Source organism: Lonchura striata, chromosome 8 (assembly GCF_046129695.1).
Source record: "Lonchura striata isolate bLonStr1 chromosome 8, bLonStr1.mat, whole genome shotgun sequence".
Taxonomy (NCBI): Eukaryota; Metazoa; Chordata; class Aves; order Passeriformes; family Estrildidae; genus Lonchura; species Lonchura striata.
The window spans coordinates 1,305,236-1,564,065 of record NC_134610.1 but is presented as its reverse complement, the minus strand read 5'-3'; the positions used below and the strand labels follow the sequence as shown (position 1 = coordinate 1,564,065).

The 258,830-nt window shown below is 50.3% G+C and overlaps 4 protein-coding genes and 1 long non-coding RNA gene across 8 annotated transcripts; 3 read left to right on the top strand and 2 right to left on the bottom strand.

The window, feature by feature from the left end:
- The first annotated feature begins 20,024 nt into the window (after nt 1-20,024).
- FMNL2 (formin like 2) lies at nt 20,025-135,437 on the top strand. Of its 3 annotated transcripts, XM_077784865.1 has the most exons (27): nt 20,025-20,174; nt 86,308-86,391; nt 90,838-90,918; nt 93,716-93,792; nt 96,287-96,370; nt 98,336-98,488; nt 107,733-107,841; nt 109,851-109,927; nt 112,430-112,523; nt 114,673-114,747; nt 117,251-117,361; nt 119,056-119,205; nt 120,002-120,103; nt 120,495-120,804; nt 121,319-121,504; nt 122,446-122,466; nt 123,936-124,060; nt 124,826-125,028; nt 126,476-126,710; nt 127,717-127,785; nt 127,877-127,957; nt 128,622-128,751; nt 128,831-128,994; nt 129,104-129,205; nt 129,936-130,034; nt 130,915-131,038; nt 135,253-135,437. In XM_077784865.1, exons 1-27 carry the CDS (start codon nt 20,058-20,060, stop codon nt 135,357-135,359), a joined length of 3,270 nt encoding a protein of 1,089 aa, XP_077640991.1. In that variant the 5' UTR covers nt 20,025-20,057; the 3' UTR covers nt 135,360-135,437. The 3 variants fall into 3 exon arrangements, with proteins under 3 accessions (XP_077640991.1, XP_077640992.1, XP_077640993.1); XM_077784866.1 differs by lacking the exon at nt 122,446-122,466; XM_077784867.1 differs by lacking the exons at nt 122,446-122,466; nt 135,253-135,437 and adding an exon at nt 132,657-132,889.
- A 2,911-nt stretch (nt 135,438-138,348) lies between these two features.
- On the bottom strand, nt 138,349-159,220 carry PRPF40A (pre-mRNA processing factor 40A). Its single transcript, XM_077784864.1, has 26 exons — nt 159,132-159,220; nt 156,616-156,753; nt 154,819-154,899; nt 153,507-153,537; nt 153,269-153,291; nt 152,525-152,602; nt 152,338-152,448; nt 151,169-151,289; nt 150,695-150,719; nt 149,314-149,586; nt 147,341-147,449; nt 147,013-147,077; nt 145,803-145,967; nt 145,401-145,509; nt 144,789-144,939; nt 144,555-144,688; nt 143,746-143,860; nt 143,545-143,636; nt 143,323-143,439; nt 142,483-142,620; nt 141,607-141,702; nt 140,648-140,734; nt 140,440-140,536; nt 140,278-140,339; nt 139,543-139,677; nt 138,349-139,345 (listed from the first exon to the last, which is right to left on the bottom strand). The coding sequence occupies exons 1-26, from the start codon at nt 159,165-159,167 to the stop codon at nt 139,253-139,255; spliced, it is 2,682 nt and encodes an 893-aa protein (XP_077640990.1). The 5' UTR covers nt 159,168-159,220; the 3' UTR covers nt 138,349-139,252.
- A 2,212-nt stretch (nt 159,221-161,432) lies between these two features.
- Nucleotides 161,433-162,481, top strand: LOC144246645 (uncharacterized). Its single transcript, XR_013340308.1, has 2 exons — nt 161,433-161,512; nt 162,209-162,481. It is a non-coding gene; the product is annotated as an uncharacterized LOC144246645 (long non-coding RNA).
- A 42,491-nt stretch (nt 162,482-204,972) lies between these two features.
- Nucleotides 204,973-205,743, bottom strand: RPRM (reprimo, TP53 dependent G2 arrest mediator homolog). The gene has a single exon (XM_021535441.2). The coding sequence runs from the start codon at nt 205,686-205,688 to the stop codon at nt 205,266-205,268; it is 423 nt and encodes a 140-aa protein (XP_021391116.2). The 5' UTR covers nt 205,689-205,743; the 3' UTR covers nt 204,973-205,265.
- Nucleotides 205,744-214,523: 8,780 nt separating this feature from the next.
- Nucleotides 214,524-258,050, top strand: GALNT13 (polypeptide N-acetylgalactosaminyltransferase 13). Of its 2 annotated transcripts, XM_077784863.1 has the most exons (13): nt 214,524-215,035; nt 219,821-219,920; nt 221,515-221,726; nt 224,484-224,652; nt 228,944-229,110; nt 231,341-231,548; nt 233,145-233,315; nt 238,104-238,221; nt 243,299-243,479; nt 247,262-247,401; nt 250,018-250,116; nt 251,904-252,038; nt 256,778-258,050. In XM_077784863.1, the coding sequence occupies exons 3-13, from the start codon at nt 221,585-221,587 to the stop codon at nt 256,961-256,963; spliced, it is 1,716 nt and encodes a 571-aa protein (XP_077640989.1). In that variant the 5' UTR covers nt 214,524-215,035; nt 219,821-219,920; nt 221,515-221,584; the 3' UTR covers nt 256,964-258,050. The 2 variants fall into 2 exon arrangements, with proteins under 2 accessions (XP_077640989.1, XP_077640988.1); XM_077784862.1 differs by lacking the exon at nt 256,778-258,050 and having other exon boundaries at nt 251,904-253,460.
- The last annotated feature ends 780 nt before the right edge of the window (nt 258,051-258,830 follow it).

The window sequence follows — 258,830 nt, the reverse complement described above, 5'->3', positions numbered from 1 at the left end:
AGGATTTCAATCCCTGGTAGTGGATCCAGGGATTCCCGTTCATGAGGAAGGATTTCAATCCCTGGTAGTGGATACAGGGATTCCCATTCAGGAGGAATGGTTTCCTCTTGTTTGGATCCAGGGATTCCCGTTTAGGAGGAAAGATTTCCTCTGGTTGTGGATCCAGGGATTCCCTTTCATGAGGAAGGATTTCCCCTGGTATTGGATCCAGGGAATTCGATATTCCCATTCAGCAGGAAGGATTTCTCCTGGTTGTGGATCCAGGGAATGCAGAATTCCTGTTCAGGAGGAAGGATTTCCCCTGGCAGTGGATGCAGGGAATTCAATATTCCCATTCAGCAGGAAGGATTTCTCCTGGTTGTGGATCCAGGGAATGCCGGATTCCCAGGCCACAAAGGCATCTGGCAGAGCCCCCGGGGCAGGGAAGAAACCAACAGAGCCAATTCAGCGGCTGTGGTGAAATCAGCTGTGCCCGGGTAAAAGGGAATTAATTCCAGCAGGGGGTAAAAAACTGCCTGACCCTAAACGGGACAAGGGCACGGCATTAATTAGCATGAGGAACGAGAGAATCATTAACCAGCAGGAGAGAGGACACTAATTAATAACTGGCTGAGGAGATGAGGGGATTACAGGTTGTGGAGGGATGGTGGCAAACAGGAACATTCCACAGGGAACGTGGCTCAGTGACAGTTCAGATTTTTGGGATGTGTGGCCCCCCAAAAATCCCCATTATGGGCACACCTGAGCACCACCTGTCCCCATCCCTGCTGGGGGATCAGCTCCAAGTCCTTCCTGTGAGGAACAAGTGGGATGAGTCAGGGGTTGTACCCAGCACCGGTGCCTTTGGAATATGCACAGTCACCCATGTGGGAGCGGGCCTGAGTCACTGCGTTACCCACTGCTGAATTCTGAGTTATTCCCAAAGAATTTGTGCCTAATTCTGAGTTATTCCCAAAGAACCTGTGGCAAAGCACAGCACCCACTGCCTAATTCTGAGTTATTCCCAAAGAACCTGTGGCAAATTGAGTTATTCCCAAAGAACCTGTGGCTAATTCTGAGTTATTCCCAAAGAACCTGTGGCAAAGTGAGGCATGGCAGCAGCACAGTTCCCAATTCTGGGAGAAGGGCAGGATTTTGGAAGTCCAACACAAATTATTGCAGCATTCCTGAAAGCTTCCTGTATGATTCAGTGATATTTCCCTGCCCACTCACCTTGAATTTCAGGGGCCACATTCCTTTCCTCAGCTGTAATACCAAAGTGTAAGATTCAGAGCACGTGTGAAAACAGTATTTTTAGCACCTTTTGTAAAGAGATTTAATTCTTATATTGTAATTGAATTGAATTATACATTTGAATAATTATAAATTATTATTATTTATTAAAATTTCATTTGGAGATGTTCCTACAAAAATGTAGTGCTTCGTTTTTGTCATGAAAACAGCTCATATTTTTGGAACATCTTGTACTTCAAAACATTGGGTTTTAAATCAGCTGTGATGACCTGGGGCTATCAAAGCTTCTCTGTCGGGATTTTTGATTCTGGAATTCCATCAAATCAGCAAGGTTGGAGGAGACCTTTCAGCTCAACGCCTTGAAGTGGATGGGCTGTGTGAGGAGGCGGTGGAGGTCCAAGGAGCGTTCCCTTCCCGGTTTTCCAGGCTTTTTCCAGGGATTCCGGCTGTCTGCAGGGGGCACAGTTGCCTCGCATTCCCGGCCACCCTTTGCCATCCCGATCCTGCTGCTGGGAATCGCCTCCTGCCAGATTTTTTAAGACAAAATGCAGAGTCTTTCCCGAGGTCTAAATTCACTAATTGCATCGAAACTTCTCCTTTCATTTAACGACTCGGAACGAGAACGGCATTCATTGGTTTAATTGCCTTAAAAGAGGAATTATGAACCCATTAGCACGGGAAGGCACCGAACACTGATGTTGTCTGGCCAAAGTGGGAATTTGGAATGGATCCTGGTTAATTCCAGAGTTTTGGCTTTCATGAACTCCACTCATTCCACGTGGTGCCGCAGTCAGAGCAGCTGGCCGTGGAAACGAAGGGATGGTTCCTCCATTTCCATAGGTTTTGTCACCTCAAATCAAACGTGGAGCTTTGCTCCATTCTCTTTTGGACATGGTGGGACCACGCATCCAAGACCACCTGGAAAGGAAGGATTGGGAAGGGCTTTCCGCTGAGTCTGAGCCTCCCAGCTCCAAGGAGTCGTGGAGAACATCCAGTCCAGGAGCACCTACAGAACTCCTGCTTTGGGTGACACCACAGCCAGAGCCACAATTCCCAAAGGAAAAATCCCACAGGAAATGGTAAAAATCAACAACAATACAGAAAGGAAAGGAAAATATCAGGGCACGGAGTAATGGAGGAACAAACTATTCCTTAAGGAGAAGCAAGGAGGAGAGGACAGCAAAATGATCTGAAAAGAAGCTGTTTCCAGAGCTGTATTTGCAGCCTCTGGCTCTGGGAATCTCTGTCTCCCTGAGCAGTCTGTGCCCCCGTGTCCCAGCTGTGTTCCCACCATTAGGCCCAGCTGCCTGCACCGTGTCCAGTCCCTGATGGATCCAGAGGGTTTGTAGGGAATCTTTGCTCCCCCTCCTCCCTGCCCTGCCCCACATCCAGGGGCCAACTCAGCTTTCCCAGTTTCTTTGTTACAAAATGTTGTCATAATATTTAATCTCCAGCCTTGGCCTGTGCAGCAGCTGTTTGAAAGGACAATTTATATTCCCCAAAGTGCTTTGAAAGCCCTCGGGAAGCTCCCAGGAAGCTTTTTCCTGGTGCACAGAAGCAGCTTGTCCAGGCTTCCAGCTTTGTTTTGTGCCTGGCTGGATCCTCTGCATTCCTCCAGCTGCCCTCTCGTTTACTTTGTGGTTTGCTGGAATATTTGTTCCCTGTTTTTTACGCCGCTCTCTCCGTGTGGGAGCCGCACAGCCCCAAAACAGATGAAACAGAGAAATGCCCAGAGTGATTCCATGGAAAGCATTCCAAGATGGGAGCGAGGAGCTGCTGTGGTGTTCCTGGAAGGTGAGAAGCTCACCCTTTAAAGTGTGAATGTGCTGGGCTTTCAGAGCTCTGCTCAGCAGCTGGACAGGCTTTGTCTCCGTGGGGATATTCCTGCAGGAGAAGGCAGCATGGAAAGGCTGGGCTGCGTTCATAAAACTCCTTTCACTGCACACACAGCCTGATGCCACTTCAGTGAGCATCCCCTCGCTGCTTAAAGCTTTGATTCATTCCTGCTCAGCTTCCTTTGGCTGTGTCACTCGGCTCAGCCACTCCAGTTTCCTCACGGAAGCGTCTCCGACGCTTTTCCACACGTGGCTGTTGGAAGCAAGCTGGTGTCAACAGGAATGCATTTGGTTTTTTAATCACACTTTATTTTCTTGTTGCTACACGATGGCATTCCTCTTCCTTACAGTAGCTGCCACAGAGGAAATGGATCCTAGATTTTCCCCACTTCCATGCACAGCACCCGCCCAGAGTTTACATCCAGATTTCTCCCAAATGCAGAGAGACAATTCCAGTGGCAAAAGCCCTGGTTGATGGACACTGCCTGGAAGTCTTGGCATCTCCTAAAAAACAGCCTCAGCCAGGGCAGGGTGGTGCCAGTAGGGTGAGTGGCTCCTTCTGGAGCAGCCAGAAGATCCAACCCTGGGACCCAACGTTTCCCTGTGCACTGGGATGTATTTAGGAATGTTTCAGCCCCTTGAGCCACAGCTCTTGACTCCCTGTTTGCAATAGGGAACTCTGGAAAGAGTCATGGAATCCCAGGGTGGGCTGGGTTGGAAGGAACCTTAAAGCCCACCCAGTGCCACCCATGCCATGGCAGAGACACCTCCCACTGTCCCAGGATCCAAGCCCTGTCCAAGCTGTCCCTGGGCACTGCCAGGGATCCAGGGGCAGCTCCAGCTGTGCCAGGCCTCCCCACCCTCAGAGGGAAGGATTTCTCCCCACTACCCCATCCATCCCTGCCCTGGCAGTTCGTTGCCAAAGACCTCAGCCCACAAATCCTGGGAGACGCTCTCCCACGCTCCTGGCTCGTGGGGCAGGAATTTTGCCTGGGAGAAGGGATTTTCTTGGGGCTGGGTCATGTGGGGCATCCCGGTGCCCATCCCATATGGCAGCGGATGCTAACCCGAGTTTTGCCGACAATTCCTCCTCCCTTTGGCCCGTCTGGCGTCCCGTCCGTGCGGCTGGATGCAGGAATGCGGCCGGCGGCCGGTCCCGGTTGTTTTCCAGCAGGAGCCAAAGTCGGGATGAGCCGGGATCCTGCGCTGAGCTGCGGGCTCAGCGTCCTTTCAGCGGGGATGGAAAGTGCCGGAACGCCGCTTGGCATCTCGTTATCCGCGCATCCAGACAGCGTGTAAGCGATTCTCGCTGCAGCGAGCCGTCTGCCCCTCTGGCTGCTGCCAAATATCCCAAATATCCCAAATAATATCCCGTTTTCCCCACGCCCTTCTGCTTCTTCCCAGCGCCGCGCGTTCTTTGGGATGCTCGACGCCGCAGCGAGTATCCAGCCGTAGCGTGCCTTGAAGCGGATCATTAACAAGCGGGCTAGAATATGCAAATGGCAGGGTTTTAATTAGCCCTGGGACATCCAGGGACGTGCACAGGGGGTCGGGAGGGGAGAGAAGGGAGGCCTGGCTACACGCACACGCTCGGAGCCGCCTGCGGCACCGTGTGCCGTTAATGAGGCTCGGATCAGCTGATTGCCAATTACAGCTCGTGTCCCGTCTGTGCTTCCAGAGGTTCCAGTCTCCCCCGAAAACCAGAACAAATCCAAACACGCCGGGGCAGCAGGAGAATGGGGAAGCTGTGGGACACGGCAGCCGGTGTGATTGAACCCACAGGTGACGAGCATCGCGGGTTCAAATGGGTTAAACTGGGAGTGAAAGGAATCGAAGGATCCCATCCTCTCCGGAATGGTGCCAACCATTTAAGTGTCTAATAAAAGGCACTTAAAATGAGAGCTAAGCAAGGAACTGCGCCCCAATTCCAGCGTCTCTGGTGAGTTTAACAGTGGAGGCACTGAAGATCCGCAGGGCTTGCAGACACATCCCGAGGCAGCTCCGGAGAGCGGCGCTCCAAGGGAAGAGCTGCTCCTGGCATTCGTGTGCGTGCCTTTCCCCATCCCTTGGCAGCGGCGAGGGCAGGCTAGTGCCAGCCTCGCAGCAGGATGCCAGAGGAGCCCCTGCCCCGCTCCCTGTCCCCAAGAGCAGCTGGTGTTTTGGGGTGTTTCCTAGAGAATCCTGCTTCCTCCAGGGCTCACTTCCCAAGGGGTTCATGGAAGTGAGGAGAAGCAGAAACGCCCTTTGCTCCCAGCTGTGTCCCACCCACAGCAGGATCCTGCTGTACTTCTAGTGTGGGGACAGAGCGGGGTCCTGGTACCCAGATGGGATGCCAGGATGCCCCAGGATCAGCCATGCCAGGGTGTCCCTGTCCCAGGATCAGCCATGCCAGGGTGTCCCTGCCCCAGGATCAGCCATGCCAGGGTGTTCCTGCCCCAGGTTCAGCAATGCCAAGGTGTTCCTGCTCCAGGATCAGAACCAGGGTGTCCCTGCCCCAGGATCAGCACCAGGGTGTCCCTGTCCCAGGATCAGCACCAGGATGTTCCTGCCCCAGGATCAGCCATGCCAGGGTGTCCCTGTCCCAGGATCAGCAATGCCAGGGTGTCCCTGCCCCAGGGTCAGCACCAGGATGTTCCTGCCCCAGGATCAGCAATGCCAGGGTGTTCCTGCCCCAGGGTCAGCACCAGGATGTTCCTGCCCCAGGATCAGCCATGCCAGGGTGTCCCTGTCCCAGGATCAGCCATGCCAGGGTGTCCCTGTCCCAGGACCAGCACCACCAGGGTGTCCCTGCCCCAGGATCAGCCATGCCAGGGTGTCCCTGCCCCAGGACCAGCACCACCAGGGTGTTCCTGCCCCAGGATCAGCACCAGGGTGTCCCTGCCCCAGGATCAGCCATGCCAGGGTGTCCCTGCCCCAGCATCGGCACCAGGATGTTCCTGCCCCAGGATCAGCAATGCCAGGGTGTCCCTGCCCCAGGATCAGCCATGCCAGGGTGTCCCTGCCCCAGGGTCAGCACCAGGATGTTCCTGCCCCAGGATCAGCCATGCCAGGGTGTTCCTGCTCCAGGATCAGCAATGCCAGGGTGTCCCTGCCCCAGGATCAGCACCACCAGGGTGCCCTTGCCCCAGGATCAGCAATGCCAGGGTGTCCCTGTCCCAGGATCAGTGACACTCTGTTGTTACCATTTGCCATCAATGCTGCATCAAAGAAGTTTGCCTGAATTTCCCATTCTAACAGCATTCCTATGAAAATGTTTCTTCCAGTTTCCTTCTCTTGCTTGGTGTTTTTTTTTTTTTTTTTTTTTTTTTTTTTTTTTTGTTTGTTTTTTTTTAATGTATTTCAAATCTGCCCCAGTGTGACTTCAAGGAAATTCCCCAGATCTCAAGGAACTGCCCTCTCCTGTGCAAACCTGGGCAAGCCCTGCTCCTGTGCTCCTGACTCCCCACCTGTTGGACCAGTATGATTGGAGAGGCCCTGCCCCAGTGTTTGTGGCTTCATTCATGTTTATAAACCACACTGAGATCTGAGAAAAAGGATTTATGAGTGCAAAATAATAAGTTGCCAAACAGTTTCTAACCTCATAAACACATAATTTCAAATTCAAGGAGACACAGGGGAGGGCAAGATCGCACAAGTGGACTGGGAGCAGATTCCATCATCCATCCTGGGAGCTCCAACTGCACAATTCCCTCCACTGCTGCGAGCCCAGCCTCGTGTTTAATCCCTAATTGAGAAAAAAAGCCTTTCTAAAGATATTTTTAACATTGTAAAAATGGGAAACTCATTTGTTTGTTTAGCTGCCCTCCTCCTTCTTTTGTTTCTGCCTTTGTGCTGCGCTCACGTGGCGTTAGGGAAAAGCTTCCTGGAAATAAGAACTGAAATGTGGGAATGCATTCAGCTGGGTTTGACTTTGTTCCTTTATGTCACACAAACCACAGCAGACGTGTTTGTTGTGGGGCCACTGGCTGCAGCAGATAATCCAAACAATTGTGCAGCTGAGCTGGGATCCCGTGGCTCCATTCCTCCTCCCACTTGTGGACCTGCAGTGGGAAAGCTGGAATTTGGTTGGGCAGGCACTGAGGCAATGATGGATGGGTGAGGAAATCAGGACTTATTCATGGGCCACTTTGCAAACAGGGGTGATTAATAAGAATTCCTTTTGCTGCACTGGCACAGGGTGCCCAGAGAATCCCTGGGAGTGTTTCAGGCCAGGTTGGACAGGGCTTGGAGCAACCTGGGATAGTGGAAGGTGTCCCTGCTCATGGCTTTAATGTCCCTTCCAGCCCAAACCATTCTGGAATTCTCTGATAAGCAGAGGCAGCAGTGGCTTGGTGGCCACAGCCTGCTCTGCTGGCCACCCTGGGCTTCCCCATCCTGCCAAATGCTCACCCTCAGCCCCCTGATTCCTTCAAGCATTCATTTCCCCTCCCTTGGCTGCTGTTCCCTGAGTTTCCCACCCTGCAGAGGCAGAAGCTTCCCAAACCCTGAGCAGAGCCAATCTCCAGGTGGAGTTTCCTTGTGGAGCATTTTGGAGGCTCCTTCCAGCCCTGCCAGGACTCCTGTGGGCATGCAGCTGCTCCTCAGGTGTCCCTGGGTGCTCCTGGGTGCCCAGCTGGCAGCAGAGCTCCCTCCCTGCAGCAGGCTGCATCATCTTTACGATTCCATCTGATGAATGAGCCCTGATACAAACCTCTGTCCCACTTCCTCTTCCATCCTGGTGCTGGGCATGGAGCAAGGAGCTGGCAAAGGCTCCCCGTGGCCACAGATGCCAAATAAACAGCGTGGACAGGCAGCTGCCACCTCCAGAGCTGCAGCCAGCCCTCACACCCCATTAGGCCCCGGACCAAAAGCACAAATCTGGTGGTTTGGCCACTGGCAATTTTCATTTTTCTGCAGAAAAGGCTTCTGGCATTTGTTAAAAAAGTGGGAAAAAAAAATAGCAGAGGGAAGAGGGCCAAAGGTTTTGAGGACTTGTTTAAATAATGGAAAAGCTGCTGCTGGTGGTTTTGTTTATGTCATCAAAAAAGGGCACAGCTTTGAAGTTCCTCATGAGCAGCCACAGTGTTGGCTTGTAAAAGCAGCAGAGCTGTGATGCTGCTGGGTTTGCACCTTCCCAGAGCAGAGCATCCAGGAGTGACAGCCTCCAAGCAGGCTGCTCCTCACTCCCTGCTTCCAGCCCAGGGCTGCTGGCCTCACAGCGAGCTGATGACTTTTGATTTTTAATACAGAAAAAGCAAGAATCTTAATATTTCTCTCCCTAAAAATATTTATTGTGCTACAGCTTCTTCTTATGTCATGGAATGCCATGGGAAATCCAATCAAGGACACCTGTCCTGGCTGTCCCCAAGCTGTGACACCTCCTCCAGCTACCAGGACTAGTAAATTGATATTTAAAAGTATTTTACTATGTTCTGTAGCATTAAACCCTGAGGTGATTCTGTTGTAATTCTATAATTCACAGATATTTTCACATGTTAGATCTTATTTTCTGTTTCCTGAGTCACCCCCCGTTCTCCCTAATCCAATCTCCAGCCAGTGAGCAACTCCCAGAGAATGCAGTCCTGCAGTCCTAGTCTGGCTCACCTTTATTTCCAGATAAACCCAAGCTGGATAATATACCCAGGAAAAGAAAAAGTGTGGAAAAGCCAGATGGGGGCTTCCCCTGCTGCTGTCCTACCACTGATTCAGCCAGGCCAGGGACAGGGGAGGAGGTTTTTCTGTGCTGTCACCTCCAGAGAAAGTGTGGATGTGTAAAAACCTGACCTAGACATGTTGGCATTGTCAAATAATTCCTGTTGAACCACTTCTGGTTGAACACTGGATGGGTCATTTGAATACTTGTGCCTGCACCTCCCTTCGTGTGGAAGCTCAGACTGTTCTCCCTTGCCAGAATCTTGGGAAAATCACGGAATCCTGGGATGGTTTGGGTTGGGAGGGAGCTTAAAGCCCACCCAGTGCCACCCCTGCCATGGCAGGGACACCTCCCACTGTCCCTGGGTGCTCCCAGCCCTGTCCAGCCTGGCCTTGGGCACTGCCAGGGATGGGGAATCCACAGCCTCTGTGGGCACAAGTGACTCCGAGGAGTACCTGAGCGTGGGAGGGGAGTGCCAGGAGTTTTCTGTGCTCACAAAGATGTTTTCCCATTGCTGCTGCAGGAATTGACTTCCCTGATGTTCAACTTGGGGCACTGAGTGAGTTTGGGAGGAGAGGAGAGGAGAGGAGAGGAGAGGAGAGGAGAGGAGAGGAGAGGAGAGGAGAGGAGAGGAGAGGAGAGGAGAGGAGAGGAGAGGAGAGGAGAGGAGAGGAGAGGAGAGGAGAGGAGAGGAGAGGAGAGGAGGAGAGGAGAGGAGAGGAGAGGAGAGGAGAGGAGAGGAGAGGAGAGGAGAGGAGAGGAGAGGAGAGGAGAGGAGAGGAGAGGAGAGGAGAGGAGAGGAGAGGAGAGGAGAGGAGAGGAGAGGAGAGGAGAGGAGAGGAGAGGAGAGGAGAGGAGAGGAGAGGAGAGGAGAGGAGAGCATCTCACTGCTTTCAAATCCTGCTGTGGGCTCCTCTCTGGGCAAGATTTGTCTCTCCCAGGAGAAAATTCCCTGATGGTTCACACAGCTCCATCCCTCCTGCTTCCCACTCTGAAATGGCAGTGCTGAAACAGGGCTGAGCAGGGCTGGGGTTCCAGGGGCTGAGCAGGGTTGAATTTCCAGGGGCTGAGCAATCCTGGGCTTCCAGGGGCTGAGCAGTCCAGCTGGGTCACTTTTATCCTTGTGGTGCCCATTCCTGATGGGAATGGATCGTGGAAGGCTGCTGGAAGCACTGCACTGCTCCAGAGGAGGTTTCTGGAGGCTTCATTAACACCAGTGCTAATGACTGGTGCGATGGGCAGCTCATCTCAGTTCAGCTGGATGGGTTCAGGACAGGACAGGGCCCCAGTGACCAGGCAGGTGCCACCAGTGCCACCTCCCGAAGCCCAGGAGGGTGACATGGCCATGCTCCATGGTCCTTTCCACGAGGAAAGAGAACTCAGTCGAAAAAGCTGGAGAATGTCACTGGCTGCATTCTACATCTGTTACATCTCAGGATAATTTATTTTAACCTCTGAAGATACAAGGGAAAATATGTGAAGGAGATGGAGACGTGCCAGTATTTCCAGTTCATTACAAGCAAAGAACTGTTGCTTATAGCACTTTTTTTGGAGCAGAGAGCAGTCTGGTTTGAAATCCCTCAAGCAATGAGGAATCACGTCCCCACCAATGGAAATGGTTCTTCGGCAAAGAGTTTACTAATTAAAAGAGTTTCAGCTTGAAATTCAGTCTAAATTTCCTCCCTTTACATAATGTCCTGTCTGCTTTCTGTGGGCATTGCTGCACCCCTGCAGGGGGGTCACCCAAACGCCCTCCCTGCTCTCAGGGAGGGAGATTTGGGATGCAGGGCAGGGATGGGGGGACCTGGGATTGGCATGCAGGATGCTCAGGCCTCTGGGTTTTGGGGTTCTTTTGTTCCTATTGAAAAGCAGTGCTGCAGTGGAGAGGCAGACAAGGACTAAAGGATTTGGGGACAGGGGGACTTGCTCCTGCAGGGACTAAAGGATTTGGGGATGGGGGACATGCTCCAGCAGGGACTAAAAGATTTGGGGACAGAAGGATGTGCTCCAGGAGGGACTAAAGGATTTAGGGACAGAGGGACTTGCTCCATCATGGACTAAAAGATTTGGGGACAGGGGGATGTGCTCTAGGAGGGAGTAAAGAATTTGGGGACAGAGGGACTTGCTCCATCAGGGACTAAAGGATTTGGGGACAGAGGGACTTGCTCCATCAGGACTAAAGGATTTGGGGACAGGGGGACATGCTCCAGCAGGGACTAAAAAATCTGGGGACAGAGGGACGTGCTTCAGGAGGGAATAAAGGATTTGGGGACAGAGGGACATGCTCCATCAGGGACTAAAGGATCTGGGGACAGGGGGATGTGCTCCAGCAGGGACTAAAAGATTTGGGGACAGGGGGACATGCTCCAGCAGGGACTAAAAAATTTGGGGACAGAGGGACTTGCTCCATCAGGGACTAAAGGATTTGGGGACAGAGGGACTTGCTCCATCAGGACTAAAGGATTTGGGGACAGGGGGACATGCTCCAGCAGGGACTAAAAAATCTGGGGACAGAGGGACGTGCTTCAGGAGGGAATAAAGGATTTGGGGACAGAGGGACATGCTCCATCAGGGACTAAAGGATCTGGGGACAGGGGGATGTGCTCCAGCAGGGACTAAAAGATTTGGGGACAGGGGGACATGCTCCAGCAGGGACTAAAAAATTTGGGGACAGAGGGACGTGCTTCAGGAGGGAATAAAGGATTTGGGGACAGAGGGACTTGCTCCTGCAGGGACTAAAGGATTTGGGGACAGGGGGATGTGCTTCAGGAGGGAATAAAGGATTTTGGGACAGAGGGACTTGCTCCTGCAGGGACTAAAGGATTTTGGGACAGAGGGACTTGCTCCATCAGGGACTAAAAGATTTGGGGACAGGGGGATGTGCTCCAGCAGGGACTAAAGGATTTGGGGACAGGGGCACATGCTCCTGCAGGGATTAAAGGATTTGGGGACAGAGGGGTGTGCTCTAGGAGAGAGTAAAGAATTTTGGGACAGAGGGACATGCTCCTGCAGGGATAAAGGATTTTGGGACAGAAGGATGTGCCCCAGCAGGGCCATCCCCAGCCAGGCAGGTTTGCCCACGAGCCTGTTGTGCACTGAGCTGAGACGACCCCAGACACAAACAGAGAAGCAGCTGTGCCTGCAGACGACACTGTGGAAGCAGATATGTATGAGTGTTACCAAGATTAGGGCTTAATTAAATTCCTGCAAGATTTTTTGGGTCTTCATAAATTTCCTTTGAGCTCTCTGCCAACTAGGATATGCTCGCTGGCTTTGGAATATGAAAGCAAGTGTTGTTGTGTTTTGCAAATATATTTTATAATGCATGCAAGTGCTGACTATGCAAAAGTCTCCCAGGTTTCCACGATTAACAAAATTACAAAAGCACAAAGGGTAGCAGTTCTTCTTGTTTTTGACTATCCCTTAAAAAACAAGAGATGGATCAAAGTGTCCTGTGATGAAGTTCATTAATCACACCCACACCATGAAAAACCATCGACTCTTCTGAACCCACTTCTGGCAGAGGGAGGGCAGGAGCAGTTGGCCAGGGTGGATTCTGCTGTGGGTTGGGTGTTTATTCACTTGTTTTTTTCCCAAACAAGGCCCTGCCTGGGGTGGCATGGCCGGGGGGCAGGGATGTCTCTGGCCAGGAGCAGAGGGTGGGCGAGGAGAGGCCGATCCCTGCCCGGCCCTCCAGGGCTTGGGATGCACAAAAACCTCTGCTGCTTCCACCCCGCTTGGAAGCAAATCCCAAAAAGCAGGGATTGAGCTGCATGGGCGAGGGGTGGGCACGGGGATATCTGTCCTGATGCCAGCAGAGGATGGATGGGCAGCTGTGCACTGGAAACCCCTGCAGGGAGAAGGATTCCCTCTTGTGCGCTCCTCTAGGCTTTGGATCTTCCTTGCTTTTAATCCCGTGGTGTCCTTGTCAGCACGGCCCGGCTGATCCGACACACAGAGCTCTTATCTGTGTATCTGATAAGGGAGAGCCTGGAGAGGGACACGAGTCCCTTGGCATCCCCCTTCGTCCCTGCGACTCGGCAGTCTGGGCAGACGCGTTAAAGCGCTCGGAAAATTCAGCAGCACGCTGACAACACGCTCCCAGGCTGGGAGCAGAGAGGATTCAGGTCCCAGATCCATCCCTGCAAGCAGCACCCGGCTGCAGGAGCTGTGCTCTGCCTCTCCGGGGGATGGAGCTGCAGGAGCTCCCAGCCTGCCCGAGATGCCTCAGCCCTGGTGGGACACCAGTGTCACCTGCTGTGCTCAGCGAATCCAGCTTTTTTGGCAATGCCTGCTGCTGGATTGGCACCGAGAGGGGCTCGTCCTTGGGAGGGTCCTCCCCGTCCTCCAAACACAGAGTGAGCAGCCCTGGGGTCTCACCTGGGACATCCCAGGCTGTCCCCTGGGCCACGTCCTGCTCTTTTCCAAACCAGCCCCGCGTGCTGCCCGCTGTTGGGGCTCAGTCCCCGTGAAAACACTGGGGATGATCATTCTGTCCGTGCTGGAAGAGCTTCTCCAGCTCATCCGCACAGGTTTAACCCAGCCAGAGATGGAAACACCCAAATCTGGATTTGCACCAAAAGGCAAATTGCACAGGGAGGGCATTGCACCACGGTCACCCCACTGGATCTGCCTTTGCCACGTGCAGAGGAAACCTTGATAGGGATTTTTGGGATCTGGCGGGATGCAAAGGAAACCTTGACAGGAATTTTTTGGGATCTGGTGGGATGCAAATGAAAGCTTGACAGGAATTCTTTGGGATCTGGCGGGATGCAAAGGAAACCTTGACAGGAATGTTTTGGATCTGGCGGGATACAAATGAAACCCTGACAGGAATGTTTTGGATCTGGCGGGATGCAAATGAAAGCTTGACAGGAATTTTTAGGGATCTGGCAGGATATAAATGAAACCCTGACAGGAATGTTTTGGGATCTGGCGGGATGCAAGGGCAGGGAGCCCGGCTGAAAGCCCCGCGCAGCAGGGAAGGGGTTATGGCCATAACCCAGCAGCTCCACGTGGAACAAAGCTGGCATTTCAGGGGCAAGACAATGGATTGTATTTTCTGCCTTCATTTCAGTCATCCAGCTGGCACCGAGGCTGAGGTCACCCACCCCGGCCGTGCACTGCAGCATCTCTGTTGTGGCCAGCAGGGAGAAGCCAAACAAAGAGGAGCTGAGTCGGCAGGAGCGGGGCAGGATCAGGGATGGACCCGGGCTCCGTGCTCCCAGCTGACGCTGCCCAGCACGCTGCAAATCCCTCTGAGCCAGCGTTTTCTCTGCCACGTCTCAGAGCTTTGCAGGGCCACCGGCCACGCTCAATCCCTGCCCCGCTTCCCCAGCAATGGTTTGGGGCTTGGCTGAGCGCTGGGATTTGCAATGCGAGCGTGCAGGCTCCAGCCAGAGGATGTGCTGCTCTCCAACTGGAAATATTTGCTCTAGCGAGAGCCCCGTTTCCTTTGAAGCATGTCAAAAGGTGGCAGGGCTAAGGTGGAGGCACCTGCGGGCACGTGGCTCAAACACACACCGGGCACACGCAGCACACGCGGCTGGGCCCGGCCTGGGCTTTGTGCCCTGCAGAGAAGAGGCTCAGTTTGGCACCCTGGCCTGTTTTCTGGGAAATGAGCTTTAATTATGTTACCAGTGACTGGGAAACCTGAGTTCCTCTGTTTGTGCAGAGGTGCACACGTGGAATCCCAGACTGGTTTGGGTGGAGGGGATTTTAAAGCTCATCCAGTGCCACCCCTGCCAAGGCAGGAAACCCTCCCACTGTCCCAGGCTGCTCCAGCCTGGCCTTGGACACCTCCAGGGATCCAGGGGCAGCCCCAGCTGCTCTGGGAATTCCAGCCCAGCCAGGAATTCCCAATTCCCAATCTCCCACCCATCCCTGTCCCCTGGCAGTGGGAGCCATTCCCTGGCTCCTGTCCCTCCATCTCTTGTCTCCAGCCCCTCTCCAGCTCTCCTGGAGCCCCTTTGGACTCTGGAGGGGCTCTGAGCTCTCTTTGGAGCAAAGCTGAACTTTCCTCCAGATCTCCAGCCTGCTCCATCACCACTGATTCATCTCCACTGCTCCATCACCATTGCACCACCAGCACTGCTCCATCACCACTGATTCATCCCCACCACTCTGCCACCTCTGCTGGGTGCAGCTGCCCACACAAAAGTGCCCTAAGGCAGGGGGTGCCCTGCAGCTGCCCACAAACCCCCTCCAGCCCCACCACCAGCCCTCTGGAGAGTTTGGGATGTGCCTTTCCCAGGCCACGCTGGTGCCCTGGCAGTGCCACCACAGCAGAGCCATCCCCAGAGCTGTGCCGTGGGCCAGAAGGTGACAGGGCCTTGGGAAGTTCTGTCCCTGGCACCTCCGAGCCCTCCCAGCTGGCTGCTTACAGAGGTAGGAAAGATGCAGCACGCTCCTGCATCCCACAGCCTTTCCCTCCTGGCTGGGCTCAGCCAAAGGGAGCCAGTCTGGCCCTGCTCAGGAGGCAGTAAATAATTCAGTGAACTGCTGTTCTCCTCGTCTGGAACAGGAGTGGAGATGTTCAGAGCTGCTTGGAAAGGGGAAATGTTTGTTTTATGGGAAAACCTGCATCGTTGGCCTTTTGTTTAATTTAGCATGAAACAGAACCTTGCAGGTCCCTGGAGAAGAGAAGCTTTGGGGTGACCTAATTGTGGTTTTCCAGTGCCTGAGCCTGGAGGAAAGATGTGGAAAGAAGTGGAGAGACTTTGGGCAAGAGCCTGGGGTGACAGGACACAGGGAATGGCTTCACACCTAATGCCCCAGTGTCCCTGGAGCATCCCTGGAGCATCCCAGGAGCATCCCTGGAGCATCCCAGGAGCAGCAGTTACATGGGAGCTGTGGCTGAGGGGGGATCTCAGCTCTGCTGGGAACTCTCACCATGGAAAGGCATCACTAAAGGGAGCTGGTGACATTGGCAAAAGTGATTGGAAGGTCTGGAAAAGGTGTTTCCAGTGACTGCACAACTCCTGCTCTGGCAAATCCCCCCTCTCCTCCCGCCTTGCTGGGAGGCAAATGTTGTTCATCAGCGCCGTAAACTGAGATCCATATTTTCCTCGTCAGTTCTCAAAGCCATTTAAAGCCTCTAAACAGCTCCTATCAGCTGCAAAAGAAATCCAATTCATTTTATTCCTCCTGCCTGAGCATCCTGGGGAGTTCTTTGAGGAGAGCCTTTGGTGGGACCTCGTGGGGTGTTGGTGAGCGAGGCCCACGTGGAAGCACCTGGCAGTGTGCCCCTGCCACGGGGACAGGGCTGTCATTGTCCCTGCTGGCCTTTGGGGCCAGCTGAGGCCTGAGCTCCAGCCCCTCCATTCCACAGGGAAAACAGAGGCATCTTTTGGCCCCTGTTCCATCCAGCATCTCCCCCAGCCTCTGGCTGCATCTCGGTGCTGCTCTGCTCTCACATTGCAGTGTTATTAAATATTGACTCCTTCCCCAGCCCTGTTTTCTGCTCCATTATCTCACTTGCCTCAGCACTGGCGATTCCTGGCCTTGCTGGGAATTCTGAGGCTGTGTTTTGTCTGCCTGCCTTCCTGCCAAGAAATGCTGAAGGAGCTCCTGGCAAGGCTGAGTCCCACCAGGAAATAACCCCGGCTGCTGCTGGGTTTGCTCAGCAGCGATGGCAGCAACGTGGGGAGATGTCCTGCAACTCATCTTCACGTCCCAGCGCTCCTTGGGCATTCTCCTGCCCAGCTTTGCAGCTTGTTTTAAACTCAGTTTACACCTGGAGGGATGTTCAGCCTGGAGAAGGCTCCAGGGAGAGCTCAGAGCCCTTGCAGAGCCCAAAGGGGCTCCAGGAGAGCTGGAGAGGGATGGGGGACAAGGGATCAGGGCAGGGTTAGGTGGGACGCCGGTGACAGCACCACACTTGGCTCTGCTGGAGCTGCATCTGATCCACGCCAGTGTTGGAAGTGATGCCCAAGGACATCAGCAGGGCCAGAGCAGGGCACGAGGAAATCAGCTCCAAAGTTCATCATTTAATTTCCAGCACCCCGAGAAAATTGAAAGGGCTGGGTAGATGTGAACCTGAGCACTCGCTGTGCTGGGACTGAGCACTTCCACCCTGCAGCTTCTGCAGCAGCTCATTTCCCTTGGGAAGGCTGCCCTCAGAAAGCAGAACAGGATTTTAAAATATTTTTTCCATTTGTTACAGAAAAGCCCCTCTCCTAAGCAAGCTCAGCATGCACGAACTGCAATCAATAACCTCATGTGAAGCGAGCACTGCTCAGCTCAGGGATGGATTTTATGGGTGCTCTACATCTTTATTATGAGTGAAGCATCCTTGGCCACTGCTGAGCAGGGTCTGGCTATTTATTAAAGCCTCTCCAGCTTTTATCAGATCACCTGGAACTTCACAGAAAAGGCAGCTCAGGATCCCTCTGGAAGTGCTGAGCATCAGGGAAAATGAGGGTTCACAAATCAATCTTTCCCCTTCAAAGGTTTTTCTCTAGATAAGTAAGTAGAGACTGGTTCAGGGGATTTTAGGAATGACTCAGCCCCAAACTTGCAGCTCTTTACGTGGAGATTTTGGTGACAAACAGAGCAGCTGGGTCAGGGGAATTTAGGAATGACTCGGCCATAACTTCCAGCTCGTTATGAGGAGAGTTTGGTGACAAACAGACCTTGAGGAAAGGCTGAGAAATCTCATTCTCCAGTGAAATTCCACACACGCTCATGGCAGGGAGCCCTTGCAAAGCTGGTATGGCCATTAACCCCGGGGCAGACCAAGAATTCCCTGCTGGCATCACCCGGTGTGAATCACCCAGGTGCCTGGGATGAGCTCTGGGAACTGCACACTGTGAGCTGCTTCTTTTATTTGAATAAATAAAATGTGAAAACAAAGCTCTTGTTTATTAGTTTTAATCCCAGAATAATTTCTTTACATTGCACGAGCCAGCTAAGTCCCTTTTTTTACTTACCCACACTAATTTTGGCATTTGCAAATGTCGACATCCCAGTTAGAGACAACAACAAATTGCTTAAAAATCATCTCATCCTTTACAAGAATTCTTTTCTTTGCTCTGCTGCATTGATGTCAAATGCTCGCTGTGTGTGAGGATGCCTAAATTCATTAAAAATTTTGCAAGGCTAGTTTTGACCTGAATATGCCTCATAGCAGGATTTAGAGCTGCCTTTGACTTCTTGCTGGAGCCCAGGAATCCAGTTTATCCTGCAATTTTCCCAACCTGTCCCAGGTATTTGTGGCCAGCAGCATCTCCCCATCCCTGAAGGTCTCCTGGTGTCCAGAGGGACTTAAAAATGCTGAGGTGACTCAGGGAATCCCAGAATTTGCTGAGCTGGAAGGGATCCACAAGGATCATCAGAAAAGTGTTGAGTGCTTCCATGGTGGGAATTATTGACTGGGAAAATCCTGGGATTCCTGACACTGCAGCGAGTTTGTCATCACAGGTCATGAAAAGCCCTGCTGCTGGGAGAGGGAAGGATCCTCTGCTGGGGACTGTCTTCATCACTGTTCCCTGCCCTCCTGTTATCAGTGGTGCTCTAAGGCTGCCTTATCTCACAGCACTCTTGTGAAGCTTAATGAACTAATTAATCTTTCAAAGAATTGTGATAGATAAAAGACATGGGGCAAAGTATCTATTACCGCGACAGTAACGTCGTTGTTAACTCCTGACAGCTCTCCGGGGTTCAAACCTTTGTTTACCAAGGATATTGCAAGGTTTTCGGGCTTTTAACAAAGCAGTTTATGAAATTCTGAGCTGTTCCTGGGGCCTGCAGAGTGGGAAATCCAAACCTTTGGCATCGCTCGGGGGCCCAGGCCACGTCCTGATGCTCTGTGGGCAAGGTGGGGAGTGAGCCAGGACAAAGAGTTCCTCCCCATCCCAGTTATGGATGTATGACACTTATTTTTTTTTTAATTGGAACGAGCTTGTTTAATTAGTAGTGGGTTTAGAGCTCTCAGGGAGAAAAGCTGCCTGTCACTTCCATGGATTTCCCCTGCAGGACTGCGTGTGCTGCCACACAGGATTCCCAGCACGTCGCTTCTGCGGCACTTCCCAAGCCGTGCCTCTGGCACAGCCCTGATCCCAGAGAATGGAAATGAAGGAATGGTCATTTCCCAGACTATGATGCTTATCCTTTTGCTCTTCTCCCCAAATTAATCTCCATGTGGATAGTTTCCATGGCCAGGAGGAGAGGCAGCAGCATGAGTGGTGTGAAGGTGAGAGCCGAGTGAAAATCGTTCTTCCCTGGAAGGATAATGGGATGCTCATAGGGGACAGTGGGGTATGGATTGGTGGGGCTGACAGGAGGGAATGAGGTCTTGGATTTGGGATTAAGCCAGATGTAAGTGAGGACAGCACAGTCACCAAATGAGCTGATGGCATCTCCCAGGGTCAGGGTTCCAGGCTCCTGTTTCCCGTGCAGCCCTGCATCCCTGGGATGCTGAAACCCGGGGAACACTGCAGAAATGGGGGATAACGCCCGAGGAGTGGCCAGGCTTGAGATGCTGGGGTGGATGATCCTCCTGTGTACACCCAGGCAGCCTCAGCTCGGGTACGGATGTGTCGGGGTGGCGAATTCACGGGGGTCAGTCACCCCAATTGTCCCGATTTCAGTCACTCGGGATGGGGGCTGGGGCGACCGGGTGGGGCCACTGTCCTTGAGCACCTACAGCCGTTTTGGTGAGCAGCAGGACCACGGCTGTCCACAGCAAAGGTCTAGAGTTAATCACAGCACCAGGGTCCCACGCTGGTTTGGGTTTAAAGGGACCTTAGAGCCCACCCAGTGCCACCCCTGCCATGGTAGGGACACCTCCCACTGCCCCAGGCTGCTCCCAGCCCTGTCCAGCCTGGCCTTGGGCACTTCCCGGGATCCAGGGGCAGCCAGAGCTGCTCTGGGCACTTGTGCCAAGGCCTGCCACCCTGCCAGGGAAGGATTTTCCGGAATCTCCGCTCTCCCCCTGCCCTCGCTGGAATCCACTCCCCGCGTCCACTCACTGCCGGCCGGCAGCAGCGCGGCCGCCGAGGCAAAATGGATGCGGCGGGGTGTCCCCCACCCCTTTCCCCCATTTCCCCACTCCTTTCCACCTTTTCCAGGCATTCCCACCGCCCTCTCCCGCCTCCCTCCCCGCGGCCGGCGGCGGGACTACGAGTCCCATGGCGCCGCGGGCCGGGGGCGGAGCGGGGCTTTGTGCGGGCGGCATGCGGGGGAGCCGCAGCCGGGGCTGGAGCCGGAGCCGGAGCGAGCCCGCCCCGGGGGGAGGAGGGCGAGGGCGGCGAGCCATGACGGGCGGCGGCGCGGCGGAGCGCCCGCGGTGGTAGAGGGCGAGCGCGGGGCGCGGAGCCCGCCCGGCGCGGGGCGCGGAGCAGCGCGGAGCGGCCGCCATGGGCAACGCGGGCAGCGTGGACGCGCAGCAGACGGAGCTGAGGGCGCACGGCGTGCCCCTGAAGCTGCCCATGCCCGAGCCCGGCGAGCTGGAGGAGCGCTTCGCCGTGGTGCTGGTGAGCGCCGGCCCCATTGTCTGCGGGCAGCGCGGAGGGGCCGCGGGCGGGGGGAGCGGCGGAAAGTTGGCTCGGGAGCCGCGGCCGGGCGCAGGTGGGCTCGGCCGGGCGGTGCCGCCCGCGGGACGGGGCCGCGGCTCTTTGTCTCCGCAGCCCCCCCGAGGGCCGCCGTGCCCCGGCCCGGCCGGCTCCCGGGGCCGGGCGGCGGGGCGCAGCCCGCGGCCAGCGCAGCGGGAGCGCAGCGGGAGCGCAGCGGGAGCGGCTCCGCCGGGGACGCTCCGGGACACCGGTTCTGCTCCGCCGGGGCACCGGTTCTGCTCCGCCGGGGCACCGGTTCTGCTCCGCCGGGGACGCTCCGGGGCACCGGTTCTGCTCCGCCGGGGCACCGGTTCTGCTCCGCCGGGGACTCTGGCTCTGCTCCGCCGGGGCACCGGTTCTGCTCCGCCGGGGCACCGGTTCTGCTCCGCCGGGGCACCGGCTGTGCTCCGCCGGGGACTCTGGCTCTGCTCCGCCGGGAGCCCAGGGACACGGTCCTGCTCTGCCGGGAGCCCGGGAGCACCCCGCTCTGTTCCACCAGGAGCCCGGGGATACCGGCTCTGCTCTGCCGGGGCACCGGCTCTGCTCTGCCGGGGACACCGGCTCTGCTCTGCCGGGGACACCGTTCTCCTGTGCCCCCCGGGAACACCCCGCTCTGTGCCCCCCGGGACACCCCCGGCTTTCTCCTCCTGGGGATGCCGCCCTCCTTTCCCCCCGGGACACCCCGCTCCTGTCCCCCCCGTTGGGGGACTCCCCGGTGCTTCTCCCCCGGACCGTGCCGGGGTTTTCACTTCAGCAGCACGGACGGGTGGCTCTGAGATCACCTCCCAGCGAAGGGCTGAGCTTTCTTTCCCTGGGCAAAGCTCCCGCTGCCTTTGGGGTACCCCGGCAGCGCGGCTCCATCTCCTCTCTGCCGTGTTTTTTTTTTTTCCTTGGAGCCACGTTTGCGTGTGGAACGGGAGCTGGGGGAGGAGGGCGAGCGGCTCCATGTGCGTGCCATGCCCGGCCCCGCCGTGATGCTTCGGGAGCCCGGAGCTGCCGGGTCATTCCCGTCCCGCATCCCGGAGCCGCTCCCGGGCGCTGGGCGAGGATTCCCAACCGCTGTGTGTTGGGGATTATTTCTGGTTAGACCCAATTAGATTATCATGTCTAAGAAAAGAATAAGCCTATTCAGTCAGGAACCCCCACTGACGAGCCAAATGGCGAGTGAGATGTTACGATTATTAGGCACAGTGGAAAAAAAGCCCGGTGTCGCGTTGCTCTTGTCGGGGATGGGAGATGCTCCCGCAGGCAGCACACGGCTCAGGATCCAGTCTGGATTCATCTGGGACTACCAGAAGGGCTCCTGGCCCCGTGTGCCTGCGCGGTCTGCGGGAGGAAATCGGTGGCTTTGGGTTAGGGGATGGTGATGGATGGGATCTGTGAAAGGCAGAGACGTCACTCGGGGCAGCCTTAGAAACGTGTAACGTAAATACGGGAGATAACAGCACCCAGCCTGTCGTTTCCTGAGGTGCTTGGAAGGTTTTAGAGGTGGACTTCAATTCAGGCTGGGAGGATGAGTGCTGCAGCTTTGCTGGAGGGAGAGGCTGGCCATGCGGGTGGGCAGTCCCTACAAATGTGCTCTGGGACGGTTTTCCCCCACCTTGGGGAGAAGCTGCGAGATGGGACCAAACAGCCCCAAAAATCACCTTCATGCTGTTCTTGCAGCCAGCCAGGCATGGCTGCTGGTGTTGCTGCAGCTTCCAGGAAATCTCTGACCAGTTCATGAAAGAATAAACTGCCGGGCTGTGATTATTTTGTTTTCTCTGTGGCTCTGAGGGAGAGATGACTGTGCCACTGCTCAAAGCCCAGAATGGGGTAGGCTGGAGAAGTGCAGGGATTAACGAGAAAGGAATGATCAGGGGAAAAACCATGAGGAATATTTTCTGTGGGGAGAGAGGATTAGTCAGGAGATGGGAGCATGAAGAAGGAGATGCTGAAGGTTGTAAGACTAAATCTCACCTTCCTTATGTGCTGTCTTAAGAAATTAGCCTGGCACGGGCGTTGCTGGCACACTCTGAGCCCTGGTGAGGTCCTGAGGGCTGTGCTGACAATCCCAATTTCCATATCCCTGCTGAAATTCCCAAGGCTGGTCTGGATGTTGATGAACACAGTGAGTGGCTGTGTTCAGGTTTCCCTCCTCACAGTGGGAGGGTTGTGCCCACTCCTGTGTGGGAGAGGTCCCTTCTGCGTGTTTGGAAGTTTTGTTCTCTTCCAGAGCAGGGAGCCCTGGCCCTCCAAACCACCAGGAGAGCACACTTGGCCATGATTTCACCCTGAGTGCCATGACACCAACTGGTTTATGTTTTCCACCTCAAACACGCTGTCCTGAGCTGCTCCAGCATCTCTGGAGTCCCTTCAGCGAGGGGATGCTGTGCCTGGAGGGGATGGATGGGTGCCAGCTTGTGTTTGCTGGGCTCTCAGAGGGTTTTGTGTTGAGAAAGGGCTCTGCCTTGTCCACCTCCAACACACACACCTGGTCACCTCACACACACACCTGGTCACCTCACACACACACCTGGTCACGTTGTACACACACTGTCACCTCCCTGCCTCCTGATCCTCCTTGAGGTGCAGAAATTGCAGGAGATGATGGGCACTGCTCCAGGTCACGTTTTTTTGGGCGAAGTTCTCCAGTCTGTGCTCCCTGTGCCCTTGGTGTTCCTGAGGTGTCCAGAGCCAGCGGAGGGACAGGGATGCCACTGGCTGTGTCACTCCTGGTGGCCTGTTGGGCAGTAATCAGGGTTCTCCCCGTGGCTCTGTGTCTCCTGGTGCTGTTTTTGGCACTGCTGTAGGAAATGTGCTGCCGTGGTTCGTGTGCTGAGCCTGTGCTGGTGGGGCCTGGGCTCTGTGGGTGTGCTCCAGGAGGATGCATTTGTTGGGATGTACTTCAAGGAGGAAAATGTGCAGGACAACCCAAGGAGAGATCCAGCTTTCAGTCTGTGAGCCGAGTGCTGTTCCTTCCATCCTTCAAGCTGATGGGAATTCTCCCCTTTTCCTGTGCAATGGTTCCCTTCCTCTCAGGGTTACATGAGAGTGTGAACTCCAGGGAAGCAGTGGTGTGGCTTTGCCACCAAGTTCCCACTTTGGCTGTGCTGGGTCTCAGCTCTGGCTCTGAGCTTTGGGAACGTCCCAGCCTTGTCCCTTCCCCGGTGCTCTCTTCTCCTCAGCTCTGTGGGATCTTTCCCTACACACACGTGGGCGTAAATCCTGAATTCTGGTGACCACCCCACGTCTGCTCAGGGCAAACCCCAGTTCGGCAGCCCGGGGGTGCCAGAGGCATCCACAGACACAGTGGCACCGGAGCTGGGAGCCCTGGGAGCCGATCCCAAATTTGCAGCTCCTGCAGCAGGGTGGTCTCCCTCTGCACGTTTGCAGATGCCACGTGGTGTGGAGGAAGCAGCCAGGCCGGGCTTGGCAGGGGAAATCGCTGCCTAATGAGCTGTGATTGACATAATTTGACTGCTGGATTACAAATCTGCGGTGAGGTGAACAGGAAATATCCTCTCCCCCCCTCCAAGTGGGGTTTGGGTGCACAAAGGGCTCCTCTGTGCCCCTGCTGTGGGATGGAGGGCTTGGCCAGAGGGTGAGGGAGGTGTTCCTGCCATCCCCAGGTGAGGCACTACCTGCTCCTGCCTTGCCCACAGGAGCATCTCCCTTCTGCTGGAATTCCCTCCTTGCCCCTGGATTTTGTCCCAGCGTCGTTTTCCATCCCAGGGAAGGCAGCTTGAGCGTCTCCTGCTGAAGAATTTGGAAGCTCAGTGTGAAAACTCAAAATGTTTTCCAGCTGTTCCCCTTCCTCATTGTCTATCAGCTACATTAGGCATTGTTTTATAAAATATATAAGTATTTTAAACCATATGTATGGTTTAGGGTCTGCAAATCGTTACGGAGCACCGGGGGGCTGCAGGAGATATCTGTGGGATAGGATCAGCCTCCCTGCTTTGGTGGGGCACTGGATTCCTTGTTGTGATCCCTAAATTTAACAGGATCCCCTTGGGATGGGTTTGAGTCGAGATCCTGAAGCACCCGATGCAGGTGGGAGTGGTACTGGGAGGTGAGAGACACTAAGGGGGCTTTGGGAATCTTGAGGAAAATGAGATTTCTAAAGTGCAGATCTCAAGCAGACCTGTGGGGTTTCCTTGTTCCTCAGCTCTGACAGGCTCCTGCCCATGGGGATTTTCCTCAAGGGCTTGTGAAGTGATTGGGGCAGCGACACTTTTGCTTGAAGAAACAACCTCATAAATCACATGGTTAAATATATTTATATTTCACAGGGTTTAAATGTACAGCAGTGCTGGGTGGTGACACTTCTGCCCAGCTGCTTTGGCAGTCAGGGGATGGCATTTGTAAGTTTTTCCACCCAGACATCACAGGAGAACATTTTTATAAAACTGATTTTTTCCTTTGAGTGCTGGAATAGGAGGGTCCTGTGGTGGGTATTTAGCTGGTGGTAACCCTGCTAAAATTAATTTCAGCTCCTGGAAACCTGGAAGACTTCTAAAATGGCTGGGCTGATGCAGATGCGTGTATTTTTCGGTGTACCATTTTTCCATGCCAAATAATCCCAGTACTTTGGATGATGGTGGAGGGATGAACCCTCCAAATTAAATTCTGTTTAAGGTGAACAACAACAGGTCAAGCAAACCCTCTCTGACTTTAACCCCACCTTTAACCTGCCCCATCCTCTTTCCTCAGAACACTGAAGCTTTATCAAACATCTCCATCAACTTCCTTAACCTTGGGTGTGAGATAAAGAGCTTTTTATGATTTTTGGTTTGTCTGCATGAGCAAGGTCGTGCCAGAGCTGTCCCTGAGGTGTGAAATGGTCTCTGGTGAACTGCTCCATGTCATGGGTGATGCTGAAGGAAGAACTGAGAGGTGCAGGATGAAATTTGGATTTTACAAAGCGAGCTGAAATAAATCAGTGGCTCTTGAGTAGTTTCTGATTGGGGATTGAATGACTTGAAGCCACGGGTGGCTGCCCTCAGCCTTTCATTTAAAATCAGCTTTTCCTGCTGCATGAGGAGGTGTTAAAGTGCACAGAAACTTCTCCCCCTGGATGGCAGACAACAGACAACAAACCCAAACCAAAATGTTTGATTTCCTCCTGCGTTTCCAGAAGTACCTTGCTGGTTTTACTGTGTTTTGGGGTTGTTGGACAAAGGGTGTGAATCATTCAGGCAACTTCTTAAAGACTCCAACCCCTTTTGGAGTAAAACATCCATGTGGAGGTGAGCATGGGAATTACCAGCCCTGTCCTGTGTTTGTATGGCTGCTTTGGAGAAGGGGAGTGATTTTCCCTGCTGGAATTTTGGTGGTTTTCCCTACTAGAATTTTGGGTTTTTTTCCTGCTGGAATTTTGGTGTTTTTCCCTATTGGAATTTTGGGATTTGTGTCCTGTTGGAATTTTGTTTTTTTTTTTCCTGCTGGAATTTTGGGTTTTTCCCTGCTGGAATTTTGGTGTTTTTCCCTATTGGAATTTTGGGGTTTTTTCCTGCTGGAATTTTGGTGGTTTTCCTGCTGGGATTTTGGGGTTTTTCCTGCTGGAATTTTGGTGGTTTTTTCCTGCTGGAATTTTGGTGGTTTTCCTGCTGGGATTTTGGGGTTTTCCTGCTGGGATTTTGGGGTTTTTCCTGCTGGAATTTTGGTGTTTTTCCCTCCTGTAATTTTGGGTTTTTTTCCCTGCTGGAATTTTGGGGTTTTTCCCTGCTGGAATTTTTTTTTTTTTTTTTTTCCCTGCTGGAATTTTTGGTTTTTCCTACTGGAATTTTGGTTTTTCCCTGCTGGAATTGTGGGTTTTTCCCTGCTGGAATTGTGGGTGCTCCTTCCAGCTGCAGAAGGGGTTGGGCTGCTGTTCCATGTGGGGTCAGCACCAGCCCTGCTCCCACAGGGTCCAGGCAGTTTCCTGCTCTCATTCCGAGTCCAGCACCTGCTGAAGAAATGATTTTTGCATCCCAGTCTGTCCGAAGAAGTGGTTTAAATCTTCCCCCTCGCTCTGGAGCTGAGGGGGTGAATGACCCTGCAGGAGTAGCTGGATTTTTCTTCCTCTTTATTTCTCTCTCGGCGTCCATCCTGAAATGAGAGCAACCTCTGCCATTCACTTTCTGATTTTGGTTTGCTCCCTGAGAGGCAAACCTTGTGCCACGCCTGCCTTTGGCCCCAAACACACTTTGGAGGTTTTTGTTCATTTTTTTCCAGGCTGCTGCTGTTCTTGCAGCTGGGAGGGGCAGCGAGCACAGCCCGGTGCTGCTCTGGAGGTGGGCAATCCCTGGGCTTGGTGGCAGGTTGGGTTTTGCTTCCCTTTGGTGTCCCAGCCGTGGTTTGTGACGCTGGATTTGGGTGGTGGCACTGGGGGGGTGGCAGGGGCAGGTTTGTGCTCCAGGGCCACCAGCACTGCAGTGCCCAGCTGGCACTGGTGCCCGCTGTGGCTTTAGGGCACGGGGAATGTGGGACCCTTGGGGTGTGCTGCAGGTTCTGCTGAGCTGCTGTCGGGCTCGGTGACGTCCAGCAGGAGAGTTTGGTGCCACTTTTGCACCAAAACCATCCCAGGGTGCTCCAAACCCTGTCCAGCTTGGCCTTGGACACTTCCAGGGACTGGGGCAGCCATGGCTACTCTGGGAATTCCAGCCCAGGGCCTCCCCACCATCCAGGGAGGAATTCCTTCCCGATATCCCACAAACTTGGGAGATGGCCTGGGGGCTCCTGCTGCCATCACCAACCCCTTCTGCCCCTGGACCACCAGGACACAACCTCTGAAAGGGCAGGAGGCCAGAATCCCAGCATGGCCTGGCTTGGAAGGGACCTTAAATCCCACCCAGTGCCACCTCTCCCATGGCAGGGTCACCTCCCACTGTCCCAGGGACCTTAAATCCCATCCAGTGCCACCTCTCCCATGGCAGGGACACCTCCCACTGTCCCAGGGACATTAAATCCCACCCAGTGCCACCCTGCCATGGCAGGGACACCTCCCACTGTCCCAGGGACATTAAATCCCACCCAGTGCCACCCTGCCATGGCAGGGACACCTCCCAGTGTCCCAGGGACATTAAATCCCACCCAGTGCCACCCTGCCATGGCAGGGACCCCCCCACTGTCCCAGGCTGCTCCAAGCCCTGTCCAGCCTGGCCTTGGGCACTGCCAGGGAGCCAGGGGCAGCATCTCTGGGAATAACCCAGCTTTCTGGGATTCTGTGATCCAGAGCCAGCCCTGCCTGTCTCCTGGGCTGGCTGGGTCTGGCAGGGCAGGCTGGCACTGGCAGGAGCCCTGGCACCCTGACCTCGCTCTGCTCTCCCCAGCAGGAGCAGCCCATGAATTATGCACCACATGCAAATGCAGCAGCACTGCAGCTTGTTTTGGAGCATCTGGGCTGCCTCTTGGCTTTGGATGAGGCACTTTCTGATCAGGATGCAAAGGCTGCCCCGTGCAGGAAGGCACACACGAGAAGGGCTTGGTTCTCCTGCTCCCTTTCCATGTCCTCAGAAGGGGTGGGACAGCAGGAGGCTGGAGCTGGGGCTCTGGAGGGCTTTTCCCCCCTCTGCTGGGAGGTGTAAATGGCATTTTTCTTTGGAAAGCAGAGGATTAGAGTTTAAAAGCAGCAGTTTGCAGGCTGTGCTGGTGATGCAGCTGCTGAGGACTTCTGTGGTGAGCAGCGTGCAGCCACATTTGAGACAAACCCAGCTGAATGATTGTCTTCTTTGTTTGGAAGAGGCCGTTTGGGAATTCGGGATGGGAAATAAGTGACACCAGCCCGTTCCATTTGATTTATATTTGGGTTAGAGAAAATCTCTACCCTGGGGCCAAAGGGCTCAGGCTGGTCAGGTAACAGCACCTGGAGCTGCTGGTGGGAATGAAGAAGTGGGAATTTCCCGTTTAGCACGTCCTGGTTTCAGCTCTGGAGGGCTGAGCAGGTTTCCATCACTTCCTGTGCTCACACCAGCTGGCCCCAAGGGCTGTGCTCTTGCCCACAAGAGGTTGTTGCTGGGAAATGCCACTTAGTTCTGCTCCAGCTGAGGCTGGATTTCAGGGAAAGGCTCTTCTGGGCACTGAGAGCTCTGGGAGCATTTGGACAGCGCTCCCAGGGATGCCCAGGGTGGGATTTCATTGGAAATGCAGGTGAACCCAGTGGGAAGAAGTGATGATGTCTGACTCCAGAAGGCTGAATGATTTCTTTATTATAACTAAACTATAATACATTAATATACTATTTAAAGGAGATACTAAAACTACAAACCTGGTTTTCTAACTACCAAATCTAACTCACAACTCGTGACCCTCTCTGAAAGCCCAGCCCCAGGTGGGTTGGATTGGGTTGGATTGGATTGGATTGGATTGGATGGGGTTGGATTGGGTTGGATTGTGTTGGGTTGGGTTGGATTGGATTGGATTGGGTTGGATTGGCCACCAGGCTCAAACAATCCTCACCAGAATCCAACCCAGCCATCACCCCAGGGAAACAATTCTCCAAACACATCCCACATGGGAAAAACAAGGAGCAGGAATTGAAATTGTTTTCTCTTTCATTTCTCTCTGTGCAACTCTATGAAAAACACCTTTCTCAGTGTTTTGTGGCAGAGGGATTGGCTAATGTATCACTTGTATATGCTGGGCTCTCCCCAACATATTGCAGAGGGTCCCAGTTCAGCCCGGGCTCTCAGTAACAAAACCAGCGTTTGTCTGCGCGGCCTTAAACACACATTTGGGGAGGATATTCAGCAAGCACCAGAATGGGGCCATTGTCCTGCCCGTGAATGCTCCTCACATGAGGCTGGGCCGTGCTGGACCTCCAGGACTGTCCCCCAGCTCTGGAGAGTGGCTGAGTGTCCCGGGCCAGGAGCTGGAGCCGCGCCCGGCGCTGGGGACACCTCGGCACGGGAACTGGGAGCTGGGAGCTGGGAACTGGGAAGTGGGAACTGGGAAGTGCCCTGGGAACTGGGACAGCACTCCCAGGCCTGGCCCGAGCCCCAGGGAGGGATCCCGTGGCAGGAAGATCCGCAGGAAAGCTCCCAGAGGTTGTGACTTCCCTCGTCACGTTGCCTGGGCAGCGCACGGCGGGGTTAACCACGGACAGGACACGGGAATGGCTTCCCAGAGGGATTTGGGGATTTTGGGAAGGAATTCCTGGCTGGGAGCATGGATTCCCAGAGAAGCTGTGGCTGCCTCTGGACCGCTGGAGGTGTTCCAGAGCAGCTTGGAGCAACCTGGGACAGCAGAAGGTGTCCCTGCCCGTGGCTGGGGTGGCACTGGATGATCCCTCGTGTCCTTTCCACCCAAAACCACTCTGGAATTCTGTAGCTCCTTTCTGAGGTTCTGTCCTGGTGGTCCAGGGGCAGAAGGGGTTGGTGGTGGCAGCAGGAGCCCCCAGGGCTGCCCCTGGTGTCCCCAGAGTTTGTGGGCAGCTCCCCACGTGGGTGTTGGCCGAGGGCAGGAGTTGTTCCAGGACAGGAAATTCTTGAGCCTTCCAGACTCGTATGAAGAGATTTTAGATTTTGTAGTGTGCATCTGGCTCTTGTGAGAGATACCTTAAAAAGTACAAAAATTGTTTTTTTTTCTCCCCTCTTTCTCTATTTAATATATATTGTTTGGCCAGAAATCCTTTACTATAAAAGGACTTGGGGCAGCTCTAGAGCGTACATCTGTTCCTTGTTTGCCTGCAAAATGACTGCACAGTGGAGGCCAAAGGCAGAGAATAGAGGGTTGTACAAATTGGCAAAGTTGCTGAAGTCTCTCAGAAGCCAGTAATTACAATGAAGAAGCAAATTGTTCAATGCAGAAATCCTGGTTGTGCATCCATCCAGCATCATGGCACGTCCCCCTGTGGCTCCCCTTGTCCTGCTTTCCAGAGGACAAAGATCCCAGATATCCCAAATATCCCAGTTCCACCTGGGCCGGGCTTGGGGCTGGCCTGGGAAGGGATGGCAATGGCTTGGCTGGGCTCATACAGCACTTTTCTGACAAAGGTTCCCAATGATTTACTGTGTTTGGGAGTGCTTCAAAGGCCTCTCTGCCCAGCTCTGAGCCTTGCAAGTGCAGATGATCAAATAAATTAACTATCACAAATATTTAACTTAAAGCCTGCTCAAACAGGAGCTTTGATGTTGAGTGTGTGTGGGGGAGCCTCTGTGTGGCTGTGCACTCTCCCAGGGATAGTGGGTGAACATTGAACTTGTCTCTTCTCTCAGATACAAGAAGCCTAAAACTGGAAATGTAAATAATAATTAATTACATTTATTATTCCCCCTCCATGGGCGGCAGGTTGGGATGCAGCACTGGGCGGCACGGGGATGAATTATGGCACAAGGAGTTTTCCTGGGAAGCTGATGGAAAATGGATTGAGCAGGGCAATCACACTTTTGAGGACTGTAGTGTTGGCTGTGCCATCCCTACAAAACCCTTTGGCTCGGGGGTGATTTTTCATGCCATTGGTGCCAGGTGTTGCTTGGTGGCCACAACTCTCCAGGTAGCTGGTGTCCATTTGATAATTATTCGTGGATCGAGGCAGGATTTTTTGGGTAATTAATTTAATCCTTGTGTGATGCAGCTGCTTGCAGGTAGCTGGGCTGGGTGGCTGCGTGTTGGATAAAAATTGCAGCTCCCTGCAGCAGCCTGGGAGTTGTCAGCTCGTGCCAGTGATCTGCTCGCAGGGAATTGTGTCTGAGAGCTTCAGCTCCACGTCCCTGTTCTCTTGATCCTCTAAATGAGTATCTGAGCGTGGCAAGTGCACAATGTGCTTTTTGCTAAATGAAACAAGAACTTTGGTGCTTGACGTTTTTGCTCCCATGAATGTTTCAGGAGCCTCTGGCTGTGCTGTGGAGGAAGGAGAGGAGCGAGAGGGGCTTGGAGCAGCCTGGGATGGTGGAAGGTGTCCCCTGCCCGTGGCATGGGGTGGCTTTAAGGTCCCTTCCCACCCAAACCATTCCAGGATTCCACCATCCTGTGCCTGAGCAGATGAACGAGGTGCACAAAACCCTTTGCTTTGGAAATGGTGTTTTTTAACCCCTTCACTTCCAGACCCTGGCTATGCCAGGGGTGTTTTCCTTGCTGCTGGGCTACCCACTCTCAGCAGTGAGAGATTCAGCTGACCCAGATCAGATGGCAGAAGAGTGGGAGAGGAGGAATTTGGGAAGCTGAGTCTCGGGCTGGTGTGGATTAGAGGGAAGTGACCTTTCAGCTCAGGGGTTTCCAGGTCAGCTCAGGGACCTTCTCTCCTGTCTCAGGCCTCTCCTGCTCCCTCGGAGTCTGCAGAAGCTTTGGGGCCATTCCCAGCTCTCCCATCACTTGGTATGGGAGCAAGGGGTGTTTTCCAGAAATAAATCAATCTGTGCACCTTGCTGGAAGTGCAGCCTGTTCCCAGCAGAAGGCAGGTGGGCTTTCTCCGTGCTAGGGGATGATTCTGTCACATCTCAGTGCTTCAGTGAGAACATGCAGGGATGGTGCAGGACTTCCCATGAGCCGAGTCCTTCCCTCTTGATCCCTGTTCAGGATCCTTCAGCAGCCAGGGGGATGCAGATGAATTCCTAAATGGCAGAAAACCTCTGTTTTCTCCTTGGGTATGGCAGATCCGAGGTATCCTGAGCTGGATTTGCAGGGCAGAGGAGGGACTGGGATACCCACAAACACCACTCAGGCAAAAATTGATTAAGCATGAAATTCTTCTCTGGCAGTGAATTCTCTGCTGGCTCGGGGACAAAAGGTTGCACAACTGAAAGGGAAAAGGAATTTTATTTGGAAAGCTCAGAGCTATTGTTTGTTTGGTTTTGCTGGTGTTTATTTTCTGTCTGATGGCAGATCTTTGTTAAAGGTGAATTATCCCTTCTGTTTAGCAAGTGGAGTGAAAACAGCCCCGATGCACTTGTGAGGCATTCAGGGGATTGCTGGAATTGTTAGAATTGTTTGAGGTGCTCCCAGGAAGTGCTTGGGGATACTTGAGGTGTAATACTGTGGAGCAGAGTATGACTTGTATGCCTTGTTCTGGTATCCAAACAGCCCAGACAGCACATAAAGAAATGCTCAAATGCACTGAAACATCACCAGTAATACCTGCTGAAGTATTTTGAGCTTAACCCACAGGCTTATCGGGTACCACATCCCAGCTGCTGCTGCTGTGCCAAAGTGTTTCATAGAAAAGATGTGGAGGGAGAAAAGCACCTCTTCTTTAACACTTGGAAAATTCAGATTTGGATTTATTTAATCCCAGAAACAGCGGGTTTGGGAATTCCTTGTCAAGAAGATGTTGCTGCTGTGACAGCTCAGGGTCTGCCCCAGGGCTGCTCATTGCTGGGCTCAGGTTTTTAACTCTTTTTAAGCACGATTTCCTGCTCAGGGCCTTTTCCCACAGAGATACCAGGGCAAGCAGGGAGGCCTTCACTGTGTGTAGCCAAAACACTGATCCAGGCCTGGCATGGGGCTGCCCTTATCCCACTGACCTTGTGCTGGGGGATGCCACAGCCGTGGGCACGGCTGCTGCTCCTCTGGGAGCTCAGGAATCACCCAGCTTTGTTTTATAAATTCTGAATTCTGGCTGTTTCCTCCTCTTTTCAATCAGCAGAGCTTTTGTTTTGTTTTGTTTTATATTTTTTAATTTTTAAAAAAATTTTTTAAAATTTTCTGCTCATTCCCTTCATCAGCAAATTTTGGGTGAAAACTTCCCCTTTTCTCTGGGGAGCTGGAGCTCCTGCAGCATCACGAGAATGACAACAACAACAACAATAAGTGATAAAGGCTTCAGACAGTGATTACAAGAGCAGATTTATGGATTTTTCTGGCCAGCCTCCATCCTTGGAGATGTCTGTGCGGGTCCTTCCCTGGGGGATGGTGCCCAGCCCGGGGTGGGGTTGATCCTTGGCCAGGCTGGTGTTTGTGGTGCTGTCCCTGCCCCATCCCTGGCTCCCTGGCCATTCCAGGACATTCCAGGACATTTCCAGCCCAGCTGTGGGAGCTCAGCCCTCTCTGTCTGCTCGTTTGGAACTTCGTGGGAGGGAATGTGGCTGGAGGAATATCAACATGCCACGAGCAAATCCACCTCATTAGGGAGCAGGGTTTAACATTTTTTTGCATTAGTGGGAGGCTGAACTGTGGTGTTTGTGTGCTTGGGGTGGAGGAGGAGGGAGCTGTGTGCTGGCTGTGGAAAATGGGGGATGGAAACCCATCCAAAAATGGGAAAGGTGGGGAAAAGGAAAAAAAAAAAACCCAAAGGCTGGGTTTGCTGTGCCACAGCTGGAGGGAATCCTTGAGATGCACAGGAGGAGCTGTGGGAGGTGATGCCAGTGGCAAGGGTAGCTTTGGGTGGGATATTGGGAAGGAATTCCTGGCCAGGGGCTGGGCTGGAGAAGGAATTTAGGTGGGATATTGGGAAGGAATTCCTGGCCAGGGGCTGGGATGGAATTCCCAGAGCAGCTGGGGCTGCCCCTGCATCCCTGGCAGCGCCCAAGGCCAGGGCTTGGAGCAGCCTGGCACAGTGGGAGGTGTCCCTGCCATGGCAGGGCTGGATTGGGATGGGTTTGAGGTCCTTCATCCCAACCCAGTCTGGGATTCTGGGATTCCTCTCCAGGGAAAGCTGTGCTGGAAGGAGGGGGCATTTCCCTGTTCCATCACTGCCACAGTTCCCGTGCCTGGCAGCTGAGGATGCCCAGCCTGTGCTGAGCCAGTCTCTTCTACCAGGTTTTGATCACGTTGGCATTATTTGTTAGGGTTATTTTCCCACTCTCCATCTCCTGGTTTTTGACTGGAGCCTTTCCCAGGAGCTGGGATCTCGGAGCAGCATCTCCTGTTCCTGCCAGGGGAGCCCAGTGGTGTCCTCACGTTCCTGGTGTGTTTTGATGCCATTTTTCCCACTTCCATGTCACATTTTGACCTCTGGAAAATATCACCTAGCCAGGTGTTAACCTAACCCCTCAGTTCCCATGCAACGCAGGAACTCCTGTAAAATAAAAAAGGCTTTCTTTTATTCCAAATAAAACCATAGCTGTGCTTACCAACCATTCTGAACAGGCTCTTTAGGTAGTGCTTTACACTGGGTTTTCTTCCCTTCCTTCTGTTCAGTGCTCAACTCCTCAGCTCCTATGAAAATATAAAACCCTCTCCTTTTTTAAAAATTTTATTTTAATAGGCAACATCTTTTTCCCAGAGCCCCTGGGTTGTGGTAGCACCATATTGTGCAGGGGTTTATGTTACATGAGCAAGCATTTCACTTGGTCATAGCCAATTTAAGTTCTAGGCAGATTTTTACTGGCCTTTCACTTAATAGCTAAATCATCTGGAAAACAGATTGGGGTTTTTATGTGTTTGGGGCTTTTTTCTGAGGTGAAACCAGTCTGAAAATCACCGTAAGTGCTCTCCAGTGTGCAGGGCTGGGATGATGTCCCACCTCAGCGTGGGATACATCAGGACAGTTTGATAGTTTTATTTAAAATTCAATGGAATCAGGGCAGTGCCTTGGCTTTGGCTTGCAATAACTGATGAAATGCCACAGATTGGTATTTTTTTACCTTCACAGGAAAGCTTCCCTTTCCTTAAAACAGCATTCCAGCCTGAAACGGGATGTTTTCAAATCCCATGCATCAAATCCTCAAAAATCCCTTTTAACCATCAAGCAATTCCTGATAATTTCTGAACCAGGACGCCAGGAAAAACCTCAAATGAGATTGAATAAACTCTATTATCCCAGTATTTGTGCATAGGATGAATGGAATAATGGGAAAAGCAGAGCTTTGTTCAGGGATCCCATTTCTTCCTAGGAAATGAGTTGGGAGTGGGATGGAGACAGTGCTTCCAGCAGGAGAATTGATGCTAATTGACAGCTAATGGATCAGCAGTTTTCCAAACAAAACTGGGGAGCAGGCAGCCTCACATTCTGCTGGAATTGGATCATTTGGAGTAGAAAATCCATGGAAAAACAAAGCATGAGCCCATTCAAGTATGGCATTTATGTATTTATATATAATATTTAGCACCGGAGTGCTAAAAATTTAGGGGTTGTGTAGGATTTGGTGATTTGGCAGGTCCACGTGGGACGGTCAGAAATGCTGCTGCTAAAAATTCAGGGGTTGTGTAGGATTTGGTGATTTGGCAGGTCCACGTGGGACGGTCAGAAATGCTGCTGCTAAAAATTCAGGGGTTGTGTAGGATTTGGTGATTTGGCAGGTCCACGTGGGATGGTCAGAAATGCTGCTGCCCCACGGCAGTCACGTTTCTCACCCAACCAAAAAAAGAGATTTTTTTTTGTCTTTGGAAATGTCTCGTTTCAGGAGTGACTTCCAGCTCTCCAAGTAAAATGGTATTTTTGTCTCTATGTGGGAATATTAGAGCTGCAATTCCAGCAGAGGTGTGGAGATTCGTGAGGGATGGATGCCTGGAGTGGGCATTAAATGGAGATGCCTTTATCTTAAATGTTGGTATTTAGGGGAGAGTTGTGTAATCTGATTTTTGGGAGGTGATACAGGGTAAGGGATTGGTCCTGGGGAAGGGGCTGGGAATGAAACCAGGCTTCCTTGATCCAGGGGTTTTTTGGGAGATCTCCTTGTGGGGTGCTGTGTGCCAGGGGGCTGCGGAGTGAAAAAAGTTCCTGCTGAAGACAGAAAAAGGCCAGAGAGTTTTAATTTTGGATTTTGTGACTCTGGTAGAAGCTGGAGCTTGGAGCAGCCTTTTCTGTCACCCTGAGGTGACAACCCTGGGTGCAGTGCAGCCCAGAGGGTCTGGTCCCCAAAATCCCTGGAGAAACGGAGTTATCTCAGGGATCACCCAGCGTGTGGAAGAAGCTGGGATTGTCCTCCCCAGCAGCACCTTGGCTTCTCCCCTGAACTGCTGCTGGGCATTTCCTAAAGCTGGTAAAACCAGGGGGAAAAAAGGGAATTTTGCTGTTCCAAGCACTGAATAACCTGGCAGTGAGGGACCTGTTCAGTGCTCACCTTGCTCATCACTTGCTGCACAACTTGAGCAATTTATTTTAACATTTGGGTTAGGACAGATTTGCTGTTGTCTCATCCTGCATGTTAAATTTCTCAGATTTATTGGTTTTAGACACCCTCTTTTCATCCTGTTCCTTTGGTGTTTGGGAAAGGATATTTTCTTTCCCTTTTTTCCCCATTTTGGAGCCTGGTGTGTGGCAGTGCATCCCTCCCTTCCCTCATGGTTTCTTCAGCTTTTCAGGTGCTCAGGACTCTCGAGTTGTAAATATTTTGATGCCTGTTTGGATATAGCTTGTGAATGCTGGAATAATTCATGTTTACTGTTGTTGGTGGCACCTCTAAATCGCTTTCATTTTCTCCATCCTAGCAGTTTATAGATTTTTATTATTTTATGCTTTAATCTGAAGATGGAGGAGTTTAACTCCTTGGTGAGCTCAGTGTGGCTCCTGAAAATGTTCCTTTATTTTGTGTATTCCCTTCCCTTATCCAGTGATTTTTCCTTTTCCTTCTCCCTGTGATTCCATCTGCAGTTATTTATTTTGTTGCTGCCTCCTTTGCTCTGGTCTGAGCTTCTTTTCCATAACTTAATCCTCCTCTGCCAAAATCAATCCAGGGTTTTTTTTGTGTTTTTCTTTTTTTTTTTTTTTTGCTTGCAGACAATATTATCCCTGCTTGTCTGTGTTCAGTATTCCACAGGTTTGCTTGCATGGCCCTTAAGTAGCTTAGGGAAAAAAACAAGGATCATTTTCCAGTAATTTCCTGGGCGACTCAATTAAGTTTTACTTGTTGCAGTAATTCAGTGCCAGGGTTATTTATGGCACAATCAGCCAGGGAGTCTCTGGAGTGTTCCTGGAGCTTCCCTGGATGGGCAGGAGCCACCAGGAAGGGATGGCTGTGCCTTGGAATCATGGAATGCTTTGGGTGGGAAGGGTTGTAAGGATTTCCCAGTGCTACTGCCTGGGACACCTTCACTGGCCTTGGGCATTTCCAGGGATCCACAGCTTCTCTGGGAATTCCAGCCCAGCCAGGAACTCCTTCCCAATATCCCTCTGGCAGTGGGACTCCATCCCCTGTGTCCTGTCCCTCCATCCCTTACCCCAAGTCCTTCTCCGAGGGATCTGCATCTGGAAAATCAGGATATTTTCCCATTTATAGCCAAGCCTCACTCAGGCTGTGTTTTCCCAGGGAACAGCTCAGGCAGGCAGAGCTGCTCTCCCTGCACCATTCCTGTGGGATCAAACTCGGGCTGTCATTCCCTTTTTTTTTTGCTGGAAACCAACTTCAGCACAGCCCAGTGTGAGGAGAAGTGGCTCTGGCCCGCAGATGTTGGGCATGAATCACGCTGCTGGTCTTTATTTCTCAGCTGGGGTTAACTCCTGGGCTGTGGAAAACAAAAATGGGCTTTTTATTGCCTCGCTGTGGAGCTGGAGCCGTGGATGGATGCAGTGGGATGAGTGCTGGAGCACCCAGGAACCCAAAGAGATCAACCCAGCTTTGTCTTTGCCCCGGCTGCTTTGGAATGGGGCTTTTCCTGCCCAGCATTCCCAAGAGATGGAAATTCCCACAAGTGGGGAATATCTTGGCCAAGCACTCCCAGCCAGGCTCTTCCCTGCTTGCTTTTGGAGCAGAAATCTCCATAAATTGCTTTGAAGGCAGGAGCACTAATGACACATGACAACTGCAAAGCAGCAATAATCATCTTTCTGGGCATTCATTTAGGGAATGGATTGGAAAAGCTTAGGAGGCCTGAAATCCAGGATGTGGCCAGGCTCAGCTTTTCCATTTTTTGGATGCTTTTGGAGCTCACCTGGTCCTTAAAAGTAGGGTTTTGCCAGACCTAGACTGGTGCAGGAGCAGATGCATAAATACAAGCATATATGATTAGCAATTGATTGTTAAATGCTTTTATGATGACAGTATTTGGAATAGTAACAGATGAGGATAATTAATCCAATTGAACGGGTGTCCTCACAAAAATAATCCCAGCAAATGTTTTTTAACGCAGCCTGAAACGCAGCAAAACACATGAAAACAATTTTAGTTTTTCAATTCCTTAAACTCCCACGACATCACCCCCACATTTCGGCTTATCAGGGCAAAACGTTCCACACTGAGAGCTGCTTATTGACTCTGCACTGGGATAAATCCTAATAAATTGTAATAAATCCTAGGCTTTGGCATTGTTGTGTAGACCCAGCTGCACAGCAGAGAATTGGCACCACAGCCTTGGTTTTGGAAGCAGATTTTGGGAAAGATGGGACACAAGTGGTTAAGGACAAACTAGAGAAATTTAGGGGAAAAGAAGGCATTTTTGGAGTTGTATTTATTTATCGAGGCTTTGTGTGGTTTGGCCTGTTTGTAGGAGTGGGGCTGCTGCAGGGACACTTCCCTGAATTCTGCTTTTTGTGCCTGGGGAAGGTGTTCCTCAGGGGAGTGGGAATTGGGAAGGAAATGAATTTAATTGCTGGTCAGATTTTCAGCAGGGCGAGTGGAACAATAATTCCAGGCAGCTGCAGCCCGTGGATGGCATCTCCTGGGCACCTGAGTTCAGAGAGCTCCTGCACTCCGGGACAGATTTTGCTGGGCTCCAGCCCTTTTGGGACAAAAATTCCCCCGTAATTAGGTTTATTCCTCATGTGGCCATCTGTTCCTGGAGCATTCCCTGTGCTCCTCTGGCTCCAGGGAGGTCCTGGCTGGCTCTGAGCCCCTCTGGGAGCTGGCACGGAGCTGGGGGGGGTTTGGTGCCCTGAACCTGGGAGCAGCTCCCACAGGAGCTTCTGCATGGATTTAATTCCGTGGGGACAAGGAAAGGCTCCCAGGACACCCTGAGAGGGAGACAAAGGAGCTTTTCCAGCCTCAGACTGCCTGGCTCTGGCTCCCTTGGCTTTCTGGGGAATGCCAGGGCTCTTTTCTGTCCCTCTGCCACCTTTTAAGTTCTGGGTTTTCTGTCAAACCCAGCTCCCAGACAAGGGCTGCTTTTGGGGCGTGTGGGGCATTAGTTTGCTAAAAATGTCCTAAGCTTGGAGTGGAAATCTCTGTGCTGCTATTGCTTAAGTGAGGAAAACCAGGAATTTGGGAAGGTTTCACCTCCCTGATCTCCTGTGCCAGCTCAGTTTGGGTGGGATTATATTTCAAGGGGCAGGAATACCCTCTGCACATCCCCTGCCTGTCCAGCTCACAGAAAACTCCCTGCGTGGGTTTATTTTCCTGGCAAATATTAGATCTGAACGTGCCTGGAAAACTCCTGGGAGGCTGGAGATGTATTTAATAATTGTATTAAAAAAAAAAAATTACATAGTTCTCTTTGCTATTGTTGCAGAGACATTTTATTCTCAGCTTCAAACCGAAGCTGAGCAGGGATGGATGGGATATTGGGATATTGGGAAGGAATTCCTGGCTGGGATGGAATTCCCACAGAAGCTGTGGATGCCCCTGGTATCCTCCAGAGTTCTTCCCTTTTCTTCTTTTTAGTTTTTAGTTGGAACCTCTCACTTTCTTTCATAATCCCTGCAGTTAAAAAATCAGGGCATGAACAAGATCAGGAGTTGGGTACCCAAAGGTTTTTTAGGTAATTAGACAGAGTGACAATAATCATGGGATCATGGAATGGTTTGGGTTGGAAGGAACCTTAGATCCCACGGGCAGGGACACCTTCCACTATCCCAGGTTGCTCCAAGCCCTGTCCAGCCTGGCCTGGAGCATTCCCAGGGATCCAGGGGCAGCCAGAACATCGCTGTGGTGTCACCTTTTCCCATCAAGCAGGACATTATGACTTCCAAAATCCACATTCCTTGGGAGGCTGCTGGGATCAGTGCTGGAGCTGCCTTCTGCTGCCTGGGGTTGGGACCAGCTGGAGCAGCCACCTGCTCCGAGCCCGGGGCCAGCTCTGGGATTGTCATCCATCCCTGGCATTGTCATCCATCCATCCCTGGGATTGTCATCCATCCATCCCTGGCATTGTCACTCATCCCTGGAATGGGATCCTTGTCATCCATCCCTGGTATTTTCATCCATCCCTGGATTTTCATCCATCCATCCCTGGGATTTTCATCCATCCATCCCTGGGATTGTCATCCATCCATCCCTGGGATTTTCATCCATCCCTGGCATTGTCATCCATCCCTGGGATTTTCATCCATCCATCCCTGGGATTTTCATCCATCCCTGGGATTTTCATCCATCCATCCCTGGGATTGTCATCCATCCCTGGGATTTTCATCCATCCCTGGGATTTTCATCCATCCATCCCTGGGATTTTCATCCATCCCTGGGATTTTCATCCATCCATCCCTGGGATTTTCATCCATCCCTGGATTGTCACCCATCCCTGGGATGGGATCCTTGTCATCCATCCCTGGTATTTTCATCCATCCCTGGGATTTTCATCTATCCCTGGGATTGTCATCCATCCATCCCTGGGATTGTCATCCATCCATCCCTGGGATTTTCATCCATCCATCCCTGGGATTTTCATCCATCCCTGGGATTTTCATCCATCCCTGGGATTTTCATCCATCCATCCCTGGATTGTCACCCATCCCTGGGGTGGTATCCTTGTCAGCCACCCCTGGAGCCACATTCCTGGGGCTCCTGTTTCCCTGCCCCTGTCACCCCTGTGGAGCAGTAAAGGTGGTGGTGCCAGCCCAGAGCACTGCAAAAAAAATCCTGAATTTCCAATTTTCAGGAGTAGCAGCAAGGCTTGGCATCAGTAAGGAATTAAAGGACTAAATGAGTTCTATCTCAAAAAAGGAATTTAGGATATTTGGGGGGTTTTTCTTCTTGCTCCCACTCAAGAGAGTGAAAAACTTCTTTTAACTAAATCTGAGTCTGGTTATCCTTGACCCAGGACTGGTTTTACCATGGGATGAGCTTTGCTTTGGCCACCTTGAGTTTGTGACCATCAAGGAGTAAATATACAGTGCCAGGGAGTCCAAACAAATTTTATTTTTCTTATTCTTGTTACTGTTGGTATAACATTATTATTATATTATGTTGTTGTTGTTGTCATCATTGTTGTTGTTAAGAATTACTAATGATTATTATATATTCAGTTAATTTTGGGGGTCTCAGCAATGATTTGAGGTGAGCCTCTCTCTTTCCCCAGGCTCTTGCAACACTCTCCCATTTTTTAGGACATGGCAGATGACGGCACAGCACAATCCTTTTTTAATTATATCACCGTGTGTCTTACAACTCCAGACCTCTATAATAAATATTTTAGGCATGCATATGAAAGCTTTCTATATTCTAGCCCCAGAGTCAGATTTGTGTACATGCAATTCCTGATTTATTTTCAGGAAGGATGGAAATTCGGTCCCTGTGGTAGCTCCTCTTGAGTAATCAGCCTCATCCTGCATATTTCCTGTGTTTTCTTTTTTAGAAGAGCTCCATTTACATTTAATTTCTGCTCAGCTCTGTGTGTATTCCTGGTCAAATTCTGGTTTGAGTTAAGTTATGGACAGCTTGGCTGACGTCAGGAGGAGCTCTCCCTGGCTCCGTGCATTTCTTGCCGTCAGTTTGCTCACGGGGGCACATCTCTGGTGTTTGCCATTACAAAGAACAGATGCCCCTCATTTCAGACCCAAATTTATTCCTGTCCCACGCAGATCTGCTTTATGTCCTGTCGTTGTTGCACTCCCTGCAGATGGATTGGTGGTGGGAGGTCAGGAATCAAGAGCTCGGGCAAGCGCTGTGCGTTTCAGTTTTGCACTCCTGTAATATCCACTGGTTTTAACTTTGCTCTTTCTGTATTTTGCCTTTGGGACAGAGCTTGGTTCAGCTTTGTGCGTTTGGGTTTGTCCTGTGTTTGGTCAAGGGGAAGGGGGGATGGATTGAAAGTGCCAGGGGGCAGGGATGGGTGGGAATTGGGAATTCCTGGCTGGGCTGGAATTCCCAGAGGAGCTGAGGTTCCCCTGGATCCCTGGCAGTGCCCAAGGCCAGGCTGGAGCAGCCTGGGACAGTGGGAGGTGTCCCTGCCATGGCAGGGAGGTGGATGGGATGAACTTTAAGGTCCCTTCCATCCCAAACCATTCCCTGATTCCGTGTGGTGAGGCATTTTTGGGTGCTGGGACTCATTTTGTCACTTTGCAGTGGGGTGGCCCTACAGCATGGACTGAAGGCTGCTCCAGATTGCAGGGGTGTGAATGGACCTGGAATTCCACCTTCCAGCTTTGATCCCTGAATTCCAACCTGGAGTGAGCTGTGGGTGCCACCTGTGTGCCCGTGGGGATTGAGGGGATTGTGGTGCCCTGGGCAGGGCCGGGAGCAGTGGGATCCTTCTCTCCTCCTTTTGGGGATGTGCCACCTCCAAACCCGCTGGCCCTGGGGCTGAAACCCAGCTTGTTTTCCTTCTGGGATGCTGTGACCTGTGAAGGGCAAACCCAGAAGGAATAACTCATGAATTGGGAGGGTACCAACTCCCACAGCAGGGGTGGCTGAGCCAAACATCAGAAAAACAAACCCAAAAAGATCTTTTTTTTAACTCTTAAAGGTGCTGTGTTGCATCTGAGTTCCTGCAGGAGGGGATTTGTGACCTTGTGGCTCTCTGGGAGCTGCTGGGCTCTGTCCTGGCTCGACCTTTCCCTGATGGATGGAGGAGCTCTTTGGGTTCCTGGCACGTGTAGGATTGCTGGCAGGGCTGGTGCTGGTGCCATCTGCCATTCCTGTCACCAATGTCCCCAGCTGAGGGGTGGCATCACGCTGGCTGTGCCCTGGGAGCTGGCACAGGGCTCTCAGCAGCCACCCACTGCCCCCCCAGCACCTCCTGGCCTTGGGAAGGGGAGAATGGGAATTCTGGAGGAAGCAGCAGCAATCCTGTCCTGGGGGATGTGTTACAGTCGTGGAATCACGGCATGGCTTGGGTTTTCCAAGCCTGAGTCCACCCTTCCCCAGCACTGCCCACGTCCCCACGTGCCACATCCAAGGTGCTTTGAAATCCCTCCAGGAATGGGAATTTCCCAGTGCCAGCTGCTGAATGGCAGCATGGCTGAAGCATCTCCATTCCTTTGGTGGGATGGAGGTGCAAATCGGGCACTGTGGGCTCCTGGTGGTCCCAGCACAGCCCAAAGTACCTGCTCCACTCCTTCCCCTTGCACAGGGATCCCAGGAATTCCGTGTGGGAGGGGTGTCTCCTTCCCTTCTCTTCATTACTGGGGGTAATTTATAGATTCCAATACAAAAGCTCCCTGTTGAAGCCTCGTTGGGTTTAATGAAGTGACTCTGCCGAGCCTGGAAATGAAATAAAAACCCTCCCAAGTCAGTACCCTGCACATGAGCAGGTGATTAAAATGCTCCGTTCCAAACTGCCTGGGATTCTGAGCCATTTCCCAGATAGGCTTCCTGAAGAAAGGAAGTCACAGTGAAAAATTAAGGATTGGGGCAAAAAAAAAGAGTATTAAAATAAATAATGAAAAACGATAATGATACCAGCAGGATAATGTTTCTCCTGAACCACTTTTCCAGGCTTGCAGCATAACCCTCCTGGTGCTTCCAAGCCAGACCACATGTCTGAACAGATAATTTTTGCATTTTTTGTGCTGGGATAACTGTAAATACCTGCCTGCATTCAAGGAAGGTGTTTCACAGGCGCTTCTTCCTTCTGTGAAATTACAGCTTCAGCTCTGGGCTTGCCTCAACAGATTCGTGTCCCCAGAGCTGGGGGTGCTGCTGGGGCAGGCTGGAAATCCAGGCTCTGGCTGTGGGATTTGGGAAATTAATCTTGTGCTACCCTGACCTCAGTTACACCTGAGAACTTTTTAAGAAGTCGGGGGCATTAAAATGTTGATTAATTATGGAATTACAGAATGGTTTGGGTGGGAAGGGACCTTAAATCCCATCCAGTGTCACCCCTGCCATGTTCAGGGACACCTTCCACTGTCCCAGAGTGATCCAAGCTCCATCCAGCCTGGCCTTGGAAACTTCCAGGGATCCAGGGGCAGCCACAGCAACAAATCTCAGCTGTAAAGAGAAAACCAGCTGGGCCTTCCCTGGTTTTCCTCAAAATTACAAAATGCTGCAGCGTACAGATCCGTCTCCATAAAAGATTTAGCAATTTGGGGCTGAAAAGTAAATTGAGTGCAAAATTACTGCAGTAGTGGGTAGGTGTAGCCTTCCAGAAAATAATTGATTTTGTGGAGCCATTAATAGCCAGCTCAGGAATGTGAATTTCTGTATGTTTGTCATGGACAAGGGATATTATCTGGGATAATTATGTAGATTGCACATCCAAACACGCCAGCAAAGAGCAGGAATAACATGAGCCCAAAACTGAGCCAGGCAGGCTCTGGTTTAACTCCCTGAGCAGGACACAGGCAGGTTTAAACTCTGCAAAATGGGCAGCTGGCCTCAGCTTCAGGCTCCTCCTGCATCCCATGGAGATCCCTGATTCTGGGGCTGTTCAGGCAGTGGAAAATACATCAGAGCTGGGGGTGGTTTTGTGAAGAGGCTCTGAAGCACGAGCTGCTTGTAAAGAAGGAAGATCTCTGAGTGTCTTGAAGGAATTGAAACCACTTTGATTTTTAGGGAGTTGAAACGATTTTTCGAATGCTTCTGCTTCTCCCAAGGATTTTGCCTGGCTGGAATTCTGGGTGTCCTTTGGGATGGTGAGGGGCTGTGAAGTGGCTGCAGGGACACGAGGGCTCAGGGTTTATTTTAATTGTGCTTTTGGAGCATTTGGAGTGAGAGGAGGAAGGGGAGGCTGGGATTGCTGGCGGTCAGGGCAGACGCGTGGGCAGCTCGGTTGGATTTCCCATTGGACATCTGGAAAAACCCTTTTCCAATGGGTTTCTCGTGGGGCTGGCCCTGCACTGGGGGCTCCAGGGGGATGTGAGTTTGGCTCCTGGCCCGGGGTGGTTGATGGTTAAACTCTTGATGCAAAACCCGTCAGGAGGTTTGCAGCAGCACTGTTACTTCACAGTAACAGCGAAAGAAAATCACAAACCCTCCTGGTCTGGAGGAAAAATTCCCCTCTGTGCAATCAGGGAAGAGAGAAATTACATCTCCTCGGCTTTGTGATCCTTGTGGGCACCTTGGAAGACCTTGGGATGAGCAGAAGGTGTGCACCAGCCTCGCTTTTCCTCCTTTCCTTGTCAGAGGCAGCTGGAGTTTGAGGAAGGATTTTTAGGGTTGCTCATCCTCTGTCCCCTGCGAGAGCTCCAAGGGGGGAGCACCTCCTGTGCCACCCTCCCACCACCTCCCCGGGGCTCAGTGGGTGACAGAAGCAGTGGCCAAGATGTTGCAGAGTTCAGCATCCTCCCTCTCACTTTTGGGATGCTCTCTCCCAGTTCTCTCTGGACAGGAGGAATTTTGGTGCCAGGAGCTCCCTGACAGCTGATGGATGAGGCCCTCGGTGGGAAGCTGTGCTGTGGGAGGGATTTCAGCTGATGAACAAAGTCAGTTTTGGGTGGAAATCTGTTGATGTTTAGAGGTTGCCGCAGTGAAAAGTCCCCAGTGTTGTCTGCCCGGATGATTAATGAGTGACTTAATTACCTCACTGCCAGGGCTCATTAAACTGCCCGGTGCTCCGAGTTCCAGGTAAACCAGGCTCCCATGGGCTGCTCCAGGGAATGTGGAGTGGCTTTGCCACATCCTCCGGTAACTGTGGGACAAAATTATCGATTATCCATTAATTAGGGAGCCTTAATTGCTGGTGCCAGCAGTGCCGTGGCGCAGCCATTGGAGCCATGTGGCTGCAGGCTTTGGCTTCCCCCTGTCCCAGGGCAGCCCGGAGGGACACACAAAGGTTTTCCCATGGGATGGTGCCACTCCTGGCTCAGCCATGGGCTGCAGGACCGGGAGCAGGATCAGGGGACACAACCCCAGCCTTGGAGTCGAGGAGCTGGAGAAAGCGCAGCCAAGGGAAAAGAGCCGCCGTGAATTTATGAATTTTCCCCCGGCCAATTCTCCTTCACGTTTCCTTGAGGAGCTGCGGCAGCTCCAGGGCTGTGGGAAGAGCTTCCCATGGGAGCAGGAGGGATGTTCTGGGGGTACCTGAGGGGTGCAGGGCTCGCAGGCACCCCAGCCCCGGCACGCCAGGAGCGCGCCTGGGTTTCCTCCTTGTTCTACAGCTCACGTTAAGTGCTGCTTAAATGAAAAGGCTTTATTTTCTTACACCCACGAGCGTGTTTACTTCCTTGTACCTTCTGCAGTTGAAAGGGCTCTTTTCATTAAGGGAAAATTCCCCTTCAGACGGGCACTTCTGCTGCGGCTGTGTGTGCTGAGGGCCCGGGGATGTCTGCCTGCGCTTCCGAGGGGAGCTCCTTCCTCACGAGGGTTTCCAGAAAAGCTGGTGCACCCCGGTGTCCGTGGGCTCCCTGCTGTGCCTGGGGGCTCCTTTGTGTCCCTGGGGGCTCCTGGCTGTCCCTATGGGTTCCTTTTTGTCCTTGTGGGATCCTTTTTGTCCCAGTTGCCTCTTTGCTGTCCCTATGGGCTCCCTCCTGTCCCTGTGGGCTCCTGTCTGTCCCTATGGGTTCCTTTTTGTCCCTGGGGGCTCCTGTCTGTCCCTATGGGTTCCTTTTTGTCCTTGTGGGCTCCTTTTTGTCCCAGTTGTCTCTTTTTGTCCCTATGGGCTCCCTCCTGTCCCTGTGGGCTCCTTTTTGGTCCCTGTGGGTTCTTTTTTGTCCCTGTGGGCTCCTTTTTGTCCCAGTTGCCTCTTTGCTGTCCCTGTGGGCTCCTGTCTGTATCTATGGGCTCCCTCCTGTCCCTGTGGGCTCTTTTTTGTCCCAGTTGTCTCTTTTTGTCCCTGTGGGCTTCTGTCTCTCCCTGTGGGCTCCTGTCTGTCCCTGTGGGCTCCTTTTTGTCTCTGTGGGCTCTTTTTTGTCCCAGTTGTCTCTTTTTGTCCCTGTGGGCTCCTGTCTGTTCCTATGGGCTCTCTGCTGTCCCTGTGTGTTCTTTTTTGTCCCTGTGGGCTCTTTTTTGTCCCAGCTGTCTCTTTGCTGTCCCTGTGGATTCCTTTGTGTCCCTATGGGCTCCCTACTGTCCCTATGGGCTCCTTTTTGTCCCAGTTGTCTCTTTGCTTTCCCTGTGGGCCTTCTTTTTGTCCCTGTGGGCTCCATTTTGTCCCTGTGGGTTCCCTGCTGTCCCTGTGGGCTCCTTTTTGTCCCTATGGGCTCTCTGCTGTCCCTGTGGGTTCTTTTTTGTCTCTGTGGGCTCCTTTTTTCCCTGTGGGCTCCTGTCTGTCCCTATGGGCTCCTTTTTGTCCCTGTGGGCTCCCTCCTGTCCCTGTGGGCTCCTTGCTGTCCCAGTTGTCTCTTTTTGTCCCCGTGGGCTTCTGTCTGTCTCTGTGGGATCCTTTTTGTCCCTGTGGGCTCCTTTTTGTCCCAGTTGCCTCTTTGCTGTCCCTGTGGGCTCCTGTCTGTCCCTGTGGGCTCCCTGCTGTCCCTACGGGCTCCCTCCTGTCCCTGTGGACTCCTTTGTGTCCCAATTGTCTCTTTGCTCTCCCTGTGGATTCCTTTGTGTCCCCGTGGGCTCCTGGCTGTCCCCGTGGTCTCCTTTGTGTCCCTGTGCCAGGGTGTGCTGGTTCCTGTGGGAGCAGCCTCTGGATCCCCCCAGGAGGGCAGGAGGAGCGGGCAGGGGGACAGGGCTGCCACTGAAATGTGCCCGGCATGCCAGGGAAACGTGGGGGCACCGAGCTGTGCTGCTGTTTGTTGGTGCTGGTGCTGCTCCCTTTCCGTGCAGGCTCATGCTCACACCCCTGCTTTGGGATGAGATGGAATGTGAGGTGGAACACGGAGTGCAGCTGGGCTCCAGGAGGGATTTGGGACAGCGGGAGCAGCGTTTTGTGTTGTCTGTCAAACCCTTCCTGGTGGGCATCTGGGCTGGCTTCGTCCAGGTGAAAGTGCCTCATTCAAACCTGGCTGTCACCCCTGGGGTGTCACCAGGCTCTGTGCCTGTCACACCACTCCTGCATTATGTGTTTGGCCGGGGAGACCAGGGATGCCCTTGGCCGTGGGGTGGGAGCTGGGACAGGCTTGGCTCCCTCTGCCACATCAGCACCGTGGTTTGTTGGAGCTCCTGGGAGCTCCCTCCTCTGCCGGAGCATCTCCTCCTGTGCAGTCGCCATCCCTGGAAGTGTCCCAGAGCTGTGTGGATGTGGCACTTGGGGACACGGCTCAGTGGTGAGCACAGGTAAGGCCTGGGCTCGATGGTCTCAGAGGTGTTTTCCAACCTCGGTGATCCTGTGATTCTCTGCCTCGTCATCTTGGCAAGGGCTTTGATCCATTTCCATCCAGGAGTTTTGGCAAATGAGACAATTGTGATTTTATTAATACAGGTGTAACCACTCAGAAGTACAAGCCCCGTTCCCTAGAATGTCTGCTTTTGTATTGTTTCAGAGAAAATTAAAATAAGCCCCAGTCAATTTGGAGGGTTGGCAGTGAAAAACTTCCGTCTGTAAGTTTTGTTCCTGGAATTTTTCACCCTAAAATGCAAGAAAAAAAATCAACAGCACGAAGCATTTATCTGTGCTTGTATTGCAAATAAACTCTGTAAGAAAACAAGGGAGAAAGCAGGTTGGTGTTGATATTACTGTGGAGACAGCTTTGTCATTGTGGGTGTGGGTGTGTCTGTTTTTGTTATGAACAAGTTTCCTATTTTAGGGATTATGTCAGCAAACAGAGGGAAGTGGCATTGTCTGAGATTGAGAAAGGCCCAGGGCCCAAAGCGGGCTGCCCTCCTGCACGGGGTGCTCAGGAGGGTTTGGGGAGCATTGCCATGGAATAGCCCAGGGTGGGATGAGCTGCTGCTGAGCAGGAGAAGGGCACTGCCCTGCTGCTGGCTTCAATGATATTTCACAATGAAAGCAAACAGGGGAGGGGCTTTTCTAAAACCTTATTTCTAATTTGTTCCCTTTGGCCCAGCTCCAGGTGCAGCTTCTGGGGCTTGGTGATGCTGCTTCTCCTGCAGTTGTGACTGGGGCTTTACTCTGCTGCAGAGGATGAAAAGCTTTATTGTAAATGAGCCAGCAAACACATTTCCTTTTAAATATTAAAAATGGATAGGATATGGTTCCAGTGGACAGAAACGTTTTTCCCTGTTTTCTTCGCGTTCCTGTCTCCCTTTCCCTTTTCACTGTTGGATTTCCTTTCCCGGAGTGCAGGAGCATCTGCCAGCACAGCTTCCCTGGATTCCTGCTTTGGTTTTACCTGCAGGAGCCCCAGGCACAGCCTGGCAGCTCCGTGGCGTCCCTGGCAGCTGCCTGGTGCCAGCCGTGCCCGCAGTCACTGTGTCACTGGGTCAGTGGCACATCCATATCCTCTCCTGGCACCGGCGCCAGGCTGCGGAGCTTTAAGATGGTTTTGGACGAGCTGAGCCTGGCACTGTGCCATGCTTTTTTCCAGGCTCGGCTTGGGAAGCTCTGAGCACTGAGAGCTTCCTGCAGGGCGTGTGGAAGGAGCGGGCAGGCGTTGGTGGCACAGGGATTGTCCCTGGTTCACCTGGGCTGCCGAGGGACAGTGCCAACAGGGACAGTGCCCAGGGAATGCCTGCTATTATTGGATATTTAGAATGGAGACTCAACAAGGTAAAGGTCTTGTCAAGCCCCTGAAAGGGGGGAATGATGCCTGAGTTTTAGCTTTGATATTTTTCAGGCTCCGTGCTGCTTTGGTGTGCAGCTCTGAGCTTCACATTCAGTGTTGCTGAGTTCTCTGCACAGAGCAGGGAGACAAAACAATTCCTGCTCCAGCTGGGCACCCAAATGATCCAAATCTCAGCCCAGGAGCACAAACACCGTGGGCTGGAGAGAGAAAAACAAGCAGGATGGGACTGCCTGGGCTGAAGCTGGAATGGGACAATGAACTGCAAGGTGCCAATGGAGCAGAACTGATCCCAGGGAGAGCCCCCGGGAGCGCTCGTGCATTTTGGGACCATTTTGGGTCATTTGGGTGCAGCCCTGGCTGGGCTCTGGTGCTGCCCAAGGTGGATCCATGGAGGAGATCAATTTAATAAATCCTTTAATAAATCCCTGCTTTATTCTGTGGCTCTGTCCAACCTTGTTCTAGGGCAGCCTGCACAAGGCATCGCCATGATCCCACTGCAGCAGCTGATGCAGGACAGGCACACGCAGGAATCCCACGGCAGCCGGGCACGCTGGGGGTGACAGGGAGGGCAGAGCCAGAGGCTGCTCAGCTCTGAACATCCAAGGAGGTCAAGCCAATGCGCTGGAAGAATGGACTAGACATTAATGCTCCTGCCATTGAATGCAGCTCAGAGTACCTGGGGAGAAAATTCCAGCCAAGCGCTTCCACAGAGCGCTCCCGCCTTTGTTCGGCTCTGGCTGCGCCCTCCCTGCCTGCCCGGCTCGGGTTTTAGGGATTTGGAGATGGGAAATGCTGCCTGGGAAATGCTGGAACCTCGAGGGTATAACACACATCAAGGTTTTCCATGGCAGCTGCACATCTCGCTCTTCCTTGCTCTTAAATCGCTGGCGATGCACTTTCGCATGGCTGTTAAGCCTGTGGGATAAAACGGGAAACAATCGGAGGTCAAGGGAAAAAAGGAAGAGTTTTGCTGAAGGAGCGAAGAATCAGGGATGTAGGTCACACAGCACAGGACTTTAAAGGATCTTTCCTACAGCTGGCTTGGACTTGGAGGCTTTTTGAAGTGCACATCTGGTGAGCAGATTGAAGGTACAAACCCCGGGGTTTGCCTTCGCTCGCTTCCCGAACATCTGACCCGGAGACCTCCCCTTTGGGGAAAAGGTTTGGGATCGTGCCGGGCTCCTCTCCCTTGCCCTGCTCAAGGGGCTGTGCAGGCTCCTTGAAAAAGGAGAAAAGCAGGAGGCAGGTTAAGCCGTCCTATTTTCAAATCCCCAACCACCTGCTGCTCGGATTTTACACGTCCAGCCCTGGATGAGGGACCGGGGAACATCCTCAGGGATGTGGGATCATGCAGTGTTACCTCCCCATGACCCAGCCCCATTGGAGAGCTGTGAGACAGACACAGCCACGGGGATTTGGGGGAAGTTTTTGGGAGGAGAGGAGTTCTAGGACATCATGAGCGTGGGTTATGTCCCGTCCTTCCCTGCCTCTGGTGTTTGATGTCGCTGGAGTTGCTCCAGGCTTGCGTCAGAGGCAGGCCCGGCGCTCCTTTGCTCCGACAGAAATCTGGAAGAGCTCTGCTGAAGGAGCAGAACAGCAGAAAAATATTTATAGACAGGAAGGGGATTTGGTCTCCCCCCACCCTTTGGCAGGATAACTCTGAGTTTCCTGAAGATACACGCTTGGCAGCGGTGGGACCTCATTCATCCCAGCAAGCGCTGCTCCTCGGCATTCTTCAGATGGAAAATGTCATGGATTTGTCATGTCATTTAATTTCTTCCATTTGGATATATGTGAGGAATGAAGTCAGCTGAGGAGATCACAAAGGCAGCATTGATGCTGTGGTCCCTGTGCATATTTCCATGGGAGGGATGAAATGCCAGGGAGTTGGCAGCACAGGCCGCTTCTGCGGCCACATCTGCCTGTCCCCAGGTCCTGGGATGACCCAGGGACACCCCATGGACACCCCAAGGGTTGGGAGGTGCAGCTGGCTGTGCTCCTGTGAAGGCAGAGCTGTGTGGAAGCCCCATCCCAGCATCTCCACTGTGGGAAATGCTAGGAAGGATCAATAAAAGCACCTTGCTGATTTATTGGTTTTTGGAAATTGTCGCGTTCCTCCTGTAAACTGGAGCTGTAGGTTCATGTTTTGCTCTGCCTTTGCACCCAAGACAGGACAGGCTGTGACTTGATGGTGGCTCTGTCACCACCTGTAACATCTGAGGAGGAACCCTGTGTCATTTCCTCACTTTTAATAGGATTATTATTCATGTGGGAGCAATGGCAGGAATCACTCCTTTCAAAGCAGGTGAGAACTGAAGTGACTTTATGGGGAATGAGAGCAGTGAAAGTGCTGTTTTATGTGGGACAAGGACCTGGTTTGCAAAGGGAGATGATGCTGCATCCTTCATGCATGGTTATTCCTGCCTGGATGGAGCCTGGGGAGCTGGGTGTGGTGTTCTCCATCAGCTGAGATCTGTGTGGTGCCAGAGGGAATTTTATCTCCCGGCTTCCAGGACTCCTCCTCCAGCTTGTCTCCACCCAGCAAGTGCCAGCCCTGCTCCATGGGATGGCAGGAATGTTTCCAAATCCTTGAGTGGGTGATTCAAATCCTTTGGAGAAAGGATTTGAGCACAAACAGCCCAGGAGGAACGGACAAAGTTGGGATTTGGGTGTGTGGCTTGGGGAGAGCCCCATCCTGCACCTTCCATGGGGGACACCTGCTGGGAATTGCAAGCCAGACCTCAGTGTTCCTGTGGGTTTCCCAATCCCGTGGAGCTAATCCCAAAACGGATTAAGGGGACGAGTGTGGGTCAGTGATAGGAACAAGCTGTGGGTCAGGGAGGGATCCATGGAAAACTCCAAGGAAGGGATTTGCTTTCCCGACTCAAAGGAGAGAAAGCAGAAGTTATGAAAGCCTGGGATGAGCCAGGGATATCTATCCATTTATTTATGTTTGTGGTGCTTGGCTTAAACTTGTGTTTTAGTATAAATAATGAGATTCACATGAAGGCAGAACCCACATAATCACCACAGGCTCCTCTGTGCCCACTTGCCACTCAGCTGGATTATTTCTGGAGTCACTGCCAAGTGGAATTTGGGCTTGGGCGCTGCCTGGAGGGAGAAATTGGAAGATGGGAATGGGCTGTGGAGGTTCAAATAGATCCCCACTGTATCTGCTGAGACAAAATATGACTTAACCTTCTGGGATCATGATATGTTGGGAATTTATGCAGCTGCATCCATCCAAGTGTATCATTCCCTGGTAAATCTGGGAGCCATGTTCACTCCTGGGATATTTATTTGGAGTGGCACTGTAACAGTTAATTGATGGCTGGTTCCTGTTGGTGTTCCTGGTGTTGGGAGCCACTTGGGTGGGAGGAAGAGGCAGGAAAAGCTGCTGTTCCTGAGGATGGGAGCCAGAGGGATGGGATGGCACTCAGAGTGGGAGCAGGGAAAGGAGAACACCCAGCTGGGAGTGTTGCAAGAGCAGCCTCGTGGAGAGGGAAAGTGATTCCAGCTGTGGGCTGCGGCCAGGGGACGTGGTCAGTGCTGGACACCGGGGCCACAGATCCCCAAAAAAAGTGCAGCCCTTCCCCTGCCATCCTGGGCTGTGGGTTCCTGCCTGGGGGTTGTTTCTCCTGTCGGCAGTTCAGTTACAGAGGGGTTTTTGTGCCTGCGAAAGGGAAAGCTGGGAGTGCTGGTGCAGGGCTAACCAGTCTCCCCAGTCCCTCCCTCATCCCTGCTTTCCTTCTGCTTGGGAAGAGCTTTCCATCTGTGCCAGAGCGTGCAGGGATTTTGTTCCTGGGATGCGTTTCCCCCTGGGATTAGCTGAAGGCTTGTTTGATTAGTGCCCTAATCCATATCTGCACCCAGTCCCTGGCTGGGGGATGCCCTCCCAGCTCAGCCAGGCTTTCTCCTGGCTGCAGCTCTGCTCTGGGAGCCAGGATACCCGGTGGGGCTGGCTGTGGTGGGCACACCTCCTCCAGCCACCTGAGGAATTCCAGGAATACTGCGGCAGCAGGGACCAGGAGACTCTGACCCTGCTGCCTGCAGTGCCCCTGACCATGAAATAAAAAAATCCCTCCAATACAACATCTCTTTTCCATCGGGGTGTCCCCCTTGGATTTTTTCGGGGGGGGGGGGGGATCCCACAATTTTTGAGCGATTCCTTTGTGTCTGTCACTGAGGGAAAACTTGCACGATCCTTCCCAGGATGGGGAAACTTGGGAAGTTTACTTGACAGAGTCTCAGTGGAGGAGGTTTATATATTAAATACCTTCTAATTAAAGGTGAGGAAACCAAGATGTGGTGAGATTAAGGACCAGTTTTCTGCAGAGGCTCGGTGGCTAGTCAGGACTAGATTTTCAAACGAGCTCAGCTCCTCTTGAAGTAATAAATGAACAACCGGATTTTCCAAGCATCCGATCACGTTAAAAGCTGAGCCCTTCCAGCTGGGCTCTAATTGCCAGTGGGAAGTGCCCACCCCGGGCACAGGGAGGGTGTTCCTCCCTCTGGAGTGGCTCGTGGAGTTGTTTACAGCACAGTTGGCTCCCTGTAGCACCAGGAGGAACGGGAGCTCGGGGCTGGGAGCGCTGTGACCATGGCAGTTCTGCAGGGCAGTGCTGGTGATGCCTCAGGGTTTAGCATTTCTATTTTTCAGGCTCTGTGCTGCTTTGGTGTGCAGCTCTGAGCTTCACATTCAGTGTTGCTGAGCAGGGAGACAAAACAATTCCTGCTCCAGCTGGGCACCCAAATGATCCAAATCTCAGCCCAGGAGCACAAACAGCGTGGGCTGGAGAGCGAAAAACAAGCAGGGTGGGACTGCCTGGGCTGGAGCTGGAATGGGACAACGAACTCCAAGGTGCAATGGAGCAGAACTGATCATTTTGTCACCAATCATCCATTTTTTGGGACCATTTTGGGTCATTTGGGTGCAGCCCTGGCTGGGCTCTGGTGCTGCCCAAGGTGGATCCATGGAGGAGATCAATTTAATAAATCCTTTGAATTAATCCCTGCTTTATTCTGTCTGTACCTCCAACCAAGGAATCACTGGATGTGCTCATTCCTCTGTGTTGGCCACAGAGTTCTGTGACCTCAGAGGGGCAAGAAGTGTCCCAGGCCAGGAGAAGAGCCCAGATCCAGAGGGAAAAGGAATTAATTCCCATCCTTTTTGTTGTGCTTCATCAGCATCAGTGTCATCAGTGTTGAGGTTCAGCATCATCCGTGTTGCACCTGGCCAGGAAGATGAAGGGTTTAGAAAGTGAATCATGAGAGAGGCTGAGGGAGCTGGGAAAGGGAGAAAAGGAGGCTCAGGGGGGACCTTGTGGCTCTGCAGAATTCCCTGCCAGGAGGGGACAGCCGGGGGGATTTGGGATCATCCCAGGGAACAGGGACGGGAGCAGAGGGAACGGCCTCAGGCTGGCCCAGGGGAGCTCAGGGTGGAACCAGCAGGAATTTCCCCATGGAAAGGGGCTCAGGGATTGGCACTGCCCAGGGAGGGTTGGGGTGCCCATCCCTGGAGGTGTCCCAGGAATTCTGGAGGTGGCACTCGGGGCTCTGGGCTGGGGACAAGGTGGGGATGAGGCACTGCTGAGACTCTGTGGTCTCGTCGGCCTTTTCCAACCTCAGTGATTCTATGATTCCATGGAATTCTCCATCATCTAAGTTGGAGCTCCTGAGAGCTCCCCAAGTGACAGGGTTGTGTGGGTTTAAGCAGATGGTTCAACCAAGGGATGTGCCAAAGAAGACGATAAAATTGTCAAGACAAAATAATCTATTTTGGTGCCTTTATTGAACTGGTGCTGGAAATGTTTTCTGTTTTCCCTGAAAGCCATTGGATTCAAAGGGCATGGAATAATCTGTGGGTGGGGTGTTGGATTATTGCAGGTAAAAATACTCAATTTGAGTGGCACGGAGTGACTGAGATATCACCAAAGGAATTGTCCAGTTTGGAGTGGAATCTCCCATGTAGTAGAACTGCACTGGAAGGATGAAGGAAAGTGTTTGTTATCCCTTTATATTTCAGAAAAAAGCTGTAGGAAATTTAACAAAATGTATTTTCCTGTGGAGCTGCTGAAGTTCCCCCTGTGTGTCCCTGAGAGGTGGCTGCAGGAAGCTCAGTGTCACGGGGAATGACAAATGGGGAACATTTTGCCATAATGCTGAGAGGCTGTATCCATATCCTGCATTCCAGCACCCTGGGACAGTGCAAGGTGTCCCTGTCATGGCAGGGGCTGGGACTGGATGGATAATCCTCGATGTCCCTTCCAGCCTGAGCAATTCTGGGATCCTGGAACGTGATTCCATAAGGATTGGGGTGCCTGGAGTGGAAGTGAGCAGGGCTGGCTCCCCTGGGAGCCCATCCTTGGGAAAGAGCCGGGCACGTGGCGCAGCATTCCCTGCTCCCAGAATTCAGGAGGGGGCCGAAATCCAGAGCTGCCTCCTTACATCCAGGAGCCTCCTGGTGCCTCTTGGCCCAGAGGGGTGTTGGAAAGGAGAAGGGCGAGGAGATGGATGGAGCAGGAGGGGCAGTTTGGGGTCTGACAGGAGCGCAGCAGCAGCTCCGGGCGGTGTCTGGAGGGGCCGGGCGCTGCGGTGGGAGCGCGTCCACGGGGCGCTGCCGGGGCCAGGGGAGCTGAGGTAACTCTGCATCCTTTGCCAGATGTTTCCCATCAATATTCCTGTGGCTGCTTCCAAGAATTAGCTGGTGTGAGCTCACTGTGAGGAGGAACAACAGCGGCTTCGCCCCGGGCGGGCAGCGCGGCGTTCCAGATCCCGGGTGTCCCCACCTTGGGGATGCTCCAAAAACCTCCCTGAGCAAATCATGGGGGCTTCACTGATTTCTGTTCTGAGGGTGTTGCTGATTTGGGATGCTCCAAAAACCTCCCTGAGCAAATCATGGGGGCTTTGCTGGTTTCTGTTCTGAGGGTGTTGGTGATTTGGGATGCTCCAAAAACCTCCCTGAGCAAATCATGGGGGACTTTGCTGAATTCTGTTCTCAGGGTGTTGCTGTTTTGGGATCCTTCCTGAGCAAATCACAGGGATTTCACTGATTTCTGTTCTGAGGGTGTTGCTGATTTGGGATGCTCCAAAAACCTCCCTGAGCAAATAATGGGGGCTTTGCTGATTTCTGTTCTGAGGGTGTTGGTGATTTGGGATCCTTCCTGAGGAAATCATGGGGACTTTACTGATTTCTGTTCTCAGGGTGTTGCTGATTTGGGATCCTTCCTGAGCAAATCACAGGGATTTCACTGATTTCTGTTCTGAGGGTGTTGCTGATTTGGGATGCTCCAAAAACCTCCCTGAGCAAATCACAGGGGCTTTGATGATTTCTGTTCTGGGGGTGTTGCTGTTTTGGGGGATGCATTCCATGGATTGCTGCTCCCAGAGATCCCAAACAGCCAGGACCCATTTCCCTGGATGTGAGCTGGATGGGGATCCCAGCAAATCCTCCAAAGAGTGCAGGGGGCAAGGAAAAGAGGGAATTATCCCAGGATTTAGACGTTAACTCCAAGTTATTGCAGATTTGTCAGAAGCAAGGTGCTTTTTTAAAGCCCTTTTTGTGCATTTCCTCCCCTCTTACACCCACAGATGCCAACATTTTACTTTTTGCAGGTGCACAACCAGCAGGAGCGTGGCACAAGGGGATAGGAGGGATTTGAAGCTGTCCAGCTCTGGGAAGCTGAGGGCCTCCCCACCCTCCCAGGGATTCCTTCCCAATATCCCATCTAATCCTTCTTGTACCTTGTCCTGCATCAGTTTCTTGTCAGATCTGTTGGATCAGTGGATACAACAGTAATTTTCCCCACTTCGGAGGGCACGGTATTCTTTTTTATCACTATTACTGCTGCACGACAGCTTTTAGCTGCCACAGCAGGAAGATTTTCACCACTTAACGTGGCAAGGCAATCCACAGGAATCATTTTCCCAGTGTGGATGGGGAGATGAGGGGAAGGGAGGAGCTGAGGGAGGGCAGTGGATCTGTGCTCGTCCCTCCCTCCATGCTGGGAAGGGCTCTTGGCTCCAGCTCCTGCCCCAAAGGAGTGGGTGTAGGATGGGCTGGAGTGTGCAGGAGCCTCCAGCTTCCTCTCTCCTCCCTTTATTTGTCTTTGCTCTGTACACAAGCCCTGCTCTTCCCCAGCTTTTCCTCCCAAGCAGGGTTTCTGAAGGTGGGCAGGGGGTGTTGGAGGCATCCAGGAGTTAAATGCTGCCTGGAGTATCAAAGCACTGGGAGTTTTCCACGGGCAATAAAGGGGAATTCATCACAAAAATATCTGCTATGAAAAACAAACTGCCGGGGGATTTTTTTTTTTGGTATCTGATCGGGGAAGTCAGGAGATAAAATGTCAGATGCAGGCAGTGAAATCTTAGCTTGGTTCAGGCTGAGAGGGTTTACTGCTGTTTTCTTCTCTCTGAGCAAGATTTCAGTTCTCTGCTCAGACTTTTTAGAAGTGTCCAGGCTTGGTTGTGCTTCCCATGCTGTGTAAGGCCAGGGATGACCCCAGGGAGCAATTCCTGTGTCTGTGCCTCACAGGAAGAGGTCCCTGCCTCACAGTCCCACACAGGGAAAATTCCCAGTGACATCAAAAGGAAGGGGATGGGGAGCAGGGAACACGAGATCAAACCCCAGAGATTATAATTTATGTAAATCTGATCCACTGAAACACCTGAGAGCAACGAGCTGCCTAAATCACCTTTTTTGCATATGGCATTTATTTCTCCCGTGGGTGGCTCAGCAGTGGGCAAGGAGGGCTGAGTTTCAAATTAATTCCTGTTAATTGAGGTTGCTCCACTTGCTCTCTCCCCTCTCCTCACCTTTTGTCATCCTAGATGGCAATTTAATTGGGTCAGGAACACTATTTTTGGCTTAGCTGGGGACACAATGAGCTCAGGCAGCAGCAGCACTGATAATGAAAAGCCAAATTAATTCCTGGTGAATTTGGATCAGCTGAGGTTTGACTCTGACCCACGGATGTGTGGGAAGAGCAGGGATGTGACCACCACAGCTTGGACATCTCCAGGTGCTCCTGCCATCCCTCTCCACTGCAGAATCCATGGACATCTGTGGTGGCCAGAGCTCCTTATTCTAAAAACTGCAACAACTTGACTTGAAAAAGCTTTTATTACTTTTCCTAGTCCTGCCCCGTTTTCCACAATCATTTTTAACCACAGATTCGTGGGTTTGCTGCAGGAATTGCTGAAGGAAAGGATGCCAAAAGCCTCACTTTAAGTTGTTATTCTAATTTTTGTCCAAAAATGTGTTGTTTACTTCATAGCAGATATGTACATATGGCACCAGCAGCTGGATGGAAGATTTGGGGCCAGACTCTGCTTTCACTGAGTGGTGGAATTCCAAAATATTCCCTCTTCCTGGGTTCTCACTAAGGCTCTGAGCCCAGCAGGGTTGTAGGGCTGTTTATACACAGAATTTTGGGGTTAATATATGGTGAGCCAGCAAGATGTTTTGTTCTCAGTTGAAAGTGGGTTTCTCAGCATTTTTCTGGTATTTTACTGAAAAACAGAACAAAACAAGAGAAACAAAAAAAAATCCCTTTGCCTTCTCTTTGACCCAAATGCCTGGATTGGCTTTTTGGGCTGCCGAGGAGGGTCAGAGAGTTGACAGGAATTAGCTCAGGGAGCAGCTGGGACACAGAATTCCATGTACTCCACACACAGTGTGTAGGAAGTAACTCCTCAGAAACTGGAATACTTTCCTTGCAGTTCCCTTCAGCAGGGTGGAGATGGAATGGTGGGGGTCAGGCTTGATGGGAATGAGGGAATTTGTTCTGGGAGTGGGAGCTGTGTTGGGCTGGAGTCCTCCAGAGCAGTGGGGATTTCTGTTTTTTGGGAATGTGCCTCTCCTGAGCACATTCCCAGGTGTGGAGCCTGGGTGTGCCCAGAGCTTCCTGGATCACTGGTGCTACTGGAGGATCTGACACCCCACAGGAGCTGCTCCAGCTCCTTCCAAGGGACTCTGGATTTCCTGGAAGACCACCCAGGAACACAGAGCTCGTTTTTCCCATTTTCCCCAAACTCCCTGTGGATTTCCTTCATCTCTGCCCTGGTGCAGGGGTGGGATGCTCCACTGCTGGAGCTGCAGGAGTGGGAGCTGCGGGCAGCAGCAGAGGCTGGCAGGGATCTGTTCTGGAGATGCCATGATGCCCAAAATGCATCCCAGAGCATCCAGAAGGAAGCAGAGCCCTCCACAAACTTCCCTCATGTAGTTTTGTTTTTTCTCCCCCTAATTTTTCTCCTATATTTTTTTTTTATTCTCCCCACGTGACAAAAAGGACACTGAGGGGCTGGAGAATCCCTGAGGGAGCTGGGAAGGGGCTCAGCCTGGAGCCAAGGAGGATCCCCAGGGATCTTTTCCCTCTCTGGAATTCCCTGTGAGGAGGGGACAGCCGGGGGGATTTGGGATCATCCCAGGGAATGGGACAGGAGCAGAGGGAACGGCCTCAGGCTGGCCCAGGGGAGCTCAGGGTGGGACCAGCAGGAATTTCCCCATGGAAAGGGGCTCAGGGATTGGCACTGCCCAGGGAGGGTTGGGGTGCCCATTCCTGGAGGTGTCCCAGGAATTCTGGAGGTGGCACTCGGGGCTCTGGGCAGGGACAGGGTGGGCATGGGGCACTGCTGGAACTCTGGGACCTTGGAGGCTTTTTCCAACCTCAGGGATTTTGTGATACATGAACTTGTAAAGAAATCTCTTTTCAGAGCCTTGTGGATTGTTAAAATTTAAGTGCAGCAAACCCAGTGTGATAATTGGTTATGCAAATGGGGTTAAGGAGGGGGTCAAACCGTGGGAGAGAACAAGGGAGGAATCTCCATTCCCTGGACGCTGTCAGGGCAGAAACCTGCAGTGCAGCTAAATCCTGGCTTTTCATGCCTTTCACGTAAACTTCAGATTCTGGAAGCATCCTGTAGAACTTTCAGTGATCATGGAATGGTTTGGGCTGGAAGGGACCTTAGAGCCCATCCAGTGTCACCCCTGCCATGGCAGGGACACCTCCCATGTCCCTGGGTGCTCCAAGCCCTGTCCAGCCTGGCCTGGGACACTGCCAGGGATCCAGGGAAGTTCACAGAACCTCTCACCTCTGTCCTGGGCAGCCAAATCACCTTCAAAGCAGCACAGAGTGGTCAGCTCTCAGCTGAGCCCGGAGAAATCCCAATAAAAGCCTCCGTGATTCACACGGGCTTTGTGAGCTTTAATTGCTTCAGGTTCCTCAAGAACTTTGATCCAGGAATGAAAGGCATCCAGCAGATGCCAGCAATTCCCAGTGACGATTCCCCTCCGTTTGGAGGTCCTGCCTTTTTTGGCTGTAATTCATCTGAATTTTTCAGCCACCAGTGAGGATGGGGATGATTTTTCCTGCTTCCCATTGAGTGCAGGCTCTTGGGATGAGGCTGCACCTCTGTCAGCTTCTCTGGGGCTCTTGGAGCTGTCAAAGCTTGACATCACCCCCAGCCCCTGCCCTGCTTCGTAGTAACCAAAAAGCAGAATTTGGAGAGCACTTGAATAAGCACTGAAAACACACCCAGCCAAGTTTACTTGATTGTTCTTGGGATACCAAAAACAAAAAAAGAAAATTGTTTGGACAAAGACATATTTCAGAGGGTTTGTCTGCCTCCAGCCTTTCCTGCCTCCTCCTTTGTGTTCCGGATGCATCAGCAGATGTCCATGAAAGTGCTAAAAGCTGCTCCCTGCCTGACCTTTCCTGCTGAGGAAGGTAAATCACTTCTGGCAGGAGCTTCCCAGAATATCTCCAGAGCGATCCTATTGCTATTGTAAACAAATCTAATTAAAGAGCAACCTGAGGCAGGTTTGGGGTTTGCTGGGTTTTTTAAAATATTTTAATTAGTGACCTCCTCGTCGTGGTGCCTTTGGGGATTTGCACTTTGGGGCATTCTCAGCAGGTGAAAAAATTTTTTTTGAGTTGGATTTTAGGGGGAGTTGGCTGTTGTTCCTTTTCTAGACATTTTTTTGGGGGAATAATTTTGAGATTACAGATTCTTATTGAAATTAGGAATAATATGAGAAATACTAAGTCTGAGTTGCATTTTAGGGGTTTTTGGCTGTTCTTTCTTTTAAAGACATTTTTTGGGGGGAATAATGGGGTGAGATAGAGATTCTTACTGAAATTAGGAATAATATCAGAAATACTAAGTCTGAGTTGCATTTTAGGAGTTTTTGGCTGGTCTTTCTTTTAAAAACTTTTTTTTTTGGGGGGGAATAACTTTGAGATTAGAGATTCTTACTGAAATTAGGAATAGTATGAGAATATTAAGCATGAGAAATAGTATGAGAAATATTAAGTCTGTGTGGTGATAGTGGACTCCTGAGCAATCCTAAACTGCTCCCTGGTGATTCAGGGCTGGGAGGAATGTTGGGAGGCAGGAGCAGAGTTTGGGATCAGTTATCCAAGCATCAGCCTTGATGCTGTGGGTGCCACGTCCCTGTTGGATACATCTCCTTGCATTTTAGTCCATGGATTATCCTCTCAATCCCACCACTCTTCCTAACAGTTTGACCACTCCTTCACCAGCAATTAAGAAAACTTCCTGGGATCTGAAGGGCAGTTCCTGAATCCTTGAGTGATCCCCTAAGCAAGTTCCCATCGCAGGGGTGTGGCTCTGTGTTCCTCAGTGCAGAGCTGGCTCCAAAGCTGGGCTCAGCTCCCGATCCGAGTCCTGATCCTGTTCCTGGAGCAGGTTCCAGGGAGTTCTGCACAGTTCCCTGAGCAGGAAGAGGGGGGAGCCCCCAGGCCCCAGGTGTGACCCCGGGAGGGGCCCTGTTGGTCTCCAAAAGGGCTCACCCGGAACATCTTCCAAGTCAAATTTTCCAAAACACGTCTGGATGTGGGTTTGGAAAGGCAATTCCAGCAGGGAGTTGTTATGGAAGGGGAGGGGATGTTCTGAAGTGCAGGGTGGGAAAATGCCCAGCATGGCAGAGAATTCCCGCTGCCTTCCACAGGAGTTTTTGGCACCTCCTGTTTCCCAGGCGGCTGTGGAGCCCAGAAAACATAATCAAACAATTCTGTAAAAGATTTTTAAAGAATAAAATTACCCCACTGTTTTTAGACTGCATCATATTAGCAGCATGATCCTCAGCTTGATGCTGAGACTTTGTAATTTGGCTTGAAGCAGCTCCTGCAAGAAGCAGGTCCTAAAATCAATCTCAGCACACGCCGTGTACCAGGAAATCCGTAGGGTGCTTTTCCAAACCAGAGCCGTGTTCTGCAGGAGAACTGAGCAAGAGTCAGGATTTAGCACCCAGGTGGTGTCAGAGCCTTCAAAAAGGGGATTCTTTGCCATGGGGAACAGCAGGAGTGTGGATGGAAGGTGTTGGAGGTGATGGGCCTCACATTTGGTGCCACCTCCCCTCAGGGCTGTGCCACATCATTCCCACAACCAGCACGTTCTCCCGTGGGATCTGGGGCTGAAGATGGGGTTTTGGTGTAAGGAATGTTTGCTCCCTGTCTGTGCTCCAGTTCCAAAGGTATGGATGGAGCAGGAGGGATCTGTGGGCCCGTGGGTGCTTTGAAGGTCACCTCCATGAAGGATTGAGGAAAACCAAGCAGAATCTTGGAAATCAAACCAAAGGTGATCCCGATGTGGGGTGGTTGGAAATTTGGCATGGAAGAGATGCCCTGGCTCTGCTTTGCAGGGTGAGGGGAGCCCTTCCAGGTATGGTTTTGCCTCTGGATCCCCTCATGGAACAGTGGGATGGGGCCGATACCATCGGGATGCTGCTGTTCCCTTCTCCTTGGTGGGACTGGCCAAGCTGGGATAAATCTGCATCTGATTTGCATAATTGGCAGAAGGAGCCTGTTTACTGACTGCTGAGCAAAGGGCCTGTTCTCTGGGAGCAGTGCAGTGGGATAGCTGAAGGCACAGCCGGAGCTCCCTCGGGACGGGGCTGGTGTGCAGGATATCCTGGGGATGCAGCGCTGAGCCTCAGGGAACCCTCCTGGCATTGTCCTGCTTCCAGGGGCCGAGCCTGGCTGCAAAACTGGGGCATCAGAGAGCTCTGGAAAGGCAGGGGGTGGCTGGATGCAGATGGAAGTCATGGATGAGGATGCTGGGGTTTGTTACTGCTGTGAGTTTTGGGTTCAGATTCACCTGGGAAAGAGGCGCTGGAAGGGCTTGGATTGGAGAGGTGGAAGAGGAATATGCTGAGGTGGATTCCCAGCTTTAGGCTATGTTGGATTTTGGGTGGGATGGGTGCTGACTCAGCTCTCTTGACCAATAATGAGGCTGAAAGTTCTGTAGAGCTGTCAGGCTTCGGTAAGAACAAAAACAAGCTCGATGCTGATAAATAAATCTCCCCTAAGACTGGATGGAAAGCATTGACAGCAGCGCCTGGAAATCCTGGGATGTGGAAGAAGGAGCATCCTGGCTCTCAACGTGGAGCTTGTTATGTTTAATTGAACAGCACAGGCTGGGAAGGAGTTTTGGGTTTAATAACAGGCAGAATGATCCCTTGTTTTCTGCTAAATGAAATCCTAACAGGCCTTGATGGATGCTGAGATCCCTGCATTATTCATAATTGCCTGGGATTCCTCCCTGAGCAGCCTTTGGTGCCCTGTAGGTGTTGGCTGAGTGGAGATCCCAGGGATTTTTATCCCTCCTGGAGCAGAAAATGGCCATGGCAGAGCTGGTGTGTGGAAAGCTGCAATGGGAGAAATTCCTGGCATGAAATAATGCAATTTAAACCTATCTAAACAGGGAAACTGCATGACTTAGATAATGACTCTAATTAATTAGAGCTTCTTAGGCAGCTTCCCGGGGTCCTGATGAGCATTGGAGCTGGGAGAGGACCTGGAGCGTGTGGTGTCCCCAAAACCCCACTCCGTGCGTCCCCTTAATAACGGCTCTGCTGCATTGTGCTGGAGGTTTTGGTGGAGACCACGAGGCCCTAATCAGGAAAACATGTTCAGAGAAAAGAGCCCTCTGCCCCCGTGCTTGGCTCTTCCATGGAATCCGTGCTTGTCAGGGAAGATGGGAACGCTGAGATCTCCACGGGGCCGCGCCCGGATTGCGCTGGCCTGGCCTAAGGTTTGCTGGTGGATCTGGAGGAGCTCGGGGCCAGCTGGGCTTGGGATCTCATCCGGGCTCGGGGCTGGAATTCCAGCCGGGCTCGGGGCTGGGATCCCTCTGGTCCTGCTTCCTCGGCTGATCCCAGGCTCTGGAGCTGCTGGGTTTGGAGACCCCCACCGGGGTTTTGTCACACCTGAGTGACACCAGTGACCTGGCAGGGGCTGGAGCGTTGGCACATCCCTCAAATCCCTCCTCTCTGCCTGCTCCTGCTCCCCTGGCATCTTCCCAGCTTCCTCCAGGCTGGAGCTTTCCTGGGTTGGGTTTTCATGGCGTTTCTGGTGGTCCTCGTGGGATGGGTTGGGCTGGAGGGGACCCCAGTGGGGTGATCTGATCCAACCTCCCTGCTGGAGCAAGGTCATCCCAGAGCACATCCCAACGGGATCCCATCCTCATCCCTGCTCTTTGGGATCCCATCCTCACTCTGGGGACTCCTCATCCCTGGCAGTGCCCAAGGCCACCTTGGATGGCTCTTGGAGCACCCTGGGATGCTGGAAGCTGTCCCTGCCCCTGGCAGGGGTGGCACTGGATGAGCTCCAACATCCAACCCAACCAATTCTGGGATTCTGTGATCACTGAAAGTTCCCTTTGGGATCCCATCACCATGGGGTCAGTGGTGATACTGCTGGTGAAGGGAAAACCAGGGCAGGTTTAGAAGATTTAAATCCATTCCAGTCTTTATGCGATTCCTTGTAAAAGCATTTTTTTCTGGTGCTCCAGTTGGCTTTATCCTCAGGGACACGAGTGCCCCTGATCCTGCTTTTGGGGTGGTTTGCAGCTGGTTTGTGGGGCCTTTTCAGCACAAGAGTTTTTCCATGGAAGGTGTTGGGGATAACACTGCTCCCACTGGCATCAGCCCCTGAGGGTGGCAGACAGCATCTCACTTACAGAAATCTTGCCACCCTGCAGAAAATATTGCATCAATCCTTCTCCTGGCTCCTTCATTTGTGGGTATCCTCGTGAGATGGTCCCTTCCAGCCCAAATCCCTCATGTCCAGCCCTGTCTACTCCTTCCTTGCCCTTCCTCCTTTTTTAAGCACTTGAGTGCAGTTCAATTTTGGGTGGTTCTGTTTTTGTTCTGACCAATGCTTGTGGACAAAGGCCTGTGTTTCTCAGGGTGGTGTGAAGCTGATTCCACAAACTGATTCATCACCACCACGTCGGGGTGCAGGGCTCTGGGTTTGGGGGCGGATGCAGGGCCCAATTCCTGCTTTTCTCTTAAATTCAGGAAGGACCTGGAGCAGTGTCTCTTGTGATGTATTTATAGAGGTGATTTGATCACTTTGCTGGAAGAAATAATAACCTGGATGCTCAGAGCACTTGGGAAAGGTTTATTAATGAAGCACAGTGAAGGAGGTGTTTTCCCAGAGGCACAGAGATGCAAAAAATCCAGGTTGGATGGGACTTGGAGCAGCCTGGTCCAGTGGAAGGTGTGCCCATGGCAGGGGGTAGAATAAGATGCTTTTAAGGTCCCTTCCCACACAGACCAGTCTGGAATTCCATGATTTAGTGGTTAAAGAACAGCATAGTCTTGCCCTCCCCTTTCACAGGTGTCCGGCGTGGCTTTTTGTGTGTCTTCCAGTATTTCTGTCTCATTTTAGGGAATCCAGAGGGATTTAGATGGATGTGGTGTTGGAAGGTTTCACACTGGTTTTATAATGCTCTCTTTTGGTTTCATTTTAAGCCAAGAGCCCAGAATTTTAGCTGGTATTAATGGTATGACTGAGTGAAAGTGGCCTTTTGAATTCCATGGATTGCAGTCAATGGGAAGCACTGGCTGTGGAATCCCAAGTGTTTGTGTTCCTTTTCCTGACAGCCTGGCTGGTGGGAGCAGGAATTCCTGCTTGCCTGGCCTCAGGACATCCAGGATTAGCTGGGATGAGCAAAGGGCTTGAAACCAGTTCTGCTCCAGGTGTTTGTTTGCAGAGGATGGAGCTGTTCTTGTCAGCTCACGGGATCCATTGGGTTGGGAAAGCTCCCCGAGACCTTGGAGTCCAACATCCCCACACTGCCCAGGCCAGCACGGCCCCATGTCCCAAAATGTCACATCCACAGGGCTGGGAATTCCCTGCAGGGATGGGGACTCCCCCTGAGCCCCTTTCCATGAAGGAATTTCCCCAAAATCCACCCTGAGCTCCCCTGGGCCAGCCTGAGGCCGTTCCCTCTGCTCCTGTCCCATTCCCTGGGATGATCCCAAATCCCCCCGGCTGTCCCCTCCTGGCAGGGAATTCCAGAGAGGGAAAAGATCCCTGGGGATCCTCCTTGGCTCCAGGCTGAGCCCCTTCCCAGCTCCCTCAGGGATTCTCCATTCCCTTCCCAGCTCCCTCAGGGATTCTCCATTCCCTTCCCAGCTCCCTCAGGGATTCTCCATTCCCTTCCCAGCTCCCTCAGGGATTCTCCATTCCCTTCCCAGCTCCCTCAGGAATTCTCCAGCCCCTTCCCAGCTCCCTCAGGAATTCTCCAGCCCCTTCCCAGCTCCCTCAGGAATTCTCCAGCCCCTTCCCAGCTCCCTCAGGGATTCTCCATTCCCTTCCCAGCTCCCTCAGGAATTCTCCAGCCCCTTCCCAGCTCCCTCAGGAATTCTCCAGCCCCTTCCCAGCTCCCTCAGGAATTCTCCAGCCCCTTCCCAGCTCCCTCAGGGATTCTCCATTCCCTTCCCAGCTCCCTCAGGAATTCTCCATTCCCTTCCCAGCTCCCTCAGGGATTCTCCATTCCCTTCCCAGCTCCCTCAGGAATTCCCCAGCCCATTCCCAGCTCCGTTCCCTTCCCTGGCCCCGCTCCATCCCTGCTGTCACACTCTCAGGGGTTCCTGCTCCGTGCTGACCCTCTGGAGCCGTGTGTCCATGTGGGATGAGCTGTTCCATCTGCCTGGCCACCTGCCCTGAGCCCACACGGATCAGTTCCACCACTCCTTGTTCTCTGGCTGGATTTTTCCTTTTATCCGTGCTTGTTTTCCTGTCTGTGTTTGGACACAGAAGCTGTTCCAGCGTCCCATTTTTGCTTTTAACATTTTCAGGGAGGGTTTGCATTTCAGAGGGCTCTGCTCGGTCGGGTTTCAACTCCTCCAAGGGAACCTTTAGCAACAGGTTTCGATTGCCTCTTTCTGTGAGGTGGGAAAAAAATTGTTTGGAATATTTTTGTTGTAATTAAGCTTGGTGCATATTTATAAAAATAACATTTTGGCCACAGCAAAACCTCCTGGTCTCTTAGCCCGGGGCAAGGAGCATTCCCCTGGCTCTTGTCCATGAGGAATGCTTGTTTTCCTTCCTGAACTGGGAGCTGGGGAGGAAACTGGGATGCAGGTGAGGAAGCAAAGTGGGATTTTGAAGTATCCAATCTCTGCTCCGTGCTGGAAGTGCAGGGTTGGGAATTTAGGAGCAAAATAACCACGTTTTGCTGTAAATGCTGGATTTATCTGAGTTATTTTGCTGCCTTACGTAAAAAAGGTGGGTGGTTATGGAGTCCCACACGCCCTGGATCATATCCTGAATTCTATCCTGAATTTCCAGGGATGACCTCTCCTTTCCATGGGCGCTGGGATGGGAGCTCTGGGCATCCAGGCAGGAGCTCCTGAGCTCTTCCTGCTGGGTTCCACCCTTCCAAGGAGCCTGATTAACACAGGGGGTTAATTATGAGCCGAGTGCTGTTTCAGTGACCCATTTCCCAGCTGGAACAGTCCCAGCCTCTCTACTTGTTCCTCTCTGGATGCTCTGGCAGCTCTTGTGTGGATTTGTGTTCGTCCCTGTGGATGTGTTGTTCAGGTGACTTTCAGCCTGAGGTTTTGGGCTGAATTCCTGGAATTCTGTGTGGGTTGGAAAGGCAGAGAGTTCTGACCATGCTGTGGCAGGATGGGATCAGGCTGGGTTAGACTCGATGACCTTAGAGGTCTCTTTCCTCCTAGAAATGATTCCATATTCCATGATTTTATGGGGATTTGAGCTGCTGCCCATTGCCTCTGTCCTTGGTACACCCCCATCCTCATCAGCACATCCATCCATCCTACCTAGCTCAGCTGGCAGTATCCTGGAATCTCTTGTGAGAATCAGTTTCCACTGCTCCACTCAAATTGAAGGATTTGTTTCACCTTAAACTGTGAGGAATTCCTGGAATAAATCCCGCGAGGAGTTCCTGGAATAAACCCCGTGAGGAGTTCCTGGAATAAATCCTTGTCCACCAAATCCACCTTGTACCTTAGGAATAGAAAATAAATGCTGTTCAAATACAGAGTATCAGCACAGATTCCCCAGATAGCTGCTGGAAGAGACCGTGTCCAGGTCCTGCCCTAATTCCACAACTGTTATTTGTGCCAAGTCGGTTTTGATGCCACATCATTTCCAAGGAAATTTCAAAGGAAGCCCATGGAAAGCAGCTTTCTGCTTTGCTGCCTTTGCTGTCACCTGTCCCTCCTGGCTCTCCTCTACCATCTGTTGAGGTGACATATGAAGTGAAGGTGTCGTGAGGCTGTTCCCTGCATTGGTCTGGAACACAGGCATTGAAGAGGGAATTGCAGGTGTGCCTTTGTCTTACATTGTTTAAAAGGCTAAAATACAGCTGGAGAAGTAAATGGGATTATGGAAAAGGACTGAGCATTGGTCTGGAACACAGGTATTGAAGAGGGAATTCCAGGTGTTCCTTTGTTTTACATTGTTTAAAAGGCTAAAATACAGCTGGAGAAGTAAATGGGATTATGGAAAAGGATTGAGCTCTTGGATTTTTGACCCTGGCACAGACCTCACTGTCCAAAGGAAATGGGAAGATGTGTTTGTAAAATTGGTGTTTGTGTGAGGTTTGGGTTGTGGGGTTTGGTTTGGTTTCCTCACCCTGTGCCAGCTCAGTGTGGGCACCTGTTTTGGTAGGAAAACCACCCGGATTGGGCATCCCGGAGGAAATGAGGACTGTAAATCAGGATTTTCCCTGCTGGGAGTGGTGTGTGGATGTAGGACACACGGCTGGGTGCTCCTCACTGCTGTCCCCCGTGTCACCCTGGCAGGAAGGTGTGGAGCTCCCACTGCTGCCATGGAGCTGGGATTCCCTTCCTGCACAGGGAATTATCCCAGCCGAGCTGGGAGAGCGTGTCAGCCCTCCTGGAACACAGACATCCCACATCCCGTGCTGTTTCCCACCCTCATTAGTGACAGAAAGGGACACTAATTAGCTGTGCTGTGCCCAGCGTGGCTCTGGCTGTGCTGTTCCCAGGAGCAGAGCCAGGCTCCTTCCAGGCGCCGCGGGAATGGCCGGGATTTTGGGAGCTGCTGCTCCTGCTCCGTGTGTCCTCCCTGCCCTGGGGGTCCCACAGTGCCCCCATCCCCATTTCCCCTGAGCACTGCAGGGGCCTGGCTGCTGTAGGAATTGCCCTTCCCACTTAAAACCAGAGCTGGAAGGACCCAGAGGATGGTGGATCCAACCCCTGGCCCTGCACACCCCACCAGTCCCACCCTGGGTATCCCTGAGAGCCTTGTCCAAGCCTCCCCTGAGCTCTGGCAGCCTTGGGAATGTGACATTCCCTGGGGATCAGGGCCATCCCTCTGCCTGGACACCATGCAGGAGCCAAATTTGAAGGAGCTAAGTTTTGCCCAAATCTTCCAATTTGGTCCTTCCCTATGGAGCTGTGTGGCTGCCCTGGGGGTGCTGCTGTCCCCCAGTGCCTGATCAAAGGCAGAATTCCAGCCTGGAAGTGTGAAATCCTGTTTGTGGGGCTGTGCTGGGGTGTCCCTGCTGCCAGAGCCACTTTGGAGTGCGGTGACAGAAGGCTGAGCATCTGTTCCACAGGGGCATCATTAGGAGCAGTTGGTTGCAGCCTTGGTAATGCTGGGATTTGCAATCTTCCCATCATCTCTGGTGCCTGTGGAGCTGGAGAAGACATTCCCATGGGCAGCTGGGGAGTTGGAGCCTTCTGGAAGGATGGGTCTGGCCCGTGCCCACCGGCTCCCATTGGGAATGGGGGTGCTGGTGGCACCCTGAGGTTGGAGCCTCCCCTCAGGGGATCTGTGGTGCTGGAACGCCATCCAAGAGCTCCATTGGCATGAGAAATATTTGGATTTGTCCTGGAGCAGCTGCTTCACTGGCTGTGCCATCACTCCCCTGTCCTCTGGGATGCTGGTGTCACTGCTCCGTGCTGGTGGCAGCTGGGGGGTACAGCCAGATCCACAACTCTCCTTTGGTGTGGGGCTCTCTTTTCATCTTTGTGCCCCAAAAATGAACCCACCAGTCATGCTGGCCATCCCCGAGAGGTTCCCAGGAAGGGCAGGAGAGGCTGGGAGGGGAGAATTCCTCAAAACCTCCAGATTGTCACCACGTCACGTTGTGTGGGCCCCAAAATTTGGGTCTGGTGGGAATGCTTCCAGCAGGGCTTCCGGACACCCTGACTGGGTTCTAGAGGTGCAGGAGGCACGGGCTGGTGTTGTGTGGAAGCCCTGGAGCTGAGGCATGATCCCAAGGGAAGCACAGCAGCCAGGCAGGGATCGTCCCCGTGGGCTGGGAGGTGTTTGGGCAGTGGGACCTGTGCTGAGGCTTGGAGAGGGAGCTGATCCCTTGCACCCCATCCAGGCTGTGGGGCTGAGCTCACTCGGGAGAATTTGGCTGTTTTTGTTGGCATTCCTTCAGCCACGGAAGTGGGGACCTGCCGATGGCATCTCGGAGTTCTCGCAGATAAGGATAATGAAGTGTGGGGCTGATAAGGAAGTGCCATTGCTGGGAAGAACATTTCTGCTCTGCCAACTCCAGCTGAAGGTAAAAGCTGTTTGTGACGTGCAGCACCAAGCTTCCTCAGCTCTGTCTGCCCTGTGGGATTGCTGCTGCTCCTCCCATCACCAGCGAGCTTCCCTGGAATCCCTGACAGGCTGAGGTGCTCCCAGCAGGCTGCTCAGGGCCGGATCCCGTTTTCCCTCCGAGGATGGAGCTGCCTGTGCCAGACTTGGATCATACTTAGCGGATAAAAGGATTTTTTTTTTTTTTTTGGTTTGTTTTTGTACCGTTTCAAGCGGAACTTGAGGTATTCCAGCCTGGCCCAGGCTGGGAGCTGGTTGTTCCTGGTGCCAGGCTGGGATTAATCCTGCTGCTCATCCCGGTCATGTGCCGGCCAGGGCTCGTTTTCATTCCGTGCCACGCTCTGCCTGGGAGCCCAGGAGCTCTTTAACCCAATTCCCATTCCCAGCTCCTGGCGTGGGAAGCCGAGGAGAGCCAGGGCTCCTTTTACAAAGCTCTCCTCACGTCAGCACTTACACAGCCAGACATGAAAATCCCGGAGTTTCGCTCGTGGGTGACACCCTTGCACACAGGTGCCACATGCCACAGGCACCCGCCCCCAGGGGACTAAAATATTCCCAGGAAAGCCTCTTTATAAATAAGTTTTGGCTGTTTCTGTCGTCAAGCCTGAATCTGTTCAGTTCCTGATTGTGCTGACAGCCAGCCCAGCTCCTTCTGCCTGGGATCTGCACCTCACAGTCCTTGGATGTTCACTGATAACTGAATCCAGCTTCCTTTGCAGAGCCATCCTGACAGTCCAATGAATTCAGCCAGGAATTAGGGACAGTTGTGCCTTAGGGAACCCAAGGAAGAGCAGGTGTGTGGAATAATTTCCCCATTTTTTGTGTCGTCAGCACCGTAGCTTGAGCGCTCTGGGCTGGGTGATCCCTCACAGGTTGGATTCAGTGGTCTTGGAGGTCTATTCCAACCCCTGGGATTCCATGATTCCATGATTTTGGCAGCACCCTGGCTGTGCTCCTGGCAGGAGATACCAGTGTGTGGTGTTGCAGCACAATTCTCCGTCACAATTCCAGTTGTTTCACAGTTTAATAAACATTCATCAAAGGGAATTTTGTTGAAATCCAAGTTTTGTCTGGTTACAGGCTTCCTGCAGCAGGAAAATCACGAGGTGGATGTCTGGGAGGGTGAGCAGGTGAAGTGTGTCTGACATGAAAAGATGAAATTAGAAACATATTTGTGGATAAACAAAGGGAACTGTAAACATCTGTTGCCATCAGGTGAGAAATCCTGTGGGATTCAGTTGTAAGGATGACTCTGGGATGACAGGAGCTGGAAAGAAATTTCTCTTCTCTTCTTCTCTTCTCTTCTCTTCTCTTCTCTTCTCTTCTCTTCTCTTCTCTTCTCTTCTCTTCTCTTCTCTTCTCTTCTCTTCTCTTCTCTTCTCTTCTCTTCTCTTCTCTTTTCTCCCTTTTCCCCTCTCCCCTTTTCCTCTTTTCCCCTTTCCCCTTTTCCCCTTTCCCCTTCTTTTCCTGAGTTTAGGTGCCTGTCCACAAATTTTGGATTCATCTTCTCACAGAGATTAAAAATAGCATCCAGAACTGCATTGGGAATGGGAGCCCAGCCAGCACAGCCACAGATTTATTTGGAAAAAGTAACCTAGTAGGGATTTTATGGGCGAGTTCAAACATTTATTGGTCTAGCACCTACCTTTGGGGCTGGTTTTGGGATAGCCACAGTAAAAGTGCTTAAGGAATAAGCAAAGTGATCCCTCAGGAGGAAGCTCCAAAGTGGGATAAGTCTCTCCCCCCTCAGACTTTTTCTCCAACAAACCAAGTGCCCTCAGCTGCTGCTTGTATGGCCCCTCCAGGGAAACTCAAGGAAAAAAAGGAGAAACCACCTGAGATGCAGGGAAACTCAGGGAAATAGGGAAGCAACCCCTCCCAGATCCAGGGAAAGAGGAGAGAAGGGAGGTAAACCCATGCAGAGCCACAGAAACTCAATGAAATAAAGGACCCCCACCCCCAGATCCAGGAAAATAAAAGGGAAGGGGGATAAACCCCTCAAATCCAGGAAAACTCAAGGAAAAAAAGGGATAAAGTCCCCCACATCAATGAAACTTAAGGCAAGTGGGGATAAACCCCCCTAGATCCAGGGTAAGTTGAGGAAATGAGGTTTAAACCCCCCCAGATCCAGGGAAACTCAAAGAAATAAGGTTTAAACTCCCCAGATCCAGGGAAACTCAAAGAAATAAGGTTTAAACACCCCCAGTCCCAGGGAAACTCAAGGAAAGTGGAGTTACCCATCCTGAGATCCATGGAAATCCAGTGGAAGTGGGAATAAACTCCCTCAGATCCTGGGAAACTTAAGAACACTGAAGGCTGGTGCATTCCTGGGCCTGATGTGTAAAATATCCGTACCAGGCAGGACACGTGGATGAATTTGGGAATTGGGACACAGCAAAGGGCAGGTTTTCTGGGAAAGGGGGAAAAGGGAGGGCACACAGAGGTGTCTGCTCAGGGCCACCTGCATTCCCTGAAATCCTGGTGCCTCAACCTTGGCAAACCCGTGGAGCCTTGAACACGTCAGGAAAAATATTTCAGAAAGGTGCCGCGAAATTTGTGTCCGGTGAAGCAGCAAAAACCAGGGCTGGTGTCTGGAAATGCTGGATTTTTGTCACTTAAAATCCCTCACACAATGCCCACGAGTGTGTGAGACACGATTTTAGTGATTTATTGCCAGCCCAGGTGATTTATTGCCAGGCAATGTCAGGGAGCCTCGGGGACGGTGACATGGCAGCACTGGACACAGCAGCCCTGCTGCAGGAATTATTGTTCTTTAGGGTTGGAAAATCACAGGATTTGGGTTTATTTTGGCTTCCCTGCACCTCCTCTGCCGGGCTGGAGTGGTGCCTGCAGTAGTGAGACCTGTAAATATTTCCAGTATAAACCCAAGTTTGTAACTTGCTCTGAAAAATTCCCTTGGGATTGAGGCTTGGTGTGTGAGAGCCTTTTCTGGTGTTTACATTTTTAGGTGTAATAGACTTCCAAATAAATTGCTTTCCCTGTTCAGCAAGTACTTGAGTGCAGCAAAGAGGGATGTAAATAATTTGCTTTTTTTTTTTAAGGAGTTCTTTTGATTTATCTGCTCCCTCTGGGCAGCGTGAGGGGAGACCTGGGTTGGCTGGAGGTTGTTGGGAAGGGAGAGAGCTCAGGGAAAATTAAAAAATTAAAAATAGGTTCCAAAGGCTTCAATCCTGAGCATCTGAGTGAGTTCCTGGCTGCCTCCAAAGCAGCAGTTTTGTCTGGGACGTGGTTTTCCAAGCAGGGCTCATGCTGACATTCACTGGAGACAGAAAACCTGGGACCAGGCCCCAGGCCAGGCTTTTTATCCCTGACTTCATTTATTTTTCTTGGTTTCATCTGACCCTTCATACTATTCAAATGAAGGTTTTGTTCCTAGAGCAGCATCCATCAGGGTTTCCTGTCCTGAGACTAAACCGTGCCGGCCCCGTGGGTTGGATTTGCTCCTGGATTTTTATTGGTTTCCCTTTAAACACATCCCTGTGGTTTATTCTGGCTTTGGGGGGGGATGTTTTCCATCTGGCTCTGTGGGGATGGTGGCAGGATTTTGCTTTTGGTGGGCGCTGCAGTTGAAATCTCGGTTGGTGTTGGGTCAGAAGCTCACTTGGAGTGAATTCCATGGATTTCTGTCTGGATGTGAGGAGAGTGTTGGTGGGCACGGGTTGTCCAGAGAAGCTGTGGCACCCCTGGAAGTGTCCAAAGCCAGGTTGGATGGGGTTTGGAGCAGCCTGGGACAGCGGGAGGTGTCCCTGCCATGGCAGGGGTGGATGGGATGGGCTTTGAGGCCCTTCCCAATCCAAGCCTCTCTGGAATTCCATCATTTCTGATGGGAAAATGCACGTTATCTCTAACAGAGGAGGTGTGTTGGATAATTTGGGATCATCAGCTGCCTTAAACATTACAGTTAGGTGACGTTTCAGTGTTTTGATGTGAATTTTATCCAGCTTTTCCTGAGTGAGGTTGACTTGGCCGACAGCCCTGACCGGCTCATCCCTTTGGAGGGGAAGTGAGGGATCCTCCATGTGAGGGGAGCTCGGAGGGGTTTTGCTCCACCCACCCTCTGAAAAGCCCTTCTCATCCTCAGGAATATCCCAGAAATCACAGAATCCCAGGCTGGTTTGGGATGGAATATTACATTCCATCCCACCCTGCCATGGGCAGGGACACCTCCCATTATCCCTGGGCACTCCAGCCTGGCCTTGGACACTTCCAGGGATCCTGGGGCAGACACAGTTTCTCTGGGAATCTGTTCCCAGGCCTTCCCACCCTCAGAGGGAGGAATCCCTTCCCAAAATGCCATCCAGCTGTGGTGCAGTGGGGTGTGCACAGCTGCCAGATGGGCTTTGACAGTCCCTGGTCGGAGCTGCTGCTTGGAATTTTCCTGTTCCTCCTGAGCAGCTGGGGATGAGCAGCAGTGCAATCCCACAGGTGAGACATGCTCCACTTCCAGAGGGTTTGTAGGGAACAGCATGAGGGGATGGGATCTTCTGACACAAAAAAGCAAAAAAGCAAATCTGCTTTTTTAATGGAGTGTGGGGAGAAGTTCCGGAGAAAAACCAAAATTCCTCGGTGTTTTTGGGATCGTTGTAGGGATGCTTGGACCTCGTTGCTCCCTGTGCTGCTGTGAGGCAGCACAGGAGTGGAAAAGATGTAAAAATTGCTGGGAACCCCTTTTGTGTGCGTTTCCCAGCATTTTTGTGCCCTGCAGTTGCCCCGTGGATGGAATCGTGGGCACTGCCCGCCATCTGTGCAATTTGGAATACACAACTTGGTTCTTTGGGAGTCACTTTCTCTGACTTTCCACTGAAAGGGCTTTAATTTTGGATTTTGTGGTTTGCCTTATCAGCAGTGAGCGATTCCATAAAGCCACGGGGCAGAGCTGGGAGTGAGTCAGGCCTGGCTTGGCCTTTGAAGCGTTCCTACCATGGAATTCTTTTCCAGTGGTGAATGACTGAGGTTGCAGCTTTCCCAAAACGTGAGGCCGTCAAGCTGAGTCTGGATTTTTGAGAGGAACAAGCAGCTCTGTGGTCACTGCAGCCCTCGCTCCCCAAAACCTTCCAGAGGTTTCCTGGATAAAGTTCCCTCAGTGGGGCTGGAGACGTCGTGGCTCTGCCAGTGAGGAGAAGAGGTTTGGGATCAGAGAATCAGAGACTCCTCAAGGTTGGAAAAGCTCTCCAGGATGTCCAATCCAACCATTCCCCAGCACACATTCCCAAGTGCCACATCCTCATGGCTTTAAATTCCTCCAGGAATGGGGATTCCCCTGGCCTGGCCACCCTTTCCATGAGGAAATTGTCCCTCAAATCCCATGTCCCACCACCCAGGATTGTCGCTCCTCCCATCCCAACACTGACCTCTGGGGAGAGCTGGGAAGGAAATGCTAATTTATGATAAATATGCAAATGGCAGTGCTGATCAAGGGCAGCAGGGAGCTGCACATGGGGAGGATGAAGGGCTCAGAAAAGTCATGGAAAAGCACAGGGGTGGCAAAACTTAGGAATCTGAGCGTCCGCCTTGCACGTGGGCATCGTCCACTGGAGCCCCGTGGGGGCCAAATTTGTCACTTCTGTTTTCTTGGCCTTCAATCAGAAATCTAACATCTCATCAAATACTTCTTACTGCATAGTGAAATATCAAGACTGGGTCTCTCTTGAAAAACCAGTTAAAATACTGTTTGTAATAAGCACAGTTCTTAATAAATTAATATTCAAATTTTTATCCACATACCTTTTCAAGCCGATAGGGAGGTGTTAAAAATGTAGAGGATCCAAAATTTTCTCGTGCATAGGGTGATGGATATGGGTGTGGTAAATTCAGTCCCAAGTAAAGAATAAATGATTGAGTAAAGTCAACAGCTTCTTCCTTTATCCAATTTACAGCTTTATCAGTATTCTGCCAATCTGTTTCCATTACTCTAATCTGCTTCCTATGGCCTGTAACTTTCACCATGGGTCTTCCTTCTTCTCAGAGCAGGAAGTTAACATCCCTGGCTCTCCAAGCCAGGCTCCATCAGCATTCCAGGTTGTCCATAAACACCCAGGAGGTGATGGTGTCCCAAGGAATATCCCCCCTTCCCTTCCACACGATTCCTGGATGCTTCGCTCCTCCCTCATCAGCTGAGGAACCACAGGTTGCCACCACAATTTTCTACCTGCCAGCTTTCCCCTTCTAAAGGTGAAGTAGATGTTCCTGGGTGACCACGCAGAGATGCACGTGGGGAATCCTGGATCCAGAATTCGAGAGTTTGATTTGTTTTTTTTTTTTTCCCAATTATTCCCCAAGGATGAGCTCCACACGCCCTCAGCATTGTCCCTCCATGCTGTGGGAGCTTTTCCTGCTCTTCCCTGCAGATCTGGGGCATCTTTAGGAGGAGAAAGGCCTGGTGCAGGCAGAGCATTGGTAATTTTAGATTAAAGACAAGTTTAATAAAAAAAAAAAAACAGGAGAGGAGGAGGATTAGAACAATAAGCACATTTAATTTTAGCTTAGCTTGGATCCCTCATAAAGTCAGGGAACTTGGAGCTCGCCTCAGTTGCCTCTGGCTTTCCTAAATAAACACACCAGAGCGGGGCTGGGAAGTTAAGTAGCACAGAAAATTGCAAAAAAAGTTGCATTTTAATATTCTAGGAGAATGTTAAGGGCTGTTTTACAGGCCAGGCCCTGGAATTAAATTTTAATGCTGTGCAAAAATCCCGAGGTTGTTTTGGTAGGCAGCTCCTGGAGCTACACAGAGACTTTTTCTGCAGAAGGGGTCACAGTTAGGGCAGGGTGAGGAACTGTCTCCAGCCATGGCAAGTGAGCAGGGTTTGGGGCCAGGACCTGCTTTTTATGGAATTTTGTAATTTCTTCTGGAATTTTTGTCTGGAGAAGAGCAGGCACAGGGGGAGCCTCACTGATCTCTACAGCTCCTGGACAGGAGGGTGGACTGAGGTGGGCTTGGGGTCTTCTGCCATGTCCCAAGTGAAGGCACGACAGGAAATGACCCTTCAGTTGCACTAGGGGAGGTTCAGGTTAAATATTGGGAATTTTTTTTTTCCCTGCAAGAGCAGTCAGGCATTGGAATGAGCTGCCCGAGGGTGTGGTGGAGTCACCATCTCTGGGAGTGTTCAGGAGGTCTCTGGACGTGGTTTAGGGATGGTTTAGAGTTGATGGACTCGATGATCTTCAAGGTCTCTTCCCACCTGGATGATTGTGGAATTTTGGGCGTGATCTGCTCAATGTGTGTTCCACTTGGGAAGTGTGTTAGGATGAAGAATCACGGAATCACTGAGGCTGGAGAAGCCCTCTGGGGTCATCAGATCCAACCACTCCTCCAGCTCTGCCAAGGCCACTTCCAGCCCGTCCCCAGGTGCCACATGCCCCCGTGAATGTTGTACCCAGCTGGTGCAGACCTGTAGTAAACCCCAGGTTAGAGGTGATTTAGTGAGATTTAGTGAGTAGGGTGAGGCAGGAGGTCCCACTGGGGACTCTTGATGGCTCCAGGCCACCACCAAACAGCCCCTTGGTTGTGCCAGGAGAGGATGAGAGCTGGGAGGTTGGAGTTGTCCTGCTCCAGCCTCAAGGGATGAGCACAGAGCCCTGGGCACCCTCCTCGTTCTAAACTGGTTCTTTTTCACACCAGCTAAATTTAGGGGTTGTGAGGGAACATTTCCAGCCTCAGCCATCACATCTCCGACAGCCAAGGGTGACAACGTCACATGGACCCATCTGAACTGATTTCTGTTGCTTTTCATTCTCTTTTTAATAGTTTTGGGATTTGGTTGCTCTTGGATGCTGGTCACTGGGAGGATGTGGGCAGCTCAGTGCCAGGGAGGAAACTCGGATCCGCTCTGGAGCTGGGATTTGGTTCTCAGGCTCCCTCCAGCCAGGGAAGGGTGCTCTGCCTCAGTGGTCTGGAGGTGGGAGCTATGGACTTGCCTTACCAGCCAGTTTTGGGTCTGCTTTGTAAGAACTCGTTGGATATTAATAAAAGTTAAAAATACTTTAAACAGCCCTGAGTGAAAAGCAGGAAAATTCAGGAATGCAGCTCGTCGTGGTGGAGGCAGTGAGATAAACCCTGCAGAGCTGCAGGCAGAGTTCTCTGCTGAACCTCAGGAACTGGGAAGTGTGACAAATGGGCTGGAGAACAAACCCAGATTGGGAAGTTCCAGGTGAGGTCAGGGAGTCCTTGAAGCCTGGAGTAAGAGCAGAGCTTTGATGTGGGTGTGTAAATCCGAGTCACGAGGACCAAGACTTTGTCTGAAGTGTTTTGAAGCCCTGATCTTTCTCCTAAGTGCTCTTCCTAAGTGTGGCTTCTGGGGAGCCAGAAACGATCCAGGCTTGCTTTTCCATCTCTCTGGGAGGAGTGGAAGGTGGGAGTAATCCCAGTCAGGGGGAGGCCAGGAGGAGAAAGCCAGCTGGGAATTAATTCTCAGGAGTTTGAGTTACCGTGCAGTGTCTCACGGAGGAGGAGTGGGAATTCCCTTCACCCTCACCTGCCACATCAGGGTGTCTCCTGCCAGATGAGGTTTTCCTGGGGTACCTTTATTCCTTTCAAGGTCAGCAGTGCTTTTATGGGAGTGGGGAGTTTAACTCTTTGTTGGGTTGGTTTTTAATGGATGGATTTTATCCTCCAGCGCTGGTGTTGGTCGGACTCACCTTCCCTTGCCTGGCTCTGCTTTCCTGCCCTTTTCCATCCCCTTCCATTGGATGGTGAGGACATCCCAAATTTTAGGGCTTCATGAGCTCCCTACTGACACATCCAGGGCTGTTCATGGGAACAAATGGATCAGGAGGACTCCGTGCTCGTTCCCAGCACAATTAATGTCAGGATTCATTAATAAAAGGGATGCGGACTTAGAAGATGATGTGATCAATAAGAGCAGCAGCCCGATGCTATTAATTAGCAGTGCTATTAATTAGCAATGCTCATGCTTTTGAGTCAGTTGAGTTGCTCCTACGCTGGTTTTCCAAAACATTGGACCTTTTAATCCTGAGGAAAACGAGGAGTAAGTTGGAAAAAGCACAGCTCAGTCATTCCAGCACTGGCGTTGGTGCTGGTGTGACTCTGCAGGTGGCACCTGGAGGCATCTGCTGGTGCTTCCCTTTCCAGCTGGGTGCTTCACCCTGCTCTGACACCTGGGGATGTATTTCAGCATTTTCCCTGGATAATGCTGGCTGCAGGAGCCCCAAGGCCTGGGGCCACCACGTGTGGCCACCAGCAGCTCCCTCAGTGCCCATTTTCCACGGGAGGGGACAGCAGGACAACCCCAGGGGACATCTCTGAGCCCAAGGACAAAGCCAAGCCATGGTGCTGGTGCCCAAACCCTGCAGATCAGTCCACAAATGAGACTTTTTAGTGCCAAAACCTGAAACGGGAGGCTCCGCCAGTTCGGATGGAGCTGGGCTTTGTTTCCTAGGTTAAAAATACTGGTTTTATTTTTAACTCTTCAGCAGTTGAATATTTTGGAGGTCTGCTTGTACTCCCCCCCCACAGTTTTCCATCTGCTACTGTGATTAATTGAAGGCCCAGCTTTATCCAGCCAGCCCAGAGCAAACCGAAGGAGCGGAAAGCTTACCTAGCTTGTTTGGCACGTCGCAGCAGACGTGAATAACTTTGGAATTCGGGGGGAACAGCGGAGCCCCGTGCTGCTGGAGCCAGGATGGGTTGGCCAGGAGCCCCTGCAGACAGCAGGAGCTGTGCAGGGTCCAGCTGTGCTTGCTCCAGGCTTGGGCTGGAGGTGTTGCTGAGCCCTGGGAAGCGCAGGGCTCCTCTTTCCTCTCCAGAGCTGGAAAAGCAGAGCTTGGCTTCCTCCTCCCCAGCCCTGGGAGCAGCCCGAGGTAGAGGAAAGTTGTCGGAATCCCAGCCTGGTTCAGGGGTTCCATGTGCTGGAAAAGTCTCTCCTCCAGCCCGAGCTTCCAGAGAAAGGCTCAGCAGTCTCTGTTGTTGGGTCTCAAGGCAGTTTATTGTGAGTTATCTAAAAGATTTTCTCCTGGGGCTGCTGTGGTTTGCTCAGAGCTCAGGCAGAGGCACACACACACCCTGACATCCTCTCTGACCCCGACTGCTTCTTCTCTCCCTGCCAGGGCTGCTGCTCTCTTTTATATGGTACATTACGTGTTACATGGTTACAGTTTTCCCCAATGCCTATTACCTATATTAAATGGTGATTTTCTATCTTTTATATGTACATTACGTGTTACATGTTTACAGTTTTTCCCAATGCCTATTATCTATATTAAATGGTGATTTTCTATCTTTTATATGGTACATTACGTGTTACATGGTTACAGTTTTTCCCCAATGCCTATTACCTATATTAAATGGTGATTTTCTACTCTAAACCAATCTGTGAGTGCCAACATCACCAAGAACATGGAGGTGAGGAAGGAGAAAGAGGGAGGACAGGACAGGCCCAAATCCCAAATCCATCTTAAAACCTCTGACCCCCATGTACAAAGTAAACCCCCCCCTGTGCAGGTGTTAATACCCCCTTGTACAATATTAAAAAATTCTTCCCTTTGCTTTGTGACTACTTCTACTCTAATATCTAAACTTTTGTGACTTCTTGTCCTTCCTGCAAGGTTGGTAAATCGTTCCATGGCTCAAACCCAAAATCACAGCTGTTTCCAGCTGTGCCAGGGTCTCAAATGCTTCTGACCTGGGCCTGGAACCTCCAAAAATGTCTGAGGGACATTTTGAGTTCCGACAGAAAGTTGGAAGTGAGGAAGGTGGGCAAAATAGCCTGGCCAAAAATTGATTTTTACCCAGGATTGTGCTTGGGAGGAGCCATCCCCGGCAGGGCTGGCCAGGGATGGGGATGGGGATGGAGATGAGGATGCAGAGCAGTGGGGCTGCTTCAGCTGCAGTTCCCACTGATGGAAAAGGGTCTGTGGGATGCAGTTAAAGGTGCAGCTCCTCCTGAGCTGCCCCAATCTGCTCTGCTGGCAAAGGGTCTCCAGCTGCAGGAGTGGGTGGTGGCACAGGGGACACAGGCAGGAGTTTGGGTTGCTTTAGGGAGGGATCAGTTCTGCTCTCAGAAGCCTCCAAAGCTCTAATTGGGAAAAGATGGAAAGGGAAACCACAGGACATAGGCCTGTCATTAACTAAAGAACTCTGGGGTGTGTGAAGCCCAGGGTTGGAAGAGCTGGAAGCGGCCAGGAGATGTTGGTGAGTCATTCCAGGGATCCACAGGGAATGAGAAACCCAGACAACCCATGAGTCTGGTTGGGTGTGACTCCAGCAAACCTCCTGGAGCCAGCTCAGTAGCTCTGCCTCGGCTCCTGCTGCTGCTGAGGCTGGAGTTTGGGGCCTGGGAGCAGTGCTCCTGCATTTCAGGAGCCACTGGGGTACTGCCATGCAGGGATGTAAAAAAAAAATAAAATAAACCTGCTGCTTCCCATGGAGGTAAAAATATTGTGGTTTAGGATCCCATTTTCTCAAGCTACGTCAGGGAAGGCACAGGTTGGATATTAGGAAAAAATTTTCACTGAAAGAATAATAAAATACTGGAATTGTCTTCACAGGGAGGTGGTGGAATCACCATCGCTGGATGTGTTTAAAAAAAGACTGGACTTGGCACTTGGTGCTATAGTCCAGCTGAGGTGTCAGGGCATAGATGATCTTAGAGGTCTTTTCCAACCTCATCATTCTGGGATTCTGTTTAGAATTGTAAATGCAGGTGAACCCAATGGAAAGAAATATTTATGTCTGACTCCATCTTAGAAGGCTGAATGATTTCTTTATTATAACTATGCTAAAATACATTAATATGCTATATAAAAGGAGGATACTAAAACTACACACTACTTTCTCTGACTTTAACACAACTGGTGACCCTCTCTGAGCCCAGCCCCAGGTGGGTTGGATTGGCCACCAGGTTCAAACAATCCTCACCAGAATCCAACCAAGCATCACCCCAGGGAAACAATTCTCCAAACACATTCCACATGGGAAAACAAGGAGCAGAAATAGAAATTGTTTTCTCTTTCTTTCCTCTGTGAAAAATCCTGAGAGAGGCATGTGCCACAGCCACATGCAGGTAACCAAGGTGGTTCTTTCCTTCCCAGTTCCCTCCAGCAGAGCTCAAGCCAAGGACTGGAGGGACTGTGGAGTGTCCCTGCTCCTGCCCACACCACGGTGACACTTGAAATCCCTTTTTGGGATGCAGTTCACCCTCAGCTTGCACACAGGGAGCTGAGCCAGGGTGTGCAGAGAGGATTTTGCCTGTGGGAGAGGGCAGGGAGGTCTGGAGTGAGCTGGAGTGGTTGTGTGGAGCACAGCAAAGCGTTTCTGCTGCAGACTGGGCTGGGGCGCTTCGTTTGGCAGGGAGATGATGTGGAGATGATGTGGAGATGAGATGATGTGGAGATGATGGGAAGATGAGATGATGGGGGGATGATGGGGAGATGAGATGATGGGGGGATGATGGGGAGATGAGATTATGGGGGGATGATGTGGAGATGATGGGGAGATGAGATGATGGGGAGATGATGTGGAGATGATGGGGGGATGATGGGGAGATGAGATGATGGGGGGATGATGCTGCCTGGCTCTTCTTGCCATGGCCAGCTTTCCAGGCAGGTTTCCTGCCCTGGTGCCAGCCAGGGTGCCTAAGCTGATTAAAGGAGATCAGAGCTTGACAAGAGCTGCAGTGCAGGTAAACACCCGAGCTTTTCCTCCAGCTGGGAGCCAGTGGAGCTGTGAAATACGGCTCAGGAGCAAGGAATGGCGCTGGAAGAGCCCTCAGGAGAAATACCAAGAAGTGCATGAAATGATAAGCGGGGCTGATAAGGTGCCTGGTGAGAGACTGGGAGGAGAAGCCAGCCCAGATATGATCAGAGCCTATAAATGCTGTCAGCTTGACAGCAGGGATGAGCAGGAGAAAGAGTCATCGTTATCTGATGGAAAACAAGCTCTGGGAGGAGCAGCCATGGGAGCAGGAGGTGTGGAGGGGATCCCCAGGAGCAGGAGCACTCCAGCAAAGCCTCAGCTGTGCCTCTGCCCTGGTGCCCATCAGTGTGGTCAGCACTGCATCCCCTGGCACAGAACCGCCCTTGGCACTTGTGATCCTGCCAGGAGCTCCTTTCAATTCTGATTTTCCGGGTGCCACTGAGGTGTCCTGGTTGGCTGATCCCCACAGGTGCTGCTTGCTCACATCCTTCCTCTTCCCTGCGACAGGGTTTGTGCAAGGAAACAAAGGGAAGGAAGGGAAGAGGATGGGTCTGGGATGGTTCAGGGACCCCCAGGACAGCCTGCTGGAATAAATCTGGAGGCTGTGTGTCACACAGCTGGGGAAGGTGCTCCTGGAGCGGGATTCCAGTGCAAAACTCTGATTTATTGATTCCTGATTTATTGTTGTGTGCGGTGCCACCGGGACCGGCCAGCTCTTCCTCACTGGGAATGGACTGCCAGAGGTCCCCAGGGGTTAACTGGCTTAACTGGGGCCAGTCTGGGAATTCCAGCTGGAGCCCAGGAGATGCTGGAGCCCAAGGGGTGCTCAGCAGATTCTCCACCCACCACTTGGCCTTGCTGTGCCTGGCTGGGCTGATGGGGATCCTTCCCAGACCTGGTGTTTGCAGAGCTCTCCAGGTGTTCCTGGGTTCCATCCAGGTGTTCCTGGGTTCCATTCAGATGCTCCTGGGTCCCATCCAGGTGTTCCTGGGTCCCATCCAGGTGCTTCTGCGTCCCATCCAGGTGTTCCTGGGTCCCATTCAGGTGTTCCTGGGTCCCATCCAGGTGCTTCTGCGTCCCATCCAGGTGCTCCTGGGTCCCATTCAGGTGCTCCTGGGTCCCATCCAGGTGTTCCTGCGTCCCATCCAGTGTTCCTGGGTCCTCTCCAGGTGCTCCTGGGTCCCATCCACCCTTCCTGGGTTCTCCAGGAGCACAAGCACAACAGTTATGCTTCATATTTTGGGACAGGGCTCTTGGGAAAGCCGCCCTTCTCCTTCTCCTGGAAGGAGAGCTCACATCAAAGGAGGCAGGAGCGATAGGGATCGAATAATTGCTGCCTCTCCCCTTCCTTCCAGTCCTGTCACTCAGGGTCTGGGATTGTTGTCTCTGGGGGCTGGGCAGTCTGATCTGTGTCATCCAGATAAGGTGGGGATGGTGATTTTCCAGCCTGGGTAGCTGTTGGAGGTTTAATGGAGTGGCATTTCACTGGGGGGACTGTCCTGCAGCCCCAGCTGCAGTGAGGGTGTTTCCCTTTGGAATGTGCTCAGGGGAAGGGAGGGGGACCTGGCTGGGGCACAGAGTGGCTCCTGTGCCTGTGGCAGCTTGGGGAACCCTGTCCTGTCTGCTGGAGGGAGGTGGATGGTCACAGAATCCAAAACCAGGTTGGACTGGAAGGGGCCTTAAAGCTCATCCCATGGGCAGGGACACTCCCTCCATCCCGGGCTGCTCCAAGCCTGTGTCCAACCTGGCCTTGGACCCTTCCAGGGATCCAGGGGCAGCCACGGCTGCTCTGGGAAGCTCTGCCATGACCTTCCCACCCTGAGAGGGAATATTTTTTCCCTAAAAACGCAGGAGCTGGAGCTCAGGGCTGGCCCTCAGTCGCTCACCTCGTGTGTCCCAGCTCTGCCCTCGGGCGCCTCGTGATTCTCTGGCGCTTTTGGGGCCAAAACCACCACGGGGAGGGAACGTTCCCGAGCAGCTCTGGCATCAGGAACTCACGGGGAACAATTCAGCAACCTCAGGCACGCTGCCTTGGCTTGCTGCAGCCCTTTGGCCGTGGTGGGTGTCTCACAGTGCTCCTTCTCTCCACAGAATGCCATGAACCTGCCCCCGGACAAAGCCCGGCTCCTGCGGCAGTACGACAACGAGAAGAAGTGGGAGCTCATCTGTGACCAGGTGAGAGCTTTTGGGAGGTGCCTCCTCCCAGCTGCTCCATCCACAGCGTCCCTGGGCTGGGCAGGACCGTGCAGGGAGTTTCAGGCACTCATTCCTGCCCCGTTCTGCTCCTGGAGGTCTCGCGGTGGTGGCTGCAGCCACCCCAGCCCGTCCTGGGCTGCTGGCACTCCCTGGTTTGTGGCGTGGATGGTTCCTCAGAGGGCTCTGAGCTCTGGGCTGTGCTGGCAGCAGGTCGGGCAGGAGCTGTTTGGTGCCAGCTCACACAGGGATGGTCCCTTTCCCCTCTGGGGTTTCCATCCTGGATTCCCTCTGGCTGCTGGGCGCTGCTGGCTTTGCCCTGCACAGGCTCAGCCTGACCTCAGGGTCTTGCAAACAAGAGCAAATGAGCAAATGAATGAGCAAATGAGCAAATGAGCAAATGAATAAATGAGCAAATGAGCAAATAATAATGATCAAATGAGCAAATGAGCAAATAAATGAGCAAATGAGCAAATGAATAAATGAGCAAATGATCAAATGAGCAAATAATAATGATCAAATGAGCAAATGAACAAATAAACAAATGAGCAAATGACCAAACAAATTATCAAATGATCAAATGAACAAATGAGCAAATGAACAAATGAACAAATGAGCAAATGATCAAGTGATCAAATGAACAAATGAACAAATAAATGAACAAGTGCTCAAATGAACAAATGAACAAGCGATCAAATGATCAAATGAACAAATAAATGAGCAAATGAACAAGTGATCAAATGAACAAATAAATGATCAAATGATCAAATGCATGATCAAATGAATAAATGAACAAATGATCAAATGAGCAAACAAATGAACAAGTGATCAAATGAGTAAATGAACAAATAAATGATCAAATGAACAAATGAGCAAATAAACAAATGATCAAATGAACAAGTGAACAAACGATCAAATGAGCAAATGATCAAACAAATGAACAAACGATCAAATGAACAAATGATCAAATGACCAAACAAATGAGCAAATGATCAAATTAACAAATGATCAAATGACCAAACAAATGAGCAAATGAACAAATGAGCAAATGATCAAGTGATCAAATGAACAAATAAATGAACAAGTGCTCAAATGAACAAGTGATCAAATGATCAAATGAACAAGTAAATGATCAAATGAACAAGTAAATGATCAAATGAACAAATAAATGATCAAATGAACAAGTGATCAAACTAACAAATACATGATCAAATGATCAAACATATGATCAAATGATCAAATTAACAAATGAACAAGTGATCAAATGAGTAAATGAACAAACGATCAAATGAACAAATGAACAAATGAGCAAATGACCAAACAAATGAACAAATGAACAAATGATCAAATGAACAAATGATCAAATAAATGATTTTCCCTGAATTATGGGATCATGGAATGGGGCTGGGTTGAAAAGGACTTCAGAGCCATTCAGTCCCAGCCCTGCCCTGGTGGCACACCTTCCACTATCCCAGCTGATTCCAGCCAGGGATCCAGGGCAGCCCCAGCTGCTCTGGCAATTCCAGCCCAGCCAGGAATTCCCAATTCCAATCTCCCAGCCATCCCTGCCCTCTGGCTTTGGGAAGCCATTCCTGTCCCTCCATCCCTTGTCCCAAATTCAGAACTGAATCCCAGTGAGTTCTCCCCATTTATTCCCCCAAAGGAAGATGCTGAGCCCAGCTTATCTCATTTCTCTCCTGTGCTGCTGTCCTTCCATTCCCTGTGCTGCTCCATCCTGCCTTACAGCACCCCTCCCCAGGGATTTTCCGAGTCAGAAAGGATTTTATCCTTGGGAATTAAGCTGGTTTGCCGGGCTGGTGGCTGACAAAGGCAGCGTGCAGTCCCTGCTGCTCCGTGTCCTTTCAGCCTGCAGATGATGCTGCAGGAGATGGAGATAAAAAGGCTTTCACCAGGATTTGGGAACTCTGCTGTGTGTCTGAATGGCTCCATCCAGCAAAGTCCCAGTCGTGGTGTCACCCCACAGCATCTGCTGAGCAAAGTTTGGCTGCTCCAGCCCGGATTTGAGGCTTTTGGTGGGGTGAGAATGCCCGACCTCATCGCTCAGATGGTGTCAAATCCTGGCTTTGGGAGCAGAGCTGGCCAAGGAGTGGGTGGGAATTGCCAGAAGTGGAGGGGAGGAGCTGACAGGAAATAAAAGCAGGGGGTTTTTAACTCTTTCACTGTGGTTTTTAAGGCACAGCGGTGCCTTGGGAAGTGTGGGTGTTGGGATGCTCCCAAGGAGGACCACGAGAGGATCCTGGTGGATTCCAGGAAGGTCGCCCTGCAACCAGCTCCATTCCCAACCCCTCGGAGCTCCCAGTCAGATTTTTGGGAAGAGGGTGGCTGTGACCAGACATCCAGGGTGACTTGGAGGCCTCACTGCACAGCCTGGCCCTTGCAGCTTATTAATCAGCCTCTAATATAAAACACTCCGAGCTGGATAAACCCAGACAGGAATCGTAGCCAGGAAAGGGCAATTTTAAAGGCTAATCCCTCGTAGCTTTCCAAACCAGCAAAAAAGAAACACTTGAGGGGGCTGTAAAAATGTTTCCAGGCCTAGGAGATGTTTACCACAAGTCATTTTTGGTCACTCCTCAGGTAGGAGCATTGCTGGTGTTTGCTGCTCGTGGATAACATCTGCAAAGTCCTTTAACCCAAATAATTCCACTCCACAAGGATCAGCATCGTCTTTTTAAATTAAGTTGCTGCAGAGATTATTACATTAATACATAATTGCAGCCAGGTTTGAAGAAAACAAACAAAAACATCCAGTAGCTGCATCCCAGACTGTCAAATGTGCTCTTTGAGTCTCTTGAAACGTTTAATTTTGAGGATTCCAGGCAATTAAAGCTGATGGCTGGGAAAAGCTCCTGTCACTTCAGCAGACAAGGGTGGATTATGTGGGAAGAGGAATTAATCCAAAAGAGAAAAAGAGCTTCTCTGGGGGATTGGAGTGAACACAGCGCTGTCAGCAGCAGAGAGCCCCCAAAAAGGGGGGAATCAATGGGAGAGGGAAGGTGGAGCCCTGTTGGGATGGGACACTGCTGCCAGGAGCTGGAATTGGAGGATCCTTAAGGGCTCTTCCAACCCAAACCACTCTGGGGTTCCAGGAATTCTCTGTCTGCCCCATGGGAGCCACTGAGGTGAGCCTGGCTCCAGGAATCCCTGAGAGAGAGCCAAGGAGAATCCACGGTGGTGGACACGGTGCTGGAGCAGGACAGGCCCTGCTGGTGTCACTTTGTCCAGAGAAGAAGCCTCAGCAAAGAACTTTGCATTTTCTGAGCTGGTTTTTAGATAAAATAGGAAATGCCAATTCCAGAGCTGCGTGGAGGTGCATGGAAAAAGAATCCAGTTGTAAAAGAGGAAAGCCCTGAGTGCTCTGTGACTTCCTGAGCTCCCACCAGGCCTGGTGGAGCTCAGGGAAGAGTTTTTCCTTCATTTTCTTTCCTGCTGGCCGTGATGGATTACTTCTTTTCCAGCAAGCAGCAAGATAATAACGGGAAGAACTTGTGGTGTTCAGACAGTTCTGGTAACTGGGCAGGGGTGTCCTGTTCATTCTGGAATAACCTTGGAATAATGCAGTCAGAATTGCATCCTGACCTAATAAAGGGAGGTTTCAGATAAAAGAGGAAATGTCAGGAGATTGGGATGAGATCTTTCCTCCAGGGAAAGGGGCAGAATAGCTTGAAGTCCTTCCAGGATACAAGTAGGATCAGAATCTTTGGGAATGCTGTGAGGAGGTTTGGACGCAGCGCAGGGCTCGTGGAACAGCTCGTGTTTCACGGCGGCTTTGGTGGGATAAAATTCCAGCTGGACACTGGGAAAGCAGGGAAAAATCAGGGAGCTCTCAGCAGCCAGAGCTGGCGTTTGGCACCCAAATCTGGCATCTGGGGCTGAGGGGGGATTGAGTGGAGATCGAGTGATCCCTGCACCAGGTGTTGGGACCAGAGGGCAGGGATGGGTGGGAGATTGGGAATTGGGAATTCCTGGCTGGGCTGGAATTCCCAGAGCAGCTGGGGCTGCCCCTGGATCCCTGGAAGTGCCCGAGGCCAGGGTGGACAGGGCTTGGAGCAGCCTGGGATAGGGGAAGGTTTGCTCCAAGTGATTAAAAAGGATTTTGTGTTGGTGCTTGCAGCTTCTCTCCTGACCCTTCTCCTTCCTCTCCGTGCTCCTGCTGAGCAGAAACCCTGGAACTTCAGATGGATGTGCAACTCAAATTCAGAATTCCCACCGAATGTTTAAGATGTCTTTTTATACTGTTGATATAATTATCAAGATCCATTTAAATCTATTTTAATTTCATGCATAGATTATCCACTTAGGAATAGAATGTATCACAGATCTATATTGTTTAATATGTACGCAGTGCATGTGTTTTGTGGGTAAACACAGTAAAATGGCTGATGTTTATTCCTGCCTCTTTTCCAGGAAAGATTCCAAGTGAAGAATCCTCCACACACGTACATCCAGAAGCTGAAGGGATATCTGGACCCAGCAGTGACCAGGAAGGTGAGGAGCATCCCGTTTCCTCCTGCCTGTCCCTCGTTCCTCAGCCAGGATGGTGCTGGGGTCCAGGTTCCTTCCTGCCTTTGTGCAAAGTTTCAGGGAGAAGCAAAGAGAAATTGGGAATTTGCTGCAGTTCTCCAGCTTGGGAAGGAGAGCAGATGTTGGGAAGCCAAGGACCATCTGGCACGGAGCACGGCTTGTTTTAATCACGTTGTCAGTAAATGATCTGACAAATTGTCTCTAGGCCTGGCTTTGGCCAAACCCCTGTCTGATGGCCCTTTGCTCACCCTGAGAAGGAACGTCCGAGTTTTGAGTTCTTGTGTCTGGGAATTGGCCTGGCAGAGGCTCAGTGCAGCTGAGTGCACTGTTTGTTCATGGTGACAGCTCCATCCGTGGTGACAGCTCCATCCGTGGTGACAACTCCATCCATGGTGACAACTCCATCCATGGTGACAACTCCCTCCATGGGGATCAGCTCCATCCTTGAGGATCAACTCCGTCCATGGTGACAATTCCCATCCATGGGGATCAGCCCCCATCCATAGAGATCAGCTCCATCCGTGGTGACAACTCCATCCATGGTGACAACTCCGTCCATGGTAACAATTCCCATCCATGGGGATCAGCCCCCATCCATAGAGATCAGCTCCATCCATGGTGACAACTCCATCCATGGTGACAACTCCCTCCATGGGGATCAGCTCCATCCATGGTGACAACTCCCTCCATGGGGATCAGCTCCATCCTTGAGGATCAACTCCGTCCATGGTGACAATTCCCATCCATGGGGATCAGCCCCCATCCGTAGCGATCAGCTCCGTCCATGAAGATCAGCTCCATCCATGGTGACAATTCCCATCCATGATGACAATTCCCATCCATGGTGACAGTTTCCATCCATGGAGATCAGCTTCATCCATGGTGACAACTCCCATCCATGGAGATCGCCTCCATCCATGGAGATCACCTCCATCCATGGGGATAAATTCCATCCATGGTGACAATTCACATCCATGGTGACAAATCCATGGATGCTCCTGGATTTGGGATGAGAAGGAGGAACCTGGGACACCCGTGGATGCTCTTGGATTTGGGATGAGCAGGAGGAACCTGGGTTTGAGCCATGGGATGAGTTACCAGCTTTGAAGGTGGAACAAGCAGTCACAAAGGGTTAGATGGGATAGTAAAAGTAGTTACAAAACAGAGGGGAAATTTTAGTGTTGTACAGGGAGGTTTTAGCACCTGTCCAGGGGGGTTTTACTTTGTACCTGGGGGTCAGAAGTTCTAAGATGGAGGAAAGTGGGCTGACCCTGTTCTTCCTCCTTCTTCTTCCTCACCTCCATGTTCTTGGTGATGCTGGCACTCACAGATTGGTTTAGAGCAGAAAAGCACCATTTAATATAGGCAATAGGCATTGGGGAAAACTGTAACCATGTAACACGTAATGTACCATATAAAAGATAGAAAATCACCATTTAATATAGGTAATAGGCATTGGGAAAACTGTAAACATGTAACACGTAATGTACATATAAAAGATAGAAAATCACCATTTAATATAGGTAATAGGCATTGGGGAAAACTGTAACCATGTAACACGTAATGTACCATATAAAAGAGAGAAAATCACCATTTAATATAGGTAATAGGCATTGGGGAAAACTGTAACCATGTAACACGTAATGTACCATATAAAAGAGAGAAAATCACCATTTAATATAGGTAATAGGCATTGGGAAAACTGTAACCATGTCACATGTAATGTGCCATATAAAAGATAGAAAAGCACCATTTAATATAGGTAATGGGCATTGGGAAAAACTGTAACATGTAACACGTAATGTACCATATAAAAGATAGAAAAGCACCATTTAATATAGGTAATAGGCATTGGGGAACACTGTAACCATGTCACACGTAATGTACCATATAAAAGATAGAAAAGCACCATTTAATATAGGTAATAGGCATTGGGAAAAACTGTAACATGTAACACGTAATGTCCCATATAAAAGAGAGCAGCAGCCCTGGGTGGGAGAGAAGAAGCAGTCGGGGTCAGAGAGGATGTCAGGGTGTGTGTGTGCCTCTGCCTGAGCTGTGAGCAAACCACAGCAGCTCAAGGAGAAAATCTTTTAGATAACTTGCAGTAAACTCCCTTGAGACCAACAACAGAGATTTCTGAATTTTCTTTGGAAGCTCAGGCTGGAGGAGAGACTTTTCCACCACCAGAGACCCCAGACCCAGCCCGGAATTCTCACCCCAGCGGGACTCTGCTGCCACGGAGGCGCTGGCACCGGTTTTGCTGCGTGGCCTGTGCCACTCTCTCACCCAGGAATTCCCTCCCAACATCCCAGCCGAGCCTGCCCTTATCCCTGTCACCCCCTGAGCTCTCCTTCAGGCTGGGGATGTCCCCAGCAGCTGCTCCAGAGGGATTCCCGCGGGCAGGGAGAAGAGGATGCTCCGACCCCGCTGCAGCTGGGCTGGAAGAGCCCCCTGGCTCTCTGCCACCTCCTTTCCAAAGCACAGGGGCTCTGCAACCTTCAGGAGAAGGTTTGGTGTCCAAGCTTGCCTTGGAAGGAAACATTTCTTCATCTCCAGGTTTTTGATTTCCTTCGTGCTGTTCCTGGGAGCAGAAGGGAGGTCTCCACGCGTGTTGACTGCTGGGCTGTTGTTGCATTCCTGGGGATTTAGGGGAGTTCTCCGTTCCTCCCTGTTTTCTTCATTCCCTCTGTGCTGGGTGAGATGGTGATGTTTTTTTCATGGAGCCTAATTGTTATTTTTGCTGCTCACTCCATTGCAGAAATTCAGGAGACGAGTCCAGGAGTCGACTCAGGTGCTCCGAGAACTGGAAATTTCCTTGAGGACGAACCACATTGGGTGAGAATTTCTGATGCCTCTGGTTCAATTTAATTTTTTTTAAATTTTTATTTTATCTTATTTTAAAAATTATTTTTATTTTTATTTTTAATTTTTAAATTTTATTTTTATTTAATTTTAATTTTAATTTTAATTTTATTAATTTTTTTAGTTTTTATTTTTATGTTTAGTTTTAGTTTTGGTTTCAGTTTTAGTTTATTTAATTTTATTTTTATTTTTATTTTTATTTTTATTTTTATTTTTATTTTTAGTTTTAGTTTTATTTTTATTTTATTTTTATTTTATTTTTATTTTTATTTTTTAGTTTTATTTTATTTTTATTTTTAGTTTATTTAATTTTATTTTTAGTTTTTATTTATTTTTATTTTTATTTTTATTTTTATTTTTATTTTTATTTTTATTTTTACTTTTATTCATTTTATTTTTATTCATTTTCATTTAAAATTGATTTTATTTATTAATTTAATTTTTATTATTTAGTAATTTATTTTTAAATTCTACAGGTGTCTGTCTTTGAGAGTACACCCCTTTGCGTGTCAATGAGTGATGCCACTTGATTGCTAATTAAAGCTGATGGGCTTAATTAAGGGGAGCTGGGCATCTCGGGAGGATAATTCAGCTTTAATCCTTTCCTGATGGATTCATCCACATTTTTCTGAGGGCTCAGGAAAGGCTGGAATCGGCTCCTGCTCAACTGGAGCACAGGGAGTGAAGCTGTGTCCAGAATAAATAGAAATAAATTTCTATATCTATTTAATAAATTCATAAAATAGAAATTTACAATTTTAGAGAAACAATACATTATTTTTAATAAATAATAACTTTCGGATTTTTAAATTTTAAATTGAATTACTTATGTATTACCCCCCTCAACTGCTGTCTTACAGATTTAACATGGAGCCTGGCTGGGAATAAGAGCAGCACATTTATCCCCAAAGCAGCAAATCCCAAATTGCTGCAGCAGAAATTTGGAATCAGAATTTAATTTTTTATCAGACATCCCTTTCCCATCCTCGCTCCCACCAATTCCAATTTCCCGTGGGACAGAAGCTGCTGCAGCCCTGCTCACCCTGGATTTGGGATGAGCAGGAGGCCTGGGGCACCCATGGGTGCTGCTGGATTTGGGATGAGCAGGAGCCCTGAAGCACCCATGGGTGCTGCTGGATTTGGGATGAGCAGGAGGCTTTGGGGCACCCATGGGTGCTGCTGGATTTGGGATGAGCAGGAGCCCTGAAGCACCCATGGGTGCTGCTGGATTTGGGATGAGCAGGAGCCCTGAAGCACCCATGGGTGCTGCTGGATTTGGGATGAGCAGGAGGCTTTGGGGCACCCATGGGTGCTGCTGGATTTGGGATGAGCAGGAGCCCTGAAGCACCCATGGGTGCTGCTGGATTTGGGATGAGCAGGAGCCCTGAAGCACCCATGGGTGCTGCTGGATTTGGGATGAGCAGGAGGCTTTGGGGCACCCGTGGGTGCTCCTGGATTTGGGATGAGCAGGAGGCTTGAGGCACCCGTGGGTGCTGCTGGATTTGGGATGAGCAGGAGGCTTTGGGGCACCCATGGGTGCTCCTGGATTTGGGATGAGCAGGAGCCTGGGACACCCATGGATGCTCCTGGATTTGGGATGAGCAGGAGCCCTGAAGCACCCATGGGTGCTGCTGGATTTGGGATGAGCAGGAGGCTTTGGGGCACCCATGGGTGCTGCTGGATTTGGGATGAGCAGGAGGACCCTGGGTGCTGCCCAGCCAATAAAAGAGGGAGCAGCCCCGGTGCCCATTCCCCTGGGAGCCCTGGCTGAGGAATTCTTTCCCAAACACATTTTATGGAAGCCCAGGCTGGTTATTTTCGCGGGGAATTGATCCAAAATGTCCCTCCTGAAATCCCAGCACGTCCCAGGTGCTGAATTCCCTCTGCACGAGCCCGGAATTCCCATTCCCTGCCCGGATTCCCTCATTCCAGCGGCACCCAGCCTCTCCCAGGGGATTGCTGCCCCAGGGAAGAGCTGGGGCTGTGCTGAGCTTCCTTTCCCCTCTGGCTTTGCAGTTTTAAAGAGATTTTCCATTTTTTTTCTCGGCATTTTCAACATCTTGGAACATAACAGACTTTCCTGAGTTATTCTGCAAAGCCCAGGGGCCAGAATTCACTGGGAGAGGTGAACACCTGTTAAAAGAGAGGCAGAATTGCTGTTAAATGCACACCCAGGGTACCCATCAGAGATTCTTTTCCTGCTTTTCCAGCCTGCTGGAAACCAGGATGAGATAAAAACGGAGCCAAGTCCCTGTGTTAGGAGCTGACCTCCAGAGTGCTGCAAAAAAACTGAATTTCAGTTCATTTGCAAAGCATCCAAAGGACTCTTTGAAGTCTAAATCATTTTGAAAATCCTTTTTTTTTTATTCCCCTGAGTGCTGCAGTGGCTCTGACTCCAGTTTTTCTGAGAATTCCAGGGAATCCCAAAGCCCCAGCACGGCTCTAATGTCTGGTGTTCCTCTCCCAGGTGGGTCAGGGAGTTCCTGAACGAGGAGAACAAAGGCCTGGATGTCCTGGTGGAATACCTGAGCTTTGCCCAGTATGCAGTCACGTAAGTGAGACATTCCTGGGATTTCCTGCCAGGAAAAACATGGATATTAGGGAATATTCCTTCATTCCAAAGGGGTGAAGCGTTGCACAGGCTGCCCAGGGCAGTGGTGGAATCCTAATCCCTGGAATTGTTCAAAAAATGCTTTGGTGGGCAGAGAAGTGTTTGGTGGTTCTGGTCTTTTCCAGCCTCAATAATTCCATGATTCTGTGGGCCTGAGAGCAGAGGGAATCTTGATGTGAATCTGGAATTATTTCATCGCAGCAGACAAAAAAAAAACAACCCCAAAAACCTGAATTTAAACCTTGAGATTATTCATCTCTATCCCTAATTTTTTCTCTTTGGTCTCCGAGCATCTTAGGGGTGGAGAAGCCATCCCACAATGTGTGGAAAGATGCAGAATTCCTTGAAAATGGGTTTGCAGTTGGTGTCTGAGCCCAGGGTTTGTATTCCTGCTGGGTCCAGAGGGATTCCCTCCCTGCAGGAGCTGCTCCCGGCAGCAGCCCGGGCTGCTGGGCAGCAGATGTGCTGCAGCACAACTCGGGAGCAATCCCAGAGATCTTCTGGGAGTTGGGAAGACTGGAAATAAAGGGTTTTTTTCTGACATCTGGGACCTTGGGATCAGATTGAGTTGTTTGGGTCATAAATCATGAGGTGGCCTCTGAAAAACCAGCGGGGAAAATGAGTTTTCAGTGGAGATCTTCAGCTCAGACGTTGTTTTATGGTCGTGGAATCAGCCTGGGATGGTTTGGGTTGGGAGGGACCTTAAATCCCATCCCTGCCATGGCCAGGGAGCCTTGCACTACCCCAGGGTGCTCCAAACCCCATCCAAGCTGCCCGTGGAGAACTCCAGGCATGGGGAATTATCCACAGTCATCCAGGGTATCATAGCAGATTTTTTTTTCTATAGAAATGAAAGAGAAGCCTTAGGTTAAAGATAATTTTGGAACAGAAAATCAAGCTGGGGAGAGCCGATAATTTATTTTTAGCGAGGCTGCCATCAGATTTACGTCGGTCACTGCCCAGAAAAGAGATTTGTGGTGGGGTTGCAGGAAAATTTATGAGGGAAAATCCTATGGTTTCAAATGTTACCCACTGGAAAAAACCGTGCACAGCGAAAAGAAATGTTTGTACAAAGCCTTTCTTCCTAAATTTATACAAATGTACGCAAGGAGCTCGCTGGGTTTTTCCCCTTTTGCTTGGGGAAAATGAGTAATAACCTCAGGAGCTGGAAGGGGAACAAGCAATTCCTGCTTGGAATGGCAGAACAATGGGCTAGGAGTCAGAAATCAGAGAATCTGGGGTGGTTGTGGTGATATCTGAGTGTTTTGGGAGGTTTGTGGGGCCGAACTGGGCTGGAGGAAACCAAGGTGGCACTTGCACAGCTGATCGATGGAGATTCACTGGAGACAGCCCCCAGAATTCCCAGCTTTTCCTTCCAGGCAAGGCTATTCCTCAGCAAGCAGCCAGTGCTGCATTTATTTTATGTTGGAGAAGCTGTTAGATCCTGTTTGGATGTGTCCCTGAGGGATTCAAAGCCCCGAGCATGTGGCACTTGGGGACAAGGATCACTGGTGGCCTTGGCAAGGCTGGGAATGGTTGAATTCCATGGTCTTGGAGGGCTTTTCCCAACCTGAATGAACCTGGTGTGGAATTTCCTTCCCCGTGCAAAGCTCATCCTGTTTCCCTGGACTTTTCCGTGTCCCTCCAGCACCACAACTCTCCTTTCCCGTCGTTATTCCACCTGTTGGGCTCACAGAACCGTGGAGTTGTTTGGGTGGGACGGGACCTTCCCAGTGCTGGGGGATCACTTGGATTTGATGGTTTTTGGAGAGCTTTTCCTTCGCCTTGGTCCCGTTGGGCTTTGTCCTGTGACGCTGCGATTCCACCGAAAGCTACGGCGGGAGGGAAAACTCCGCGCGCGTCTCTCCGGCCTGGCCCGGCCTTGGCATTCCCGTTTCCTTGCAGGTTTGACTTCGAAAGCCTGGAGAACAGCGTGGAGAGCTCCATGGACAAGTCCAAGCCCTGGAGCCGCTCCATCGAGGACCTGCACAGGGGCAGCAATCTGCCCTCTCCCGTGGGGAACAGCGTCTCCCGCTCCGGCCGGCACTCCACGCTGCGGTACGGAGCCGGGGATGGGCGCTGAGGGACAGCTTCTCCCACCAGGATATCCCTGACCGCCCTCCGAGCCCAGCAGGGGGAAGGAATTTCGGTGCTCGGAGGTGGAAGGAGCCCCTCAGGGGCAGGAATCACTTCCCAGGGCAGGATGAGCGGAGGACGCGATTCCTCTGCTCCAAAATGTCGCCCAGCGTTCCCATGGAGCCGTGGGAGTTGGGGCTCCCACCCTGCGGCCTCTCTCTGCCAGCAGCACGTTCCTTCTGTGCTGCCATGGATGGGATCTTGGATTCCTTGGGATCTTGGGTTCCTTGGGATATTGGATTCCTTGGGATATTGGATTCCTTGGGATATTGGATTCTTTGGGATATTGTATTCTTTGGTATATTGGATTCCTTGGGATATTGGATTCTTTGGGATATTGGATCCCTTGGGATATTGGATTCCTTGGGATATTGGATTCTTTGGGATATTAGATTCCTTGAGATATTGGATTCTTTGGGATATTGGATTCCTTGGGATATTGGATTCCTTGGGTTATTGGATTCCTTGGATATTGAATTCTTTGGGATATTGGATTCCTTGGGATATTGGATTCCTTGGGATATTGGATTCTTTGGGATATTGGATTCTTTGGGATATTAGATTCCTTGAGATATTGGATTCTTTGGGATATTGGATTCCTTGGGATGTTGGATTCCTTGGGATGTTGGATTCCTTGGGATATTGGATTCCTTGGGATATTGGATTCCTTGGGTTATTGGATTCTTTGGGATATTGGATTATTTGGGATATTGGATTCCTTGGGATCTTGCATTCCTTGGGATATTGGATTCCTCGGGATATTAGATTCCTCGAGATATTGGATTCTTTGGGATATTGGATTCCTTGGGATCTTGGATTCCTTGGGTGTGGAGTTGCGTTATGCGGCACTTGGGTTATTGGATTCCTTGGATATTGAATTCTTTGGGATATTGGATTCCTTGGGATATTGGATTACTTGGGATATTGGATTCTTTGGGTTATTGGATTCTTTGAGATATTGGATTCCTTGGCATATTGGATTCTTTGGGTTATTGGATTCCTTGGGATATTAGATTCCTTGAGATATTTGATTCTTTGGGATATTGGATTCTTTGGGATATTGGATTCTTTGGGGAGGCCACTTCCCTCCCCCAAACCTGCTGTCACCCTCTCACCATTCCACGCTTGGCTACCGCGTCTCTCTTTCCCAACATTCCTTTTTTTTAGTTTTATTTATGGAAAAGGCAGGATCACTTTCCAGAAGTGGTTGACGGGCACCTCTCTTCATTCCTTGGATGTCCCACTGCAGCCACCAGCCCTGTTCCTCAGGACGCAGCTCAGAGCGCGGGATCCTTTGGGATTTTTTTTTGGCTTTCATGGAGTTTTGCTCCATAATCCCGCGAGCGTAGCAGATCCCAAAACTGGAGCCACTTCCAGCCTTTCCCTTCAAGCAGAGGTGGCTTTGGTGTGCCAGGCAGCGACCTTGGCCCCGGGGTCGATGTTGAGTTGGCTCCAAACCTTGGAAGGTTTAATTCCCAGCCCTCAGGCAGTGCAGAGGAGGAGAGCTCTGGGGAAGAAATGCGGCAGGATGAGTTAATTTAGGGTTTTTTTGAGTGGTTTTGGTGTTCTTTGCTCCTGAATTGCCCTGCCAGAAGCGGCACAGCCCGAGCCGGCAGGAGGTGCCGTGTCCTCGGGAGGAGCGCTTGGGATTAGGAATTCCTAACTCAGGAGCACCTTCCGTGTCCATGACATCGTTCCTCTTCATTTCCTTCCACCTTTTCCCTTTCCCACACCTCCCTGTACCCCTCCCCTGCCCCAATCTCCACCTCAACATCTCCCCCGTTCCCTTTTCCCGCTCGGGAAATCCCGTAAGTGCCAGGGAAGGGGCACGGAGCCAGCGCTGCTGCCATGCCAGGACAGCGGGGCTGGGACAGCCCCAGCAGAAGTGAAGTGACCACCCCGGAGAAGTGACCACCCCGGAGAAGTGACCACCCCAGAGAAGTGACCACCCCAGAGAAGTGACAACCCCAGAGAAGTGACAACCCAGGAGAAGTGACAACCCCGGAGAAGTGACAACCCAGGAGAAGAAGTGACAACCCAGGAGAAGTGACAACCCCGGAGAAGAAGTGACCACCCCAGAGAAGTGACCACCCCAGAGAAGTGACAACCATAGAGAAGTGACAACCCCAGGAGAAGTGACAACCACAGAGAAGTGACCACCCCAGAGAAGTGACAACCCCAGAGAAGTGACAACCCAGGAGAAGTGACAATCCCGGAGTAGTGACAACCCCAGGAGAAGTGACAACCTAGGAGGAGTGACAACCCCAGAGAAGTGACCACCCCAGAGAAGTGACAACCCCAGAGAAGTGACAACCCAGGAGAAGTGACAACCCCAGGAGAAGTGACAATCCCAGAGTAGTGACAACCCCAGAGAAGAAGTGACAACCCCGGAGAAGTGACAGCCCCAGGAGAAGTGACAACCCCACAGAAGTGACAATCCCGGAGAAGTGACAACCCAGGAGAAGAAGTGACCACCCCAGAGAAATTACAACCCCAGAGAAGTGACAACCCAGGAGAAGTGACAACCCCGGAGAAGTGACAACCCCAGGAGAAGAAGTGACAACCCCAGCACGTGTGGCTGTCACCTCATAAATCACCCCAGAGGCTTCCTCCGGGCGGGATTTTGGCGGAGAGAGGGAAACAGCTGGCATGGAAGCAGGAGCTGAGTTCTCCTTATCGTGGTGCAAAAAGTTGTGTTGGATACCTCAACTTGGAGCTTTTAGTCCTCGGCTCTCTGATTTCCCCTTTTTTGTTATAAATAGAGACTTTGCTCATGGCCAAAACTGCCGTGGAAACGGGATCTGAAAGAGTTTTCCAGCCAAAATTTTCCTTCTGCCTGCAGAGCCATCTTAGTACTGGGACAGCATTTTTAGATTTGTTTTTTTTAATTTTTTTTTGCTTAAATCCGTGTTTTAAAATCTGTATTTTTAATATTCTTTTAAATTTATTTTTTTTTAAAGTGTGTTTTTTAAAAGGGTGCGGTTTTTTTTAAAGGTCTGTTTTTAAAAATGTATTTTTTTTCATCGGCTGGGGATTATGTGTGTTCAAAAAAAGCCTGAAAGCTAAAGGTAGGTGAGAGATTTTTAAGAAGGGAGGAGTTTTTTATAGTTACAATTTTTGAATTGTAATTTTTATGATTAGTAAAATCAGTGAGCTGAAGGAGAAACCTTTCCTCAGAACAAGGCTCAACTGAGGAGGGGGCACAGGGTGGTTTCTTTGGGCAAAACCAGGAGGTTCTGCCTCATCTTCGGCTGATAAATGAGATTTTTTGAGACGTGGGCTGGAAGATGTGGAGGAGAAAGGAGAAGGCTGAGAAGATTTTGCCCGGATAATGCAAAATTCGGGAGCTGGCCGGGGTGGGCAGAGCTGTGTCCGTGCTCCAGGACCTTCCCTCCCTCCTTGCAGCCCCAGCTGCCTCCCACCGCTCCTCTCAGTGCCCATTCCCTGCTCCCTGATTCCCTGGCAACTGAGAGGGGATTTTTTCTAAAGAGGAGGCACGGGGATTTGGGAAACCGACTCCAAAATGAGGGCAGGAGGATGAAAAAAGAGGGAAGAACCTTCGGGGATTTCGTTGCTGCTTTTTTGGGAGAAGGAGCTTTGCTGAGAGCCAGACTCTGCTGGCAGATCAATATTAATGCAGGCTTTGCAGCGGCCCAGCCCATTAGAAATTCCCTTTCTTCTGAGGAAAATCCTGGAGTTTTCACGTGGATTGGACTGAGAAACTTCAGTGTCGAGTCTGTGAGGAGAGAAGGATCCAGGCAAACCCAGAAATGAGCTTTGATAATTGGGAGCTGCAGGCTCTGAATTTGGGCTTTGCCAGTGACACTTTCACTGCTCAGGGGCTTTGGGGGAATTGTCCTTTTGTCAGATACTTCCTGAACATCTACCAGAACGTCTTTGTGAGCAGCTCCAGGAGATCACAGAAACCCCAAACTGCTTGGCATGAGCCAAAACCTTCATTTCTGAAGGAATTTTTTGCTGTCAGTTGATGCAAACCCCAGAGTTTCCAACCCGGCATCAGCAAAATCCCAGGGATGGATCCCAAACCCCCCCAGCCCTGATGAACTTCAGCTTCTCACCTCTGTGAGACCCACCCTGGGCTGCTCTCCTGGGAGCCAGCGGAGAACAGGATATTTTTTAGCAGCTAAAAGGGTGAAAATGATGGGAGAAATCAGCTGTGATTTGTATTAAATTGGGGCATTCAAAGTCTGCACCACTGGACTGGACATGTCCTGGAATTCCAGGAGGGTTTGGAATCTAATTCCAACCTTCCTCCCACTGTCCCAGGGTGCTCCAAGCCCCATCCAACCTGGCCTTGGACACCTCCAGGGATCCAGGGGCAGCCCCAGCTGCTCTGGGAATTGCAGCCCAGCCAGGAATTCTCAATTCCCAATCTCCCAGCCATCCCTGCCCTCTGGCAGTGGGAGCCATTCCCTGGCTCCTGTCCCTCCATCCCTTGTCCCCAGTCCCTCTCCAGCTCTCCTGGAGCCCTTCAGGCCCTGCCAGGGGCTCTGAGCTCTGCCTGGATCCTTCCCTTCTCCAGGGGAACATTCCCGGGGCTCTGAGCTCTGCCTGGATCCTTCCCTTCTCCAGGGGAACATTCCCGGGGCTCTGAGCTCTGCCTGGATCCTTCCCTTCTCCAGGGGAACATTCCCGGGGCTCTGAGCTCTGCCTGGATCCTTCCCTTCTCCAGGGGAACATTCCCGGGGCTCTGAGCTCTGCCTGGATCCTTCCCTTCTCCAGGGGAACATTCCCGGGGCTCTCCCAGCCTGGCTCTAGAGGGGCTCCAGCCCTGGGAGCAGCTCCATGGCTCTAAAATATTAAAAAATTATGGAATTGTTCTTTAACAGAAACGTTTCTCTGTCAGATCTGGGTGAGGAAAGGAACCTCAAACTCTGAGTTCCGGCCCAGGGTCAGCCTTGGCTTTGCTGGTTGTTGGTTTTCCCGTGCTGCTGGTGAAACCCTGCTCTCTTCCTCATCCTCCTCACCCCAAATCTCAGCATCAGCTCCCTCCCCCCTGTGCCACCCCCTCGCAGACCCTTCCCCTCTGCAGGAGCTTCCACGGGCTCGGCTTTGCTGCTCCTGCTCCTCTGCAGGGGAAGGGTTTTGTAGTTCCCCTTCCGAGGAGGGAAATGAGAGAGGAACCATCTGCCTTTCATTAGCAGGATAAATATCCTGGGGGTGACATCATCTGGGACCTGCAGCAGGCAGGAAATCCAACCCAAGCAGTCCTCCAGCTGCTGGGCCAAGCCTTGGGGAGCCAGCGCTGAAGGGAAAGCAGGAGAAGCTCGGCCACCCTTTCCCTGGCTGCTGGAGCACGAGGGGAGGTGTTGGAGCTGCCCCACCTTGGGGAGCAACCAAAACCATCAGGGAGCCTTGGCATGGCTGCAGACACAGGGAAAAGCATCCCCAGCCTGAATTCCTGGAGTTCCTCTACCAAAATTCCTCCTGAATGCTTGGTTCTGGTGGCTCTGGGAAGCTGGGCTGGGAGGCCACGGCAGAATTCCCTCTGTGCTGGGGCTGGCTGGGCACAGGAACTCCAGGGATGCTCCTGGCCAGGTCTCACCTGGGCACGGCCCGGGGCAGCTCTGGCAGCTGTGCCCAGAGGAAGGTGATGCCAGCAGTGGGACAAAAGGCAGGAGCTGATCCCAGGAAATTCCAGCTGGACAGGAGCAGAACTTCCCTGGGCACTGCCCAAGCCCTGAATGGAGTTTTCTCCCTGGGGATATTCCAGAATCATCTGGAATGAGCCCATCCCATCCCACCCTGCTGTGGCAGGGACACCTCCCACTGTGCCATTTGCTCCAGCCTGGCCTTGGGCACCTCCAGGGATCCAGGGGCAGCCCCAGCTGCTCTGGGAATTCCAGCCCAGCCAGGAATTCCCAGTTCCCAATCTCCCAGCCATCCCTGCCCCCTGGCAGTGGGAGCCATTCCCTGGCTCCTGTCCCTCCATCCCTTGTCCCCAGTCCCTCTCCAGCTCTCCTGGAGCCCTTCAGGCCCTGCCAGGGGCTCTGAGCTCTGCCTGGATCCTTCCCTTCTCCAGGGGAACATTCCCGGGGCTCTGAGCTCTGCCTGGATCCTTCCCTTCTCCAGGGGAACATTCCCGGGGCTCTGAGCTCTGCCTGGATCCTTCCCTTCTCCAGGGGAACATTCCCGGGGCTCTGAGCTCTGCCTGGATCCTTCCCTTCTCCAGGGGAACATTCCCGGGGCTCTGAGCTCTGCCTGGATCCTTCCCTTCTCCAGGGGAACATTCCCGGGGCTCTGAGCTCTGCCTGGATCCTTCCCTTCTCCAGGGGAACATTCCCAGCTCTCCCAATTTGCCCTGAGGGACATCTCAGCTTGGGAAGGTTCCATCCAGGTGGTTGGACCCAGGCAGATCAGTCCCAGTGCTGGATGTGCTGGAGTATCCTTGCTTCCCAATTCTGTTTTTCCAAGCACCTGGAAATACCAAAATCTGGATTTATACCAATTTTTGTTGTTTATTCCCCCCATTTCTTAGAGCCAACAGAACAGGTGGATGCTTCTATTCTGAAATTTAGGGATTCACCTGGCACTGAGGAAATTAATTTTCTTCCAACAGTGGTGTGATAAAAATCTCATTAATCTGATTTAAAATGCATGGAAAATAATTCTGCAGCCCTTTATAATTTAAATCTGAGATCAACCATCGTAGGAACCATCCCTGTGGGACTAAAAAAATCTTTAATTCTTTTTTTCACATTTGGTGGGATGAATGTGGGGCATTGGCAGGTCCGGGCAGCACTGGAGGTGCTCCCACACTTCCCAGTTCAGATTCCCAGTTTGGGTCACTCAGCTCCTGAATAAAGTCCTTTGTAATAATACAATATTTTATAACTTGAAATTTATTTTATAATTATTTAAACTAATATTAAATAGTACATGTTTATCATTTAATGTTATTTAATCTACATATTACATATAATTTTACATTAGTTAATATGGAGTGCTGATCTCAAACTGGGTCACATTTCCCAAAATCCTGCAGTGCCCTGAGCTGATGGATTCATTCATATTTATGGATGGAAAAAAAAAAAGGAAAAAACTCCTTTGATAGAATCCTGCTTTGAATTTGGGGAATTTGTGGGATTCCTTTCATCTCAGCAGGGCTGGGAAGGAAAAGCCCAGGGGAGGGATTGTGGAAATCTGGGAATTGTGGGCAGGGTGGGCACAGGGAGCACCAGCCCTGCTGTGGCACCTTGTTCCTCTTGGTTTGTGCATTTAAAAAGCAGGAATTTGTAGGGATGAGCTGGGAATTCACAATAAACCGGTGTGGTATTCCCTGTTTTTGTACATTTAAAAAGGAGGAATTTACAGGGATGAGCTGGGAAGTCACAATAAACCAGTGTGATATTCCCCATCCTTACCTTTTTTGTAGATTTAAACAGGGAATTTTCAGGGATGAGCCAAGAAGTATGGAAAACCGGTGTGGTATTCCCTGTTCCTGCTTTTATCACGGATTTAAACCAGGAATTTTCAGGGATGAGCCAGGGAATCACAATAAACAGTGTAGCATTTCCCGTGCCAGTTTTCCTGGGAATATTCCCTGTCACCCGTGCTGGCAGGACGGGCTGAGGTGCAGCCCAAAGCTGGGGATTTTTATCCTTGCCAGGACCTTTTCCTCCTTTATTTTTATCCTTGCCAGGACCTTTTCCTCCTTTATTTCCACCTTTTCCTCCTTTATTTCTGCTTGTCTGGAAAACTCTGGTGGGGGGATATTCCCTTTCCTGTGGCAGCACATTTCTCTCCCTCTCAGGATTTTTCATGGAGGTGCACAGAGAGAAATGAAAGAGAAAACAATTTCTATTTCTGCTCCTTGTTTTTCCCACGTGGAATGTGTGTGGGGAATTGTTTACCTGGGGTGATGCTTGGGTGGATTCTGGTGAGGATTGTTTGAGCCTGGTGGCCAATCCAACCCAATCCAATCCAATCCAACCCAATCCAATCAATCCAATCCAACCCAATCCAACCCAATCCAATCCAATCCAACCCAATCCAATCAATCCAATCCAACCCAATCCAATCCAATCCAATCCAATCCAATCCAATCCAATCCAATCCAATCCAATCCAATCCAATCCAATCCAATCCAATCCAATCCAATCCAATCCAATCCAATCCAATCCAACCCAATCCAATCCAACCCAATCCAATCCAATCCAATCCAATCCAATCCAATCCAATCCAATCCAATCCAATCCAATCCAACCCAATCCAACCCAACCCAGTCCAACCCAATCCAATCCAATCCAACCCAATCCAATCCAATCCAACCCAATCCAATCCAATCCAATCCAACCCAATCCAATCCAATCCAATCCAATCCAATCCAATCCAATCCAATCCAATCCAATCCAATCCAATCCAACCCAACCCAGTCCAATCCAATCCAATCCAATCCAATCCAATCCAATCCAATCCAATCCAATCCAATCCAATCCAATCCAATCCAGTCCAATCCAACCCAACCCAACCCAATCCAATCCAGTCCAATCCAACCCAGTCCAATCCAATCCAATCCAATCCAATCCAATCCAATCCAATCCAGCCCAGTCCAATCCAATCCAATCCAATCCAATCCAATCCAATCCAATCCAATCCAATCCAATACAATCCAACCCAATCCAATCCAATCCAACCCAACCCAACCCAACCCAATCCAATCCAGTCCAATCCAACCCAGTCCAATCCAATCCAACCCAATCCAATCCAATCCAATCCAATCCAACCCAACCCAACCCAACCCAATCCAATCCAACCCAATCCAATCCAATCCAATCCAACCCAATCCAACCCAATCCAATCCAACCCAATCCAATCCAATCCAACCCAATCCAACCCAATCCAACCCAACCCAATCCAATCCAACCAACCTGGAGCTGGTCTCAGAGAGGCTGGATCTCAGATATGGGACTTAAAACAAGTAAATTTATAATTTTAGTATCTTCCTTCAAATAGTATATGAATGTATTTTAGCATAGTTATATAAAGAAATCATTCATCCCTCTGAGCTGAGTCAGACATCAGCATTTCTTCCCTTTGGGTTCTCCTGCATTTCCAAAACTTCCCTTTCTTGTCCCTGCCGAAATCGGGAGCCGTGGCTGATGGACAATGGGATTTTGGTGCTATTTTGGTGCTTTTGTGGCAGGTACAACACCCTGCCCAGCCGCAGGACCCTGAAGAACTCGCGGCTGGTGAGCAAGAAGGATGATGTGCACGTGTGCATCATGTGCCTGCGGGCCATCATGAACTACCAGGTGATCCAGCAGCTCCGGCAGCGGGGCCGGCGCTGCCGAGGGGAGAACTGGGGGAATGTCGGAGTTCTCCGAAAATCGGAATGACCGGGACACAGCGGTGCTGTTCAGGGAGTTAGGGAAAGGGCAGTGGGAGCCTGGACGTGATGGGCAAGCTCCTGTTCATTAGAAATGCAGCTAATTAGGTTATAAGTAGTCTGGAGTTTAGGTATATTAGTATAAGTTATAAAGGAAATAATATATTATTATTTTATATATAATATAATATAATATAATATAATATAATATAATATAATATAATATAATTATATAAAATTATAGATAAAAGTATAGATAATATAACACGTTAATATATATATATAACATAACATAACATAACATAACATAACATATAATAAAATAATATATAATAATATATAATAATATATAATAATATATTATTATATATAATAATATAAATATATGTTATATTCTATTATATCATAATAATAATAAATAAAACAATAATCTATTTGCTATATATTTAATATATTATATAATTTTATATAAATATAAAATAATATACCATTAATATCCATGAAATAGATAAAGAGAATAAACTATAACATTCTAAAATAATTATTATATAATATTATATAATATATAATATCTAATAATAGTATTATATTTTATATGTGATATATTATGTATTATATAATTATATATATTTTATTTATATACAATTATATAAAATATGTATAATTATATATATAATATATGTTATATATAATAATATTATATATAATTAAAATTTTATTTAATATTTAAATAATAATTATGAATATATTAAATGATCTATTAACTGCTGTATAAAATGGATAATAATACAAATATATTAAATAACAAATATTTTCTATGTAGTATTAATGAATTATAAAATAATTCTAGAATGAATCATAAAATAACATTATTATAAAGGAATTCAGTCATATTATATTTAGTTATTAGTCCGGAGTTTAGCAGTTACACTCCAAAACAGGAGATGGGAAATCCAAGGTTTCCCTCGAATGCGCCTATGGCAGAGCCGTGGGATAACTGGGAATAACGCACTGGACCGAGCTCATCTCGCTCTCAGAGATTCCCGGTCTCCAGCGGGATGCTGGGGCCGGGCAGCGCGCCCCGGCAGCCTCGGGAATTTGGGATTTTCCTCTCAGAGCAGGACGAGCTGAGCTCCTCGTGAGGAGCTGGCAGGGAGGCAGGAACGATCCCATGGGAATGGGCATTCCCATGGAATTCCGGGAATGGGCATTCCCATGGAATTCCCTGTGGGCTGTGGAGAGCAGAGCCGGCTGTGTTCCTGCAGATTCCAGCTGGGACAGTCAGGGAGGTTCCACCAACCAGGGACCGCAGGAGCGGGATGAGCAGGAAGAGTTGAGGGCGGTGCAGGAGCAGCTCTTGGAGCCGTTTTGGTGGCTGAAGTGGCCAAAAGCAGCTCCTGGATCCCTGGAGGTGTCCAGGTTGGACAGGGCTTGGAGCACCCTGGATAGTGGGAGGAATGTTGGAATTAGATTCCAAACGCTGCTGGTGGCAGGGAATTGGAAAATCGTGTAATGGCCAGAGCTGGAAGCTGTGCTGGGCAGTGGGAGAATGAAAGACTCTGGAGTGAAATTCCACCAGGTTTTGTCTGGCTTGAAGCTGTCAGGGAGGTGGGATTGGTGAGAAGTTTCAGGGAGGTGGGGTTGGTGAGAAGCTTTTGGGTGGGATTGGTGAGAAGCTTTTAAGAGAGGTGGGATTGGTGAGAAGATTTAGGAGGTGGGATTGGTGAGAAGCTCTCAGGGAGGTGGGATTGGTGAGAAGATTTAGGAGGTGGGATTGGTGAGAAGCTCTCAGGTGGGATTGGTGAGAAGCTGTCAGGAGAGGCGGGATTGGTGAGAAGAAGCTCTCAGGGAGGTGGGGTTGGTGAGAAGCTTTCAGAGGTGGGGTTGGTGGGATTTTGGGGTCAGACCAAGCCGGATTGTCCCTTCTCTCTCCAGTACGGATTCAACATGGTCATGTCCCATCCTCACGCCGTCAACGAGATTGCACTGAGCCTGAACAACAAGAACCCCAGGTAGGCTCCCCTTGCTCCTCGCGTTGGACAAGCAGGTGAGTAAGGAGGGCTTGGAAAGGACTTCCAGAGGGGGATTTGGAGGAGAAACCAGGCTTGGCTCTGGATCAGAGGGATCTGGAATGGTGCAGATGAACCAGCAGTGCGTGTCTGATCCCAGGGCTTTCAGAAGCTCGGAAAGTTCAGAAGTTCTCCAGCTTTAATTGTGGCTTCGGGCTGAAGGAGGGGGGACTTAGGTGGGACATTGGGAAGGAATTCCTGGCTGGGATGGAATTCCCAGAGAAGCTCTGGCTGGCATCACTGGAAGTGTCCAGGACCAGGCTGGGAGAGTGGAAGGTGTCTCTGCCCGCGGGCAGGGGTGGCACTGGATCATCTTGAAGCTCCTTCCCACCAAAACCATTCTGGAATTTTAGGATTCAGCTGAAATTTGGCTGCTGGAGCCCTTCTGCTCTGTTGCAGTGCAGGGAAACCCCAGTGGCAATGAGCAGCTTCATGTGGGATTTTCCTGAAGAGAGGGAGGATCTTCCTTAGGGAATGTTATCCAAGATCCTTAGCCTGGAATTTCTCTGGGAGAGGGAAAGAATTCTGCTCTGGGTCAAGTTGCAGCTACAGCCAGGGAAAATTTTCTTTAGGGAATGTTTTCCAAGATCCCTAGCTTGGAATTTCTCTGGGAGAGGGTTTTACTCTGCTCTGGGTCAGGTTGCAGCTACAGCCAGGGAAAATTTTCTTTAGGGAATGTTATCCAAGATCCTTAGCCTGGAATTTCTCTGGGAGAGGGTTTTACTCTGCTCTGGGTCAGGTTGCAGCCACAGCCAGGGAGAATCTTCTTTAGGGAATGTTATCCAAGATCCTTAGCCTGGAATTTTTTTGGGAGATGGTTTGAATTCTGCTCTGGGTCAGGTTGCAGCCACAGCCAGGATTCCGTAATTGCTCAGTGGAGCTGCTGGTGATTCCATGTCCCTCCTCTCCCACACATCCCTGTGGTCCCTCTCCAGCAGATCCTGGAATTCTGCACCTTGGCAGGTCAAACCAGTGCAGTTCTGACACAGAGATGCTTCCAAGGAAACAGGGATGAGCTGATAACCTCACTGGATGTGTATTCCCAGCCTGGACTGAGGCTGGGAGCAGGAATCTTCTCAGGGAAGCAGCTTCTTCCTTCTTTCTTTTATTCAGCCCCAAATCAGCAAGCCAAGAAATGTAAAGTTCATTGTTCTTGTAATTTTTAAAATCATTTTTATCATCATTTTTCATCATCATTTTTTATCTTCGTTTTTATCATCACTTTTATCATTTTCCAGTGGCTGGAAATCAGGGGAGAACCCAAGTTTTCACTTTTGGAAGAAGTGGGTTATTTCTGTTTTGGTGGCTAAAGGAACTGCTTTGAAACGTGACTGGAGTGAGCTGAGGACTAACCCCTGCTCAGAACCCAAGCTGTGTTTGTTTTAGCCCCGTGGCAGCTGCTGGAGAGCCCTGAGGTTTGGGAGCCCAGCTCCAGGGAATTCTGCTCACCCCAGAGCTGTGGGCAGCACTGGAAACTCCAACCCCAGAGATCTCCACCCCCTCCCCTCAAAGGGAATATTCCAGCAAATCCCCACCACACCTCCTTGATCCTGAAAAAAAAAAAAAAAACCTGCAAGTTCTTCTTGTGGCAGGAGGAGAAAAAAAAACAACAAACCCTTGAGGAGGCAGGACTGAACATTCCATTTAAAATTTCCTAGGGAAGTGACCATTTTTTCTGGTTTCCAAAGATAACCTTGACCCTTTGAGAGCCCACAAGGTATTTCTTGTTCTGTAACATCTGCTTTGAGTCGCTGCTTGAGCATGGGACTAATTTTTTTCCTGTGTGTGCATGGTTTGCCTCTGCTCAGAGCTCAGCTGCCCAGAAAGTCTTTTGTTTTCCAGGAATCCTGGAAGGAAATACTGTAGATTATTTCCAGGAGGGTTACACCGAGTTTGCTGCATGTTTTTCCCTCAGTGATCTCCTTTTCTCTCAGCTTCACTGCTGAAAATCAGCTCAAATTCCTGATTTTTAAGGAGAAGGACGTGCTCCAACAGCCTGCGTTCCTGCAGTGAATTGTGTGTGTGTGGGGTGCTATAAATACAAATTATCACCGAGAATAATTCAGATTCGTGTCAGGCCAGCTGCAGATTGGAATTTTAAGCTGCTCCATTAAAAACTGGCCTCCAAGGAAGGCGCTTGGGGGTGCAGAGCTGCTCCTCCAGGCGTGTGCAGGGAATTCCCTGGGAGCAGCAGCTTCTTCCTCCGGTGCCTTTTTGCTTGAGTTTCCAACTCGGGATTTCAATCCCTGCATGGTCTGAGAAGCTTTAAAAACGGGGAGGGGGGAGCTGCATGCTGGCAGGAGAGGTGAAATTCCCTGCAGCAGCACTGTGCACCTTGCAGGGACGTTTATTCCAGGGATGGAATCACACGGAGCGAGGCTGCAGCTCCCCCCGTCCCTGCAGGACCAGGAGCTGTGCCTCAGTGTCCCTTTTTTGCCCCCACAGGACAAAAGCTCTGGTCCTGGAGCTCCTGGCAGCCGTTTGCCTGGTCCGAGGGGGCCATGAGATCATTTTGTCTGCGTTTGATAACTTCAAGGAGGTTGGTGGAGCTGCTTGGGCAAATTTGGGTGGCCCCACTTCTCTTAGGGGTGGGTGGGAGCCTGCTCATCCAGCTGAATTCCCTGCAGGAAGGGTTTTCCATCAGTGCAGGTGTCCCCTGGAGCACCCCGGTGTCCATTCAGTGGTCCCTGTGTTGATGCAGAAGAGATTCTTCCAGTAATTTGAATTATTATTAATTCCAACAATTCCAGCGCCTTTTGTTCCCAGCACATCCCAGGGCAGGCAGAGTGCTGGAATGGGATATCCCAGCTGAGCTTATCTCAAATTATAAAAACCTACAACAAAACAAACGCTCCTCGACACAGAACAACAATCCAAACAAATGTCTTAAAAAAACAATTCAAAAACTTCTGGAAAAAAAACTCAAAAAGCCCCTCACAACTCTCCGTGCAACCCCTCAACAAAATAATTCTGCAGAAATAGTAACAACAAAACTCACCAAAAAACCATATTTCAAGTATAAAAAATTTAAACATATAACAAAATACTACCTAAAACCTACAAAAACCACACAAATTGTTACCCCAAATACAATAAAAAACCACTATACAAATCAGTACCATTCCAAATATAAAAGAAATAAAAACCTTTTACAATAAAAGGTGTTCCCCAATAAATAAAACCATAATATAAAAAAAAAAATTAATAATAATTCAACTACTGGAAATAATAATAATTCAAATTACTGGAATGATGTTATCAATCTTTGCCATGTTTATGCAAAAGAATTGTAATTCCAACAATTCCAGCACCTTCCAGGGCGGGAAAAGTGCTGGAATGGGATATCCCAGCTGAGCTTATCTCAAATTATAAAAACCTACAACAAAACAAACGTTCCTCGACACAGAACAACAATCCAAACAAATGTCTTAAAAAAAAAAACAATTCCAAAACTTCTGAAAAAAACCTCAAAAAGCCCCTCACAACTCTCCATGCAACCCCTCAACAAAATAATTCCACAAATATAATAAAAACAAAACTCACCAAAAAAACATATTTCAAGTATAAAAAATTTAAATAAATGACAAAATGTTACCCAAAATCTACAGAAAATATGCAACATCAAATTGTTACTTTAAATACAATAAAAAACCACTATACAAATCAGTACCATTCCAAATATAAAACAAATAAAAACCTTTTGCCATAAAAGGTGTTCCCCAACAAGTAAAACCATAATATAAAATTGCAAATATTAATAATAATTCAATTACTGGAAATAATGATAATTCAAATTAGTGAAATAATATTATCCCTCTTTTCCATGTTTATGCAAAAGAGTTGTAATTCCAACAATTCCAGCACCTTCCAGGGTGGGCAAAGTGCTGGAATGGGATATCCCAGCTGAGCTTATCTCAAATAATAAAAACCTACAACAAAATAAACGCTCCTCAACACAGAACAACAATCCAAACAACCCAAAATGCACTTCCCAGCATGGACTCTCACCCAGCAGAGCTGCTGGGTTGTTTTTATACAAAAATATTCCATAAAAATGGGATACTGGAGGGGAGGTGTGCTCGTGGCATCTCTGGGTGGGAAATCTGGAATTTACAAATAAACCCAGGATTCAGGTGCTTTGGAAGAAAAAACTCAGAGCTGAGGAGCTTTTCTGAAGGTGTCCATGACTTTGAAGAATCCAATGTGTTTTGCTCCGAGGCAAGAAGAAATGCCAAGAAAATAAATTGGGATGCAGCTCATCCAGACAGCTTTTGGAAGGTCACTCTGGAATTCTGATTGTTGCACTGATTTATTTTCACTCCTCCTTCAGCCAGGGATAATTTTCTCTTTTTTTCCCCTCCCTGTCATTTGGGTTTCTCCCTAATTACAGAGAAAAGTCAGCTCTGAGCTGTGGCACAGCCTGGTGCAGCTCTGCTCCTTCCACTCATGGATAAGATCCAATTTTTAAGGAGAAAAGAGATAAAAAAGAGTTCTTTGGTAATTATGGTAATGACAGATGCGCAGGAGCTGTGCCTGGCTCCTCAGCCTCACGCTGCAGGAGCCCACGTGGAATTATTCCTGATATTCTAACGGGAGGAAACGTGGCTGGGGAGGGTCTGAACGAGCAGATAAAATGTGTTTTTGGAGTGATTTTTGGGGCTGACCCCAGGTGTGCTGCTGCTTTTCAGGTGTGCGGGGAGAAGCAGCGCTTCGAGAAGCTCATGGAGCATTTCCGGAACGAGGACAACAACATTGACTTCATGGTGAGTGGGATTTTCCAGAAATTCCGGGGTTTTCCATCATTTTCCTTCCCTGGGCCCGGCCCTGCTGTTTCAGTAGCAGCAGGGAGGGTGTTGGTTCCAGGGCTGATGGCAAAAATCTCCCAAATCTGAGTTTTTTTTTTGCTGGAGTGTGAGCAACAAATCCTAATTTAATCAGGAAAAATCTTGAATTCCTGCTCAGCGCTTGGATCCGATGTGGGTCCGTTCCGAGCGGGATTTCCCACCCCAGCACTGGAATTCTGAGGCCTGTGTTGCACTTCGTATCAATTCAGTGCTGAGCTTTGTGTAAAAGACCTTTTTCTGCCAAAAATGAGGTGTTGGAGCAGCAGTGAGGTGATTCCTGCGGGCTTTGGACGCTCCAGGACAGGATCACAGCCCTGAGGGCCAGCAGGTTCAACATGGTGTGAGAGAGGCAGGCTGGCAAATTCCTTGGATTTAAAAAGAAAAGGAGGAAATTACATGATCCTTGCATTTCCCCTCAAGGCACCCAGCCTGGATTTTTAAATTTATCCTATTCATTTTTCCTCTGGGCCCTGGGACGGATCCCCGGGAAGCGGCCAAATTCCAGTGGCAAACTGGTGATCCATGGGGTGCCTTCAGCTCCCTTCTCCTGGAGGCTTTCCTGCAGGAAAGTCAGATTGCTCCAATCCTCAGGTTCCTCCTGGAAATCCGGGAGGGATCCTGGTGGGTGTTGGGATGCTGCAGGATGGGGTTTTTAATCCATGAGAAACCCAGCAAGGATGAGGGAAATTCCTTCCTGGAGCAGCTCCCAGAGAGGATCCTGGGGGTACCTGGGCACAGCAAGGTGTGGCAAGGGAAGGAAAATCCTTGGGATTTGTACCCCAATTCCTGCACTGCAGACACCCCATGCCCTGGAGAGCCTTTGCCTGGCCCTGGCTGGCTTGGGATGTGTGTGGATGCCAATCCCTGGGATCTGCTCCATGTGCTGTGGGCAAGCAGCAAAGGTCTTTTTGTGCAAATACCCTTTCCTAAACTGGGGCTTCCAGGCCTAGATTAACCTCACTTTTACAGGCCCAGGTGAATCTCCCTTTTCCAGGATGTATAAAACCAGGCCCAGATTAATCTCATTCTCCCAGGCTGTTTAAACTCAAACCCAGATTAATCTGCCTTTTCCATGCTGGTAAAACTCAGGCCCAGGTGAATTTGCCATTTCCAGGCTGTTTAAAACCTGGCCAGGATTAATCTCCCTTTTCCAGGCTGTTTAAAACCAGGCCCAGATAAATCTCCCTTTTCCTGGTTGTTTAAGCCCAGGACCAGGTGCATCTCCCTTTTCCAGGCTGTTTAAACTCAAACCCAGATTAATCTCATTTTCCCAGGCTGTTTAAAACCAACCCCAGATGAATCTCCCTTTTCTTGGCTGTTTAAACCCAAGCCCAAGTGAATCTCCCTTTTCCATGCTGGTAAAACTCAGACCCAGATGAATTTGCCTTTTCCAGGCTGTTTAAACTCAGGCTAGATGAATCTCCCTTTTCCAGCTATTTTAAAACAGGCCCAGATGAATCTCCCTTTTCCAGGCTGTTTAAACTCAAACCCAGGATTAATCTCCCTTTTCCAGGCTGTTTAAGCCCAAGCCCAGGTGAATCTCCCTTTTCCAGGCTGTTTAAACCCAGGACTGGTTTCTCAGAGCCTGCCCTGACCCGGGCAGTGTTCCTGCTCTGGGGAGGTGACTCTGCAGACATGATTTAATTCCTGGAATGCTCATTCCCTGTCATCCCAGCAGACCAAGATTCCCTGAGCCCAGCCTGGCAGTGGAGCAGTTCAGGACAGCAGCTGATGGTTTTCCCTTGGAGGAACCCCAGGGGAATGTGCTGAGCCCAGCCTGGGCGTCCTGTCCCAGTGCTGGTCCCACTGATCCCATTCCAGCTCTTCCTGAGGATACCTGGCGCTGGGGATTTGTGGAGGAATTTGGAATAGGTTTGAGATGTGATTTCTGGGTTGCTTTAGATGATGGAATTTGTTTTTCTTATCTTCTGCAAAAGAAAGAAAGGTTGGTTCAAATCTTCACTGCTCAGCTCATAAGGTCACAAAACCTCTAATTATAGGAACTTCTAAAGATTTATTAACCAATAAAACATTACTAGCAAGGATATTTAAATTCATCTTAAAGTGTAAACTTCCTTAATCACATTATAACATACAAACCTACAGTGCTATATTCTAAACTTCTTATTTACCTTTGTAACTACTTTTATTTTTTCCTGTATCTTAAACTCTAAAACTCTAAACTTTCTTCTTCTTAATGTGTCTCTACTTTAAACTTTAAATCTACATTCTCACTTCAGGAACTTCAGAGTGATAGAAGATGACTCTGAAGATAGAAGTTATTTTCAAAGATGAAATGCTGTGTTTATTTCTCAGACAAAATCCCGTATTTAACTCTGAATTTTGGCTGACCAGCCCCGGGTTCTGAGAACTGCCTGCATTTCAAGTTCCAGCCCTGGGCTCACCAGGGGTGTCCTTGCAGGTGGCCTGCATGCAGTTCATCAACATCGTGGTGCACTCCGTGGAGGACATGAACTTCCGAGTGCACCTCCAGTACGAGTTCACCAAGCTGGGCCTGGACGAGTACCTGGATGTGAGTCTGGGGCTGCTCCCATTCCAGTCCCCCATTCCAATCCACCATTCCCAATCCCTCCTTCTAATCCCCCATTCCCAATCTCCCCCCTTCCCAATCTCCCCCATTCCCATTCCACCATTCCCAATCCCCCATTTCCAATTCCCCCCATTCCCAATCCCCCCCTTCCCAATCCCCTCCATTTCCAATTCCCCCATTCCCAATTCCCCATTCTCAATTCCCCCATTCCCAATCCCCCATTCCCAACCACCCATTCTGATCCCCCATTCCGATCCCGCCTTCCCGATCCCGATTTCCCAGTCCCCCCCTTCCCAATCCCCCATTCCCAATCCCCCCCTTCCCAATCCCCCCATTCCCAATTCCCCCATTCCCAATTCCCCCATTCCAATTCCCCCATTCCCAATCCCCCCATTCCCAATCCCCCCCATTCCCAGTCCCCCATTCCCAATCCCCCTTCCCATTCCCCCATTCCCATTCCCCCTTCCCAATTCCCATTCCCATTCCCCCATTCCCAATTCCCCCCATTCCCAATCCCCATTCCCAATTTCCCCCATTCCCCCATTCCCATTCCCCCTTCCCAATCCCCATTCCCATTCCCCCATTCCTATTCCCCATTCCCATTCCCCCATTCCCATTCCCCCTTCCCAATCCCCATTCCCATTCCCCCATTCCCATTCCCCCTTCCCAATCCCCATTCCCATTCCCCCATTCCCATTCCCACTCCCCCTTCCCGAACCCCCTCACCCACATTTTCGGGGCTGTCCCGCAGCTGGAGGGGTGTGGTGGCAGGACAGGGCTGCAGTGGGGCCGGGCTGCAGTGGGGCAGGGCTGCAGTGGGACAGGGCCGCAGTGGGGCCGGGCTGCAGTGGGGCAGGGCAGGGCTGCAGTGGGGCAGGGCCGGGCTGCAGTGGGGCAGGGCCGCAGCCGGCTGCAATTAGAGGCCGGAGCTGGATGTGGAGCTGATGACAAAGGGAGGATGAACCGCAGGCAGCCACCCGCCCTGCCACGTCCCGGCTCCAGGCCGGAGGAGTCTCCTCTGGGATTCCCTGACAGCCACCAGTCCTCTGGTGTCTGCCTGCCAGCTGCTCCTTTGTTCCCCTTCTCTACTTCCCATGGGATCCCAGAATCTTTTGGGTCGGAAGGGACCCTAAAGAGTTTCTTGATCCCCCCTGCCACATGCAGGGACCCTTCTGCTGTCCCGGGCTGCTCCAAGCCCCTCCAGCCTGTCCTGGGGCACTTCCAGGGATTGGGGCAGCCACAGCCTCTCCAGGCAGCATTTTTCCCCCTGTCCTCGAGAGCACATCCATGGAAACCCTGCTGCTGTTGTCCCTGCAGATTCCTGCTCAGTGTCCACCAGGAGGGGGATTTGGGCTCTGTGGGATGTGTTTGGACAGGGCTGCACTAGCCGTGGGTGCGTTTGGGGTCTGGGAGTGGCTCTGGGGAGTCCATGGGCACCAGGCAGAGCCTTTCCCAGCAACCAGAGGAAATCATGGAATGGTTTGGGCTGGAAGGGACCCTAAAGATCCCATTCCATGGGCAGGGAAGCTGTCATGTCCCCTGGAGGGACAGAGGATAAGAGCTGGGGGTGTTTGGGGTCCAAAGCGTCTCCCTGGGTGGTGGAGGTGCCCTGAGCTGTGCCAGGGCTCGCTGTCACCGGTGTCCCCCGTGTCCCCCGTGTCCCCTGGGCCCTGCAGAAGCTGAAGCACACGGAGAGTGACAAGCTGCAGGTGCAGATCCAGGCCTACCTGGACAACGTGTTCGACGTGGGGGCTCTGCTGGAGGACGCGGAGACCAAGAACGCAGCCCTGGAAAGGGTGGAAGAACTGGAAGAGAACCTTTCCCACGTGAGTGCCCACGCTGCCTCCTGCATATTCTGGGTTGGCACAGCCCAGTCTGGGGGGAGGCTCGCTGGGAAAAAGCCTTGGGATCCCTGGGATCTGAGCTGGGAAGGAATCAGACTCTGGCTGTGCTTCCAAGGAGGATTCACCTGGCACAGGGAGCCTCTGCTCAGGTGTAGGAGCTGGGAGAGCTGATGTCCATGGAAAACTCCAACTCCTCAGCAGAGCAGGCCCAAAATAGGGGAGAAAAAACATCCTGGCTGTGCTTTAAGCAGAGACTCAGGAGGGAAGGACCTGGAAAATCCTCTTGTGTAGATGCTCAGGGTTTGCTGTCCCAAACCTTGGTGTCAGGCACTTTAGGCTGGAAGACATGGCCTGGCTCTTGGAAAATAATAAGACAAAAAAGGGGTTTTCCGTACTTTAAAACTGAGAAAAGGCTTTTCCTTCTCTCAGCATCCCTGTATTCCCATCACATGGAATAAATAATGTTCTTAATTCACTGTGCAGTGTTTGCCTCTCTGAGGTGCTGTAGGAGCCAGGGAATGGTTTGGGTTGGCAGGGGCATTAAAAGCCTTCCAGTTCAACCCCTGTCACGGGCAGGGACAGCTTCCACTATCCCAGGTTGTCCAAACACATTCCAACTTGATGTCTCCCATCTCAGGCTGTTCTCTTTCCAAGGAAAGGCTTCAGGGTTTCCTGCAATATCAATAATTTATCAATTTATCCAAGATGGATACCTCTTGTTTTGACAGATAAAACCCCAGGTTTCCAGTTCTTTAATCCATTTCTTTTTGCTGGGTAGTTATCTGAAAAACTCCAGGATACGGAGAACGAAGCCATGGCCAAGATTGTAGAACTGGAAAAGCAGCTGATGCAAAGGAACAAAGAACTGGATGTGATCAGGGTGAGTGGGACGGGGAAGCCCAGGGTGGATTCAGGATGCAGGGAGTGGAGATCACGGAGCTGGGGCAGGGGAATTCTCTTGGCTTCCCAGTATTGAGCCCTGGGCAGATTCCAGGTGGAATTGTTTATGTGTGCACTCAAAGGATGGACAGAAATCCCTGTGCATGTGCCTGGAATCACTGAGTGAGGTGGGTGCATCTCATTCCCCAGGTCTGGAGCATTCCAGGTGGGAGTTTTGGACCTGTGGAGGTCCCAAAGGGTGGGAGAATCCAGAATTTCTCTGTGGGGGGCTGCCCTGGGCACGTGCAGTGCAATCCCCTCTGTGGATCAGACCGTTCTGATCCTGCCCTTGGAATTCTGAACGCACATTCCCTGCTCCTGTGTCGTTCCAGGAGATCTACAAGGACGCCAACAGCCAGGTTCACACCCTGAGGAAGATGGTGAAGGAGAAGGAGGAAGCCATCCAGCGCCAATCCACGCTGGAGAAGAAGATCCACGAGCTGGAGAAGCAGGGAACCATCAAGATCCAGAAGAAAGGGGATGGGGACATCTCCATCCTTCCCGTGGCCCTGGCCTCCGGGATGGTGCCAGCAGGAGCGGAGGCAGTGCCAGGGAGCTGTGCCACACCTGGAGCTGCCTCCTCAGTGCCACTGCCCCCACCTCCACCCCCCCTGCCTGCCCTGCCGGGCTCACCTGAGGCAGGTGAGGAAGGGGGGAGAGCCCAGCTGTGGGCACCAAACCTCCCTGGGCAGCTCCGGTGCCTGACCTCCCTTCCCGTGGGGAAACTCCTCCCGATGCCCTGAGCCATTCCCTGTCCTCCTGTCCCTGCTCCCTGGGAGCAGAGCGTGACCCCCACCTGCTTTTCCATGGATGGAAAAGTGGTTCCCTTCTTTCCTGAGGGCACTTCCAGGCACTGAAGGCCTCTGGTGGCTCCGGTGCCTGACCTCTCTTCCCATGGGGAAACTCCTCCCGATGCCCTGAGCCATTCCCTGTCCTCCTGTCCCTGCTCCCTGAGCAGAGCATGACCCCCACCTGGCTGCCCCCTCCATCAGCTTTTCCACGGATGGAAAAGTGGTTCCCTTCTTTCCTGAGGGCACTTCCAGGTGCTGAAGGCCTCTGGTGGCTCCGGGTGGGGAGGGGACATCACGGCAGTGCTGTGGCTCTTCCTCTGTGCCCCTTCCCTCCATGGTAACTCCATTTTCCCTCCATCCCACAGTGCCCAACGGCCCCGTGGCGGTGCCTGTGCCACCTCCACCACCTCCACCTCCTCCTCCTCCTCCTCCTCCTCCTCCTCCTCCTCTCCCGGACGCGGCTCCGGCTCCGCTGCCCCCTCCGCCGCCGCCCTCGGCTCCCCCCCTGCCCGGCTCCTCGCCCACCGTGGTCTTCAACTCTGGCCTGGCAGGTAAAGCTCCCCGAGAGGAGGGCAGGACACCCCTAAACACACCCCAGTGCTCCTCACCGGGGTTGGGATCAGGAGTTCCTGGGAGGAAGGAGCATTCCGGGGTCTCTGGGGTTGCCCCGTGCATCCCTGGAAGTGTCCAGCTTGGAGCAGCCTGGGATGGGGGAGCTGGATAATCCTCGATGTCCCTCCCAGCCCAAACCAGTGTGAGATTCTGGGATTTATCCACCCACCACTTTGGGGTTGGTCTGGAGGAGTCGGATTCTCCAGTGGAACAAAACTCACACCAAAAATATTTTATAAATAGGGTCGTTTCTGACTTTGACAGAAAATGGGTTTGATTTCTTCTGAGAAGTATCTGTGCAAAATTTGCGATTTTTTTGGCGGGAATTTGGGAAGAAGAGGCAAAATTTGGGGATTTTTTGGAACGAAGAGCCATCTGCTGCCCATCCTTGCCCGTGTTTTAGTCACTGCCTCCTGCCAGGTGTCTCAGGCAGTGAGTGAGGGCTCACTGGTGTCCCCAAAAATCTCCAGAGCTCATTATGAGTCCAAAGCAAGAAACTCTCATTAACAGCTTCATTAAGGACAAAAAATCGAATTAAATATTCCAGCCTTTAAAGGCTCCTTGGAAGACAAAAAGCATCCTAGATCCGGAGGGTCCCAGGGTGTTTTGTAGGAAAATCCAGCCCCAGAAAGAGGGGCTGATGCCTTGGGATGTGGCCGTGGAGGTTTCTGGGGGCTGCTGGGCTGCAGATCCCATTTTTCAGTGGGAATTCCGAGGGAATGGGACTGGGAGTGGCTTTTCTGGATGCCAGGGGCTCTGCAGGAAGGAGCATTCCCAGGGCAGGAGCGCCGTGGGGCCGAGGGGAGTTGGGAAATAACAAATGCTGCTTTTCTGACCTCTCCTAACACTTGTTTCTCTGTTCCTTCTGCTTCCTGCTAAGATGGGCCCATCAAGCTCTTCTGTAGGTTCCTTCCTGCTAAGTATTCCTTATCCTGGCATTCCCTGCGTCCTGGGGGTTCCAGGGGATGGGCAGGGGGAGGTCGGAGCCAACCCTCGGGGTTTGGGCACCCAGGGCTCAGGAGGGGAATCTGAAGGGGTTCTGAGCTCTGTTATCTTTTCCATGTTATCTTCCTTGTCCTGGAATAACCTGGGAGCAGTTAATTATCCATTCCAATGGGTGCACAAGTAGAAAATTCCTTTTTCCGTGGGTGTTTGAAGCTATTCCTTCTTTTCTTTTAGGAATTATTTTAAGTAACCCCATTGATTAAGCAGAGAGCAAAATCCCGTTTAGTGTAGATGAGCACAAGTTGGATAAATGCAATTCCCAAAATACCTACTGGAATATTCCGTGTATTCCCTGTTACCCACTTGGTGTCCAGCACTGCAGGACCGGGGTTTCTGTTCCATATTTACCAGATTTTTTTGGGAAGTAATTCAGGAGCAAAAGGTTGATTGATGGACTTTAATTCATTGATTCTGTAGCAAGGAAAAATTTCGTGTTCTCATGTAAGGAAAAGGAAATGGGAACTAGATGATGGAAATTATGCATGTGGCTTGAAGATTGAATGGAATAGGGATGGGAATAGGATGGGAAAGGGAATAGAAATAGGAATAGAATAGGAGTAGAAATAGGAACAGAAATAGGGATAGAATAGGAATAGAATAGAAGTAGAAATAGGAATAGAAATAGGGATAGAATAGGAGTAGGAATAGAAATAGAGAAATAGAAATAGAAATAGAAATAGAAATAGAAATAGAAATAGAAATAGAAATAGAAATAGAAATAGAAATAGAAATAGAAATAGAAATAGAAATAGAAATAGAAATAGAAATGTTGTTCCCTTGCTCAATCAGGCCTCACTTCCAGGTTTCATTTTTACAAATGGAAATTTTTAAATGTTATCACCTCTGATAAATTCCTAAATGTCTCCAAAGTTCCCAAATGACTTGGGTTTGCTGGATTTGCACAGCACAGGATTTAAAACCTGGTTTTAAAGCCCTGCTAAAGCCCAGCTTTCCTGCAGCTCAGCCCCTTTGGCCTTGAAACTCAGACCTGCTGAGAGCTGCCCTGCTGCAGTTTCCCCAGATCCCACTTCCCAAAGCCTTGGGAGCGGGGCATTTTTCCCTTCCCTTGTGCCACGGCTCAGGGTGGGCTGGATCCACCCACTCCCCCCCTTTCCCATGGAATTGGGACAGAGCCTGGGAGTTGAGAGCGCTCCAGGGATCCCGGGTTTCCCTCGGGGAGGTTTGCAGAGCCCTGGGGGTGGGACTCCCCTCTCCAGCAGCCTCTGGAAGCAGAGGCACCTTCCCAGGATCCCGGTGGGACAATGAGCTCTGCCCAGCTCCTCCCCAGTGCTGGAGCCCGCCCGGGGAGCTGTGCCGGGGCGTTCCCAGGCGGTTCTCCAGGAGCTCCCCCCGTCCTGTCCCCAGCTGTGAAGATCAAGAAGCCCATCAAGACCAAGTTCCGCATGCCCGTGTTCAACTGGGTGGCCCTGAAGCCCAACCAGATCAACGGCACCGTCTTCAACGAGATCGACGACGAGCGCATCCTCGAGGTGCCCCTGCTCCCTCCCCTGCTGCCCAGCGCCGCCTGGAGCCATGGAATGGTGGCCTTGGAAGAGCCTCTCGGACCTCCCAGCCCTGCCCCAAGTGCCACATCCACAGGGGGATAAATCCCTCCAGGCATGGGGGCTCCAGCCCCTCCCAGGGCCAGGAAGGAAAGAGCCAGGATTTCCTAATAAATAGCCAGGATTTCCTAATAGCCAGGATTTCCTAATAGCCAGGATTTCCTAATATCCAGCTGACCCTCTGCTGGAGCAGCCCGATTCCATTTCCTCTCCTCCTGGGAGCAGAGCTGGCTGCCCCCTCCTGTCAGGGAGCTGTGGGGAGATCTCCACAGGGATAGGGCACGGCAGTGACCTTGGGACAGGGCTCATTCCAGGTCCTGGATGCTCCCACGGATGTTTTAGCCGTGGCTGCATGAGGCACCAGTGCTCACCAGTGTTTTCCTTAATTTCTGAACACGTGCAGAGCTGTCTGGGGCTGGATTTTTGGGATCTGGCCAGCTCAGGAGTGTGTTCCTTCCATCCCTCAGCCTCTGGCAGAGCTCTCTGCGTTCCAAATCCAGATTGGGAAAACCTGGGCTGGTGGAAGGTGTCCCTGCCCATGGCAGGGGCTGGAACTGGGATAAGCTTTAAGATTCCAACCCAAGCCATTCCATGATTCCGTGGCCCTGTCTCAGCCACCACAACGCTTCCCCTGCAGTTGTGGATTAGGATTTAGCGTTCCCTGCAGGATAAATCCTTTCCTTTCCTTTCCAGGATCTAAACGTGGATGAATTTGAGGAGATATTCAAAACGAAAGCCCAGGGCCCGGCCATGGATCTGACCTCCAGCAAGCAGAAGATCCCTCAGAAAGGATCCAGCAAGGTGACGCTGCTGGATGCCAACAGAGCCAAGAACTTGGCCATCACCCTGCGGAAAGCCGGGAAGACGGCGGACGAGATCTGCAAAGCCATCCACGTGTGAGTGCACCAGAGCAACCCTGCCCCCGGCTCCCTGGGAAGTGCTTTGGAGTCGGCAGCCGATGGAAAAAATTCCAGGGGAAGGACGGAATGCTGGTGAATTCCCAGAAATCAGAATTTTGATCTGTGTTGCTGAGTCGCTGTCGAGGTTGGCCAAATTGGCGCTTCCCTTATTCAAGCAGCTCGTTCCAGCCTACCCGGCTTGCCGTGGCAGCTCCACGGATTTTCCTGTCCCAGTGAGGGATTTTCCTGTCCCAAAATCCAGAGGGAACCCGGGAAGAGGCAGCTCTTCTGCCTTGCTCCATGAGGGATGAGTTAATCCAGGTGCTGGAGCAGGTTGTGCATGGAATTAGGTTTGGGAGTGGCCTCGGGAACTGATAGGGATCCTTCCCTGCTCCTTGGGGCTGATCCCAAATCCATCCAGACCCATGGGGGCCATGGCAAACATCTCCCACCCTTCCCTTAAGGAATACCTCCAAAATGTGGGTGCACAAGCTTTGCCTTTGGCTGAGGGTGACCCAAACCTGTCCCAGGTCCTGGCAGGTTCAGCAGTTGGGCTTTAGGGGGCTCTGGGCCATTTAAATACAAATATTTGCTCTTCCCCTCCTCTTTTCCCTGGAAAAGTGAGCCTGGAGGGGTGGGGGAATGGCCATTGTTTGGAAGTGGAAGAAGCATAATTCCCATTATCCCTGAATCCTGTTCCCATCTGCATGGGCAGGGCAGGAGGAGCTTCACAGCTTCATCTTTGCTTTTCTTCATGTGGAGCTGAATCCCAGGTTGGGAGGGACCTTAAAGCCCATCCACTTCATCCAGGGACACCTCCCCTGTCCCAGGCTGCTCCAGCCTGCTCTGGGAATTGCAGCCCAGACAGGAATTCCCAATTCCCAATCTCCCAGCCATCCCTTCCCTCTGGCAGTGGGAGCCATTCCCTGGCTCCTGTCCCTCCATCCCTTGTCCCCAGTCCCTCTCCAGCTCTCCTGGAGCCCTTCAGGCCCTGCCCGGGGCTCTGAGCTCTGCCTGGATCCTTCCCTTCTCCAGGGGAACATTCCCGGGGCTCTGAGCTCTGCCTGGATCCTTCCCTTCTCCAGGGGAACATTCCCGGGGCTCTGAGCTCTGCCTGGATCCTTCCCTTCTCCAGGGGAACATTCCCGGGGCTCTGAGCTCTGCCTGGATCCTTCCCTTCTCCAGGGGAACATTCCCGGGGCTCTGAGCTCTGCCTGGATCCTTCCCTTCTCCAGGGGAACATTCCCGGGGCTCTGAGCTCTGCCTGGATCCTTCCCTTCTCCAGGGGAACATTCCCGGGGCTCTGAGCTCTGCCTGGATCCTTCCCTTCTCCAGGGGAACATTCCCAGCTCTCCCAGGCTGGCCCCAGAGCAGAGGGACACCCATGGGTGTCACTTCCCAGTGAGCTCTGTCCCCTGAGCCTTTTCCCGGGGTGTTCCCGCAGGTTTGACCTGAAGACGCTGCCGGTGGATTTCGTGGAGTGCCTGATGCGGTTCCTGCCCACGGAGAACGAGGTGAAGGTGCTGCGGCTGTACGAGAGGGAGAGGAAGCCCCTGGAGAACCTGTCGGACGAGGACAGGTTCATGATGCAGTTCAGCAAGATCGAGAGGCTGATGCAGAAGATGACCATCATGGCCTTCATCGGCAACTTCGCCGAGAGCATCCAGATGCTCACCCCGGTGAGTGGCAGCAGGGAATCTCCACAGGGCCATGGATCCAACCCCTTCCCTGCACAGACACCCAAAGCACCAGCCTGGGCATCCCTGGCAGCCTTAGGAATGTGCCCATTCCCTGGGCAGCCTCAAAGGAATGTTGTTGGGAAAAGTTACTCCTGGTGCTGGTCCGTGGGCCCTTGGAATTGTGTTCCACCCAGCCTGGGACAGCTGTAGGGGTTGGAATGTGGATCCTCATTTATATCTCAGGGGGTGAATCTGGGTTTGGAATCCTGGAGTCCAAATCAGGCCAGGGGAACATTGACAGAATCCCAGAGAGGGCAGGGAAAAAAGGGAAAAGAAGGAATATCCAATTCCAGCCCTGCCATGGCAGGGACACCTGCCACTGTCCCAGGCTGCTCCAACCTGGCCTTGGGCACTGCCAGGGATCCAGGGGCAGCCCCAGCTGCTCTGGGAATTGCAGCCCAGCCAGGAATTCCCAATTCCCAATCTCCCAGCCATCCCTGCCTCTGGCAGTGGGAGCCATTCCCTGGCTCCTGTCCCTCCATCCCTTGTCCCCAGTCCCTCTCCAGCTCTCCTGGAGCCCTTCAGGCCCTGCCAGGGGCTCTGAGCTCTGCCTGGATCCTTCCCTTCTCCAGGGGAACATTCCCGGGGCTCTGAGCTCTGCCTGGATCCTTCCCTTCTCCAGGGGAACATTCCCGGGGCTCTGAGCTCTGCCTGGATCCTTCCCTTCTCCAGGGGAACATTCCCGGGGCTCTGAGCTCTGCCTGGATCCTTCCCTTCTCCAGGGGAACATTCCCGGGGCTCTGAGCTCTGCCTGGATCCTTCCCTTCTCCAGGGGAACATTCCCGGGGCTCCCAGCCTGGGTCTGTGGCAGAGGGACACCATTGCTCTGTCCCATGGTGTGGATAAAAACCAGGAAGTTTTTTTCCCAGGATGTGAGTGTTTGGATGTTGATTTTCCTCCTGGCTGGATGTGCATTAACCAAAGCTCTCCCTGTGTTTCCCTGCAGCAACTCCATGCCATAATCGCTGCCTCTGTCTCCATAAAGTCATCCCAAAAACTTAAGAAAATCCTGGAGGTAGGTCTGGTCTCAGCTCTCCTCCAGTGGTGTCTAAAGCTCCAGGAATTTGTGCTGAGAATTCCCGCTCTGCTCTGTTTCATCCTGGCAGATCATCCTGGCCCTTGGGAATTACATGAACAGCAGCAAACGAGGGGCTGTGTACGGATTTAAACTGCAGAGTTTAGACCTGGTGAGAAAAGCAGGGATGTGCTCTGGGCACCAGCTGGAATTAAAGCTGTGGAGTTCTTGAAGCTGGAAAAACCTTCCCAAATCATGGAGTCCAACCATTCCCAGCTCTGCCAAGGCCACCACTGCCCCATGTCTCCAGTGCCACATCCACAGGGCTTTAAATCCCTCCAGGCATGGGCACCCCAACCCTCCCTGGGCAGTGCCAATCCCTGAGCCCCTTTCCATGGGGAAATTCCTGCTGGTCCCACCCTGAGCTCCCCTGGGCCAGCCTGAGGCCGTTCCCTCTGCTCCTGTCCCATTCCCTGGGATGATCCCAAATCCCCCCGGCTGTCCCCTCCTGGCAGAGAATTCCAGAGAGGGAAAAGATCCCTGGGGATCCTCCTTGGCTCCAGGCTGAGCCCCTTCCCAGCTCCCTCAGGGATTCTCCAGCCCCTTCCCAGCTCCCTCAGGGATTCTCCATTCCCTTCCCAGCTCCCTCAGGGATTCTCCATTCCCTTCCCAGCTCCCTCAGGAATTCTCCAGCCCCTTCCCAGCTCCCTCAGGGATTCTCCATTCCCTTCCCAGCTCCCTCAGGAATTCTCCAGCCCCTCTCCAACTCCCTCAGGAATTTCCCAGCCCATTCCCAGCTCCCTCAGCTCCCACATCTCCGTCCCTGCTCCCCCCAGCTCCTGGAGACCAAGTCGACGGACCGCAAGCAGACGCTGCTGCACTACATCTCCAACGTGGTGAAGGAGAAGTACCAGCACGTGGCCCTGTTCTACAACGAGCTGCACTACGTGGAGAAGGCAGCAGCAGGTACAGCCCCGTCCCCTGCCCTGCCAGGCTGGCACTCCTGGCACCGCTGGCACGCTCAGCCTTCCCCTGGCCCTCGCAGTGTCCCTGGAGAACGTCCTGCTGGACGTGAAGGAGCTGCAGCGGGGCCTGGAGCTGACCAAGCGCGAGTACACCATGCATGACCACAACACCATGCTCAAGGACTTCATCCAGAGCAACGAGGGCAAGCTCAAGAAGCTCCAGGACGATGCCAAAATAGCCCAGGTGCTTCTGTGCTCCCGGGATCTGCTGGGGGGGTGCATTTCCATGGGATGCTGGGGGTGGGGAGGGTGCCTGGGAGGCGTGCAGGGCGCTGAAGCTGTGCCTGTTGCAGGATGCCTTTGATGATGCTGTGAAGTATTTCGGGGAGAACCCCAAAACAACCCCACCCTCGGTCTTCTTCCCGGTGTTTGTCCGCTTTGTGAAGGCCTACAAGGTAATCCAGAGCTTCCTTGTCCTTGTCCTTGGTCCTTGTCCTCCTCTTCCTTCTCTTCCTCCTCCTCTTTCTCTCTTTCTTTCCCTCTTTCTTTGTCTCTCTTTCTCTTTCTCTTTCTTTCTTTCTCTCTTTCTTTCTCCTTTTCTCTTTCTCTTTTTCACTCTTTCTCTTTTTCTCTCTCTTTCCCTATTTCTTTCTTTCTTTCTTTCTTTCTTTCTTTCTTTCTTTCTTTCTTTCTTTCTTTCTCTCTCTTTCTCTCTTTCTTTCTCCCTTTCTCTCTTTCTCTTTCTCTTTCTCTTTCTCTTTCTCTTTCTCTTTCTCTTTCTCTTTCTCTTTCTCTTTCTCTTTCTCTTTCTCTTTCTCTTTCTCTTTCTCTCTCTTTCTCTCTCCTTCTCTCTTTCTTTCTCTTTCTCTCTCTTTCTCTCTCTTTCTCTCTTTCTTTCTCTCTTTCTCCTCCTCATCTTCTTTGTCCTCCCCTAAATTCTTCTCTTCTCATACGCTTCTCCTTCTCCTCCTCCTCTTTCTTCTCCTTTTCTTTTCCTCCTCCTCCTTCTCCTCTTTTTCCTCCTTCTCCTTCTCTTCCTCTTTTTCTTCCTTCTCCTTTCTCCTTTCTGCCTTTCTTCTTCTTTCTCCTCCTCCTCTCCCTTCCTCAGAAAGGCCTGTGCTGGCATGGATCCCATTCCTCCCTGGCTCCCTGGGATCTCTAACCCGTGGATTTTCTCACAAACAGCAAGCAGAGGAAGAAAACGAGCTGAGGAAAAAGCAGGAGCAGGCCTTAATGGAAAAACTCATGGAGCAAGAAGCGTTGATGGAGCAGCAGGACCAAAAGGTGTGGCACAGACAGAGCTTCCAGCTGGGATTGGGTTGGAGCAGCAGGACCAAAAGGTGTGGCACAGACAGAGCTTCCAGCTGGGATTGGGTTCCTGATTTCCAGAAACCTCAGCTCTGAGTGAGGAACTTTGTAGCTGCCTACAAAGAGTCTGGAAGTTTTTATGGAGCGAACTGGGATAGGCTGGAAAAATTCCAGTGTGGGTTCTGCTGCTCTGGGAGTTGGCAAAATTAAGGAAAATGAAATAGGTGGAGAGTTGTCTTGTCTGTATTTCCACAAGCTCTTATCCTTGCCTGGTTTCTCTGTGGAGTGGGAGTGACGAAGGAGGAGGAGGAGAAAGGAGGAGGAAAAGAAGGAGAAGAAGGATGAAAAAGAGGAGAAGGAGGAGGAGGAGGAAAAGAAAAGGAGAAAGAGGAGGATGAGAAGAAGTGGGGTGGAGGGCAAAGAGGAGGAAGAGGAAGAAGGAGGAAAAGAAGGAGAAGGAGGATGAAAAAGAGAAGGAGGATGAAAAAGAGAAGAAGGATGAAAAAGAGGAGGAGGAGGAGGAAAAGAAAAGAAGGAGGAGAAAGAGGAGGATGAGAAGAAGTGGGGTGGAGGGCAAAGAGGAGGAAGAGGAAGAGGAAGAAAAGGAGGAAAAGAAAGAGGAGGAGAATGAAAAGAAGGGGGAAAAGAAAAGAAGGACGAGAAGAAGGAGGAGGAGATGAAATGGGGGGAGGGCAAAGAGGAGGAGAAAGAAAAGAAGAGGAAAAAGAGGAGCAGGAGGGAACGCAGTGGAAATGGCAGCTCCTGTGGGAAGTGCTGGCTGCAGGGGTGGGTGAGGCTCGGGAAGGAGCCCAGGGGAGCAGGGGGCAGCTGCCCTGACCCGTGCCTGTGCTCCCAGTCCCCGTCCCACAAGAGCAAGCGGCAGCAGCAGGAGCTGATCGCGGAGCTGCGGCGCCGGCAGGTCAAGGACAACCGGCACGTGTACGAGGGCAAGGACGGCGCCATCGAGGACATCATCACAGGTACCCTGCTGCCAGTGCCCGGGCTCTGCTCCACCTCCTCTCTTGCCTGTGTGCTGTGGAGCAGGTCCAGAGGCTTCTGCTCCTTCTCTTCCAGCTGCTGGGGATGTTCCCGGGGTTTTAGAGCAGGCAGGGGGTGCCCGATCCCAGCAGCTGCTCCAGCTGTGCCCGGTGGATCTGTCCCGGATCCCTTTTTTCCCCCCACAAATGGGATCAGGGTGAGGATGGAGAGGCTCTGTTTTCATTAAGATTGATCCCAGAAATCCTTCAGTCGACCCTCAGCGACCCCAGACTGCTCCAGGTTTTCCTGCAGATCCCAGGGGGAAGGGACACAGCCCCTGCTGCAGCCAGGCACTGTCAGGAAATATTTGCTGATTAAGAGCCACCCGAACTCCATCTTTCCCAGGAATTAAATCCTTTTGAACACTTCCAGCTACAGGGATTGCAGAACCGTGAGATTGCCACACGTTTTTCACCTGTGGTGTGGAAGGAAAATGATTTAACACCTCAGGAGCTTCACAAACTCAGTTTCCTTGTGCAGAACCCAAAAATAAAGGGTCTTTGCCAACTGCTCCTGGAAGTTTTCCACAGGAGTTTTTCCCTGCTGAAGGGCAGGAGAGCTGCTTGATCCCTCACTAAGGCAGCCAGGGAATTTTTGCCCAACTGGATGAAGTGTGTGAAGCTTGCCCAGCTCCTTTTAACCTTGATTAATGGCCCTGAGATAACATTCCTCATTTAAAGGGCAGGGTGGCAATAATATCCAACCTGGCATTGCTTCCACAACTCCTCCGGACTCCTGGGACTTTGATTAATTGGAAAAAATGGTTTTCCTGCTCTGTGGAAGGAACAGATTGTGTGGCAGACGCCCATCCCTGTGGAGAAAACCATCCAGGGGAGAGGCTGCCAGGCTCCAATTAAACATTTCCTGCACTCCTGTGCCTGGGTTTGCCCATTTGGGGCCCTCAAGCCACGGAGGAGGAAAGGTCAGGCATGGAAGGTCAGGTGGGACCAAGGTCACCTCCCCATCCCTGGAGATCTCCCGGTGAATCCTGCACCTCCCCATCTCTGGGAGTGCTCCAGGCCGGTTGGATGGGGCTTGGAGCACTCTGGGATAGTGGGGGGTGTCCCTGCCCATGGCTGGAGTAACACTGGATGGGATTTAGGGTCCCTTCCCACCCAAATCTAACACCAAGGTCTCCCCACAAACCCGTAGCACACCTTAAAGCAAGTTCTTCAAGGCAATCCCTTTATTGGAAGGGGAATGGCTTTAAGATGAAGGAAAGGTCAGGGATTGGGAAGGAATTCCTGGCTGGGAGGGTGGGCAGGCCCTGGCACAGGTGCCCAGAGCAGCTGGGGCTGCCCCTGGATCCCTGGCAGTGCCCAAGGCCAGGCTGGACAGGGCTGGAGCAGCTGGGGCAGTGGAGGTGTCCCTGCCACGGCAGGGCTGGCATGAGATGAGTTGAAGGTCGCTTCCAAGCCAAACCAGGCTGGGTGCAACTCCTCCTGCAGCGTGTCCACCCCGCTGTCCCCAGGCCAGGAGGAGCGGGCTGGAGCTGTGCGGCGTCCCCGGCGGGGCAGCGCTGACCTCGGCTCGTGTGTGGCTGTTGTTGTTCCCATGCAGTGCTGAAGACGGTGCCCTTCACCGCCCGGAGCGCCAAGCGCGGCTCTCGGTTCTTCTGCGACCCCGTTGTCCCCGAGGAATTCCATTACTAAACTCTCCCTCTTTCACACCTGACGCTCTTAGAAGCCAGGAAGGTCGCTGTAGACTTTTTGCCACTTTGTTTGTGTGGATCTCAGCCAGGAGTCTGTGACTGTCGAGTGTGTAGTGGTGTCCAGCGTCCTCCTGACACTGTAGTGGCGTCCCCTCTGTTGCATGTCCTGCTCATCCCGTCCCTAATCCCATCCCATCCCATCCGGCTGTCCTTGTGTCCCGTGGAACAGCAAGCTGGGACTCACTGGGATGGGTCTCCTGCAGTGCAAGGGCTGAGGAGCCCAGGCAGTGACAGCTCACTTGGCTTGTGTCACCTCGGGGTGCTCTGCATGTGGAATTGCATGTGGAATGTCGGGCTGGGTGGATGTGACTCGGGAATAACACCCACGGGGTGGTTTAGGAGTCCTCGCGAGCTCCTGCATGTTCAGCTGCATGGGGTGAAATCTCTCCTCCTTCGGTCGTGTCCACATTTAACTCTTTTATTCCATGCCGCTTCCATGCCAGCTTTATTTCACGGAGTCAGGAATTCTCTCTGAGCCTGGAGCCAGTGCATGGAGCAGGGCTGGGAGTTGGGAACACAGGGCAAAGCCACCGGCACGGTGCCAAGGCAAACCTGGCATGGAACTGAGCCATTCCCACCGTGGTGCCCGTTGTCCCACGGGTGTGTCCCCACCCAGCATGGCCCTGGACACTGCTGTCCTCGTTAAGCACTCAGCTTAAGGAACCAGCAGTGCTCCTTCCACCGTTCCCTGTGGAATTCCATCGGCCAATAAATCCACAAACTAACCCACTCCATGGTTCTTCGCTCTTCGGGCTCTCTCTGTGTCCTCTTCCTGGAGCCAACCTTCAAAGCAGCTTGGAAGTGGGGTAGGGAGCGGCCTCCTGTCCCTCCTGCCCTGTCTAACCCCTCTTGCTCTGTGGTTTCTGCCCGGGAGGTTTGAACACTGACTTGACTTGCTCTTCATTCTCCATCCCATTTTTTTTTTTTTTACTTAACCATCATTTTTTTGTGTTCTGTTTTGTTTGTTGTTTTTTGTTTTCTGTTTAGCCCTAAAGAAGAATAATATCACTAAATTTCCCAATGTTCACTCGAGGGTAAGGATTTCTTCTAGCACAGCCGTGGTGGAGGATTCCCAGAGCTGGCAAGCATCTCTTTTTACTTGGCTTCCTCCTCTCTCTCTGTGCCAGGCAGCTGGTGGTAGATGTGGCTGAGCTAATACTGGTGAGACCCTGGAGGCCACTTGAGACCCAGATCCTTGATTTTCACCTCTGGAGGTGCAGGGATCCACAGGATGTTGGCTGGTGACCATCATCACGCTGTTTTGGCCACTTCTCCTCAAGCTGAGCCCAAAACAGTCTTGTCCCCAAGTGCTGTTGGTTGGTGACCATCTTCACACTCCATTTTGGCCATTTTAATTCAAGTTGAGCCCAAAATAATCTTGTCCCCAGGTGTTGTTCGTTGGTGACCACCGTCACACTCCGGTTTGGCCATTTCTCTTCAAGTCCAGCCCAAACCAGTTTTGTCCCCAGGTGTTGCATCCCATAGTTGGGTTCTGCATGAGGTGGACAATCTCCAGCTCCAGGTGTAGAGAGGGGAGAGCTGAGAAATTTGGGAGTTCTGTGTAACCCCCAACACAAATTATCCAGGAAATCTGAGGGATTTGCCCAGTCCAACACAAATTTGTTGGCCAGGAGACCAGTATTTGAGCTGGAATTGTCTTCAGTGCTCGTTCTCTTGTAGGTGCACAGGTGACAGCACACCTGTAATGACACCTGTAATGGGCTTCCACCATCCCATCCATCAGCTTTATCCCCCATCCATCCATCAATCATCCATCCATCCATCCATCCATCCATCCATCCATCCATCCATCCATCCCTCCCTCCCTCCATCCATCCATCCATCCATCCATCCATCCATCCATCCCATGCTCAGTGTTCCCTCCCGAGCTCTCCCCTCCTTTGGCTGATGACACATCCCTCCAGCCATGCAAAGCAGCTGGAGAATCCCAACCCAGTGCCAGCTGCTTTTCCCAGGGGCACCTCTTTTAGCTCTTGGAGCTCCTTGCCAACCTGAACGACTCCATGAATCCATGCCAAATGGGGATGTGGGGATCCTAAATCCATCCCGGCAGGGTCACACAGCTGCCGTGAGGAACACCCTGCAGCTGTGGCGCGTGGGAACACGCAGGGAACACCTCGAACCAGCGGGCTGGGGTCGATGTGGCCTTGGTGGTGGGTGCGAGGGGCCATTCCCACAGCACCATTCCCACAGCACCATTCCCACCAGCACCATTCCCACCAGCACCCCAATCCCACCAGTATTAACCGGCCGCTGGGGCGCGTAGCTCGGGCACGTCCGTCCTTCCCCTCGCGGTGCCACCCTCGCTCCCGTCCTCCACAAGCTGCTTTGACTGGCTTCCAGCGGGCCTTTCCGCGTCTGTCCGGGCGCTCCGCGTGTCCGCGCGTCCCCGCGTGGGCGCTGCTGACTGCCGGCTCCCCGCAGATCTCCGGAACCAGCCGTACCGCCGGGCCGACGCGCTGAGGAGGAGCGTGCGCCGCCGCTTCGACGAGCACGGGCTGCGCTCCAACGGCGCCGAGCTGGCCATGTGAGCCCCGTCCCGACCTTCTCCAGGGAGCACCACGGACCTTCCAGCCGGGGCCCCGCGCCGCGCTCGCCACGCCAAGTGCCTCCAACGGGAGCTCCCGCTCCGGTGCATCCGAGCCGTAGGATTGGGCTCGGTCGGGTTTCTCTGGACGCTGAGGCTCCGCAGGGTTTGTAACCAAAATGTAAAATAGGGGTTGGGTTGGGGCGTTGGGTTGGTGAGAGCGAGGGCTCCCATGGGCCTGACTGGTTGGAAACTGGGAATACTGGGAAAACTGGGATGCGCTTGGCTTTTAACGCTGGGCCGAGGGGCAGGCTCGGCCTTCAGCTGCACTTAACTTAAATTAAACCCGCAAACCAAGACGTCGGAGGGTTTTCCGTACCCGGAATTAATCCCAAGAAGGAGCCAGGCCTTTCCCAGCCGTGCAGCTCCGAACGGAACATGGCCCCCAGGGCTGGGAATGGAACAGGAGGTTCCCCCAGCCCAGCGTGGGGCTTTGGGATGTTCCGGGGCTTGGCTGGGCAGCCGAGGCGGGCAGCGTTGGGGTAACGGCGCGTTTAATTAATTAGCACTAAGCAATTAACACCCAGTAACCAGTGTCAGGCTCTGAGGACCCGTGCAGTCCCGTTGCTGGCAGGGGGATTCCAATTCCAATTCCAACCCTGCTCCGGCTCCGAGATCCCCGCTGCGACTCCTTGGGAAGGGAAGCCCAGCCTAAAATTCCCAGCAGGGCTCATGCTCTCCATGGAGTTTTCCAAGCCCAGAAAGGGTCAGGAGGCCGATTTAGAACCATGGTGCCCCTCCCTGTGCCCCGGAGCAGAGGATGGATCCCACTCCCTGCCAGCAGCATCCAGGAGTTGGGAAGAGCCGGACTGAGGAGAAATTTTGTCCTTCCCAAATCCCATTTTGCTTCCAGCTTCCCTGCCTGGGCTCATCCATCTGTTCATTGTAAAATTTCTTGTATAGTATTTAACCACTGAATTTCTTTGCCCTTTTCCATTGTGCTCCTGTGAACCACTGGTGAAGGTCCCTGGTTTGTTTTTTTTTTTTTTTTCCCTTGGATAATGTGTAGTTATATGATAATCTGTTTTTAAATGTACAGATATTTTGCTACAAAATTGGTGCAGTTTTTTATGGTTTTTACACTTACCCCCCCGCCCACACTTTAGCCTCTGGGTAATATTGTAAATATTGTTTAAAATGAAATAAATGCATCAAGCCTGTGCTATACAATCTGAATGTTATTTTAACTTATAGTTTTTGTTTTTATATTTAACTAAAAGGACAGTTTCGGACTCAAGAGTTACCACATTGACCAATTTCCAGGAATTTTTCCTTGAAAAACTGCCAAGTTTTGCATTTACAGCACTGTGTACTTGACCTGCTAAAGAGAACATGCCACTGTTGGAATGAGTGTTTGGATCAAAGAAAATTGGGTAATTTGAATTTCAAATTTCAGCACTTGTTGGGGTATAAGCACTAAATCTCATTTTCTTCAGCTCAAAGGTATTTTTATAATAAAAGCTGAGAATGAAAGCCAAGCTGGCATGTTCTCTTTAATATTTTTCTAGTCATAGATCTGCTTCTTAGCAAGATTAGGAGTGTTTCTAAAGCAGTTCACGTTCCTTTCCTGGTCTGTTCCTGCCATAAAATCAAATAAACTATTTACACTACTACACTGAAATCCAGAGGGGTTTTTTGGGTCACTTTTACTTGTTTTGTTTGGGGTTTTTTTGCCAAAAAAAAAATGCTATTTGCTAGGTGAACACCTGGAGCTTGTGTGGATGAAGACTGAAAGAATTTTGAAATAATTTCTTATTCGTTAATCTCAAAGAGGCTGAGGGAAGAAATTTGGGGTGTGGATGTTCCTGGGAGACACCTGGATCAGCTCCAGGAGAGAAATAAAATAAATGGGGATTAATATTTGCCAGAAATGCACTCAAAACAATTCAAATATTTAAGGCCCAAACAATTTGAATTTTAAGATCAAATTTAATTTTTAAAAGGGTTTAATAAAATTATTCTGAGGAGGGAGATCAGGATTAACCAGCACAGCCATGGTTTCAACATTGATGGACACGGTTAAAAATCATCCAAAATAATCCAGTGATTCATCAAAAAGAATCAATTTGGCTAAAATTCCTTCCAGTTCCCAGGAGAGAAGGCAGAGGTTGGGAAATAGGAAAACATCAAAAACAAGCTGGAAAAATAAACCTGAAGCAGGCTCAGCTTAAGCTGAGTTTCTTCCAGCAAAGTGAATTAAGATGTTAAGAAAACCCCACCACTGGACTAACTGACGTTCCCATTTTTTTTATTTTTAATGGAAAAATCAAGGCAAACCTTTTACAGGTGATATTCCCCGAGGAACATCTTTCTCCTTGAATTTGTGTGGCTGCAAGGGAAGAAGAGCTCTGGGAGAAGTTCCTCCCTGCTTACAAACCCTCGGGACCTGTCAGACTCCAAATCCTCCTCTCAGCTCCCAGGACCTGCTGCCCTCCTGTTCTCCAAACCCTGCAGGGAAAAACCTGGAATATTCCAACCTGGATTTCCACACCAAACACCCATGGATAACAAACCACCCCCCCACCCAAGCCCTGTTTGACCAAATCCAGGTGTTTATTCCCCAGGCAATGGGTGATGAACAATGACCCTTCAGGAGGAAACAGCAGGACTGGGATGTGCTTTCCCATCCCAAACCATTCCAGAAAATTCCAAAGCATCCCAGGAAAAAATGGTTACAACCTCCTGCCTTGTGTATTTCAAATTAACTCGTTTCAATCTCACGGTGTTCTTAAAGATTCTGAGCCTTGTAACCACCCCAGCCACAAAATTCCCAGGATAAATGGATCCTTATGTGTTTATGCACTGGTAAAAATGGTCAAAATTCAGGGAAAAACTCCTGAAAAGGAATCTGGAAGTCTTCAAATCAGGTTTTACGAGCGAGTCCGTGGCTCAGAGCTGTACAGAGTATTTAAGGAGAAATAAATACCAGTACATGCTAAAAGACAAGGTTTAATCATCGATAAAAATGTACAAAAATATTCCAAGGACAGCGGCTTCCCAGTTTTCTCACCGAGCAGGGCTGGGGGCACCTCCCTGAACGTGCAGGGGCTGGAAAACGGGGCTGGAGCTGCTCCCTCCTCCCTCCTCTGGCTGTGCAGGTACATTCTGCAGCAGGTTCTTAAGGCAACACATGGAATTGCGTTTAACATTGGATTTTTATTCCTAAGTTTTCCGAAGGGGGAGAGAAAAGGTGGAGAGAAACGCTGGAGTAACAGCCAGGGCCGGGCCGGGATTTTGGGAATGCCGAGGTGCTCGTGTCCCACACGCTCCCTCTGCTGGCACAGCAGAATTCCCAAACACGGCATTCCCTGGCATTTGGGATCGATGGAGTCGGGACTTGGACACGGATCAGTCTTGGACAAAAACCCCAGTGCCAAACAACCCCAAAATCCAGGGGATTGCAGAACACATCAGGACATGGATTCCTTACTCCTGCTGCCTTCCCAAAAAAAAAAATCCCACCCAAGCAAATCCAAAGAACGAAAGCACAAGGACTTAAATCAGGAGTTTTTTCCCCAAAGCTGAGCTGGGCTCTGCCCAGGCAGCCCAGGGTTGTTCCCTGCCTTGGGAAGGACACGGGAAAGTGCTTGGGGACACTGCTGCCACCTCTGTGTCCCCTCCAGGGGATCCCATCCCGCCCCGCAGCTCCAGGCCAGGCACAGCTTTGCCCTCAGAATTCCATGGATTTTTCTACTTTTGACTGGATTGAAGTGGTAAAAAACTAAAAGCCACCCTTGTTGTGGCCATGGGCCACGGGCCACCGGCCCCAGGGCCTTGCCCACACAAGGCTTGGTTTTATTTTGCCACCTGTAAACGTTTTTGGTATCAAGGATCTTCTCATTGATCTTCATCCAGCTGTTCCAAAAGAGTCCTCCTCTGTTTTTCCAGCTCCCCCTCGCTGAGCTCGCTGCCAGAGGTGTCCCAGTTTCCCTGAGGAGAGATGGGGCAGGGTCAGGATGGGATCCAGGGAGGCTCCACGCTGGGACACCCAGCCAGAAACCCCCAAATCCCAACTGGGGCACGGCACAGAGCTCCAGGATCCCCAAGTGCAACCTCTGCCCTTTCCCAGAGCAAGGCTGCAGCCAGCAGAGCCCAAAGCAGCAGGCAGAACAGGAAGCAGAGCTTACGGAATCTTTTCCAGGCCGTTTTTTAGTGGGGGATTTATGCTTGGACTCGGATCTCTGTCTGGCTCTTTCCTTCTCACTGTCCCTCTCTCTTTCTTTCTTGTCCTTCTCTCGTTCCACATCGGATTCTGGCGAATCCTGTGGGGAAAAAAAAAAAATGGGAATAGTGAACATTAATGTTGAATATTTTGAAGTCCAACTTCCATTTAAAGAATTGTAGAATCACGGAATGATTTAAGTTGGAAGGGACTTTAAGTCTCATCCCATTCCACCTCTGCCGTGGGCAGTGACACCTTCCCCCATCCCAGATTGCTCCAGGTTGTCCAGCCTGGCCTTGGGCACTTCCAGGGATCCAGGGGCAGCCACAGCTGCTCTGGGCACCCTGTGCCAGGGCCTGCCCACCCTGCCAGGGAGAAGTGAAGCTCTTGCTGCATTTTGGATGCTTTTGCTGCTCTTGTGCAACTCGGAGCTTCCAGCACGACCCTGACACTCAGGCAGGCACAAGGAATGGCCGGGATCCTTCCCAGCTCCCCCCAGCAAGGAGAACACCTGGATTTGCTAGGCAGCTCAGGCAACTTCACCTGGAGTTAAACCCTCCACACTCAGCAGTTTGAGGTGGTTTACAGAGTTGTTATTTTGGCAGCTCCCCCCTCCACCTTGATCCCAGTTTTTCTCCAGGAGCATCCAGCTGAGGTGCCAGGCTGTCCATAACCCAACTGCAAACTGGGCTCCACTTACCGACTTGTGCCTCCTCTTCTTGCTCTTCTTCTTGTGTTTTTTGGACTTCTTGTAGCTCCTCTCTGCAGCCACAGGGAGACAGAAACCCCCCAGGAATCAGTGGGTAAATCCCACAGGAGAAGAGCACAGCTGGTGTAAAGCCAATCCCATCCCACCCCGTACCGGATTCGGCGCTGGAGGAACGCTCCGACACCGACCGCGACTCCGAGCGCTGCCGCTTCTTCTTGGAGTGGCTGTCGTCATCCTCGGACTCCGAGCCCTTCACACATAGCCCAGGGGAGAACCCCAGTCAATAATTCCATGGCATTCCAACCAGGAATGGGAATTCCAGCACCATCAGTGCAGAGGGAGGGGCTGCAGGGATACTCACGGAGCGGGAACGGGAGCGCTTCCGGTGATGTTTTTTGGATTTCTTCGAATGTTTCTTGGTCTTGGAGTGGTGGTGTTGACACTCGTGCTGTGGGCAAGGCAAGGAGGGGAGAGCTCGGAATTCCAGCAGGGATTGGCCTTGGAAAGGCCCTAAAATCCCAGCTTGTTCCACCCTGGGTAAGGAGAACTTTCCCAGAGCGGGGTGCTCCAACCTGGCCTTGGACAGCTCCAGGGATGGGGCAGTGACATCCCAAAAACTGATGGGATCTTTGTCCTCATTCAATGGGAGAACCACCTCATCATCTACAGCACATCCCAAAACTCTGATGGGATCTTTCTCCTCATCCACAAAAGCTGGGAAATGTTAAAAACTCCATCATCACCATTTCATGGTAGAACCACCTCATCAGCTCCTACAGCACATCCCAAAAATCTGATGGGATCTTTCTCCTCATCCAGAAAAGCTGGGAAATGTTAAAAATTCCATCATCACCATTTCATGGCAGAACCACCTCATCAGGTCCTACAGACATCCCAAAGAACTGATGGGATGTTTCTCCTCATCCACAAAAGCTGGGAAAAGTTAAAAACTCCACAATCACCATTTCATGCCAAAATACCTAAAAATGGGCACTGCTGGCATGTTGGAGCTGCAATAAAGGCAGCCAGGAGCAGGGAAAAACACCTGGATTCCCATGGATCCGCTCCCTGGATCCAAACCCACCCCTTGCTCTGTCTAATTGGAAATTATAGAATTAAAAGGCAAAATTTCAGTTCAAATTCTTCCAAACTGCGAGAAATGGAACAAAACCCCCAAGTGTGAGAGCTGAAAAAATCAAATTAATCTCCTGATACCACTTTATGAAAAAAATCCCATTAAATCCTTCCCCTTCCCACTCAATGTAGAAATAATTTTTCTTGTTTGTTGTCCAATGACTTCAAAAATAAAGGAATAATTACCTCAAGTACATGAAGGAAATCCTTAAATATCCTTTTCCTTTCAGATTCCAGGGTGATGTCTTCAAATGCTGGTTCCTTCACAAATCTGTCTCTGATCTGTCAGGAAAATTAATTATATTAATTATTAATTTATAAAAATAATAAGGCATAATAAAAGTAATAATAAAAATAAGACATAAATAAGAACTAAAAATGAAACTAAAACTCTGAATAAATAAGGAAAAATAAAAACAATAATAATAGAAATATTAAGAAATCATAAAAGTAAAAATAAAAATAAATAAAAATAAATAAGAAAAATAAGAATAATAATAGAGAAATGAAAAAATAAAGTGAATAATTTTAAAAAATAATTTTTTAAAAAATTATTTTTACCAGTTGAAAAGCCCCTGAAGTGCTACAAGGCTAAACCTGCAATCCCAGATTTCCAAGCAAATCCCGAATTTCCAGCGTTCAGGAAAGCTCTAACTCATGGAAACATGGAGAATCCCACTGCTTTCCCTGCACATTCCATTTAAGCTTAAAAAACCCCCAAATATTTATATAAATTATCCTTGGAAAGTAAAGATTCTCCAGGGTATTTTACCTAGGACGAAGTTTATACTTCTAAATAATTTCAATTAACTTTGGGGTGGTTGTGGCATTTTTTTGGGGGGTTTTGGGGTTTTTTTTCCCAGTTCTTTTAGGATGTTTGTGTGTCTAAAGGATGAAACTTTTCCCACCCAATTTTCCTGAAGGAACCACGGGTGTTTACGGGGTTTTGAAGCCCCACCAGCAGGACCAGGGAGAGGCTGGCGAAGATGGGTTTTTTTAGGGATTAGCAGGGAGCTGTCTGGGAATTCGGGAATGTTTTTCCCAAGGGATTCTCATCCTTACATCCTCCCAGACAGCATCCAGCTCGATGGGGGGGGTGGCTTGTTTCAGCATGCTCTTGAAGGCTGATTCCTTCCTCTTCATCTTCCGCGCCTCCTCCTTCTCCCGCTCCCGCTCCCGCGCTTCCGCCTTCTCCAGCAGCTGCGGGGATCCAAGGGAAGGGAAAGAATTCCATTTATTGGGATTTCTGCACACTTCACCCTCACAGCCGTGTCGGAGTCACTCAGAAATAAATTCCATTTATTGGGATTTCTGCACACTTCACCCTCACAGCCGTGTCGGAGTCACTCAGAAATAAATTCCATTTATTGGGATTTCTGCACACTTCACCCTCACAGCCGTGTCGGAGTCACTCAGAAATAAATTCCATTTACTGGGATTTCGGCACACTTCACCCTCACGGTTGTGTCTGAATCACTCAGAAATGACAAGGAAATTAATTGCTTTTCCCGTACTTAATTAATAACAGCTATGATATTAAATTACTTCATCAATAATTAATCAATTCTGTATTTTTCCAAGCATGGAATTGGTGTTGATGAAAATCAAATGATGCAAAATTGCAGAACCAGCCAAATCAGGAGAAATTTTTATGTACAAACAGGAGAGCATCACTGAATTCCTATCCCAGAGTTCCTCAAGTTTAGGAATGTTGACTGCTCGGATTAAGGTTTATTTTTATTTTGGCAACTGAAATGAGTTAACCCCAAATAACAGAATATTCCTCAATTATGGAATTAGTTAGAAAATAAATCCTAATTTGTATTTGGAGAAGGGATTTTCCATCCTCATTACCCAGCTATCCCAATAAATAAATTAATTAATGTATTAATTAATACTTACACTGTTGAAAGCCAGCTTGATGTTCCCTGCATCCAACGTGGTGGCTCTTTTAGTGGAGCTGATGACAGTGACAAAATCCTCAAAGGAAGTGTTCACTTCCACCACAAATCCTTTATCCTGGAAAAAACAGCTCCTTTGGTGTGAGGGACATGGGGAATTCCTCCAATTCCAAGGAAATCCCAGCTCCCTTGGATGGGAAAGGAGGAGCCAGGTAATGCTCACCTTTAAGATGTCTTTAATTATCTTCTTCTCATCGTGGTAACGAGCTTTTAAATCCTCCACGTAAAACTTGAACAGGTCAAGTGCGGTTGATCCTGAGGGAGGGTTTAGTTAAGGCACAGGTCAGGTTTAACCCCAGAGCAGCATTTTTAGGTGCTGAGGAACAGGAATAATTGCTCAAATCCCAGGATTTCCCCTCCTTACCAGGCTGGCCGAGCATGCTGGTGAACCTGATGTCGGAGCTGATGGCTGGGTACAATTCCATCCAGGAGGACATGGAGTGCAGCTGCCCGTGCTCGTGCAGCTCATCCAGAAACAGCTGCAAAACACGAGGGAATTCAGCCATTCCTCCAGCTTCTCCCTGGTACCAGCTGGGATGGATTGGCTTGGTAACTGGAATTCCATTCTTATTCCCACAGGATTGAAAAATCCCCTTTTGTTGTTCTTCCTGCATTTCCCCACCACCTACAACGTTCCAGCTGCATCTCCTTCCCATCCAGGCCTATTCCCTCTGATTTTCCCTGATTTTTCCAGTTCTCCAAGCAGAGAAAATGCACAGCCCCAACTGGGATGGACTGGCTTGGTAACTGGAATTCCATTCTTGTTCCAATAGGATTGAAAAATCCCCTTTTTTTGTTGTTCTTGCACTCTGATTTCTCCCTACTTTTCCAGCTCTCCAAGTAGAGAAAATGTCAGAGCCCCAGCTGGGATGGATTGGCTTGGTAACTGGAATTCCATTCTTGTTCCAATAGGATTGAAAAATCCCCTTTTTTTGTTCTCTTGCATTTCCCCACCACTTAAAACGTTCCCGCTGCATCTCTTTCCCATCCAGGCCTATTCCCTCTGATTTTTCCCTACTTTTCCAGCTCTCCAAGCAGAGAAAATGCCACAGCCCCACACCTGAGGCTTTAAACACCCCCTTGAATCAACCCTCAGGAATAAAAAAAAACCCACGTGGAATAACCCATGATATCCCATGGGATTTTTAGGACAGAATCCCAAATTCCACCAACCTGGAAAGATTCCCTGTTTTTACGTTGCCTCCTCCTTTCCCTCAGCAAACTTTTCTGCTTCTCTTCCTCCTCCTCTTTCTCCAAGGCCCTGATATGTTCCTCAAAACAGATCAGGGCATCCTCCTTATCCATGTCTAGCGAGAACACAGGGAGAAGAGGGGGAAAAATCAGGTTATTCCTTCCAAGTCAGGAAGAATCCTCCTCCCCAAAGAATTCCAGAGCCCACGGCCATACTCTGGAGCTCCTCATCCTCGGCAAAGGTGGGGTTGTCCATGAGGTACTGCTGGGCCTCTGACCAGGTGGTGCAGTAGGTGACGTTGGCCATGTTATCCAGGATGTTCTTCAGAGCTTCCCAGTTCCTCTTCCGCAGCTGCTTGGCTTGTTCCTGAGGGGAAAAGTTTCTTTTTTGGGCTCAGTTTGAGGTGGTTTGGACAGAAATGGAAGATATCTAGTGTGCTCTCCAAGAAAATATGAGAGTAATATTTAATTGCTACAAAATCATGGAATTCTAGAGCGGTTTGGGTTGGAATGGTCCTAAAAGCTCATCCCATTCCAACCTCCTGCCTGGGACAGGGACCAGGTTGCTCCAAGCCCCATCCCTGGACACAAAACAGCACAATTTTTCCATCTTATTATTATTTCAGTGAATCAGAATAAAATCCATCATGTGATTGATTAAAATCCCCCAGAAATAAAGCACACAGTAAAACCAGCAGGAATAAATCTCAATAAACCCCCAAATTTTCCCTACAAGCTGCTGTTTATCTGCCATAAAGCCTCAAGCACAGATGTGAGGTGTTTGAGGAACAAGTGAGGAGATGCTGGATGGATTTGGAGGGAATTTACCTTCTCCTTCTTGGACAGGAAAAACAGAACATCCTCATAAATCTCCAGCCGGTCCCGCTCGGATATGGCATTCCACACTTCCATCTCCCCAAACATCTGTTCAGCTTTTCTGGGCAAGACAAACAAAAAACACACAACTTCATTTTTATTTCTTGGTGACTAAATTATCCATCGGTTCCCCTCAACATCAGGGAGGGCTCTGCTCCAAGCAGGAACACTTTTGATAGGAATTCTCCTTGATTTTCCCTCTTGGGAAGTGTTGGTTTTTGTTTTTGTTTTTTTTTGTGATATCTTTTGAATTTTTCTAAAGGAAGGAAAAATCTAAAAATGGAAGTGGATGCCACTCCAAGCAGTGCATCCCATGAGGATTTTAATCCCAGATTTTCATCCCAAGTCTCTTACTTGTATCTGGTGGTGGATGTCATCTTCTCGTGGTTTTCCAGGAAGCGCTGGAAGGATTCCTTGGCTTCCTTGTACTTGGATCTGGCTTCTTCCTTCTCCTCCTTCTCTGTCTGAACTTTGTAGGCATTAAAGGCCTGCTTCTTTTCACTCAGTTTTGCCAAAGCACTTCCCAGGAAAGGAAAGGAAAGTGCAATGTTATTTATTAATTAAAAAAAAAAAAAAAAATCAGGAAGAGAAGACAATCAGAAAAGGAAAATCAGGGAAAAAAATTAAAATTTGAAAAAGTTAAAGGAAAATCAGAATGAAAAAAGAAAGAGAATTGGAATGAAAAGGAGAATTGGAATGAAAAAAGAGAATAGAATCGCAATGAACAAAAAAGAGAATCAGAACAAAAAAAGAACAAAAATCAGAACAAAAAAAAAAGAACCAAAAAAATGAAAGAAAACAAAAAAAAGGAAATCAGAACAAAATAAAATCAGAACCAAAAAAAGGAAATAAAATCAGAAAAAAAAAAATCAGAACAAAGAAAGAAAATCAGAACAAGAAAAGAAAATCAGAACAAAATAAAAAGAAAATCAGAACCAAAAAAAGGAAAGAAAATAAAAAAAAGAAAATCAGAACAAACAAAGAAAATTAGAACAAACAAAAAAAAGGAAATCAGAACAAAATAAAATCAGAACCAAAAAAAGGAAAGAAAATAAAAAAAAAAGAAAATCAGAACAAACAAAGAAAATTAGAACAAACAAAAAAAAAAGAAAATCAGAACCAAATAAAATCTGAACCAAAAAAAGGAAATAAAATCAGAACAAAAGAAGAAAATCAGAACAAAGAAAAAAAGAAAATCAGAACACCAGGAAAAAAAAGAGCACCAAAAAACCAAGAGCAATCAAAAAAAGTAGAAAAAGAAAACAAGAAAATTGAGTAAGGAAATCAAAGCCAGAAAGCAAAAGGCAACAGGTTTGAATACTTCAGATTTGAGATAAAATCAATCTGGACATTTTAATCCCCAAATCAAGATAAAATTCCACACTCCTTCCCAATAAAAATGAAGCTGTTGGAAGCATTTCCTTATGGAGGAAAGGAAGGCAATTCCCTGCCAATGGCACAAGTGCAGGAGTATCTGTTGCTAACAGAACTTTGGATTTTTTGGAAGTAAATTCCCTAAATTTGTGGAATTCCCTAAATGTGGAATTAAAGAAGGACTCAGTACCTGTATCTGGGGTCATTAATGATCATTTTCATGGCCTGCTCCCAGGAAGCATTGGATGGAACTCGCTGTGAAAACAGGAAATTATGGATGAATCAGACCTAGAATTAACATCCAACACTGAACAATTCCTTAAAATCAGCCATGGGGAAAAGAAAAAAGAACATTTGATTTTTAAGCTAAAACAACATTTCACTGGCATGTTCTTTTCCTTCATTTCCTCAAGAGTGAGGAGTTCTTCCCCAAGAAAATCAAGTAAAATCTGGCAAATAAAACGGAAATAAAACCAGGTGTTGTAGTGCAATAAAACATTAATAACTGGCCCAAATACCTTTTCTTTTAACAGTTCTTTAAATGCTTGTTTGGCCTCTTCCTTTGTGTTCCACGTGTAGGTTTTTTTAACTGGTTGGGCATCCTCATCCTCCTTCTTTGCAGCAGCACTAAAACAAAAAGAGTTTTATTGTTTAAATGTTTTTTTCCTAAGTTAGAGGCACTGAAGAGTCAAAAACCACCACAGAAAGAGTTTTCTAAATAGCAACTCCAAGTAAAAAAAATAATAAAGTCAATAATTGAGACAAAAGCTTTCCCTCCTGCAATTGGCTGCCTGCTAAGGTTATATCTAGAAATTATTCTTAAAAATATAATGCTGAAGTTCAGCAGGAATATTAATATTTTATATAAAAATATAAAGAAGTGCTTAAAAATGGGCTTTTTCTCCTTAATTACATCCTGCTGCCTAAAATCCTTCACAGTATTTCTTTTTTTTTATTTGAATGATAAAAATCCTAAGTTATAATTTTCCACATAAAAGAGTTTTCATTATTTAAAAAAAAGGAATCCTGGCTGGAAGAGATAAAAATCCCTCTAGTATTTTATTTTCTTCCAGTGATAACCAATGGCACAGATCCATGGAAAAGGAGCATAAACAGGTGCCTTAATGGCACACTGGGAAATTCTTACAGATACTGGAAAATCCATGGAATGATCTTGTCACTGATGCTGCTGAGAAATGAAAAACTGCAGCACAGTCTTGAGGCTTCATGAATTATCTTGGAGCCATGGAATTACTCCATGAATTATCATGGAATCATGGAATTACTCCATGAATTATCATGGAATCATGGAATTACTCCATTATTTCCATGAATTATCATGGCATCATGGAATGGGGTGGATGGGAAGGGACAGTAAAGCCCACCCAGTTCCACGGGCAGGGACACCTCCCACTGTCCCAGGCTGCTCCCAGTAAATTATTCATTCCCTTGAAGAACTTGATTTAAGTGTGCTTCCCACAGGTTTGTGGGAAGATCTTGGTGTTTGGGATGGGAATCATGGAATGGGCTGGGTGGGAAGGGACATGAAGCATCATCCCAATCCAATCGTGCCATGGCAGGAACACCTCCACTGTCCCAAGATGATCCCAGTAAATTATTCATTCCCTTGAACTTGCTTTAAAGTTTGTGGGAAGATCTTGGATGTTTGGGATGGGAATCACGGAATGGGCTGGGTGGGAAGTGAGACATGAAGGATCATCCCAATCCAACAGCTCCCACTGTCCCAGGCTGCTGCCAGTAAATTATTCATTCCCTTGAACTTGCTTGAAGGTTTGTGGGAAGATCTTCGATGTTTGGGATGGGAATCATGGAATGGGCTGGGTGGGAAAGGACATGAAGGATCATCCCAATCCAACAGCTCCCACTGTCCCAGGCTGTTCCCAGTAAATTATTCATTCCCTTGAACTTGCTTGAAGGTTTGTGGGAAGATCTTGGTGCTTGGGATGGGAATCATGGAATGGGCTGGGTGGGAAGGGACACGAAGCATCATCCCAAGCCACTCCTGCCACGGCAGGGACACCTCCACTGTCCCAGGATGATCCCAGTAAATTATTCATTCCCTTGAACTTGCTTTAAGGTTTGTGGGAAGATCTTGGTGATTGGGATGGGAATCATGGAATGGGCTGGGTGGGAAGGTACACAAAGGATCATCCCAAGCCACTCCTGCCACGGCAGGGACACCTCCACTGTCCTAGGCTGCTGCCAGTAAATTATTAATTCCCTTGAACTTGCTTGAAGGTTTGTGGGAAGATCTTGGTGATTGGGACGGGAATCATGGAATGGGCTGGGTGGGAAGGTACACGAAGGATCATCCCAAGCCACTCCTGCCACGGCAGGGACACCTCCACTGTCCCAGGTTGCTCCAGCCTGGCCTGGGACACTTCAGGGATGCTGGGAAAACCATCCCACATCCTCGCAGGGAACGATCCCCCCGACACCCCACGCAAACCCACGTTCCCCTGGCACTCACTCTCCCGCGCCCTCCTGCTTGGCCGCCTCCTCCGTGGCGGCGGCCGCGGCGTCGGCGCCGCCGTCCTGCGCGCCGGGCGCGGCGCCGCCCTGGCCCTGCTCCTCGGCCGCGGCCGCGCCGGCTCCGTCCGTGTCCCCCGCGGCCGCGGCCGGGGCCGGGTCCGCCTCGGGAGCGGCTCCCGCCGGGGCGGCCGCGGCGCCGTCGGCCGCCGGAGCCGCGCTCGCGGCGTCCCCGGCCGCGGCCGAGGCGGCCGCCGCATCCTCCGGCTTCGTGCTGGGGAGGAAAGCAACAGCGGTCACCCCAGCTTGAGTAAATGCCAAATTAGATATTGGTAGTTAAAGGTAGAGGTGTGTTAGTTGTTGTAAAAAACCTGAATAAATCACCGGCCTTGAGGAGCTTAGGGATGAGGGGGAAGCGGGGAATGAGGGGTTCAGGGTGAGGGAGACTCGGAAAAGGTTTATAGGCACTCATGGAAAAGGGTGAAAGACCCTCAGGGAAAAGGGCTTGAAGAGGTTCAGGGAAAAAAGGGATCTGAAGGTTCCCAGGAAAAAAAGGGATCTGAAGAGCCTCAGGAGAAAAAGGGGCTTGAAGAGCCTTGGAGGAAAAAAAGGGATGAAGAGCCTTAGGAAAAAAAGGGATCTGAAGGCTCCCAGGAAAAAAAGGGATCTGAAGAGCCTCAGGAGAAAAAGAGGCTTGAAGAGCCTTGGAGGAAAAAAAGGGATGAAGAGCCTTAGGAAAAAAAGGGATCTGAAGGCTCCCAGGAAAAAAAGGGTTGAAGATCCTCAGGAGAAAAAGGGCTTGAAGAGCCTCAGGAACTAAAAGGATCTGAAGGCTCCCAGGAAGAAAAGGGTTGAAGATCCTCAGGAAAAAAAAGGGTTGAAGATCCTCAGGAAAAAAGAGATTTGAAGGCTCCCAGGAAAAAAAGGAGCTGAAGGCTCCCAAGAAAAAAAGGGTTGAAGATCCTCAGGAAAAAAAGGGTCAAAGAGCCTCAGGAAATAAAGGGCTTGAAAAGCCTCAGGGAAAAAAAAGGATCTGAAGGCCCCCAAGAAAAATGGGTTGAAGATCCTCAGGAAAAAAAGGGCTTGAAGGATTCCAAGAAAAATGGGTTGAAGGTCCTCAAGAGAAAAAGGGCTCGAAGAGTCTCACGAAAAAAAGGGCTTGAAGAACCTCAGGAAAAAAGGGTTTGAAGGATCCCAAGAAGGGGTTGAAGCCCACCAGGAAAAAAAGGGATTGAAGACCCCCAGGAAAAGTTCAAAGACCCTCAGGAAAAAGGTTTAAACTTCCTCAGGAAAGTTTTGAAGATCCCCAGTAAAGGCTTAAAGGCCCTCAGAAAAAGTCTGAAGGCCCTCAGGACAAGATTAGCATAATATTAAAAATGTACCTGTTTTCTTCAGCTTTAATCATTGCTAGAGGAAAAAAGGAGAAAAACAATTAAAATATAGATTTGTAATAGTCCATATAAACAGGGAGTTCTGGTAATTCTTGATTTAATAAAAGAGAAGTTTTAAATGTTTTTGTTACTATCAAAAATGTTAATGTTTGTGTCCTTCAAAGACTGAAATCAATCAAGATTAAAATAAAGTTTAAAAATGCCATGATGGGAAGATTTGGTAATATAAAAACGACAGGTTTAAAATAATTCTTTTAATTCATAAAAAGGTAGTTCAAAACACAGAAAGAAAGTCAAGATTATTAAACAGAATTTGAAGGAAGGAAATATTTAAACTACTGCTGCCTATTCTTTTTTTTTTCCCCACAATTATTCTTTTCCCCCAGCTGATTTTCTTACTATTTACAACAATAATACAATTAATTAATAGATATTTATAAAAACACAAGTCCAGCAGCCTTTTACCTTCAAGATCCTCCAGCTCTTTGGGTTTTGCCCAGCGGGATTCCTTTGTTTGGGAATTGTAATAATAAGGCTTCCCAGAATCTGATTTATACTCCTTCCAGGGACACTTGGACAACAATTGCTGACAGAGAGAAAACAGATTTTCCAAGGAAAATCTTTAGTAATTCCTTAAATAAGCAATTAAGAACAACATTAAGTGGGATAATTATGGGGCAGAAGACTTTTGGTGTATTAAAGTTGCATTCCTGGAGCTTTTTCTTCCTGAAATTTCTTCCCATTAAGAAAAAAAAAAAGCAACAAAATTCCAAATTTTCCCATTTTTTTCCTTGTGGATTTAGCTTTGCTTAACGTTTATTTTCAGTTCTCAGCTACAAACTTCATATATTCTCCTCAGGAAAACAGAAGGATTGGCTAAGAAGTGAAAATAAATCACACTGGATCTATTTGATTTTATACCCAACAAGAATAAACCAGGGGAATTCTCAGGAATTTGTTGTGTATTTTAAGAGCATTAATTTGACCAAAATAGCAATTCTTAGGCGTTTTTTTTCCTTCTCTTAATTATTTGTCTATTACTTCTCTAAAAAAAGTGAAAATAAATCACATTGGATCAATTTGATTTGATATTATCCAACAAGAATAAATAAGGGGAGTTTTCAGGAATTTGCTATGTATTTTAAGAGCACTAATTTGACCAAAATAGCAATTTTTAGGCTTTTTTTTTTCTTCTCTTAATTATTTCTCTATTACTTCTCTAAAATTAGTGAAAATAAATCACAATGGATCAATTTTATTTGATATTCTCCAACAAGAATAAACCAGGGGAGTTCTCAGGAATTTGTTGTGTATTTTAAGAGCATTAATTTGACCAAAATGGCAAATCTTAGACGTTTTTTTCTTCTCTTAATTATTTCTCCATTACTTCGCTAAGTAATAAAAGTGACACATTTTTAATTTAAAAAAACTATTTAAAAATTAGGAAAATTGAGGAATTTTGGCCACTTTCCACCCTCAGGTTCTCCCAGTGTAAGGAGAAAAATCCAAGTATTTTAGGAACGCTTCTTATTGGAAGAGTTTGCTCCCGTTGCTTCCAGCAGAACTCTCCCTGCTGCAGTTTGGAAATCCCTGTGTTGCCCCAACATCCCAGAAGGAATTTGGGATTTGGTTACCTCAGCAGGGGTTTTGAGGTCATCTGGCTTCTCCCACGTGGACTGCTTGGTCTCGGTGTTGTAGTAATAAGTTCTTCCATCCGGGGACTTGTGCTCCGTCCACGTGGATTTCTGGGAACGTTCCAAGGGGAATTAGTAACGGTGTGAAAAACGGGATGGAATTCCAGAAAAACAGCGGGATACAAACCTGCTTGGAGTGCTCCTCGCCGGCAGAGCTGCTGCTGGTGGAGCTCTGCTGGACTGTGGACACCACGGGATGTGTTGTCTGAGGAGGAGACAAAGCAGGCCTTGGGAAATTAATTTCACCCCAATATCCTGGATTTTCCAGCAGCACAGGGAGCCAAATTCACACATGAAGTCAGTATTTTGCCCAAAAACCTCCTTTTTTTGGGAGCGGGGCTGCTCATTTGCACATTCCCAAGGGCCTGATTCCCACCAGGAATCAGTGCAAGTGAAGCCCAAGCCACAATTCCAGCAGCACTCCCTGTTCCCAAATCTTGAGGAAAATTTGCTTCAGTGGCTCCCTGAGCTTGCTCACTCCACACTTCTGCTGCTTTCCGTGGCCACTTTTCCCAGGAATTCCCTGGAATCGTCTGCATCCACTTACTGTGGATCTGGGATTGGATGTGGCCATGGAAAACTGGATTTCCTGACAGGCCAATGGGCAGGATGGAAATCTCATGGAAATAATGTGGATGGCATCTATTCCATAATAATTTAATAAAAGCATCTATTAATTAATAATTGGGACAAGGCCCACAGATTTCAAAGAACAACCAAAAATTTGGAAAAATGCAGGGGAAAAGAGGGAGAGGGAAAAAGAAAAGGAGGAAAAACCTGAATTAAGCTTTTCCTTGAAATCCCTAAAACCAAGTTTGCCCCACACACCACACTGGAATTCCAACCTTCTGGAACTGTGCTTTCCACATACCTGAGTCCCAGGAGGGGTCACTCCTGAAAAATAAATAATTAAAAGTTAATTAAAGGTCTGGTGGCTTCATTTTTTCTAAAAATTCCACCATGTGTGCAAAGAAAAAAAACGTCCTGGGCACCAATGGAGATTCCAGGACTGAAATGCCCCACTCCATTTTAGAGAAAAGTGGAATTTTTTTAATGTTTCAGCTGACTTTGGTTAAATATTTTGAAATCATATCAATTTGTTTACTCACCTACTTGTGCATCCATGCTGTTCACTCCTGGCTGTAAAAATAATTAGATTAAAACAATTAAATGTTTAGACAAAAAAAAATTTAAATAATTAATTCCCAAGGAATTAAGTCCTAAAATAAATCCAATATTCATTATCCAAACAAGGCCTTTCTGCCACAAAAGGCTAATTCCTTAAATAAGGATTCCTGCTTCCCTCTTAATTATTCCTGTTCCTTAAATAAGCAATTAGGAACAACATTAAGTGGGATAATTATGGGGCACAAAGCTTTGGGTGTATTAAAGTTGCATTCCTGGAGCTCTTCCAGTCAAGGAAAAAAAAATCAACAAAATTCCAAGTTTTCCCATTTTTGCCTTGTGGATTTAGCTTTGATTAAGGTTTCTTTCCAGCTCTCGGCTACAAACATCAAATATTCCTCAGGAAACCAGAAAACTTGGTTAAAAAGTGAAAATAAATCACACTGGATATATTTGATTTGATATTATCCAACAGGAATAAACCAGGAAATTTCCAGGAATTTGTTGTTTGTTTTAAGAGCATTAATTTGACCAAAATAATAATTTCTAGGAATTTTTAATGTATTTTAAGAGCATTCATCTGACCAAAATACTGATTTTTAGGAATTTCTCTGTTTCTAATCAGCACAGCAAAGGTTTGTGCTCAGCACTACAAGAAATTCCATAGGAATTTAGAGATTTAAATCTGCACGGGAAAAGGAAACATAAAAATAATTTATTTCTAAATTGAAATGGCTGGAACTGGTTTTAAGTCAAACTCTTAGGCTCGGACTAAATTTATTTCTTTAGAACAGGATTTAATTTAATTTTTTTCCCCTCAGAGATTTCACCTGTATTTTAATTTTTCCCTCTCCATTTCCACCCAAAGAATTTCTCATTCCTTGAGCCATTCCAGAAATTTTTATACTCAGCTGAATTTTGGGAACTTTTAATTAAAAAATCTCTTTCTAATGGATTCAAATCTCTTTAATATTGAATTACAACTCTTAAAAAAATACAATTTAAGAGAAAAGAATCTCTTGGTCAGACAATTTAACAATCCAAGGTCACAGTGATTCCTGCCAAACTCCAGGAAGTGAAGGGTAAGGAATGAAAGGAAAACTAAAAGGAAAATCACAAAAATCTTATTTTACAATCATTTGAGAGCTACATAAAACTCCACTGTAATGAAAAATACATTTAAAATTGAAATTCTTATTTTCTAATTAAAGAAAGCAAAGAGTGATCAACAGCAACTGCTAAAATAAGCTTTTAAAAACTAAAAAAAAAAACTTAAAAAAAAGCAATGAAACTCACAGGAACCGTGGGCTGCATGGCAGCCTGGGACATGTGGGACATCATCATTCCAGGCATCACCGACTGCATCATTCCAGGCATCTGGAATTCAAGAGCATTTCCCATCCATTTTATCATGTTCTCAACACAAAATACAGTATTTCTATTTAAAAGCCATTATTTGATACTTCTTTTTAAATAAAAAAACAAAACAAAACAACCCAAACATCCCTCTTAGGCACGGAAAAATAAATGAGATTTGTGGGATTGTGATTCCTTTCATCCCATTCCCACTAAATTGGGATATTCCTATTAGGAATGGCGTGTCCAGATTCCAAAGTTGGGTAAGAAACAACAAAAAAACCCATTTGAACTCCAAAGGAGCAAGAGCAGATGATGTGGGATGTGATTCCATTCCTGAAATCCTGAGAAAGCAGGAAAGGCAAATTGGGAATGATTCCTGCAGAACTCCAAGGCCACGGGGAACAAAGGAGAGGAGAACTCCCAGGTGTGACATTTACCTTCAGCTTTTTGCTCTCCACCAACCAAAAAGTTCTGAGTGCCTCCCTAAAATATGAAATATTGAAATATTCCCTGGCTAAGAGTGGGAATTGTGGAAAAGGAGGTACAAAAAAAAAGCAGAGAAATAAACCAGATTTTCGCCTTCACTTCCTAATGAGCACATGCAGTGCTAATGAGTCAAAACTCTCAGGTTTTTTTAAAATTTTTTTTTATTTTTACCCCAGAACTGCAAACCCCTACTGAAAAAATTCCCACCAAGCCTTTGCTGACCAGTTTGAGGAAAATATGGATGCTGTGTCCAAGGAATTGCAAAGGAAGAGGAGTTGTCAGCACCTTTGGGTTTTTCCCCATCCCATGGCATCAGGACACAGGGATTGTAAACCAACCTCTAGGATTCCAACAGGAATTCTGCAAAAAAAATCTGTATTTCTTTGGTTTTTCTCTTGCTGTAAACGTTCATGTGTGTGGATGTAGGGATTGGCCAAGAATTAAAGGAACGTGAAGCCTCAAGACAAATTTATTCCTTCAAAGTCTACAGGAAACTTCCAAAAAACATGAATCAATCCCAAATTCTGGGTTGAAAATTAGAGGTGCATTAATTATCTGTTTCCATTCAAAAAAAAGACTTGACTCAATTCCAATCTATGGACTGAAAAATAGAGGTGCATTAATGATCTTTTCCCATTCCAAAAAACTTGAATCGATCCCAATATATTGATTGATAATTCAAGTTACAGGTGCATTAATTACCTGTGCTCCTTCCAAAAAACAACTTGAATCAATCCCAAAATCTGGATTGAAAATTAAGAGGTGCATTAATTATCTGTTTCCATTCAAAAAAAAGACTTGACTCAATTCCAATCTATGGACTGAAAAATAGAGGTGCATTAATTATCTTTTCCCATTCCAAAAAACATGAATCGATCCCAATATATTGATTGATAATTCAAGTTACAGGTGCATTAATTACCTTTTCTCCTTCCAAAAAACAACTTGAATCAATCCCAAATTCTGGATTGAAAATTAAGAGGTGCATTACATTATCTGTTTTCATTCCAAAAAACTTGACTCGATCCCAAATTCTGGATTGAAAATGAAGCTAGAGGTGCATTAATTACCTGCTCCCATACCAATTACTAACTGAAGTCACCAAGGTGCATCCACTCCCTGCTGCCCGTAAGAAGGGTTTTCCCCCGGTTAGGATAAACTCCCGAATTCTCTCCTCTCCCTCTCCCAGGGAGCTGGAGGGATCCCTTTTCCTGAGGGATGGAGCAGGAGCTGCTGGAATTGCCTTACCTGCCCCATCGGGGGTCCCCCCATGGGGGGCATCATCTGCGGCATCATCCCGTGGGGGACCGGGGGCATGTTGGGGGGTCTCTGCCCCATGGGGTGCATCCCCATCGGGGGGTAGTGGGGCATTCCCGGGTGGCCCATCTGGAAAACAACCAGGGAAAAAAATCAGCGGCGAGGCGAGCGCCCCAGACACACCCAGCAGGGGGAAAAGGAGATCCCCTTCCCTGGGCTTTTCAGGGATTCAAACACTCCCAGAGATTTCTGTTCCACAGCTCTCGGAGTTCCTTAGGATAAAACCCAGGCAGAGTTTCCATTTGGAAAATATAGTTAGCAGGAAAGGGAAAAAAAAAACCAAATTATTGAAGACACAATCCCAGAATGGTTTGGGTAGGAGGGACCTGAATGCCTCCAGTTTCAGCCTCTGGGACACCTTCCACTGTCCCAGGTGCTCCAACCTAGCCTTGGACACTTCCAGGGATGAGGCAGCCTGGAATTCCACCCCAGGAATCCCCACCCTCACAGGGGAGGAATTCTCCCTTAATTTCCGCACCTTTCAGTTTTTCAATGATTCCTTCCTTGTGTGGGTGACAGGTGCCCAGAGAGGGTTTGGGGGGCAGGGACTCATGCCCAAAAAGCCCCACCTGCACACGAGTAGGAACTTCTTCCTGTGTGGGCTCCAGGTGCCAGAGAGGGTTTGATGGGCAGGGAGTGATGCCCAGGAAGTGCCTCCTGCACACTACCAAGAATTCCTTCCCTGTGCGGGCATCACTGCCCAGAGAGGGTTTGGTGGGCAGGGACTGATGCCTAGGAAGCCCCACCAGCACAGGACCAAGAACTCCTTCCTTGTGTGGGTGACAGGCAGGGACTGATGCCCAGGAATGCCACCTGCACAGGAGCAGGAACTCCTTCCCTGTGAGGGTGTCAGGTGCCCAGAGAGGGTTTGATGGACAGGGACTGATGCCTAGGAAGTGCCACCTGGAAGTGCCACTTGCACAGAAGCAAGAACTCCATCCTTGCGTGGGTGACAGGCAAGGACTGATGCCCAGGAAGTGCCACCTGCACAGGAGCAGGAACTCCTTCCTTGTGTGGGCTCCAGGTGCCCAGAGAGCTCTGATGGGCAGGGACTGATGCCCAGGAACACAAGCAAGAACTCCTTCCCTGTGTGAGCTCCAGGTGCCCAGAGAGGGTCTGATGGGCAGGGACTGATGCCCAGGAAGTGCCACCTACACAGGACCAAGAATTCCTTCTCTGTGTGGGTGACAGGCAGGGACTGATGCCCAGGAATGCCACCTGCACAGGAGCAGGATCTCCTTCCTTGTGTGGGCTCCAGGTGCCCAGAGAGGTCTGATGGGCAGGGACTGATGCCCAGGAAGTGCCACCTGGAAGTGCCACTTGCACAGAAGCAAGAACTCCATCCTTGCGTGGGTGACAGGCAAGGAGTGATGCGCAGGAATGCCACCAGCAGAGGACCAAGAATTCCTTCTCTGTGCAGGTGACTATCAGGGACTGATGCCCAGGAATGCCATCTGCACAGGAACAGGAACTCCTTCCTTGTGTGAGCTCCAGGTACCCAGAGAGGTCTGATGGGCAGGGACTGATGCCCAGGAACACAAGGAAGAACTCCTTCCTTATTCGGGCTCTAGATGCCCAGAGAGGGTCTGATGGGCAGGGACTGACGCCCAGGTAGTGCCACCTGCACAGGAGCAGGAACTCCATCCTTATACAGGTGCCAGGTGCCCAGGGAGGATTTGACAGGCAGGGACTGATGCGCAGGAATGGCACCAGCAGAGGAACAGGATCTCCTTCCTTGTGTGGTCTCCAGGTGCCCAGAGAGGTCTGATGGGCACGGACTGATGCCCAGGAACACAAGCAAGAACTCCTTCCCTGTGCGGGCTCCAGGTGCCCAGAGAGGGCTTTACAGACAAGAACCGATACCCACGAGGTGCCACCTGCACAGGAGCAGGAACTCCTTCCCTGTGTGGGCTCCAGGTGCCCAGAGAGGGTCTGATGGGCACGGACTGATGCCCAGGAACACAAGCAAGAACTCCTTCCCTGTATGAGCTCCAGGTGCCCAGAGAGGTCTGATGGGCAGGGACTGATGCCCAGGAACACAAGCAAGAACTCCTTCCCTGTATGAGCTCCAGGTGCCCAGAGAGGTCTGATGGGCACGGACTGATGCCCAGGAACACAAGCAAGAACTCCTTCCCTGTATGAGCTCCAGGTGCCCAGAGAGGTCTGATGGGCAGGGACTGATGCCCAGGAACACAAGCAAGAACTCCTTCCCTGTGCGGGCTCCAGGTGCCCAGAGAGGTCTGATGGGCAGGGACTGATGCCCAGGAACACACGCAAGAACTCCTTCCCTGTGCGGGCTCCAGGTGCCCAGAGAGGGTTTTACAGACAAGAACCGATACCCAGGAATCCCACCTGCACAGGAGCAGGAACTCCACCCCCGCGCGGGCCAGCTCCCCGAGCCCGTTCATGGATTTGCCCCCGCTCCCCCGGCCCGGCGCGGCACTGACCATGAGCGAGGCGCGGTCCACGGCGGCGGGGCGCATGGCGGGGCTGAGCAGCGAGCCGCCGCAGCGGCCCAGCAGGCGGCCGCGCAGGGGCGGGCGCGGCGCGGCGGGCCCGAAGGGCAGCAGCGGCTCGGGCTCGCCGCGGGGCGGCAGCAGCGGCGCCAGCAGGCTGACCGGCTTCCCCGCCGGCCAATCGGGCCGCGCCGCCAGCCGCGCGCTCTTCGGCGATTGGTCCGCGCCCGAGCCCACCGGCCGCACCGCGTCGCCCGGAGTCAGCTGCATCAGGGGCGGCGGTTTCGGCAGAGAGAACGGCAGAGGCTGCGGGGAGGCGGCGGCGGCCGCGGCGGTGGAGTCGCCGCCGGACATGCTGGCGGGGAGCGGGGCGGCCCCGCGGCGGCGCGGGCGGCTCGGCCGGGAGCGCGGCGCGCGGAGCGGAGCGGCGGCTGCGGCGGCCGAGCGCGGGGCACGCCGGGAGAGCGCTCACGTGGGGCCGGGGGAGGTGCGCGCTGCGCCGGGCGGCACCAACAGCGCCGGAAGGAGGGGGTGGTTTCGCGCGCCGCAGCTCCAACTCGGCGGGAGGTGGCGGTAGAGCTCCCCTCAGGCGGACGCGGGTGGTACGCGCCGGGTCAGTGTACCCCCCCCTCTGCGTGACGGTGGTACGTGCCGAGCGCGGCCGGGGTGGCGCCGGTCCCCCCCCCGGGCCGCGCGCAGTGGTTGGTGCCGCTGAGGGGAGCGGCCGCGGGGATCGGGAATGGGAACCGGGAATGGGAATGGGAACCGGGAATGGGAACCGGGAATGGGAACAGGAAATGTCCCGCTGGGATCGGGAATGGGAACCGGGAATGGGAACCGGGAATGGGAACAGGGAATGGGAACCGGGAATGGGAACAGGGAATGGGAACAGGGAATGGGAACCGGGAATGGGAATGGGAACCGGGAAATGGGAACAGGGAATGGGAACAGGGAATGGGAACAGGGAATGTCCCATTGGGAATGAGGAATGTCCCGCTGGAACCGGGAATGGGAACCGGGAATGGGAACAGGGAATGGGAACCGGGAATGTCCCTCTGGGATCGGGAATGGGAACCGGGAATGGGAACCGGGAATGGGAACCGGGAATGGGAACAGGGAATGTCCCGCTGGGATCGGGAATGGGAACAGGGAATGGGAATGGGAACCGGGAAATGGGAACAGGGAATGGGAACAGGGAATGTCCCGCTGGGATCGGGAATGGGAACAGGGAATGTCCCGCTGGGATCGGGAATGGGAACAGGGAGTGGGAACCGGGAAATGGGAACAGGGAATGGGAACCGGGAAATGGGAACAGGGAATGTCCCTCTGGGATCGGGAATGGGAACCGGGAGTGGGAACCGGGAAATGGGAACAGGGAATGGGAACCGGGAAATGGGAACAGGGAATGTCCCATTGAGAATATGGGAATGTCCCTCTGGGATCGGGAATGGGAACCGGGAGTGGGAACCGGGAAATGGGAACAGGGAATGGGAACCGGGAAATGGGAACAGGGAATGGGAACAGGGAATGTCCCATTGAGAATATGGGAATGTCCCTCTGGGATCGGGAATGGGAACCGGGAGTGGGAACCGGGAAATGGGAACAGGGAATGGGAACCGGGAAATGGGAACAGGGAATGTCCCATTGAGAATATGGGAATGTCCCATTGGGAATGGAGAATGTCCCGCTGGGATTGGGAATGGGAACCAGTAATGTCCCATTGGGAACCGGAAATAGGAACCGGGAATGTCCCATTGGGAACCGGGAATGTCCCATTGGGAACCGGGAATAGGAACCGGGAATGTCCCATTGGGAACCGAGAGTGTCCCGCTGGGATCGGGAATGGGAACCGGGAATGTCCCATTGAGAACCAGGAATGTCCCATTGGGAACCGGGAATAGGAACCGGGAATGTCCCATTGGGAACCGAGAGTGTCCCGCTGGGATCGGGAATGGGAACCGGGAATGTCCCGTTGGGAACCGGGAGTGTCCCGCTGGGAATGTCCCATTGGGAACCAGGAATGTTCCATTGGAAATGTCCCATTGGGAATGGGGAGTGTCCTGCTGGGGATCAGGAATGTCCCGGAGGAATGGGCAGTGTCCCATTGGGAATGGGGAATGTCCCGTTGGGAATCGGGAATGTCCCGCTGGGATCGGGACGCGCTCCGGGAGCTCTGGCAGCTGCGAGGCCGTGGCTGTGCCAGGGGCAGCCTCAGCTTCTTTGGGAATTCCAGCCCACCCTCCCAGCCAGAATTCCCAATTCCCAAAATCCCTCCCAGCCAGAATCCCCAATTCTGCGGGATAAATGAATTTAAGTGGGGACTCCAAAGCGGAACGACTCAGGATATCCAGGGAATGATCTCTGCCCCCTTGGCATGTTTATTTATCCATGTTTTTCTTCCTGAAGTTACAAAACTTGGAATATTTTCCTGTCCCCTGCCCATGTCTCGTTCTTCCCCTTGAGCAGAGGGATCGTCAGGGATGTGGATTTATTTTCCATGATATTCCTGGATTTCCACACGCCTCCACGGTTTTCAAACACCTCATTTTGCATTTTGGGGTACAGATATTTAATCAATCCCGTGGCTGCTGTCAGCCAGGGGCTGGTTTGGCTCGGCTCATGGAAATATGGAATTATTGGGATAAAAAAGGACAAAAATTCCTGCAATCCCACATTCCCGTGGGCAGGGACACCTCCCCTCTCCCAGGTTCTTCCTTGGACTCTTGGGATAAACACCAACCCTCACCTCCCCGAGCTTAAAGAATTCTCTAAATCCACCCAAAAAGGTCTTGATTAATCCGATTTTTCGGCCATGATCAAGCAGTGAAATTAAAATTTAAATTGATTTTCAATTAAATCTTGAAATCTCATTTCAGTCTCTCCCGGTGTGCAGGGAGCAGAGCTCCAGCGGGGCACAGCTGCTTTTGGCAGCCCAAGGTGTAACTTTAGTACTTGGAGTATTTTTATTTCTTTATTTTTAAGCACAGCTGCCTCAAATCAGTCCAAATCAAGTGAATTGATTTAATTTTTTTTCCTGATTTTTTAAACTTTTTTTTGTGTTTTTACAGAAATTTTGATAGAGCATCCAATCCTTCACTCTTCTTCCTGATCCTGGAGGAAACTTCTGCTTTTTAACCTGGATTTTCAGGCAGGATTTGTAGGAAATACAGAACTCCAAAATTTTTTAAAAATTGTAATACAAATTCTGAAATAAGAGAACTTTGAAGTAAAAATTCTGAAATAAAACTTTTGAATTGCAGATTCTGAAAATAGAAATTCTGAAAATAGAAATTCTGAAAATAGAAATGCTGAAATAAAAATTCTGAAATAAAAATTCTGAATTGCAGATTCTGAAATAGAAATTCTGAAATAGAAATTCTGAAATAAAAATTCTGAATTGCAGATTCTGAAATAGAAATTCTGAAATAAAAAAATCTGAGCTGAAAGTTCTAAAATAGAAAACTGTGCAATGTAAATTTGAAAACGCAAACTCTGAGATAAAAAACCCCGAGACGCAAATTCTGAAATGCGAATTCAGGAATAAAAACCTCCAAAATAAAAACAGAAGTGAAAATTCTGAAATAAAAATTCAGGAACGCAAATTTTGAAATAAAACCCCTGAAATTTAAATTCTGCAACGCAAATTCTGAAACATGGAATTCTGGAATATAAGATATTTGGGACAATGAGCTCTGGAATTCCCTTTCCATGGAATTTTACCTGTTAGCTGGAATATATTTAACCAGTGATCTTTATTTTTTCTCGTAGAAAAACTTTTATTTCCTGTAAACTGAATATAAAATTGCTCTCGGGTGTTTCCCAGGATTTCCTGTGGAAAGGCAGAGAATTCCAGGCGAATTCCTGGAGCGGCCAGCAGGGAGAGGGCTCGCACAGGGAATCTCGGCTTGTCCCGGCATCCTGAATCGGCGGCCGGGCAAGGAGGGAAAGGAGAGGACTTGGAAATGGATTTTTCATTTCCCGTGCCTTTGGAATTCTGGCATTCCCGGGAAAACGCGGTTTGGCTGCCGGAGCCGCGGCTCCAGCCCCGCCGGGGAACCGCGCTCGGGGCATTCCCAAAGGCGGGATCCGTCCTGCGGGATCCGTGCAGTGAGATCCATGCAACAGGATCCAGCAGCATCCATCCAACGGGATGCAACCAGTGGGATCCATCCGGTGGGATCCATCCAGTGGGATGCATCCCGTGGGATCCATGCAACCGGTTCCATGCAACGGGATCCATCCAATGGGATCCAGCGACATCCATCCAACAGGATCCATCCAGTGGGATCCATCCAGTGGGATCCAACGGGATCCATGCAATGGGATCCATCCCACAGGATCCGTGCAGTGGGATCCATCCAACAGGATCCAGCGGGATCCATGCAACGGGCTCCATCTAGTGGGATTCATCCAGTGGGATCCATCTGGTGCAATCCATCCAATGGGATCCAGTGGGATCCAAGCAACAGGATCCAGCAGGATCCATCCAGTGGGATCCATCCAGCAGGATCCATGCAACAGGAGGATCCAGTGGGGTTCCATTCAGTGGGATTCCATCCAACTGCATCCAGTGGGATCCATCCAGTGAGATCCATCCCGTGGGATCCCATGGTATTCCATCCAATGGGATCCTGTGGGATTCAATCCAATGGGATCCAGCAGGATTCTATCCAGCAGGATTCATCCAGTGGGATCCAATGGGATTCAATAAAATGGAATCCAGCAGGATCCATCCAGTGGGATCCAGAAGGATTCAATGCAATGGGATCCAGCAAGGTCCATCCAGTAGGATCCAGTGGAATTTCATGCAACGGGATCCAGCAGGATTCAATGCAATGGGATCCAGCTGGATCAAATGAAATGGGATCTGGTGGGATTTGCTCCAGTGGGATCCAGCGGGATTCAATGCAATGGGATCCATCTGGATCCATCCAGTGGGATCCGGCGGGATTTGCTCCAGTGGATCCAGGGGGATCCCATCCCATGGGATCCAGCGGGCAGCTGCAGCTGCCTTCCCTCTGGGCTGGCTTTTCCCGGCAGCTCGGCCTCCAGCAGATTTAGCTGGTTGTTTTTTCGGTCGGGTTTCTCTTTTCCATTAGAGCTCATAATTTATTTAGGAATTGCAGTGATTTGGGGTTTTTAAGTGGTTCTGTGGGGAGGGCGGGGCTCTCCTTTCCTTTCAGGAGTGCCAGGATGTCTGAATCCATGGATTCAGCACAGCACCCTTTGGAAAGCAGCTGCAGGGAGCTTTTCCCTGTATCCCTCAAGTATTTTTTGCCATTATTTCTTCCTCTGATAAACTTGTTTTTCATTCTTTAGCTCATGAAAATCCGATTTCCCAGCAGTGAATTTTCCTTATAAATTTCCTGTGGGATTGGGTTTTCTGGATGCTGCAGCATTCCCTATGGGAATGTGTTATCCCAGGCGTGTTCTGCTCCCACTTTTCATCCCAGAAAACATCAGGCCACAGGTGGATTGTCACCAGCCCAATGCAGGGAAAAGTAAAAAATACTAAATCCAGCTTCTTTTCCTGGAAACAAAGTCTGAATCTGAGGATTAATAATTCCTAGGGGATGTTTCATGTGATGGAAAGAGTGGGAATTCCTCTGAAAATGAGGTGTCACCTCTGGAGGGGCCTGGAGCAGCTCGAGCGTGGAGATGTCCATCCAGGAGATCTATTTCAGGGAATTTGGGAGCCTGGAAAACCCAGGATCTGGGGAATTCCTCTTTTTAACAGCTCAGGAAAGTGAGAATTGGAGGGATGGGTGCCATGAGGAGGAGCACATCCCAAATCCAGCGCCAGAGGAAGGATGGGAGGCAGGTGGAGCAAATCCAGGGCAAAATGCAAAGGAAAAGATGTGGGAATTCCGAAATTAAATTGACATTCCCCTTGGATACCTCCTGGCTTACAGGAATCCTCACTCCAAGAGGGATCATTTAGACTTTGTACAATAACTGTCGGATTTTTCCCACCTGATTTGCCCTCCAGGAGAACCTCGGGTAAACCCAGCTGCACCTCATGTGCCTAATCCCAGATTTCGGTGGTTAACAAGGGATTTGATCCTAAAGAATTGTTGCTCCCACCCTATTGTTTCCATCTGCTTGTTGTTTTTTCCATAAAAATCACGCCCTGGAGCAGAGATCAGTAATATTTCTGCCTTGATCCCGCTGCTGCGTAGCTGATGAATTCATGGATTTAGGGCAAATAATCCCGATTTCATTACCAGCAAGTGCTAGAAATAAAAAGGGGCTCCGGACTATTGGTGGAAAAACAAATCCCGGAGTCGTAAGAGAGGATTAAAATTGGAAAGATAAAAAATCTCTCCAGAGAAATGTTCAAAAGCCAGGAGAGTGGTGACAGCTGCTTCCCAGAATCCAGCTCTCCAGCAGCACTTGGGAGCCTTTGGATATGGGAAATAAACGTGGGAAGAGGAGGGGGAGCAGCGTGTGGAGAAATCCCAATAAAACAGCTCTGGATGAGCTGGAATTGCTGCTTTCCCACTTTGGAGCTGCCTGGGATGTGCCCTAAGGAGCCTCCTGAGGCTGAATATGAGTGTGGGGATAAAGCTTAAGGGGAACTGAAACAGTTAATTCCCAAACCCTGGGAAGAGGAGTGGGATAACAGCCACTCCCTGCTCCTGGGAATGGGATCTTCCCCAGCAGGAGGGGAAACAAAGGTGGCTTTTCCAGGGAATATCCAGAGGAGTGGGATAACAGCCACTCCCTTCTCCTGGGCATGGCATCACACCCACAAGCAAGGGAAACAAAAGTGGCTTTTCCAGGGAATATGAAGTGGGATCGAAGAGTCAGAATAAACAGCCTGAGGGGAGATTTTTGGGAATAGCTGTGGATATCAGCTCCACATCCAGGTGTGGCCGCTCCCTCAGGAAGGTGAATTCATAGTGAATAATCCCCTGGGATGGCTTTTTTCCCCCTTATTTCTTCATTTGTTCCCTTCTACTTCTTTTACTGAACGTTATCCCACTTCTGGAGTACATTCCACAGAATCCCAGACTGGTTTGGGAACAAACCTGAAATCCCATCCCATGGAACATGGCAGGGATGTCATGTTCCACTGTCCCAGGCTGCTCCAAGCCCCATCCAGCCTGGCTTGGACACTGCCAGGGATCCAGGGGCAGCCCCAGCTGCTCTGGGAATTCCAGCCCAGCCAGGAATTCCCAATTCCCAATCTCCCAGCCATCCCTGCCCTCTGGCAGTGGGAGCCATTCCCTGGCTCCTGTCCCTCCATCCCTTGTCCCCAGTCCCTCTCCAGCTCTCCTGGAGCCCTTCAGGCCCTGCCAGGTCACCTTTAGGTCACCTCTGAGCTCCTCTCCTCCAGGCCGAGTTCCTGAGGAAGTTTTCAATTCATTAACCGTGTTTAAAGGCATGGGATATAATTGGATTTTTTAATTTGGATGCCAAATGCAATTACAGCACGTCGTGTTTTCATCCTGGCAGTGCCCGTGAGCTGACTTTGGAAAGGGACAGGAGCCAGGGAATGGCTCCCACTGCCAGAGGGCAGGGATGGGTGGGATGTTGGGAATTGGGAATTCCTGGCTGGGCTGCAATTCCCAGAGCAGCTCTGACTGCCCTGGATCCCTGGAGTTGTCCCAGGCCAGGCTGGAGCAGCCTGGGACAGTGGGAATGTCCAACACAAAACTGGAATATTTATCTTCCACACAGCAGAATTCCAAACTCAAATTCCAATTTTCTGATTTCCTTGATATTATTTTCATGCTGGTTCGGAGATGCAGGGAAAAGCAGACAAAACCAATTTACAATTAAAATGTGATGAAATACAGTAATTTTTCCTCACTTCTCCTGTTTAACTTCCACCTGATACAAATCAGCAATTTTGGGTTCCTATATTCGAACCCTTGGGCTCGGTGATATTTGTACAGCTCTGTTTTATTTTCTAACCCCGCAGGTACTGAGTTATTTAAGAATTTTTATTGGATTCGGTGAAAACAGGATTGCTTTTCTATCTGATTTTAGGAGTTTCTCTTCCCTATGGTTTTTATAAATCCTGCAGTTATAATTCCACGCCAGACATTTGCAGCCAGGAGTAAACTCCAAAATTAATTGCACCAAGGATACAAAAGGGTTTGAACAAACAGACAAAGACTAAAATTGCTGCTGTGTTATTGTGCAATTAAATTTTCTATATTTTAGCATTGTTTAGAATTTAGTTGCAGATTTAAAGACTAAATAATTGCAGAAGGAAATGTAAGGAGAAGTTTTCTCCTTACAAACGATACAAACCCACTTTTCCTGCAGTGTTTTTCCCAGGAAAATCAAGTCTCCAGTCGTATGTGGAATTTCATTTGTCTCACTTAATTTCCTTCATAGAAATCACGAGGGAAAAAAATGTGGCTCTGAGAAATAGAAACCAGTTGTGCGTCAGGATTAAATTGAGGAGGAACATTCCCTGTAAGAAATGCAGGATTTTAAGGAATTATGTATCCAGGGATGCCTGAGGATGAGCCATTCTCTTAGAAACCACAGCTGCGGTGGCAGCAGGTGCTTGTGTGACTGACAGCCCCTATTAAAAATGTATAAAAATACGTTTTAATTGGCCTCAAAATGTGTTTTATTCAAGCAGGTGCTGTCTGTGGGAGAGCTCAGCGGGTTCTCAAAGCAGGCCTGTCCCCTTCCTCCTCCAGCTGTTGGTGTCAAAACACCAGGAAAACAAAATTCCTGCTCTGCTTTCAAGTGTCTTCACCCCCAGGATTTGAGAAATTTCAAATAAATGCATTTAAAAGCCAAAGTGAGTCTGCAGAGCCTGGTTGGGTCGTTGAAATAATTCAATAAAATTGAATTTGCAGCTCAGCTGTTGGCACCCAGCAGGGCAGAGCTGAGGGGTGGAGTGAGGATGGAGCTGGAATTTCTCCACCTGGGATGCAGCTGGAATTTTTCCGCTGTGTGCCAGGGATGGGTGGGGAATTCCTCCATCTGCACGTCTGGAAGTGCAAAGCTGGAGCTTCCCAACAGAGAATCCCAGGATCCCTGAGGCTGGAAAAGCCCTCCAAGGTCATGGAATCCCATCAGCTGTGCCCCATGCCCACCCTGTCCCCGCCCAGAGCCCCGAGTGCCACCTCCAGAATTCCTGGGACACCTCCAGGGATGGGCACTGCAACCCTCCCTGGGCAGTGCCAATCCCTGAGCCCCTTTCCATGGGGAAATTCCTGCTGGTCCCACCCTGAGCTCCCCTGGGCCAGCCTGAGGCCGTTCCCTCTGCTCCTGTCCCATTCCCTGGGATGATCCCAAATCCCCCCGGCTGTCCCCTCCTGGCAGGGAATTCCAGAGAGGGAAAAGATCCCTGGGGATCCTCCTTGGCTCCAGGCTGAGCCCCTTCCCAGCTCCCTCAGGGATTCTCCATTCCCTTCCCAGCTCCCTCAGGGATTCTCCATTCCCTTCCCAGCTCCCTCAGGGATTCTCCATTCCCTTCCCAGCTCCCTCAGGGATTCTCCATTCCCTTCCCAGCTCCCTCAGGAATTCTCCAGCCCCTCTCCAGCTCCCTCAGGAATTCTCCATTCCCTTCCCAGCTCCCTCAGGAATTCTCCATTCCCTTCCCAGCTCCCTCAGGAATTCTCTGTTCCCTTCCCAGCTCCGATCCCTTCCCTGGACACTCTCCCACCCCTCAGGGTCCCTGTTGTCCTGAGGGTCCCAGAGCTGTCCCCAGCCCTGGAGGAGCTTCCCAAGGTGCAGATCCCAGCCTGTTCCTGATGGACAAAGCCCTCCCTGACCCAGACTTGCCCCTTTTCCACGGGCAGGATCAGGTTTTCCCGGGAGCTTTCCGATTTCTCTCAGCACTCCTGGCTGGAAGCACAGGGCGAGGGCAGTGCCTGAGATCCAATTCCGTGCCACTGAAGGAGTGTTGAGAGTTGCCACCGTTGTGCTCGGGTGGCCTCATCCCTTCTCCTTCTTTTTTTCCTCCTGTGTGGATTGCAATCTGACCTTCCAGCCCTCGTCATTCCCTGCAGCTCCATCCCCCGGATGGCTCCCAAAAAACTTCACCCTGAGGAGCTGATTCACCATTTCTTCATTCCAGTGTGTGAGTCCCGGAGCACACCCAGCATCCTCAGGGAATTTTTATTTTTCTTTTCTTTTCTTTTTTTTTTTTTTTTTTTTTTGAAAGTTTATTTTTAGCTTTCCCAAATAATTCCCAGATTTGGATTAAATTTCCCTCCGTGGAGCAATTTCGGGCCGTCGGTTTGTGCTCAGCGTCTGTCACTGCCACTGGTGACCTACAAAAGGCGGGTGATGATATCCCAAGGATGAATTATTCAGCTGCTCTCGCACTCTGGAGATCCAGGAGAGGCTCTGGAAATCCACCCTGAGCCTTTGATCCCGTCCTTCCTCCCCTTCTGCCACCTGGCCTCCGCTGCCTTTGGAGAAAGGGCTGCTGGAGGGGGGTGAGACCATGGAGGAGGAGGAGGAGGAGGAGGAGGAGGGACAGAGAGGTGAAAAAGTGATTTAAGGAATGATGCTTGAGGATCAAATCGTGGAATTGTTCAGTTGGCAGCATCCTCTGAGATCTCTGAGTCCCAGTGCCACATCCACGGGGCTGGGAATTCCCTGCAGGGATGGGGATTCCACCTGAGCCCCTTTCCAGGAAGGAATTTCCCCAAAACCCACCCTGAGCTCCCCTGGGCCAGCCTGAGGCCATTCCCTCTGCTCCTGTCCCATTCCCTGGGATGATCCCAAATCCCCCCGGCTGTCCCCTCCTGGCAGGGAATTCCAGAGAGGGAAAAGATCCCTGGGGATCCTCCTTGGCTCCAGGCTGAGCCCCTTCCCAGCTCCCTCAGGAATTCTCCATTCCCTTCCCAGCTCCCTCAGGGATTCTCCATTCCCTTCCCAGCTCCTTCAGGAATTCTCCATTCCCTTCCCAGCTCCCTTAGGGATTCTCCATTCCCTTCCCAGCTCCCTCAGGAATTCCTCATTCCCTTCCCAGCTCCATTGCTGCACTCAGAGTTTCTGCTCGCTTCTTGGATTACAATGGGTCTTGGAAAAAGGGAATTTTGGAAAGGAATAAAAGAAGAACAATGGAAAAAGGGAAAACAGCAGCACTGTATTGATAAGTGCAGGTTTCCATAAATCATAAAAACTAAATTCTGTATAATCTGCTGCCATAACTCCATGGGCTGGGATTAAACTTGACACTTCGTTGTCAGTCAGTGATAGACCCTGTGGAAAGAACCAAGTGTAGGAGCAAAAAAATTGATTTTCCAGGAGAATATTCCTCTTAAACAGTTATCTGTAATGTACAATTCCTTTAGGTTTTATCAGATTCCTAAAACTCACCTTGAGTTTTTTTTTTTCCTCTTGGATGCAGGACCTCTGGCCTGGTTTAATTCCCTTTTTTGGGGTGAATTTCTGGAAAGCTGCAGTTTAAGCAAACTCTATTTTAGTTAATTTATTCATCAACACAACTCTGCAAACGAGCTGAGAATTCCGTGTTCCTTCAGCTTTTCCAAGGGGTGGCCCCTATTCCTGCTTTCAGCTGTGAAATTTAGAGGTTTATTTAGAAGCACTGAGTTATATTTTAGGCAATAAAGGAAATGCCAGGTGGTTCCAGAGCAAAATCCTGAATAAAAGGAGAAAATTGGGAAAAGCAGTGCTGGGGAGAGATGGAAATCTTACCCTGCTCCCAACAGGTGGATACAGGTGCACAGCAGCAGGAAAACCTTTGGCTTTTGGGAGAAAATAAATGGAATTGATACTCTTGGTGCAATGATCCAGGGGCTGGAGCCAGCCTGGGAGAGCTGGGAATGTTCCCCTGGAGAAGGGAAGGATCCAGGCAGAGCTCAGAGCCCCGGGAATGTTCCCCTGGAGAAGGGAAGGATCCAGGCAGAGCTCAGAGCCCCGGGAATGTTCCCCTGGAGAAGGGAAGGATCCAGGCAGAGCTCAGAGCCCCGGGAATGTTCCCCTGGAGAAGGGAAGGATCCAGGCAGAGCTCAGAGCCCCGGGAATGTTCCCCTGGAGAAGGGAAGGATCCAGGCAGAGCTCAGAGCCCCGGGAATGTTCCCCTGGAGAAGGGAAGGATCCAGGCAGAGCTCAGAGCCCCGGGAATGTTCCCCTGGAGAAGGGAAGGATCCAGGCAGAGCTCAGAGCCCCGGGAATGTTCCCCTGGAGAAGGGAAGGATCCAGGCAGAGCTCAGAGCCCCGGGAATGTTCCCCTGGAGAAGGGAAGGATCCAGGCAGAGCTCAGAGCCCCTGGCAGGGCCTGAAGGGCTCCAGGAGAGCTGGAGAGGGACTGGGGACAAGGATGGAGGGACAGGAGCCAGGGAATGGCTCCCACTGCCAGGGGGCAGGGATGGGTGGGAGATTGGGAATTCCTGGCTGGGCTGGAATTCCCAGAGCAGCTGGGGCTTCCCTGGATCCCTGGCAGTGCCCAAGGCCAGGCTGGAGCAGCCTGGGACAGTGGGAGGTGTTGGGGGCAGACATGGATGATCTTTAAGTTCCCTTTCCACCCAAAAATCCAGGATTCTGGGATGATTCAAGGAACTCATGGCAAAAAGCAGCTAAAAAATCCCTTTGAAATCCTTCTTCCTTATCTCTTTAACGCCAGCTCAGCCCGAGTTCCATTGTGAGGCTGCAATGACTGAAAACCCTTTTTCCTCACCAGTTAAAATGCAATTTGCCGAGTCTTTTGTGCTTTTGGTCTAAATAAATAGAAACTTCTCTTGTTCTGGCCTTTCATCTGCATAAATTACCATAATTAATGTGCAAAGTGATTCATCTGAGCCACAGGCATTTCATAAATCGGACTCCTGATGTTTTACACCAACGTTGCTTTGTGTTGGAATTATGTGTAGAGAATAAAAGATGCCCTGAGAGCTGCTCTGCACCTCGGAATATCTCCCTGGGAATGAGGTGGAATTAATGGGCACAACAGGAGCTGCTGCTCCTGGGGGTCTGCTGGGTTTGGAAAAGCCTGGATGGGAGAGAAAAAACAGAAAACAAGGGGCAGTGTCTCCAACTTTTCTTGGGAAATAACAAAGGGAAATGTTTGGGTTTGTTTCTCTTTGGTCCTGACAGGTGCCCCACAAAAATCTCTTTCTTTGCCAAGGGCATCCAGAGGTTCAGGATTGTGCCTTTTTCCAGCTGGGAGCTTCCTGCCCTCGGGCTCCCCTGGAATCCGGGGAGAGCCTCAGCAGGGGCACCCAGAGCCTGATTCCAAACGTGGGTGCTGCCACTGGGGCAGGACAATCCCCGGATCCTCTGCTCCCACCGCACCCCACGGCACACAGGGATCACGAATCCTGGAATATTTCCCCAGGGTGCAGCACTGGGAGGATCGCGGAAGCACAAAATCATAAAATCATGGGATGGTTTGGGTGGGAAGGGACCTTCGAGATTTCCTAATCCCCCCTGCCACGGCAGGGACACCTCCCACCATCCCAGGCTGCTCCAAGCCCCAATGTCCAGCCTGGCTGGGATCCAGGGGCACAGCTTCTCTGGGAATTCCAGCCCAGCCAGGAATTCCTTCCCCATATCCCAGCCAACCCTCGTTTAGTGCAGCAGGAGCAAAGCCCAGCTCCTGTGAGTTCAGCCTGGCAAAGCCCAGCTCCTGTGAGTTCAGCCTGGCAAAGCCCAGCTCCCACTTTGCAGCCCGGAGCTCAGCACAGCCCCGGCTCTGCTGGTGCCCAGAAGCTCGGGAGATCCATCAGGAAAAGCCTGAGGATCTCGGGATGCCTCGTTTCCATCAGGAATGATCCCTGCAGCTAATTGAGGGCTGCTCATCCCGATTGTTCTCCGCAGGGATGAGCAGCCCCGAGGATCCCCTTCCATCAGCGGGATGAGTGGCAGCCTTTATCGAGGCTGCCGCAGCGCGGGCAGAAGATTTATTGGGGAGCAATAAATCCAGGATCAGGCTTGGCTACAGCTCTTGGAAAAGGGAAGCTGGATCTGGGTTTTCATTTCCGTTAGCTCAGTTCTAAATGAGAGAGAGGAAATGAAAATTGAAATTAAAGTCAATTTTAGTTAGCTCAGTTCTAAATGAGAGAGAGAGGAAATGAAAATGAAAATAATGAAAATGAAAATGAAAATGAAAATGAAAATGAAAATGAAAATGAAAATGAAAATAATGAAAACGAAAATGAAAAATTGAAATTAAAGTCAATTTTAGTTAGCTCAGTTCTAAATGAGAGAGAGAGGAAATGAAAATGAAAATAATGAAAATGAAAATGAAAATGAAAATGAAAATGAAAATGAAAAATTGAAATTAAAGTCAATTTTAGTTAGCTCAGTTCTAAATGAGAGAGAGAGGAAATGAAAATGAAAATAATGAAAATGAAAATGAAAATGAAAATGAAAATGAAAATGAAAATGAAAATGAAAATGAAAATGAAAATGAAAATTGAAAATTGAAATTAAAGTCAAAATTAAAACTAAAATTAAAATGAAATTAACATTACAATTCAAACAAAAATGAGAATGAGAACGGAAATGAAAATAAAAATGAAAATTTGTTGGACAGGGCTTGGAGCAATCTGGGACAGTGGAAGGTGGCCCTTGGTTGGAATGGGATGGATTTTTAGGTCCCTTCCAACCTAAACCAGTCTGAAATTCCAGGAAAAAAAGTCCTAAAATTGAATTCTCCTGGAAGTTTCACGTGCTACCAACCTAAAGTGTAGCTTCATTAAAAGGAGTGACTAATTAGAGTTCTGATTTTACCTAATTATTGCTGGATTTTTATATTTTAATACTTTAAAAATTCCAGTGAGTTCCTTCCACGGTTCTCCCATCCCTGAGGGAATCTCTTGTCCATTCCATGCTGGGATGGGATTAAAATTAAAACTAAAACGGAAATGAAAATTAAAATGAATCCTTATTAAAATGATCCTTAAACACTGATGAAAGTGGGAGAAAGTGGCCCCGAGCATCCTGACGGGATTTTTGTAGGAAAAGTTGGGAATTTTCTGGAGCAGATGCTGCTGGGGCTCTTTCCACACCTGGTGCCTCAGTGGCAGTCACCGGCTGGGATCCGGTTCTCCCAGAAATCCACATTTATTTGGATTTCCTCACGGAAACGAATCATTTTGCAGTGGGAATGGATTGTCGAGTTCCCCATGGATTTGTTTTCCGACAGATCCAGCGTGAGCTGGTGCAGTTACTGAGGCATGAAGGTGACCGCATCCCATCAAACCATAAAACGGTGGAATTATGAGGTGGGAAAAGCCCTCCAAGGTCACCGAGTCCAACCTGTGACCGATCCCAACCAGCCCAGTGCCACACCCTGGAATTCCCAAATTTCTGGCATCCCTCTGCTGCCTTCAGCCTCCGGGTGCTTGAGGGCTTTGGAGCTGGATGGGGAATTCGGAATTCTGGGAATCTCCACCCACTGGAGCAGGCCAGAGTCGGGAAATACCCAAATCCAGACTTGTGGTAGATGGGAAAGGAGGAATTCCCACATCCCAGAGAATCTGGGGTGGAGTGTGTGTTTTGTTGGGAATGTTGGGCCTGATTTCATTGGGAAAGAGGACTCTGCACCTTGGAGAACGCTGGGATTCAGTCTCCAAGGAAGTTTCATTTCTGTGGACTGCAGCTGTGGGAGAAGGATCCTGGAGAAGGTTCCCAGGTCCCTGCACATCCTGATGCTCTTGGAAAACGGCTCCGTCAGCAGAATTGTGGGATTCTCTGGAGCATAAATGGGTGCTTGGGTGACCCAGCAGGGATCCAGCTCCGTGCTTCCCTGGATTTGCCATCCTCGGAGCAGCTCCAAGGACACGGGTGGGAAAGGATTGGGGTGCTCCTGGCAGAACTCATCCCACCACCCTCCTTACTTTTCCTCTTCCCTCACACACGTTTCCCATCTCCTCCCAAGCTCTCGGGAAGACTCTGGGTGTGGAAAAGGTGGATGGGGAGCATCCCATCCTCAGGAATTCCAAGGAATGGGCTGGAGGCTCTGTGCCCACGCTGCTCTCAGACCTGTTGGGGATTCAGGCCGAGCTGCCAACGGAGCAGGGACAAATGCAGGATAATCCCGGCGCTGATGAATATCCAGGAATATCCCTCCCAAAGGGGTTTAGCCACAAATTAGGAGCCTCTGCTACCAAGTGAGAGCACTCCCAGCCAAATCTGGGCTTTATTGGAAGATTATCCAAAGAATCCAACGGATTCTCCCTGGCCTGTGGTTAACAGTTCACGTCTGGAGCGGCGGTGGCGCCCGGAGAGCGGGGCTGGGAGTGGAGCACCCCTTTCTGGGCATTGTGGTTTTTTTGGGATACCCCAAATAAATCCCTGATTTCAGCCAGGAACAGCCATTCCAGCCAAGCTCAAGGACAGCGGCAGCATTTGGGCCGGGTTTCCTGGCACCTTTTCACACGCAGCAGCTCAGGCAGCAGAACATCTGCGGCTCCTTCTGCCCCTGCTGCTCCACTTGCCACCCTCAGCCTGGCACAAAGGAACATTTGGAGCCGTCCTCCGAGTTTTTCTCAGCTTTAGGAGCAGGGAAGTAACAAAAATCCCGGCAGGTGCCAACTTAATTGGAGGATTCGTGCATCTGATGGAGAGGAAGGTGGGACAACAAACCCTGAGCTCTCCACACCCCTGGGATCTCCACATTCCTCTGTGGAACCTGGGGTTGGTGGGGATGAGCCCACAGCTGCTCTCCTCCATCCCCAGGGAATTTTAAAGCAATCTAAAATGTTGGATTTACGGGAGAGCCTCAATGCTGCTTTTTATTCCGGCGGCAAGGAAGGACAAGCCCAGCAGGGAAGTGACCTCTGTCACTTCCACACTGAGTCAGAACCCTTCCCTGATGGGAAATTCTTGGAATTATATCCACCAAGTGCAGTCTGGCCGGAGGTCACGTGGCTGAACTCCAAGGATTTTGGCTAATAGGGTGTGGATGCCCTAAGAAAGTTTTTGAGGAATGTTTGTGGGCACTTCCAGGTTCTCCTGTCGGATAATTCCAGCCTGGCCTGAGGTTGTAGGCTCAAATATTCCCAGATGGACATTGGGAAAACTGATGGTTTGCCCAAGGTGGGAATTGATCATTCTGGGATGGAATTTTGCTTCCAGCCATGGTGGCAGGACCATGGAATTATTTGGGTTGGAAAAGACCAGTCCGACCCAGCACCACCACGGTCACCACTGCCCCTTGTCCCCGAGTGCCACATCCACAGGTTTTGAACAATTCCAGGGATGGGGAATCCACCCCTGTCCTGGGCAGCTGTGCCAGAGCTGGAAAACCCTTTCCATGAGGGAATAGTGCCAATATCCACTAAACCTCGCACAGCCTGGGGCCGTTCCCTCTCCTCCTGTCCCTGCTCCCGGGGAGCAGAGCCCGACCCTGTCAGGGAATTACGGAATGAGAGGCTCCTTCCTGATCCCCCTTTTTTCTAGGATAAACTCTGCAGTTCCCTCGGGACAGATCAAATCCAGCAGAGCCCAGGCATGTTCCCATTCCCATACAGAGAATTCCCTGGAATTCCCACTGTGCCAGCACCCAGGAGCTGTATCCCAAACCAAGGTCCTGTGTGAGAACCCCGGGCTGGGTCTGGGGTCTCTGGTGCTGGAAAAGTCTCTCCTCCAGCCCGAGCTTCCAAAGAAAGACTCAGTATTCTTCTGTTGTCTGGTCTCAAGGCAGTTTATTGCAAGTTATCTAAAAGATTTTCTTCTGGGGCTGCTGTGGTTTGCTCAGAGCTCAGGCAGAGGCACACACACACCCTGACATCCTCTCTGACCCCGACTGCTTCTTCTCTCCCACCCAGGGCTGCTGCTGTCTTTGATATGGTACATTACGTGTTACATGTTACAGTTTTTCCCAATGCCTATTACCTATATTAAATGGTGCTTTTCTATCTTTTATATGTACATTACGTGTGACATGGTTACAGTTTTCCCAATGCCTATCACCTATATTAAAAGGGGATTTTCTATCTTTTATATGGTACATTACGTGTTACATGTTTACAGTTTTCCCCAATGCCTATTACCTATATTAAATGGTGCTTTTCTATCTTTTATATGGTACATTACGTGTTACATGTTCACAGTTTTTCCCAATGCCCATTACCTATATTAAATGGTGATTTTCTACTCTAAACCAATCTGTGAGTGCCAACATCACCAAGAACATGGAGGTGAGGAAGAAGAAGGAGGAAGAACAGGGTCAGCCCACTTTCCTCCATCTTAGAACTTCTGACCCCCATGTACAAAACTAAAACCCCCCTGGACAGGTGCTAAAACCCCCTGTACAACACTAAAAAATTCTTCCCTCTACTTTGTGACTACTTCTACTGTAATATCTAAACTTTTGTGACTTCTTGTTCTTCCTGCAAGGTTGGTAACTCATTCCATGGCTCAAACCCAAAATCACAGCTGTTTCCAGCTGTGCCAGGGTCTCAAATGCTTCTGACCTGGGCCTGGAACATTCAAAAATGTCTGAGGGACATTTGGAGTTCCGACAGTCCCGTCCCGCTGTTCCCGCTGTGTGTCCTCCATCCTCAGCCCTGTCCGATGATCCCGCCGATCCCGTGGTGATTCCCACGTGCGTGTCCCGAGGTGACAGAGCAAATCGCGCCCAGATGTGCAGCTCCGGCCAGATGTTGCCACTCATCCCAGGGAAGCAGAGCGGCTCCCTCCCCTGGGATCAGCGCAGGATCAAGGGCAGGGAGATGCTCCCGGCAGGAAAGGGGGCTTGGGGCTGTCTGCATCCTGGCTTTGGAGCAGGACAGACACCGATCACAATTAACTAACACAATTAGCGCCGGGCGGTTAATGAGCAGCGAGCTGCTGGTGATGAGGCCCTGCCAGGGACTCTGAGCTCTGCCTGGATCCTTCCCTTCTCCAGGGGAACATTCCCGGGGCTCTGAGCTCTGCCTGGATCCTTCCCTTCTCCAGGGGAACATTCCCGGGGCTCTGAGCTCTGCCTGGATCCTTCCCTTCTCCAGGGGAACATTCCCGGGGCTCTGAGCTCTGCCTGGATCCTTCCCTAAATGTTTTGTTGCATTCCTGAAAATATCCCAGCCTGCTTCCTGGGTGTTTTTTTCCCCATTATCTCCCACAACAATGGATCCCTGGCATTTATCCTTCCTCTGCTGGAACACAAAGCAGCCCCGCTTCAAAAACCAGGGAGGGAATGTGAGCAGGGGCGTGGGAAAGGATCTGTGAGTGGTTTGTGCTCACAGGGAAAGGTGAAATATGGATTTGGCTGAAGGTCAAGGAGGAGGTTTCAGGGACTTCCTGGATTTAAAATGATATTTTTTTCCATGTGGGAATGAAAATGGATTGAGATGATAAAACTCAGGATGATTTGCTGCTGCTGGCTCAGTAAAATGGACATTTGGATCCTCTCAAAGCTGCTCCCTGAGTGCCAGAAATCCTGGATTTGAACCCAGGGGCTGCCTGGGCAGAGAGGAGAGGGGCACAGTCCATGGGCAGTGCCAGGCCCAGGGCACGGGGAGCAGAGCTGGGAATGGCTCATTCCCAAATCTCCTCTCCAGGTGCCCAAGGCACTGCCTAGGGGAGCAGGAGGGAGGTGTAGGAGGTTTCATTGAGTCACAAAACCTGGCAAAAAAAATGATGGATTTGTGCAAAATCCAAGGCAGTCAAAAAATATCCATTCCTGAGGGTGTGACCTTCTCCTTAATACCTGGCAGTTAAAATCCCTACAAATCCCAGGCTCCTTGAGCTGTCCCAAGCTGTCATTTCTCTCTCTGCTGCCTCTGCCTTCGCTTGCTCTGATTTCCAGCCTTATCTCCCACCCGCTGAGAGCTGAATTGTTGGGAGGTTTAAATTCCAAAAGTTCAGCTCTGCTGACTCCCATCTGTGCTGTCACTCACGCCCTTAATTAGCTCCCAATTAAAATTACTCCGAGTTTGCAGGGTCCAGGTCCTTTTTCTGTGCTGATTCTGAGCCTGGATGGTTCAGCTGAGTGGAGTTGGGGATGGAGTTGGGGATCTTGGGGCTCTTTTCCAACTTTGATCCCATAAAAATGAGGGATTTGGGATTCCTTTTTGACAGCAGGCTCTGTCTGGAGTGCCAGAGTTGGAGTGGACATTTTTCCTTCTGTTTGGCCAGGAAAACTGCAATTCCAGAGGGAAAGAGAGGGAAAATGAGGCTCTGGGGTTATCCCAGCAAAACTCAGCCAAGTCTTTAACGCTGCCTGCTGGGAATGGGGTTATTTAGGCAGGAATAGCCAGAATATTCCAAGGTGCAAGCAGAAGGGTTTGACTACTTTGAGTTTCAGGTCAATTAAAAGGATTTGCCTTTTTCACCTCCTCCGCTGCATCCTGCTGGAGTCAGGAGCTGGAAAAACTGGAGGAATTTCGGCAGGAAAATTGTCTTTTCTTCCTCCAGCTTTGTCTCCAGAGGGAGATGTCCAAAAGTGTGCAACACCAGGAATGGGGAGAGACGAAGCTGGGATTAGATTAATTTGGGATTTGGCTGAGTGGCCAAAACATCCCGAGCCTCCTTCCCTGAGCTCCGGGATATCCTGGGGGCAGCAGCTTTGATGGGAAGAGCAGGAATGGTTTTGTTATCCCCCAGATCCCCCCCAGCCTCTGCTCTCAGCAGGGGCCTGGCTGCTGCTGTTAAATAAAAGATGCTCCGGAGTGCTGGAGGCAGGATGGGCTGGAGGGGGTGGAAAAGCCATTAGGTTTCCTCTGGAAAGATGGATGGGAGGTTTTAGGGAGCTGTGGCTGCATCCTGGCATATTTGCAGCCGCTGCAATAATTCCTGCGAGGTGATGAGGGAAGTGACAGCAGGGCTGAGGTTTGGCTTGGGACGAGGCCAAAAAAAAAAAAAGGAGAAAATTTGGCTTCAGGCATCAAATCCATCACTGGGAATGAAGGGGAGGCAGCGCTGTGTTCTGTGGAGCAGCAGGGGAAATCCTCGCTCCCACAAGAAAGGGGAATGAACCCAGGGCTGCAGGGGTGTCCTGGGCTGGTCACATCCTTTAAAATCCCTGGTTGGGGTGTCCTATTCCAACAAATCCCATTGTTTTTCCACGCTGTTTTCCTGAAATCCTGGAGCAGCTGGTCCCTGCTTTGGGGTGAAATGCAGGAAGGATTTTCCAGCTCCTTGGGCCTCACTCCTGCTCCCAATCTTCCCATTCCATGGGTGCCCCTCAGCCAGAGACCTCCCACTCCTGAAGAAAAGAAATGACATTTTATTCCCACCTGGAAAAAGAGTGGAAGAAATGGAGCATAAAATATCCCTCAGCAGGTGGCAATAGTGAAATGAGACAAAACACAAAATAACCAGGGAGCTGCTGCTTGTTTTCTTTTTTTTCACCTTCTTTTTCTTTCCCAGAAGGGGAAAATGATTCACGAGGTAATTTGGGATGGATGCTTGGAGCCTCGCTGGTGTCAATTTTCCAGGGCTGGAGAGATGAGGATCTGAATCCACCCCCTCAGTGGGAAGCCAGCAGCTCTCACTCTCAGATTTTTTATTTTAATGAGCACACGGAAGTCAGCCCAGACGAGCTGGAATCAGGATATTCCCAGGAGATTTTCTCTCTAAACCCTGCTCAGAAGCTGGAAAAACCTGGGTGGAGGTGTCTGCTCAGGGAATTCCTGCTCAGGACTTGGGAAAGAAGCAGTGGGAGCTGTTGGATGTTGATAATTAAATGCATTTTAGAATTTTTAGTGGTCATATTCCCAATGTTCCTGCTGGGATTTGTTTCCCCCTCTCCTCGAGGAACCCTGGGAAGCACCCAAAGACCCCTGGAAGCAGGTGAGGAAATGAGATTCCTCCTCTCCCAACAGAAACTCCCAGGATGGAGTAAAAACGTTGGGAGCTGAGTTGATCCCTGCCTGAATGAATCCCAAAATTCAGGCTCTGCTTTGGATTTGAGGCTGAATTCTGTGGGCCTGCAGAACCCTGCTGGATTTTTCCTGCTGGAGCTCCAGGAATGTTTGGATGGGATTGTTGGGATGTCCTGTGCAGGGCCAGCAGCTGGAAAATGATCCCGTGGGATCCTTCCAGCTCAGGATATTCCAGGAGTGGAAATCGTGGGGAATTTGGGGTGATTTCTTTAGGATTTCTCTGGAATCCTGGAATGAAAGTCTGTGGGGAAGTTGTTACAGGTGAGAAATTGTTGATTTTGTCCTCCTGGTATTGCACGAAACCTGGATCCTTCCAGAAATGGGGAATAATTTGTCTTCATGAAACCATCCTTGTGTCTGCTGGAAGTTCTTCACCTGGAAATTCCCAGGGATAAACGGACCATGGAAACAAAGGATTGTTCCCGGGTTTCCTAAGTGCAAAAAACCTGGAGGGAATGGGAATTCTGCAGTTCCCTCTGCCTGCTCCTGCAGCTTCCCAGGAATCCTTCTGGCACTTTTCGGGAGCAACAACCCAGGGTTTGAATCCTGGAACAACAAACAGGGACAGGAATGGAACTGCAGGAGGAATTCTGGCTGGGATGGGTTTTATTGGGATTTCTGGTTGATATAAAATCATGAGGCAGGATTATCCCTGCTGGGAAATCCCTGCTGGGAATTCCCACCTGGATGTGGGTCTGGCCAGGGAGCATTTTGGGGGATTGGGGGTGCACAGAGCAGAGAAAACACTCTGGAAAATTCCAGGAACAAGGTGATCGATTTTGTGCTCCATGCACTCAGAGAAGCATTTGCCACTCCAGCTGCATTTATTCCCATTTTTCATTTCCATCATCTCCACTGACAGGAAGTTTCCAAAGTTAATTGGATTCTTCAGCAGCTTTTTTGGGTATTTTTTTCCCAGGGAAAAAAACAAAAAAAACCCCAAAAAAAGGCAAATTGATGTCCCCCTGTTGCCCTGAAGATGCAAAGCTTTGAAACGAATCCGAGGTGGAATTTATTTTGTGACAAACCAGGAGATGAAAAACAAATGGCAGGAGCAAGCCATGGGTTTTTCAGTGGGAGAGGGCGAGCAGGGGAATGTTCTGGATAATCCCCCGGCACCCGGGGCAGGCAGTGTGGGGGTGGCAGGGCTGGAGCCTTCCCCATTCCCAGGAATTCCTGCAGGAGCTCTGTCCTGGCTTATTCCAAACGTGGGGATGTGTGGGACTCGGATTCAGTCAAAGGAAGAAACGAGAGTTTCCAGCCAGGCAAAAAGCCTGGGAAAGAGCTGGGAAAGAATGTAAATAATTCTTTATCTCTCTTGTTATTCACATTGTTTATAGTTAAGTTCTATCACTGTGCGTCAAGCACTGTACACCAATGGGTTGAGTTGTTTTCACTTCACAACCAATGGATTTGATCCTTGAGGAGCTCTGTATAAAAGAGCAGGGTATTTTGAATAAATCTGAGTTTTATTCTCAACAGCCTTGGAGTCAGAGTCTCTTCATTCCCGTCCTGCCTCGACAGTGACAGGGATGAGCCTCAGGATCCCACGTTCCAATCCACATGGTGTGCCAAGGCCAGGCTGGAGCAGCCTGGGATAGAGGGAGGTGTCCCCATGTCGGAATCTGAGGTATTTAAATGATTCTGAGATTGTAAAAGTCTCTGTCTTTCTGCCCTATTGCCAAAGAAGAAATAATAAACAATCTGTGCTGGTTTCCAGGTTGTTTATTCTGTTGATCTCTCACATGTTCTGCTGCCCTGCCCAGCTCTGTCCTGCAGGGCAGCGTGTGGGGCTCTGCCCTCAGTGGGATGTGACAAACATTAAATACCAGAAACTCCCTGGGCTGGATTTACAAGAACGTGCCAATATCTGTCACCTACGTTGGACAGTGTGTCCCCAGCCTGAACCAACAGAAAAATGCCAACACCACAGTGAGACATGGAGGGCATGAAGAAGGAGAAAAAGGACAAGGCACACCCAATTTCCTCCATCTTGTCCCCTTTGGACCCCTCATCTAGAATCCTAAAATTTTACTTTTGCACCCGTGCCACGCTTAATTATTACTGATATCAAACACTCAGAGCTTGTAATTCATCCTGTAAGATTGAAAACTCTTTTCCATGGGCAGAGATCACAGCCAGTGTCTCTGGGGGCTCTGTACAGACACTGTCTGTGATCTCTGTCCATGGGTTCCTGACCCCTGCCAGGCTCCCAGACCTGCCAGGGCAGCCAGAGGGAAGCCCTGGATTCCCACATCCCCTGGCAGGGCTGGAATTTTGAGCTTTTACATCCCAAGCACTCCATCATTCCATGGTCAATAACTCCCCCATCCCTCTCTGTGATTAACAGGAATGCTAAATAAAACGCTGGGAATGCTGGTGGGTCTGTGGATCTTGAATTCTGTAATTAAATGTCTGTTTGGTTGAGATAACTGTAATTAATGCAATTAATATTCTGGAGTGGAATCTTTTCGTAGATAAGAAAATTTAAGTGTAAGGAAAGGTTTCTCCACCAAGGGAGGTGAGGGATGGAGATTTCTGGCTTGGAAGGTGTCAGAGGAGTCAAACCAGGCTTGAATTTGGGTTTAAATATGTTTGGCTGCCCATAATTGGTGACAATCTGGGAAATGAATGTTCTGCAGAAGCCCGAGGAGGAGTTTTAGTGGCATTTCACTGCTGGCTCTGCTATTTTGTGGTGATTTGTTGGATTTGCAGAGCTCAAGGATCACCTCACCATTTAAACTGGACAGGGTGAATATGTGAGAATGCCATTAAAAGGCAAATCCCTCCAGGAAGGGAAAGGTTCCAAGGTGCGTGGAGTGATTTAAAATAAATCAATTTTTTTCTAGCAAGAAAAAATCAAATTATAATCCAGAAAACAAACCCAGGTTCTGTTTATTCCCTCCCAAAGCAATAGAGCAGTCAGGACAGAGAGCTGCTTATCACAGCACTTCCAATGCTGCTTTTTCTGCTCCCAGATGGAAATTCTGGAGTGACAGGAATAAATCTCCATCTCCAGGCCTCTCCCAGCAGGGCAATCCCAAAGGAGCTGCAGCTCTCACAGCACGCTCGGGGTTGTTGCTGCTTGGTGCAATATTGAGTTGCATTTACACATTTTTCTGTATTTTCTCAGCAGTGGAAGTGCTAAAGCTCCACGATAAATCCAATTCTGGGAGTGCAGTGAGAGCTGCCCGTTCTGCTGCTGGTTTTATCCCCAGGATCCTATTCCAGAGCTTGAGGAGAAAAACTCGTTTCAAATCCAAGCTCCGCTTGCTCTGCCTCAGCCTGGTTTTAGAGAGCTGGGAAGGAAATGGGGATTTATCCAAAATAAATCTCTTTTTGTGCTCTGCAGAGCTCTTGGAAAACACTCCTGGCGTGACTGTGGGTTTGGTTTTGCTGGAAGTGGGAATTCAGGGCAGAAATTCAACTCCCAGGTGGGGAAAGAAGAGGGATGGGGAACCTCTGCCCTCGGAGCAACACCAAAATTTACCCAGGGCTGGGCTGGTTTGGCTAAAAGGCCAGTTCAGGACACGAGCTGGACTGGTCAGACTGGGGGGGCTGGTCTGGACATGGGGCCTGTGTGAACCCCAGAATTCCAGGGATCTGCTGACACCCCTGCCCTGAGGAACCAAAAACTGGGGATGTGGGCAGTGTTCGTGTGCAAGGAGTGGAGAGAAGCTCCTCCAGCCATGGGGCCCGGATTTTCCTGGGCCACAAACCCACAGCAAGAGAGAAAAATGTGGGTTTGGGTTTCATGGAGTGCTGGGATGGCTGGGGCTGGAAAAGATGTTAAGGATCATCCCGTTCCACCCTGCCATGGCCATGGACACCTCCCAGTGTCCCAGGCTGCTCCAGCCTGGCCTGGGACATTCCAGGGATTCTGAGGAGCCCCAGCTGCTCTGGGAGAACATCTGAGCCCTTCCCTGAATGTTTCAGCTGCAACAATTCCCTTGGTCTGGCTTCTCCTGCTGCTCTGGCTGGAAAACACGGGGAAGTCTGTTCAAGGAGAACTTTGAGTTTCAAAGCCCTCCTGCCCTCGAGGTGTCATTTCCTCTTTAGCACAGACAGCTTCAATAAAGCAAATTTTTCTTGTTATCATCTCCTTCTCCTTCCTCTGTCTGCCCTCTGTGCCTCAGCTGACAATTTTTGAAGGATTTATTCCGACCTCTGGGAATGCTGCCAGGTCTGAGCAGATTTTTGTGGGCAGATGCTTCACCTGTCTGTGTGTTTGGGCCACCTCCTGCTGCTGAGCCCAGATTTGCCCTGGATTGCAGAATTTCAGTGAAAGGGAAGATCTTTGAAGTGTTTTTGTGAAACACATCCCAATCCATTCTCCACATAAACCTGAAGGTGCTGTGGTTCCTATTTTAGTCCTGGTTTAATGCCCTTTCTCCTCATAAAGGCAGGCTGGATCTTATCCCTGAAATCTGATTTGTGCCGTGGGCTGGAAGGCAGGAAAAGCATTTTCCAGAGTTGATTGTGTTTTATGAGGCTGTGGAGCTGTGTAACCCTCAGTCCAATAAAGCCATGGATGAGAGATGGACACAAATCCCTTTTCCATATGAAGGCCCAGAACTGGGATTCAATTAGGCAGGAATGGGGGGGAAATGTGGGATTGAGTCACATTCCAACACCTCTGGGGCTCCCCAGCTCCAGACCCTCCAAATTCGGTGTTTTCTGGGGCTTTTAGGTCCTATTGCCCCATTCCAGGTCTGCATTGAGCATGGAAAAGGAATCAAGGCTCATCCCAGAAAAGCCTGAGGGGTGGAGGGGAATGTTGGGACTTGGAAAATTTCCCACCCCACAGGAAATAAAAGCTGGGAATGTGGGCAGTGCTCCAGGGCAAGGAGTGGAGAGAAGCCCTTCCTGCCCTGGGGCCTGGATTTTCCTGGGCCACAGAGAGAGGGAAAAATGTGGGTCTGAACTCCATGGAATGTGAGGAGAGCTGGGGTTGGAGAGGTGTCAAGGATTGTCCCAGTACCCTCCTGCCATGGCAGGGACACCTCCCACTGTGCCATGCTGCTCCAGCCCGGCCTGGGACACCTCCAGGGATCCAGGGCAGCCCCAGCTGCTCTGGGAATTCCAGCCCAGCCAGGAATTCCCAATTCCCAATCTCCCAGCCATCCCTGCCCTCTGGCAGTGGGAGCCATTCCCTGGCTCCTGTCCCTCCATCCCTTGTCCCCAGTCCCTCTCCAGCTCTCCTGGAGCCCTTCAGGCCCTGCCAGGGGCTCTGAGCTCTGCCTGGATCCTTCCCTTCTCCAGGGGAACATTCCCGGGGCTCTGAGCTCTGCCTGGATCCTTCCCTTCTCCAGGGGAACATTCCCGGGGCTCTGAGCTCTGCCTGGATCCTTCCCTTCTCCAGGGGAACATTCCCGGGGCTCTGAGCTCTGCCTGGATCCTTCCCTTCTCCAGGGGAACATTCCCGGGGCTCTGAGCTCTGCCTGGATCCTTCCCTTCTCCAGGGGAACATTCCCAGCTCTCCCAGCCTTTCCAGCAGTTTGGTTGTGAGGGATTTTGGTGGTGGGATATGGATGCAGGTCTGGCTGCAATTCCCAAATCAGCATAATCCCGTTTTCCTGGTTTTTAGAGCTCTACCCTGTTCCAACCTGGCTGCTCCCAAAAAATCTCAAGGTCTCCCTTTATGGCAGAATCCTCTTTTCCCAAAAACATTTTGTCCCAAGTGATGCGCTTTGATGGAGAGCTTCAACAGCTGGGATGGTTTTTAGGGAAACATCCAGTTCCTCCTGGAGAAACACATCCCATTTCCTCCTGGAATTTTGGCTTCTGTTGCCCAGAGAATTTTGGTTCTGTCATGGGGTTAAATCACAATGAATCCAAAATAGAATTTAAGCCTTCCTTTTATTCCAACAAATACGGAGATGATTTAAAGGAGAAAAGGAGGATTTTGGAAAGCTTCTCCTGCTGAAAAATGTTGGCTGGATAAACAGGAGCAATTAGTGCTTAATGAGGACACAGAGTCCCAACAGTTTAAGTCTATACTCCCACATTTATTTTTCCAACAAAATGCATCCAGATCAAATAAAAAAATATCACAGAATTCATCTGTGCAGGGCTTTTTTCCACTCCTAAACCATGTGAATAATTTGCATTTAAACCCAGCACTTCTATGCACGATTTTGTTCCTAATTAATTGAAATATTAATTATCCCTCTAATACCTCATTGATTTTATTATTTAAGTTTTATAGAGCGGGTTGCTGTTATTTTTTGTGCTGTTGGACGAGCAGGAACTGAGGCACTGAGATAAAATCAGAGATTTTTGGCTGTTCCCAGCAGTTTTTGGTGTGGGATCCTCCCACGGTTTGGATGTGCAATTCCAGGTTGGATATCGCTGCTTGTTGTGACAATTGAAATTAAGCCTTCAAAATAAATTGGCAGGAATTAGATTAAAATTTGGGAAAGTCATCCAAATATTTCTCCAAGTATGATAAGAGTTTGGCTTTATTATAAAATGAAATTAGGCCTGAACTGCAGCACAAAGGCTGAGCTTAAAATAACTCCATTTGTTTTCTCCAGCTGCTAAACTGCTGCTTAGGCCCAAATTATTTCCATTAAGGAAATATTCATGGAACCGTGTTGCTCTTTAAATAGGAATTTTCCTTGAGGAGAAATTCCAGTAAAATGAGAAAATGCTGATGGGAAAAAGGGGAATATGAGGGAAGTGATGGGGAGTAAAAAATCAGCCAACAGTGGGAATATTGAGAGTGCCAATATTGAATTTTCCCCATGTCCAGTGGCTAGGGAACTTGCTGGGTTTACGTGGATAAACCTCTCCCAAATTCCAGATAGAAACAAGCAGAGCCAAGGTAAATCCTGGTTTATTTTTGGGAATGTTGGAGCTGGGAGCAGCCGCTCCCAAAGTTCCTTCAGCAGTGACTTTATTGATGTTCCCTGTAAATATAAAGGCTTTGTAAAAATACAATTTATTCTGAAGGTGCTGGAGTTGGCTGGAAAGTCAGGAAAACAGGGTGGGAAGGAGCTGGAAGAGGGAAAATTTCCTGGAATTTTGGGAAGGAATTGTCCCTGGGAGGGTGCAGCACCTGCCTGGGGTGGGCCTGGATCCCTTGGCCTGCTTTTTCTGTGGGAGAAGTGACAATAATTCCATTTAAATTTAACTCTGCCCAAGATTTCTGCCGCTGGTTTTGTCCTGCTGCAGTCCTGGGGTTTGCGTGGAAATAATTCAGAGGGAATTCAGCTTTTCCAGGGTTCCTGTTGGTGCTTTTTGCTGCTTTTGCAGAGCAAGGCCCTGACATTTCAGTGAGACCAGAGGGGCATCACAGGCAGCTGCAATTCCCAAGTTTTAATGGGAAAAGTTGGGATTTTGCATCCATTGGGATTAAATTGGGTTTTTCTCCCTCATTTTTCCCTCAGATCAGGGGCAAGCAAAGACTTTGGCCCAACTTGGTGGCATTTTTTATTCCTTTAAAAACAAAACTCCAGCAGTGCCAGCAAAACCCTTCCAGGGAATTGATTGGTTTTCCCCTGTAGCATGAAAATTCCTGAATTTGGAGTCTTTTTTCAAATTATTTTCTATGTTTTTTTCAGTCAGTTCTGCTTGTTATTGGTTTTATCTGCTGCTTTTTGTTGCAGGGTTGGACTTTTAAATTCCAAACCTGTCAAGGCATGAATCCATCCTGGAAAAAGCAGCTTGGGAGCAGCAGAGGGATGAATCCCACTGGGCAAAAAAGGGCAGAATGACTGAAAAGATGGAAACAAATCCCAAGCCAGGTTGTGGATGAGTCTGTTCTGCTTTTCCCTGCCGGGCTGGGGCCTCTTTTCATCAATCTCCACACCTCAAAACTCTGGAGTAAGAGAGCCAGGGGTGCTCCTGATCCTTCAGATGACTTGGGATTGGTTGGATTTCATTTCAGGAATGTTTTGTTTTCCAACAAATTCCCAGCTTGGGGGCCCAAGGAATCCCCAAATCCACTGGAAGGTGATAATGGCTGAGAGCTGGAGCAATTCCCACCCAAATCAGGGTGATTTCCACGGAATTTGGTCACCTTTGGGTTTTCCCCTGGAGGTGCCGGAGTGCCTCGGAAATCCTGAATAAGCTCCAGCATTTTTCCTTAAGGAAAGAGAGAAACTGAAGTGAGAGAAGGGTGGTGGTGGATTCCACCAAATTCCAGCTGGATTTGGGATCTGAGGTGAGGAATCGTGTTTTCCTCATGCTAATTCCATCTCTGGCATGAAATGGGGGTGGGAATGTGGTGCAGGAACAGGAGGTGTTGGGTGAGATGAGACTTCACAGGAGAAGGATAAAGGCAATTTAGAGTAACCCTGACTGCTTAAAAATAAAACAAATTAAGGGATTATCAATAATTGCAAGAGGAATTTCCTCCCCACACCCAAATTCTGGAGGCAGCTGAGCAAAGGACAAAATTCCCAGCCCTGAGAGGGCTCAGGAGCAGAATTTTCCTGCAGTCCCCGTGGGTTTTTGTGGACAAAGTGAGGTGGGAGAGGGGGTCAGCATTGGGAAATTCGGGTTTTTAAAATGGAATCAGCCACTGAGCAAGAAAAGCAGGGATGTGGCAGGAGAGTGGCCTGGAAAAACGAGCAGCCCTGGGGCAGTATTGGGGGCTGATGGATTTTTGGTGTGGAACTCCAAGGCAGCAGGGCAGGAGAAGCCGTGTCCTGCTGCTCCCACAGGGATCTGCTGGGACACTGCGGAATTCTCTCAAATATTCCACCACAAAGCTCGTTTTTAATTTCTGTCCAGCTAAAACTGGGATGTGGGAGCAGGGAGAACGCCGGGGTGTTTGTGTGATGCACCACTGGATGCTGCAGTTACGTAAGCCCAGGTTCTCTCCCGCTCCAAAATCAATTGTCCTGGGAAGCGGCGTTCCATGGGGACACAGGGCAGCGCCTTGTCACAAGGCATCAGGGCACGCCTCGCTGAGCTCCGGCCATCCATCCATCCCCTCCTGATCCATCCCTTCGTGATCCCTTCCCCTCCCCTCGGATCCATCCATCCCCCTCGGATCCATCCATCCCCCTCGGATCCATCCCCCTCGGATCCATCCCCCTCGGATCCATCCATCCCCCTCGGATCCATCCATCCCCCCCGGATCCATCCATCTCCCCCGGATCCATCCATCCCCCTCGGATCCATCCATCCCCTCCTGATCCATCCCTTTGTGATCCCTTCCCCTCCCCTCGGATCCATCCATCCCCCTCGGATCCATCCCCCTCGGATCCATCCATCCCCCCCAGATCCATCCATCCCCCTTGGGATCCATCCATCCCCTCCTGATCCATCCCTTCGTGATCCCTTCCCCTCGGATCCATCCATCCCCCTCGGATCCATCCCCCTCGGATCCATCCATCCCCCCCGGATCCATCCATCCCCCTTGGGATCCATCCATCCCCCTTGGGATCCATCCATCCCCTCCTGATCCATCCCTTCGTGATCCCTTCCCCTCCCCTCGGATCCATCCATCCCCCCCGGATCCATCCATCCCCCTCGGATCCATCCATCCCCCTTGGGATCCATCCATCCCCCTCGGATCCATCCCTTCCTGATCCCTTCCCCTTGGATCCATCCATCCCCCTCGGGATCCGTCCATCCCCTCCTGATCCATCCCCTGGGATCCATCCCATCCAGATTGATCCATCCCCTCAGATCCACCTTCTTCCCTTCAGATCCATCCCCTCCTGATCCTGACCCATCAATCCAGATCCATCCCTTCCTGATCTGATCCATCCCCTGGGATCCATCCCCTGGGATCCAGCAATGGGCAGAGGCTCCCCCGCAGCAGCTGCTGCATCGCACAAAAGGATGGGAAGGATGCTTTAAAGAGGAATTCAAATGTTTCCTGGAATGAAACATGGGAAATGTTCCATGGAATGTTGTTGGGAAGTGCTGGGAATGTTCCCCTGGAGAAGGGAAGGATCCAGGCAGAGCTCAGAGCCCCGGGAATGTTCCCCTGGAGAAGGGAAGGATCCAGGCAGAGCTCAGAGCCCCGGGAATGTTCCCCTGGAGAAGGGAAGGATCCAGGCAGAGCTCAGAGCCCCGGGAATGTTCCCCTGGAGAAGGGAAGGATCCAGGCAGAGCTCAGAGCCCCGGCAATGTTGACCAGGCAAGTCCCTGTTTTGTCATGACTAATCCAAGGGGATGCAGGAAAATTTCCAAAAAAATGGGATACTGAAGTCTTTCCCACCTGGGAACAGCTCCCAGAAATTTGCTTTCCCTGGGAATGCTGCACAGCCACTTCCTGTTCTTGGAGGGTCCCTTTTCCTTTTGGATCAGAATGGTTCAAAATCCATTTAAAAAAAATTAAATTTAAATATGCAAATCAATTGCTGCAAGGTAAATATTCCCCGAGCCGTTATTCCCTGTGTGGCAGGAATGGGATATTTTTAAACCAAAGGAAATATGGTTGGGAAAAGCTCCATATGTTAATGAGAGTTGATTGGTTCCAAACTTAATTAGGGATGGGAGCAGGGGAGCCTGAGTGACATCTGTTACTTCCTTCCGTAACTCTTTATATTTTCCATGGATGTCACTCCAGGAGAAGCTCATTCCTGAGGCGTTTCTTCCCGGAGAAATGTTTGGATGGATTAAAAGTGAATAAGAGGATTGGGCAAAGGAGGCACCATTGGAATATCTGAGATTTTGCTGGGTTCACCCTCGGGGTGTCCATCCAGCTTTGCTTTTAATGGAGTGTCCCAAGGGGAGAAATGCAATCCCAAAAGTTGGATTTCATCCCAGGATCTGTTCTGCTGCAGGGGTTTAACCTTCCTCTAGCAGGCTGGACAACACACACTCGGATTCCGTGGAATTATGGGATGCTTTGGGGTGGAAAGGACCTTAAATCCCATTTATTTCCCTCCCTTTCCATGGGCAGGGATACCTCCCATTATCCCAGGCTGCTCCAACCTGGCCTTGGACAACTCCAGGGATCCAGGGCAGCCCCAGCTGCTCTGGGAATTCCAGCCCAGCCAGGAATTCCCAATTCCCAATCTCCCATCCATCCCTGCCCTCTGGCAGTGGGAGCCATTCCCTGGCTCCTGTCCATTATCCTGGAAGATTCTCCAGCCTAAACCATTCCTTGAGTCCATGAAACCACAATCAATCCTTGCTGAGGGGAGCTGTGTTCGGAGGGATGAACGGGGCTGGAATTCCCTAAAATTGGAGGGAGCAGCTGGAAGCACCGGGAAATCAATTTTCCCCATTTTTCCCTCTCCCATTCATTTCCACCAGGATACAAAGGGATGTCTCAATTAAAAGCTGCACTGGAGCTGCTCAAATGAGATTCCAGCTGGAAAATTTGGCATCGGGAGGACAATTTGTCCCACTTTGCCTGCATATATTAAATCCAGGAGTAGCTGGGATGTTCCCATGGAACATTTACAACTCCGTGTTTACAACTCCGTGCAAAATGAACATCCCTTTCCTCTCTGAGCCTTCCTCATTTGGCAAAATAAAATTTGGGAAAAAAGGGATTTAGCTGAGTGTAGAGTGGGAATCTGCACCCAAAGATTCAGGACTTCCCCAAATCCCTGTTTTCTTCCAGGAATTTTTGGCAGAGCCCAGCCTCCCTCAAATGAGAGGAGAAATCTTGGTTTGGAAGATAAATTTTTGTGCTGGAGGAAAATCTTGGAGTGGAAGAGAAATCCTTGTTTTTCAGTAATCCATCCTTTTGGAATGTTTAATTTGCAGGGAAGTTTTGTTGGTTTATTTTTAGGGAAAGAGCGGTTAAAGACAACCTCCCCCTATTCAGTGGGATGTGCTTTTGGGGTAAAAAACTTGTTTTGCTCCAACATTTCAGATCCAGTGTTAAGTTTTTGGAGTTTTCCTCCTCCTTTTGGAGTTTTCCTTCCCTTTTGGGACTTTTTCTCCCATTTTTTGGTGCCCAAGATTCCCTGGATGTCACCAAACCTAGAACTAGCAGGGCTGGGATCGCCGTGTCTATCCTACACTGTGGAATGGTTTTTGGGAATGTTTTATGGGAATGATTTCTGTCCAGGGGCCCAGCTAACAGCAGGGGGATTTTCGGGAGCTCATTTTCGTTGGAATAGCAGGGTCGGGATGGGGAATTCATGGAATGTTCTCTGTGAGGGAGGAAGGTTTGGTTGGAAGCGGGGAGGAGCCGCTCCCTCTGCTCCATCAGTGGCTGCCCCGCTTCTGCCTCCTGGCATTCCTGATTTTTGCAGGAAAAGCAGAGCTTGGATGGATCCCAGACTTCCATTAGGTGAAATTCCCGGGAGGAATGGGGAAGAGCAGCTCTCACCTCCTGCATCCACCGGGAGCAGCTCCCGAGGAGGGGAAGGAGCAGCGCTGGGAAGGGGCCGGCACCAGAGGCAGCTCCAGAAGCTTGGGAAAGGCTGGTCCAAGGGATTTAGGGATGAGGACCCGGGAAAGGCTGGTCTGAGGGATGAGGAGCCTGGGAAAGGCTGGTCCAAGGGATTTAGGGATGAGGACCCGGGAAAGGCTGGTCCAAGGGATTTAGGGATGAGGACCCGGGAAAGGCTGGTCCAAGGGATTTAGGGATGAGAAGCTTGGGAAAGGTTGGTCCAAGGGATTTAGGGATGAGGAGCTTGGGAAAGGCTGGTCCAAGGGATTTAGGGATGAGGAGCTTGGGAAAGGCTGGTCCAAGGGATTTAGGGATGAGGATCTTGGGAAAGGCTGGTCCAAGGGATTTAGGGATGAGGAGCCTGGGAAAGGCTGGTCCAAGGGATTTAGGGATGAGGAGCCTTTGCAGAGTTGATCCCAAACCACCTTGGGCCTGGGATATGGTTTTAGCTCCTGGTGCCATCTGGGAATTGCACAGGAGGGATCTCAGGATTCCAACGCTGGCCTAAAGCAGGAATTGTGCTGCAAATACCAGGGATGCTCCTGGAAATGCCTTTTTGGTGGGAGAGAGGCCAAGGACACCTGGGATGGCACAGCAGGGGGGAACCACCCGTGCCTGTGCCAGGGGAAGGAAGCTTGGGAAAATATTGGGAAAATTCCTGCATGGAAAAGGTTGTAGAGGTGGAGTTCCCATTCCTGGAGGGGTTTGAAGCCCTGTGGAAGTGGCACCTGGGGACAAGGGGCAGCGGTGGCCTTGGCAGATCGAGGGTCGGATTTGACAACATCAGAAATATTTTCCAAGTTTCCAAACTCAAGAAAAAGCGGGAATGAGGGCAGCAGGCAGGACAGGAACTGCTGATTCCCGCTGGTTTTGGAGCCATTAAGAAATGTGTTCAAAAAGCAGCAGGAGCCGAATCCCAAACATGAAAATGGCACCTGAGTGGAAAAAAATATTCGATTTTTTTTGCTTTTTTTCTGTGGTTTTGTTTGTTTGGTTTAATCAGGAGAAGCTCACCCAGGCTCAGGGAAGGGAATCCAAGTCCTTCCCATGGTTACAATCGCCAAGGAAACCACTCTGGTGGTATCCAGGGCTGGAATTTCAGTTTTCCAGTTGTGTGCCTCTTGAGAACTGACTAGAGAAGGAAAACTCCTCCAGGCTCCATGGATTGCACAAATTCCTCATCGTTTTCCATCCCTTTATCCCACAGTTTCTCCCATCCCTCCGGAGCTCCTTGGAGCCGCTGCTTTTCCTCTCTCAAAACGCAGCCAAATTTAAAAATATGGATGGACATGTTGGAAAAGCAGAAATTAAGGAATTCTCAATATTCCAAATGTTTTCCAACCGTCTCAGATCTTTCCTAAAAGGGTCCTTTATCTAAATGTTCTCTTGGAATATTTATTTCAAAGTTGGGCGCTCCAAAGAATTTCCAGAGCTTGAAAGATTTTCCCAAATCAAGTGGATTGTGGAAAATGGAAAATAATTGGAATCTATGGAAAAATCTGTGGTTTTTGAGGAAAAGCAGATTTCTGAGCCAGGGGAAATGTTGGAATGTCGTGCAGAACTGCAAACAGCATCTTTCCAGTTGTCCCAGCAAACTTTGGGATGCCTGACTTTTACTGGATCTCTGTTATTTGTGCCAATCCTTAATTTTCCCGAGTAGATTTCTGGAGGAAACCTTTCGGACCCAAAATCTTGGGAGAACTGAGGGAATATTGATCCAAGCACTTTTGAAAGGCAGGAAATGAGGAGTGGAATTGGAGAATCGTGGAAGGGTTTGGGTTGGGAAAACCACCTGAGGTCATCAGATCCCGAAATTCCCAGCGCTTCCAAGACCCCAGTCGTGTCCCCAAGAGCCACGTGCAGATGGATTTGAAATCCCTCCAGGAATGGGAGGGCCTGGGGCAGTGGATCCAGGGGATGGAGCCTCAGGGGATGGTTTTCCTGCTCCTCTGGTGAAATTCCAGAGGTGGGATTGCCCTGGCGTGGAGATCCCGGTTCTGCGGCCTGGGTATCCCATGGGATTGGACCAGGAGAAGATTCCCTCCTTTGGCATTCCTTTGGCATTCCCTGCCTGCTGCGGGGCAGGAAAGCAAGAAGGAATTAGGAAAAGGAATCAGGAAATCCCTGGAAGTTGAATTCCAGCTGGGGCTTCCAGAGAAACAGGGAATTCCAGCTTGGATGGGAATTCAGAACCCCTGAGGAGGCTCCTAAAGTTAAACCCCAACTTAAAATTCACCCTGGCTGCGGGTGTCCCTCTGCTTCCCAAAAAACTGCAGTTGGGACAGGCTTCCTGGGAATTTCAGGTGTTTCCCACCAGATTCCAAGAGGCAGCTGCACCCCTGTTTTTTTTGGGAACCACTGAAGGTTTTTTGGGAGCTGGGCGAGCTCAGGGACAGCAGGAACTTGGATTTGGAGGCTTCTCCAAACAATTCCTTTGCCATTCCCGCCTCTGTCGGTGTGCACCTGGATCCAGGATTTGCAATGGGCTTGCAGTGGGTTTTCCATGGAGAAGATAACTCTGGATAATTATCCCAGAAGTTTCCAGTGCTGGAGGCCACGGACTCATCTCCATTCTCCTTCCATTCCCGTCCCTTGAAGTGAGCTTTTCTTGAGCACGCGGAATTTTTCCGACACAAACACTTCATCCCTGCTTATCAGACAGAAAATGCCGGAGAAATTACATTACAGCCAGCAAAAAGCATGGATTGGCCCCTCTCTCCCTCGCAGATGGATTTGGGCTATTGTTCATTTTTCTCCTGTCATAAAATCTTCCATCCTTTATTTTCCCTTTCTGTCCTGGACAGTTCCTAATCCTCTGCTGAAGCCTGGATGACAGGAGGTGATTTTCCAGTTTAAAATGAGATGGAGGTGAAGCCTCTGGCTCTGCAATCCTCCTGCTTTTCCTTTATTTCCATTTATTTTCCTCCATTTCAGGGGCAAACATCTTTGTTTTCCTTTTCCCCATTTATTTCAGGTGCAAACCTCCTAGTTTTCCTTTATTGTCCTTTATTGATGGTACAAATCTCCTTGTTTTCCTTTTCCCCCTTTTCCCCCCTTTATTTTCCAGTAGAAACCTCCCAGTTTTCCTTTCTTTTCCTTTCTTTTCCTTTAGTTTCCTTTATTTTCCTTTACTGATGGTACAAATCTCCTTGTTTTCCTTTTCCCCCTTCATTTTCCAGTAGAAACCTCAAAGTTTTCCTTTATTTTCCTTTATTTTCCTTTAGTTTCCTTTATTTTCCTTTATTTTCCTTTATTTTCCTTTGTTTTCTTTTATTTTCCTTTACTGATGGTACAAATCTCCTTATTTCCTTTTTTCCCTTCATTTTCCAGTACAAACCTCCTTGTTTTCCTTTATTTTCTTTTCTTTTCAGTGCAAGCTTCCTGGTTCCCATGAATTTCCCTGAATTTCCCTCTAGTTTCTGGTGCAAACCTCCTGATTTTATGGGATAAGCTTTAAAGTCTGTTCCAACCCAAACCAGTCTGGAATTCCATAATTCCACGATCCATTTCCAACCAAAGATTCCCATACATCATCCTCATAACCCCAAAAGCTCTGCAGGTTGAAAATGACACTTGAGGGGGAAAAAACTCAGGTTTTTCTTGGAATGAGATGGGATTTAAGGTCCTTTCCATCCAAACCCAACCTGGAATTCTGTGATCCCACCACGCCTGCTCCTTGGAATGCTCTGAGCTCTGCCTTGGAAGCAGAGCCAGGCTTGGGCTCCTCCAGGAGCTGCAGATTCCAGGTGGGTGTGGATTGCCAAGATTTGGCATAGGGACAGGAAAACTGCCAGAATAAAGGAATGAACCTGGTCCTGGCTGGAATTTGGGGGAAAATCGGGAATTCCACCTCCAGCTGATTGCCCTTGGCACCCCACTCCCGCCCGAAATCCGGGATGTGGATCCTGCTGGATGCCTCAGGAGCAGGACAAATTATTATCATCATCTTGGAATTCTGGGTGGGATCAGTGGCACCTCCCACCTGCTGAGCTGCTGCAGCCTGGCTAAATCCGCTTTTTCCAGGCAATCAGGGAATGAGTCTTGGCACAGGAGGAGCCATTCCCTCCTCGCTCCACGGGCAGCGAGGCTGGAGCCGAGGAACCAGCTCAGGGTACCTGGAATGTGCTGCCGAGCCTCGGGATAACGGGAATAACGGGAATAACGAGGAGGCAGTGGCACGGGCCGTTAATGGCCATTAAAACCAGCCCAGCGCTCCTGGATTTCAGCTGGAAAACCACGGGATGCCCATCCTTGGCAGCAATCTGGGATGGAAAGGGATTTTCCAGCCCCTTTCCAGCCCTGCTGTGGGTATGGAGGAGCTTCATGGCACAGGAAACACCCAGCAGCAGCGAGGGCTGGGCAGGAATGATGGAATTGTGCTTTTCTCCCTCATCCCACTTTTTCTGGATGCAGGAAAATCCCTGGGATGAGTGCAGGGCTCTGATTGATCCCAGAACGTGGTGGCGTTGGGTCAGGAGGTGCAGTCATTCCCATCATCTCCCAAAAATCCTGAGCGCCCAGCTGGGAAGGAGCCACTGGCACCTGGGCCGTGCCAGCTCGGGGTGACACAGCCCAGGGCAGCTCCAGGGCTGGGGACAGCCCCAGGATCCACCAGGAGAGACCCTGAGGGGCTGGAGCAGGGCCAGGGAAGGGAACGGAGCTGGAGAATTCCTGAGGGAGCTGGGAAGGGAATGGAGAATCCCTGAGGGAGCTGGGAAGGGAATGGAGAATCCCTGAGGGAGCTGGGAAGGGAATGGAGAATCCCTGAGGGAGCTGGGAAGGGAATGGAGAATCCCTGAGGGAGCTGGGAAGGGGCTCAGCCTGGAGCCAAGGAGGATCCCCAGGGATCTTTTCCCTCTCTGGAATTCCCTGCCAGGAGGGGACAGCCGGGGGGATTTGGGATCATCCCAGGGAATGGGACAGGAGCAGAGGGAACGGCCTCAGGCTGGCCCAGGGAGTTTTAGCTTGGATATTTGGGGAAATTCCTCCATGGAAAGGGTTTTCCAGCCCTGGCACAGGCACCCAGAGGTGGAATCCCCATCCCTGGGAGTGTTCCCAAACCCGTGGATGTGGCACTTGGGGACAGGGTTAAGGGTGATGGTTCATGGCTCGTTCAGGTCTTTCCCAACCCAAACAATTCCATGATTTTGTATCAATTCCCCCATGAATTCCCAGACCTTTTCCCCATTCCACAGCCCAGAGCTGCTGTTCCAGGCCTCCCCAGGCCTTTAATCCAATTTCTGTCCCAACTCCCTGGAAGCTTTGAGCTCTTTTAAAGCCAAGTTCATCATTTTTCCCAAAACCCTCACTTTAATTACTGTCTGGATTTTCCTGTTGTGTCCAAGGATGACCAAAGTCAGGGCTCATTAGCTAATTCCTGCTGGCCTCCATTTTCCAATAACATCCCCTTTTTTTCCCCAAGGGAAAAGGCTATCCCATGGATTTGCTTTGTTGCAGTTGTAATTCCTGCATTGGAATGGGCCTGGGAGAAGATGCTGTTGTTAAAATTTCACCCTGGAGGACTCAGGGAATTTTGGGATGAGAAAAACCAACCCTTCATTCCAACAGGTGCCTGAACATTTCAAAATAATTCCTGCAACGACCCTTTGACTCCAGAGTTTGGGAATTGAAATTGGAAAAGAGCAAAAAGGGATGGGAAGTGAAGGGAATGTGCAAAGAGAATTAAGATAATTCGTGGTTCCCTCGCTGCTGATATTCCAAAGGGGTTTGACTCATGGAATGAGGGATTATTTGCTCCTGGGATCCCACATTCCACACTCCTTTTCCATTTCTCTGTCCAAGGCCACACATTTTTATTTCGTGGATTTATTTCTTCATAACTTTTCCACATTCCTGGGGATTTTTGTTGCTGCTCCTCTCCCTTCCCAGTTCACGGGTGATATCCCAGTGAGATTTTGAGCTTCCATTATCCAGGATTGTGAATCCATTGCTAATTCCATGGCACATTCATAAATACAGCCCCAAACCAACCTGAGAATTCCTGTGCCAGGTTTTAATCCACGTTTACATTTTTCCCACTGTGAACTCATCCCTCTTTTCCTCTTAGGCCCAATATCCATGGGTGAATCCTCACGTTCCTCACTTCAGCTCCTTGCATGTTGCTGGAGATGAGAAGTCCCTGACTCCATCTCCTCCATCCTGGCTCCATTTATTTAATCCTGATTCCATCTCCTCCATCCCAATCTCCTCCATCCCCACTCCATTTATTTAATCCTGATTCCATCCCTACTTCATCTCCTCCATCTCATCCATCCCCTTCATCCCAATTCCATTTATTTAATCCTTCATCCCAGCTCCATTTACGTTATTTCCATCTCCTTCATTTCCATTCCATCTCCTCCATCCCCACCTCCTCCACTCTGGCTCCATTTATTTAATCCTCATTCCATCTCTTCCATCCTGGCTCCATTTCCTTTATTTCCATCTCCTCCATCCCTGCTCCATCTCCTTCATCCTGGCTCCATTTATTTAATCCTGATTCCATCACTTACATCCTGGATCCATTTCCATTTTTTTCCATCTCCATCTCCTCCATCCCCATTCCATTCCTCATCCCGTCTCCATTTTCTTTATTTCCATCTCGTCCATTCCCATCCCATCTCCTCCATCCCTACTCCATATTTTCCATCCTTACTCCACCGCCTCCATTTCCTTCATCCCGATTCCATTTATTTCATCGTGATTCCATCCCCTCCATCCCCATCTCCCTCCCTGCTTGCTCCAGCCAGGCTCCCTGGAGACACTTCCCAAAGATCAGCGAGGAGCGGGGAGGTGAAGCGCTCCCGGTTTTGACGGAATAACAGCCGGGACAGTGATGGATGGCTCCGTGTGTTTGTCATATCAGGTGCTCCTGGCACTGCTTTTCCACGGGCTAAAAATACATCCCATAACTGTGGGAGAGGTCCCAAGCTGCCCGTGGCCAGATTGATGGATCTGCTCAGCCCTGGAAAGCTCCAGCTTCCTTCGGTTTCATCTTCCGAGGAAGCGTCTGGGCCCCAGAGATAAAAAATATTGGATTTTTGGCATCAAATAATAATACAGGTGTCCATGAAAAAACAGATCCCTATAAATGCATCAGCGAATATTGGATAAATCATGGAATTATGGGATGCTTTGGGATGGAAGGGACTTCAAACCACCACAATCCACCCCCTGCCATGGGCAGGAACACGTCCCACTGTGCCAGGCTGCTCCAGCCTGGCCTTGGGCACTGCCAGAGATCCAGGGGCTTCTCTGGGAATTCCAGCCCAGCCAGGAATTCCCAATTCCCAATCTCCCAGCCATCCCTGCCTCTGGCAGTGGGAGCCATTCCCTGGCTCCTGTCCCTCCATCCCTTGTCCCCAGTCCCTCTCCAGCTCTCCTGGAGCCCTTCAGGCCCTGCCAGGGGCTCTGAGCTCTGCCTGGATCCTTCCCTTCTCCAGGGGAACATTCCCGGGGCTCTGAGCTCTGCCTGGATCCTTCCCTTCTCCAGGGGAACATTCCCGGGGCTCTGAGCTCTGCCTGGATCCTTCCCTTCTCCAGGGGAACATTCCCGGGGCTCTGAGCTCTGCCTGGATCCTTCCCTTCTCCAGGGGAACATTCCCGGGGCTCTGAGCTCTGCCTGGATCCTTCCCTTCTCCAGGGGAACATTCCCGGGGCTCTGAGCTCTGCCTGGATCCTTCCCTTCTCCAGGGGAACATTCCCGGGGCTCTGAGCTCTGCCTGGATCCTTCCCTTCTCCAGGGGAACATTCCCGGGGCTCTGAGCTCTGCCTGGATCCTTCCCTTCTCCAGGGGAACATTCCCGGGGCTCTGAGCTCTGCCTGGATCCTTCCCTTCTCCAGGGGAACATTCCCGGGGCTCTGAGCTCTGCCTGGATCCTTCCCTTCTCCAGGGGAACGTTCCCGGGGCTCTGAGCTCTGCCTGGATCCTTCCCTTCTCCAGGGGAACATTCCCGGGGCTCTGAGCTCTGCCTGGACCCTTCCCTTCTCCAGAGGAACATTCCCAACTCTCCCAGTCTGGCTCCATATTCCAGAGGGAAGAAATTCTATATCCACCAATATTCCTTGGTCTGGAATTCAGTTCAGTGAAGGGAGAAGATGCTGTTGCTAAAATTTCACCTTGGAGGACTCAGGAATTTTGGGATGAGGAAAACCAACCCTTCATTCCAACAAGTGCCTGAACACTTCAAAATAATTCCTGCAACGACCATTTGACTCCAGAGTTTGGGAATTACAATTCCAGGCTCAGGGGCTGGGAATTGGCTGGAGAATTTCGGCTGCCAGGAACAGCTCCAAAATCCCGATTTTGAAAGAGCAGCTCTGGAGCTGGCGCTGCTGGGTCGGTTCCAGAGGAATCGAAGGGTCGCTGCCCCCGGGGCTCCCCAGCATCATTCCCGCTGGGATCAATGGGATCCGATCCATTCGAGGGCACAGACAGGCCCGGGAGGCGGAGCAGCCCCCTAATGAGCCGCTCGTTAATGAGCATTAATGGGCTCCTGCTAATGAGGAAGCCCACCTGAATATTGGGATTTTTAAAGTGGGTTCCCAGCTGAATATTGGAATTTTTAAAGTGGGGTCTCAGCTGAATATTGGGATTTTAAAGTGGGTTTCCAGATGAATATTGGGATTTTAAAGTGGGCTCCCAGCTGAATATTGGAATTTTTAAAGTGGGGTCTCAGCTGAATATTGGGATTTTTAAAGTGGGTTCCCAGCTGAATATTGGGATTTTTTACAGCGAGATTCCAGCTGAATAGTGGGGTTTTTTGAGGGGGTTCCCAGCTGAATATCAGGAATTCTATAGTGGTGAATATTTTACGGGTGAATATTGAACTATTTAAAGGGATTCCCAGCTGAATATTGGGATTCTTGAAGTGGGTTCCTAGCTGAATATTGGGAGTTTTTACAGCAGGATTCCAGCTGAATATCAGGAATTCTATGGTGGTAAATATTTTACAGGTGAATATTGGGCTTTTTAGAGGCATTCCCAGCTGAATATTGGGATTTTAAAGTGGGTTCCCAGCCGAATATTGGGATTTTTTGGGAACATCCTTCCATTACGAGCTGCAGGATCCAGGAGTGGATCCCACCTGGAAAAAGGAATATTAAAGCAAACCGGAAAGCTGAGCTGCTCCCTCCCTCCAAAATTTCACTTCTCAGCTCCAAATCAACTTGGGGTGCAGATTTCCCTGATTTCCCTCATTGGAGCCGAGCCGCTTTTAAAACTCGTTGGGAATTTGGCCCGAAGGGGGAATTGGAATTAACCCCTGCACGCCCGGAGTGGCAGCGCTGCCAAAGCGCTCCTGCCTCAGCCGGGGCTGGGCGAGGATGCCCGGGAAGAGGAGCGTGAAAATCCCGGAGCGTTCTCGGGGTTATCCAGAGGCGCTGGAAGCTCCGGCAGTGATGGGAAGGAATTTTTCCTGGCTGGAATATCGGCCCAGCCTCTCCAGAGGGACTCTGAGAGCGCCCCAGGAGCCTCCGGACTTGTCTGGAAGGGGAAAATCCGTTCCTGGGGCAGCAGCTGGCTCTGGGATCCGGGGGGATTTTGGGGGGTTTATTCCCAGCAGAAGGGTTTTGTTCCAGGATTTTCCAGCTGGGAGCTGAGCGCTGAGGGGTGTGTGGCCCCCAGCTCTGCCCTGGAGCTGCTGGCGCTGGGATTCATCCATGGAAATGATGTCACAGGAATTGGGAATTCAGGGAGCCCGAGGTGAGAGCATTCCAGCCCTGGCTCCACAAAGTCACGCTGGAGTTTTCACTCCGTGAGAATTCCAAATATTCCATCGGGGGCCTGCTCTGCTTGGGGCTGCAGGGAATTTTTGGGTCTTGTTCACCTCAAAAAATCCCTAAAAATCCAAAATTTGTCCATCCCACTGATTCTTCCTGCGTCTTTCTGGGTGTTTCTCTAAAAATGGTGGGAGCAGCTGGAAAACCTTTGTTCCCCATGAGGTTCCTGCTCCTCCATCGCCTCAAAAATGTGGGATTGAGGTGATCCCAGAGTCTGAGGGGTTCTTCCTCCCCCTCTGTCTCCCAGCCCATGCACAGGTTATAAATATCCCATCTGTTCTCCGTGCCAGATCCCAAATCCCCACGGGACAGAGGGAGAGGGGCCCAAATCCCATGGATGCACTGGATGTGTCCCAGCATCTCCGCATCACCCAGCAGGAAAAACCCTTTTCCCCGCATTTCCCTGCCTAAAATCAGGGATATTTTTAGGGATTAGAGCCACGAACACTGGATTAGAGTAGGGGCACCAGGCAAGGAGGGATCTTGGATTGAGGCTGAAAATTCCATCATTTTAGGTCAGAACCAGGAGTTTGCCTTGGCTCGGAATTACGGTGGTGGGAATTAAGGTTCATTAAAATGTGTTCCACTCTAAACACCCCCTGTAATTAATGAAGGATTCCTGATGAATTAACTCCCAAAAAGTGCCCAGGCATTTCAGGATTTGGGAATGCTCGTGTTCTCCACAACACCACCACAAATATTCCAGTTAAACAGCTGGAAATGCTTTGGAATGACTGAGACCTCTCTCTTCCTGATTTATCCAAAATTTCCTCTTTCCCTGGCGTTCCTCCGGCACTGAAGGGTAAAAAAGGGGAATTTTGGATGCGTCTCTGCAGCCAGCTCAGCCGGGATGCTCCGGGAACATTTCTGTTCTGCGATTCCCGATGCAGGGTGTGTTTGTTCCCGGGAGAACAGGCAGATCTGTTCTTTGTCCTTCCCTAAAGGCGGCTGGAAACGAGGGATCGCTGCCGAGATTCCTGCCGGGCTCGGGGGATTGATTCCATGGGGATGCTCTGCTTTGCCTCAGCCTCTCCCACAAGCGCCTCTGGCTTTTTCCACCCCTTCCAGCCCAGCTGCAAATGGATTTCACCTTCTCCATGCCCAGTTTCAACTCCCGATAACCTCTCCTAGGGGTGTCCATTAAATTTCGGGAGCCCGGCCATCTCCACCCCCGGGATAAACCGGGAAGCTCCAAAAGCTTCCAGCACTAAAAACGCGCACAATCGATATTTCCCGGCAGGAATCCGGGCGCCAGGAGAGCGATTTTCCCCCCGCAGGTTGTTGGAGCCTCTGCGACCCCATCCCGCTGCCGGGATTCCCGGGAAGCGCCTCTGGAGCTCCCGCTGCTCCCGGAGCCGCTGGGGAGGCGCGGATTTATCCAGGAGCCGCTGGGAATGGGAAAAACACCCCGGGAAGATCCCTGCGGAGGAATGGGGATGGAGGGAGACATCCAAATCCCGTGGGAGCAGCGGCTTCTCCCTCCCTGCACCGCGCCCGCGCCAAGTCACCTGTTGGTCCGGCTCGGAGCTGGGATAATAAATCCTGGATTTTGTGCTTTCCCAGAGCCAAAATCCCGCTGTATTCCCGGGCAGGGGATCCCCCGGGCTGGGCTGGGCTGGGCTGGGCGTTTTCCCCGGCCACAGCCGCGGTCCAGGGGCAGGAGCGCAGTTCCCGCATCTCCCGGCGCGCAGGGATGCGGGGGGCGGAAAAGCGCTGGGAAAAGGCTGGAAAAGCGCTGGAAAAGGGGAAATTTAGGCCGGCTGGACGGGAAATCCCGCGGGGACGGGCTGGGAGGGACAGGGGAAGCTTCATCCCGGGCGCTGCCCGCTGCTCTCCGCCGCATCCCGGGACTCGCGGCGGCAGGGAAAGGGAAGGGAAAGGGGAAAGGGGAAGGGAAAAGGAAGGGGAAAGGGAAGGGGAAAGGGTGGAGGCGGACGGAATAAGGAGCCCAGACCTGTTGCCATCAGAGCACGCTTTACTTCGGCAGCCGCGGGCGGCGGAACCGGGCCGGGATGGGCCGGGCCGGGCGGCTGCGGCCACCCTGAACAAATCCCGACCTCCGGCATCCCGGGATCCATCCGAATGCCTGGCGTTTTTCAGGAGGAAAAGCTCCGAGCCGAGCCCGCGCGTTCTCGGGAGGGCTGCGGGCGGTCAGTCCGGTCAGTCCGGTCACTCCGGTCAGTCCGGCGGTCAGTCCGGTCACTCCGGTCACTCCGGTCAGTCCGGCGGTCAGTCCGGTCACTCCGGCGGTCAGTACGGCCCCACCACCACCGCCTCCACCTCCTTGGACGGGCGGCGCTCCTTGACCAGAAAGTTGATCATGCCCTCGGACTTGATGAGGAGGTTGCAGCCGAGGAAGAAGATGCCGAACACCACGGTGAGGGCCAGCACGCACATGACGGCGATCTGCACCACGCGCATGATGTACACGCTGCGCTCGTCCGCGCCCGCGCCGCTGCCGTCGCTCACCACGGAGGCGGCGGTGCAGCAGCGCAGCGCCCGCTCCAGCTCCAGCGCCGCGGCCCCGGCCCCCGCCAGCAGCCCCGCCGCCGCCGCGGAGCCGTTCGGGGCCACCGGGGCTCCCGGCGAGCCGCTCGGGGCCACCGGGGCTCCCGGCGAGCCGCTCGTCCCCGCTGGAAGCCCCGGCGGCAGCCCCGCCGCGGAGCCGTTCATCCCTGCCGGCAGCCCCGCCGCCGCCGCCGCCGCATGCAGGCGGCCCGAGCCGGGCCGGGCGGAGCCGTGCCGAGCCGTGCCGAGCCCAGGCGGGCCGGGCGGAGCCGTGCCGAGCCGTGCCGAGCCCAGCCTGGCCGCTCCGCGCTGCCCGCCCGGCACCGCCCGCTCCGCTCCGCCCCGCGGGCAGCCGGGGAGGGACCGGGAGGGGAGGGGAGGGAGGGTTTGGGTGGGAGGGGAGGGGAGGGAAGGGATGGAGGGAGGGAGGGTTTGGGTGGGAGGGGAGGGAGGGAAGGGAGGGGAGGGGAGGGAGGGAGGGTTTGGGTGGGCAGGGAGGGGAGGGAAAGGGAAGGGATGGGAGGAGGGAGGGTTTGGGTGGGCAGGGAGGGGAGGGAAGGAGATTGGGATGGAGGGAGGGAGGGTTTGGGTGGGCAGGGAGGGATGGAGAGGGATTGGGATGGAGGGAGGGAGGGTTTGGGTGGGCAGGGAGGGATGGAGAGGGATTGGATGGAGGGAGGGAGGGTTTGGGTGGGAGGGGAGGGAGGGAAGGGGATTGGGATGGAGGGAGGGAGGGTTTGGGTGGGCAGGGAGGGGAGGGAGGGGAGGGGAGGGGGAGGAGGGAGGGGAGCAATGGAGGGAGGGTTTAGATGAGGAGGGAGGAATGTGAGGGAAGGGAGAGGGGTTAGGATGGAGGGAGGGAGGGTTTGGATGGGGAGGGAGGGGAGAGGGGTTGGGGGAAGGGGAAGAAGGGAGGAGGAGGGTTTGGGGTGGAGCGGAAAGGGAAGGGAGAGAGGTGGGAGGGAGGGGAAAGGGTCAGGGAAGGGTTTGGGGGGACAGAGGAGGGGTCGGGAAGGGGAGCGGCTTTGGGGAGCAGGGGGGGGCCGTGGGGCGCGGAGGGGCTGGGAGGGAGGATTCGGGGATCAGGAGAATGGGATTGGGGCTGGCAGAGCTGGAATGGGGCCGGGGGGATGTGAGGGGCGTTTAGGGGATGGGTTTTGATGGGAGAAGTTTGGAGCGGGATGAGGAGGAGGATGGGGGGCAACGGGCCAGCGGGAATTCTGCCCGTGGGATTTGTGCTGGGTTTTGGCAAGCGGATCTCAGGGATGGATTTCCTGAGGGAGGGGGCTTTGGGAAGTGGCTCTGGGGGAATGGCGTTTCGGAGCGTTTTTAGGGGAATTCGCAGAGATCAGATTTTGTGGGAGTGGGATTTCCCACCTGGGTTTCTGCCTGTGCACTCCCAGGGAAGCGGGGAGGGGTTTTTTTTGGGAAAACACATTTTGGAGGAGGTTTCCGTGCTGAGGGATGCAGGGCCAGTCCTGGGAACTGCGGGAAGAGCCAGAGCAGCCCTTTGGGGCCCTGTGGGTGGGCTCGGGTGGTGGAGCCCCCGTTCCCCAAATTCCCCCAGCTCTGTTTCCATGGAAGATCCAGCTCCGCGTGTTTCGGAGCCTCCCCGTGGTCGGGGGCGGTGCCGAGGGAGCGGCGACAGCCGGGTGGGACCCCGGGGACCCCCGGAGCCCACTGCCCATCCCTGCCGAGCCGCCCGGGCACCCCCGGGATCCAAACCCCTCCCAGGCGCCTGGAATTGCTGGGAATTCTCGTCCCCCTCCGCCCAGCCCGGGGCCGCTCCAGACCAGTTTCCCACGGCTGGTTTTGGGGTTTTGGGAAGAGCTGGGGGGTGGCGGCAGCTCCCGAGGGCAGGGCCGGGCGCTGGGGGAGTATCCCGGGATTTCGGATTCCCGGAGATGGGCACGGCCAGGGATCAGGGATCAGCTCCGGCCCGGCCATGACTTGGAGATTTCCTGAGCAGAGCGTGAGCTGGGAGCTTAACCCTGCGCTGTCCTTCCCGAGTGGGATGGGATCACCCCAAACTACCGCAGGGATCAGTGTGGGATCATCCCAAACTGCCCCAGGGATCTTCCTGGGATCATCCCAAACTGCCCCAGGGATCCCTGTGGGATCATCCCAAACTACCGCAGGGATCTGCCTGGGATCATACCAAACTACCACAGGGATCAGTGTGGGATCATCCCAAACTGCCCCAGGGATCCCTGTGGGATCATCCCAAACTGCCCCAGGGATCCCTGTGGGATCCGTGTGGGATCAGTGGGGCTGGGACAATCCCTCCCACGGGGGTGAGGTGGTCCTGGGCCACCTGGGGATTTCCTGGGATGTTCCTCACGGGAATAACCCGCTGGAGAGGCCAAGGCCTGGAGGGAGGATGTGTGCCAAAGCCCTTCCAGCTGCTGCGTCCTGCTGCGGTGGCACTTGGGGTGGCACTTGGGGTGGCACTTGGGGTGGCACTTGGGGTGGCACTTGGGGTGGCATTTGTGGTGACACTTGTGGTGGCACTTGGGGTGGCATTTGTGGAGACACTTGGGGTGGCACTTGGGGTGACACGGGGTGGCATTTGTGGTGACACTTGGGGTGGCACTTGGGGTGGCACTTGGGGTGGCCCTGGGCACTCAGCGCTGGGGCAGTTTTGGGGCTTTTCCAAGAAGCCATTCACGGTTCTGCCATGAGCTGGGTGGCGGATGTCACCCGTGGCCCTGTCCTGTCCCTGCCGTGCTGGCCCCGCTCCCGCGGCCGCGGGAACGTTCTGTTTTCCTGCGGGAAGGGAAGATGGGATTGACTCTGAGGAGCCAAGGGAGGCCTGGCAGCTCCTGCAAGGGAGGGAGAGCTGGAAGAGCTTCTGGAAGAGCAGCGTTCCCGATGGGAGCGTGGCTCTCTCCATGCCCAGCAGGCGCGTGCCTCGAGCTCTGTCCTTGGGCTCGTCACCTCCAGCCCTTGGCAACTCCGCAGGGAATTGCTTCCCATCCCCGGGTTATGGCAGGAACAGTCCCATCCCGAAATTATGGACAAGGACAATCCCATCCCGAAATTATGGATAGGAACAATCCCATCCCCGGGTTATGGCAGGAACAGTCCCATCCCGAAATTATGGACAAGGACAATCCCATCCCGAAATTATGGACAAGGACAATCCCATCCCGAAATTATGGATAGGAACAATCCCATCCCCGGGTTATGGCAGGAACAGTCCCATCCCGAAATTATGGACAAGGACAATCCCATCCCGAAATTATGGACAAAGACAATCCCATCCCGAAATTATGGATAGGAACAATCCCATCCCCGGGTTATGGCAGGAACAGTCCCATCCCGAAATTATGGACAAGGACAATCCCATCCCGAAATTATGGACAAAGACAATCCCATCCTGAAATTATGGATAGGAACAATCCCATCCCTCAATTAGGACAGGAACAATCCCATCCCCAAGTTATGGCAGGAACAATTCCATCCTGAAATTATGGACAAGAACAATCCCATCCCCAGGTTATGGGCAGGAACAATCCCATCCCAAAATTATGGATAGGAACAATCCCATCCTGAAGTTATGGCAGGCACGATCCCATCCCGAAATTAGGACAGGAAAAGTCCCATCCCTAAATTATGAGAGGAACAATTGGAGGCAGGAAGGCTCCTGTTCCCTCCTCCCGGTCCCCCCATCCCGGTCCCATTCCCATTCCCTGTCCCCCCATCCCGGTCCCATTCCCATTCCCTGTCCCCCCATCCCGGTCCCATTCCCGGTTCCTGTCCCACACATCCCGGTCCCATTCCCCGTTGCCGTTCCCCCATCCCGGCCCTGTTCCAGCCTCATATCCCGGAATGCGGAGCGGGGCCGGGATTGCCGGGAGAGGAGTGACACCTAGTGACGCTCGGGACACCGGGATATTGGGACACCGGGATCCAGGCACCGGGATACCAGGATCCAGGCACTGGGATATCGGGATCCAGGCACCGGGATACCGGCATCCAGACATCGGGATATCGGGATCCAGGCACCGGGACACTGGGATCCAGGCACCGGGATATGGGATATCGGGATCCAGGCACCGGGATATGGGATATCGGGATCCAGGCACCGGGATATCGGGATATGGGGATCCAGGCACCAGGACATGGGATACCGGGATCCAGGCACCGGGATATCGGGATATGGGGATCCAGGCACCGGGATATGGGATATCGGGATCCAGGCACCGGGATATCGGGATATGGGGATCCAGGCACCAGGACATGGGATACCAGGATCCAGGCACTGGGATATGGGATATCGGGATCCAGGCACCGGGATATGGGATATCGGGATCCAGGCACTGGTATATGAGATATCGGGATCCAGGCACTGGTATATTGGGATATCGGGATCCAGGCACCAGGATATTGAGATCCAGGCACCGGGACATGGGATATCGGGACACTGGGATCCAGGCACCGGGATATGGGATATCGGGATCCAGGCACCGGGACACTGGGATCTAGGCACCGGGATATGGGATACCAGGATCCAGGCACTGGTATATTGGGATACCGGGATCCAGGCACCGGGATATCGGGATCCAGGCACCGGGATATCGGGAATGAGCCCGGGAACCGGGACGGTGGGCTCCGGGCAGCCCCTTCCCCACCGCTTCCCTTTTCCAAGGGCACAGATCCCATTCCCGAAATCCGGGAGCCGGGACAGCCCCGCTCGCTGTCCCTGCAGGGCTCCGGATTCCCGGGAATGCCGGGGCTGGAATCACGGACCGCGGAAGGCTTTGGGATTTTGGGAGGGAATTTAAATCCCATCCCATTCCACCCTTCCCACGGACAGGGATTCCTGCCCCCAGCCCCGGCTGGCCGGGACCTCCTGAGCCCCCCGTCCCTGCGGGAATAATCCCAAAATCCCGGTGCCTGAGGAAAACCGGGAATCTCTCCCAGGAAACTTCAGGGCCCTGGCAGCTTTGATTTTCCCGATATGATTTTCCTTACATTTTTCCCTATAGGATTTTCCTTACGTTTTTCCCATATGATTTTCCTTACGTTTTTCACTATTTGATTTTCCTTACGTTTTTCCTTATATGCTCTTCCTTACGTTTTTCCCTGATATGATTTTCCTTATGTTTTTCCCATATGATTTTCCTTACGTTTTTCCCTAAAGGATTTTCCTTATGTTTTTCCCATATGATTTTCCTTACGTTTTCCCTATAGGATTTTCCTTATGTTTTTCCTATATGATTTTCCTTACGTTTTTCCCTATAGGATTTTCCTTATGTTTTTCCCTATATGATTTTCCTTACGTTTTTCCTTATAGGATTTTCCTTATGTTTTTCCCTATATGATTTTCCTTATGTTTTTCCCATATGATTTTCCTTACATTTTTCCCTATATGATTTTCCTTATGTTTTTCCCATATGATTTTCCTTATGTTTTTCCCTATAGGATTTTCCTTATGTTTTTCCTTATATGATTTTCCTTACGTTTTTCCCATATTATTTTCCTTACGTTTTTCCCGTATGATTTTCCTTATGTTTTTCCTTATATGATTTTCCTTACGTTTTTCCTTATATGATTTTCCTTACATTTTTTCCATATCATTTTCCTTACGTTTTTCTCTATATGCTTTTCATTACGTTTTTCCCTATAGGATTTTCCTTACGTTTTTCCCTATAGGATTTTCCTTACATTTTTCCCTATAGGATTTTCCTTATGTTTCCTTATGGTTTCACTTTGGTTGGGATCGGAATTTGTTCTGTTCCGAGCAGGGCAATGCGCACAAAATTCGGGAATTCTGGATTTGGGAAAGGATTGTGTCAGGATCTCTTTCATCCCAGGATGGCGGCAGGGCCCACATCCCACTCCAGGATTCTCCTTTTTGGGATATGAAAATCCCCCACTTTTATTTTATAAAGGGGAAAAAAACGTTTTATGAATTGTGAAGGGAAAAAAACATTTAGGAGTTATGAACAAAATAAAAGGAATTATTACTTATTTTATAAAGGAAAAAATGCTTTTATTCCTGATTTTATAAAGGGAAAAATGCATTTATTGCTGATTTTATAAAGGGGAAAATCCTTTTAAGGTTTATTATATAAGGAAAAAAAATCCTTTTATGACTTGAGAAGAAAAATCCTTTTATTACTTATTTTTTAAGGAAAAAATGCTTTTATTGCATATTTTATACATAAAAATTATTTTATTACTTATTTTATAAGGAAGAAAAGTTTTTTATTACTTTATATTTAAGGGGAAAATGTTTTTATTGCTTATTTTTTAAGGGGGAGATGTTTTCATTAATTAATTAATTTTTCAAGGAAAAAAATGTTTTTATGGCTTCTTTTTTTTGGATGAGGCGCAAAATCCAGAGTGCCAGGGAGGTTTCTTGGGTCAAAGTGTTTCTGTTTGTGGTGTTCGTTAAAAAAATAAAGTTCTTAATTATAATATAATTAACACTTTATAATTATAAAATAATTATAATAATGCTTATTATGTAGCAATAATAATATTTAATAACCAACAAGCAAACGTCGGGAGTCCGGAGTTTCTGACACTGCCGGACCGATGGGAGAGGAGGGCAGGGATCCCTGAATCCAAGGAAAACCTCGCTGGGAGAACTGGGAATATTCCCCTGGAGAAGGGAAGGATCCAGGCAGAGCTCAGAGCCCCGGGAATGTTCCCCTGGAGAAGGGAAGGATCCAGGCAGAGCTCAGAGCCCCGGGAATGTTCCCCTGGAGAAGGGAAGGATCCAGGCAGAGCTCAGAGCCCCGGGAATGTTCCCCTGGAGAAGGGAAGGATCCAGGCAGAGCTCAGAGCCCCGGGAATGTTCCCCTGGAGAAGGGAAGGATCCAGGCAGAGCTCAGAGCCCCGGGAATGTTCCCCTGGAGAAGGGAAGGATCCAGGCAGAGCTCGGAGCTCTGGGAATGTTCCTCTGGAATATTCCCCTGTTCCCTGGGCATTCCCTGCTCTCACCTCTCCCTCCCGCATCCCTCTCCCCTCCTCCTCAGCGCCCTCCCGCATTGTCCCGAATCCCTCAGCATCCCGACCTTCCCTCGGCCCCGATCCCATCTCCATCCCGGCCTTCCCTTGCTCCCCTCGGCCCCCATTCCAGCTCCATCCCGGCCCTTTCCCAGCCACCCTCGACCCCCGATCCCCTGTCCATCCCAACCTTCCCTCGGTTCCCGATCCCATCTCCATCCCAGCCTTTTCTCCTCTTCCCTCAACCCCCCAGATCCCCTCTCCATCCCGGTCCTCCCCCAGCTCCCCTCGGCCTCCATCCCAGCCCCCGGTTCCCTCCCCATCCCCGCTCCCTCCCCATCTCCGCCTCCTTCCCGCGCCGCCCCCGGCACCTGCCCGGTCCTGCCCGCTCATCCCTGCCTCCCCCTTCATCCCTGCCCATCCCTGCCTCCCTTCCTGCCTCCCCACCCCTCCCCATCCCTCCCCATCCCTCCCCATCCCTCCCCATCCCTCCCCATCCCTGCCCATCCCTGCCCATCCCTGCCCATCCCTGCCCATCCCTGCCCATCCCTGCCCATCCCTGCCCATCCCTCCCCATCCCTCCCCATCCCTCCCCATCCCTCCCCATCCCTCCCCATCCCTCCCCATCCCTCCCCATCCCTCCCCATCCCTCCCCATCCCTCCCCATCCCTGCCCATCCCTCCCCACCCCTCCCCACCCCTCCCCATCCCTCCCCATCCCTGCCTCCCTTCCTGCCTCCCCATCCCTCCCCATCCCTCCCCATCCCTCCCCATCCCTCCCCATCCCTCCCCATCCCTCCCCATCCCTGCCCATCCCTCCCCACCCCTCCCATCCCTCCCCATCCCTGCCTCCCTTCCTGCCTCCCCATCCCTCCCCATCCCTCCCCATCCCTCCCCACCCCTCCCCACCCCTCCCCACCCCTCCCCATCCCTCCCCATCCCTGCCCATCCCTGCCCATCCCTCCCCATCCCTCCCCATCCCTCCCCATCCCTCCCCATCCCTCCCCATCCCTCCCCATCCCTCCCCATCCCTCCCCATCCCTCCCCATCCCTCCCCATCCCTGCCCATCCCTCCCCATCCCTCCCCATCCCTCCCCATCCCTCCCCATCCCTCCCCATCCCTCCCCACCCCTCCCCACCCCTCCCCATCCCTCCCCATCCCTGCCCATCCCTGCCCACCCCTCCCCATCCCTCCCCATCCCTCCCCATCCCTCCCCATCCCTGCTCCTCCTCTCCCGTCGCTCCCCGCTGCCCCCGGCCCCGCCGCAGCATCGCGGGAGCCGCGGCCATTGCGGCCGAGGCGGGGCCGCTCCCGGGGCCGCTCCCGCTCTGCCCCGGCCATGGGGAGGAGGAGGAGGGCGGCGGCTCCGCGCTGAGCCCCCCTGGATGCAGCTGAGCCCCCCTGGATGCTGCTGAACCCCTGGATGCAGCTGAGCCCCCCTGGATGCAGCTGAGCCCCCCTGGATGCTGCTGAACCCCCCTGGATGCTGCTGAGCCCCCCAGGACTGTCGGGGCTGAACCCCCCTGGATGCTGCTGAATCCCCCTGGATGCTGCTGAACCCCCCTGGATGCTGCTGAATCCCCCTGGATGCTGCTGAATCCCCCTGGATGCAGCTGAACCCCCCTGGATTCTGCTGAGCCCTCCTGGATGCTGCTGAGCCCCCCAGGACTGTCGGGGCTGAACCCCCCTGGATGCTGCTGAATCCCCCTGGATGCTGCTGAACCCCCCTGGATGCTGCTGAACCCCCCTGGATTCTGCTGAGCCCCCCAGGACTGTCGGGGCTGAACCCCCGGGTGGTGCTGAGCCCTCCAGGACCCTGCTGAGCCCCGGACTGGAGCTGCTGAACGACCCCGGGCACGGCTGAGCCCCCGGGCAGGGCTGATCCCCCCGGGCACGGCTGAGCCCCCCGGACTCTGCTGAGCCCCCCGGACTCTGCTGATCCCCCGGGCACGGCTGAGCCCCCCGGACTCTGCTGAGCCCCCCGGACTCTGCTGAGCCCCCCGGGCAGGGCTGAGCCCCCCGTGCGGTTCTGAGCTCGCGGCTCCGCCGCCGGTGAGGCCGGGGGGGTCCGTGCCGGGCTCCCCCCGCTCCTTCAGCCCCGGCTCCGTTATCCCGGGAATCCCCTCGCTCCGGCTCCGTTATCCCGGGAATCCCCTCGCTCCCAACCCCATTATCCGGAAGGATCTCCCGGCTCCGTTATCCCGGGGATCCCTCGCTCCGGCTCCGTTATCCCGGGGATCCCTCGCTCCGGCTCCGTTATCCCGGGGATCCCTCGCTCTGGCTCCGTTATCCCGGGGATCCCTCGCTCCGGCTCCGTTATCCTGAGGAATCTCTCTCTCCCGGCTCCGTTATCCCGGGGATCCCTCGCTCCGGCTCCGTTATCCCAGCCCGGTCCCGGCTTTCCGGGAGCTCTCCTTAATCCGGGCTCAGCCGGGCGGGCGATGCGTGACCGGCCCTGACCCGGCCCGGCCGGGATCCGCTCGGGAGCTGCCCCGGGAGCGCCGCCGGGAGGATCCAAAAATCCCTGGAAAACCGCGCCGAGGCTGCCGCTGGTATGGAGCGTTATCCCTTCATCCCTGCCTTTTCCTGGAACGGCGCTGAGGGATGTCAGCATTCCCGGGAATAACGGCTGGGGTTCTGGATTGCAACCCTAGGCTTCCCTGGAATTCTGCTGCGGGCTTTGGGCTGCCAGGATTCCCTGGAATTCTGCTTTGGGCTGTCAGGATTCCCTGGAATTCTCGATTGGGCTGTCAGGATTCCCTGGAATTCTCGATTGGGCTGCCAGGATTCCCTGGAATTCTCGATTGGGCTGCCAGGATTCCCTGGAATTCTGCTTTGGGCTGCCAGGATTCCCTGGAATTCTGCTTTGGGCTTTGGGCTGCCAGGATTCCCTGGAATTCTGCTTTGGGCTGTCAGGATTCCCTGGAATCGGGTTTGAGACTGTCAGGATTCCCTGGAATTCTGCTCTGGGCTGTCAGGATTCCCTGGAATCGCATTTGGGGCTGTCAGGATTCCCTGGAATTCCACTTAGGGCTGTGGATTTCAGCTGTGGGTTTCCCTGGAATTCTGCTTTGGGCTGTCAGGATTCCCTGGAATCTCGCCTGGGGCTCTTCCAGCCGCAGGTTTCCCTGGAAGCGCCTCAGCCTCGCTGCTTCCCGTTTTTTCCCGGTGCTTTTTCCCAGTGATGCACCGGGATGATTCCGCTTAAATTCCACTGAAATTCCCCTGAAATTCCATTTCAATCCCACTTACATTCCTCCCGCGTGGCAATAAGGATAGAAACATCCCACGCTGCTGGAAGTGGGATTTGGCTCGGCTGGTAAAAACTGGGATTTTCCCAGAAAATCCTAAAGTTGGGATGCCCACTGCTTTCCCAGGAATTGGGAGAAAACCCCTTCCGAGCTGGCAGAAAATCGAGATTATTTTCCATTTTTTCATTAGAAACGGAATCAATCTGAATGGATAAAGAGAAAATAACCGGTAAAAGCTGTTTTTTGTCGGGAAAAAAGGGCTGGAATTTTCTTGGGCGCTGGGAAAAGGGGGAGGAAAGATTACCGGGAGATTAAGGCACGCTGGGAATGACGGAGGCCAAGATTATTTTAACTCTTGGTGGCTTTGAGGGGGAGACGAGGCCTTAAAACTTGAGTTTTTACGGCATTTTTAGGAGTTTTGAGGTTATATTTGGGGGGGTTGTATGTGGTTTTTGGTATTTTTTAAATTTTCCCCTTGTGCTGTACATTTGGTGTTTTGTGTTGTCGATAAAAGCACACTTTAGGAAAATACCAGTAAAAAAAGCTGCTTTTCGTGTGCAAAAATCTCATTTTCTTGAGTAAAAGCCTCCTTTTTTTTTTTTTTTTGGCGGTAAAAATCTGTTTTTCTTGCATAAAAACCTCATTTTTTGGAGCAAAACCCTGCTTTATTTTTGTGCTAAAAAAAAAAGTGTTTTTTTTTTGTCTAAAAATCCGCTTTACTTGTGCTAACAAAAGTGATTTTCTCATTTAAAAATCTGGGGGTTTTTTTGGGTCAATGTCTGCTTTTCTGGTGTAAAAAGCTGTTTTTTTGAAGAGAAAAAAATCTGCTTTTTAATTTTTTTTTTCCAATTCAAGCTGGGAGGGGAGGAGGGGCACGATCCCACACAGTTCTGGGGTTTTCTGGCTGTTCCCACCTTCTTCCCACCTGCTCCAAAAACAGCTCCTGGTTTTTGGGAATGAGCACCCCCGGGAAAACTCGGGCTGCTGTAAATGTGGGAATGCGTGGGGCGGGATGGAATTCCTGCCTCCTCCATTTAATGGAATTTTGGGGTTTGCAGGAAATCGTGGCTCAGGATTTGCCTGGAAAGAAGGAATTTGGAATATCTCCTTTATTCATTTATTTATTTTTATTTTTTTTAATGCTAGAAAATTCCACCGGGTTTTGCCCCTGCGGGTGAATCCAAGGAAAAATTTGCCTGGGAATGTGGGAGAATTGAGCTCCACGTGGCTGCACATTTATGGGCACGGGAAAAAATGGGGATTTTTCCTGCTGTATTTTGAAATCTCACAGAGTGAAAGCAGGAGAAGAGGCAGGAATGAGCCAGGGATGGAGAGAGGAGATTCCAGCCCTTTGTGGGGATGAGTTTGGAGTGGGAGCCAGTGAGATTTCCAGAATTTATTGCCTTTAAACAATTTATTTTCTTTAAACAATTTCTTTTCTTTAAACAATTTCTTGGCTGTCACGGGGGCTCTCGGCGCTCAGAAATTTGGGTTCTCTCCTGATCTGCTGCATGGGGAAAAGGGAGGGAATTCAGCTCCATGGGGTCTGTGCTCCACGGCTTCCTCAGATCCCAAAATCCTGGAATTCCCGGGCTGGAAGGGACCTCCAGGACCACTCCCACCAGTCCCACCAAGCCTGACATCCCTGGAGCCTCGGGAATGCGACATTCCCTGATTTCCCTGTCCCACCCCAGCCTGCTCCTGGCCAGGCCCAGCTCACGGAATTCCTCCTTTTTTAGGGATTTAGGGCGGCCTTAAAAGCACTTTTGGTGGGTAAAATGTTCAGCTCTGCTTCATTTCATTCCATGCAAATGGGAATTTTTAGGCTGGGAACAATGCTTGCCTGGTAAGAATTTTGAGTTTTGTATCCTTATCCAAGCAGCTGGCTGTGGGCGGTCAGGGTTGGTTTTCCTGGGAGCACAGGTGGCCAAGAAAAGTTGGAGTCCTGCAGGATTGTGAGGTCACGCTGAGGTCTCGGGGTGCTGATGTTAATTAGGAAGATTTAATTACGTGCCCGGGATGCAGCTGGACTGTGGAATTCCAACTCTGCCCAATCAGTGACAGAGCTGGGTGAGAAACCGGACAACTCCTCAGATTTTCTTTGGGATTGAATTTGGGGATTTCCATGGCCAGGTTATTCCTGTCCTGCCGAGGATTAGGACACTTCATCCGTGATGAGCCAGAGGATTAAGGAGCAGCTCAGGGCTCGGCTGAGCCGGATTTACAGGAGAGCCACTTTGGGAATGAGGGGCTGGGACCTCCTGGAGGGAGGCCAGAGGGGCTGGGAGAGCTGGGAATGTTCCCCTGGAGAAGGGAAGGATCCAGGCAGAGCTCAGAGCCCCGGGAATGTTCCCCTGGAGAAGGGAAGGATCCAGGCAGAGCTCAGAGCCCCGGGAATGTTCCCCTGGAGAAGGGAAGGATCCAGGCAGAGCTCAGAGCCCCGGGAATGTTCCCCTGGAGAAGGGAAGGATCCAGGCAGAGCTCAGAGCCCCGGGAATGTTCCCCTGGAGAAGGGAAGGATCCAGGCCCTGCCAGAGGGCAGAGATGGGTGGGAGATTGGGAATTGGGAATTCCTGGCTGGGCTGGAATTCCCAGAGCAGCTGGGGCTGCCCCTGGATCCCTGGCAGTGCCCAAGGCCAGGTTGGACATTGGGACAGGGATGGAATGATGGGATTTAAGATCCCTTCCCATCCAAACCAGTCTAGAATTCTCTAATTGCCCAAAATTCCGCTGAGTTTCTTCTGAACACGCTTTAATTTCCTTCCCCCCACCCAGTGCTGCTGCAATTTCCACTTTTTCAGTCAGAAATTACCCCAAGTTTCACTAAAGAATTAAATTCCCAGCACTGGTGGGAAAATGCAGCTCATGAATTGGGATTTTTGCTGTATCTTTGTTTATCTTACCTTGCAGGGATGTTGGGAAAGGGAATGAAGAGGTTTTTCAGGGAGCAGGGATGGATTCTGTGTTTCTGAGCCTCAAAAAATTCAATATTGGTCATTCTGGGCATGGCCTGGCTGTGGGGGTATCCAGGGGCTGGGGGGGGTACAGAAGAAAATCCCGAACTATTGGTTTATATCCAGAGAAAACAGATTTTTAATCTCAAAAGGCAAATCAAGGATTGGAATCTGGAATTGTCTTGGATTTGCAGCCTCATAATCCCCACCCCCGGCATTGCGTGGGGTCAGTTCCAGGAAACGCTGGCAGGTTCCTCAGTTTCCTCCTGTTTCCTACCCCAAATCCTGCTTTTCCTGCTCCCAGCCCTGCAGGGTTTGGGGCAGGAATTTCCCTCTGCCTTGCTGCAGGATAATGGGGTAAAATTGGATTTATTCCAGGAAGTGGCAGCTCAGAACCTCAGGATTTTTCCCTTCCTCCTCTTCCTTCCTTCCTCTTTTTAGGCTGAATTTCAGTTAAAATAAATCTTTTTTTTTTTGGGAACATTGTTCCTTTTGGAGGTTTGGAGGAGGGGATTTTATGGAATCACAGAATCCTGGGATATTTTGGGGTAAAAGTGACCTTAAAGCTCATCCCATCCCATGGGCAGGGAATCCTTCCCCTATCCCAGATTGCTCCAGGCCCTTCCAGCCTTGGACACTTCCCAGGATGGAGCATCCACAGTTTTGCTGGGAAATTTAATTTTTCCTCCTCATTTTTTTCCTATTATGAAACTGTTCCCCGTGACCACTGTGGAAATGGATTGTGTTACCCTGGAACAGCAATTCCTGGAATGTTAAACCAGTGTCCTGGGAATCCCTCAGCAGGAAGAGCCATTGGTTGATATTTAGGACAGACAGAAATTGTTATTAACGAGGAGTCGGTGCAGAAATGCTGCAAGAATAATTAAATGAATCATTTATTCAATTTATTTAAATTATTCCAGCTCTTCCATCCCTTTGGCTCGGATGAACATGGATTAAAATGGGAGGGAAAATGGAAAGATCCCATTTGGGAATGAGGATCTGAGGCAGGGAGGATAAAGAAGTTAAAATGTGGATAAAACTGAGGAGGGATTTTTATTCATAAGAAGTTTGTTTATGTTTTAGGAAACATGGAAAAGTGATGGGATTTTCTTCTCTTTTTCTATTCCAGGAACTTGGAGAATCATCCAGTGGTTCAGTGCTGAGGGAATTCTGTGGGAGCATGGCTGGAGCAGGACACGGGGTCAGGGCGCGGAATGCAGGCAGTGATGGTGAGCAGGGTCATTAATTACACGGCACTAATTACTGACAGCAGCCACAGGGCAGAGCCTGGGATGGTTTGGGTGGAAGGGACGTGAAATCCCATCCCATTCACCCAGGGACACCTCCCACTGTCCCAGGTGCTCCAGCCTGGCCTGGGACACTTCCGGGATCCAGAGGCTTCTCTGGGAATTCCAGCCCAGCCAGGAATTCCCAATTCCCAATCTCCCAGCCATCCCTGCCCCCTGGCAGTGGGAGCCATTCCCTGGCTCCTGTCCCTCCATCCCTTGTCCCCAGTCCCTCTCCAGCTCTCCTGGAGCCCTTCAGGCCCTGCCAGGGGCTCTGAGCTCTGCCTGGATCCTTCCCTTCTCCAGGGGAACATTCCCGGGGCTCTGAGCTCTGCCTGGATCCTTCCCTTCTCCAGGGGAACATTCCCGGGGCTCTGAGCTCTGCCTGGATCCTTCCCTTCTCCAGGGGAACATTCCCGGGGCTCTGAGCTCTGCCTGGATCCTTCCCTTCTCCAGGGGAACATTCCCGGGGCTCTGAGCTCTGCCTGGATCCTTCCCTTCTCCAGGGGAACATTCCCGGGGCTCTGAGCTCTGCCTGGATCCTTCCCTTCTCCAGGGGAACATTCCCGGGGCTCTGAGCTCTGCCTGGATCCTTCCCTTCTCCAGGGAAACATTCCCGGGGCTCTGAGCTCTGCCTGGATCCTTCCCTTCTCCAGGGAAACATTCCCGGGGCTCTGAGCTCTGCCTGGATCCTTCCCTTCTCCAGGGGAACATTCCCGGGACTCTGAGCTCTGCCTGGATCCTTCCCTTCTCCAGGGGAACATTCCCGGGGCTCTGAGCTCTGCCTGGATCCTTCCCTTCTCCAGGGGAACATTCCCGGGGCTCTGAGCTCTGCCTGGATCCTTCCCTTCTCCAGGGGAACATTCCAGGGGCTCTGAGCTCTGCCTGGATCCTTCCCTTCTCCAGGGGAACATTCCCGGGGCTCCCAGCCTGCCTCCACCCTTCAGAACTGGGTATGGAGGCCTCACCTTCACCTCTGTTTCCCAAACTCCCTAATTCAGGCAGAGCCCAAACCCTGGATCAGTGACTCTGCTGCCCAAGGAATCTTTGGTGCTCTTGGGGCAGAGTCCGAAATACTTTGGCAGGATAAAAATTCCACATTGCGAAACCCAAAAGCGTTATTTGAGGGTGATGCCTATTTCAAGGTCAAACAATGTTCAATGAGAGGATGATTGTCGCTGTCGAGGCAGGACGGGAATGAAGAGACTCTGACTCCAGGGCTGCTGAGAGTAAAATTCTGATTTATTCAAAATACCCTGCTCTTTTATACAGAGCTCCTCAAGGATCAAATCCATTGGTTCTGAAGTGAAAATAACTCATACCATTGGTGTGCAGTGCTTGACGCACAGTGATAAAATTTAACTATAAACAATGTGAACAACAAGAGAGATAAAGAATTATTTACATTCTTCCCCAGCTCTTTCCCAGGCTTTTTGCCTGGCTGGAACCTCTCCGTTTCTCTCTTTGCCTGAATCTGAGTCCCACAGATGATTTACCCACGGATCCATGGGAACTGCTCCCTTTTCCCTTCCTGCAGCGGGCTGCTCCTCCCTGCCTGCCCGGTGGATCGGCGCCCGGGGGCTGTGACCCCGCCGTGCTGCCTGGCCATGAGGAGGTTTGGCTACTGCCGGCTGGTGTTGGCCACCTCGCTGCTCTGGCTGCTGCTGGACGTGTTCCTGCTGCTCTACTTCAGCGAGTGCAACAAGTGCGAGGACAGCAAGGAGCGCTCGCTGCTGCCCGCGCTGCGCGGTGAGTGCCGGCGCCTCCGCGGGGTCCAGCAGGGCTCTGGGGTTTGGATCCTCCTTGGCTCCCAAAACTCACAGGAAACCCCAAATCTGTGGGATCCAGCAGGGCTCTGGGGTTTGGATCCTCCTTGGCTCCCAAAACTCACAGAAAATCCCAAATCTGTGGGATCCAGCAGGGCTCTGGGGTTTGGATCCTCCTTGGCTCCAAAAACGCACAGAAAACCCCAAATCTGCAGATCCATCAGGGCTCTGGGGTTTGGATCCTCCTTGGCTCCCAAAACTCACAGGAAACCCCAAATCTGTGGGATCCAGCAGGGCTCTGGGGTTTGGATCCTCCTTGGCTCCCAAAACTCACAGAAAATCCCAAATCTGTGGGATCCAGCAGGGCTCTGGGGTTTGGATCCTCCTTGGCTCCCAAAACTCACAGGAAACCCCAAATCTGTGGGGTCCAGAGCATGACTCTGGGGTTTGGATCCTCCTTGGCTCCCAAAACTCACAGGAAACCCCAAATCTGTGGGATCCAGAGCAGCTCTGGGGTTTGGATCCTCCTTGGCTCCAAAAACGCACAGAAAACCCCAAATCTGCAGATCCATCAGGGCTCTGGGGCTTGGATCCTCCTTGGCTCCAAAAACGCACAGAAAACCCCAAATCTGCAGATCCAGCAGGGCTCTGGGGTTTGGATCCTCCTTGGCTCCCAAAACTCACAGAAAACCCCAAATCTGTGGGATCCAGCAGGGCTCTGGGGCTTGGATCCTCCTTGGCTCCAAAAACTCACAGAAAATCCCAAATCTGTGGGATCCAGCATGGCTCTGGGATCTTTGGATGTTTGATCTGGGATCTGGGATCTTTGGATCCTCTTTGGCTCCCAAAACACCACAGGAACCCCAAATCTGTGGGATCCAGCATGACTCTGGGGTTTGGCTCCTCCTTGGCTCCTAAAACACCACAGGAAACCCCAAATCTGCGGGATTCTGCTCTGGTGTTCTCTTGTTAGTGCTCAGGAACTCCCAGGATCACGGGATGTGATTCCATGCAGGAGCTTTTATTGGGAGCTCTGGGATCAGGGGTACAAACCCAAATCTGACTCCAACACAGCTTTAAAGCTGAACGTATTTTACATTCTATCCTTATATAACTTACATATAAATTATTAAACTTATATTGTTCTATTGTATACATTGACATGAGTTTCTCATGATCTTTCTTAGGCCCCTGACCACAGTTTCTCATGATTATTCTTACGATTAAACAGTAATTATATTTAATTACTAAACAATCATCACATCTCACAATTATATAATTTATCATGTACTAGCTACAAGTGCAGTTCTAGCACGGTACAAGGTTTACACTTTCCCAGGGTATTTTCTCAGGGCCTACTAAGCTTAATTTTCCTTTCAACTCTAAATTCCCATTATTTTAAAACCCTTTTACTATCACTCTGAGTTTGTGCTTTATGGTGAAACAGAGTAAAATTTAATGGGGTAGAAAAATCCATCTGGATTTACGTGAAGCGTGCTGTGTAGTGGCTTGGTAACATGTGTGAAATGTGCTGTTTATTTTAACCCTGCCGTGTTTGTAAAACCATCCTAGCCAAGGAGAAAAGAATAAAATCTCCAAAGTGAAAAGAAAAGAAGGGCCCCTTGAACTCTGAAACTAAAGAAAAAAAACAAAGTGAAGTCTGCAAAAAAATAGACGAAAAAAAACCCAAAAAACCCAGAGTCTGCAAAAAAATAGACAAAGGGATTAGAAAGTTCTCTGTACAAAAGGCCAACTGTAAATTGTAATGTGATATCAGCAAAATGAATATATATGAACCTATTGTAAGGTTCTATGTATATGCAAATTAGTAAGAGATAATGAAAAAGATGGAGAATCCCCAAGGGGCACAGATGCCCTTTAAAGAAAAATCCCTGTAAGAAAAAAATCCCTGTAAGAAAAATCCCAGCACTGTGATAAAAACATACAATTCCCTACAAATCTCTATTAGAGTTGTGGAATCTGAATTTTTCACCACAATTCAATGGGATGGGTGGGGTTCAAACGGGCCTCAAATCCCGTTCCGTGGGCAGGGACACCTCCCAGTGTCCCAGGCTGCTCCCAGCTCCATCCAACCTGGCCTGGGACATTCCAGGGATCCAGGGGCGGCCACAGCTGCTCTGTGAGGGTGCCTGGAGAAACTGAGGCTGCCCCTGGATCCATGGAAGTGTTGGAGCAGCCTGGGATAGTGAAAGGGAATAAATCCGGGAGGGTTCAATCATCTTGGAATAAAACTGGATGTTCTTGGATCCAGAGAGGGATAAAAGCTCCCAGAACAGCCGGGAGAATGGGGGCTGGATTTCCAGCATTCCTTGTGGGCAACCAGGAGCTTCCCAAAGGATAAACCCAATTCCCGAGTGCTGGAGGCCCCTTTTGCTGTTGGGTTTCCCAAAGGATAAACCCAATTCCCGAGTGCTGGAGGCCCATTCTGCTGTTGGGTTTCCCAAAGGATAAACCCAATTCCCGAGTGCTGGAGGCCCCTTTTGCTGTTGGGTTTCCCAAAGGATAAACCCAACTCCCGAGTGCTGGAGGCCCCTTCTGCTGTTGGGTTTCCCAAAGGATAAGCCCAATTCCCGAGTGCTGGAGGCCCCTTCTGCTGTTGGGTTTCCCAAAGGATAAACCCAATTCCCGAGTGCTGGAGGCCCGTTCTGCTGTTGGGTTTCCCAAAGAATAAACCCAATTCCCGAGTGCTGGAGGCCCCTTCTGCTGTTGGGTTTTCCAGCCGTGATTTCCCGGAGCCAGGAGGGCCCGGGGGAGATGGGCAGGGCCGTGCTCATCCCCAGGGAGGAGCAGGAGAAGATGAAGGAGCTCTTCAAGATCAACCAGTTCAACCTCCTGGCCAGCGACCGCATCGCGCTGAACCGCAGCCTGCCCGACGTGCGGCTGGACGGGTGAGGCTGTCCTGGGAATGCTGGAATGACGGGAATGGGGATGGATACCATCCTGGGAATGGTGGGAAGGGGGATGGATTCCATCCTGGGAATGCTGGAATGGCGGGAATGGGGATGGATCCCATCCTGGGAATGCTGGAATGGCGGGAATGGGGATGGATCCCATCCTGGGAATGCTGGAATGGCGGGAATGGGGATGGATTCCATCCTGGGAATGCTGGAATGGCGGGAAGGGGGATGGATTCCATCCTGGGAGTGCTGGGAATGGGGGGTTGAAATCCCATTATGGGAGTGCTGGAATGGCGGGAATGGGGATGGATCCCATCCTGGGAGTGCTGGAATGGGGTGGGAAGGGGGATGGATTCTATCCTGGGAGTGCTGGAATGGCGGGAATGGGGATGGATTCCATCCTGGGAATGGTGGGAATGGGGATGGATCCCATCCTGGGAATGCTGGAATGGGGTGGGAAGGGGGATGGATTCCATCCTGGGAGTGCTGGAATGGCGGGAATGGGGATGGATCCCATCCTGGGAATGCTGGAATGGCGGGAATGGTGCTGGATCCCATCCTGGGAGTGCTGGGAATGGGGGGTTGAAATCCCATCCTGGGAATGCTGGAATGGCGGGAACGGGGATGGATCCCATCCTGGGAATGTTGGAATGGCAGGAATGGGGATGGATTCCATCCTGGGAATGGTGGGAATGGGGGATGGATCCCATCCTGGGAATGCTGGAATGGTGGGAATGGGGGATGGATCCCATCCTGGGAATGCTGGAATGGCGGGAATGGGGGATGGATCCCATCCTGGGAATGCTGGAATGGCGGGAATGGGGGATGGATCCCATCCTGGGAATGCTGGAATGGCGGGAATGGGGGATGGATCCCATCCTGGGAGTGCTGGGAATGGGGGGTTGAAATCCCATCCTGGGAATGCTGGGATGGAGAATGAAACCCATCCTGGGAATGCTGGGAATGGGAGCTGAACCCCATCCTGGGAATGCCAGGGAATCGGGGCTGAATCCCATCTTGGGAATGGGGGAACTGGAGTGGGATGGGGGCTGAAATCCCGTCCATCCTGGCCCTGCCATGGCAGGAACACCTCCCACTGTCCCAGGGTGCCAACCTGGCCTTGGGCACTGCCAGGGATCCAGGGGCAGCCCCAGCTGCTCTGGGAATTCCAGCCCAGCCAGGAATTCCCAATTCCCAATCTCCCAGCCATCCCTGCCCCCTGGCAGTGGGAGCCATTCCCTGGCTCCTGTCCCTCCATCCCTTGTCCCCAGTCCCTCTCCAGCTCTCCTGGAGCCCTTCAGGCCCTGCCAGGGGCTCTGAGCTCTGCCTGGATCCTTCCCTTCTCCAGGGGAACATTCCCGGGGCTCTGAGCTCTGCCTGGATCCTTCCCTTCTCCAGGGGAACATTCCCGGGGCTCTGAGCTCTGCCTGGATCCTTCCCTTCTCCAGGGGAACATTCCCGGGGCTCTGAGCTCTGCCTGGATCCTTCCCTTCTCCAGGGGAACATTCCCGGGGCTCTGAGCTCTGCCTGGATCCTTCCCTTCTCCAGGGGAACATTCCCGGGGCTCTGAGCTCTGCCTGGATCCTTCCCTTCTCCAGGGGAACATTCCCGGGGCTCTGAGCTCTGCCTGGATCCTTCCCTTCTCCAGGGGAACATTCCCAGCTCTCCCAGGCTGGCTGCAGAGTCAGTGGGATTCTGTGGGAATGGGATTCCTCAGCAGGACCCCAGAAATTCCCGTTGCTGTATCCAAGCAGGACTGGCTCCCCTTTCATCCCTGCCCTGGCACTGGCAGATTCGTTCCAGCTGATCCTTGGGACCTCACACACACCAATTCCATCTTCATCCCATTCCATCCCGAGGTTTCTGTCAGGGAATGTCCCTGCATTTCCTGTTGGAAATGGCCAAGCTGGAGATGTTAATCAGAGCCAGCTCTAATTAGGAGCTATTGATAGACCTTAAACCCAGCTTAGCTCTCCAGGGAAATGCCTCATTCCATTCCCAAGGATTTTCTCCAGCAAGGGAAGAAATCCATCCTCAATCTTTTCAGGATGAGTGTGGCTGCAAGTGCCGTTCCATGGGTTGCTGGAGCATCCTGATTGGATTTTCTCCTGGAGATTGCAGCTGGAATTGGCTCCTGGCCGTGCTCCAGTGCTTGGGAACATCCAGGGCTGAGCAGAAACATTGGGATTTCTGGAACAGCTGCCAGGGTTCAACATGGAGCTGGAGTTTTGTTGGGATTCTCCAGAAAAACCCCAAAACATCATCGGGAAGTGATGCTGGATGGGGAAAAGGGCTTGGGATGGAGCAGTGGATATGTGGGAAAACTCCATTTAATTGGGAACATCCTTCCCTCAGATCCATGTTTCAGGGCAGGAATTCTTGCTTGGATTTTGAGGTGAGACCAAAATTTGTTATTACTGAAATTCAGCCCTCACGAGGAGAAAAAATTGGTTTATTTTGGGACAGCCGCACCTGATCCTGCAGCAGGACCTGTTGGATTTGGGGTTTTTCCAGCTCTAAGTCGTGGTGGATGAAAAATTCCTTCCTCAGAGGGTGAGGAGATCCTGGCACAGCTTTCCCAGGGAAGATTTCCCTTGTGGAAGCACAGTCCTTGCTCTCCTCCCAGGTTTTCCACGTGGGCTGCAGCTGCCTTTGCAGCAGCCCACTGCATCGGGAGATAGAATTGGGCAAGAGGAGCTGCCAGCTCCTTAATTAGTGTGAAAATCATGGAAAACAGATTTTCCTCCCTGGCAGCCTCGGAGGGGCCCCCAAGACATCCCTGGATGGAGGAGAAAGCAGATTTTATTGAAGGAAAATTGTTTCAAAGGGGATTTTTAAATTTCCTTTACTCCTGGTTTCAAGGGGCTTGGAGTTGCAGGAAATGCTGGAGCAGTTTGGAGAAAAGCCCAGATAAAGTCAGGGTGATTTTTGCAGGGATTTTTTTTCCAAGGGTGAATTTTTCAGGCTGCCTTGGAAGGGCTCTCACCTCCTTCCCACGATACCTTCTCCCAGAGAATCTGCAGGAAATCCGGAGTCCCACATTTCCCACAGACCTCTGGAAAGGAGGATTGTGGGAGGGGCATTTGGAGGCTTTGATGGATTAACTTTGGAAAATCCATGGCTTTAAAGGCTGTGCAGGTGCCCCACATTCCCGGTTTTCCCAGAAATACCCTAAATAATGGAATGGTGCTTGGCTGAACTGGCAGGGTTTGGTGCTGGAGTGGGAATTTTGGGAAAGCAGGCAGGATTGGAATGTTCCTGGTGGATCAGCTCTGCCTTTCCTTGGCAGCTCATCCCAGGCCATTCCCCGTGTGCTCCAGACCTCCCTGCAGCCAAATCCATCTGGGAATGGCTCCACCTGGAATTCCTGACTGAGCAGCTCGGGGCTGGAGTCTGAGCCGTGGGGCTGAGCTGGATCCTTGCTTGGAATGTCAGGAGTGGGAGAGTGAGATCAGTCCCTTCCTCCAGCTGTGTCACCCCTGGGGCAGCTGGAATTCCAGTCTTGGATCTCCAGTTCTGTGAGATCAGCCCTTCCTCCAGCTGTGTCATCCATGGAGCAGCTGGAATTCCAGTCTTGGATCTCCAGTTCTGTGAGATCAGCCCCTTCTCCAGCTGTGCCATCCTCTAAGCATTTGGAATTCCAGTCTCTGGATCTCCTGAGATCAGCCCCTTCTCCAGCTGTGTCATCCTTGGGGCAGCTGGAATTCCAGTCTTGGATCTCCTGAGATCAGCCCCTTCTCCAGCTGTGTCATCCTTGGAGCATTTGGAATTCCAGTCTTGGATCTCCTGAGATCAGCCCCTTCTCCAGCTGTGTCCTGCTCAGAGCATTTGGAATTCCAGTCTTGGATCTCCTGAGATCAGCCCCTTCTCCAGATGTGCCATCCTTGGAGCATTTGGAATTCCAGTCTTGGATCTCCAGTTCTGTGACATCAGCCCTTCCTCCAGCTGTGCCATCCTTGGAGCATTTGGAATTCCATCTCTGGATGCCCACCTGGCCCCTTTGATCCATCCCCCCCCTCCCGAGCTATCTGGATGTGGAACCTCCCCTTGAAGAGGTGCCGTGGCCACTTCCAGGCCCCTTTTCCATCCTGCCTCAGCCTCGGAGCCGTTGGAATCCCGGCCCCTTTGTCCCCTCAATCCATCCCCCATCCCTGGGAGTGGCAGCAGAGCCCTGGTGGCTTCCAAGCCCCTTTTCCACGCCAGGAGGATGTGGATTTCTCCCGGGCCGTTCCTCCTTCGGGCTGAGCCCCCTCTCCGCGCGTTTCCGGGTGTTTTTGGGCAGGTGCAAGAGCAAGGTGTACCCGGAGGAGCTGCCCAACACCAGCGTGGTGATCGTGTTCCACAACGAGGCCTGGAGCACGCTGCTCAGGACCATCCACAGCGTGCTGGAGCGCTCCCCGCCGCGCCTGCTGGCCGAGATCGTCCTGGTGGATGATGCCAGCGAGAGAGGTGGGGCTGGGCCCGTCCCAAATCCCATCCCAAATCCCGTCCCAAATCCCGTCCCCTCCTCCCAGAGAGCCTCCGGCAGGGGTGGGAGTGTGCTTTCCACCAAGCTCATCCCAAATCCCATCCCAAATCCCATCCCAAATCCCATCCCCTCCTCCGGCAGGGGTGGGAGTGTGCTTTCCACCAAGCTCATCCTGGCAGTGCTGGGTTCTAGAGGGGGGAGTGGAAAAAATTCATGGAATCCAGGAATGGTTTGGATTGGTGGAGACCTTTAAAAGGCACCAAATCCAACCCCTCACCATGGCAGGGACACCTCCCACCATCCCAGCTGTCCAGCTTGGCCTGGGACACTGCCAGGGATCCAGGACAGCCCCAGCTGTTCTGGGAATCCCATTCCAGCCAGGAATTCCCAATTCCCAACCTCCCACCCATCCCTTCCTCTGGCAGTGGGAGCCATTCCCTGGCTCCTGTCCCTCCATCCTTGTCCCCAGTCCCTCTCCAGCTCTCCTGGAGCCCTTCAGGCCCTGGATCAGACCTACCTCAGTAAATCTGGCATTCCTGGAGAAGTCAGTCCTTCCCTTCCTCTCTCCCCACCCTCCTCATTCCATGTTATTCCATTTCCTGAATACCCTCACTAAGGCATTTCCATGGAATTCCAGAATGGTTTAGGTTGGAAGGGACCATTTCATTCCAACTTTCCTTTTTTTTGCACCTCTTTGTGCTTCATTTCCTTCATTCTTCACTATATTTTCTGGTTTTTTTGGGGTTTTTTTTTTTGCCTTTTCATTTCTGTTTTGACCCAAAGATTTAAAAAGCAAACTCTGCCTGTGGAACTGGGGCTCCCAGGAAAAGGAATCCCATCAAGTTCCTTACATGGAATCCATGGGATGAGGAAGGATCCTGGAGCACCCAGTGGGTGCCGATGGCAAACTCAGCCCTGCAGCCACTCCATCCTTCAGTTCTGCCCATGGAGCATTAATTAAACCCTAATTACTCCCTGAATTTCCCTGCTCATTAAGTGGATTAATGATTCCCTGTGCCAGAAGGTGGAGGAGGATTTGAGCCAAGTCATTCCCATTTTTCCCAAAGCGTGCAAAGAGCTCCAAAGGGGAAATCCATCAAAAAAAGCCTTTTATTTGTTTTTTTTTGGTTGAACCAGCACCAAATTGTCCAAAGTGCCTTTGTTTTGTTTTGTGGTTGCTGGTTCATTCCGAGGAACTGATTATGCTTTATTTAAAATTCCTGGGATATTTCACTGGAATCAGGGAATGGCTTGGCTTGGAAGGGACCTTAACCCCATCTCATTCCCACCCCCATGAAGTGCTGCTCCAAGCGGAGAGCTTGGAACGAAACCTCCCAAAAAAATCCCATTTTCCTTCTCTCCCTCCCAAAAAAATCCCATTTTCCTTCTATTCCCTCCCAAACAATCCCATTTCCCTTCCATCCCTCCCAAACAATCCCATTTCCCTTCCATTCCCTCCTAAACAATCCCATTTCCCTTCCATTCCCTGCCTGAAAAATCCCATTTCCCTTCCATCCCTCCCAAAACAATCCCATTTCCCTTCTATTCCCTCCCAAACAATCCCATTTTCTTTCCATCCCTCCCCAAAAATCCCATTTCCCTTCTATTCCCTCCCCAACAATCCCATTTCCCTTCCATCCCTCCCCAACAATCCCATTTCCCTTCCATCCCTCCCCAACAATCCCATTTCCCTTCTCTCCCATTTCCCTTCTCTCCCATTTCCCTTCTCTCCCATTTCCTCCTCTCCCATTTCCCTTCTCTCCCATTTCCTCCTCTCCCATTCCCTCCTCTCCCATTCCCTCCTCTCCCATTTCCCTCCTCTCCCATTTCCTCCTCTCCCATTCCCTCCTCTCCCATTTCCTCCTCTCCCATTTCCCTCCTCTCCCATTTCCCTCCTCTCCCATTTCCTCCTCTCCCATTTCCCTCCTCTCCCATTTCCTCCTCTCCCATTTCCTCCTCTCCCATTTCCCTTCTCTCCCATTTCCTCCTCTCCCATTTCCCTTCTCTCCCATTTCCTCCTCTCCCATTCCCTCCTCTCCCATTCCCTCCTCTCCCATTCCCTCCTCTCCCATTCCCTCCTCTCCCATTTCCTCCTGTCCCATTTCCCTTCTCTCCCATTCCCTCCTCTCCCATTTCCTCCTCTCCCATTCCCTCCTCTCCCATTTCCTCCTGTCCCATTTCCTCCTCTCCCATTTCCTCCTCTCCGGGCAGAGTTCCTGAAGGCGTCCCTGGAGCACTACGTGCACGGTCTGGGGGTGCCGGTCCGGATCGTGCGGCTGGGGCGGCGCTCGGGGCTGATCCGGGCGCGGCTCCGGGGCGCCGCCGCTTCCCGGGGCCAGGTGCTCACCTTCCTGGACGCCCACTGCGAGTGCACCCTGGGCTGGCTGGAGCCGCTGCTGGCCAGGATCAAGGAGGACAGGTAAGCAATTCCCAGCTCCAGAGGCACGGCTCTGCCCCAGCCCCTTCCCTGCCTGCTGGAAAACAGGGATTCAAAGGATTCACTGAGCTGCAGCGACACCATCTTAAGATTTTTTTATTTTTTTCAATTCGTATCAAAATCTCACTCCTGAATAAATATGTGAGCAGCTTTCCCAAGGCCTGGATCTCTCCCATCCAATGGAAGTTTTCTCCCTGGTTTTTACCAGGAACAACTTCTCTCTTTGACCCCTTGAACTCATGGAAATTTGCACCCTTTTTGTTCCTTCTCTTTTCTTGTTTTCCCTTTTTTTTACTCTTTTCCCATCTTTTTTTTCCTCTTTCCCCTCTTTTTCTCCCATTTCCCTCCTTTTTACCTTCTTCCCCATTTCCCCCGCTTTTTCCCTTCCATCTTTCCCTCCATTTCCCTCTTCCCCCTGATTTTCCCCATTATTCTCCTTTTCCTTTTCCCCCTTTCCTCTATTTCCCTTCTTCCCCCTTTCCTCCCTTTCCCCCTTTTTCTTCCTTTTCTCCCCTTTTCCCCATTTTTCTCCCCTTGCCCTACCTTTACTCTATTTTCCCTCTCCTTTCCCTCCTTTCCCTCTTTTTCCCCTCCTATTTTCCTCCTTTCTTCTCCCTTCTACTTCCCCTTCTTTTCCCCTTCTCCCTCAGCTTATTCCCCTCTTTTTCTCCCTTTTCTCTCTCTTTTCCTCCCATTCCTACTCCTGTTTCCCCCCTATTCCCCCTCCTATTTTCCCCCTTTTTTCCCTCTTTTCCCTTTCTCCCTCATTTTATTCCCCCCTTTTTCTCCCCTCCTTTTCCCAACTCTTTTCCTTATTTTCTCCCCCTTTTCCCCTCTCTTTTCCTCCCCCTTTCCCACTTTTCCCTTCTCTTTCCCCTCCTATTTCCCCCCTTTTTTTCCCCTCTTTTCCCCTTCTCCCTCATTTAATTCCCCCTTTTTTCTCCCCTCCTTTCTCCCCCTTTTCTCCCCCTTTTCCCCTCTCTTTTCCTCCCCCTTTCCCACTTTTCCCTTCTCTTTCCCCCTCCTATTTTCCCCCTTTTTTCCCCTTCTCCCTCATTTAATTCCCCCCTTTTTCTCCCCTCCTTTCTCCCCCTTTTCTCCCCCTTTTCCCCTCTCTTTTCCTCCCCCTGTCCCACTTTTCCCTTCTCTTTCCCCTCCTATTTTCCCCCTTTTTTTCCCCTCTTTTCCCTTTCTCCCTCATTTAATTCCCCCTTTTTTCTCCCCTCCTTTCCCCCCTTTTCTCCCCCTTTTCCCCTCTCTTTTCCTCCCCCTTTCCCACCTTTTCCCTCTCTTTCCCCTCCTATTTTCCCCCTTTCTTCCCCTTCTCCCTCATTTAATTCCCCCCTTTTTCTCCCCTCCTTTTCCCCCTCTTTTCCTTATTTTCTCCCCCTTTCCCCTCTCTTTTCCTCCCCCTTTCCCACCTTTTCCCTCTCTTTCCCCTCCTTTTTTCCCCTTTTTTTCCCCTTCTCCCTCATTTTCTCCCCCCCAATCTCCCCCTTTCCCCCTTCCCTCATTCCCCTCCACCTCCCACCGTGCCCAAACACCCCCATAACCCCCAAATTCCCATTTTTCCCCCAGGAAAACCGTGGTGTGCCCCATCATCGACGTGATCAGCGACGACACCTTCGAGTACATGGCGGGCTCGGACATGACCTACGGCGGCTTCAACTGGAAGTTGAATTTCCGCTGGTATCCCGTGCCCCAGCGGGAGATGGAGCGCAGGAAGGGGGACAGGACCCTGCCCGTCAGGTCAGTGCCCCCTTCCCAAAAATCCACCCCCCGCATCCCAAAATTCCGCTGCGGCATCGGAGGCGGGATCGCAGAGAAGTCCCGGGCGCCACCTTGGTGCCGCAACGTTGGGCCGACCCCGTCCCGTCCTCTTCCCAATGGACTCCAGGGATTTAGGGATTCCAGGGGCTTGGGGATTCCAAAGATTTAGTGATTACAAAAATTTAGGGATTCCAGGGATTTAGGGATTACAAAAATGTAGGGATTCCAGGGATTTGGGGATTCCAAAGATATAGGGATTACAAAGATTTAGGGATGACAAATATTTAGGGATTCCAAAGATTTAGGGATTCCAAGGATTTAGGGATTCCAAGGATTTAGGGATTCCAAAGATTTAGTGATTACAAAGATTTAGGGATTCCAGGGATATGGGGATTCCAAAGATTAAGGGATTCCAAAGATTTAGGGATGACAAAGATTTAGGGATGACAAAAATTTAGGGATGACAAAAATTTAGGGATTCCAGGGATTTAGGGATTCCAGAGATTTAGGGATTACAAAAATTTAGGGATTCCAGGGATCTGGGGATTCCAAAGATTTAGGGATTCCAAAGATTTAGGGATTCCAAAGATTTAGGGATTACAAAAATTTAAGGATTCCAGGGATTTAGGGATTCCAGAGATTTAGGGATTCCAGGGATTTAGGGATTCCAGAGATTTAGGGATTCCAAAAATTTAGGGATTCCAGAGATTTAGGGATTACAAAAATTTAGGGATTCCAGGGATTTCTGCCTCTTCAGATCCCTCTGTTAATGGATTTTTATTCCTGTTTTCTTGGGATTTAAGGCAGATATTCCAAAGGATTTCTGAGCATTTTTGAGCTTTGAACCCCAGTGATTTTCACTTAAATTCCTGGTTTATTGCTTGGAAAATGGGATTGATAACGGAGCACCCTGAGGGAAAAATGATCCAAGAGCGTGCCCTGACCTCTTCCATTTAATCGCTGGAATTACAGAGTGGAACAAAACCTCTTCCAGAATTGGAAATGGAGCTGAAAAGGGAACAAATGGAATAAATTCCTGGCCATGGCCATGCCTGCTCAGCTCCAATAGCTGCTGGGGCTTCCTGCAAAATTCCAAAAGAGACAACAAAGGGTTCCCGAGTGGATGGAATGGATTTAAATCTGGGAAGGGGAAAGAATTCCAGTCCTGCAGGTGGAGGGAAGGGCAGCTCAGGGATCAGCCCAGGCAAGGAAGGGATGGAAGGGCAGGAAAAACCTTCCAAAATTGCTTTCAAAATTCCCATTTCTGTCCCTGATTCTCCTGGCAAGGCTGGAATCGGGGATGGGCGGATTTGGGGTTTATTCCCAGGATTTGGGGTTTATTCCCATCATCCATCCATCATCCATCCATCCATCCATCCATCATCCATCCATCCATCATCCATCATCCATCCATCCATCCATCCATCCATCATCCATCCATCATCCATCCATCATCCATCCATCCATCCATCCATCCATCCATCCATCCATCCATCATCCATCCATCCATCCATCCATCCATCCATCCATCCATCCATCCATCATCCATCCATCCATCCATCCATCATCCATCCATCCATCCATCATCCATCCATCATCCATCCATCATCCATCCATCCATCCATCCATCCATCATCCATCCATCCATCCATCCATCCATCCATCCATCCATCCATCCATCCTTCCATCCATCCATCCATCCATCCAGTTGTCACAAGGAGCTGAGAGTGAAGGGTTGTGCTTTAGGCTGGATTAAATCCCAGATCTCAGGTTTTAGTCCAGGAATTTCAGCCTTTGGAGTCAGGGAATCCCAAAACCATTCCCAGATTGGCACATTTTGTGGATATTTCCATGCTTTTCCCTCCGTTTTCAAAGCTGAAGGCGCTTCAGGCTGGGATTAGAAAAACTAAAAATACGGATTGTGGTCCAGGAAATGTTTTGTATAAATTAGGGATTGAGAGGGAAAATCCAGGATTAAATGCTAGGAAAAAGGAAAGATCAAAAAAGATAGAAAAAAGACAAGATTAAATATCAGGAATGTGTTAGGATCATGGAATTTCCTGAGCTGGAAGGGACCCACAAGGACCATCAACCCAACCCCTGGCCCTGCAAGACATCCCAAAACCATCCCCAAATCCCTGTGCCTGGGAACATTTTCCAAATGCTCCCGGAATTCTGGATATTGCTGGTACATTACTTATTATCTTGATAAAATATTAATATCTCGATTATGAATAATTAAACTCGGCGCTGATTGCTGTTAATGAGCCCTGCCCGGGCGGTGCAGAGCTGGGATTGATGCTGATCCTGGTGCCAATCCTTTATTCCCAGATGAATCCCCTGAGGTCTGCTTCAGTAGGAGTTTGTGCCCTTTGGGATGGGATTCCTTGGGAACAGCAGGATGAGGTGACGCCACGCTGGAATCCCTTTGCCAACCCCTTTTTGTCCCATCATGAAATCCTGGGATGGGCTGAGGCTTTTCTGGGATGCAGCAAACCTGGGATTGCTCCCGTGTTTTCTGTGCAGGAACGGGAATCCTGCTGGGAGCTGCAGGAGTGGGAAGGATGAAATATTTATTTTCCCAAATAAAACAGGAGCAGGTGATGAGGAGAGCCAGTCCCAGCAATTCCCAGGAGCTGTCAGGTGATTCCACAGGGAAAAGACGCAGAACTGAGGAAAACAATTTATTTTTACAGTTTAAAAACCACTTTAAGGCCTTTGATCTTCCTGGTATTTTGGTGGAGGTGGTTTTCCAAGGAAAGCTCTGCGGGTCTGGTTGTGTCCCATTAAATTCCCATCCCAGGGAATTTCATCCTGCCTGCTGCACTCCCCTTGTCCCAGGAGCCGGGCTGGGGAGCGGGGCACGAGTTCCTGAAATTCCCAGTGGGAAACTCGGCACTGCCAGGGTTGTTAGGGAGGGATTTGGGAAGAGTTTGGTTTCAGAAAGCAAAAGGACGTTTGGGGTTCTCTGGAAGAATCCAGCTCAGTTTCATCCTTCAAAATTCGCTTAAGGCTCAGACTTGGAAAAAATGGGGAATTTTGTATGAAGCAAAGAATGTCTCCAGGCAGGGGAAGGAAGAAGGAGGAATGAGAATGTTTGGATTGGGAAGGACCTTAAATCCCTTCCCATCCACGCAGGGACACCTTCCCTATCCCAAGGTGCCAACCTGGCCTGGGCACTGCCAGGGATCCAGGGCAGCCGCAGCTGCTCTGGGAATTCCAGCCCAGCCAGGAATTCCCAATTCCCAATCTCCCACCCATCTCTGCCCTCTGGCAGGGCCTGGATCCTTCCCTTCTCCAGGGGAACATTCCCGGGGCTCTGAGCTCTGCCTGGATCCTTCCCTTCTCCAGGGGAACATTCCCGGGGCTCTGAGCTCTGCCTGGATCCTTCCCTTCTCCAGGGGAACATTCCCGGGGCTCTGAGCTCTGCCTGGATCCTTCCCTTCTCCAGGGGAACATTCCCGGGGCTCTGAGCTCTGCCTGGATCCTTCCCTTCTCCAGGGGAACATTCCCGGGGCTCTGAGCTCTGCCTGGATCCTTCCCTTCTCCAGGGGAACATTCCCGGGGCTCTGAGCTCTGCCTGGATCCTTCCCTTCTCCAGGGGAACATTCCCGGGGCTCTGAGCTCTGCCTGGATCCTTCCCTTCTCCAGGGGAACATTCCCGGGGCTCTGAGCTCTGCCTGCATCCTTCCCTTCTCCAGGGGAACATTCCCGGGGCTCTGAGCTCTGCCTGGATCCTTCCCTTCTCCAGGGGAACATTCCCGGGGCTCTGAGCTCTGCCTGGATCCTTCCCTTCTCCAGGGGAACATTCCCGGGGCTCTGAGTTCTGCCTGGATCTTTGCCTCCCAAGGGTCACTCTATGGATTTTGGAGAAAAATCAATGAAAAGAAAATCCAGTTAAGATCATCTTTATTCCTCCCTGGAGTGTGGCTGGACCTGAGCTCCATGAATTTTGGGGAAAAGCAGGAAAATCCAGTTTAAAAATCTCCTTATCTAGTTGTTTTCCATAGAATTTCTGTGCGGTGAAATGTGCTGTAAATTCCAGAGTGTCCTTTAAAAAGTCCTTTTTATTCCCATGCAACTCCTCCCAAGCATTCCCAACTGGATTTGATCTGCTGCTCACCCAGGGGACCCAAATCCCACCCACTTCACCCTCACAATTCCCCTGAAATAATCCATGGAAATGGGAGCGAACCTCGAGTGTGGCTGGGCCCAAAATCTGTGGATTTTGGGGAAAAGCAGGAAAATCCAATTTAAATTTTCTTTATTGCTCCCTGGAGTGTGGCTGGGCCTGAGCTCTGTGGATTTTGGGGAAAAGCAGGAAAAATCCAGTTAAAATTGTTTTTATTCCTCCCTGGAGTGTGGCTGGGCCTGAGCTCTGAGGATTTTGGGGAAAGAGTAGGGAATTTCAGTCAAAATTTATTTTATTGCTCCTTGGAGTGTGGCTGGGCCTAAGATCCATGGATTTTGGGGAAAAGCAGGAAAAATCCAGTTAAAATTATCTTTATTTTTCCTTGGGGTGTGGCTGGGCCTGAGCTCCATGGGTTTTGGGGACGAGCAGGGAACATTCCATTAAAATTCTCCTTTTCTAGTTGTTTTCCATAGAATTCCTGTGTGGTGAAATGTGCTGTAAATTCCAGAGTGTCCTTTAAAAGGTCTTTTTTCTTTTTTTTCTTTTTTCTTTTTTTTTTTTCCCTTTCCTTTCTCCCTTTTTTTTTTTTCCTTTTCTCTTTTCCTTTGTTTTTTTCCTGTTTGTTTTCCACCCAGGACCCCAACTATGGCTGGTGGCCTCTTTTCTATTGACAGGAGCTACTTTGAAGAGATAGGAACTTACGATGCAGGAATGGATATCTGGGGTGGCGAGAATCTTGAAATGTCCTTTAGGGTAATTCCTGTTTTCCTTCCTTTTCTCTTCCCAAAAAAACCCCAAAAAATTCCTCCATTTGTGCTGTCATTCCTTCACGGAGCTCCTGCTTTAGCTGGCCTGCAAGTCATGAGTTAAATGGAATTTTTATAAATTGGGGAAACCTCGCTGGGTGTTCTGGGATTTTTTTTTTTGCGGCATGGAATATTTTAATATTAAATAAATATTAAAATATTTGTAATATTAATATATTAATATTTTAATAATACATATTTTAATTTTTGCTGCATTGAATATTTTAATATTAAATATTTAATATTTTATATTTTTGGGGGGGTTATCCCTCTGAAATTCCATATATTTTAAGCATTCTTTTATGGGAGAAACGAGGTGAATTTATTACAAAATAAGATTAAACATCAGTTTTAAGACATTTTGGGAATGGTGACATCATGGACTTGCAAGTTCCAGCTGGAATTCTGGGCCTGTGGGAGGGAAATTCCGTGTCCTGCAGAAAATGCAGATATTCCTGCTGGGATAGGTGTGAGCTGCAGCTCTGAGGGAAACGCAGCCGGTCACTGCCCTTGGGATGGAAAAGTGGGAAATGAGGAATGGGTGGAAAGGACGCTGGGAATGGCTTTGGACTCCTGATGTGTCCCAATTCCCGGATTTAGGGGTGGGAATCACCCCCAGGGTCCCTCTGGTGCCCACAGCCCATCCTGGGAATGCCCATTCCCATTTTTCCTGTCTTTTCCATTCCCCCAGGACTGTTTTCCTTGCCTCGGAAGTTTTTTAGGGAACACATTTTCCCAGGGGAGTTTGGAAGTTTTCCGGGCCGTTCCTCTGAACTTCCATTGTTCCCTTTGCAGGAAAATCAAAAGGTTCAGTTCCCCTCCTGAGCCCGGATGCCTCCAATGAGGAGATTCCCACATTTTTTGTTGCTTTAACCCCTAAAATTCCTGCTGGCGTGTGCCAAGGCCCCTGTGCAGGAATTCTTTCCCGTGGTTTTCCATGTTCTGCAGGAGATCCCTGGAGCAGGGAGTTCCAGGCACAGTTTAAACATTCCAAAAGTGCCTTTCCCACCCCAAACCATGGGGTCAGGGATAGAATAAATGGAGATATTCCCATGGGGAGGCCAGGGAATCACCTGGTGATGTTTTTGGGATTAATTAGAGCCTCTGGAAGGAAAACCAACCACAAATCCAGGGATATTTGGTGTGACTTCAGCAGGGACATCAAAGGGTTGAAGTCCCAGGTGGTGAGGGAATAAATCCATGGGAAGCTGGGAGCTGAGGGATCAGGATTCCTGCGGCTCCAGAGCTTCCCTGCCCAGCGGGATTTGGGAATATTTCCTGGATTATTCCTGGGGGCAGCTCCTGGCAGGGATTGGGGAGAGGCACAGGGAGCTGCTCCTGGAGCTGTTCTCACATCCAGGATTGCTTCAGCAAAGGGAGGGAGGAGATCTGGGACTGGCTCAGAATAATGAAATAACCCCCCAAAAAAATCCCCAAAAAACCTAAATCCCAAAATCTAAAATAAACCCAGCCCTTCCCCCTCCACCCCCCAAATTTTGGGAATTCCTGAATCCTCAAAAATGTTATCCAGTGCCTTTGCTTTCCCTGGATCATGTCTGCCTCACCTGCATCCAGCTCCAACATTATCCCAAGGAATAATTAAAAGGATTTCCAGCTTTTTTGCTCTCAGGGGTGTTTCCAGGAGATGCATCCATGGGGTATAATTTGATTATTTTGGGAAAATCCATGGTTTTTCTTTTAGCTACTTCTCGTTACTGATGGGTCTTTAATGATTCCTTTTAGGAATTTCTTTTAATTAGGGAAAATTAATGACAATTCCTGGCAAGAATCCCTTACAGCTCCAAGGGTTAGTCAATGAAAACAAGATTTATTCCTAAATTTTATTTTTATTTATGTAATTATTGAATTTATTTTCCTGTTAAATTCTCCAAGTGGTTTTATCTGACTTGGAGAATGCCCTGAAAATTTGATGAAAGGATTTCCTATGGCTTTGGAAAGGGAATCAAAAATGATCGGTCCATCAGAAAAAAGAATTCATTTGAGATTGTTCCTTAGGATAATCCAGGCAGGGCTGGAAAAGGGAATGTGAGCTCTGAGCAGGGTAGGATGGGGTTTATTTGGGATTCCTGGCACAGCTGGAAGTGCAGAAGGGACAGGGAAAAGGGGGATTTCCTCAGGGATGGGACACTGGAGTTGTTCTGATCCTGCTTGGCTCTTGTGGGAATTGTGATGGGAAAAGGCAGGGAGCAGGAAGGGTTAAATCCTTTAATCAGGATCCTGGCTCTGGAGCCAGGCTGGGAGAGCTGGGAATGTTCCCCTGGAGAAGGGAAGGATCCAGGCAGAGCTCAGAGCCCCGGGAATGTTCCCCTGGAGAAGGGAAGGATCCAGGCAGAGCTCAGAGCCCCGGGAATGTTCCCCTGGAGAAGGGAAGGATCCAGGCAGAGCTCAGAGCCCCTGGCAGGGCCTGAAGGGCTCCAGGAGAGCTGGAGAGGGACTGGGGACAAGGATGGAGGGACAGGAGCCAGGGAATGGCTCCCACTGCCAGGGGGCAGGGATGGCTGGGAGATTGGGAATTGGGAATTCCTGGCTGGGCCGGAATTCCCAGAGAAGCCCCTGCATCCCTGGAGGTGTCCCAGGCCAGGCTGGAGCAGCCTGGGATAGGGAAGGTGTCCCTGGATGGATTTGGATGGGGTTGAAAGCCCTTCCCAAACCATTCCAGAATTCCCTGACTCCCCAGCATCCCAACAGCGAGGGATGGATGCATTCCATAGTCTGGGAGGGAACAGATCCCTGAAACCCCTAATTCTTAGCCAGGATGGGAAATTTTGGGAAGCAGTTACATTCCCTGGGAGTGTCCAAGAAAGTTGATTTGTTTGGGATTTAAAAAAAAAAAGGGAAAATTCCTTTTCCTAGAAGAGGGTGCCGGTTCCCCCACATCCCATCCCAGCTGGCACAGGGAGCAGATTGCTCCAAGCAGAGCCAAAAATGGGCTGGAAAAGTGTCCGGGAGCAGAGGTTTTTAACAGTGGTGGTGTGGGAGGAATTTCCTGCCAGCTGGGATGGGAAACCAGCACGGGAACGCTGGGATTTGGGATGGAGGGAGCCTCAAATTGTGTCTCCTCCTTCCTGCCACGTCCCGTTACTCCCAGATCGCTCCACGAGCATGTCCGTGGTGAATATTTGGGGTTATTCCATGGAATTATTTGGAATTTTTCCCTGGAATTATTCGGCATTATTCCATAGTATTATTTGGGGTTATTCCATTGAATTATTTGGGGTTATTCCATGGAATTATTTGGGGTTATTCCATGGTATTATTTGGGGTTATTCCATGGAATTATTTGGGGTTATTCCATGGTATTATTTGGGGTTACTGCATGAGCACATCCCTGGAGTTTATTTGGGGTTATTCCATGCTCCCAGGCTGCTCCATGAGCACATCCTAGGGGAATATTTGGGGTTATTCCATGGACTATATTTGAGGTTATTCCCTGGAGTTATTTGGGGTTCTTCCATGGAATTATTTGGGGTTACTCCATGGAATTATTTGGGGTTATTCCATGGAATTATTTGGGGTTATTCCATAGTATTATTTGGGGTCATTCCATGGAATTATTTGGGGTTATTCCATGGTGTTATTTGGGGTTATTCCATGGAATTATTTGGGGTTATTCCATGATCCCAGGTTGCTCCATGGGCACATCCCTGGTGTATTTTTGGGGTTTTCCCATGTTCCCTCTGGAATTCCTTGGCACCCCTGATCCCGAAGCTCCCCCTGAGTCCTGAGCAGGAACACAGGAATGTTTCACTGCTGATCCCACAGATCCCATCCCTCCTCGTTCTCCTGGAATTCTGGAAGTGGAGGGAGCCCTAATTAACTAAATCTGCCTTGGTTGCCATGGGAACTCAGGTCCATGTCAAGGAGCTTTAATTCCAAGATTCCACCAGAACTCCTGTTTAAAACTCCCCAAAAATTCAGGGATTTAACACCAGGCTTTACAATTAAAATAATTGTAATAAAATTACAATATTGTTTACAAATCAAAGTTTTAATTTTATTACAATTATTTACTTCCAGGCCTGTTTTAATGGGGCCTGGAAGTAAAATAATTGAAATAAAAAACTGAAATAAAAACTTGAAATAAATAATTGAAATTTTAAAACGGAACTAAAATAATAGAAATAGAGAATTGAAATAATTAAGATAAATAATTGTTAAAATGTTAACAGTTAAAATACTAACAGTTAAAATTGTCATTATTGCTCCTTGGCATGTGGCTGGGCCTGAGCTCTATGGATTTTGGGGAAGAACAGGAAAAATCCAGTCAAAATTGTCTTTATTCCTCCCTGGGGTGTGGCTGGGCCTGAACTCTGTGGATTTTGGGAAGAGCATGGAAATCCATTTAAAATTCTCCTTTTCTAGTTGTTTTCCATAGAATTCCTGTGCGGTGAAATGTGCTGTAAATTCCAGAGTGTCCTTTAAAAAGTCCTTTTTATTCCCATGCAACTCCTCCCAAGCATTCCCAACTGGATTTGAGCTGCTGCTCACCCAGGGGACCCAAATCCCACCCACTTCACCCTCACAATTCCCCTGAAATAATCCATGGGAATGGGAGCGAGCCTGGAGTGTGGCTGGGCCTGAGCTCTGTGGATTTTGGGGAAAAGCAGGAAAAATCCAGTTAAAATTGTTTTTATTCCTCCCTGGAATGTGGCTGGACCTGAGCTCCATGGATTTTTTGGGAAGAGCAGTGAAATCCAGTTAAAACTCTCTTTTCATAGCTCCTGTTTTCCATAGAATTCCTGTGTGGTGAAATATCCTGTAAATTCCAGAGTGCCCTTTAAAAAGCCAATATTTTTTTCCCATTCAACTCCTCCCAAGCATTCCCGACTGGATTTGAGCTGCTGCTCACCCAGGAGACCCAAACCCCACCCACTTCAACCCCACGTTTGTTGCCACCCAGGGCCAAATCCCGGAATTTTCCCGTGGGATCGCGGCTGCGGTGGGGACGCAGAGGGGGACGTTTGGGGCAGGATTCCCGCACGTTCCCCACGTTCCCGTTGCAGATCTGGCAGTGCGGAGGTTCCCTGGAGATCGTCACCTGCTCCCACGTGGGACACGTCTTCCGCAAGGCCACCCCCTACACCTTCCCGGGGGGCACCGGCCACGTCATCAACAAGAACAACCGGCGGCTGGCCGAGGTCTGGATGGACGACTTCAAGGATTTCTTCTACATCATCTCTCCCGGTGCGCCCCGATTCGTTTGGGGTGGATTGGATTTTATTTGGGATCGGCCCGCGGCGCGGAACGCTGCCCGGAAACGGGGAGCTGGGAATGGGAGGGGTCGTGGAGGTGTTTGGGTTGGAGAGGTTCTCCGAGATCTTTGAGTCCAACCATTCCCAGTGCTGCCGTGTCCCGGTGCCACGTCCACTTTGGAATCCCTGCAGGGATGGGCACCCTTTCCATGGAGGAATTTCCCAAAATCCACCCTGAGCTCCCCTGGGCCAGCCTGAGGCTGTTCCCTCTCCTCCTGTCCCATTCCCTGGGATGATCCCAAATCCCCCCGGCTGTCCCCTCCTGGCAGGGAATTCCAGAGAGGGAAAAGATCCCTGGGGATCCTCCTTGGCTCCAGGCTGAGCCCCTTCCCAGCTCCCTCAGGAATTCTCCATTCCCTTCCCAGCTCCCTCAGGGATTCTCCATTCCCTTCCCAGCTCCCTCAGGAATTCTCCATTCCCTTCCCAGCTCCCTCAGGGATTCTCCATTCCCTCTCCAGCTCCCTCAGGGATTCTCCATTCCCTTCCCAGCTCCCTCAGGGATTCTCCCTGAGCTCCCTGAGGGTTTTTCCAGGGATTCAAGATATCAGGAGCCAGCACTTAATCCCAGCTGGAAGGAATCTCTGGGATTCTGCTTGTGGAATCCCTCTTCTCCTGTGGGTGCACAGGATGTGCTCATAGAATATTCCTAATCCATCCCAGAAATCCCTCAAAAAGCTGGGAAATTTGAATTTTAAAAAGTCTGTGCTCACTTTAATGGCACCCAATAATGGTGTAAAATGTATATATATTTATGGTTCTCTCCCTTATGGATTTTGTCCCATCAATTTTAAGGAAGCTGTTCATTTAAAACAGGAAAATTGGGATGAAATGCCAGCCTGCTTTTTATATTTATTGTGTGGTTATTCCTTATATTTCCATAAGAAAAAACTGGTTTTCCATTCTGGAATGAGCCCAAATTATCTGGGATTTCGTGCTCCTAGAAGTGCCCTCTCCTCTTCCCAGTTATACATTCCCAGGATTTGATACAAAATTCCAACAGAGAACCCCTGGAGAAAATTAGATTGCATGGAAAGGGTGGAATTAGGTCACTGCCGCTGACAATTTTATAATCCAAAATTTCAGCCACATGGAAGAATTTGGGAATAGTCTTTGTATTCCCTGATCTCTTCCCACGTTATTTATTAATATCTGTATTAATTAATAGGTAAAATCTAATGAGATCGTTCCCCAGCACTGAGGAGCAAATGGAGGAGAAAGGGAAATAAAACTAACATTTTCATGGAAATTCTCCATAAAAAGAAGTAGGAAATAATATTTTTTTAAAAAAATAGGACATTCCTAAATATAAAAAGTATTCCTAAATATTTTTGATCTGCTTTTTGATCCTTTTCCCTTTCTATTAATGAGGAAAATGGGGCTGTCTGGATAATTCTCTGGGAGGACAAAGGGATTTGCTCTGTTGTCTGGCACAGCCTCATCCCCCAGCTCCTCTGGGAGCTGATTCATTCCATTCCCCAGCCGAGATCCCGGGAGAGAGGAGCCAGGGGCTGCTCCCAGTGGGAAGCAGACTTCTCAGCATAATGAGGGGCACACCTCGTAATTACATCCCAAATTAAAAGTCTGGAGAGATCTGGTTCCCTGGGAAAATGGAATTCTGCTGGAGGAGAGATCAGCTCTACAATTTGGGCTTTTGAGCATATTTTTAATTGGTGCCTTCTCCTGGTTTTGTGTGGATACCAGGAAAATCTCTATTGGTGCTGAGATGAGTCAGGAGCCAGAGTTTTTAATAAATCCAAGATGGATTTAAAAAAAAACCAGGAGAAAAGCAGTGAGGAAAACTCTCCTTTTGGGTTTAGTGTAACCCCACATTACCAAGGAATTGGAAGTTTCCTTGGGATGAGCCTGGCTCAGCAGCTCATGAGCCAAATCATCCAGGAGAGCCTCAGAAATCCCGGAAATCCTGGAGGTGCTTCAGATGGGATTAAAGAAAGCCCCTTTCTTAGGAAGGAAAGGAAATGGGTAAATCTGGAATCCAGGAGCTGCTGCGTGTGGGTCTGTCCCAGCTGGGGCCAGCTGAGGTTCAGGTGGTCCTGGGAGAGGAAACTGGGAGGGATTTTCCTCCTGAATCCCAGCAAATCCTCACAATTGTCAGGCTGCAAAAAAGGTTCTTTCCTGCCTGCGTGGGAGGCCAAAAAGTGGGATTGGGATTCTCTCCTGGAACACAAACTGTGTCCAGAATATTCCTTCTACAGCCACTGGTTTCCAGCATCCTTTTCCTTTTTTTCCTTTTCCTTTTCCTTTTCCTTTTCCTTTTCCTTTTCCTTTTCCTTTTCCTTTTCCTTTTCCTTTTCCTTTTCCTTTTCCTTTTCCTTTTCCTTTTCCTTTTCCTTTTCCTTTTCCTTTTCCTTTTCCTTTTCCTTTTCCTTTTCCTTTTCCTTTTCCTTTTCCTTTTCCTTGTTTGATCTCCTCCCCTTTCCCCTTCCAGGGATGGTGAAGGTGGATTATGGAGATGTTTCCATTCCAGGGGAGGTGAAGGTGGATTATGGAGACGTTTCCATTCCAGGAGTGGTGAAGGTGGATTATGGAGATGTTTCCATTGCAGGGATGGTGAAGGTGGATTATGGAGATGTTTCCATCAGGAATGGTGAGGGTGGATTATGGAGATGTTTCCATCAGGGATGATGAAGGTGGATTATGGAGACGTTTCCATTCCAGGGATGGTGAAGGTGGATTATGGAGATATTTCCATCAGGAATGGTGAAGGTGGATTATGGAGATGTTTCCATCAGGGATGGTGAAGGTGGATTATGGAGATGTTTCCATTCCAGGAGTGGTGAAGGTGGATTATGGAGATGTTTCCATCAGGAGGGGTGAAGGTGGATTATGGAGATGTTTCCATCAGGGATGGTGAAGGTGGATTATGGAGATGTTTCCATTCCAGGGATGGTGAAGGTGGATTATGGAGATGTTTCCATCAGGGATGGTGAAGGTGGATTATGGAGACGTTTCCATTGCAGGGATGGTGAAGGTGGATTATGGAGACATTTCCATTCCAGGAATGGTGAAGGTGGATTATGGAGACGTTTCCATTCCAGGGATGGTGAAGGTGGATTATGGAGATGTTTCCATCAGGAATGGTGAAGGTGGATTATGGAGACGTTTCCATTCCAGGAGTGGTGAAGGTGGATTATGGAGACGTTTCCATTGCAGGGATGGATAAGGTGGATTATGGAGACATTTCCATTCCAGGAGTGGTGAAGGTGGATTATGGAGATGTTTCCATTGCAGGGATGGTGAAGGTGGATTATGGAGATGTTTCCATCAGGGATGGTGAAGGTGGATTATGGAGACGTTTCCATTCCAGGGATGGTGAAGGTGGATTATGGAGATGTTTCCATTCCAGGAGTGGTGAAGGTGGATTATGGAGACGTTTCCATTCCAGGAGTGGTGAAGGTGGATTATGGAGATGTTTCCATCAGGGATGGTGAAGGTGGATTATGGAGATGTTTCCATTGCAGGGATGGTGAAGGTGGATTATGGAGATGTTTCCATTCCAGGAGTGGTGAAGGTGGATTATGGAGATGTTTCCATCAGGGATGGTGAAGGTGGATTATGGAGATGTTTCCATTGCAGGGATGGTGAAGGTGGATTATGGAGACGTTCCCATCAGGAAAGCCCTGCAGGGGAGCTGGAGCAGCTCTGGGATCTTCCCCAAACAGGGATGTTTGATGGGCTCTTCTCTCACCATTGCAGGGGTGGTGAAGGTGGATTATGGAGATGTTTCCCTCAGGAAAGCCCTGCGGGAGAGGCTTGGCTGCAAACCCTTCTCCTGGTACCTGGAGAACGTCTACCCCGACTCGCAGATCCCGCGGCGCTACTACTCCCTGGGAGAGGTACGGCCCTGCCCGGGAACGGCGGCACACGGGAAGGGAGCGGCCGGGAATTGCAGGAAACCAGGGAGTAAACAGACCAGGAATTGCAGGAAACCAGGAATTGCAGGAAACCAGGGAGTAAACAGACCAGGAATTGCAGGAAACCAGGAATTGCAGGAAACCAGGGAGTAAAGAGACCAGGAATTGCAGGAAACCAGGAATTGCAGGAAACCAGGGAGTAAACAGACCAGGAATTGCAGGAAACCAGGGAGAAAACAGACCAGGAATTGCAGGAAACCAGGAATTGCAGGAAACCAGGGAGTAAACAGACCAGGAATTGCACAAAACCAGGGAGTAAACAGACCAGGAATTGCAGGAAACCAGGAATTGCAGGAAACCAGGGAGTAAAGCAGACCAGTAATTGCAGGAAACCAGGGAGTAAACAGACCAGGAATTGCAGGAAACCAGGGAGTAAAGAGACCAGGGATTGCAGGAAACCAGGGAGTAAACAGACCAGGAATTGCAGGAAACCAGGGAGTAAAGAGACCAGGAATTGCACAAAACCAGGAATTGCAGGAAACCAGGGAGTAAAGAGACCAGGGATTGCAGGAAACCAGGGAGTAAACAGACCAGGAATTGCAGGAAACCAGGGAGTAAAGAGACCAGGAATTGCACAAAACCAGGAATTGCAGGAAACCAGGGAGTAAAGCAGACCAGGAATTGCAGGAAACCAGGGAGTAAAGCAGACCAGGAATTGCAGGAAACCAGGAAGTAAACAGATCAGGAATTGCAGGAAACCAGGGAGTAAACAGACCAGGAATTGCACAAAACCAGGGAGTAAACAGACCAGGAATTGCAGGAAACCAGGAATTGCAGGAAACCAGGAATTGCAGGAAACCAGGGAGTAAAGCAGACCAGGAATTGCAGGAAACCAGGGAGTAAACAGACCAGGAATTGCAGGAAACCAGGAGCAGAAAACCAGGAATTAAAGGAAACCAATACATGCAGGAAACCAGGGAGTAAACAGACCAGGAATTGCAGGAAACCAGGAGCAGGAAACCAGGAATTAAAGGAAACCAATACATGCAGGAAACCAGGGAGTAAAGCAGACCAGGAATTGCAGGAGATCAATCCATGCAGGAAACCAGTAGTACAACAAACCAGTAAGTAAAGCAAGAACTGGAAACCAGTAACTACAACACAGCAGGAAGTCTGGGAAAGCAGGAAAACCCAGGAATAAAGGAAACCAGTAAGAACTGGAAACCAGTAAGTCCTTTTTAAGGAGAAGTTGCTGTTCCAAACAGATTCCCTCTCCTTAAAAATCTCCCTTTAAATCGAGTGTCTGTTCCACGTGTTCACCAGCTAAATTTATCTCCCAAATGGAGCAGGAGATTGGAAGAGTGAAGTTTGGGATTAATATTTTGACATGATGAATATGCAGCCCTTGAGGGGAACCTTCCATCATCATTCGTTGCTTAGAAAGAGACTAGAAATGGCTTTTCTTGGATTTTTCTTTAAATAAATGTTTGTTCACTGAGTGTTTCCAGCCTGGAGCTGAGGGTCAGGGACATTCCCGGTAATCACAAGGTTCTGGGATCAGCAGAGCTGGAATTTCTTTGAAATTCAACAAATTCAGGGATAAAAATATTACACTGAGTCGTTCCTATGCTGCCTTTTAAAAGCTCTGGAATGGGTTGATTTGAGATGATGGAATAACAATCACAGGATTTGATGATGGAATAAAAACCCTGGAACAACACTCTGAGGAACAAATGGCTTTTTTTGACATGCAGGGAGGTGATTTCCCACTGAAATCTGCCATTGTAGGCAGGAATAAAAGGCACTGGAGGATTCCAGGTTTAATCCTGCCAAAATAAAGGGAAATTGGGGGTTTCCAGCAAGGAGAGGACTTGTCTAGGGAATGTCAAATAAAAATGGGATTGTGCCACGTTGTCAGGCTGGAAAATGGGATGAGGAAGGCAGAAAAAAGCCATTGAAACACCTGATCAGTGCAGTGTGGCCTCAGTTCCCATGGAAACTGCAGCTCAGGCAGGAGCTGGGAATTAAAGCCCTGCCTGGCTGTTCCAGTGGAGCAGGAAAAGGGAATTGCAGCCTCAAAGAGGAAAAGGGAATTGCAGCCTCAAAGCCCAGGAGCAGCAGAGAAACGGGGAATTTTTAATGCACTGGAAGTGCATTTTTGGGATGTTTTCCTCCTTTCAGAAGAGATTTGGGCAGGATTTGATCCATCCAAGCTGGAGCAGCATCCTTAGGCCATAAATGATCCATGTCCTGCTCTGGATGGCTCCTCCTGGGCTCAAATCCAAAGAAAACTGGTGCCAATCAAAGGTGGGCAGCACCTCCAAGTGCATTTCCCAAGTGGATATTTTGTTGTTCTCTGGACAAAAGGGAGAAAAAGAATGGAGATTCTGGCGGATTTGGGATAATCATCCTGAATTCCCTCATGGCTTGGCATGGAATAGTGAGAGGTGGCCATGGATGAGCTCTGGGGCCACTTCCAACCCAGCCGTTCCCTGACTATTTGGGAATGTGATCTGTTCACAAATTGCAGTTTTCTGCACCAGTCTGGCAGGTCCAGGGAATCTTTTAAGGAATATTTCACTTTTTTCCTTTCTCCAGATCAGGAATGTTGAAACCAACCAGTGCTTGGACAACATGGGCCGCAAGGAGAATGAAAAAGTGGGATTTTTCAACTGCCACGGCATGGGAGGGAACCAGGTAAATAAAACCAGGGGAAAGTGGCCTGTTTGTCCAAGAATTCCTTCCGAATATTTTAAATATCTGTTTCAGTTCTATTTTAGATTTTGTGTGAAAGTAATATCCAAATAATCAATGAAAATTCCAAAATATTTTCGATTTCCAGCTGGAGGATTTTAAGAGGACTCAGCAATTTTTGTTCAATTTCAGCTCCAGATTTTGGGGGAATATTGGTGCGCATCCATGGAAAGTATCCCAGTGAATAAATTGAATAGAATTCCGCTGTCATTTAATAATAAATGTAACATTCCAGATGTTTAGGAAATGTGATCAGGAATTTGAATTTATATTCGTAAAAATGGAATGGATCCATCTGTTCTGAATGTGTGTAGGGAAAATAAATATCCAGGATATTCATGGAAGTTCATCCGTGGTCCTGGGGAGTTTCTTTTGGAGGGGAGAAGAAAAGTGGATGGAATTCTTGGGCTTGTGACCAACAGCTCTGGCTTAATTAGAACAAAATTTGCATATTCCAGTGGATATTCAAATTGGCATAGCTGCTCCAGATGGGGTTTGGGATGTAAATTTTAATTAAGGGAGTTTTAAGCATATTTTAAATCAACTCTATTTTAATGAATTAGAATTTTTAATTATTTCTGTGTAGAATTTTCCATGGTCACAATTCCCTGGCAGCTCTGGTATACCAGACCCCTGCTCCTGGCCACATTCCTGGTGGGAAAGGCTGGGATGATCCATGTTCCCATCCCTGATTTATCCTGGAGGTTCATCCCAACTCCTGCCACCTCCCCCTGCCACTTCCTCCATCCTCACCTCAGCTCGGCCTCATTTCGCTGCTTTTTGGCTTGGAAAACCTTTCCTTTCCCCTGAATTCCCATGGATTTCTCCAGGAGAAAACCTTCCCCTCAATTCCCATGGATTTCTCCAGAGGAAACCTTCCCCTTCCCTTGAATTCCCATGGATTTATCCAATGGAGAACCTTTCCTTTCCCCTGAATTTCCCATGGATTTCTCCAGGGGAAGACCTTCCCCTCAATTCCCATGGATTTCTCTGGGGGAAACCTTCCCCTGAATTCCCATGGATTTCTCCAAGGGAAAACCTTCCCCTCAATTCCCTTGGATTTCTCCAAGGGAAACCTTTCCCTTCCCTTGAATTCCCATGGATTTCTCCAAGGGAAAACCTTTCCTTTCCCCTCAATTCCCATGGATTTCTCCAAGGGAAACTTTCCCCTTTCCCTTGAATTCCCATGGATTTTTCCAAAGAAAACCTTCCCCTCAATTCTCATGGATTTCTCCAAGGGAAACCTTCTCCTTCCCTTGAATTTCATGGATTTCTCCAGGGGAAAACCTTTCCCTTCCCCTGAATTCTGATGGATTTCTCCAAGGGAAACCTTTCCCTTGCCCTCAATTCCCATGGATTTCTCCAGGGGAAAACCTTTCCCTTCCCCTGAATTCTGATGGATTTCTCCAAGGAAACCTTTCCCTTGCCCTCAATTCCCATGGATTTCTCCGAGGACAGGCTCCATATCCCGAGCCAGCCCGGGGTCACTCCCAGAACTGGGGTTGAGGTTCCCAGGGCCGGGTTTGGAGTTCCCAGGGCTGAGTTTGGGTTCCCAGGGCTGGATTGGGGTTCCCAGGGCCGGGTTTGGAGTTCCCAGGGCCGGGTTTGGAGTTCCCAGGGCCGGGTTTGGAGTTCCCAGGGCCGAGTTTGGGATTCCCAGGGCCGAGTTTGGGATTCCCAGGGCCGGGTTTGGGTTCCCAGCCCTTTCCCAGCCCCGCTCTGTGTTCCAGGTGTTTTCCTACACGGCGGACAAGGAGATCCGCACGGACGACCTGTGCCTGGACGTGTCGCGGCTCAACGGCCCCGTCCTCATGCTCAAGTGCCACCACCTGAGGGGCAACCAGCTCTGGGAGTACGATGCCGAGGTATCCCGGGCCCGGGGGGTGCTCCTGGGACAATCCCTGGATCCCTGAGGCTGGAAAATCCCTCCCAGCCCCATCAGCTCTGCCTGACCCCCACCCAGAGCCCTGAGTGCCACCTCCAGAATTCCTGGGACACCTCCAGGGATGGGCACCCCAACCTGCCTGGGCAGCCCCTGCAAAGGCCTGAGCACGCTTGGCAGGAAGAATTTTCCCCCCAAAATGCAAAAAAATGGGATTTTAAGGACTTTCCGGGCTCCTTTTCTGTTGTTGGTGTGAGGGGTTTGGAGCTGTGGGGGAGCACAAAATGTTCTCTGCCAGAAGGGGCTGGGGCAGGGCCACCTCTGCTGCTGGGGTGGGATTGATGGATATTCCCTTCTGGGAAAAGCCTTGGGATTCTGGTGCTCAGGATCCCAGAAATGAGGCTGGAAAAGAGCTCCAAGATCCCAAAGTTCCAGCAGTGCCCCATGCCCACCCTGTCCCCGCCCAGAGCCCCGAGTGCCACCTCCAGAATTCCTGGGACACCTCCAGGGATGGGCACCCCAACCCTCCCTGGGCAGTGCCAATCCCTGAGCCCCTTTCCATGGGGAAATTCCTGCTGGTCCCACCCTGAGGCTGGAAAAGCCCTCCCAGCTCCAAGCTGTGCCCCAGCTCCACCTTGTCCCCAGCCCAGCCACATCCAGGAATTCCTTGGGCACCTCCACCCTTCCTGCCCGGAATGCCGGAATTCTTCCAATGAAATACACACAGGGAATGTGCTGGTTTTTCCCTTAAACTGAGCAGAATTTCCCAGGAATTGTGTAAAGCTCAGCTCGGCCATGAGATGGAGCTCCTAAAACAGGAATATTCCGTGTTTTTATGGCATCTCCAAGGCCTGGCTGCTTGTTCTGGAAAACATCCCAGTGCATTCCCTGTCCTTGGATTTATCGAGTAAAGCTTTTTATTGCCAATTTTCCTTGAAATATTCAGATTTCACCTGCACATTTTCTCTTTCATTTCATTATTGCCATTATTATATTTTTGTTAGTGTATTATTAACCTCCAAACATTCCTAACATCCAGGACGTTTTTCCCAAGAAAACAACCAGTTGTGATATTCCAATATTTTTCCCCCCACCAGAGAAACAATTGCAGGATATTTCCTGAATTCCTTGTATTCATTAATTTGATTTACCAGTGGAATTACACTGATTTTTCCTTTCCTTGCTTATTCAGGCATTGCATGGAGGGATTTGGGGTGGTTTTTAGGAATTTTTAGGAATTCTGGCTTGGCAATGGACAACAGGGCCACAGCTGGACATGAAATAATCCTAAAAAGGGGTTTCTCTGAGGGATTTTCATGGAATTTTCACAATTTCATCCTATTATTTTCATAATTTTCTAATTTAATTTGTGGTATTGGAATATTGAATAAATTCCAGGCCCCCACGCCTGGTGATTCCTGTTGTGACATCCGGGGAAACCTCTGGATGTGGAGAGGGATGAGATCCTGGGACGTGGCACGCACGAAGGGACCCAGGGGAAAAATGAAGTTGGAAATGTGTCAGAGCTGATAGGAAGGAGCTGAATTCCTCGTGGATGGATGGCGATGTCAGCATTTATTCCTGACAAATTCCGCAGGATTTACGCCTGACAGATCCCTCAGGGTTTATTCCAAGGCTGCCAGAGCTCCAGGAGCATTTGGACAACGCTCCCAGGGACAGGATGGGATTGTTGGGATAACCTGGCAGGGCCAGGGCTTGGATCAATGATCCCTGTGGATCCCTTCCCGCTCAGAATTCCATGTTTTTTTCCTGGATAATTGCCACTGTGCGTCCCCAGTCGCGGTGTCCCTGCAAAGATGTGGAATTTCCATCCAGGGAGAGCTCAGGGGCTGCACAAAAAATGTTCCTTGGGTCACTGACTCCGCTTTCCTTCTGTCTTCCCTTCCCTCAGTATTTTGGGAAATGGGAGTATAACTTTGAGGTAAGTCTGGTGCAATCCCTGTGCCAAATCCCAATCCCTGGAATAGCTCCTGTAGCAGTGCCCCGGCTCGCTGCTTCTCCATAGCTGCTGCTCCAACATCCCAGAGCTTCCTGTCCCTGAGCCAGCCTGGGAGAGATGGGAATGTTCCCTTGGAGAAGGGAAGGATCCAGGCAGAGCTCAGAGCCCCGGGAATGTTCCCCTGGAGAAGGGAAGGATCCAGGCAGAGCTCAGAGCCCCGGGAATGTTCCCCTGGAGAAGGGAAGGATCCAGGCAGAGCTCAGAGCCCCGGGAATGTTCCCCTGGAGAAGGGAAGGATCCAGGCAGAGCTCAGAGCCCCTGGCAGGGCCTGAAGGGCTCCAGGAGAGCTGGAGAGGGACTGGGGACAAGGATGGAGGGACAGGAGCCAGGGAATGGCTCCCACTGCCAGAGGGCGGGGATGGCTGGGATGTTGGGAATTGAGAATTCCTGGCTGGGCTGGAATTCCCAGAGCAGCTGGGGCTGCCCTGGATCCCTGGAAATGTCCCAGGCCAGGCTGGAGCAGCCTGGGAGGGGTCCCTGCCCATGGCAGGGGGGGTTGGGATGGGATTTAATGTCTTTCCATCTTGAACCATCCCATGAATCGTGTACCAGGAAAAGCCTGCTCAGATTCCCGTGTTCAGGTTTATCCCCATGTGAGGAATCCACCACCTTTGGGTATTTCCTATCCTGTGAACACCGGAGGGAGAATTCCAAGTCCTGACTGATGGAGCTCTGCTTTCCCTGGAAGGGTTCACGGACAGGAGGGAACAGGGAATGCTGATCCAGCACTGCTGTCCCTGCCCCTGACTCCAAGTGACATTTTAGGGACACTTGACTCTGGTATTTTTAGTTCCTCCTTTATCCTCACGTCACTTTTTCCATTCCCAAGCCAAAATCATGGAAAAGGAGTGGGTGAGGGATGTGGAAAGAGCATTCCAGCTGCTCCAGCCCTCAGTGATGGGGTGACAGTGGGAAGAATTTAGGGAATTGGGAGCTCCCCTTCATCTCACCCCTCCTGGAATTGGCACCAGAAAGGAAAAGCTGGAATTGTGGAGAAAAACCACCTCATAAATGTTTAATGAATTCTGGTTTTAATTGGGTAATTCCCAAGTGGAGTTCAGGGTGGTTTGTGCAGGAAAAACCCCAGCTGTTCCCAGATCTTTCCAGTGGGGATCACAGCCATCCAAAGGGTTGGAGCCACACTCCATGAGGGATCTTGGGAATGCTCTCAAGAGCAGGGAGGAAATTTTGGGATATTTGTGCGGAACAAAACCCACTTCTGCCTGGATCTTCCCAATGGGGAATTGCAGCAATCCGAGGGCTTGGAGAGGCAGGACTGGGAGCCACAACCTGCTCTGGATCATGGGAACTCTCTCAAGAGCAAGGTGGAAATTTTGGAATATTTCTGATAGGGAAATTCTGTCTCTGCTTGGATCTTTCCAGCAGGGAATTGCAGCAATCCAAGGGTAGGGAGAACAGGATCAGGAGCCACAATGCACTCTGGATCATGGGAATGCTGTCAAGAGCAAGGTGGAAATTTTGGGATATTTCTGCTTGGAAAACCCCATCTCTGCTTGGATCTTTCTAGCAGAGAATAGCAGCAATTTAAGGGTAGGGACAATGAGCCACAATCCAGTTGGGATCATGGAAATGCTGTCAAGAGCAAGGTGGAAGTTTTGGGATATTTCTGCTGGGAAAATCCCATCTCCCCCTGAATGGTCCCAGCTGGGAATTGCAGCAATCCAAGGGTAGGGAGAACAACCTACTCTGGATCATGGGAACACTCTCAAGAGCAAGGTGGAAATTTTGGGATATTTCTGCTGGGAAAACTCCATCTCTGCTTGGATTTTTCCAGCAGGGAATTGCAGCAATCCAAGGGTAGGGAGAACTGGACTGGGAGCCACAATCCACTCTGGATCATGGGAACACTCTCAAGAGCAAGGTAGAAGTTTTGGAATATTTCTGATAGGAAAATTCCGTCTCTGCTTGGATCTTTCCAGCAGGGAATTGCAGCAATCCAAGGGTAGGGAGAACAGGATCAGGAGCCACAATGCACTCTGGATCATGGGAACACTCTCAAGAGCAAGGTGGAAATTTTGGGATATTTCTGCTTGGAAAACCCCATCTCTGCTTGGATCTTTCTAGCAGAGAATACCAGCAATTTAAGGGTAGGGATGATGAGCAACATCCATTTGGGATCATGGAAATGCTCTCAAGAGCAAGGTAGAAGTTTTGGGATATTTCTGCTAGGAAAATTCCATCTCAGCTTGGATCTTCCCAGCAGGGAATTGCAGCAATCCGAGGGTAGGGAGAACAGGACTGGGAGCCACAACCCAGTTTGGATCCCAGGAACGCTCTCAGGAGCAAGGTAGAAGTTTTGGAATATTTCTGATAGGAAAATTCCGTCTCTGCTTGGATCCTTCCAGCAGGGAATTGCAGCAATCCAAGGGTAGGAGAACAATCCACTCTGGATCCCAGGAACGCTCTCAAGAGCAGGGAGGAGATTTTGGGATATTTCTAGAAAAACTCCATCTCTGCTTGGATCCTTCCAGCGGGGAATTGCAGCAATCCAAGGGTAGGAGAACAATCCACTCTGGATCCCAGGAACGCTCCCAAGAGCCGGGAGGAGATTTTTTGCGCCACTCGATCCCAGCCCACGAGCCTTTCCCTCCGGCCATCCCGGCTTATCCGCGGCGCGTTCCCAGCCCGTTCTCCGGCGGCCGTTCCCGATTTATTCCCGCCGAGCGTTCCCGCTTTTCCAGAGGCGCACGTTCCTGCACATCATCACGCAGTCGTGCCTGACGCTGGGCAGGCTGGAGGACGGCTCGCAGGGCCCCACGGTGGAGGCGTGCGACGGGAGCGCGCGGCAGAGCTGGATCCTCCGCAACTCCTCCCGCCGGGAAATCTTCCGGAGGGTTTACTCCAGCCCCACCGATTATTTCCTGTAGGGCCGCCAGGACTGCGAGGAAATCTAGGACGTGGTAAGGAATTCCTACGGAATCTTCCCGCTCCGCTGGAGGAGCTCGGCGGAGTCTCTGTCTCGTTTTATTTTTGGAGTAGAACATCTGTTCTTTCCATTTTTTGGTCTTTGAATTTTTTGGTCTTTAAATTTTTTTTGTTCTTTAAATTTTTTGTTCTCTAAATTTTCTTTCGGCCGCTGTGGAAATGGTCGTTTTTCACGGAACCCGTAGACCTTCAGGGAATTTTGCGGGAATTTTTTGAAAGACGTTTTTCACGCGGTTTTCGTCGCTTCATGTCAATTTTCATACAGTTCGCGTGAAATTGTTCCTAAAAAATTCATAACATTTTGATCAAATCCTCATGGATATCTTGTAGCATTTTCATGGATATTCTGTAGAATTTTCATACAACATTCCTAGAATTTTTCCTATCATTTTCATACCATTATCTCATAGAATTTTTTGTGGAATTTTCATGGAAAGTTGATAGAATTTTTTGTAGAACTTTGATAGAATTTTTTGTAGATCTTTAATAGAATTTTCACAAAATCTAATATTGTTTCGTAGAATTTTCGTATCATTTAAAAGAATTTTTCATGCCAATTTTTTCTATAAAACAAGACAGAAGATGATCTTATAGCTGTAGGATACAATGGATGTTTAATGTTAGTTCTTAGCTTTTAGTAAGTGTTAGTTACTAGTAATTATTGGTCTTAATTATTGTTAGTTTTGATTAATTTTGGATGAATTAAACTCCCTTGATCCCTTCCTGTTACCATGATTGTTCCAGTCTGCAGGAGCTGAAGATTTAATTCCTATTCCAAGACATAAAACTAATTCCAGTTGCAAAATATTCTCTCAAAAAGGTTCAGCTTTTCCACAGATTTTTCCATAGTTTTTTCCTAGATTTTTCCTGGAATTTGATTTTTTAAATAGATTTTTTTCCTCGAATTTTCCTGAAAATCTTCCTATACCTTGGAGTAGCACAAGGGGATGGGTGGTAAGAAAACCAAATTCCTTGTTGGAATTTCTCACCAGTTTAGTTGGAACATCAGGAAAAAAATCTTTATATATATATATATATATATATATATACATATACATATATTTAAAATTTTATATATATGCGTATACATTTTATATTTTTTATTTCTATATAAAATTAAAATATATAGAACTATAATATATATGAATTTACACTCATAAACTCCCATATAAATATTTATTATATTATATATATAAATAATATATAATTATATATTATATAATATATATCATTATTATATAAAAATACTGCTATATTTTTAGGTAAATATAATATCATAGAAATATTATAAATAATGAATAGAAATTATGTTTATGAGCTGTGAGAGCATCAGATTCTTGTGAAAATTATTCCTGATTTCCTTCAGTTAAGAGTATTATTATATTATTTTAATTTATATTTTATATTATTCTGTGCTATATTATTTTTATAGAGCACATTTTATACTATTATAGATTATATAATTTAATCTATTTTTAGTCCCTTAAACTTTGTATTCTATATTATTTTTATATTTGTTTATATTGTACATAATTTAACTTATAGTAATCTATAATATATTATTGAATATATTATTTAATATTATATATAATCTTACATTTTATATTAATTTATATATTTTTTTTTCTATAATTTATCTATTTTATATATTTTTAAAAATATTATATCAATATTCATCCTCCTGGGCGAGCTCAAGCCCTCAAGCAGCTCCAGCCCCTCTATCCCTGAGGAGATCCCGAGGTTTGACATCAGCCTGGGCTGTTTGGGATGAATGTTGGGATTAATTCCTCCTTTCTCCCCTCTCCTGAG

Coding starts and splice junctions, on each gene's coding strand:
- FMNL2 (XM_077784865.1), top strand. CDS start 20,058: ATGGGCAACGCGGGCAGCGTGGACGCGCAGCAGACGGAGCTGAGGGCG. Junction 128,995..129,103: donor ACGATGCCAAAATAGCCCAG/GTGCTTCTGTGC, acceptor TGCCTGTTGCAG/GATGCCTTTGATGATGCTGT. Junction 129,206..129,935: donor GCTTTGTGAAGGCCTACAAG/GTAATCCAGAGC, acceptor TCTCACAAACAG/CAAGCAGAGGAAGAAAACGA.
- PRPF40A (XM_077784864.1), bottom strand. CDS start 159,167: ATGCGCCCCGCCGCCGTGGACCGCGCCTCGCTCATG. Junction 153,292..153,506: donor CAGCATGGATGCACAAGTAG/GTGAGTAAACAA, acceptor TTTATTTTTCAG/GAGTGACCCCTCCTGGGACT. Junction 151,290..152,337: donor ACCTCAAAACCCCTGCTGAG/GTAACCAAATCC, acceptor TCTCTCTGTCAG/CAATTGTTGTCCAAGTGTCC.
- RPRM (XM_021535441.2), bottom strand. CDS start 205,688: ATGAACGGCTCCGCGGCGGGGCTGCCGCCGGGGCTTCCAGCGGGGACG.
- GALNT13 (XM_077784863.1), top strand. CDS start 221,585: ATGAGGAGGTTTGGCTACTGCCGGCTGGTGTTGGCCACCTCGCTGCTC. Junction 224,653..228,943: donor CCCGACGTGCGGCTGGACGG/GTGAGGCTGTCC, acceptor GTTTTTGGGCAG/GTGCAAGAGCAAGGTGTACC. Junction 229,111..231,340: donor GGATGATGCCAGCGAGAGAG/GTGGGGCTGGGC, acceptor CTCTCCGGGCAG/AGTTCCTGAAGGCGTCCCTG.